Source organism: Bacillus rossius, chromosome 7, assembly GCF_032445375.1.
Source record: "Bacillus rossius redtenbacheri isolate Brsri chromosome 7, Brsri_v3, whole genome shotgun sequence".
Taxonomy (NCBI): Eukaryota; Metazoa; Arthropoda; class Insecta; order Phasmatodea; family Bacillidae; genus Bacillus; species Bacillus rossius.
In genome coordinates, this window is record NC_086335.1 from 4498131 (window position 1) to 4770398 (window position 272268).

Genomic DNA, 272268 nt, shown 5'->3' on the forward strand with positions numbered 1-272268 from the left:
CCGGGCTTAAACACCAATCAACATTGATAATCAGTTTATTATTAATTATAAATTATTAAGACTATTAATCGAAATAAAAACTACCCTATCTCTCAAGTTGGAAACAATTGCACATAAATGCCAATTTTCATCGAAATCGGTTGACTTGGTAAAGAGTTCACTGGACCTTTTTAGAAATCAGATGTAGTTAGTAATTGTCTTCTTAATTTGAATAATTTATATCACTTTCAAATCCCGACCGACTTTGTTCTACCAGTGTATAGTTATTTACCTGTATATATCTAAAAATTGGTGGTCTGTATTTAATGAGTGATGAGGACTACACTAACAATGAAATAGTCGTTGCCATGGAGACGAATGAAGCATCAACAATGCTACAGCCGTTGCCGTGGTGATTTTCTGCCAACTCATACATACATCACATTAGAAAACTCTAAAATTATCAGATTAAAACCATTAATCGAAATAAAAACTATCCTATCTCTCAAGTTAGAAAAAATTACACATAAATGCCAATTTTCATCGAAATCGGTTAAGTGGTTTAGGAGTCCATTGAGGACAAACATTGTGACACGAGATATATATATATATATATACACACACACTAGCAAACCCGGCGAACTCCGTTTCGCCACCAGATAGCTTCGTTTTATGTAACATTTCGTTTGGTGATTAAAAGATGAAGAAATTTTTTTTTTTTGTTTTATATTTGAAAGGGAAAAATTTTATTTCATTTCACAACAGTAATGAATTCATTTTGATAACAAAAATGAAGTGTTATGTAGTTGAACTTCTCTAAGTAAATGAAAGTGAATCCAAAGTAAATACTGAATCGAAGCGTTATACGTGTCCGCAAATTATCCGTTTCATTGAAGTGCTCTTTGGTAAACCACATTTTTTGTTTTTTGGTCTGACGTTAACACAAACAAAGCGGATGGTTTCCCAACTCGTGAACACACAACGTATAACTGCCCATGTGAAAAACAATGATTTTCTAAATTTATTCCGCAAACACTAAGCGATTGGCCTTGCGACTTGTTAATTGTCATTGCGAACGCAAGGCGAACTGGAAATTGCAATCGTTTGAAGTCAAACGGAAGATCAGTCGGAATCATTGGTATTCGAGGAATACATACATTTTCACCTGCGTACTTTCCGTTAATAATGGTTGCCTCAATCAAATTCGGCATAAGTCTTTTTACCGAAAGTCGAGTACCGTTGCAAAGTCGCGGTGGATTCAAATTACGCAATATCATAATAACTGTACCAACTTTGAGTAGCAAGTTATGTGGTGGAAATCCTGGTAACTCCAGAGAGTTCAAAAACTCCGTTGGATAATTTACTATATCATCGGGATTTGTTATGGAATCAACGGATTTGTATGTCACCAAATCGCCAGAAATTTTTGATTGAATGGTGAAATTCAGTGTGTGTACATCATTATTCTTTGCGGCAAGAATTGCTCGTTGACTTAACCAAGCATCATTCTGATAATTCTCACTAATGTTTGGGAAAACATTTTCAATAAGAGCTAATTGAGAGTCTACAAATCGGCAAAAGTCGTTGGTAAGAGTAATTAATCCAGATGTCGCATCAACTGGGACTTTTCCATTTCCAACATCTAACAATTGTTTGGAAAATTGTGCAGCACTTTGATCATTTTGAAGTTGAACTCTCATATTAGTGGTTAGCGATAATGTTTTTACGTTATTCCATAAAGGTGATGCCTTCAGGCAAGCATTCAATTCATCTGCAGGCGTTCCACGGGGAATTACTGCCAACGTCTGCCTGAAATCGCCTGCCAACAATATCATCAAGCCGCCAAAGATGTTGTTATTTCGCCGAAGATCCTTCAGTGTGAAGTTAAGTGCTTCAAGTGATTTCTTATGTGCCATTGTGCACTCATCCCAAACAATGAGCTTGCATTGCATCAACAATTTTCCCATTGCACTGGATCGGGAAATATTGCATGTTGGAGTATCAATTGTGTTTAAATTGAGTGGCAACTTAAGCGCAGAATGTGCAGTACGACCGCCATCTAGAAGAGTCGCCGCAATTCCAGATGATGCTAACGCCAAAGCTATGTCACATCTTGATCGAATAGTGGCCAAAATCAATGAAATGACAAATGTTTTCCCTGTTCCTCCAGGCGCGTCCAGGAAGAATAGACCACCAGTATTATTGTCCACCGCTTGCATTAATGTTTCGTATACTAGTTTTTGCTGTTCATTCAGCAACGGCACATTATTTCGAACGAATTCCTGCAATGTATCAACATTGTATTGCAGCTCTCGATTTAATTCTTGGTTGAATGCATCGTGCATCGATCGATTTGGCGCAATCATTCCTACTTCAATCAGTAGCTTGTTTGCAATAGTCAAGCATTGATCCTCAATCAGAATCAATCCTTCATTGTAGATTTAATCGGTTATTTGGATGTCAGGATTATTCGTTTGAATGCGCAAGCGATGCAAGATATCTTCACATATGTCGTCTTTGTATTTGTTCCATAACTGAATTGGTTGTGAAGGAAAACATGTGGTGATGATAATTGCGAACAGAGTTCGTATTTGGTACGCATTTGATGAAACAACTGAATCCGCAAGTGTTAAATCCCAATGAGAATCGTTCTCCAGCAAACCCAATAGTTGACATGCTTCTCGATATGTTTGGCATTGGTGGCCATTCACAGGTTTCAAATGCGCAAATGATTTTGGTCCACATACATTTACCAACAGCAGTCGCAAATAAAAACATTCATCATTTCTAGGATGAACAGTATACATTCGACCTAGTGCATCAGTGGAAAATACCTGTGGCCAATCTGGAACTGGGGTTCCTTGTTTGCGATGTTGGAATTTATTTGTAGATTGATTCCAAGTATAATACTTGGGCATTTCAAGGTACATCAGCGTCGCTGCGAATGGATCTGCTTCACACATTGCAAAGAAGCTAGTCACATGAAATTAACTGAGCAGAGAACAATGAGTAGTTGATTTGATGGTTTCCAATTGAAATGTTAGGAAACGAATAACTTATTTTTTTTCTTTTTTTTTTCACAATTTCACAGTAAACATAATACAGGTTTGTCACATGAAATTAACTGAGCAGAGAACAATGAGTAGTTGATTTGATGGTTTCGAATTGAAATGTTAGGAAACGAATAACTTTTTTTTTTCTTTTTTTTCACAATTCCACAGTATACACAATACCGGTTTGTCACATGAAATTAACTGAGCAGAGAACAATGAGTAGTTGATTTGATGGTTTCCAATTGAAATGTTAGGAAACGAATAACTTATTTTTTCTTTTCTTTTTTTTTTTCACAATTTCACAGTGAACACAATACCGGTTTGTCACATGAAATTAACTGAGCAGAGAACAATGAGTAGCTGTCAAACAATGTATCACGCACCGGTGCCATCTACTTAAAATGTTGGTTTGTCCTGAATTTTTCCTGAATTTTCTTTGCTATAAACCTCACGGAGCCCGAGACCTTTCCAACGACTGCAAAACCGTGGAAATCGGTTCGTGCGTTCTGGAGTTATAGCGTCAGGAAGGAAAACCCGACTTATTTTTATATAGTAGATATTGTGGTTAAAATTTATTACAGTCCATGACAGTAGCCAAATTGTCGTAGAAAGCATCTACATTATTTTAATTAAAGCTAGTCGCCCTAGAAAGACTTGTAGCCTGTGTTGCATGTACTGACAGTTCAGGATTTCTTGTCATAAACATGCGAAACCATTCTTCGCCAGCCATTTCGTTGTCATCTCAAGTCCGAGGTCATGATAAATCGTACTTGAAGGTTAGTTGGTATGCCAATTTCATAACATATTTTAAGTTAGGCCAACATATATGTCTGCACATCTAATTAAATATTTAGATAGCTCATGCTCTTGTTCCTGGTTAAACACTCGATTGTGAGTCTTATATTCAATTTCTTGATTTTCATCGCTACCAGTCGCATCTCGTTTATGTACATACCTCAACAGGGAACAGTGGTTCAGTCCATTCTTTTCTGCCGCTATTCTTAACGAATACCCGGCTTTTACATCTGCATAGGCTTGTTTGTATGCTGGTAGGTCAGCCTGGCCTCTCTTAGTATTCCTTTGGCGTACCCTTGGCATCTAAGAAACAAGAAAACTAAATAAATAAACTGTTTCAACCGTACCCACAAAAAATGTTTCAACTGTCCCCACCCCCCTTTCTAGGTATAAAACGGTTCACAGTACTAATGATAATAAATTATAATAAAAACTAATCATACATATATATTCTACAAACTTCAATTAAAACGATAAAAAAACTCTCAATACTCTAACTTTAATAAAACCATAATAATTGCAAAAATGTGCGAACAAACAATACTTAATTTTCCGTCACAAAACACAATGGGGCCTCCTATACACAAGCACAGTGCGCGAAGAGTGACGCACGACTAAAATTCGTGTTTCGACTTGTCTTCCGCTTCGTTCTCCCCTTGTACTCCTCACTGCATCACGCACGGTGTCGAAATATCCGCTTTGTTTCAACCGTCCAACGTTTCAACCGTACCCAGTCTACCCTAAGGACCTCGTACATTTGGGCGAGAAAATTAATAAAAATGAAAACTTTCTTGCTCACAAAAATGCCAATATTGAACTTACATTGTTAGGTAGAATAAACATCAGTACACAGCTAGACAGTGCTTACAGAGAGTCTGCTTTCAGGTGCAACACTTTGATAAGCTTAAGGCCAGCCACAAATTTGAAAAATCAAGAACATCAAACATAATGTTTTATTATTTATGTGAGGCTTGATCAGTGATCTACCATTTTGAATTACAATTTAAAATCTCTTAAAAAACAGCTAGTCTGCTCAATCAGCTTCGTTGTGTTAATTCGGGCTACAAATACAGACCTGAGTTTGTGTAATAAACGAAATATATCATTCACGACTCCAAGATAAGCAGTAGCTGCTATGGTGCCGCACCAACACAGATAATCTGACACCAAAACAGGCTTTAAGAACGCAGTAAGGTAGGACGTCTTTTTTTCTTTATGAGTGCCTATGTGTTCGCATGTGTGTATGTATGAGTGTGCGAACACCCATCATTTAACATCACCGGCCGCTACTGGGAGGAACCCACTGCATAACTTAATTCTTTCGTTCTGAGTATCTTATTCTCGAGTTTTATGCTTCCTACCTTTGCATTTTATGGGCCGCGTTCGCATACCAATCTTCAGATAGGAGGAACCATCCGTGAAATTTTCCAACTTAGCTCATACTGGACTGTCTACAAATTTTTGCAAAAATGTTTGAATTAACCATGGAAATCTGCAGTAGGCAATGTTTTTTCACATGGGAAATGAACTTGCGAGGGCCCTCCACCCATGCTTAGCTAAAGATACTGTTTATCTCTTCTGAAACAGTGTCTCTGCCTAGACGTTGAACAAAACTGAACTCAACTACTCACAAGAGTTGTCAACCTGCCAAGTCTGTGCTTTGTAGTTCCCCGCACAGACTATCTACCAGCTGCGAATGTTATATTTTCATTTTTGTGTAATGTTTAATTTTCCATACTCTTTAATTCATTGAGTTTTTTTTTTCCTTATTTTACATCATGGAAATAACTTATCAGAAAGGCTGCATCCTCATATCTTACTTCACGACCTTCCCGCAGCATAACCAATGGACGCTCATCTTCACCATATTACCCCTGATATAGCCATAAATGCAATGCTTCCATATCACAAATACATAGAGATATGCTCAATACCCAACACAATCCGGGCTGAGTACGTACTGTGGTAGTACGATGTAAAGTTGATGCCGTCCCCTCTACCTCCTTTGATTTTAACGTGATTTTTGTTTGGGTTCGAGATCTCAGGGAGGGCTCGGCCTTGTGGCTAGAGGTAGGGGTTAACGCAGTAGGGCCCCCCGAGCTGTTATGGCCACTCGGGACACCTGAAGAAGAACACAAAGTTACTGGTGGATACTTGACGAATTTATTACGGCACAGCCCTATACATAGTGCTGCCCGTTCTGGCCGTAACGGTTGTTCCGAATCGAATAGTCACACGCGCAGCCCACTTCCTCAGTGGCGGCTCACGATTTTACTGCGCGTGAAGGACGTACTCTTGAACACAATGCGGCGGTTACAAAATAAACTCTAACATGACAAATTATACCTTGACGAATAAAACACTTTACTATTACACAAAACGTATTACTCTGGGCTAATTACATGTAGGCCCGTATCTCCGGCGACTCTACATGACTCTTAGACGTGTCCCAGAGACTGACTCGTTAATAAGTTTGGTGGCACGTGTCGCCTACTGGCTGCCCCGTGCGGGCTGAAACTAATTAGCCGGTAAGCTAAGTTGTTGCGTGAAGCGCCGACGTAACGTCTCGTAGACTCCCCACAGTACTTACGTAATATGCTGAACACTCATCTTGGAGAACAGATTTATTTAAGTGAAATACCTCATGGTAAATTGAGGCCGACCACGGAACTGTGCGTAAAAGATTAAGAAAAGATTATGACTATTGAAACTACATGTCGGTGAAAGCAAGAGTTGATGGTTCCGCATTGCGCGAAGGCTGCCGGCCTATCCGAGCTCCTGAAGAACACTGACTCTCTCGCCGCGCGCGACCCCCCTTCCCCCCGCCAGCCCTCCTGCGGAAACGTGTGAATTTCGAGGGAAACTGAACCGGCCAGGTTCGGGACAAGGCGCACAGTGAAACATGATTTTTAAAGGACTGAAATATTAAGTGATGAAAATAATGTCTAATAAAAACCTGTGGAAAAATATACATAATTGCATTTGTTGTAGTTCGGCGGAGGGATATGCCACACCCGGCCGGATCCTTCCGCCGATGTAGCACTCGTTGCCTGGCGTTCGCCTCGTTGCACGATCTACACTTTGTTGCGCGCACGAGCGCGTTTGCTGCACACGCCTTCGTGAGACGTTGATGAGGCATAGCGGTCTATGCGACATAGAGGAGCATTGGCGGTCGGCGTCAAAGTGTTCTCTCATTTTGTAATAAATTAAAATCTATTCGGAGTTACTTTATTTTACTAGCAACAAACCATTGGTGTCTTCAGTCACATGGCCTGAACCGCCTTGAGAACTCACAGAGTACCACTATAAGTCTGATTCAACCCCAAGACAGCCAGTATGGCAGCACATTTCTTTGATAGTATGTCTTGCTCTGTTTATAAATACATGAAAAACCACAGTAACTTATTATATCTGTCAAAATTCACAAAATAAACATAAACCAATAAACTCAATAGCACAACGACACTTAAGTGTGTGATGTCGGTGTTGCCAGCAGTTGTGTTCCGCCAGCACAGTATGTGGTAGACTGTATTGAGATCCAGGCTTTGATATTTCTCAGGGCTGTGAGATGTCATATTATGTAAACAACATTTATACTTTTAAATCAGAATTAAATAATTTCGGAAGGTTTTTTTTATCTTTTATTCAATATACCTTGATTACTGATGAGTGTTTCAGTTGAATTTTACTATTGAAAATGCAAGCTGATCAAAAGTAGTTTCAAATAGTTTTGTACTGTTTTGTAGGAAGCTAACCATTATCATGGAATATATTCAATGCTATTATACAGTTCCTTCTTTATGTTGACTTTTCCCAATGTTGCCAGATGTAACCGAATTCGGGTTCACATACCCAAATTACTATGTTTCTACCCTAGTCTCATGCACCCCCTAGTAGGTATCCTCTTTATGAGGTGGTGGTGTGCATGTCACAACTGTAATAAATAAATAAATAAAATAAATACCCGAGAAGATCCGCTAGGGTATGCAAATGTACCCGAATTTAAAATTAAAAAAAAAGGGGCAAAATTTAACTGTAAAAAAATATTGAACAATTTTCACTTGAAATGGATAATAAATTAGGGTGAAAAACAGTCTTTACCCTGAGCATACATCACTGAAATTAAACATTCCTACTTTTTGGAAACATTCTTTTCTAAAATGTATTCATAAGGATCTCTGGACAACCACAGGATCAAGTTACAGCTAGTATGAAGTACACCCAACATATTTATATTACAGGTATACACAGTGGCGGATCCAGGATTTTGGTTTGGGAGGGGCGTGACCCAGCTGAGGCTAGGATTTATCAAGGCAAACACTAAAACAATAGTGGACCCAGATGCTTTTGGAGGGGGCTTGAGCCCCTTAGCCCCCCCTCTGGATCCGCTACTGGGTATACATGTAATATTTACAATAATTTTGCAGCAACCTCAACCTCAACCTTTAACCAGAAAATACCAATTTTCACATGTGGCCGGAATATACTTCTATATTCCTTGGCTGGAATAGTTGTATCCAATGATTAAATTATTTTCTCCTCACCAATCGACAACCTACCAACGACAGATTTGTTTATGCACGGGGCTTAGCAGTAGCACCAATATTGCATTCAAACTATAAAATCCCATATTCTCCACGTTATTATAAGGTTTAACCGAACAGAGTAAAAAATATTAATTTTTTAAAGAGACAGCAGTATTTAGTTTTTATACTTATTATTTGGGATATGTACCTGAATTACCCTGAACCGAGAACTTGTCGTACCCGAAAATACCCGAATGTAAAGGTGAGTGTAACCGAATCGTGTGTGCTAAGGCTGGCCACACTGACTGCGCCTCACTGTCATGCCATAGAAATGGTCATCATGGCAGGCATGGCAGAGCACGAAAGAAAAGTAGTTATAGAGTTTTGTCATTTACTAGAAAAATCAAAGCAACTTTTTAATGGCCTTCGGTAATTACTTAAATTATGCTTAAATATGTTATGTTTTTTGGTGCGGGCTGATTGCGTTACAACTTTCAGTGTTGTCAACATAGTTGTTTATATGCTTATATTTAGATTCTATTTTACTCTCTTGAGCTTATGAAATTGTGGATGTAGTATTGTTTTTCAGCATAGATGAAAGTAATTTAATCTGACTACTTAAATAAGTAAATATTGTCATATGTAATTATAATTATACCTTTGTGATAGTGATATTGGGGTTACGTTTTGAGGACTGTACAATTACTTCAAAATAATGCTTGTATTAGCAATTTATATTTTTTGTATACAAGACGTATATTAAGGATTTTAAAATACATCCTATTAGCCTGACAGCAATGTGAAAATAGTTTTGTGTAAAGGCACTGCTACTATGTGTTGCTACTTAGCTGCTGCCGGTGCTACAATGAATAGTAATTAATACTTCAGAAGCCGATTCGAAATTTTTTCTCTCCCTAAAGTTGATATTTCCAAGAAAATGTTCCTTATTGCCCTTAAAAAAACATTTAGTATTATTAACATTACTTACCTAACCTAACCAAAGGTTCACACCATTTTTTTTGGCATTTCAAATGTGTATCCAAACTTACCATACCAAATGTCTTTACTATTTTGCAGTATTGATATAAACCTAAAGTAACAAACCTTACTATATTATTTTACAATATTTTAAAAGTGTGTGGGTAAACCTAATATAGGTATATGTATACATTTTTTCCCTTCCAGTAATGTTGTACAGTCTTTCTTTAAGAGGAATGGTTGTTTAGGTTAGCTACATTAAAAATAAAGTAAAATTTCCTTATTGCATATCTAGTTTATATAAACATTTGAAGTTGAAATTTAAATATCAAATTTATTTTTGTTATAGTACAGTTTTTCATCACAAACACTTTAAACTGCTTTACTTTAATTTGTTTATGTTAAAATACAATTAAATATATGGCATTGTACAACTCCACCCAGGAACAATATTCCTCAAAGTTTTATACATATTTTCAAAATAAAAGGGGGTTGTCTGTAAAGTCGGTTTACAGACGATAACTTGATGTGATAACGTCATAAGAAAACATTGATGAAAAATTGCATACTTTTTAATTTTCAAATATGATTTACAGTTTTTGAAAATTTAATTTAAATAATTTGTTTAAATATAATCACAAACAATTAGTAATAGAAATAAACTGAATTAAAATCAATGTCAATAAATTGTTAATTTAAATGATGATATTAGGCAAATAAATCAAATTTTTTAAATTGCTGCTTTTAAAAAGCCAGCTTTAACCTGTTAATATTATAGAAGAGTTTCTCACACGGCGGTTGGACGGTTCTTGCACGCTCGGCTCAGGCGGAACGTGCCAATGATTAATGCTTTTCCGTGCGTGCAGCCGGCGTTCATCGATTTATAAGACTTTATCACGTCAAAAATATATTTTGGTAATTATACAGCTTTGCATTATAAAACATGCAATTCCTTTATTTATTTTAATAATTTATTTAAAATACAACTGGATATGCAGTAAGGAACAACTAAGTACTAAAAATATGTTACTACAAAATAGGTAGGATGATTGGTTAGGTTAGTTTGGCTACATTTTAAATTAGTTATTTCTAGCCAACTGTTAAGTTTTCATATAATTTTTAATATATCTAACCTAACTGTTTACACAATTTCACATTATTTTTAATGTTCCTCAACTAACCAATGATCCATACTATTTTAAAGTTTTTTTAAATTTAGCTTACCTAATCAAATTGATCATCACTACATAGTATAAAACAAAGTCGCTTCCCGCTTTGTGTCCCTATGTATGCTTACATCTTTAAAACTACGCAACTGATTTTGATGTTTTTTTTTTTTAATAGAGTGATTTAAGAGGAATGTTTATATGTATAATACATGCATAATATAGTAGAGAAACACTGATAAATTTAGAGGTTTCTAATGTGATGTAAATAAACACATTTTTTTGTGCTTACATTGCTAACGCTGGCTGAACCCTACGAGATAGATCAAAATAATGTACTACAGTATTGTACACCTTAAAAAGGTCTACAAAAAAGTCCGCGATGGTATATGTCTTATCTCGTAGGGATAACCCACAATAACCATTTTTTACCCACAATAACCATTTTTTATCCTTTACTTTTTACGAGTAATAATGGCATATTTACGAAGTGATTTTAAGCAATACAGCATTAATCCTTCTCCAATTAAGTACCTACCTTAAATTCATTGTGCATTTAATATGGATCAGCATGTAATTTAAATGAATATTTTCGAAGATATTAGTGATTTAAAATGCAGGGACATAGCGGTTACAGCGGCACGTGCCTATAAATAGCATTTTTATCTACGTTGTATATAAAGACATTCTGTAGTATATTTAGTATCAGCATTGCACCTGTGCGAATCCGGGGCGGGTAGCTAGTTCTCAATATATCACAGTATTAGTAATAAATAAAAATAATATAACCTTGTGTTATAGAAGTAAACTACTGGTAAACTATTTAAATATCACAAAAATCTTGAAGAATAATTCAAAAACTTGTAAAATAAAAAAAATTATATTTTTGTTATTTATTTTTGAAAAAGAGTTACTCATTAAGATTGAACTGTGGCTAACCCTAGCCTAAACAACCATCCAAACTATTTTACAGTATTTAAATGTAGCTAACCCAACCAACCATCCACTATTTTAAAGTGTTTTTAATGTATCTAATCAAACCTAACTGCCTGCGTTATATTACAGTATTTTTAAAGTAGCTAACATAACTACTTGAAATACTGTGATGCCATTTTACAGAACTGTCACGGGTGATGAGGTACTAAAAAGTAATTTTATTACAAATTCATACTTAATAATTTTTTAAGAATCTTCCTTGCTTGTACCAAAATACTTGAAATATATCAAATTATGTGCTCTTTGCTGGCCCGCTACTGATTGCTAGCAAGGTAAAAGTTTGCCATCTCAAGGGCCTATATCGGCTACACTTAGCACGGCAAAGGTCCATCCTTTTGTATTAGGGCCGTTAGGGTAAACACAAATAAGTAAGCCCATGGTATTTTGTGGTTTGGTGTCTTGATTTTTGAGAGTAATCCTTTTCTACTTCATTTAATTTCAGAGATCTGCCTCAGTATGGACACAAGCAGTGGCAAGCGTATTTCGGGAGAACATTTGATATCTACACAAAACTATGGAAATTTCAGCAACAACATAGGTACGTTTATAAAGTTTGTTTCACATTAATATGGTTGCATGTGGAAAGGATTCAAATCCCTTAGGTAAATATAAATTTGTATTAATTTTAAAATATATTTGTGTTTTTACAGAACTATCTTAAGTAAATTAAACGGCCTGTAACTTTAATTGAAAATGTTTCAGAAAGCTTGTGCTTTGAGCATAAGTGCAATGCTTAATGATACATGTCTTTATAAATAGAGGTAAATGTTGAAAAACTATTCATTTTGCTGGATGTTCTTGCAAAATAATGTTTTTCCAAATTTGTGAATTTCAAGAAACTTCAATGAAGGGAAGAGGATTGTGTTCAGGAAAATTTTGTAGGAAAATAATTAAAAATTAAAAAAAAAATGTTATTTATGAAAGTTATTTAATGTGCTTTAATATTTAAATGACAGCAGTTAAAATAATTATCAAAGAATGTCTGCTAGTTTTTAATGCATTAAACCACGCACTTTACTGTATGTTTAAGCCCTTTACAACTACTGAATTTTCCAGAACCTATTTGGAATAAAATAGCCAGAAATATCGGGATATGTGAAATGAGCTGTGAATTATTTTACATCCAAGAAACATGGAAAGATATGTGTGAAATTTTAAAGCCACTTAAAATATCCCTTTGTCCAGCGAGATGGAAAAAGCTTAGTTGAAGAGCTACATATTGTCTCTACAAACTGCTCAATTCTAATACTTTTGACTGCATGGATGTGATGATGTGATCGTCACCTGCTGTGGGATTTCTTCTCTCTTGCGCTGCTTTCCTTCTACAGTTTTTTCAAGCACGTTTAATGACTACAGTCATAACTGTCTGTCATAGTGTGGCTTGCTGTCAAGGAAGAGTGTGCCCGGATAGGACCCACCCTGCGTTGTTGGAAGGCCACGTGGCATGTCAACATGGGCACGCTGTTGTCAGGAAATTTAGGCAGATGGACCAGAAATGATGTACACGGACACTGTTTCCGTTATCAGCGTGTTTAATGGTTCAGTTGGCACAGACTATAAGCACTTTATTAAGTAGCTTTGGCGTTGGTTGCGAATCTGCCTTAAAACTATGCTAGAACTAAATACTGAATGAAAAGCGCAGTATCGAGAAGTGAGGAACTACGTGACTGCTCTGGACAGGCTTTCAAGTGTCTAGCCGAGGGGTTTTGCATGGAAAATGGCACATTCACTCTTGCCGTGAGAAATATATTACTGATAAAACATATTGTATTAAAATTGTAGCTGTTTTAAAAGAGAAAACATACTTATAAAACCCTGGGAAAAAAAACAGAAACACTAAATATTCTTGGAAATACACATGAATCACATTCAGGATGGTGGCCTCATAATTGTCTTGGAAGATTTTTAGGCCCAAGGATTGGCATCGAAAGGTCTCCTTTTTGAAGAACATTATGCCTGTGAGCTTACAGTCTGTCAGTCCTGAAAAGGCAACCTGGAAATGGAATCATAATGGCTGTCGTAGACAAAGTGTCGTTAAGAAAATTTATTTGTTGTAGACTGCTGGCAGAGCTAAAAATAAGTCAGCGTCATAGGGTACCATTCAGGGATTTATGCAGCAACAAATATGGTGACCTCACTTGCTTCTCTATGTTGTTAGAGCATTCATTAGAGGAGGTAGTAGTCTTGGCTGATGCCAAGATGGCTCGCTGGCTCTTCTCTGACTTGAGTTTGGGGGGTGGTATCGAGTCAATTGAGGTTTCGCAAATGGTGGTGACACGGTCCGTACAAAATAAACTGCATTGAGGTAGGGAATAGCCACCAGTCGTGCGGCCGTCTTCACTGCCTTCATCAGAAGAGTAATCTGAGACCTCCATTCTAGGAACATAGAAGGATAGTCTGAAAGGCAAAGCTATGCAGGCTACCTGGCTTGATACGTGTCAGGTGTGATGGCTCTGGAGCTAGGGTCTGTAGCAGAATTAGGAGTGTCAATGCTGACTACCTCGACGTTGTAATGTGCCTGGCACAGGTCTTCTCTGTGTATCTTTGCTACTCAGCTGCTCCTAGGGTTACCAACTATTTCACCCTGACCATAAGGGACACTGAACCCCACCTAATTTGAGCGGGGGGTGCAAATTGGTGCTATTTTAGCAGTTTTTGTATCTGAAAATAAATTATGCACCTAGTTGAAATATTAAAATTTTTTGTATTGGCGTAATAATTGTTTGAGTGATGAATTTAATACATAAAGATGTGATAATAAAGATAACTTTATCCGTTTTCAACACAACACAATATCAACATAAAAATAACAGACTAAGCGCAGACGAGTGATGCCACCTGTCGGCGTCAACATGAACTATTTGGTGGCCAGTGAACTGCGGAGTAAACGGAGCCTCGCAATGTTGCAATACAGATAACAGGTGGTGCGGCGCAGGCGGGAAAATACTTTTTCAATTGTATGCAGGTTGTGAATTAAACTTTAAACAAGATACGAGAAATATCATGTCCCGTCCTGCCTACGTACGGGATAATTCTTTTAGTCACAGAATACGGGAAATCCCGTACAACACGGGACGGTTGGCAACCCTAGCTGCTCCGTACTCGTATTAGTAGTCAGTGGAACCCCAAGCAGCAGACCACCGTCCATGATTCTCCCCAATCTGGGACTAGGCTTGAACAGAATGTTTTGTTCTTTGTCAAGAGAAGGTGGTGTGGCATGTAAACTGTCATATACTACGATAGAGATGTGTGTTTTGTCTATGGAAAGAACAGAGGAAGTTTGTTTGGTTCCAGAGACTTGTAAGTTGATGAAGAAAGTGTAATAGATGATTACTTATTGCAATGTTTGATCACAATGAAATACAATATTTTGGTGATGAGAAAGGGATTCCAAATGTCACAAAATTGACAGCAAAAAGGTTTGCATTGTGCTGAGCTATTCAAGATTATAGCAATATGATATTTGGAAAAATTCTGGAATTGAGCATAACTGAGCCAGAGACATGGCCTCATTATAAAACAAGTTTTTCATATTTTTTTGAAGGCAAATAAGATTTCAGATGCTAAACAATCGCAAGTGATGTTTTTAACACGTGTATTCATCAAATTGGCTTTGGCTGGTGACATGTTTGGTCACCCCTAAAGATTTGTATTAATGTTATTACTATCTAAAACTCATCACAGGATTGGATACACATTTTGACCAGAAGAAAAATGGATTAACAGCATGCTCTGAGTTACAAATCATAAACAACAAACAACAGAAACCATTTCAGAATTTGTTGCAGATTTGAAAAAGCTATGAAAGGGCTTTAATTTCCAAAATTTTAATAAACAGTTTTTAATTGGTTTGGTTTGTGGAGTGAGATATCAGCATTTACAGCATCAGTTGTTAGAAAAATCTGATTTGAATTTAGATAAAGCTATTATGCTTTTACTAGCATATGAGGTGGCAAACAGGAGTGTTGAAACAATTGTGGCTCCTTAGCAGAGAGAGGTGAATCAAGTTAGCAGAGCAAAAGTGGATTCTACTGGTGTGTGGCGTGATAATATGAGTCTTATTAAAGACTTTAAGAGTAAATCTGCAACACGAATGGAGCTTAGGTGTTACCTGTGTGATTTGGTTCGTCACAGGGCACTTTCATGCCGTCATAGAAACAGTATTTATAGGTGCAATGAAGTAGGGCATATTAAAACATTGTGCCGAAGTGGAAGGAATGCTGAGGTAGGAGATTCTGAGGTGTCTTTGCCGCTATTAATTCATTAAACTCAAACAGAGGAGCTACCAGCGAGGAACATTACGAAAATTTGCATAACATTTTTAAAGGGACGTCTTTCAAAGTTACCCTTCAATGGAATGCTCAAGTTAATGAGTTTGAAGTGGACTCAGTAGCAGCTTTTACTGTTGCTAACCATCATCTTTTGAAGGATATCTGATATTGACAGACCCAGTGGTGACGAAGATGAACAGATAAAGGTTATAACATTTGAATATGTTTTTAAAATGAATAAGTAAGTGGTAATATCCAAATGAATATTAGATTTCAACTTTAAAATACATTGTTTTATACTGGAAAACTACCTACACAAAGTGCTCTTAATCTAACAGACAGACTAATGTTTATGCGAGAATTTTTTTTTTTCCAAATTTTGACACCTAAAATAGCGGTGTGACAATTATTCGATGAAACACAATGTTTTCAGGATGGAAATGAACCATTTAATATGTTTCCAGAAGTACGGGTGGAGCCACCAGAAAATTGTGCTTTACGATCAAGTTGTGCGAAAGGAACACCACGTGAAGCTAATGCTTATAACTATTCTAAGGACCAGCAGATGCCAGTAGATTAATGTTTGGAATTCTCCAATTGATATGTTAAATTTTTAGCCGTCAGTTCAGCAGTGTTCAGATAAATACAGTGCCAAGGTCAATCAAAACGGTGATCATCATGGGTCTCAGGAACTGTGACGTTCCCAACTAAATAAAACCATTATTAACAGCAAGTATAAGGACTTCGTTCGGGAGTTTTAAACATTCTTACCTGATTGAATTGTGGTGGGGAGGATTATTGTATACTATGATAGAGCTGTTTATTTTGTCTATGGAAAGAACAGAGGAAGTTTGTTTGGTTTCAGAGAACTGTAAGTTGATGAACAAAGTGCAATGGATGATTAATCATTGCAATGTTTTAGCATAATGAAATACAACATAAACTAAGTGTCGTGGCTCCAGCATAGCTAGGGGCAAGGGCAAGGAATAGAATGATTCTTGGGGAGGGGGAGTCCCTCTTTTGCTAGGGCAAGCGGGCCCCCACAGCGAGAGTCTTCTAACTTTCCCCTGGCCCCTTGGAATATACGTCCATGGCTGGGAGTCTGCGATTTGCTAGATGGCACTGTTGCTGGTGTTGAGTGCCTGTTGGAGTATCTGTAGGTTTATATCAACATTATAGGGTCCTGATTCCGGTACCTGGAGCTTGCCAGAGGGCGTTAAGTTCCGGCTCTGCAGGAGGTGGGCAAGTGATAGCACTGGTGCGGAGTTGCAGGCAGAAAAGAATCTTAGGCAGTTGCACATTCCACTTATTATCCACTCTAAGTAGGAGCTGGATCCTTATCTTCTGGTTCTAGTGCCCAAGGGTGTAAATACCTCGGGAGTGGTATGGTGGATTTCTTGTCATTGCTGGCATTCTTGGCGCAACCTTTTGTCTCAGAACTGTTGAGCATTGTCAGCGAGGACGGACGTAGGATGGCCAAACCTGGAAATTACCACAACTTTGAGTAGACTTGCAATCATGGTGGCTCTTGCAATTGTTACATGAAATGCCTCCACCCACTATGTAAAAAGATATGTAACAACCAACAGGAAGCGCCGGCTTCGAGATGTTAAGGTTAGGGGCCCAACACCTCCAAGGGGTCAGTATGAAATGGCATCTGGCAGCCTGCGTTTCTGTTTTCGAACATCACCGTGACGTCAGGACTTCAGACAGTGGCAGCGTTAACAGTCATATAGACTTTTCTGTACATATCTACCCACTCCAGGACAATGGAACAGCAATGTTTTTTGACCTCTGGGTGACCAGCCAAATGAGGATTGTGGAAAAAGTTAATTACGTTGTCAGGCACAGATAAGGGGACATAAATACGACATGCGTCATCACCTGGGGGTGAAATCTGATGACAGCTGACAAGGATATGGTACTGTGGCAGCAATTGCTCTTTATGGACGGCTAGTCTTGACTGAGAGTCATTTTCAGTCAGTTGGGCAGCAGGATTGCTGCAAAAAGGGCATCCACTGTGGTATTGGAGTCACTGGGGCAGCCGGGATACCACACAAGTTGGCCAGTGGCAGAGTGCCTGGTTTAACACTGAACTCGTGCAAAGGGGGAAGCAATTTGTCCGAGGCCTTATCATCATGGTAGTCTATGGTGTCGCTACCTGCCAGCTGGTTATCTCACTCAGGGGCATGCCCTACCTCAAGTGTTTGTACTGGAAGAAGTGTCCGCTCCGTTGATGAGAGGAAGTGTTGAGCTACTTAATGCTCGGGTACTACCCTGCAGTTAGTAGAGGTATATATCATCGGCTGTATCACGAGCAACTGGGTGACCGAGGGGTCCCATGGACCGTGTCAGTACTGCCTGTAACCCCAGTGGGGGCAAACACCATCTGTGACCAGGCATATACGGTGTGATGGCAGCTGTTCGGTGACGCTCAACCTCTCGACGTAGCTGTTCAGTTGTCTGAACCATACGGCGAATGGAAATTTCCCGGTTTTCGGAACCCATGCCCAATATTTGGTTCTCTGCATTTGGACATGTAAAAGATCCATCCTATCTCCAACTTGGGTATGCCCTAACGGGATTAGATACCGAGGGAGTTTGATGTGTGCAGGCCAGTAGACTTGTAGAATCGGTTGTCATCAACCTGATAACAGGACTGCACCCAAGCCTTCCTGACTGGCGTCAGTGAGGATCTAGATGTGGAGGTGAGGATGAAGCCTCGCTAGTGCTTGGTTAGTTCGAATGATTGATGCACTGCCTCAGTCCAGCAGTATCAGTGTCGGGTCTTTTTTTTTTTGGGGGGGGGGGGGGGACAAGAGGTCTGGCATTGGAGCATTTACAGATGCCAAATGAGGTATGAAATAGCATAGCCAATACTCCAATCACAGGAATTTTTTTAGCATCTTTCGAGTCTTGTTCTCTGTTACTTCCCATGGGGCAAGGATAGGGTGGTGACCTTGTGCAGCAACGACATGGCAGAGAAACTTTGCTGATGTGGCACTTGTGAGGTGCACATTTGAGACCATGCATCATTCATGTATGCAGTCGTAAATTGGCTATCATAACCACATAAAACACCCACTATCATTGCCCGTAATGTAGCTGGTGCGTCCATCAGGCCAAATGGCATTGCACGGAACTGGAAGCGTTGGCCATCCCATACAGTGAATCCCATTTTTGGGCGATGTTCAGGTTGCTCGGGTATTTCCAAGAGATCGCTAGGGCAGCATAAATGGTAATGAAAAGGGACAGGGGTGTGATGGTTACATAATTCACTGTCTGAAAATTTTCGCCATGTGCCATCCTTCTTTATGGGCATTATGGGCTTTCACTCAGCACGATGACATCGCCCTGCAGCTTTGTGTGATGTGCTCACATATTGCAGTTTGTTCCTGGAAACCATAAGAGCGAGGTTTTATGACGGGAATGGTGTGTGGTTGTGCTCAGCGATCGTTGTCTGCCACGGGAGGTCAGCAGATGCAAGCATCATGCTGAAGGTGTTTGAACCTAATTGGGTCTACTGAGCGAGGAGGCTCTGGCTGGGCGACAGGTTCCGACATGCATCCTGCCGCTGCACTTTCCAGTAGTGACATCTTCTTGGAACAGCCCATCATCACGGAGGTCTCGGACGACAAGTGTAGTGGTAGAACTGACCATTCCTCTGCTGCTGCGGTCCCACGTGTCTGCATGTGAGGGGCCGACCTCGGAACACTGCGTCTCTTTCTGGAATGAGGTGGGCAGCATTGTGGGAGTGATTGGTTGCATTGTCGACCTCGCCACCACAGGTCGGTCGTTCAGTGGAACAGGCACTCTGGCCCCAGCAGGCCCAAATGTGGGGGCAGACAGACCTTACCGCTGCACGGGAGGGGTTGCATGGGGCAGGGCAGATGGTCTAGTCCCTTCCAGGGTGGGACAGTCTGTCCACAAACAGGCAACATTCGGAACATTCTGTCAACTCCGTGCAGTTAAGTGCAAAGTAAGTCCAGCCACTCTGTGGTACAAGAATGAACTAAATTGAGACGGAAGAATTTAGTCCCAATTAAAGAAATCTAAGGTAAAATTCTCACATCACTAGAATATAATTTTCTTCAACCTCATGGAATAATAGGAATTTGAGGAATTTAATCCTTCAAGTCTGGTTTTTCAAATAAGCTGGTAGGGATTAAAAATCAACACAATGGAACTGTCCAAGGCTTCTTTCTCAGAAGAGAAATGTCACAATCTGGAAACCTTACATGGAATAGACTATATCTGCCAATATCTCCCTTCTCAGGACACATAGCCTTCCTTCCAGATAAAAATGTTTAACTTAAAGCATTAAAACAATTTTACAATTAACTATGAATAATTCAGAATAGGTATTTTCAATTTTGTAATGAACAAGTTAAATTATAAATTAAGGTTAAAATAACTAAATAAGCTATCAAATTACCATCATTTTTCTTTCACAATCTTGTAGATCATTTTTTTAGGTTCAATTAAAAAAAACATTTGCTTGGTATCTTCTATGCCAGCTACAATAATACCAACTCAATAAAACCAAGCAATTATACTTAAAAATTTGTTTCTTAATCGAACATTAAATTTTAATATGTGTCAAGAGTTACGCAGGATTTATGAAACATTTTTTTCTGAAATCTACATACTTTGATTCATATGTGGAAAAAATTTCGTAATGATATGTAAGTTAGACATAGAGCTACAAATGTTTTTCTATAACACAGTTTTGAAAAGTGGTGTCTTGAAAATGTCGCTTACATACAATTTTCCAAAACTTTGGAAATTTTTATCTCGGAAACTATGTATCCTACAGCGAAAAAAATTTAGCTTGTTCAGTAACTTGATGGGTGGTCCAGTTAAAAAAAGTTTCAAGAAAATCTGAGTTGGTGGGTGGCATTCCACACTAGAGTTGGGTGATTTGATATGGAATGAACCATGTGTTATACTTGATGCTATGTAATTTCTGGCAATACTCCGATGTTACATAAGGGTTTTGGACTTTTTTTTCAGGCAAGTATTAGACACAAAATATGGTCTGAAGAGGTGGCAAATTGGTGAAATAGCTTCTAAAATTGGACAACTATACTATCATTATTAGTAAGTACGTCAACTTTCAGTTACAAAACAGTATTTATAGAACAGTGTCAATTATTGTGGATTAATAATTATGTCAATAGTACATTTATATATTATTAATGTCCGAGAACAAGACCCAGGATGGGGAGCTGAAACTTATTATCAGCTTGCATTTCTTATATCCTCTGTTTTGACCCCAGATGCCATCTTGTATCTGCTTTTTTAAATCCACAATTGTATTCCAGATAATTATAGGTGTCACCAGTTTGGTTTTTCTATCTTGAATTTTATTGTATATATTAAAAATCTTTATTCTAAAGTATTAAAAAAATTATGAAAAATACTGCCAAAAACGTATATAAAAATAGGTTGTTGGAAAGCAGCTACTTTGGGACTTGAGATGTTCTGTGTTGGTTTTTTGCTGTATGCTTCTCCTCTATGACGTCCACCAGCAGACCAACCCCCTCCACCTACACAGAGACGTCTGTGGCGACACTGTAGTTGCTGTTTGACCTGGCATACGGTGAATATTACTTGTTAGTGCATTCCTGCTACAACTGACAGTAACTTCAATAGATACACATGCTGTTGTAATATCACGACAGCTTTATTTGTTTCTCTTGTCTGCTAACTGCAATAGTGTCAACTATCATCCTGTCACCTATATTGGAATCTATCTTGTCAGCCCTCTTGGAATTCTTAAAATACTAACACAAAATATAAAAAAATATATACCTATATGTTTTTTCATTCCTTAGCCACTAATTAGGACATGCGTGAACATCAGCAGAAAATTGAAAAAAAAAAAAAAAACATTTCAAAAATTTAAACAAACTTATTTAATTTCTGTAAATGACTATTTAATTGATTGCAATCCTTGGTTTGATCCTTTATTAGTACAAAATAATAATTTAGTTTTTCAAATTGTTGCTAATATTTATTTAATTACAATTCGGCTCACAGACAAAAATCTATCTGTGCCATAAAAGTAACTGGGTTCAATGCTAGGAGCAATCACAAATGGAGAATGGTTTGTGCGTCCCTCCTCTACCACACAGCCGAGCATACTGACAGCTCTCACTGCAAGGAAGGACACTGTTCAAGGCTTCCAGCCTAATATTACCGAGCCAACGTCCTGCCTGCACATGTCTCACCTGGGTGTTTGTCACCGGTGTAATGCTGAGGATGACCATTCAGGCCACTGTAGTTCTCAGCCAGAGACTAGTGAAGTTAATATATGGACTTACGGTGCTCCATGTAGCAAGAAAAAGCTGAATGCTTTATTTTTATATGTATGCGTGACTTATCTTTCTGTTTATTTTATTTGTGTATTTTTAAAAATAAATGAGTGAAACTGAAGCAACGTGTTTTATTTCGTAAGTTTGAATGTAACTTGCATTTTATAAACTCAATATTCAAATCCGAATTATTTTGTTTGGTTAAAGGTCTGTCTGTGATCAGTTACATCAGAATGATGTGAATGCCTGCACGTAATGTCAGGGAACGTCTGAAAACAAAAGAAGCTGAGGAAATAGATGCTTTGTTGTTTTGGCTGAGTGTAGATCTTGTTGGTCAGTTAAATCATTTAATGGCTGATTTTTCAGAACTCGATGACTTCTGCACCGTCAGCTGCAGTGACGTTGATGATCGAGGAGGTGTCAATTAGTGTTTCACCAACTGTGGTGCGTGGGTGTATGACACGATTGTAATAATAACAACTCTGAAGTTGTTACAAATCAGAAAGGCATTGTAAAGGTACAAACTTTGAAGTGTTAAGTTGTTGGCTTCTCAATGTCCAAATGGTGTCACATGACTTTTGGATACAGGTTTAAAAATTACCTGTTTTTGCCTTTGTTCTGAAAAGATATGCAAGAAATGCAGGAGACAAGATGCATATATAGTTAAAGGTTTTAAATCAGACACGTTTAGAATGACAGCATGCCGGATGGTTGCTTTATAAAATTCAGTAAATAAAAAAGGTTTTAAAAACATAACTATTCCAACACTTATCCCGTCAGTGAAGTTTAACATGTTAAAAGGATTAATTTACATACGTTTTTGTTTACAATCACTGTTTTATCATAGATGTAGATTGTTCAAATAGGATTGGAGGCAAAAACAAAATGTAAGTTGGCCGGAAAACTAGTGCTACACATCAGTGCTGACTAACACTGGGTATTCAATATATCAAATGCACATAACATTCACTCCCTTGTCAAAAAAAAAATGTTGACTCCTTTTGTTCTTATCATTATATTGTGTTTTAAAATGTATGTACTTAGTCCTACAATATTGTAGTTTGCCAACTATTCCGCTATGGTAAAAAAGAGTTTTTTTCTAATACTGATAAACAATTTATTTTATTTGTAGTTAGTAATCCCAAAATTACACATTTCCAAATGGTAAAGAATTGGACATAGGCATTCCCACTCTTAAGCGTCATCGTCATAAATCGTGAGACAGTTTTACAGAAATGTGGCAGTGTGTCTTTAAAGACAAATAAAATGGAAGCTGGAAGCATGATGAAGTTGAAAAATGGTTGGTTTGGTTAAGCTAATTTGAGCATTGAGTGTACCCATCAGTTGTTTTAACATTAAATTAGTTAAAATAGATTGATGATTCAGTTGGTGAAAAGGTTAAATCACTGGCAAGTGTCAAATTGATATTTCCTGCTTATAATGTTTTTTTCTTATGCCCCCTTGAAAAATGTTATAACAGGGTTCTACTGTAACAAAGAAAAATTGAAGCAAAGCATAATGGTATTTAAAAAATGTAATAAGTTCTTTTATAGAAAGAAGAAATACAGATGAGCGTTACTTTTTAAAAAAAGTCTCTGATAGCACATTTTGTCCATGATTCATATCTCAGGAGCAACAAATCATTACAGAAATGTAACATGTACCTAACATGCCAGAAGACATGAAACACTGTACTGGATATACACTGAGCGAGCTATTAATGCTGTAATGTCGCCTGGTGACCAGGATCCTCTTGGAATCTGTAGGCAAGCGGCTGGATTTGTGCCGGAGTACAGAATATGCAGACCTTTCACTGTTTTGTCTATTTATTTATGGTTTGCAAAACTTTTTTTTATTTATATATTCTGGTGTCTGTGGGCATTGTGAATTAATATTTTTCATGAAGTAACTTATCTTTTTATAGGGTATGTTTCATAATACAAAATGATCTTATAGCTGGAGGTGTATATTATTTTATTGGCCTTGCAGGGCAGTCGAGAATGCCTCTGTGATATGCATAAAGGTGGGAGTATACTTCTACATGCACAGAGTATTGGCGTGTAGTATGCGTGAAGCATACGGCATACCTACTATGGAGCCATGATATATGTATGTCACATGCTAGTGAGTGATAGTGTCCTTCCTTGTAGTGAAAGTGATCAGTGCACTCTATGATGTGGAAGTGGATGGATGCACATTTTACTGCACTTAGAGATGAGCCCGGGACACTGAATTTTATGGCATAGGCAGATTTTTAATTATAGGCAGGCTGAATTCAAAATTTCAGTGTTTAAAATTTTCTGGATTTCAGAATGGCTGGAAATCTCACAAAAAAATTTTTTAAACGTGTCAAATATTTTGGAATCCAAGATGGTTGACTCAGGATGGCAGATCTAAGATGGTGGATCTGCTATGGTAATTTGTGTGAAGGACGTCCAGGGTGGTGGCTGTGACATTTTGAATTCAAGATGGTGGCTTTATCCAAGTTTCCCTCTTGAATCCTTTGTTTTGTTCATACATATATATATATACCATTGATATTTATAGTTTTTTCTTTCTTGGACTCTTAATGTTAAGTTTTTTCTGTTATCTACTGAATTAAAAAAAAAAAATTATTGAAATTTAGAACCTTTTGAACACTCAAACATGTGATTCCCAATGACAACTTGTTGAGAAGCCGTGAGCATAAATATTCACTGGACTGTTAAATATAGCATGCACAAGATTTCTGAGAAAATATTGTATATAAAGCTGTATTATTTGTTTGGTAATAACGTACAAATTAAAGTCAGTCCCAGCATTCAATGAATGGCATTTCACTTTTTGAAGCTAAGTGGAATAAAACACAACAGCTTGTATGTAATGTTTTCTCCACTGTCCCTTCATAAGAGTAGATAGTGCAATTGGAGTCTTGCAATGGGGCCATGGTTCCGAAAACTGTGGCAATTGGCTCGTACATTCAGCTCTAGATTATACAGCCCTTTACAGTTCTCAGGATAATGGTCTAAGTCCAATGAATTTTATCACTCATGGTTTAAATTTTTTACTTGTTTGCAGTGATGAGAAAATTGAGCGTAGTAAAACAAGTTGTTGGTTCTTCTGTATAATTTGTGAAAAGTTTCTTCAATTTCAAAGCATGAATTAACTTGTATTCAATATCAAAGAGATATTTGGTGGCAGCATGACCATTGTCAGAAGATTTGTACAAAATTGGACCAATCATGATTTTTAATAGAATTGTAGAAGCAGTGAAAACTACTGTTTCGGTAATTTTAAAACACAAAATATGACTTATTTTGCATGGGAAACTGTCAGTTACGATATTAGAGTTAGCAGCAGAATGATATGAGTCTTCTTTGACAAGCAAATCATTCACATATGTTACTGTACATTGAGAAAAATTGGAGGAAAAAGTTCTAGGAGATTTTTGGATGGTTGAGTTTTATGAGTAATTAAGAAGTAAAACAGAGCTGCTTAATCAGTGATGGCAACAGATGAAATCCGTGGGTGCTGGTGCATTCTACTTTGGCCGGTGATGTAGACAGACTGTGCGACAGATAGTGCTCTCGGAGTAACACGGCATCACGCTGAACTAGAAAGCCATTACGTTTATTAGAATTTGTGCCATGAGCAGTTAACTATGAACACACACACACACACTTACATAAATAAAGCACCTTCTCTCACTCCCTCGTTACTGATCAACACGGAAGTAATTTAGCCAACTTCAGGTCCGCTTGAGGTTGTTTGGCTCCATCTTTGTTTAGTTTTGATATTTATGTCATTTGTTTTGAAAAGGGCTCTTCAAGCCAGTTTGCTGAAAACACACACCCTTGGGGATAAGACACATAACACTTGAAGTAATTAATCAGGCCAGGGGACGGATCTCTTCCGGAGTCGTGGCGCACTGTTTGAACACACACACACCGACGCACTGCAGCGGTCGGGAAGGCTCATGGGCGGAGCTCTGGTCCACGTCAACACAGTTCAAAGAATATATTTAATACTTATCAAGTAAATGATCATGTTACAGTTAGGGAATTAGTGATCATAATATTAACATGTATGTGGAGCGTTGAGCCAATAGAAGCCAAGGTGTGACATTACACGTCCTCTACATTTGTGGTGACGGAGTCCGAGAGGAGAGTAGGAAAGCTTTTAGGTTGTAATGGAAAAAGAAGCAGAAATCTTCAGAGGGATATAAATCATTAAATTTTAAAACATAAGCATTATTGTAATAAGCCTGTTCAGGATTCTTTTCATAAGTGGTTGTTTGAAATACAGTCTGTGCTACTGACAATGAAAACCACTGTTCATGTGTAATGTGTTAGTTTTAGTTTATGTTGTGTTAGTTTTTTATTATGGAAAATGGTTGTGTGGACTATCAATACAAGACTTGTGTTCTAAATCCTGTCCATAGAAAATATTGCATAGCAAAACTTATGGAATGAGTGAAAGGCCATTTGAAGATTAACTGAACTCAAGAAGAAAGTCAGTAAAGACCTAAAGATGATAAGTTTTCTTTTTACAAGAAAATTAAATGCTTGTTGAAATTGCCTTTTAAAAACATTGTAAATCCTATTAAAAGAGCAAGAGTCAAAGTAAAGGAAAAAAATAAAATTAATTTAACTCTTCAGGGGGAAATTTTTTATTTAAATAATTCTTCTAACAAAGAAAAAACACACTGAAACTAATTTTTCACCTAAGAAAATTAAGAAAAGCAAAATATATAAACTGCTACTTAAAAAACACAGTGTGTGCTTGGATCGTCTTACTGCACAGGTTAGTAGAGCTAATGACCACACAACACAGACACAAGAGACACACAGCACACTCCAAGATTTACAGGGATATTTTTACATTTTTTACTGTGATAATTTTCACAAGTTATTTAATTACTTTACTTGCAAGCTCATATAAATTTCAATTAAAACTTTTTTTCGAGAAGTTTTTTCCATTAATATGGTTTAGAAAAAGGAAATAGTATCAAAGGTGTGATTTAACACAAATTAATTTCTTAAAATTTATAATTTTGTTAAGTTTTTTATAGAATAGAAAAGGGCAGAAAACTAGCTTTAATTTGACTTATAACAAGCTTGCTAGCTTTAAAATTTAAGGAAATTGTAGCATCAGTTAACTGATGCATCTTTTTAAAGGAAAAAAAATTGCTCAACAATTAGAAACATCAGAAATTCATCCTTCTAGAGGTGTTCTTTGAAAACATGAGTAGGTTTGTACGGAAATGTTTTTTCACATTTGAGACAGTAAAGCATAATAAAATTACAAAATAAGCTGATTTGGCGTGAACTGATGCATTGTTTTTCATTTATAACCTGTCTTTGATGTCAGAACAAGCCTAAACATGGCTCACACCATACATTTGAGCAAGCGCGGGCCAATTTACTGTCATACCCGCGGCACGAGAATGGAGCGAGGCGGGAGTTAAGGTTGGGGTGTGATGTGGCGTAGCATGCGACGGGAAGGCAAGGCTTGCCCAGTGGCTGCGGAGAGTTGGGAACCATGTGTGTGTGTGTGTGTGTGTGTGTGTGTGTGTGTGTGCATCCTGCACCTGACCGCTGGTGGAACATACACTCGGCAGCAAAACAAAACAAAAAAGATACATTGTTTTCCCCCATAATTCTATTAAATATGATTTTTTTTTTTAAATTTTGGATAAGAATAATTTTTTTATAGGCTATTTAAACATAGTCTACTGTAAACCAATACGTTTTATTAATAATACTGTAAAAATAAATTATAAAAGATAAAAATAAGTAATTAACAACTTTTTTTTTAAACTTATAAATTGTTCATTCTCATCAGGTGTTCTGAAAAGGGTGGCCTCCTTATTATGAGTATTACCTCATGTTGCCCGACAAAGGAACCTAATCTTGTCAGGCATAGAAGAAATTACCTTTTGAAGTACTCCTCCGACACAGCATTCCATTCTTCACTAAGAGCAATTTGAAGCTGATTTAAGTGACCAGAAGGAGCATGATGCCTAACATGTTGTGCCGGAAATTAGGCATTTCGTCACATTTTTTAATTTTTCTATAATTTTAAAAATTTTTTGGAAATCTTATTTTTTTATTTATCTGGTTGATAAGGGGGTGATTTACTCTTTGTTAGGCCAGTGTACGCCATGTGTTTAAACTTTGTGTCAGTGGACTCAGGGGGCCAATCTGATTTTTGGCTGTCTAATGTGGACGTGGGCAGCCCGGTTGATTTTCTCTCACCTGCAGTCACGTCCCGAGTTTGTAATTTTATTTCTCTTCATGACCAAAATTGCATAGAGCAGCTTCTGGGCTGCAAGCTGCTACTTCTGAGAGGCCTGCTGAGAATAGCAAGTCTCATCACGAATGGGGCTCCAGTGGCCCGGTGTTCCCAGCAGAGTGGCGTTTTCTGTCCCCCCCCCCCCCCCCTCCCCGTTAGTTCTGAGAAATCAAGCTAGGAGCAGTGACCTGACGAGAACTTAGCCAAGACGATGGCCTAATTCAAGGACATTCTCCCTGGACTTACAGAGACGTCCCCGACATCTAGCGGAGAAAAAGTAACCGCGGGCCTGGTCGCCAGCGTGCAGAGCTCACCCTCATGACACCTGGTGGCAAGTCAGCTCACCGCCTTAGTTAGTTCCTCTTTACGCCGCTAGAGAGCAACGCCGCGGCGCCCTTAAGCTCTATGCTTCCTTCTTGCGGCCTGTTGAAGTCGATTCTTTGTAGAACCTGTTACCACCGGTGGAGAGCGCGCATTTCGTGTTGTTGTCACGCCCGCCTCGGGCACCTCCGCATGTTTTCGGCCCTGAGCCGAACCTCCCCCTCCTTCTCCCTAGGGGCCTTAGCGCCCGATTTAATTAGGAGCCTTGTCCGCCATCGCCGGGACTTAGTTCTCCGACCTCGGCTACTGACATTTTCTCTGCGTCTTCTGTGCTAAGAGGCTTTTTGCGGCAACGGCGAATTTGTGTGCACTAGAATGTAGTCAGCTTGCTTTAGGGATGTGATCCCAGTGGTACAATAGCCAGTCAGATGTAGTATTTAGAAGAAGTCATGTTTAGTTAAATTTTATTATTTTTTTTTTACCTTCCTAAAAATTTTAGTTTCTTCCGCGCATCCGCGAATTCTCGGTTCGCGCCATCCTGATGTCGGCGCGAGACACCTCGCGAGCCCTGATTTCACACCCTGTTTGGTGAGTAATCCAGCCTTTTTTTTTCTTCCCCAAATTCCCATTTGTTGGCCTTTTGCGCCGACTGTGTATGACTGTCTGGACGCAGGTCTAATTCGTTTTGAATTTGACATGTGTTTCAGACAGGGTCAAAGTTTCCGTGGAGAGAAATTGCTCCCTGCATGATCTTCGGGACCTGCAGCTGATTTCCCCCTTTAGAAGAGTTTTCCTCTCGGTCCGACGTCATCCTGGGAAGACCCGGGTGGTATGAGCTATATATATTTTCCACTTCCTTAGAAGGAACTAAATTAATTAACAAGATACCAGCGAGCAGTGCTTTAAGAACGTAATCCTCAGAACATGTAAAATCAAGGAAACTCATATATATGTAATCGTTGGGAGAATCAAATTTAGGTGCTATACTTGAAATTTTGTTAATGTAATCATTTGTTTGTTAAGGTGTAATGTGTATTGTTTTAAATAATCTAGGGGCGCCCCCTTATCTTTGTTAATTACTAAGATTTTTATTATCATGTCGAAATAATGCTAAAACAAAACCTCTTAAAAATAAACCAGGAAAACCTATAGACCAAATTATTTATATAGTGTATTTATTTATCATCTACCTTCTTCTACATAACGATCCACGAACTCCCAAGTTACTAGTGTGCAGGGAGTGTAAATTTTATCTTGTTCACCGCCTCGTGTCCCCTCTGGTAATTAATTTTAATTTTCTTAATATTTTTCCCAGCTGTTTCCAAGGTGATTTTAATAAATTTAAAATAATATAATTTTTGAGCACGAGGGGCGTTACAATGTCTCCCTAAATCATCCCTCATATGCTGTATCGGATTCATGTCGGAGATCGTACAGGCCAGTCCAGAACTGTATTTCCCACGTGCTCCAAGTATTCGGTGACAGTTCTTGCGGCATGCGGGAGTGCATTATCCTGCATCGAAATGAACTGTTCACCGATCATTGAAGCAAATGGGATCACCGCCTCTAGGAGCACTTCCTCAATGAACCTGTGAGCTGTCAGAGCCCCATTAGCAATGACAATCAGTTCAGTAAGTCCTCCCTCCTCCCCTTGGAAATGCACACATGAGTCTCACTTCGGTCTGCACCGATCAGACGGCCGAGACAGTGGGAGTGATTCACTCACTCTTCACTCTGAGAGTCACAGTGTCATGCATCCTCCTCCTTCTCCTAGTTATTTAATGCTTCAGTACTCTTCGTGTGCTGGTGGAGTACATTCAAAAGGTAATTTCTTCTATGCTTGACAGGATTAGGGTCCTTCACCGTGCAACAGGGGTGTAATACTGGTAATAAGAAGGCCATCCCTTGTCAGAAAACCTGACAGAAATGAAGAAATACCAGTTTTAGTAATGTGGTAATTTCTTATTTTCGTCTTTATCATTTATTTGTACAGCGTTATTAATAAAAATTATTTGTTTACAGTAGACTTTGTTTAAATAACCTATAGAGAAACTAATACTTATTAAAAATTAAAAAAGAAAATTGTCTACTTTAATTATAAGAGAAATGAAGTTTTTTTTTTTGTGGTGGTGGTGGTGGTGTTTGTTGACGCGAGTTGACTGAACAACAGTCATCCTCGTGCGGCCCACCTGCCGAGCTGCCTGCCTGCTGGTCTCGTTCTCGGCACTCGGCAGCTTCTAGGAGGGAAATAACAGCACTGATTCCTAGGCTTTCTGAACTTTTGTTTCTTTCTTGTGGTTAAAACAAAAAGACTTTCCTATGACACTCACAGGAAGAGATAAACGTAGCTCATAGCAAAGGGTAATGTGTAAAGGTTTGGGAAGGGGGGGGGGGGGGTTGTAACAGCGGCAGTACTCTTGCAAGAACTGCGGTGGACAGACGGAGTCAGCTGGAGGAACGTGTGTGGGTGAACTGCCATGTTTCATGTTACAGCCACTCCCTACTGCGGTGACACAGACTACTAGGTACTGCAGCACTCTCTCAGTACATTTTTTTTACAATTCAATACCATTTCAACTATTTTTTTTTCACGGTTCCAAAAAAATGTAGCCATTATGTTGAGAGGGTAGGTACTTCCAGGGGTTGTAGAGTGGAGAGTGGACCATGTGTTTGTGTGTACGAACATTGGTGAGATATGTGTACAGAGAGTTGGTGTCGGGTGTTTGCAGCTTGCGCACAAGTGAAACCAACTATTTGAACGAAGCGTACTCGTTCTACGCAGCCATCAGAGGTCGAGCCTACTATTCTCGAGCGGCCAAGGAAGACAGGTAGGTGTTTCAAACAAGCTGATGTGATAGCAGTGAGTTAGTGGTGTTACCAGCCGTTGCCAGCATCAGCAGGTGTCAGACAACTTCTATACATATTTCATCATGAACTATACATTGTATGTTGTGTGTGTGTGTATATATACAGGGTGTATCAAAATTCATGTTACAACGCTTGAGGGTAGAAAGCTCTTATTATTTGCAACCATTTTTGCCAGTAAACATGTTGCCGGAAACCCGTAGTTAAGCCCCTGTAGCCCCAGAAAGAGTCAGCATAGGCAACCGGTTAGGCTTTGTGCGAGACAGACGATGCTGTGGTGAATTACGTGTTTACGACGCCGGGCAGCGCTCGAGAGGACTGTACTATGTCTAATGCTGACCCCCGCCCCTTTTTACTTCCGTTGGTGGCGCCCTCACCTCTTTTCTTCCGTTCGTGCCGTGCCATAGCACTGCGCAGCGTGACATCGCAGTGTCGCAGTGTGTTTTGATATCACTGGTGGTCTGTCGTTGACTGTTCTGTCGTACAAGCAAACTCGTGGTGTCATTTCTTTCACTGTGGTTCTGAAAAGGGCGACGTTTTAGTGGAGCTCAATGGAGTACACATTTAGTGAGTACACGGACATGTTGCTTGTTTACGGGGAAGCTAGACAAAATGGACGAGCCGCCCGTCGTCTGTACGAAAAACGATATCCGGGTCGTAGGATTCCAGCTCACACCATGTTTGCAAGACTTACTCAGCGAATGCGTGATACTGGTACATGTGCCGTCACAAGACCAAATGCTGGTGCTCCACGCAGGGTTCGTACTCCCAGTTTTGAAGAAGATGTACTTCAGAGATTTGAGGAGAGTCCGGATACAAGCACAAGAGCAGAAGGTTCCGATATGGACGCTGACAAAATGGCTGTTTGGTGAGTTCTTCATGAGCAACTCTTGTACCCGTACCACCTTCAAAAGTGCAACACATGGGTCCGGCAGACTATCCTCTTCGCATGGCCTTTTCTCGTTGGTACATTCGAAAAGTATTGAACCCTGAGTTAGCGGTTTTATTCAGCGATGAAGCCAAGTTCACTCAAGACGCTATTCTCAATTCGCACAACAGTCATGTTTGGAATGATGTCAATCCGCATGCAACATGTGTTACAGCTCGCCAGAAACGTTTTTCAGTTAATGTGTGGGCCGGTATTGTTGACCGCATACTCATCGGGCCATTTTTTCTTCCGCCACGACTTACCAGTGCCGGATACCTCCACTTCCTTCAGAACGAACTACCAGGTCTTCTTGAAGAGGTTCCATTGCATGTCCGACGTGTGATGTGGTACCAACATGATAGGGCACCACCTCATTTTTCCCTGCAAGTGCGAGAGTATTTAAACCAAACATTTCCAAACCGATGGATTGGACGAGCGGGCCCTGTCGCATGGCCACCAAGGTCACCGGACCTAACCCCGTTAGATTTATTTCTGTGGGGTTACGTAAAAGGGCTTATCTACGCTACGCCAGTAGAAACGGTAGAAGAGCTTACACAGTGAATCATTGAAGCGTTCAAAATCATAAGGTCGACTCCACACATGCTCCAGCGTATCCGTGAAAACATGATTCGCCGTTGCCACCTCTGTGTCGCTCAAGGTGGGCGTGTTTTTGAGCCGTTGCTTTAGGCTGTCACGTTGTTAAAACGTATGTAACAATTTCAATGTTGTGAAACAAAGCCGAAGCTGTGATTGATTTCAGAGTGAAATTAAAATCTGTGCCATGATTAAAAAGGTTATTTCTCTACTCGAACGCCCGCACATCCACAACATAACACTCTACAACGGGTTGCCTACGCTGACTTTCTGGGGCTACAGGGGCTTAACTACGCGTTTCCGGCAACATGTTTATTGGCAAAAATGGTTGCAAATAAGAGCAGCTTTCTACCCTCAAGCGTTGTAACATGAATTTTGATACACCCTGTATATGTGTGTGTGTATAAATGTGTGTATGTGTGTGTGTATGTGTGTGTATAGGATGATTCATGAGGAGTTACGGCCACTCAAAGGGCTTATTCCTTATATTGTTTGAAGTAAAAATGTTACTATTCCAAATAGTGGCAGAATAATTCAAAACATTAGCAAAATGAGTAGGGGAGAGTAGGGATACTAGATCCCCTTTTTAGTTTTTTGATTCTAGTTCAAGCCTTAAAAGAAATATCTGATTATCTAAGACTGCATTTCATTCTAACAATCTTGGCACAAGGATTAACGCCCCTTCGGATTTTAAATATCTTTTATCTTCTATTATAGAATCTTTTTTCAGATTTTTTGTATCAGGGATCAAGTGTCCCCTCGTTAGGGAGACTTGTTCCCTCTTACTGGGAGAGTTGATCCCAAAAGTATCATGTCTCCCTTCTGAACTTTTTAAATTTTTTTTGCTATTTATTTATGTTTCTTTGAGTTATTTTATGGAAGAAATGATGTCAATGAGTTTCAAAACATATTTTTAATGTATTAAATCACTGTAAAATAATAATCACTTAGAAATATTTAACCAATAAGAAATTGGGAAACTTTGTAATAAAAATACAGTCCACATCTTGTGTAGGGCACTTGCAGATCAATTTTAATAATGTCTATTGGGACAAGTCCATTGCTTTAAAGTTACCTGTTGGAAATAAAGGAAGGTACACTCTTTCTTCCTTAAAATGTTCCACAAATATCTCAGTGACTGATAGGTCATCTTCATTAAAGTTATTTAAGAAAGTTACCTACTATGAAACGACAAATCAACCAATATAAACATTGGGAAATTTTATTTTGAAATTGTAGTGTCCACGTCTGATGGAAGGCAGTGGTAGGACTTTTTTCACTCTTTTTCTTGGCACAAGCCCCTCGTCTCTAATTGTTGGAAAGCAGAAGGGTGCCTTTTTCTTCCTAAGATAGTTCACCAAAATCTCAGATGATGATGGGTCAACTTCGGTTACATTTCCCACAAAATATGTTTTTCCTTTCTTGCCATCAAACTCAACAAATACAAAGTCATCTATTTTGGGATCGCACACTGCAAAGAAGTCTTCCTCTTCCACTTCAGAATCTTCACTTGTTGACAGTAGACTAATGTCATCCAAGCTGTCACCAATGGCCTCCCAACTCCATCATCTTCTGAACTGTCACCTTTTGGCTGCTCTTCTTTTTTCTTCTTTTTAGATTTACTCATTTCCAAATCCCTCCTAGTTTTGTTATGTCTTTCTTAATTTTGGATGCCTTTTTTGCATGCTCTGCTTCCAGCTCGACTTTCTCAGGTGTATCAGTTAAAATGCGACATCGACCCCGCTTGCGGCCTTTTGTTGGATGTTCAACTCTAGGAGGGGCCTTGGGAGTGGTCGAACTTCCAGTGGAGAGACAGCTGTTAATGCAGAACTGATGGTTGGTGATTGTTGATGCTGAAAAGATGGCCCAGGCTGATAACTAGTTGACAGCGCTGGAGGCAATTCTGAAAGCATGGCAGGCCTATGCATGGTTTCTTCCAGAGGGTTTGGCCTATCTGTCACCAAACTAGTGCAAAACTCATCTTCTCTAAAAACATCAGAGTTAAAAGGTGAAATTCCAGATACTCTGAAGCCACTTAGGATGTTCGCCGGTGAAAAAGCCCTGGGATAAGCTTGTCCAATAAGACCTGCAATGTCATTTATTGTTATGTTTTTTCCTGGATGATTGGTCATCCAGTCAGCGGCAGCTTGGTTGTAGTAGGTTTTCAGTGGTCCGAAAACACTTCGATCAAGTGGTTGTAGTTTGTGTTAAGAGGATCAGACCATTGGCTCTGGCAAAGTCTACAACTTCAATATTTACATGGCTATCATGGTTATCTAGGATAAGTAAGTGATTGTTGTCCAGGCTGCAATTGGAATGCTTTTGAAAGTGTTCCAGATACTTCAAAAAGTTTTCCTTTGTCATCCACCCAGATGTGTGGGTTGCTCCTGCAGAGCCTGGTGGTGCGCCTTGAAGCATACGGTCTTGCCAGTTTACTCATGGTAAAATAAGAAAGGGAGGAATATGATTACCACATGCATTAACAGCAGAACCAACTGTTACGAGCTGCCCCTTCTCTCCCGATGTCACTTTTGCTACCTGTTTAGCACCTTTCTCTCCAATAATTTTTGAAGGCTTGTGAACATTCGTCACACCCGTTTCATTAAAATTCCAAATTTTTTTCAGGTGTAAACTCATACTTTTCAATTGTTTCTCACAATTTTTCAAAAAAGGTGCTGACTATGTTTGTTGAATGCTGTGCTACGCGCTAGGCTGGTCGGTTCAGGACTTCGAAGGGACAGGCTGCTGTTCCTCTCCATGAAACTTCTTGCCCAATCCTGGCCAGCCCTTTTGTTTACTTCCCAAGAGAAAGGAATCTTCTTGGTGTTCGCCTTAGCAAACTCATAGGCAAGCCTTCGCAACTTCGTCAGTGGTAGCCCATAGTTCAGACGAGATGCTTGTAAAAGATAGTCGGCAAGTTGCTCTTCTTCTTCATTTGTGAAAACTTGTGCCTTTTTGAACCCAGGCAAGCATTGTTCTCCCCTTCTAATTCGCCTCTTGAGTGTCATCACATTGATGTTGAATTTCTTCGCAGTGCCTTTCAAGGATGCCCCATCTTTCACAGCCGCAACAGCAGCGGTGACAGTGTTTGTCAGGCAGAGCTCGCTATTTTGCACCAGGTTTTCGTCTATACTTGTTCGGCATCTGAAATAGTACAAAATGACTTGCCTATCATATGTGGTACATATGATACACCTAAATATAAAATTTGTATGTAATTGGAAATATTTTTCACATGGCAGCTCTTTTTAACCTGTTTGTTAAACATGTTCTCATCAATACTGCTGTGATTGTTAAACTTTACTAAGGAATGTATCATACTTTTTTTTTTAGGATAATGCACAAGTAATTTCAGCATTATTGTATTGTTAGGAAACTCTATAGGGAGACTTAATTTAATAAGGGCAAGTTGATCCTGGGATCATGTCTCCCTCGAAAATGTGGGATCAACTCTCCCTATGGTACACTGACTTTTTAAAATGAATGTATAATTAAACATAACCTCAAAAAGACACTTATTTATCTTTTAAATGTTTGTTTAAGACAACCTTAAACCACTATGAATTGAAAAACCAATGTAAATGTTTTAGAGAGTTAACAAGAAAGAAAATAATACTTACAATAAAAAATGTTTCATATGACGAAAAACCAAATATTGTCACAGCTCAATGGAATCTGGTTTGTTTACCTGCTGATTCTATTACACTATCAATGCCGCCAACTAAACACACACAAAACATTATGAGCAGGAAATTCAAGAGGGGGATCAAGTCTTCCCTGGGATCAAGTATCCCTACTCTCCCCTAATACTATAATAACCAATTCAGAGATATGCAATGATGTGTTTTCAGACTGTATTGTTCACAATTATTTCTGTCTATTTCCACACACTTGGCCACAATCTTAAGTACTGCAAGTGTTTTGCTTTGTAGTTGCACACAGCTGTCTTTGATTACTGAAGTGGCATGCATTATGTGAGCAAGTAGTTTCCCACATGTTTGTGCAGTCCTTTGGTAGACAAAGTCTTTTCATCCATCTACATATGCAATAAACTCTTAATTGGAAGTCATTGCCAATAGTCGAACCATCTATATTGGTCTGTATGGCATGAGTAGAACGATGACTTGAATAAATACAGGTAGATCTGAACCAGTAATACAAAACTCATAAAACTCAAAACTCAATAAATATTAATGACAATTTTCAAAATACATATACAACAATCCCCCACTTAACATGTCTTCAGATTGTGCGAATTCATTTAGTGTGGATTAAATTTTATTGCCCCAGTCTTGAATAGCACGTCTGTAAATTTCAGTCAGCACGAAGTCACCACAGACAAAGGAAACTCGGGCATGATGCCATGAAGTCTGCTTCAACTCGCCAAGCACTTTACTGCAGTTGTTATTACAAAAATTTTCTTTCACTTTGCTCACTTTTGACTACTATTGTTTACTTCCTCACCCTCTGCCTGTAATGTGAACTACGTACACATGTTATGAGGTTCTTTCCTTCCTCCGGTGTTCATGCAACGAAGTAACACTGTTTAAAACTATGGGCATGCAGTGAATGCATGTGATCTAACAAGCAAATAAACGGGAGGAATTCAACGGATGGAAAACCGTAAATTGTAATTGAAAAAACTGTTTATTGATGCAACAATTACTTTTCTCCCATTTTTTTCCCCTGTTATTCCTAAAATATGTGCCAGACATAAAGCTAGTCGCATCTTTCACAGCAGTAGGCATGCACTGTGGAACAACGTCCTATGCTTTTAGCAGATATGTATAAACATTAATCCCTTCCAGTTTTCAGAAGGCTTATTGGAGAATGACTTAGCAAAAATTATGAACCAGTGACCATAGTCATAAATGTCAGAAGAGGTGTAACACCCATGAACTTTCAGACAGTGAAAAGCTTAACGTTTTTGTGCTTTGCTATAAACCTGTAATTATGTTTGATTTTATTAAAATTGTTTATTTAACTTATGTTTTCATTTCAAAAGAACCATGCAAATGCTGCCAAATTATTTTGGAAGAAATTTTTTTTCTTTATAATTTTACTACAAATATAAAATATTTTTTTTATTTCAATGTAAAATTTTGTTTAACTAACTTTTGTTAAGTCTGAACTTTGAAAACCTTTAAATAAGACTGGAATTGGCATCTGCAAGGTGAGTGTTACATCCATGCATGGAAATTCCAATCTGTAATTACTTTCCAACTGGGAAAAATCATTTTTAGTAGTTTTTAAATATGAGAAATCCATATATCTAAACGGTGGGAAAAACGTACTGGAAATATTTATTTATATTTTCATGTAGACCAGTCACACATAAGTAGAGCCAAAACAATATACATAATTATATTGATGAGAGTTAAAAAAAAACTGCAACTAAAACATTAAATATTCTCCTGTAATGTTCCTTAGTTCATGAGAAAATTATTGACATGAAAAAATAAAAGTACAGCTAAATATACATGTTTAATGCAATGTCTAGAGCAAACTATTATGGTTATACATTTTGGCATATTTCTTAGTTACATTTTTATTTTTTTAAAGAATCACACATTAATATGTAACAATATAAAAACAAGAAATAGTGTTATTTGAACTAATAAACCTTCATAAATTTTTAAGCGGTGATAAAATATATTGCATTAATGGTTGGTTTAAGATATTTCTAGTACCAACATATTTTTTAAAAATATAAAAATTTATTTTTATTATTTTTTTCAATATTATTAACATGAATCAAAATATCAATGCGTAATGTCAAAAGCCCAAAATAATTATACTTATAAATTTCTTTGAGATGTTTCTCTGTAGGCCTTGAGTTATGTTAGTTTGATGTCTGATATCTACTGCTATTATTGACTTAACTTTGTTAGAAACCATCACACTTAGAAACATTTTTTTTACTTATTTTATTACATCATAAGTTTTTAAATAAAGCCTAAACTAAATATTTTTGTACAATTTATTAGACGGAATGAGGTAATTACTGTGAATTTCATGTTTGTCCTTGCATTTCGGTTTACGCTGTGTATTGACTGGCATGTCAGCATTTGGTGGTGTACTGACTTTAATTTCACTGTTATTTAGTTTTATCGCCATTCATCATATAATCCTGCCTCTACACATAAGGTTTTTTTATTTTGTTGATACAAAGTTGGGTACAATATAGTATTAAAATAGATGTTTTTGTACTAAAATCTGTGTGGTCTTTTTATTTTTTATTTATTTTGTTTCAAAATTATTTAAATATAACTTGACTTCCTCAGCTGTCACATGACCAGAAGATATAGTGTAGCTGTTCCTAAATTGACAAATTTAGTAATGCAATGATCTGGAATATGAATCTAGCTGGGGATTGAGGTAAGGATCAACATCAATATTTATTGGAATCAATGAATATCTATATTTTGACATAATTTCAGTATGTTAGAAATTCAAAAGTAAATTTTACTAGGGGAAGAGCATTAAAAATCTCCTTTTGCTGTCAATTTGCATAAAATCTCCTATCACCTTCTAACTTCTATCGTTATATGTACACACAATGTCATTTCCCATAATTTTACTATTGACTTGATTATTTTTTCGTAGGCATAGGTGTTGATTTCTTTAATATAAACACAGACAACTCATAATCACACGAGCACTTTTTATTTAGTTTTATGTTAATGTTACATTAACCTGGTATTACATTAACCCGGTGTTATATCCTACATACATTACAAAGTACCAAGCAAGCATTAGCTTTTTTTTTTGTTTTCAGGCTTACCAACCAGAATACATAGAATGTCTCCAGACATACTTTAAATTTATCTTCTCAACACTCTCCTCATAAATTTAAAACATAAGCATTCATTTCAAACTGTCTTCAGACATCAAAAACAATATTCTTTACAAGATTACAATAAGTATTTGAGTTGACAGCTTTTGTGAACATGTCGGCCAGCTGACATTCAGTTGGACAATACTGCAGGTTAAAGTTGTTTTCATTCACCTTTTCACACAAGAACTTAAACTTGATATCAATATGTTTTGACCTCTTAAATACACTGTGATTTTTTATCATGTTGATTGTACTTTGATTGTCAATGTTCAGGTTCACCAAAATGTCTTCACCTGTTAGCTCGTTGTACACAGAATTCAAGAAAATCAGTTCTTTGACACATTCACTTGCAGCAATAAATTCACTTTCTGCAGTGCTTAGCGATACTACAGGTTGACGTTTAGTAGACCAAGCAATTGGACTACCACCATACATGATGACATATCCAGATGTACTTCTACGAGATGCTTCATCGCCTGCATAGTCAGCGTCACTATAGGCATTCAACACTGTGGTGTTTTCACTGGTGGAGTACTTGAGTCCTAAGTTTTGTGTCCCTTGGAGATACCTTAAGATTCTCTTAACTTTCTGAACATCATCTGCAGAAGGGTTTTCAGTTTTCCTTGAAGCTACATTCACCGCATATGTAATATCCAGTCTGGTTCTGTTGGACAGATATACGTAGTAAGCTACCAATTGCTTGTCTGTAAGGAAAACTCACAACTTTTTCTACATTGGATAATCGTTCTATCTCAATTACTTGACTTGTTGGGGTTTTTACAGGTTTGGAACAATCCATGTTGAACATTTTCAGCAACTGGGAAGTATAGGACTTCTGATGAAGGACAACTGAATCTGAAGTGTTTTTGATTTCAATTCCTACAAAACATTCAGGATTGTTGGTTATTCTTACTTCAAATTCTGTTTGAAGCTTGGACAGCAGGTCATCAATTTTGTTTCTCTTTGTAGACATTACAAGTCCATCATCAACCCAAAGTGCCATGAACAGATCACCTTCACTGTTTCTGAATACAGATTTGTCTGTTGTAAGTTGCAAAAGTCCCTGATTTGTGATAAAATCCACAAATCTTTTGTTCCAAGCTCTTGGAGCTTGTTTTAGTCCATACAGGGACTTCTTCAGTTTTATCACTGAACCAGTTTCATTCTCAAAACCTTCTGGCAAAGACATGTAAAGTTCTTGTTCCAAATTACCATACAGAAAAGCTGTTTTCACATCAAAGAGCTTGAAAGACATTTGTTTGGAATTTCCATAAGCCACAAGAAATCTCAAAGTATTTACAGACACAACTGAGCTAAAAGTTTCTTCAAAGTCATATCCCGGTTTTTGTTCGCATCCACGCACTACTAGTCTGGCTTTGTATACGTTATTGTCCTTTATACGAAATACCCATCGACTACTAAGCAGTCTTTGACTCCCTTTAACTTTGTCCCTTTCGACAAACTCAAAGACCTCATTTTTCAGTAGGGAAGATTTTTCTTCCTGAATCGCGTTCAGCCAAAGTTCTCTATCTGCACCTGTGATGGCTTCCTGGTAAGACAGTAGAACATATTCTTGCAAATGTGTAGGCAATTTTCTCTCTCTTCTTTGTTTCACACATGAATTTTTGTCTTCAGTAGATACGTCAGATTCTTTAGTAGCAGCTTGACAATCTTCTTCATGAGTTTTATTGGATTGAAAACCCAAAAATGGTTCTTCGCCATCACTGTCATCTTCAATTTTGGCATGTTCTACTGGTTCACGGTGTATAAGCAATTTTTTGTTACCTTCATTTTTTTCACAAGATTTACTTCTCACCATTATTCTATTTGAAGACTCCCTGTCAGAACTCAGTTCAGTACCTTCCACAAAGGTTACATCTCTTGACAATTCAATTCTGTTTTCATTTGGATTCCATAGTCTGTATCCATTTGACGAATATCCAATCATCACAAGTTTTTTGCATCTACCATCCAGTTTTTTTAATTTCTTCACATTCTTGGCATAAGCACTGCAACCAAACAATTTTAGATTAGAGAGATCAGGTTTTTTTCCATACCATAACTCTGCAGGGGTAAGGTCTACCGTGACGGATGGACTTCTGTTTAACAAATATGTGGACGTGCGCAACGCCTCTCCCCACATGTTTTTGTCGAGACCAGAGTCAAAAAGAAGTGCTCTTGTCTTCTCCATCAAAGTCCTGTTAAGTCTTTCTGCGCGGCCATTTAGCTGAGGAGAAGCTGGTGGAGCATAATCTATCTTAATTCCCCTTTCTAGACACCAATTTCGGAATTCATTAGAGCTGTATTCACCTCTCATATCACACCGAAGCTTGTGTATCTTCATATTCCATTTTGATTCTGCTTCAGCCACAAAACATTGTGTGGCATGGTAGACATCAGATTTATTCTTAATCAGAGTTACCACAGCAAAATGTGTATAGTCATCTAGGAATGTCACAAAGTAATTGTAGCCGTCCCAGGTAGAATCAAGAGGTCCACAAACATCTGTATGAACAATTTCCAGAGGTCTTGTTGCCCTATCTCTCTCTCCTCCAAAGGTTTTTCTGGTCTGTTTTGATGATAAACAAGTTTCACAGACAGTATCAGAACTAAAATTCAGATTTTCCAGTCCAAAGGACAAGTCAGTCAGTTTCTTCAAGTTTTCAAAGTTTAAATGTCCCAGTTTTCTGTGCCACAACATTGCATCAGTCACTTGTTTGTGTTCAGTCAGAAATGTATTTTCACAATGTGTCAGCTTTATGGTATAAAGTCCATTTGCTTCTTTAACACCTACAATTTTGACACCACTTTTATTAATCTCTACCCTGTCTTCAGCAAAGTTAACACTGCCTCCACTTTCTGTAATTTTGTTTACAGACATCAAATTTTTCGTCAAGCCTGGAACATACAACACGTCCTTAAGTATACATTCTTTATACTCTATGTCACCCTTAAGTTTTGCACTGAGATTTTCGTCAACTTTGGATGTTGTGATTTCAGAGTCAACATTTTCAGTATTCAACATGAACTGACTGGTTGTGGCCATATGTGAGGTACAGCCAGAGTCAAGAACCCATGTTCCCTTATGGTTTTTCCTGGTGGATTCTGTTAAAAATGCAACTTTAAAATTTTCACGTGTACCAGCCCTGTTTCCTTTGTTTCTGAAGTAGCAGTTTTCTTCACTATGGTTGTCCTTTTTACATATTTTACATGGTTTTGATTTAAAGGTACAGTTTCTGGATATGTGGCCTCTATTGTTACATCTATAACATATAACGTCCCTGTTCACAGTTCTGAATGCAACATTGTCACACTCACCACTTGACTGGGTGCGTTCCTCTTCTGCCAATAACCTTGCAATAAGGTTTGTCAAGGTTTGGTCACACTTAGGAGTTGAATCCCAGGCAGTCATGAAAAACTTGTAACTGCTCGGCAATGATGACAAAATCTTTCCTATCATCGTTTCATCATCAATACAATGCCCTATACTTTTCAATTTGACAGATAAATTTTGAATTTCCGAGAGGTCTGATGCAACACAGTTAATTTTGAAATTGAAAAATGCTTGAAGTAGTGAGTTCTTGTTGTGGTTACTGTCTCGTTCGTAAATAGAACACAATTTTTTAAACATTTCCTTTGTTGTGGTGCACGACATAACAAACTGAATGTTACCTTTGTCAATAGTAGTAACAATGTATCTTTGTGCCTTGGCGTCCTTCTTTTCCCAATCCTTGTCACGTTTTTCGGTATCATCTTCTTCGCTAATGACATTGTACACGTCTGCTGCTTTCATTAACACAGTTATTTGAAATTTCCAAATACTGAAATTTGCATGACCAACGAGTTTTTCAACTTGCAAGAAGTCGTCCGACGATGTAGCCATTTTGCAATAAACGTTTTTCCGTTTTGTCACATAATTGAAAACAATCCCAACAATTTTAACAGTATCACACCTGGGCCCATAACCTGTTGATTTCTTTAATATAAACACAGACAACTCATAATCACACGAGCACTTTTTATTTAGTTTTATGTTAATGTTACATTAACCTGGTATTACATTAACCCGGTGTTATATCCTACATACATTACAAAGTACCAAGCAAGCATTAGCTTTTTTTTTTGTTTTCAGGCTTACCAACCAGAATACATAGAATGTCTCCAGACATACTTTAAATTTATCTTCTCAACAATAGGTACCTCTTCTAAATAAAATAGTTAAATAACATGTTGATAAACCTTATTGTAAACACCAAGCACTGCTTTACCTGAAGTGAAATGTGTGTGCAGTTAATGGAAGTTTGGAGGCTTTTCATTGAAAATTAACAAGTTTTATTATTTGCGTGTGAATTTATTTTAGTAAGCAGATTTCTTTATAATAGAATTATATTACGTAGTGGAATAGTATTTATGACCTATTGCCATAAACAAACACAAGTGTGCCAACCTTTCAATTATATGCATGTGTATTTCCATTGTTGTAGCTTTAAGTTAGACACATTTTTTTTTAACCTGCAAAAAATCATTAAAAGAAATTCAACTTCTAAAAGTATGGCCAATGCAAATATAATTTTGTAGTTTGAATTGAATTGGAATATGAATACCAAAGTTTACTGGAAAACAAATATTAAATTCAAATAGTAAATAAAATAAAAATTTATTTACATCACAAGTATGCAAGAAAAGGAAACTAAATTTGTTTAATCGTGGCTTCTGGGAAATAAGGCAAGTAATAAGTGAAGAGAGAGATTGTTTAGGCAAGGTTTGGCTTCATTCATGTGTGTAACATAAAATAAAGTGAAATAGGAACTGCAAAATACCATGAAATATAATTATTTTCACCAAAAACATTAAATTTACTATAAAAGCTTTATTCATTAAACTATCTTATAACCTGCAGCTTGATTCTTGCAGTTTCAGGGTGTTGCTGATATTGTACCATTGTAAGAAAAGTGTCTGATTAATTGAAAAGGTTTTTACTAGGTACGGGCTGGTCAAATCCTCTCGAATCTCTGGTATTCTAAAGATTCGGGATTTGAAAAATATTCTAAGAAAAATATTGGGGTGAAAACAGTAAATTAACAAATTCAACACTGGCATACGCTAGGCTTATTTATGTATATATTTGTTCTTATTCTAACACCGTTTTCCAAAATATTATTCTTTTAATATGTATGTATTAATTTAATTAAATACATATTGTGTTCTTATCTGGAAAACTTAGTTCATGAAACAAATATAAATATTGTTGCCATCAAGTTCGTAACTGGATAGCCCAATTAAAGATTTTACTACACAGTTTTATTGATTGCCAATATTTTCATCACTGACAAATAATCTTCTAAAAATGCCTAATAATCAGTTACATATAAAGAATTGTCTGTTCCCCAGTCACTCGTTTTCACACACCGCACACCTCGCTGGGCCGCGCCTCTGGCACAACTCTCGCCGCAGCACCCCTCGTGGACCTCCGTCGCCGCACTTCGCCGCCGTCGCCGCACTTCCCTTTGCCAAGGATCCACTCGACGCTTCGCTCGGAACTTTAGTCGGGACTCACCGCACCCGCGGCACTATCGCCCGGAAACTCCGCCGCGGGACGGCTCCCGCCTGAACTCTCTCTCTCGAGGCCGGCGTCCCGGGCACATATATAGGCCCAGACACCTTCCAGAACTCCCGAGTGTGGCAGGGGCCAGTCGCGTCATTCCGCGCCGACCCAACGGCAGAAATCTCTCGAAACACGTGTCGGCGGCTCGCGGAACTCCCAGCTGTCCGGTGTCAGTTACGTGTCAAAGGCAGGGCGCCGCACGAGGAGTGGAGGGAAGGAGGGGGGAAAGCGACAATCCTTGTTATCTTCCAGGCGCGCGGTGCATATCATGTTGCGGCAGCTGCCAGCCAGCTCTGCACCTGCACATGTCCCGGCCTTGCTCTCGTTCGTAACAATATATAGGTTGCCATATTTATGGACCCAAAAATATGGTGAAGCGCGAAATTTGAGGAAAACACCAAAATTCTGCGGTTTTTAAAGTTTTTTCCGAAAGTTCTTAATATTTGATTTAGAAAAACAAAGTTTGGCACGGATCACTTCTGTTTCTGCAAGTTGATCGACATCATTTCTGAAACATCACGGGGAAGGTGATAGATCTTTATCACAGGAAACAATTTTCCGTATCAAAGTATTTATATATATTTCAAACATAGTATTTTTTTCTACAGAGCCCATTGATTTTATTTATAAACACCACAAACGCGATAAAGTCTTTCTTTGTGCTGTGTTCGTACATCTTGTATCTTCATATATTTTGTTATTTAGTAGGGGGAAAAAAAGAAATGCTGTCTTTGTTTATAGAAAAAGCTGCAACACATTTTATATACATGGTTTTACGTGTATTTCTTTCATGTCTTAATGTAACAAAAAAAATTTGGAGAAAAATGTGGTTTCTCTGTAAACGTCCGAACGAAATTTCATTTTTGACTTTTGAAACCTAGATTTGAAAATGCAGGGTGGATTTGAGGCACTCTTTGAGATTCAGATTCGAGATTCGGATTCAAAAAATTGGGATTCAAACCATCACTAGTTTTTACTAAAGGAATAAACACATTAAGATGTCAGGTGTGTATAAGGTTTCATTCATAACTATAAATTTTAAGATTGAAATTTCTGAATTGGGAATGCATAAACCATTTAATTGTTATTAGGCTATTGATTAAGTATGCCCAGTTTATAACTCCTGTTTTAGTGTATTCGAAGATATATATTTACATAAATGATAAAAACTTACCTCCTTTCATTTCACAAGGTAGCTAATTTAAAAATTGGTGATACACAAACCTATTTATTTATAATTATGATTATAACTTAGTTTTTACTTCCTTTTTATTTATATTGGCTATAGCTATGCGAAGTATAATTAAATTATTTACCCATTAGAGGTATACATTGTTGTAAGATTTTAAAATGATTCTATCTTTATTTAAAATGTATAATACAGGTATCAAATTTATTATCTTGCCTATTGGTTGATTAGTAGTTATGTTTATTAATAATTAAAATAAATTCCCAAATGTTTCACCCCTTTCCTCTTTTCCCACAACAGTGCGTACATACAATTCAGAATACATAATATTTAAAAAAAAAAAAAAAAAATGGCTATATCCACTAACTAAATAAAACCAAACTCATCCTGTTTTTATTTCAGCAGATGTGAAGATCAAAATATTTGTAATAAACTTATATTCATAGTGAATTTAAATTGATTTTGTCAATTTTAGTGTATTCGGATTTAATAGATTTTATAATTTTTTCTCTTTATAAAAAACTAACTCGTGTTACAAATTAAGAGATAATATTTCGGAAAACCATGACTGATGGGTGGGGTTTAAGATACGTTAGTAATCATTGCCAATATGTAGCTTAAATTATGATTTATTTGATTAGTAGATGATTTTTTTTATGATCAAACAATCATTGCAATCTTTTTACTCCTTGGGAGGTTAGAATTGAATTAAATCATATTAATATCCATTTTAAATAGTTTTTTCATAATTTCATCCAATTTACCTTGAAAGATTTTAATACTGGTATAGATAGTGACAAAATGAGCTCATATGTACGTTTTAATATTTTAAACACAGTTTTTCACTTACTTTGGTGTGGTGAAGTTTAGCTCGGTGAAAGTGCAACCGGTTTATTATGGGTACAAAAAAATATAAAGGTACCTAAACTATTAAAAAAAGTAAAAAAAGATATATATATATATGTTATGTATTTTACAAGATTTATTTACAAAAAAATGTTTCAAAGACTTTTGACAACAGATCAACAATAAATTTTGAGTAGTTTTAAAATATTTAGTGTATATTAACAATTTTTTTATGAATATCATTTTCTGTACCATATTGGTTGCTACCAAAAATATAAAAATATTGCAAAAGAAAAATTACGTATATTCATAATTACCATTAATAAACAAAATTAAAAATTGCAACTCCTGTGTGATTACGTTCAAAACAGGAATTACATCTTTAAATATCAGATGCAGTAGAATTTAAATTTTTTTTATTGAAATTTAGATCATGCCAAAACGTGAACTTTCCTAGTTATTAGCGGAACATGCCCGCAGCTGACGGCTATGGGAATCGTCGTGGCTGTCACATGGGTCACATGGGGTGCCACGTTCCCCAAAGTTATCTTTGGCAGGGGACTGGAGCAACTTAGTATAAAATATATAAGAAGAAAAGTACAAAATCTTTGGAAAAATAAAAAAGAATGAAAATATTCCCAGGAAAATATAGGTTAATTATAACTGATTAAATTTCTGTAAAAGATTAACAATGCATGATACAAAGTATAAATTAAAAATAAAGATTTTTTTTTTTCAGTTTACATTGTGAGACGTGAAATTAAATTAAGTTTGACCTAAAGATGGTTAATATAGGATCTGTAACATGTGTCATACACTGGTTGAACTGAGTGCAGAAAACAGTATCAAAAACAATGCACTGTACCATTATTTGGAACAAAATTGCTAAACAAACTTATTAAATCCTAGATTTTCATTAAATAAATTTTTTTTGTTGTAATCTTAAAAAGTAACTCAAAACTAATTCACAACAATTTATTTAATAAATAATCAAAATATTCCATTGACATTAAAAGAAATATGGTGACCAGTTTGTCATAACGAAAAATACACAAAAAAAACTTATAAGACAAAGTTAAGTATGTGATATCCAACAATACAGTGTGTTGGTAATTTTCCTGTGAGAATGTTTTCAGAAAAACACACTAGTTCTATTAACACTTGAATGCATGCCTCATTGTCTTGGACAACCTAAATGTTTTTTTCCTAAATATGTCGGTGGCCTGTTGGCTGCATAGTAAACACCAAATTATTTTTGCTCCATGCTTCAATTAAAGTTTCAAAGTTCTGCCAAATGATGATGTTTGTTCACCTGGTTGTAAGAATATGCATGGCAGACTGTTGCTTAAGTTACAACCTAGGGACCAGTTTGATTGCCATCCTCATGGGACTGAAACTAACACACCTCACCCATAGTGCTAGCAGAGTACTGACGGCTGGGCAGGGGGGCAGGGGGGCAGGGGGGAGTGAAGTGCGCCGATGGGCCCGAGACAGCGTAAACCAAGTGGAGTAGTAATGATGCGTGTTTCAGGTCGGACCTGATGGTCAAGAAGCTGAGGTATTACGCCAGGTTTATAGTCGTGTGCCTGCTGCTCAAGAAGATGAAGCTGGTCCGGGACTTGGTAATGGTAAGAGAGCTCCACGAGTCACAATTTTTATTATCTTCTAGGTTTTAATTGGCATTAAGAGAGAGCATAACTTTAGTCTGTTATTTTTTTAATCAGTTACATACATTTTTACTACGGTAAAACCTCACTAACTCGATACATTGTGGACCCAGAGGATGTTGAGTTATCCAGAACATTGGAATTAATGGGATTTAGTAAATTAAAAGATGATAGATTTGAGTTACGAGTATATGTAATTGAATTTTTTACATATATGTAGTTGTATGTGCAATTCTCACAGCAATCTCAAACATTAAACAATTAAAATTAAAAGTTCCAAAAAAAAACTGTTTAATTGAAGCTTGTTTTTCGTTCTCAACTTGGCGCCCGGCTGCTTCAGCACGAAGTCGCCGGAGGAATAAGACATCCATTGCAGACTATCCTTGTTGTTGCAAATAACGCAATGTATTTCAACCCTCACTGTGACTCATCTCTTCTTGTTGATTCCTCTCCATGTCATCTTCGGAGTCGCCTTCTTCTTCCACTGTCCCTCGGCCTTTTACAGCAGCAACAATCTCATCTTCTCCTAGTGGTTCACTGGTTCAACCAAGTGGCTCGAGGCAGGAGGTTGTATGCCCGGACTTCTGCTAGCGGGGTGACAGCTTCGAAAAAAATATGCTCGGAGAAAACGCGGAGATAAGCCGTCTTGATCATGGCTGACTTTTAAAGGCTCGGCAAAAATCAGATCTCGTGCTGGGAACAGATTGGGGAGGCTAGTCTGACAAAGATTAAAAGTTTAAAAAGTTAAGTTTCAGCTGCTAAATGACTGGTAAAATTAATGTTTCAAAATTGAAATTCAAAATTGTGCCAAAAAAATGCTAATTGGCAACACAACGTACCCTAGTGCATGTGACTCTTCCCAGGTATGGTTCCTGGCCTAGTGGCCTGAGGCAGGAGGTTATGAGTCCTGACTTGAACTAGCGGGGTGTTACATACCTTAGTACATGTAACTCTTCCCAGGGATGGTTCCTGGCCTAGTGGCCCGAGGCAGGAGGTTGTGAGTCCTGACTTCAACTAGCGGGGTGTTACATACCCTAGTACATGTGACTCTTCCCAGGTATGGTTCCTGGCCTATTGGCCTGAGGCAGGAGGTTGTGAGTCCTGACTTCAACTAGCGGGGTGTTACGTACCCTAGTACATGTGACTCTTCCCAGGTATGGTTCCTGGCCTAGTGGCCTGAGGCAGGAGGTTGTGAGTCCTGACTTCAACTAGCGGGGTGTTACATACCTTAGTACATGTGACTCTTCCCAGGGATGGTTCCTGGCCTAGTGGCCTGAGGCAGGAGGTTATGAGTCCTGACTTCAACTACTAGCGGGGTGTTACGTACCCTAGTACATGTGACTCTTCCCAGGGATGGTTCCTGGCCTAGTGGCCTGAGGCAGGAGGTTGTGAGTCCTGACTTCAACTAGCGGGGTGTTACGTACCCTAGTACATGTGACTCTTCCCAGGGATGGTTCCTGGCCTAGTGGCCCGAGGCAGGAGGTTGTGAGTCCTGACTTCAACTAGCGGGGTGTTACGTACCCTAGTACATGTGACTCTTCCCAGGTATGGTTCCTGGCCTAGTGGCCTGAGGCAGGAGGTTGTGAGTCCTGACTTCAACTAGCGGGGTGTTACGTACCCTAGTACATGTGACTCTTCCCAGGGATGGTTCCTGGCCTAGTGGCCTGAGGCAGGAGGTTATGAGTCCTGACTTCAACTAGCGGGGTGTTACATACCCTAGTACATGTGACTCTTCCCAGGGATGGTTCCTGGCCTAGTGGCCTGAGGCAGGAGGTTATGAGTCCTGACTTCAACTACTAGCGGGGTGTTACGTACCCTAGTACATGTGACTCTTCCCAGGGATGGTTCCTGGCCTAGTGGCCTGAGGCAGGAGGTTGTGAGTCCTGACTTCAACTAGCGGGGTGTTACGTACCCTAGTACATGTGACTCTTCCCAGGGATGGTTCCTGGCCTAGTGGCCCGAGGCAGGAGGTTGTGAGTCCTGACTTCAACTAGCGGGGTGTTACGTACCCTAGTACATGTGACTCTTCCCAGGTATGGTTCCTGGCCTAGTGGCCTGAGGCAGGAGGTTATGAGTCCTGACTTCAACTACTAGCGGGGTGTTACGTACCCTAGTACATGTGACTCTTCCCAGGGATGGTTCCTGGCATAGTGGCCTGAGGCAGGAGGTTGTGAGTCCTGACTTCAACTAGCGGGGTGTTACGTACCCTAGTACATGTGACTCTTCCCAGGTATGGTTCCTGGCCTAGTGGCCCGAGGCAGGAGGTTATGAGTCCTGACTTCAACTAGCGGGGTGTTACATACCTTAGTACATGTGACTCTTCCCAGGTATGGTTCCTGGCCTAGTGGCCTGAGGCAGGAGGTTGTGAGTCCTGACTTCAACTAGCGGGGTGTTACGTACCCTAGTACATGTGACTCTTCCCAGGGATGGTTCCTGGCCTAGTGGCCCGTGGCAGGAGGTTGTGAGTCCTGACTTCAACTAGCGGGGTGTTACGTACCCTAGTACATGTGACTCTTCCCAGGGATGGTTCCTGGCCTAGTGGCCTGAGGCAGGAGGTTGTGAGTCCTGACTTCAACTAGCGGGGTGTTACGTACCCTAGTACATGTGACTCTTCCAAGGGATGGTTCCTGGCCTAGTGGCCTGAGGCAGGCAGTTGTGAGTCCTGACTTCAACTAGCGGGGTGTTACGTACCCTAGTACATGTGACTCTTCCCAGGGATGGTTCCTGGCCTAGTGGCCTGAGGCAGGAGGTTGTGAGTCCTGACTTCAACTAGCGGGGTGTTACGTACCCTAGTACATGTGACTCTTCCCAGGGATGGTTCCTGGCCTAGTGGCCCGAGGCAGGAGGTTGTGAGCCCTGACTTCAACTAGCGGGGTGTTACGTACCCTAGTACATGTGACTCTTCCCAGGGATGGTTCCTGGCCTAGTGGCCCGAGGCAGGAGGTTGTGAGTCCTGACTTCAACTAGCGGGGTGTTACGTACCCTAGTACATGTGACTCTTCCCAGGGATGGTTCCTGGCCTAGTGGCCTGAGGCAGGAGGTTGTGAGTCCTGACTTCAACTAGCTGGGTGTTACGTACCCTAGTACATGTGACTCTTCCCAGGGATGGTTCCTGGCCTAGTGGCCTGAGGCAGGAGGTTGTGAGTCCTGACTTCAACTAGCGGGGTGTTACGTACCCTAGTACATGTGACTCTTCCCAGGTATGGTTCCTGGCCTAGTGGCCCGAGGCAGGAGGTTGTGAGCCCTGACTTCAACTAGCGGGGTGTTACATACCCTAGTACATGTGACTCTTCCCAGGGATGGTTCCTGGCCTAGTGGCCCGAGGCAGGAGGTTGTGAGTCCTGACTTCAACTAGCGGGGTGTTACATACCCTAGTACATGTGACTCTTCCCAGGGATGGTTCCTGGCCTAGTGGCCCGAGGCAGGAGGTTGTGAGCCCTGACTTCAACTAGCGGGGTATTACGTACCCTAGTACATGTGACTCTTCCCAGGTATGGTTCCTGGCCTAGTGGCCCGAGGCAGGAGGTTGTGAGTCCTGACTTCAACTAGCGGGGTGTTACATACCCTAGTACATGTGACTCTTCCCAGGGATGGTTCCTGGCCTAGTGGCCCGAGGCAGGAGGTTGTGAGCCCTGACTTCAACTAGCGGGGTGTTACGTACCCTAGTACATGTGACTCTTCCCAGGGATGGTTCCTGGCCTAGTGGCCCGAGGCAGGAGGTTGTGAGTCCTGACTTCAACTAGCGGGGTGTTACGTACCCTAGTACATGTGACTCTTCCCAGGTATGGTTCCTGGCCTAGTGGCCTGAGGCAGGAGGTTATGAGTCCTGACTTCAACTAGCGGGGTGTTACATACCCTAGTACATGTGACTCTTCCCAGGGATGGTTCCTGGCCTAGTGGCCCGAGGCAGGAGGTTGTGAGTCCTGACTTCAACTAGCGGGGTGTTACGTACCCTAGTACATGTGACTCTTCCCAGGTATGGTTCCTGGCCTAGTGGCCTGAGGCAGGAGGTTATGAGTCCTGACTTCAACTACTAGCGGGGTGTTACGTACCCTAGTACATGTGACTCTTCCCAGGGATGGTTCCTGGCCTAGTGGCCCGAGGCAGGAGGTTGTGAGCCCTGACTTCAACTAGCGGGGTGTTACGTACCCTAGTACATGTGACTCTTCCCAGGGATGGTTTCTGGCCTAGTGGCCCGAGGCAGGAGGTTGTGAGTCCTGACTTCAACTAGCGGGGTGTTACGTACCCTAGTACATGTGACTCTTCCCAGGGATGGTTCCTGGCCTAGTGGCCTGAGGCAGGAGGTTATGAGTCCTGACTTCAACTACTAGCGGGGTGTTACGTACCCTAGTACATGTGACTCTTCCCAGGGATGGTTCCTGGCCTAGTGGCCCGAGGCAGGAGGTTGTGAGCCCTGACTTCAACTAGCGGGGTGTTACGTACCCTAGTACATGTGACTCTTCCCAGGGATGGTTCCTGGCCTAGTGGCCAGAGGCAGGAGGTTGTGAGTCCTGATTTCAACTAGCGGGGTGTTACGTACCCTAGTACATGTGACTCTTCCCAGGGATGGTTCCTGGCCTAGTGGCCCGAGGCAGGAGGTTGTGAGTCCTGACTTCAACTAGCGGGGTGTTACGTACCCTAGTACATGTGACTCTTCCCAGGTATGGTTCCTGGCCTAGTGGCCTGAGGCAGGAGGTTGTGAGCCCTGACTTCAACTAGCGGGGTGTTACGTACCCTAGTACATGTGACTCTTCCCAGGGATGGTTCCTGGCCTAGTGGCCTGAGGCAGGAGGTTGTGGCCGTAAGCCACTGAGGACTATTCTACTTATGGAAAAAAAAGATTGCTTTTATTACTGTGTTCATCACGCATACAGTTAGTTCTCTTGCGTGGTGCTGTTCCTACACAAGGCCTCTTTGATCATGGTGCCGAGGTTTCGTTTGGCACACTGTTGTACACGTGCTTGAGATTAATTTAGCGATGCTCTTGATGGATGGGTGGTCGTTACAGGGCCTTTGTGGGAGCTAACTTTTGTATGTCTTGATTGCGAATACAAAGAAACACTAAACATAGGATCGCAATGGCTGTCGAGATATTGCTCAAGTGTATATAAACCCTCATCACTTTTACACAATGTTAATGCTGGGCTCTTGTCTTGGTGCGGGAGATTATAACATTACATAGAATGACTGATATAAATAACTCTATGGGCAGAATGTCTGGTGCTTGAAGGTATGATGATTAATACCATTGCTGCCATGATGCCTGGGTGAAGGGGCCGTGTAGCTTATATGTTCAGACAGTCGTACACCTTCCTATTACCATCGTGTAGCCTTTACTCTGTGCTTGTGATGCTCTGACGTTGAGAGACCATTTCACCTTCCTATTGCTATGGTGTAGCTCTCTGTCTTTCTTTGTTGTTGTAATGCATATTATGTTCAGAAACCAAGACACCTTCCTTCTGCCATCATAAATTTCTCTTTCTTTCTTCGTGGTTGTGATGCAGTGTACTTTCAGAACCCAGACACCTTCCTGTTGCAATCATGTGGGTGTGATGCAGTCTACTTTCAAGAGTCGGTCTCTTTACGTTGGCCATCATTTAACTCTCTTTCTTTGTGGTTTTGATATACTGTATGTGTAGAGACCCAGACATGTTTCTTCTGCCATCATTTAGCTCTTTTTTTTTCTTTGTGGTTGTGAAGCACTGTACTTTGAGAACCATAGATTTCCTGTTGCAATTATGTAATTTTGTCACTTAGTGGTTGTGAAGCAATTTACATTCAGAGTCCCAGACTCTTTCCTTCTACAATTGTGTAGTACTCTCTCTTTTTATTGTTTTTGTGATGCACTGTATGTTAAGACAGTCAGACACTTTCCTTTTGCATTTGTGTAGTTATCTCTCTCACTTTTTGGTTGTGATGCACTGACAACTTCCATTTACCATTGTGTGGCTGGGTCTCTTGTTTGTGGTTACGATACACTGTACATTTAGAAAGTTAGATACTTACCTTGTATTTGTGGTTGTGGTGCACTGTCAGTTTGGATAGACGGACACCCTCCTATTGCTATTGTGTAGCTGTATGTATTTCTTTGTGGTTGTGATGCTTTGTGCGTTTAGACATTCGATCATGCTCTTGGCCATTGCGTAGTTTATCTCTTACTTTGTGGTTGTGATGCACTGTAATTTCTGACAGTCGAACACATTCTTATTGTAATCATGTACCTCTCTTTATTTTTTTGTCATGATACTTTTACGTTAATACAGATGGACTCCATCCTACTGCAATTGTGTAGATTTCTCTTTTGCTTTGTGGTTGTGATGCACTGTACATTCAGAAAGTCAGACACTTTTCTTCTTTCATCTCTCATCTTCTTTGTTATTGTAATGCCTCGTTGGTATAGGCAGTGGGACATCTTCCTATTGCCATCTTCCATTGTTGTTGTTCAGATAATACGACACTCCTGCTGCCATTGTTCAGCTCTGTGTTTCTTTGTGATTCTGAAGCACTGTACATTTACCTGCTTTCTGCCATCGTGTAGCGCTCTCTTTTGCGTTGTAGTTGTGATGCACTGTAGATTCAGACAGGTGGACACCTTCCTTCTGCCATTGTGTAGCCCTCGCTCTTTTCTTGTGGTGGTTTTAATTCATAGCAAAAATTTTCAACTGCCATATGACCGTAAAACAAGCAAATGCAGACTACCCAACAAAATTACCGCCACTTTGAATTAATAAGTGATAACCGCAGTTGCGTGCAGGGATTGCAGGTGAAGCGGTGGATGTGCCTGCTCGCAGGAGCTGGACAACCAGATCTCGGACTACACGAGCACGTACGAGCCGGACGACCAGCTGGAGTGGTCGCTGGTGCTGGAGGAGATCAAGTCCTTCATCAAGGCGGACGAGGTGGTCAGCGTGCTGCACGCCGACTCCAACACCATCGTGCTCTCCCACAGGTAGCCGTTCCCGGTCCACTCCCGTCATCCGGATAGTCCGCAAGAGAGCCGAAAATGGCAAACATTGATTTCAACTAAAAAATCTAAAACTTTCTGTACAGTAAAAGTTACAGTTAACAGTAAATATTTTTAAAGGATGCTAAAATTTTAGTATTTTACTGAATTATTAACATACAATACATTTCAGTAATGTAAACAGAATAGTGCTCAACCATACGACTAGAAGCAAAGTGCAACAGAGACAAAAATAGCAACGCATGCCAGCCTACTGCGTGAGTTCTGAGAAGGCCTGTGGCGTTTTACTGTACACTACTCGCAATACACTCGTCAGTAGAGTTCAAATTTGCTCACTTGTAATAAAATACAGATTTACACATGTGCTGTATTTTTTCGTAGCTTGTGCGGATAATATGGTGTTTACTGTACTATTTTTTTTTTATTTATTAATTTTTTTATTTTATTTATTTGAATTTGTTAGATGCGCACCAACAGTCCAGGGACTTTAGTGGTGGGCACGACGTATACAAAATATACACAAATACATAAAGAAACAAGAAACAAAGGACAAGACATCCATACAAACAGCGACACAAGGACAAATACAAATATAATACTTAAAATAATAATTAGTACAAAGTAGTAAGGTAGTAAGCAGCAAGACATAAAATTTAATAGAGTACAATAATGTAAACGTGAAAGAGAAAAAATTCTAACTATAATTAGTATGACGATATAAATTACATTAAATACTTTAAAACATAGCTCTGTTCACAGTTAATTTGACTTGGTGTTGTGTCTTTTATAGTTTGTAACGAGTCTATAAATAAGATCATTCTTGTTATAAATAGTACATAAACTAGAAAAGAAGCAAAAATATTGAATTGGGGGATTCTCAATCCGTTTTTATCAAGAATATAGCTATATTTAATTTTATAGTTATAAATATTATGAACAAAAAGATAGTCCAAATAGGCTCTATGGTCTGCTAGAGGAATAAGATTGGGATGCGGAAAACCTCTTTGAATTATTAGTTGAAACAATTTGTTTTGTAAATTTTCTAGTTTGTCAATATCAGTTGACCCAATGGCATTCCAGATAGTTGAACAGTATTCTAATTTAGATCGAATTAATGCCAAGTAAAGAGAAAGAATTGAATCAGAATTGGTAGCATAATGAGTGATATATTTTATAATAGCAAATGTTCTTTTTGAAATGGAGTTTAAGTAGTCGATTTGTTTATGAAAAAATAATTTTGAATCTAGAAAGACACCAAGGTCTTTTATAATGAAAGTTTTTGAGATTGGGTTATTATTCAGAACGTAATTATAAACTATAGGGTTATATTTCCTAGTAAAGGATATTACCTTAGTTTTATTATCGTTAAGATTGACCAAGTTTAGAAGACACCAGTTATTGATTTCGTTAATGTCCCTTTGTAGAAGAGCGCAATCATTGACTGTAGATATTATTTTAGAGATTTTCAGATCGTCAGCAAAGAGTACACCAGTTGAGTAATTAAGGACCATGGTAATGTCATTTATAAATATATTGAAGAGGAGAGGTGAGAGAGTGGCACCTTGTGGTACTCCAGAACTAGCATGGTGTAAAGAGGATTTATGGTTATTGACAGATACAAAAAAATATCTATTATTGAGATAGCTAGAAAACCAGTTCAAGTATTTAGTACAAAAACCAAAGTCTGATAGTTTTTTTAAAAGTAGTGAATGGTTTACTGTATTGAATGCTTTGGCTAGATCAAAATAACAGGCATCTGCCTGACCTCTGTTAGTAACTACATTATGGATTGTGTTAAGAAAAGTAATTAGGTTAGTAGTGGTGAACATTCCAGATCTGAAACCATGCTGACTGGCTGATAATTTATTTTCAAGTTAAAAATTTAAAACTTTGTGTATAATTTTTTCAAATATTTTTGCGAAGCCATTAAGTAAAGATATTGGTCTATAGTTTGACACAATAAATTTAGAGCCATGTTTGTGTATCGGAATGACCTTTGCTATTTTCCATTTGTCAGGGAAAACTTGAGAATGCAAACTGGTGTTAAAGATATGATAAAGAAGAGGAACTAATAAGTACGAACAGCCTTTTAAGATAAAATTAGGGATGCCATCTGGGCCGGTGGATTTGGAAGATTTGAGAGCCTTGATGCCCCATAGAATAAGGGATTCAGAAATGTAGGACATAGGAACAGAATCCGAGGACATGTTTGAAGACGTCACATTATTGGTTGAAGTCTTGTAGACACTGTAAAAATATTGTGCAAAAACATTAGATAAAACAGTTGGATCATCACAAATATCATCATTGATTTTTAAAGAATATTGTTCATAGTAACCATCTTTCATTAATTTATCATACTTCCAGAATTTCTTTGGATTGTTCTTGATGTTGTTATTAGTAGAGCGGATCCAATTAATTTTATCACGTTTTATATAAGATTTTGACATTTTGCGAAAATGTGAAAACTGTAAATAATTATAAGGATTGTTAGATCGTTTATAAAGTTTGTGAAAATGTTTTTTTTTTATTTTAATGCTTGAATTAAGTCATTAGAAAACCATAACGGATATTTGGGTAATTTTTTAGAAATTAGTGGTATACATGTGTTCATATTGTCAGTTATACAATTTGTTAAAACATCCACCTGATGATTAACATTGGTTGATTCATAAAAATGAGACCAGTCATAATTTTTTATGGAGTTATAAAGACCTAAAAAATTACCGTCCTTGTAATTTCTGTAGGGAGGGTTAACACTTCTTGAGCTAGAATAAATTTCAATGTTTAGAGCTGGATGATACAGATCTTCTTTGGTAAGTATTTCAGATGCTTGCGTTATTGTACACTGAGATAGATTTGTTAAGCATAAATCGAGAAGATTTTTGCAAGGTTGGGTGTGATTATATTGGGTCAGACCCAATGTAGACACAAAATTGAGAAGGTAATTGGCTTTGGATTTGACATGTGAATGAGTAATGTTTGAAGAGTGCCGAGTGAGCCAATCAATACGTGGAACATTAAAATCACCAAGAATTAAAATATCTTCTTGAGTGGTAGATGGTTTTTCTTCCAAGTGTTCAAGGTACTCGAGATATTTATTCGGCGAGATGTCCGGGGCTAGGTAGATAGTTCCGATGATAAAAGTTGTTGCAGGAGATGTTTTTACCTTGATCCAGATAGCTTCAATACCGGGAAAGTCATAAATGTTAACAGGTAGCACTGTTAAAAATTTGGTTTTGTTAAAGGCTGAAAGTACACCACCCCCTCCATTTTTCAGTGTAAGTTGAGGATTTCTATCATTTCTAAAAACTATATACTGGTCCATGAAATAGTGATAATTTATGTTGTTATCGTTGAGCCAGGTTTCTGTTAAACAAATAATGCCGTAATGAGGATTTAAAAGGTTTTCCAGAAATTCGTTAGACTTAGTTCTTAATCCTCTCATGTTTTGATATGCAATATCATAATTTCTAAGGAACTGCTTCACTGTGGGAAATAGGATGCTCCTCCAGCATCAAATTATATGTGGAAGTTGACGCCATTGGATTAGGAGGCATGATGGTCACTGCTGTATTGTCTTGATTGGTAACATTAGTGTAGACTTTATCCGGATGTAGTTTACTGTAAAACGGGCTAATTAAACAGCCAATTGGCCAAAACACAATGTTATTGATTCTACTGAAGTCATTTTCAAGTACTGATATGTGAAACGAAGCATAAGTATTATACTTCGGAGTTTAGTAACTTTGACCTGAGATAAATTGAGTTCATTTGTGATATAATCCATAATTTCTTGTTCTTTAACTGAGGCTTCAAAACAGGTAGCAAACAGGGATTTAGTCTTTTGTAGGTAGGTTTGGAGACAGTTTTAAGAGTGGATGTATTACGTATTCCTACTTGGGGTGGAGATTTATTAGTTCTTGATCATGGGTACCAACTGGGTTTTCATTATGTCTTGACTTATGCGGTTTTTGTACCAACATGAAACCTTCAGAGTTGACTCGCTGGTTGTTATTGTTAGAGTTCCTGATCGTGCGTGTTTCTTGCTGACCAGAAAGTAGGTCACTGCCGTGGAGCTGTTGCTGGGTATACTCACTGCACCATTAACATTGATCACCTTATTATTGGGCGCTCTTTTGGTCACTTGGCTGTAAGATAAATCTGAGTTTTGCTTTATATATAAGCTTTTTTTGATCTCTTTTAACTCTTGTTTGATTAAAGAAGATTCTTCTCTTGAGTCCATTAACAAGTTTTTAAGCACCGCATTTTCACTCTTAAGCTCATCAAACATAACACAGAGAGATTTTACCATATTAATTAGTTCATCCATGTTGGTGTCTTGAAGTTTCAGAGTAAATGAAGGTGAATTTGAATTTTTATCCAGGCTTTCGACCGAATTAGTTGACGATTTTTTCGTAGGCGACCTGAACATGGCTAAATTAGTATTATTAATACAGTTCACAAATACACCATCTTGTAAGGGTAAGGGAAACCCCTTAAAGTCTTGCTGATCTAGTAGAGACAAATCAATATTGTTAGTTATCACACTTTGAACATCAATAATTACAACAACCGATTGCGCGCACAAGACACGTCTGCCCGGCTTGAACTCCCGGCCGACACTGCAAATTGACCATGCAAATTGAGAAATGTATGATAACATCAAACCACTGACCTACTATGGGAGGAAAGCATTTTCAGGTGCATTTCTTAAATAAGTAGGTAACTGCTCCCTGATGATGGCGACTGGAATGTCGACCGAAACGTTGGTGAATAATTCGCCAAGGATGCGCCTACAACCCAGAAGCCAAGCTACTTCAGACAATGGCCGTGAAAGCCTGCGAACATTATTTCTTAAATATATTTGTTTGTAAAATAAGTAAGGACAAATATTTAAACCATTTGCCTATTAAAAAGAAATAATTGACTTAAGATTGGTTGTATATATTAGGGTGCATTTATTTAGTAGTTGGTCATGTTCTATGAAAAATATTAACAAAATATTGAGTTTGGGGTCATTCAAGATTGAAGAACTGCACAGGAATTTGGCCTTATACCAGTGTCTCGTGGAGCGGAGTTTTTACAGCTTGCACTCCCCATAGTGAAAAGTAACACCTGCTCTTCAATGTAATTGAATCAGCTTTGATAGCTTCAGAAACCCTGTAAAACATTTAAACAATAAACACATTCATCCTCTCATTCATTAAACAATCGCTCGCGAATCCGACTAAGCCGATGAGCACATTCTTCCTATGTTTCGCTGGCCAGTCGCCTGCCAATCAAGCTAAGTAGATGAGCACGGTGTTTAACATCTGCATTTCTTGAATTATCACATATCATAGTAAAGCTATGGTTTTGGTCTTCGTTACTTACGTTTGTTAATTTATTTAACATATAAACTCTCATACTGAACTATCTATTTTCTCGCTCCTATGGACTTTAATTCCTATATCTTTTAATATTTCTGTTTTTATATTATTTCTAGGCGTTTACCATTTTTTTTTTATCTTCAGTTTCAACTAGCTATCATTTCCTTATTTGAGAAGCGTCTATACAAGGTTTATCCATCACTTAAAATTGAAAGAAAAAAAAAAAGACTTAAAAATACTAAAAAGTAACAGCAAAAAAAAATATTTTATATTATATACACCAATTTAATACTTAATTATATTTCCTATTTATTTTAATCAGGAACTTATTGTTTACTGAGTAATTACTGTCTTATAATTTTGAAATTGGTGCCTAGTAAAAAATAATTAAATACAAGTGTTAGAAGCGAAACTTCTGGGCAGTTCAGTTTATATCTCATTGGCCATGTAACTATCCTCTATCCTTCTCGCATCACAAACATTTCATAACACTGTTTCACGAAAACATTGCATTAAAATTCGGTATTGAAATTTTACTCTCACCACTCCCAAAGAAGTTTCAAATTCAAACATTATAAACCTTACGTGGATAGTATTTTTTATATATATAATCCATTATTTATAGCAAACACAAACAAAAAACGTAAATAAAGACGTTAAGCAAAGACCACAGAGTTAAATACCGAACACTGTCTGGAAACCATGGCAACCAGACAGCACGCGCTCCTAGCGACAGTTGTTTCCCAACCAGCATTAGAGCTGATTTTAAACAGTCGTTAGAGTTTAGTGACTATCAATAACAATTGCAGTGTACTTTTGACTTGAAACTTATTCGGGCGCAATTAGATTAAAATATTAATGACAATATTTAATGCAACATTTTTGTGAACCGTTTCTAACGTGAACAGGACAGAGAATAGGTATTTTGCCAAAGAGATATGAAGATAACACTTGAATACATAATTAGCTGAGGTTTTAAATGCCAAAGAAGTTTCATTTCTGTCACGTGAACAGAGTAACACGCACTCTGTTTTTATTTTATTCTAGACACCAACATCCAAATTATAAAACAATTAATAATAATCAAGTTTTTTATTGCAATAAACAAAAAAAAAACAATTAAGGGTTAAATTTGTGTATAAAATATTTTTTTTTTTTTTTTGCTTTTTAGTGAACTTGTTACTTTTATATATTTTAAAGTTTTTTTTAAGTTGTTTATTATCAATTTTAATTCTTCTAACTTGAGCACAATGCATGCACACATGTCTGTACCGTTTTGCTGCAGCAGCGAGAGAACAATGCCAGTTTATAATTTTTTATGTCAGTGCAGGTTTAAAAGTTCATCGCTAACGAATGTGACTGGGGGGTTTTGAGGCTTGCATTTTATTTTATTCTTTATGCAATCTGCAATACGTACAGTGGAACATGGGCGAATACCTGCAGTATGCCCAGAGGTCCATGGGATAATGTTAATCTTCCGATTTCACAGCGCAAGGGGCCTCTTGAGAGAGGGGATTTTAGATTCCGGGTGGTGGGGGTGGGTGGGCGGTCTTTTCACAGCCCCGTGTTCCTTGAACCACAGCAAAAGAATTGGGGTGGGGGGGGGGAGGGCATAGGGAAACTCGTGGTGTGGTGCAGACTCGGCGCAACATGCTGTAGCGGACAGGAAAGGGATACGAGCCCCGCCGAGAGCTAATAGTGCCCGTGCTTTGGGCGAGCTGAGCTGACGGGAGCTGTAGGCACCGAGACGAGAATGTGCTAGGCGTGTACGTGCGTACAGACGGGAGAAACCAGGAGGCATTGCCAAGGCAGCACGAGAGAAAAGCGCCAAGGGAAAATGCTGGCAGCTTGCCTGCACGGTTCGCAGCCAAACCTCAGACGAGGAAAGAAAAATTAAATGCCCCCTTAAATGTAAAGAAACAAAAAATAAAAATGGTTGTGTGTGTCTGACATTATCAGTAAATGGTACATATGAAACAATAGGAAAAAATTTTGTAAAAGGTAACGTATATTACATACAAATATATAAAATGTCATATCTGACAGAAATAAGAACTTTGTGCACATTTCGCATGGACTTCTGGTTTTGATTGAATGCTAATTGTAAGGCCTCTGTGTTATAAATAGTGAATCAGACCACACACATTTTCTGTGGCTGCAAAATATGCTGCTAAAACACATTTTCTTATGTTTGTTTTATGGTTAACTTATATTTATTGTCTATGATTGCCATCTCAGGGTGCTACCCAGCATGTTCACATCCAAGTTTTTTTTTTGTTAGGATGGATAGTTTCTGTTTAAGGAACAATTTCCGTGCCAGATGAATAGTTTTATTTGAATTTAAAACTAAAGGCAACCCTGCAATGGTAGTCCTAACTTCAAAATATTTTTTTTTATGTTGTAACAAATTTTTCATTTATTTTTATGTTTGTTTTTGAATGAAATTTTTTATTATTCTATTATTCTTAATTTTGAAGCTTTGCAGTAGCCTACAAGATGGACATTAAACCTATTTTGAAAATAAAATATTAAATACCGTAGGCTAATTGTAATTTTATACAGAATACAGAAAGTATTGTAAATAAAAATTATTTTCTATACTGCCCAGCAGTATGCTTATTTTAGAAGTAAATCATCGCAACTGTAACTATCATAAAATTTCTAGACATTCATTCTGTTCTCTGATGATGATGATGATGATAATAATAATGATAATGATAATGTTATCAAGCGCGGCTCCAGAAGGGCTGTGGGGGCGATAGCCCCTCCCGGGACCAATTTTATTGATTAGTGTATATTTATGTTCACTTAAATATTTAATTTCTTATGTTAAACTTTTATCTCATCAAAAGTTGCATGGAGCTACTAAGGTTCTGTATTTGAAACCTGTAATTTGTAAATAATATTCCAGGGCCAATATCTGACCACTTTCATTTTTTGCAACTACGACCTTTCTTTGTGCGATAGCCCCTCCCGAAAAGTCATCCTGAAGCTGCCATTGAATGTTATTATTTTTATTTTATTTTTGTCTAACTGCATCACAATGTGGTGCTAGAGTGCTAGCTAGCATGGTGTGTTGTTCCAGACTGAGTCCCTTGACCACGCCTCCGGTGGAGAAGTCCCCGGTCATGAACCTCACCCTGCAGGAGATACTCATCGTGGGCAACAGCAGCGACCAGGTGAGTCCCGGCATTTCAAATACACTAGCTATTACAAACAGTGCAGGGAAAAAAAAGTTATTTGTGGTTCTAGTACCAAGAACCGGAAGCAGTATGAAATGTGGTAATCGTTTAGTATTTAATTATATGATCAGTAAGCCAGTTTGAATATCAGTTTTTATGGTTTGAATCAAATGCGAATATCAAATTATTCACGAATAAAAATATTGAATTTGAATATTAAGAATGAAAATAAGTCTCTCATCAAAAAAATTTTTTTCGCATCATGTAACAACTTTGAAAAATTAGACAAATATTACTAAAGTGAAAGTTTGGTTAGTTTAGTCAGCTGTGATAATTATATGGAAAATGTTTGTTGAATTATTTCAATTATAAAATAACTGTTTCTTAATTATGTAGATAACATAACCTAAATTAACAGCTGACGTCACGTTATGTACCATGTCGATGACGACTTACATGAATTTACTCCCTATCCAAACCTTACTACAGTCAAACCTCTCTGAAACGACCCCTCATGGTTCCCAGGAATAGGTCGTAATAGAAGGGGGGGTCGTAATAGATGTTTTCCGAAATTTTCTGTTCATTTCAAACCCCCCCCCCCCCCCCCAACCCTTGCCAAACCGCTACTCGCTAAGAAACCAGCCGTACAATGGCAGGATGCTGTCACTCACAATGCTAGACGGCTTTGCTTTAAACCCACTTCAACCTTCATGACAAGTCCGTCGCCCTACAGGCCATCTCTAAAGAAAATATGTCAAAAGACAGTTTATTTTTACTGGTTAGTTTACATGTATGTTTTCTGCTTGCGTAGTTAAATACACTAGAACCCCGATGTCACGAACCCCGGATTTAACGAAGCAGTGAATTTACGAATACATTCTCGGGAACCGTCAAAAAATTGGACATTTTGACCAAAATGTGAAAATCAAAAAAAAAAATTTTAAAAAAATTAAAGATCATTAAAATCTGTTAATTTTAACACACAGCGTATTTTTGTGTCGGCTTTAATACTTCCAATAATGTTCATGTAAGAATAACAAAAAAATAATGGGACATTTCCTTTAAAAATATGGCAGCAGTAGGTTCTGCAACGCGAGTGGGCGAACACGAAGCTCGCCCGGCTGGCTGGCGGCAGCGGCTTCATGACGCACCCCTCGTTAACATTCTTCAAGGCTAGCTCATCCCTCCCAGACACACAAACCATCTAGTGTCCTCCCTTATAACACCCCAACTTCGCTCTCCTTTGAAAAACCTTCAGTGAGAAAATGCTCTTTTCACCCTCCCTTCTCCCGTAAAATTTGGCTATTATGAATGGGATACTAAAGTGGTGAGGGAGAGGTAAGATCGTTGTAAATATTTTCGGACCCCTCCCTCCCCCCAAATACGCCCAAAAGAAAGTATGTCAAAATATATCACTTTTCACACCAAGTTCGAGTTCAGTCATCTCTGGCAAGGAATTTACAAGCTTTCAAACTTAAATATAAATGTATTTTAATAGCAATGGTCCTATGAAAAGAAATATACCGAATAAAATCAAGCTGCTGTCACCAAACAAAGCATAAAATGGCCCAATGCGTGATCGCTTCGTTATTGCTCGCGCGAGAGGCGAGACGTGGAATGTTAGAAGAAAGTTAAATGCATGGGAGACAGACGGCAGCCAGTGTGTTTTCTGCGTGGGCAATAAGTGGCGTAGCCTTTATTTTTATGCTGGGTGAAGCGACCTTTTTCTATCAACCCACGGGAAAAGATAATTGCGTGAGCTGTCAAAATAAACATTGCTGCGGCAGTTAAAACAAGTCGAGGAAGAAAATGAAGCAGATAACGTGATTGTTAACAAGTACAAGCAGTAGCCGAGGTCGGCCGCAGCGCACGGTACGGGGAGAGGGTGAGCAAGGGCGAGCGAGCGGCCGACTACTATGTTCACACGCTGCGGCCGGAGGGTTTTTCCTGCATTGTGTTAATAGTAATTAATATTTAATGGTATTTTATTTATTAAGTCATAATACACAAAATCGAAAGAAAAAAAACCTGCATAAGTCATTAACAATAGTTCACAAATTCAAGCCAGAAAATACCAAATCGGACTTCAAAAACGAAGCAAACATTGTCAACCGATAGTAATCAGCTAGCTTTGCCTTAACTTTGTACCACACTAGACACTCGCAAAAAGCTAAACGTTAACACATTGCCACAAAAACCTTTATCTGCACCCTGCCGGCAAAGGGACGTGGAATGGGGGTTGTCAAGCGCTGACAGCGGTCGACAGGAAGTGGTATCTATTTTTAGATATGCGCTGGCTACGGCAGTACAGCACTCGGCAAGAGAAACGCAGTAACACGCTACTCACCACAAGAAACTTATTTTCTGTACGATTTTCTTAGGATTTTCGGCAATTTTTTCACGGTTCCTCGAATTTGGGTTGTAATAGAGAGGTGGTCGCAATAAATGGAGTCGCAACAAAAAGGTTTTACTGTACTTCTTTTATACCCATCTCAATGGAGTGTCCGTATGTGGTGTTGAAGTCCATGTTTGTTGGCATTCCCCCCCCCCCCCCCCCCCCCCGCATTCTGGTGTTTGTGACGAAAAGCATACAAATAATAATTTGTTTTGAAATTTGAAATGACAAATATGCAGTGTTTTGAATTGTTTACATTATTATTTATTCCATTACTTTTTTGTGAGACAGTAACGAAAAAAATTTTAATACTTGTTGCATGTTTTAAATGTTGTGTATTGTTCATATTTTTGATTATGAAGTCTTATTAAACCTCAAAAAAGGGTAAGTATTTATATCGCACAAATGACTTTATCTCACCAGTGGTAGTTGATATATGACAAACTCATGAGGTATACGATGTCAAGTGTTTGTAAGAAAAAGAATATTCGTTATTTTTTATTTTGAAATGTTAGTATTCAAAGTCGAATCGAATACGAACAGTTTATTATTTGTATTCGTATCCGAAAATTCAAATATTCTCACAGGTCTAACGATCATGGATTACTAAGTTCTGGATCCAGGCCATCATTATGCATTGGTACAAAAGTACAAAATATATTTGGATACATATAATATATGGAATTCAATAATTAATTTCTACAATCATACCTTGATTTAAAAAAAAATTAGTATGGCAACTGAAATAAATATCTTGAATTATAATTCAGGAATAATTAGCGATGTTACAAATACTTGGATGGCAATAATACATCCTTACAAAGTCTCATTAGAACGTGGCACTTACTCCATGTGACTGACATGAACCTACGTGATTGCAAAGAGCTATTTCCAAAACTTTTTAAGATGTAGGTAACACACCATGGGTTTTTTCTTTCTTTTTCTCTTCATTACTATTAGTTAAGGGCTATTTCTATAAATTTAACACTATACCTAGTTTGCATTTGTAGTTTTGACACAAATATTCTTTCACAGATTTTTCCTAAGTGTTAACTCTTTGGTGTAAAAAGGTGTGCAAGTGACAGCAAATACATTAACTTGCCCACGTTTTTACATCTGTTATATATACATATAGAAACTATCTATGGAAAATATATGTAACAGAACAAGTGCAAACTAAGTTCAGTGTTGAATGTACAGAACTAGTCCTTAACTAGTACAGTGAAACCTCTATTTAACAAATCTCAAGGGACCAAAATTTGTTGTGTTTGTTGTATAGGGGTTTGTTAAATGGAGGTTTCGCACAATATATTTCTAGTCATCATAAAGCTTCACATAAATGGCTAGAACTGTCTTTCTGACTGTTTAATACGATATGAGGAATTAAACATGAAAAAGCACATATAATACACTTGTTTATTGGCCAACCATTTGATGCTTGGAAAATATCAATTCCCATCCCCAGTGCTTCCTGGCATGCCTTTTCTTGAAAAATCGGCCCCGAGACGTTGATGTTAGATGCCCTAGCCGCCATTAACCAGTCAAAAAGTATCTTGTCTAAATCATCATTTTTACATACTTTCACACGTTTTCGATCTGTTCCCGGTTGGATAATATGGTCAAAACTGTAGACGCCGGGATGTCGAAACGTTTAGCTATATCACTTTTTTGTCACCTTCATCAACTGCATTTAAAATTTCTAATTTTATTTTAACGTCAATCTGTTGCCGCTTTTTAGGATATATCTATAAACAATCTTGTGTGATACCTTGCGAACAATTGCGAAGCCTTATTTTCTTTATTTAATTATTTAATAATTATTTAAAACATTAACACATCTCTGTTTTGATTATTTGTGGATTTTCGGCAATTAATATTTATTACTAACAGTTCATAACCCTAATTTAACCTATTTTCTTCAAAACATTTTTCTGAAAACTTTTATTAATATTTAACCTGAAAATAATGTATTCCACCAGTTATTTTTATTTTAATTCAATTTTGTGTGCCAAAAACATGAAAAAGTGCTTCGATTTATTGTTTTGTAAGATGTTTTCACGCAATTTTACCGCGATTTAGACAGATAGTACACTGGCGTCACTCCAGGCGCGCTGCGATCGCGCAGACGAACTATAGAGTCTGCCCAGTGACCATACACCAAGAACGATTCTGGTGAAAAACATTTTTTATTTTTTCTAAATTCAGGACTCAATTTTAAATAATGGAAACCACCGAAATGAACTTAGACGAATACCCTGCACTTCCCAACCTGGCCGCCTCGCCAGAAAAACGCACTTACGCCCGTCAAAAGCCGAAAAACTGTACCAATAACACAGAAACGAGCATTGTTCCTGCTACATCCTCACCAGCGGTCCCTGACCATACAGAACCAATTTCTCTCCCAGTGACGCCCACAGAGGCTCCTAGGAAGACCCAATCAACATGTGTCAAAGTTTCGGAACTCCGACGACTGGATGGGTTGATCCCTACATCCAGTCTCCCCCTTGCACAGACAACGACGACATTCACGACCACGACAGCCAGCATCGCGCCAATCAGCAGCAGTGTGCACAATTTCCCGTACAGCCAACAACACCACCAACTGCAACAACAAACCGACCTTCGACTTCAACAACTTCAACAAGAACCACAACAACAACTGCAACAACAACAACTCCAACAACAAATACTGGAACAGCAGCAACAGCAACATGAAATACAACAACTCATGCTCCAGCAACACCAACAACAACAACAACACCACCAACAACCTCAACAACAGATCCCTGCCCTACTGGACCTCCCTCTGGGGCCACCACCACCAGCTCACCAGGCACCACCACCAGCTAAAGAGACACCGCAGCCGCCGCATGACGTTGTCATGGCAGACGGCTTCGTGAGGCCCAAGAAGGCCATCAAACGCGCCAGGAAGGAATCGCTGGGTTCCTCTTCATCTGTCGCCTCCACCATCGCCACCAGCAACAGATTCGCCGACAACCTTCAACTGGACGCTGACGACGCTGACGACACCCCCACTCCATCGACGAAAGCACGACAAACACCACAACACCAACAACAACGGAGACAGACAGTCAAAAAGGACCATCAACAGGCCTCCACCTCATCCGCCCCCGCCCCATCCCAAAACCGCCCACCCCCACAGCCCAGAATGCCACCCATCTCCTGCATTGTACCAGCCCACGCACAACCATTCCTGACTGCCGCCAGACTCCAAAAACAATTGACTGGTAACCTCACCATCACAAGCATCAAGGACAAGACTTCTTTCTACACGACAAACGAACACGACCACACAACGCTCTTCAACTCACTAAAACAACGAGGCTACCAGCCATTCACAGGACGACGAGATGACGAAAAGTGCGACAGGGTAGTCATCAAAAGACTACCACTTGCGACGACTGCCGACGAACTCAAAGAACAACTACTCCATGATGGCTACCCTGTCTCCACCGTGACCCCCCTGAGGATGGGGCCTGACGCGGACACCAAGCCCTTCTTGGTGTCCACCAACAAATTGGGGGAGGCACCCCAACTCCTCCAAATGAGAAACCTTGGCGGCTGGGTGGTCAGGGTAGAGAAGTACCGTGGATCCGGGAGGGTTCCGCAGTGCTACCGCTGCCAGACCCCCGGCCACCCCTCCAGCCTGTGCGAGCGCACTGTCCGGTGCTTCAAGTGCGCCGGGGAGCACTGGTCCCGGGAGTGCACTGCCGGCCCCGACAAGAAGAGATGCTGCCTCTGCAAGGGGGCCCACATCGCCACCTCACCTGAATGCCCCACTCTCATCGCCTACGCAAAACGCCACCCACTCCGCACCAAGGCTGACACCCCCACCACCACCGCTGCACCCCCCCCTCCACCCAACATCACCTCAGCCCGGTCCTTCCCCCCCCTCAAGGGAAATGCCTGGACACAACCGCATACGACCACCACACCACACCTCACTCCACCAGCCAACACCTCCCCGGCCCCCACAAACAACCCCCCTGCCCCTGCTTCCACAGATGCTTCCTCACTCGCCGAAATCTTCCACACCATCATCTCCTGGGTAAAGAGCTATCTACCCATCATCCGCCGCACCATGACTGCCCTCTCCCAAGCCCCCACCAAAACCGAAAAATTCGAAGTCCTCCTCCAAGCTCTCCTCTCGTTCTTTGAATGAATCCTCCCCCACCCCTCAGAATCCTCATCTGGAATACCTTCTCCCTCCTTCCTAAACTAACCGACCTCCTCCAACTCCTCCAAACACACTCCCCCGATGTCGTGTTCCTTTCAGAAACCTGGCTCTCCCCCACCGACCAACTCCTGATCCCCGGCTACACCGCCCACCGCTCTGACCGGGATGGTCGGGGAGGGGGGGTGGCACTGCTGCTCCACTCCCGAATCTCCCACCACCGCCGCCACATCCAAACTTCCCCCGCGGCTGAGGCGGTCGCTGTGCGGCTCCACGGAGGCCCTTACGCCCTCACCATTGTATCCCTTTACCTCCCCCCACAGCACCCCTTCCCCACAGCTGACATTGTGGCCCTCGGCAGGCTCGACGCGCACGTCGTGCTTGCGGGGGACCTCAATGCCACACACCCCTTCTGGGGTTGCACGACTGCCAACAGGAGGGGCAGTTCACTCCGCCAGCTTCTCCGCACCTCCCATCTCACCCTTCATGCCCCCCCCACCCCTACATTCTACCCAGCCCAGCAGAACAGGCACCCCAGCATCATCGACCTCGCCCTATCCTCGGCCCTCCCCCTCATCACAGACCTCCGCACCATCACCACCGGCACCTCAGACCACATCCCTGTCATTGGCTCACTACACTACTTACCACACACCAACCCCCACCTCCCCCGCTTCGACTTCCAGAAAGCGGATTGGTTCTCCTTCCAGAACACCCTTTCCCAATCCCTCGACCTCACCACCCCCTTCAACTCACCAGCCGATATTGACGCCAACACCCTCACCCTCACCCGTGCAATATCGGACGCTGCCCACTCACATGTCCCTATGACACCACCACGCTCCCTCATCATCCCCTTCCCAAAGACCATCAGAGACGCTCTGTCCCTCCGGAACCGCTTCCGCGCTCGCTGGCAGGACACCAGATCCCCGTTCGACAGGAGAGTGTACCTCCTGCTGCGGGGCTGGTGTCGCCGGCTGACGGCGGAGTGGAGAGCCCGGCAGGAAACACAGCGTCTCGCCTCCCTCTCCACAACCACCGGCTCCCTCTGGTCATACCTCAGAAGGCTCAAAGCCACCCCATCGACCATCCCGCCCATCACCACTCCCGCAGGGGTGGCGGAAACCGCCAAGGAGAGATCCGAGGCGGTGGCCGCCTACCTGCAAACCACCTTCGCTTCAGCCACCAACAACTCACTCTCCTCTGACTCCTCTGACGATGAATCATCCCCCCTCTCCCACCATGTCACTCTCCCCCCCCTTCCAGACACTCCTCCCTTCCCCCTGGTCACCCCCAGGGAACTGAAGGCGACGATATCCCACTTCCGTCTCTCTGCGGCCCCTGGCGCAGACTCAATCCCCACCCCACTTCTGCGCCAACTACCCCGGCACGCCATCGTCTTCCTCACCAAGCTCATCAATGCCATGTTCATACACTGCCACTTCCCCACTTCATGGAAGACAGCCATCGTCTGCCCCATCCCCAAACCTGGAAAGCCACCGACCCTCCCATCATCCTACAGACCAATCTCCCTCCTCCCCATCCTGTCCAAGGTTGCGGAAAGGACCATCCTAAAGCGCCTCCTCCTCGTCATTTCGACCCACAATCTCCTACCCTCTCATCAGTTCGGCTTCAGACCACACCACTCTACTTCTCACGCCATTGCCCGGGTGGAGCTGCTGGTGGTGCAGGGCTTCTCCCGGCGGCAACACACGGGCATGGTTCTCCTAGATCTCGCCCGAGCCTTCGACTCCGTCCCTCACGCTCAACTTCTCCACCGCCTCTCTGCCACAGCGATCCCCCCGCACCTCATCCGCCTTCTCTGCTCCTTCCTGGAGGATCGCTCCTTCCGGGTGAGAGTAGAGAACATCCTTTCAGACTCCCGATCCATCCAGGCTGGCGTCCCTCAGGGTGCCATCCTGAGTCCCATCCTCTTCACCCTACACATCTCCGACCTCACTCCTCCTCCCGGCACCTACCTCGTTCAGTACGCTGACGACACCTGCCTCATCGCCTCCTCCGTCTCCGAGGGGCTGCTCAGGGATCGCCTCAGCCGAGGACTCACCTCCCTCAACACCCAATTCCTTGCGCACGGCATCGGACTGAACCACACCAAAACACAGGCTATCCTTTTCTCCCGTTATCACCCACACAAGGACCACCCCCCCAGAATCAACCAACACACCATCCCTTGGTCGCCCACCATCAGATACCTGGGAGTCACACTGGATGCATCCTTCACCTTCATACCACACCTCGACAACATCCGCACCAAAGCCAGGGCAGTCATGGGACAGCTCGCCCCAGTCCTCCGGCCTACCTCTGGCACCTCCCTCCAAAATAGGATCACCGTTTACCGCACACACGTCATGTCACACCTCACGTACGCCTGCCCCAACTGGACTCACTCATCGCTCTTCAACCTCCGACCCATCACCAGAACATATTTCCTCGGCACCAGACTCATCCTGGGACTTCCCCGCTCCACCTCACGACAACAACTCCTGCAGCACGGAAATTGTACTACACCATAGTTAAAAATATTTGCGTGTGCGCATCTTTAACCATAGAAACGCAAAATATACTAGTTGTTCGTCTTGCCACAGCGATGGTACGAGAGGTTTCCGCCACTAGCGCTAAATGTACCCGCCATTTTGAACAAAGTGTGGCATGTATACACGACGTGCGTTATCCATGATGCTTTGTTTATTTATGTCTTCCGCAATGGTGCATATTATTTTAAGGTTATACGCACGTATTTTTAAGCAGTGAATGCAAAAAAAATTAGTGGATGTCTTGTAGGAGATATTTATTTTTGCGTGTTTTCCAAAAGCGGCAGTTCGTTGTAAAGGGAATTTCACTATTTCAGAACAAATAAAATTCGGTATTTAGAGGTTAAAACAGCATTGATCTTATGGCGGTTCGGCGGGACCAAAATTTTATTTCGTTGTATGGGGTTTTTCGTTAAATAGAATATTCGTTAATGGAGGCTTTACTGTAGTAATGATTAGAAAATTTTAAAAAAATCCTCAACCCGCCTCGTCAGGGGTGTATGTGTGTTAGTGAGGCGGGGTGCTTCCAGCGCGGTATAGCCTCTAAGCGCAAGGCTCTGAACTGGCGCGCATTCGTCTCGTCGTCACAGGATAACTGTGAAATTTGAGCGGTGACCGTAACATTATATGGCGGAGAAATGAAGATAAAGGTGTTATGCAAGCCCCTTAAGTGCTTTCAAGAATCTGTACTGATTGTTTTATGCCTAAAAATTACTCTGAAAACACGCGTTTTAGGCATTTTAACGCTTCTAAAAATACAGTTTAAAAACTTAATCCGAAATTAAAAGTACTTTTCGGTCCTCAGCGAACTCTTAAATGCTATTCGTAAATAGGCCCCACTCAGATATCTTGAGTAGTTTTGAAATCGCGTTGTTTTTCCTGAAGCTCTGCACACTGTATGTGTGCCCAGGTAGGCGGGCCCCTTAATATACCTAACAATCTAAGCCGCTAAGAATGAAATATTTGAAATGGAAGAAAACATTTAGCTGGGCAAATATTCAGAAAACAGAGCATTTCCATAACATAAGCAAGTTACAAAAATTTCTTTGAACTGAAGCGTTGAATATAAACATGTCATTCTATACCAGGGGTGTTCAAGGCAACAAAATAATGGGAAATCAACAGATCTCTGTACGAAGAGAAATAAATTTTTGAAAGATGGGATGCCTAAACCTTATTTAGAAAAAAATAATTACAGAGTTAAGGGAAACTTACACTGGACTGCCCATCCCAGTAAACACCAAAGACTGACACATTCTACTTCAACTCTGCAAGGACTCACTCACTGCACAGGCAAGTTATCAACACTACAACCGGAAGCTTGAATGTGGCGAATGGCATACAAGCAACCCCAGCAAACCTATTACTAAAAAAAAAAAACTCTTTTAATGCCAAACAGGGCTATCCAAAAGGGAAGTTACAACAGTTAAAGGCACTGACAGCAAGCAAGAAAGAACAAGAGAGTCAACGCACACCAAAATAAATACTCATAACTTTTAAGAGAACCTAAGCTGGCAGTTATCACGTATTGGTAGCCATCCTCCATGGCAAATCGTCCACGGTGACAGCCAAATCGGGCAGAGAACCCAGAGCACTCATCCGTGCTGGTGTTGGCTGATATTGAAGAGCAGAGATCATAACAGCGACAGTGCTGATTGTGATTGGTGTTGCGTGATAGTGCTCACCCTATTGTAAACAAATGGTAATGGCCATTCATTAACACTTTAGTTTTTTTTAAGGTTGTAAAGTAGCAAAGTAACATACGATTTAATATAGTAAATGGTTTATTTATCCCAAGGTCATTAAAATGAGTCAGAAATAAACACATGATTGAGTGACAAACATCCAGACAGTCAAACCTACACCTTATTGTAGGAAGTTTTATTCAGCATTCCCAATATCTTACTTACCACTTGATTAGCTTCAGAAACAAGAGTGATTATACTTTTTTGAAGTTAATTTAACTTCAGTATTACAATTATTCAAAATATTTTTTTTTATGTGTAATGGAACTGAATATTGAAAGCATCTTTTGAGTAGAGATATTATCTGTATAGTCATACTACCTGTATAAATCTTAAATCATGCTTTTTTAACATGTAATCACATTTCAATTGAAATTGCCATCAAAATTGGTTTGGTAGTGAATACCACATTTACCTGCATATGGGTCACACATTTTATGCCGATTTTATGCAAGTTTTTCACTAGGATAAAACATTATTTAACATTCCAATTTGTGGTTAAATATTTTCTATACTTGTAGAGTTTTAGTGAATACGTCACGAGTAAGTATAAATATTTAGATGAAACTGTCTGAGCAGTGCGTGTGAGGCATCATGAACTGCACCGACATGCTGCGTCTGCCGCCTGGCGTGCGGTCTGCCCTGCTGGCGTTCGCAAGAGGGGAAAATGTACAAATAAACCAGCCAGAGAGAGCAAGTTTGCTAGTGTGGCCTCGTAGCAGTGTTGATGGTTTTCCCTCCCTCTCTCATTGTTGTAATGTCTGTGAACTGGCATCATATACAATCTTCATATTTTATACATGAGTTTTCCAATGCTTTTAACTGCAACCAGGGGCACAACAACTAAATTTCCAAAAGGGGGGAAATATACCTTTTTATAAAGAATCATCGATCCCCCCTATTGAAGCAGTCCGGGGGTCCTCCCCCGGGAAAATTTGTATTTCAAGGTGGAAAATGGTGCTATTTAAGCAGTTTTACTATCTAAAAATTGGTTACACAGCACTTTCTTTTCCCCGTTTGCCCCCACTTCAAAGTTTCCGAGTGGGGGCAAAATACCCTTGCCCCCCCCCCCTCCCTCCTGTTGCGCCCCTGACTGCAACATTCCATGGTAATATACATGTGGGTGCTAGTTTTTATATAAGGAACTGACAAGAAATAGTAGCATGCTGCCTTATCTCTCTGGGGGGGAAAGGGATAGTTAAAAAAAAATTTTTAACTATATAAAAATACAATGGACTGGAGGAAACACAGTTATAAAAATATTAGGAGAGACAAACTCATGTGTGGTGTGTGTAAATCCAGTGAATGTGACGGGTTGAGCATGGAACGGGGTGATTGCAGGTGAAGTTCAGCGAGCTGACGATGGACATGTTCCGGATGCTGCAGACGCTGGAGCGAGAGCCACAGGAGGACTTCAACCACATCTACGACGCCTCCCCGGCCCCTGGCCGCATACCGCTGGTGGGTGGTTGTGTGGGCGTGACTGCAGCGTGCAGGGCTGTCTGACTGGTGCGCGGTGTGGTGACGAGTGTCGGTGTGTGTTCAGGACAAGGGCTACATGCTGCCCGGCTCCAAGCCCTCCTACCCGCTGGTGTCCGGCTGCCAGGAGAACGGGGACCGCCTGCTGAAACGAGAGAACCCCCACAAGTACCTGCTCTACAAGCCCACTCTGAGCCAGGTGCTCGTTTTCCTCGCTTCAGGTGGGTGTGTCTCATACGCTTGTTGCCGGGTTTATCTGTTCTGTGAGTGTTATTTGCTTAGATATTTTAGTATATCTGAATCACGAGTCTTGTTACAAAAATAAGCAGTGATGCAAGGTTTAATTAATAAGCAGCAAATTAACTTAAAATTACCCAAATATGTATCATTCTTGTCAGAACTTATCTTGTTGTGCATGACTGCACAATGCGAAGATAGCGATATGCGACAGAAAAGTACTGCATTATTTATTTATTTATTTATTTATTAGATTTGTGACATGCACACCAACAGCCGAAGCTTTGTAGGTGTGCACAGAACAAGTAATAAAAACACGACACATACAAGCAAATAAATACATCATAAACAGGATAATAAAAGACGACACATACAAGCGAATAAATACAACATACACAGGATAATAAAAGACGACACAAGAATAAACAGGATTATAAAATTACTCAATATATTAGGGTAATCATAAAAAATTAAAATTTAAAGTTTTTAATAAATTTTTCATATTTATTGAAATTTGAGATAAGTCTATAAATTAAATCATTATTATTGTGTAAGGAACATAATAGAGATCGAAGGCGGCTTTTGAACTGCGGGACTCGAATACCAGAGTTATCAAGTAAGTATAAGCAATTAATTTTTGAACTATAGCACTTAAACACAAACAGGGCATCCAGATGGATGCGACGATTTGAAAGAGATTCTAATTTGGGTAATTGATGGTGTCTAGAACTAATTATTTTGAGAAATTTATTTTGTATGGATTCTATTTTGTCACTATCAGTGGTGTTAATACTGTTCCAGATAACTGAGCAATATTTGAGTTTACTTATAACTAAGGACAAATAAAGAGTAATAACATACTGTTTTTATCTGCACAATAACAAAACGTAAACAGTTATATATAAAATGTTTCTTGCTGTTACATATGCATCAAACATATGGCAACCATCAATGTTTGCAGGTTTTTCTTAATCAATATGTTTGAGAGAAATTTGCTGATTCATTTTTAACATTTTAATTAAAAGCTCACTCTTAATAAACCCTTTTATAGATTTCACAAATAAATAGTAAACAAAACCTTAAAAATACAAACAGTGCACCAGTTTAAAATATTGTTAGGAAAAAATTGCAATTCAGCAATGCCACACCTGTAACATTATAGAAATATGTAATGTCTAAAATGGAAAGTTTGTCGCATTCACAATTTTAGACACACTCACTTCATAGATGTGTTGAACGTGATTGGTTAGAACTTAGAAATCTTTGAGTCGCCATTATCATACTATTGTGATTACAGCATTAATTGCTCAAATGCATCCTAACTGTCATCACAATACAAATGTAGTAATTAAAGAACCATTACACAATACAGCTATCTTTATTTTCTGAACAAAGTTCTTTAACATAACAAATTTCACTGTATATTATTGAATGTGATGAGAAAAAAAATCCTTTCCATAACTTCAATTAAAACAATAAATATGTTGTAAAACTGTTCATCAGCACTATCGAAAACATGTGCATTTAAACACACAAGTAAAAGAAGCTGTCTCTAAAAACAGTAGCGAAATAAATGTGAGTGGATGATTGAAAACATGCTGTTTTTTACATTTTAAATTTGAAGAGAGACAATTATTTGAGAGGTTTGTATTTGTTTCAACACACATTCATAACCAAAAAAAAAATAGAAATAAATTTTTGACCAGGGACTACAACAGAAAAACATGAACACTTTTGCCACTGACTTGAAAATTAAAATAAGTTAACGCAGTGGTTGTACTGTTGTATAAATCAAGTCACTATCAATTTACTACTTTGCACACAGTAGCTGCTATCCATGTTTTGGCGCATAATGTTATTCACTCTCATAATCATTTCACAGTTATCTGTGGGCGTTAAAATTTTGGAAACAATATTTCTGGCATAAAAATTTATGTTATTTTTGGTCCCGCTGTTAGATTCCGAGCTCTTTCTGCCAAAGATCACAGGGGTCGTGAATTTTTCATTTAAGAAAAATTAGTGTGAGATAAGAGGAAACAAAAAAATAACTAAGTGAAGGCAACATTAGACAGAAAAATGTTTTTGGGCCAAAATGTGGGAAATTTATGGAAGTTACTGGAAGCATGCTTGAATATAAGCGTGAACTTAGAAATAATGATGTGCTGTTTCTTACGAAAAACTTTAGGTGAAGGTCCGGGAAATAACAAAACAAAACAATATTCCAGAGAGTTAGTTCAGTGCATTGTGTTTTTCATGCAATACAGTAAGTTGAATGTATGTAGGAGAACTGCATTGTGTCAAGGGCTTCGTGCAGATTACACTGTCAAAATTTGGAGATTCCACAGGTTCGTAATCTGAAAGTGAGAAGATTCAGCAATAGACTTCCGATAGTCCAGAATCCAACAGTCCGGAAAGCCTGATGGTCCGGCACCACATACGAATGTATGGACTTAAACCAAAACTTAAACTAAAAACCTTTAATTTTATAGCTAAGGTCGAAAAAATCTTTTGCCGTATGCACATAAGTGATACTTGGAAGTGCGGTTTGTTCTCCGTATCGCTTGGATTATTCGAGTTTCTTCAGCAGAGCTCAGCATTCATTTAGGTTTATTACCTATGTCAGCATATAAGTGGTGTCGACAGTGCTTAATGGATAGAGGAAGATCACTAATGTGTAAGGAAAACAAAATCATGTAATTCTTTACAAACTACACATAGAAAAATTTCTTTACTAACTTACCGTATATACTCGTGTATAGCGCGCCCTTTGTTCCCCTCAAGTAAAGGAAAAAAATAAGGATGCGCGCTATACACGGAAAAAAAAAAGTGAGTAGATGCGGCGGGGAGTGGAAGTCGTTAACTGCCGGTTGACGGGTGACGTTTCTGGCCAGCCCCCCACACATACGCACAAGCAACAAGGCCTCTCTTTCACACACACACACACACACACGTGCGCGCGCAAGCTCGCAGGTCTCTTGTTTATTTTTAGACCTCCCCCTCTACAGCTAGTAAAATAAAAGAGAGAGAGAGAGAGAGAGAGAGAGAGAGAGAGAGAGAGAGAGAATGTTGACACCAGTCCCCCTCCCACTTCCTTCGCTTCGTCGTCGCAGCTGCTACCGGTGAGTCATCTACTCCGCGTCACATTCCTGCCTGCCTCTCTTCCTCCCGCCCACGTACCAGTTGTGACGATACAGCGCTTCATTATCTTGCGTCTACACAGCAGAGTTTAAGTATTTTCCTGACGCATCACCACACATCAATTTAAATTATCATTTGTTTCATACGTAATTACTTAACAGGTACCACAAAATGTTAGTACAATTTATTTACGGGAAAAAAAAATTTTTTTCTTTGGAATTTGTTGCAAAAATCGTGGTGCGCGCTATACACGAGGGCGCGCTATACACGAGTAAATACGCTAATTAGCAGATGTTGACAGCCAAATGAAACTGTAAACTTCAGTTGCATAGTAATAAACTTTTGTTGCCTTGGAAACACCCTTAACTGAACTGATTTGAGAACTTTCAGATAAGTGCACTTACTAGTGGATATTGAACTCGAACTAGAACCAGAAATGCCGTGGGTTTGGAGGCTGTTCGTGGTAGCTCAGTGCATGCAGATGGTGTGGTTCACGGGCACAACGATGTTGGGGGTTGACCCCGGTGGCTGGACTGTGCAGGGTTCAAGGAGCTGCCGCCCGCGGGAGCCTTGCTGCTCTACATCTCCGCCGACGGCTGCTTCTTCCCCGTCAAGCACCCTGACGACCGTGAGTGCCCTCTCGACCGCCGCGCTGGTGCCGTCGTAGTGCCACCGCCTGCATTTGTGTTCTCCTCCCTCCCTTCTCTCCTACAACGAGGAGTGGAAGCACGTTGAATGAAAGTGGAACCGTAAAAAATGGCAAAATCTTAAATAAAATGAAATGGAAGTTTCTTTCACAAATTTCCAAATACGCTCCTTCGTAACTTGAAAAATTAGTAACTGTGATATCATCAAAGTTATAAAAATATACAATCTTCAAAGTCACCACTTCAAAATTTCAACCTTAAATGGTTTTGTAACGAATTAAATGTTCACTGGACATTTTATTTGGCTTATATTTTTTAGTAACAACATTTGGAATTATTTTCATAGGTACTTTTTAAACAATGCTTAGATATAAACAATATCATAAATTTACAACGTGATAGTTACCATATTTACCAGCACACAGTCGCCCCTTCGTATGAGTCACACCCTTAATTTTGGGCAAAACAATCTTAACTTTTTCACTGTAAAGGTCGCCCTAAAATATGACTGTCTCCAGTAGAATAAAAGTGAAGTCTTTATGGTTAGTGTCTCAGCTTATTGCCGAGTAAATAAACGGCACTGATGTCCTTCGTCTTTTCCCTCTTTATCATTTATGGCCCTTTTTCCCCCCTCACCCTTCCCCGTAGCACTATCTACTAAGAATTTAAAGGAAAATAATGCTATTTTTTGTACTTAAGTTTTCCTTCCCGTCTTCCCCAAGTGAGAAAAAATCACAAGCTTTCCTGGTCAAATTTTGGTCAGTTTCTTCAATAAAAACAAGCACGTCCTTTACAGCAGTTTTGACATGCAGTAGAAAGTGTAGAAAATCTCACGCGGAAACATTGTTTGCACACAGTTGCGTCGCAAAAACCTGTTGAGGTAGATGTGATAATTGTGTATGGTGGCAGTTCACAACGATGAGGGAGGGAGGGAGTACCCTAAACATTGCTGTGTGGCCACACTCACTCACACTCACTGTCTGCCACAGCCCAGCGGCAGGCAGCCACGTCACTTACCAGCCCCGGCCAAGTAGCCACAGCTTAACAGCGCATTTCATGAGGCTTTACACTCACTGCTCAGATATTTTAATTAAACAATTTATATTTACTCGTGACACATTCATTAAAAACCAACACAGGCTAGTTAGTTATGCATATAGGCAACCACAACTGTGCAATGTTAATTTTTTTTACCCAAAAGGGAAATTTTTGCATATGGGTTGCATTACACCTATCTCACTTAGCACGTCTTCATATTGCACGAATTTATTTAGCGCGATGTTAATTTTACTGCCCCAGTTTTGAATAGCACGTCTGTAAATTTCAGTTAGCGCGAAATCCCCGCAGGCAAAAAAAAAGTCGAGCACGACCACGAAGTCTGTTTCAACTTCTTTAAACAGATGTGCCATGGCATACAATTAGCCAAACAAGGGGGGAAGAGATGTGCGCGCAGGTCTGTCTATACTATCAGCTGTTGTACAAACATCAGCTATGACAAGTTAAATTGCGGCTACCGAGTGTAAAGGACCAAATGTTTTTTACGTCCGCGCGTATGCCGCTGTGCCGTACTGTTGTCTCCCAGCCACAGACCGGGCCGTGAACTCAGTCTAGCTAGTGGCATGGAATTCACTCAAACAAAAGCAACGTCTGCCCATTCAGCTGCCGGTAACTGTACGTGCTTGATCCCTCATAATGCATCGTGTTCAAGTATTTGAGACAAAACTAGAAGTATTACAGCGCACAGATTGTCACGAAGTCCGCGCTTATGTTGGTCACACTTTAGTTTTAAACAATTCAACTTTGCGCACAATTTTCTTTTAAAGACGTTTTTAAACGTTATAACCTTTATCTGTTAGTCTGTGGCGCCACGGTGTACCGCTTATAAAAATGTAGCCAGCACTAGTTGGCATCATTCATGTTTGGTTATGCTGCTTCCTGTATAGAGCGCGCACACTTCGTCGAATATCGATATTGATATCTCGCCGATTGCATGCAATGTGCGGTCTCTGTCTTGTGCCGAGTTTACTACATTTCATAGCCCGCACTATTTCGTGTTGTGTACTACGACAATAGTTATGCGTTCAGGCTCACATTTGGGTCACAGATTTAGTTTTTCTGTTTAAAGTTGAAGAAAGGTTTTTCTTGCATGACTCATTAATTTCAATTGTTTTGATGCACCGATTATACTTTGCCGATTACGATTACCAATTACTGATTATTACACTAATACAGTAAACTCCCGGTATACCGCGCCCCGATAGATCGCGGAATCGGGTATATCGCGGGTCAAACCATGTCCCCCAGTCAGAAATGAATAATAATAATAACAATAACAATAACACAGTAGAACCTCGTTAATTCGTGATGGTCGGGACCGAGATAATCACGGATTACAGAATTTCACGGACTAGCGATTAAAAGCCCGGAAGGTCTTGTCAAGCTTCTCAGACACCGGCGTGCAGCTGGGTTAAGGCCAAGGTCATGTGACGTAACATTTACCGAGGCTTACTGCGCCTTGGCAGCAGATGGATAAAAAATAGTAAACTCTCCATTATTCGTGTTAATTGGGACCCGCCGATGCCCCGATGATTAAAATCCTGTAAAAAAAAAAATGAATAAACCCGGATAATCCGTTCACGGTAAGGGCCATCTTCGAATTAGTCTCGGCTTAAAAAAATACGGCACTGCCTAGCCATTAGTTCACGGTCATTTACAACAGCCGAAGAGAGAAAGATAAGATCGTGCTGAACTTGCACACATAAATTTTGGGTCCCCCCCCCCCCCCCCCCTTCTTACTCATCCCACTTCGTCCAGCGGAATGCCAGCCAGACACGTCACTCGCCAGGCAGCGTCACTCGCCAGGCGCCTGCCGTGCGTTGGCGGGTGGAAACAAACAAAGGGAGAAGGGAAGCAGAAGTCAGGACATCCCCCTCAAGTTTAAAGAGTGACAAATGTGATAGCTGAAAGGGGGGCGACACAAAGGGTCGGTACAAACAGCTTTGCAGAGTTTGGCGGCCCATGCGAAGGCTTGCAGTGTTTGCCGGCCGCCGGCCCGCGTGACGTTAATTTTAAGCGCTGACAATTTTTACTTCTCTTTTTTTTCTGCACTTTTAAATCGTCCCGGATTATCCGATTCCCGAATTAGCGCGTCACGGATTAACGAGGTTCTACTGTAATAATAATGGAATAAATGGTTGACAGCCGATTAGGATAATTTTGCGTTGTAACTCACAAACTAAGCATCGGGCAGAAAATAGCCTAGGCGTAGAAAATGTCCGCAGTGAAATTCTAAACAAGATATCTCCGTACATTATTCCTCTATCTTGTAGTGTTTTCAAATTATGGTCCAATCCAGCCCAGTGTTATTTTCTGAAACACTAGTTCTTAACATTTTTTTTAACCCACAAATAAAACATCGGACAGGGGACCCGATAAAGCCCACCGTCCAGCGACATTATCCAGCATGACTCGGCTGGGGATTGATTTTGGATATGTTTGGTTGACGGCAAGTGCTGGGAGGGGAGAGGCGAGCCGAGAATATGCGACCAAGACACCCGGGTAGAGGGTAGACGGGAGGAGTGGAATATAAGCGCCAGTGATGAGAGGGGCGATTAAGCCGAAAGGAGGGAAGTCTGGTGACCTTGAGTAGTTCACTCATTTCCGTCTGCACACTTCTCGTGTTCACGTGTGTTGACAAGCGGAGACATATAAATGTTTTGTTACAACTTGAACCTACAGATGTAATATTATTCGTTGTATTATACACGTTCATCTTTTTACTTTGGTATAATGTTTTAACATTAAATAGTAAAGTAAATCAGCTAGCGTATTTTTAATCTTTGCCGAGGAATTCCCAGTGGTCCAATACTTACGTGAACCATACTGTACCACTTTTGCCGTGAGGTAGTAAACAAGCCCCGGAAATGTTTATGTGTAGCGGCCTCCCGACCTTTAACCAGAGGCTGGGGAATATAACACTTGCCGATCCGAGCCACACACACTCAGCAACTCGACACAGCGTTTGATGGAATAAGTAAAGACAATGTTTAACATACTTTTTAATACGGCGCCACTGATTGCGCTAAAATTATTTTGGCGCAATTTTTGTATCACACATGTGACCATTTATAATTTACTGTAAGCATGGATAACAAAGTTTAATCACTTTACACGATAGACGATTCTTTATTTTATATTGTACGAATGCTAGAATCGTTTTTCACATATCTGCTGCATACTTCTGCAAAAGACACGCTATCTGTAAGTACGTAAATCTAGAATTTTTATTTTGTCAATCAAACTCGGTACTTTGCGATTCATATTCGGTTTGAAGTATTACTATGGCATTTCTATTTAGAAGACTTTGACCACAGAATTGTGTGTAACCGCACACACTGCACTTACTTTGTTACGGACACTCAGACGAAGCAGATACTGTGGCTGACACCACGAGACTGGCAGCAGCTTGTGTGCCGCACATGTGTATGGCGGCGTGTGGCGCGCTCGTAGGCCGTGCGACAAACTGTGCGCGGCATGCGGGAAAAAAAAATTCAACATTTAATATTTATCTTTAAAATTTATTATTTTTATTTTTTCACCCGCGTTTAGTGAAAACTGCGGATGCAAAGTCCGCACAAAGGCGGGCCGTCTATACTGTGCGTGCTTGCCGACCTATTAGAACACAGGCGGTGTTTTATGCCTTTTGACCTTGGTCACATCGAAACATCGCGGTTATGAAACAATGCGGGTAAAAGTTATGTCCCCCAACAACCGCGTTAAATAGGGAGTGTACTGTAATTGAAATTAGCGATTACCATTACCGATTATCAGTTTTTGCGTAAAGTTGACATAAAAAACAAAGTCTTTTACTAAATATTCCTACTTGAACGCCGTTCTGTTTTTACTCGTCGTTTAACATCCTCAAACATAGATGGTATAACTACAGTACTCAAATGTTTCCTGGAAGGAAGTTCATACTTTGGTACTGCTTTCTCCATTAGTAGCTTAAACCCTTTGTTGTTGACAATATCGAGTGGCTGCATGTCAACACAGATCATTTCTGCAACAGCTCGAGTCATTTCTTGTGCTCTTGGATCAGTGGGCAAGTACTTTATTTTTTTTGATACCATGGCTGGTAGTGTTGTTTGTGACAGTGCACGTTTTTCAGGTGGTCTAGGAGTGACATCAGGATCATCTACTTCACTTTCCCAACTTTTATTTATTTTTGCTGAAATCACTTCACTGGAATGAAATTTTTTTGCATGGTTCCACGTGTTTGTAGTTGTGTATGACTTCTGGTTCCCGCAACTGCCTCGTGAGATGAGTGTTCCACATATTAAGCATTTTGCTTTAGATTCACATATTAAATCCACCGAGAAAAATTTCCATATGTCACTTTTCGATCTTGAAGATGTCATTATGTTGATCAACAATCAAAATAGAAAGCTAAACTACAATGTGTTTACGTTAATGGCCATTTTCTACGAAAAAAACTGCAGTATTCAATATTCATGAATTAAGCTGGGTTTACGATTAATTTCCTTAAGAATTATAACTTAACATCGAGCACACGATTAAGTCAAAACTACATTTTCCAGTTTATGATTGACATAGAAGTCGTTAATTCTAACCAATCACAGCACAAAACACATGGTCGGCCATTGTTCGAAACGAAGAAGCAGGTTTGAAATAGGTTATTGACAAATGGGATATCTATTTTTCGAAATGGATGATGATTACAAATGACAAATATACAAATTCTAACCCAAAATACTGCCTCGCTCGGTCCAATAATAAGACATAAACTTCTGGTTGAAAGGTTCCGGTTTGTTGTGATTGGTCGCTTCCCTTAAGTCTTAAAGAAAAATATAAAATATAACCATTTCTGTTGAGTCTTAAGTCATCATATGGTTCGCACACGACCCGTCAAAATTCACACACGACAATCATAAACCATTCCACTAGTTTACATAGAGTCATATGGTAAGTACACGACTAAGTCTTAAGTCTTAATTCTTAATTTTCAGTCGTAAACCCACCTTTAGGTACTATTGCAGTGTTGCCAACTTCAATTCTGATCATCACTTGTGCAAACATTATGGTTGCAATTTGGTATTTTATTTTAGTAACTCCCGTTAATGACTTAAAAGAACTAAATTTAAAAAAATGCCAAATAATCACCATTTCAGTTTATTAATTACTAATTAGCATCACGTGAGCCTACTTTTCTCAATCCTTTGAGAAAGGGAATTATGTAGCGGCAGTGGAATGTGAACCGATGGCGCTATTGTGTATTTGTGCGTGTTGTCCGTTCCAACCTCACATCATACATAACAATAACAAACATGGCCGACTACGGTACGCAGTGAAAATTAGTTAGGCGCATCGTTTCTACGATACCATGTCCAATTTTTTTTTTCAGACTCACATTTACTAATATAAATAACATATGACATATTGTGAATTGTGACAGCTTTAGAAATGCATTTATTTTCTTAACTAAATATTTTGTGCGAAGAAATCACGTGGCCATGGTTAATATTGTGACAATAATACCATTCACGACGTTAACTTTACAGGATAAATTGTACAGTAAGTAATTGAATTGAAATGGGTAAATACTGTAAATAGTAAACGGGGCAGTTATGTATGTACGAGCACAATTCACGAAACAAGCAAATATTATTAGGCAAGTGTATCTATGTACACTCCGAGACGTTGACATTCCCTACCTTCCATGGTCATATTCGTTAAGAGATTTCAGCCGTTTGTAGTTTCAATTCAAGAACTTATTAAGGTTTAAACTTTAAATGTATTTTCTTTTCTTTCAAGTCGTATGGGTTTCAGCAACAAATTTTACAATAATCGGCAATCGGTTATAACCTAACCTGGTAATCGCCGATTACGATTAATCGGCATTGGGTCAATAATCGCAGTTGCCGATTAACCGGCTGCATAATCGGTGCATCACTATTCAATTGTTTGGTGTGCTTTTTTATATTCTACTTTTTAAATAAACATACTTTCCATGAATGGGTTATGTTTTTATTAGGGATGGGTCGGTTCTGTAATCTTTTGGTTCTGGTTCCATTTCGGTTCTTGGAATTAGGTTCGGTTCTTCTCCGGTTCCGGTTCCTGTCTCATTGGTTGTGAGGATAATTAATCTTTAAGAAAAGAAAAAAAATTTACTGTCTCATCGGTAGTATTTTATACAATGTTCGCATATAGCAAACTTCTCATCTGCATCAAGAACAAAATGTTCCCACACAGACGACATTACTGTAACGAAACAAACTCCTCATGCACAAAGCAGAAAATATTACTTCCTTTATTAATTTATGTGCCAATAACACAAATAATTTATCACCTAAACCACGACAGTAGCCAAAACAAAACGTCAAAGTTCTGGCTGTGTACCAACCTCCCGGTATTATTGGTCGCATGTGTTGAAAAATTACGGTAAAATAAGTATCATGTTAAAGTAACATTTAAAAGGGTGTAATTGTTTACTTCAATTTTCACTTACATTTAAAACCATATGGTTTAATTCTGGAATGGTAAAATAACGTTTACCATTTATAAGTTAAAACTTATGATAAGTTGAGTAATCCATGGCAAGTTGGTCACTATGTTCACAAAAACATGGCAGCGCAGCCGCGGCATATTATCGTAAATAAATTAAAATAACAATATGACCAAGACGGAAATTTCTGAAAATTTTCCAATTGTCTGTATTGTGCTACATTTACATACAGAATAAAGTTATCCCGGCACTAAATATACCGTATATACTCGTGTATAGCGCGCCCTTTTTTCCCCTCAAGTAAAGGAAAAAAATAAGGATGCGCGCTATACACGGGGAAAAAAAAAAGTGAGTAGATGTGGCGGGGGAGTGGAAGTCGTTAACTGCCGGTGACGGGTGACGTTTCTGGCCAGCCCCCCACACATACGCACAAGCAACAAGGCCTCTCTTTCACACACACACGCATGCACACAACCTGGTCTCTCTCTCACACACACACACACACACACACACACACACACGTGCGCGCGCAAGCTCGCAGGTCTCTTGTTTATTTTTAGACCTCCCCCTCTACAGAAAGCCAGCGCAGCTAGTAAAATAAAAAAGAGAGAGAGAGAGAGAATGTTGACACCAGTCCCCCCCCTTCCACTTCCTTCGCTTTGTCGCAGCTGCTACCGGTGAGTCATCTAGTCCTCCGTGTCACATTCCTGCCTGCCTCCCTCCCTTCCTCCCGCCCACTTCCAGTTGTGACGATACAGCGCTTCATTATCTTCCGTCTACACAGCAGAGTTTAAGTATTTTCCTGACGCATCACCACACATCAATTTAAATTATAATTTGTTTCATACGTAATTACTTAACAGGTACCACAAAATGTTAGTACAATTTATTTACGGGAAAAACAAATTTTTTTTCTTTGGAATTTGTTGCAAAAATCGTGGTGCGCGCTATACACGAGGGCGCGCTATACACGAGTAAATACGATAATATGGAACATAGTTATGGCTGTGATTGCATCAATTTTCTTAAGCGCATTGAGTCACGCCTGATGTATGTACGTATGGTAATGTCTGTTTTATAAATGCGGAATGTTTTATTTACCTATTTATTATTTATACAATCATACGTAATGGAAAACATCATTAAATAAATCATTGTAACGTGTCTTAACAATAATTATGCCAAACGGTTGTGCTTTAAATTTGAAGTGTAGTGAAAATACTGAAAATGAACCTTAACCCCGTAACTTTAAAAAACCGGTCTTTTCAGTACCCGAAAACGGTTCCGGTCGGGGGGCCTAGAACCGAGGAACCGAAGAACCGACCCGACCCATCCCAAGTTTTTATAAATAACTTTACCTAACAACAATTTTTTTTTCACATAAAAATTGCACCCTACTTTTAAACTTCATCTTATTTTAAATTGTGCTATGACTATGCGACAAGTCACGGTAATTAAAATGTAATTATCCGGACAGTAATATTGGTTTCACTGTCAGTAAAAAAATGTTTGGAAAGGTACGCGACGTGAGTTGAAGGTCACGCCCGGGCGGGCAAGTCAGCCAGCCGACCCGTTACGCGGTGTCGTATTTGTCATACAAAGTGGATGGGAGGCACACAAAGATTAATGGTGTGACATATTTATCGCTGAGTGTTATTCTACGCATTTATATTACGTAAAGTATATTTCCCTACACAATTTTGAAACACATATAATAAATTAGCCTAGCTATTTATGGAAACTAATGCTTTAAGCGATTTTGAATAACACAAGTATTTTTAGGAACGAATTTTTCGTGGTAAGTGAGGGATAGGTGTATTTAATATCAAAGTTTGTTTTAAATGTATGAGAAAATAATTTCAGTACATTTTTTTATTCAAAATCTTATCATTTATTTATTTGTGTGGAAAATAGTTATTTCATTTGAAATCATACCTGTGTCCTTAATATTCTCAGTTATTATCTCTTGTTGTGTTAAAAAAATGTTAGTACATAATATATCACTATCGATAAGGGGGTGCCTCCCATTTCATGTCATGATTTTAAATTTATATCAATTACTAATCAACTTTTGGACTTTTCAACTGTTTAACTTTCAAGAAATGAAAAATATACATATAGGATACTTTTTGCATAATTAGCTGCCAAAGTTACATTTTTAACGTTTTTGGGTTGTACAAATAAGGAGAATTTAATTTATTGCAGAACTAAAACTTTTTAGGTTTAACTGCAATGATACTGGCTACTTCATGATATGGTTTCCATTTCTATCACAAAAACCCATTTCATGTTTCTTGGCTGTAAAAATCGTAACAAATTTGAGAATTTTGAAATGCCAGGTAAAATTAATATATATTTTCTGAATATATTATTATATTTTTTTTAAATTGTGGCCAAGCTTGAGCTGGGGATCTTTAAGGTTTCACAATGTTAAAATTAAATGAACAGAAACAAGGTGTGATTGCGTCTAAATATAATTACATCAAATTTATTAAAGGAAAATTTATAACAGGTATTAAAAAAATATAAATATACAATATCAATTACGTACCTAAACAGATCTCGGGTATATTCAGAAAGAAAAAATATGGGTCGACCCGAAATTAAATTATAAAAAGGTTTTATTTAAAGAAATACATAAACCAATAAAAAAAATATACAAATATATTTAAACCATCCCAGTATATATACTTAAAGTCCAGAAATGATGTTTATCTGATGAACTTCGTCTGACTGCGTAGTTTAAGAAAGTTCAGAAAAGGTTAAAACATACAGTAGCACCGGAGGTCGGGGCTGCGTTTCCTGGCGATAAATCGGGAACATGATGCCAGGGCGCCTGTGTGTTGTTGAGGAAGGGTGGTGAAAATGCCAATTCGGCGTCCGGCTCTCGGACCCTGTCTGGAACAGTCCAAATCAAAACTGATCAGAACTTGTACACAGACAGTAAAAACTGGGCAGAGAATGCCCGCAAAAGTTAAGGGGAGGTTGGGGAAAGTTGCAGATCGTCATTCACCAGACAGGGAAGTCGGCTTCTATTTTCCGATGCGTCGCCAGCCAGGAACTGGATCCCGCAAATACGTGGCTGAGCGCGGACGTTTCCACCATTTCAAAACAAATAATTAAAAGAAAACTAACTATTACACTTTGTACTATGCAGACGGACTAAACTACTTAAACCAGATTACAGGGATAGCATCCCTTATTTAATGGACTACATCGTCGGTTGCGGCCGAATGGAAGTCTTGCAATGCGTTGATCCGCAGATAATCACAAACGATCCGTCTGCAGTCGCGACGCGAAGTGTCTCGCGAAGAATTGCGTCTCGTAATTAAAAGTAAAAATTTAACCAAAAGTGGAGGGGGTGACTGGGACGTCCGGACCGAAAGGTTCCGAAGTTCCCCGAGTGGGCATCATAAAAAACTCTGACTTTGATGTCTGGAAGTTGGTAGCACTGGCCGACTTTAGCGCTACCTGTTGGGGTATGTCTGAACTAAAAAGGAATCGACTCGCCCAAGCCGTCCTGCTAAACCCAGGGGCTAAAGCGGCAGTCAGGTGCTGCACTCTGGCGGCCTACAGGGAAGTTAGCTGGGAGGTTAGCAGAGTTGTCACCAGATGTTGCGCTGGTCAGCTCCACGGTCTCGCCACAAGAGAAGAAGTTACTATGTCCGCCGCTAGATGTTGTGTGTGGTCCATCTTTGCACACACATTTTTTATTCCAGTCGTCCTTGGATTCGCTCGCTGCCTGGCGAGGTGTACGACCGGTCAATGATCTTAGACAAATTCTTAAAACCGAGAGGGAAGGGGGGTGGACAAAAAGCGCAACGACGCTGGGAACGAGCATCCATGACGTGACTTTCGAGGAGTGAACCTAAGACGTATTTGTGACCGTAAAGGCTACGGTCAGCTCGTCTCTGAGAAATGGTAACAACTCGTCCAGAGCTGTTGTATGCAGTTTTAGTCATGAAGGTAAGTAATGTTACAGACCCGGGACGTGCCTGGAAACGAGAGAAATGTCAAACGGGCTGCCAACGAAGTCTTAGATTTGCAAAAGCTCAGATTGATCCTTGATAAAAGGTGCCTCTGTCTACTGGCAAAAAGTTTAACTAAGGAGAACCAGCCTAACAAAGAGTAAATCACCCAAAGTAACCAAATTATAAAGAAAAATAAAATTTCCAAAAATAATTTAAAATTTAATAACAATAAAAAAAAGTGCAGAAATACCAAATTTCCGGCGTAATGTCTATTTATGGAAACTAATGCTTTAAACTAATTTGTTCCTAAAAATACTTGTGTTATTCAAAATCGCTTAAAGCATTAGTTTCCATAAATAGCTAGGCTAATTTATTATATGTGTTCCAAAATTGTGTAGGGAAATATACTTTACGTAATATAAATGCGTAGAATAACTCTCAGCGATAAATTTAAGCGTGTTACGTAATTCCATAAATAGACATTTTTTAAACGTTGAATAGACCCTTTGTTTGAGACCGTACAGTAAGTACAAAACTAATGAAGTACATACTTCTAGGAATATTAGTCACGGAGATACATCTGAAGATAGAGATGGCGCAAGGGGGTGTAGGGGTTGAGCATGGGAAATAAGGGTGGGCACTTTATTGACAGCGGTCCAACAACTGTCAATGTGTTTGTGAATGGCCGGTGCTGACAGGGCTAGACACGTGCGGGTGCGGAGAGGAGTGGCGGAGTGGCGGAGGTGACGGGTGTGCTTGCAGTGGGCTACGACCTGGGCGGAGTCCTCACCAGCAGCAAGAAGGAGGCGGAGCTCATCAACAAGAAGACGGTCCAGATGAAGGAGATGCACTGGTGAGCACTCTCTTGCGGTCGGATCGTCCAGTCATCACACTTGCATTCATGAAAAATTGAAAATCTTTTTTTGTATTTTCAAGCATTTTTTTTTTGTTTAAATTGCGCATTTTTCACATTTTAAAAAACCCAAGAATTCTTTTCCTAAACTGAAAATTGTTGATAAAAAAATAACTTTAATTAATTTATATGATAATTTGGGTCCAATGTTTTGCTATCTTCATTTTTCCAACTATCATTTTGAGTTATTTTTCTGTATAACCACACATCATCTTCACCAAAGGTATTATGCTTCAAGTCATGCTACAGATTATACACCATTGATTCTTCGGTCAATGTTAGAGTACATATTGTAACTGGCATATATCAAGGAAACCAACCTGAGCTATTATTGCAGTATACTACTTGATGGTTTTCATTATTCCTGAGATCATGACTGTCCATTAGAATGCAGGATGAATGCTTCAAGGGCCTGCCACATGAGCGTAGTCCCGTCAGTCTGATCTGTCGGAGCTGAGGTGCAGGCGTGTGTTGCTGGTGTATCTGATCAGCTGAGGTCTCAAACAGTATTCGCCAATCAGAAGCATAATGAGTACAAATAAGCTGTAAATAATGCAGAAATAATAATTTAACAACATACGTTTCAATATAAAATGTTTACAGTTATGTCTACTGCACAGTTTAGTTGTATTTTTTTTTCTGTTGAGTTCAATGATACATTGAATCCCAATTTTCTGAAATCAGAACGTTGAATTCGAATCCCAAAGAGTACTTCAAATACATATACCCCTTGAATCCAAATGTAGTTCTCAAGGGTCCAAAATAAATTAATGTACAAAGATGTATATTCTGTTCAACCAATAGTAATACAGTATTTTGAAGTGAACCAGACCTGAAATTTAAAGTATTAACCTTGGTTTTGAAGCATTTAACCTTTTAAATGTTTTATTCATGAACTAAGTTTCTTGAATCAATGAATTTTGTAACTTTATGTATGTATTATTACATGTTACAAGGTCCAGTATCTCGGAAAAGAAAATGATTGTCCTATTTAGCTTCAGAGGTTATCAGTCTTGCCTTTTTTAATTTACTTAATTTTCTCTAATATTTTTCTTCTTCAAATCTTTTTTGTTGAATATTAAATCCCTCAAATACTTAGGATTTGATTGGCCCAGCCCTAGTTGAGTTACTTTAAAATGTAAAAATAGTACCTGATATTGCAAATAAAAATCATGAAATGTGTGAAGGCATATAAACAGTTTTGGTCCAAATATATTGAACCTCTTGGGAACGAACGATGTTCCACGCTCAGAAGAGGAGGGTGGTTCAGGAACTCTGCACAAACCCTGGGTTGAAATAGCAGCAGAGACGGTACCTTGCAGGTTTAAGAATATTATGAATAAGAAAAAAAAATTAACAAGAACAAGAATCCGTTATTACTAGGGTTCGGTCGGTTACGGTTCTCGGTTCTCGGTTCCTACGGTTCTCAGCATTTTAACGGGCACCGAGAACCGCAGGTAAAATGTCGGTGCCGGTACCGGTACTACAGCAAAACCCTTTACGAAAATAGTCCTTCACTACAACTTAACTGCAGCATGCAATGGCTCAACTCACGTCCAATTCACCATACAAATTATTTTTTTGGACTGTTCATCTCTAACTATAAAATAAAATACACTTGAAAATATTTAATATTCTCATCATATCTGTAAATAAAGTACGTTTTTAAATCAAAACATAACAGTTGAAGGTGCCATAGATGTAGTTCATAGATGTGTGCAACTCAATAACATGCCGCAGCAGAAAGATGAGAACAGAAAGACGCCATGTTTGTTTCAATGGTTTTTAAAATAAGCAGCTAATTGAGTCGTTGACACGTAAGTATGAGTGTCTGGTGTATAAAGAACAATTAAAAGTGCAAAAGTATATTTGTTTAATAGAATTGATGATTGATTTCAAATATTTCCGTAATAATTTTCGGCATTCTGACATTTTATGCTATTTGTTCAGTGCTGTGGAGTGTAAGTTCACTGCATCTGCAGCCATCTAGCGGAATGGCTCGTAACTTTCTCTTTTAGGCAAACGGGATTGCTTTGAAAGTGGCACATCTGTTTTTAGTGGTAATAGCGTTGACGAAGATCCCGCGGACACGTGGTGATAGATGTTTATTTATTTATTAATTTTTGCAAAGTGGTGTATGGAAGTGGTGTATGGATGATAGATGTATTTTACTATTGACTGGACAAACGAAACAAAAAATGTGAACGACAGACAGCAAGTTCCCACATCGTGCAATATGGATTTCTCCGCCAGTGTGCCAACACAAACACACCTTGCGCAATTCTTAACTTTACAGTACAAAAAAGTGGCATACTACATCGCTGAACTTCGCAAGAAAGACTATGCACGTACAGTTTTGTCCAAGAGAAAACCCACCTCTTACAAACTGCGATCAAGCCAGAACTACCAATTAAATTGTATGCGAACGCAAACGGAAAACCTCTCTCTTTCAGTCGCTTCGCGCAAAACTACACATACCTCATGAACTTCATTCCGTGCGGATATGCTCACATTGGCTGGAAGAGCACAAACCCAGTAAGACATTTTCACAGACTGTCATGTATAGAAGAAGCAATCATAATTGAAGGGCATGGGGGAAAAAAATGGTAACCCACATATTGGACATTTTTGAGTTATATGCAGGAACACAATGGTACACTCATACTGTACAGCCAGATAATAGAGATTTAGCCTTATGAGTTATGACCACAGATGGCAGCACAATGCAGTATTGATTCTATGTTAAGCCACATTGTTGGGCAAAACATAATGGTAAGCCACAAAGTAAAATGGACGCCACAGCTGGTTGCAGTAGGAGTAGCACTAATGTTTCAAGGATGTTACAAGAAGTTTTTAATGAAGATAGTGATGGTGAAGTGTTTGACGATGACAAAAATGATCCAGATTACAGTTTACCTACAAAGGAACAGCGTATCTGCTTAAATGTTTCAAGTGGAAGTGAGGTTATTGTGGTTTTATGTTCATTGCTTTCCTTTGAGGGTTACCATTTTCTTCTTGCTAAAATAAATTGCACAATTAATCTGTAGTTTTAACATAGTTTAACATTTTTAAGAAAAGACTTATGACCAATTTTACATTTATTATATATTCAAAAATATTTCTAGGCTATAACATAATTTAAACATGTCCATAAAATTATTTTATGTCCAGATTTAGGGTTACCATTTTATTTCTTCTTAGAGTTATATGGTTACCATGTTAATCCTGCAACAAGGAGCATCACATTGCTTGAGATTACTGTATGTGTAGTCTGTGATTGTAAAGCTCTACATTAAAACCTGTTGTTTTACAGTGTGAAAATAGTACTCAGGCCAATCCTGAAACGGTGAAAAATGAAATAAAGAAGACGTCAAGAAAAATAAAGAAAACTATGAATAAACAACAGAAGAATAAATTGTCTAGGAATAGTGGACTACAATATGAATTAAAGAATGGCGTGATTACACATGAAAAAATTGTCGATGACCCGTGCAAGTGCCGTAAAATGTGTTTTGAAAAGCTTGGAGAGGAACACATTGTTGCCATACATAAATCATTTTGGGAAATGGGATTCTTTAGTCTTCAAAATTCTTATTTGTTTTGTTCAATGCATGTAGAACATGTTAAAAGAAGGTACACGGGTAACAAAAGCAGTAGGCGTAATAATACGATTACCTACAGTGTTAAGAAGAATGGTCTGAACATTGACATCTGTAAGATTGCATTTTCAAATGCACATGGACTCCAGAACAACAGAGGCCGATTAGAAAATTTGCAGGCAAAAATGTGAGCAGGGGCTTCTACTGCTGCACAAGACGCACGTGGAAAGCACAAGAACAGGCCTCATGCCTATTCACAGGAAGATGTTCAACTCGTGAAAAATCACATTGAATGTATCCCTAAATACAGAAGTCACAATAGCCGAAAGGACAATGGGGATAAATTCTATGTGTCTATGGAGTACTCTATTCAGAGCTGCTATGATCATTTCAGGAATGAATGCTGCACGGAAATTAAGATTAAACCAGTCTCTTTTGACAAGTACCACCGTATTTTTATTGAAGAGTACAATATTTCATTTAAATTACCGAAATCGGATACATGCCCAACATGCGACTCATATGAAGTAGAATGTAATGCTGCTAAAATAAACAAGGATACAGACAAGCTGAAGAGCATACGGATAGCAAAAGAACTGCATCTAAGGAAAGCACAAGCAGGCCAACAAAATATTAAATTGCTGACTGCAAAGGCTTCATCAGACAAGAACATTCATGTACTCACCTTTGATCTACAGCAAGCATTGCCAACACCTAAACTTTCATCAGGACCCATGTTTTACAAAAGAAAGCTGTGGACCTATAACTTTAGTATTCATCCTTGTGATTCGTCTCCTGGCCATTTCTTTGTTTGGGATGAAACTGTAGCTTCTAGGGGGTCTGATGAAATGTGCAGCTGTTTGAACATGTATCTAGAGGAACACAATATTCGGGGCGATACATTAATTGCTATATCGGACAACTGCTCTGGCCAGAACAAAAACTGGAACATGATAACCTTTTGGATGTATGTAATTGCTCAAGGCCGTTTTCGTACCGTTGAACATCACTTTCCTCTCTCAGGACACTCAATGTTGCCAAGTGATCGTGATTTCAGTGTCGTGGAAAAGTATGTACGTCGACATGTGCAGTATGTGTACACGCCACAAGACTGGGTAGAGATCTTAAAAAAGTGTGGTCGAAAGAAACCATTTTGTGTTCATGAAATGCATTCAGATGATTTCCTGCAGTTTGGTGACATCAAAAAATTGTTTTGTCAGAGGAATGTGACAGAGGAAGGATACAAAGTGCTTCTCCGAGAAGTTGTGCGCTTCACCCTAACAGCAGAGGAACCTGGAATCTTGAAAATATCACGGACATTTACTGGCGAAGACTGGGATAGGGTCAACTTGAACAAGAGGGGTTGCCCTCCTCCCTTACACAGCATTACCATAGTAAAGAAGTACTCAAGGCCTCTTCCAATAGACCCGCTGTCTGCGCTTAGGTGGATACCCCCAGTGCACCACGATTTCTACAATGCTGTGCAGTCAAAGAATATGCACACAGTCAAGGATGACTATTTGGACGTATCTGAAGATGAAATGTGACTGGTGTAAATATAATTTTTTTCTTTGCAGCATAATTGCATTTTAAGGCGCCCGCCTACCTGGGAGCACATCCCGAAATTTCACTCGCTGGCTGAGCGACCTTGCCGGGCGACAGTGGTCGGTACTGGAACTAGGCGGCTGCAGCAGTGTTCGCACAGCGGGAGTGCTATCCATTTCCCCCCTCCAAAGGAGAGTCACCACCGTAGTAGGGTGTTTCCAAACCACCAGTACTTCTGCTCTCACGGCAGAAAGAAAGACAGATGATACCGCGTGCATGCTCCTCTCTCCACCCTCTCCCCCTTCAGCTCCCACACCACCGCTCCTTGGTTGCAGACGGAGCTCTTATTTCAAGGCTATCCATTTCATTTACGTCTCGCGAGGACCTTTCTGATTGTTGATGTATAATCGTATGAGCTACATGTAGTCAAGATGCTAGATTATGAAGCGTACGGATGTCACAGTTTCTCCAAACATAATAAATATTATTTAATAAAATATACATTTCTCCTTTCCAAAGAATAATGATATGTGTAGTAAATTGGTGAAAACATGCAATAGGAAGGACAAATTCTGTGTAAGTGGAAGCAAGTTAAATAAATTGTGGTTTCCTTCGTAGATGAGTTACTCATATTAGAATAATCATTTTATTTTTGTTTATTATCATCAATAGTAGGTTATGTTCACGTCGAGCGATATATTTCGTACAAAATATCTAGTAGTTAGTTATAATAATGAACTCTTTCATAGTAAAATATTATTCATTGCGTCGATTTGCGTAATATACAATAGAAAAAAATACAAATTAACATTATTCAGAACCTAATAGTTGTAAGTACAGTTATTTTACATATCCATGAATGTTTTGAAAAATTATATTGTAATCATTTAATACATTTCATTTATTTTTAACACAGTGTAATCTTGTGAGTAATTGAAAACATTTATAAGTGTATTCATGTGTCATTTATCCTATATAAGACAAATACCGTTGCTTTGTTAATACAAACAAAAGGTACTATGTGTACTAAATTCAACGAAAGCCCTTCAATATTGTAATTTTATTACAAGTTACCATAATAACAATTTAGGCGACAATATAAACAACATAGATAAAGGTAAAACTATAACTTTTAACACAAAAGTTTTAAATTAAATATGGATTAATAAAATATAAAAAAAAATTGTTTGACAAAAAAAGGGCCCAAAGTATCTAACTACAGCAACAGCACATGCGCGGCTCTAGATTTTATAATTCAATCTAGATATTAGCTTAAATTTTCCTAGTTGTATCAACTAGTTTTTAAATTTAAGTAAATATTAGTTTAATCTATATATATTTTTTATGAATTGTAATATAGGTGTCTCGGCTTTTTACTATTACCTAGTTGAACAAGTTTGCTAAGATTGACAATAGGCCTACGCTCTAACAAAAATTATTTATGATTGCCTTTCAAGTGTAAAAGACAGTCGAATCAATATAAAATTAACTACGAGAACTAGTTATAACAAACAAAAAAATTTAAGTGGACAAAATATCATCACACACACACACACACACACACACACACACACACACACACACAAACACACACACACACACACACACACAAAATGATCGCACTCAAATTATTAAACATCAGTTTCAGTTCAGGACTGGTGTAAATTAAGTTACTGACAATATCTTATTTTCCGACGTGTATCATCGAGTATTTTATTAAAGAATCGTTTTAATTTAAAATTCATGGATAAACAATTTTGATCACGTATTATCTTTGTATTGCGAGCGAAAATGTAGCATATTCCTGAGACTCGCACTGCATCAAACGAAGTCCGCTTACCCGCGTGAAATGGGCTATCCCAAACTCGCAGCTAATAGTGAATCGTTTTCAATGATTACGGCGGCGTTCATAAATTTGCCATTTTTTTTTTAAATTTTATATATTTACATTGAAAGTTCGAATGGAAATAAAATGTTGTGTAGATTTTTTTTAAAAAATTCATCAGCTATACAATGTTAATTTTCTAAGAATCATACCTATTTGAGACTGCCTAGAACATATTTGTATTTTTATGCTGTCATTTATGAGAAGTTTACTTAAAAGTAACCTTAGTTCAAACAAAATATAAAATGCTTTTGTATAAGTTAAGACATTAGTATTTATAAAAAATTAAATTTTTTATAACAAATACATGAAATAACAATATGTATAAAACATGTCCACAACAAATATGCACACAGGGTGAAAGAGCGAACACACCAAGTTCATTACTCAGTTGTAACAAATGTAACGGAATTAAACAATAAGTACAGAAATGTAATATATGCAAATGTTTAGTTAGAAATAAATCATATGTGACTATGTCTTGAAAATAAAATTCCATACTTCAACAAAATACAATTTGTCAAGAAACTTTTGTTTCAAAACTGTGTACATTATTTTTTTATGTCATGCACAGGTAATCCTTTCGGCTATTGCGGATCCACAAGTTCAGGGAGCATAAATTCTATGTAAAAGTCGTTTAACTTTTTTACCATTTTTCCTTCCCAAAATGATTTACCGTACTTCGCTCAATTTTTTGGACAAGCATGCCCAAGGGAGTCCACACTACGAAATAACACGTCTGTCTTTGAGCAATATGCATTTTTCCCTGTACTTGATACATATACCTGTCGTCTTCTTTCAGGCGTAGTTCCCCATTTTCAAGACGACAGAATTTTATTTTATTTTGTTGTATACCCTCTTCTGGAGTAAGGCGTGATTCTGAAAAAGGGCACTTCACCTCGACAACTGAATCTTCGCCAATTAGACCATCCGGGGTAGCTGCTAACCAAGGCATCTCTTGGTCAACAAACAATCCTGATGCTGTAATCGTTTTGCCGAGAGTTTTTTCTAGCTGTTCTAGGGCTATAGGTTCTTTGGCCAATCCGTATTTTGTAGCGAACGATCCTTGAAATCTGCTTTAAATTAAAGATATAAGAGTTTTTGATCTTGGTGTTGATGATTTCAATTTACAAATACGGCCGAAAGAAGATGCTGTTAATCGTTTATAACGTTCTGCCAACCAAAGCTGAGAGTTAATTTGAGCTGTCGTGTTAGCCTGAAGAGAATTTCTTTCGCATTCATCAAGGCTAAGTTTTACCAAAAAGTTTTGCTTTTGTCTTTGGAATTCTTCTTTAGTCATTTCAGGTTCTGCATTCACATTGCCATAGTGACAATCTGGCCCAGTCATTACTAATCGCCTACGTTTAATTTTTTTCGGTTTTTCTTGGAGCCGCTTTCTCCTTTTTTCTGCAGATCTTTGTTTGTTCTGTATGTTGCTTAACACCATATTATCAAAGCTACAGTCAAAAATTTTACTGTGTCTACTTATTCTTGCTACTTCTGAAAACAGGCGATTTTTATAAAAAATACGACGCCCCTGAATGATTGCTCGTACTAGTGTGGTAGATGTTTCAGGAACTAATACAGTTGCATTTTTTCCACTTATTTCTGTAGAGGCGGGATACTCTGACGGGCCATTGCTATTGACTTCACTTGCTGGTGATAACGGTAGAACACTAACATCTGATTCATCCCAATAATGGTCAGGTATGGCAGTGTGATTTACTTGACTTGTAGTGGACAGGTCACTGTGCATGTTACTGCTCTTTGTAGGGGTTGTCACTTCAAATGACACATCAGGCCAATGAGAGCAACCTGGTTGAGTGTTTTCCAAAGAAAATGTTGTCAGTGTGGTTAGTTGGATGGGTGATCTGAAACAAAATGTTTGATAACATATTACAGCAGTTGTACAGCAGTGTCAAATCTACATTGTTATTTGAGTACGAAGCACAGAAAGATCTCCTTTAATGGACTTCACGACGCAATGGGCTATTTAGAGAATTAATGTAAAATAAATTAAATTCAAATTAAGTAAGCTTGGAAAGATGAAGTTTAATTAAAGTGTAAGGTGCGTATAATGAAAGGTTAATGTTGTCTGCGTGACCTGCGTGATAGGCAGACATATCATTCCTTATCATACAAAAGATTTTATAATCATTTTAAATTAAATGACGGCATTATAAGAATTAATTAAAAAGGTGAGAAGAAACCGCAGCATCTGAGTACATTCCAAATTATAGCTGTAGTTTAATCACTACCAATCTTACAATTCCAGTTCGTATACGACATAAGTATTTAAAACTCAAGTAAGCGTTCGTGTGTGGACCTAAAATATTATATATCTACTTAATTGTGTTGAAATATGTTATATCATATTTAAAAAAATCATCAATTTTGTTTTCTAAGTAAATGTTTCATTTGTTTTCCTTCAAATTGTTTTAATAAATTCATAGACTTTTTAAAATCTTCATCTGTTCTGCCCCTTACTTTGACTCGTGAAAACCCCCCTGCTAATTTTTACCCTCACACATCGTAACAAATTCAACGTCAAGATCTCTCATCTCCAAGAAATACAAATCTGTTTACTTACCCATCACGCGTCTTCGCATAACTGTTGCCACAGGAGTCACCCTGCAGATCGTCAGTGCAAGGGATACACGGATTTTCCAAAACTGCTGTTTTTGCTCCATCACAGTTCTTAATTTTCTTGAGATCTTCTGGCTTTATTAATTTTTTTCTGCGCCAAATAAAAGTTTAGGTAAGTTTACCACAAAAATTTAAATGAATATTCAAATTGTAAGTTTTCCTGTACTTTCGGACAGATTTATTATAATATGTAGTATAGGTAACGTGACCATACGTCCTACTTAGGGCGGGACAGTCACGCTTTCAGGCTGTCTGTCCTGCTGTCCCCAGCGAGGGCAAAAATTCCCCGCTTTCGCAAACAAAATGATAATTCAACATACCTAATGAACAAAATATGAACAATTGACAAAACACAGTTAAGTGTCGCAGTACTGAAAGCCATTTTGATTACCAAGACTAACATCAACAAATCATATAATGAACTTCATTCCTACTTGAAACTAGACCCGATATTTTGAAACAGATTTTTTCCGCCTATAAAAACAAAACTACCTAGACGTATGTCATGTCATAAAGGTTTATTTGATTTATCAGCTCAGCTGGCTTAGTTACTCAGCTAACATGGAAAGCTGGAATCACAGTGCCCCGACGGCCCCGACACGACAGGCCCGAAAAGTTCAATAGTCAATGAAATACAAGCTCGCCGTGACGACACCCCGGCAAAATACGCACCCCGAGGGCCAGCAAGGAATAGATTATATTTCTAATTCTGTCGTGTCGTACTGCCCGACAGATAAGAAAACGCCAACGGAAAAGAACCAGTACAGAACTAAATTTCAAAAATATTTACCTACTTGGTGAATATTTTTGCTGGAAAGTGAAATTTCGTTTTACGTGTTGATGAATTTAAAAATTGGTAGCTTCCCTTCGTCTGTTTGCAGTTAAAGACGTTATTTTAGAATCGTGAAGATTGGATTTAAGAATGGACGAGTTCAGCGAAGAACTTCTAATTAGTAAAGTCCAAGCTTATGCTATTTTGTATGATATTGGTGTGAAGGACTACAGAAACCAGCCATAAAAAAAAAAAAACCTTGCTGGGCTGAGATAACATATAGTTTTTCGGGAGAAGAAGTTGACGGTAAGTTAACTAAATATTTATCAGTTCTGAATGCAGTTGCTTCGAGTTTTTGGCTTGGTTATTTAAAAAAAAATTGTACTTTTTAAATTATTTGTAAACCACATATTACCATTTGCCGAAGGCCAAATTGAAAATCGTCGGGTTATTTTTGTCGTTGTATTGTGACCCTACGCTTTTAAATCTGTCGTGCTGGAACGCTGAACGAAGGTTTGTCGGGCCTGTCGTGTCGGCCTCGTCGTGGTATTGTGACTCCAGCTTAATACAACATAAAGTTATGTTATAAACTCTATCTCTATCCTTCTTTACGAAATTCTGCAGACATTCTGCTCTGACGGAAAAAAAAATAAATGGCTACATCGATTACCAACAGTGGACGTCTCTAATCTAAGAAATAATTCTAAGATATTTTATTATCCAAGCATAAAAGCTATGTGGCAGAAATTAAATTCTGTCCACGCAGTACTGAGAACATGAGAAAATTTAGCCAAAGTTAGTCCGTTCGCAAAACATGTAAGTTTTTACCTTGAAGCATTAAAATAGTACATAATATATATTTAAAATATCAAAATTATTTTTAGATTGAAGGAAATGGAGTTTAAAATTCACGCCTTGTTTATGTTTATGTAATAAATATTTTAAATACCTATAATGTTCAATATCCAATTCATGCCGTTACCATTTATGAGCAAAGGTTTCCTGGTTATAACTTACTAACGATAATGAATTTACACGTACGAGTTAAAGAATGCGTTCCATTTATTTACTGATGCATAAAAACTTTTATCATCGACCTTCTAACTGGTAAATAGCATGTAATAGCTACGAAAAATTGCACTGTAAATTGGTTTCAGTTGTTGTTTGTATCGTGGTGAAGATTTACCGTCGCAACTACGCGATCATTTGGTTTCGTACCATTTTATCTCGTTTTTAGCTTTCACGCTCTTGTATCTACATTGTGAGTTGTATTGACCTAATACATATACAGTACAGGTTTAAAAAGGAAAATTTTTACTACTGGCATCTTCTCTTACACAGTTAACGAAACATATACATCCATCAAACGTGACGCATTTAACATCACTCGTAATTTTGTTTTATTTAACTTCCTACATTACGCCGGTTAAACTAGCGAGAGGATTATATTATTTACTAAACCTGAACTTACTGCTACTTGCACGCCTCTATTCGAACTCAGAGCCTATTGCTCCCGCGCCATAACCGACTACGCTATCAGAGACCGTCTGTGAACACAAAAATGAAGTTATAATATAAACATTAAAAATAAATTAGTAAACACAATAGAAATAATGTAAAATTATACCTTGTGCCGACGAAATATCTAACTTTTCCTTTTTTCCAGATTCGTTTCTTCCGAGTGGCGTGTAATCTCAACCTTGATTTCTTTCCCTTTCTTCGTTCGTCGTCGACAGCTTTCATTTTAAAACAAATATAACATATATATTCAAAGGAAACAGCTGAACATAATGATGTAAAATAAAAACAATCCGGCCACGTCCAGCGACTCCACCCCGCAACTGCGCTTGCTTACTGCACGCCCTGTGTCGAGAGTGGAGGGGGCATCAGGCGCGCCAACCTGACTCATCTTTCACCTCCCCCCGCGGAAACGAGCCGATTGCTGTTCTACGGCTGAGAGCGCGCCACGTGATGGACTGCCAACAAGTGCAAAACATGCCGCAGTAACACAAGTGCCTCTCAGAATTCAATGCGGTGACCCTATAATTTTATTGGTGTATATTTTGTATCAAGGTCCATTGCATGTCTCTATATTAGTGCCACATAGATCCCGTGAATAGTTTGTAAGATACTGCAGCCTGAAAACCCCGTTTTTGGCCATGTTGAGGGATTCTAAAATATGTTTTTTATATGAATAATTAATTTCTAATAAAAATTAAGCCTATACCTGAAGTGTGTGTTCTTTTCGTACGGAAACCAATTTCGAAAATTTTCCATAGCTTTCTGTAAAAATGTGTATTTCAAACACTCTGCAATGTTGTACACTTGCTAGGTAGGCGGGCGCCTTAAGTAGTATGACATGCTTAATGTACTGATTCAATGCATGAGAGACGCGACATAACCATTGTTCATTATAGTTCACAAAATAACGGAAACTTTAAATTTCAATTTTTTAATAAATTTCAAGCCATATTTTTTTTAAATATAATAATATTGTACGGCTATTAATTTCCTGGATGTAAGTATCTTCAGTGAAGTTTAAACAGTACGTATGTATAGTAACACTCAAGAATTTTTTAACTTACATAATATGAAAATGAAAACAATGGTAACCCACATATTCATTGTACAATAACTCAAGAAAATAGTAAAAAACTAATTTGATTTATATTATTATGTATAAGATTTTATGTCATTTTCAGTACAAAACATAAAATTACCTAACTTTGCAAATTAAATGCATGAAGCACACCGCTCTCATGCATAATGACTCATGCGAGTCACGATGTCAAAGCACATGCTATCCCGACTAGAGTCTTACACAGAAGAAGTTAGAAACTTGCGTTCGCCCCTGAGCATGAACTATAACACCACTGTGTGCGTGCGCTGAAGGGGAATCGAGCCCCCGCCTAGGAGGTTGTAACAAACTGGAGGGGGAAAGGGGCGGGACCACCTCTCGGTCAGGCCTAGCTCTTTGCTAGACGGATGTCTTCTGCCCTTGTAACCGGTACAAATCTACAACAATGTTCCAAGTTATTAATTTTTAAATAATTACCCCACTAATTAACTTTTACTTTGGAGATAGTTTTACTCTAGCTTTGTGTTGTTAATTATAATAATTATTCTTTATAATGTTCAGAGTTCAAATAAATTGTTGCTGTATTAAAAATGTAGTATTTTCAAGTTTCAAGAAGAAGATATATGTATCTGTGTGTGTTGTGTGTTTGTTGTGTGTGTGTTACGTGTGTTTTGCGTGTGGGTGGTTTTGTTGTGTGGGGTTGGTATATGTGTGGGGTTTCTGTGTATGTGGGGTTGGTGTGTGTATGTATTTGTTGTGTGTTTGTTGTGTTTGTGTGTGTATATTGCGTGTTTGTTTTGTGTGTGTGTGTTGTGGGAAGTTTGCATGTGTGTGGGGGGTGGGGGTTTGCCTGTGTGTGTGTGGCTTGTGTGGGGGTGTGTAGTGTGTGTGTGTTTTGTTTGTGTGTTTTATGTGGTGTGTTTTTTGTAAGTAATTATTCTGTGTGAAAATGACCTAAAATATCAGAAAACTGCAAACAACGTAAATTGTTAAGTCTACTTCACAGTTAGGAATACTAATACTATATGGTGTAATTGGAAGTATTTATTACTAGTTAAGGGTTTCATCATCATTTGTATATCCTCTTCACCTTCATTTGTAGTGCAGGAAACTGTGCAACAAGCATCTGGATTGTGTGGGTTTTTTATTTCAGTCTGTACCCAGGAGACCTGCATCCGTTCACCAGGAAACCTCTGTTCATCATCGTGGACTCGGACAACAGCTTCGTGTTCCAGAACATCCCGCGCTACTTTGGCCAGCCCCTCGTCGTGCTCATGTCGCCCCAGGACGTGCCCGCGGTCTTCCAAGGTGCGCCCCCTTCCTTCCAGGCCACACTCTGGGACAAACACAATCTCTTTAAATAATGCATATCTTATGTGCCCTTTTTGCTGTGATTTGCTTATGTCATGCTCAGCATTTTTGCAAGATTAAATGTAAGTAATGTTGGCTACATGCAATCTTGCCTTGAGTGTTATCATCAGTTCACGGCACAAGAGTCACAGACATTGTTGGCAGAATATGATCTGAGCCACTGTGTTTTCTTGCTGTGAGCACCGACTGTAGTACTGTCACAGTATTTTTAACAATTTTTAAGACATTATTTGTCCAAATGTATGACAGCTTCGAAAATCTGAACTGCTGTTTACTTGTTGAAGTGAAAACTTCTATACAGTAAAACCTTTTTCTTGCGTCCCCATTTATTGCGACCACCTCTCTATTACAACCCAATTTCGAGGAACCGTGAAAAAATTGCAGAGAATCCGAAGAAAATCGGACAGAAAATAAGTTTCTGGTGGTGAGTAGCGCGTTACTGCGTTTCTCTTGCCGAGTGCTGCACTGCCATAGGCAGCGCACATCTAAAAATAGATACCACTTCCTGTCGACCGCTGTCAGCGCTTGACAACCCCCATTCCACGTCCCTTTACCGGCAGGGTGCAGATAAAGGTTTTTGTGGCAACGTGTTTACGTTTAGCTTTTTGCGAGTGTCTAGTGTGGTATGCAGGTAAGGCAAAGCTACCTGCTGGATTTCTCTTGATTTTGATTACTATGGGTTGACAATGTTTGCTTAGTTTTTGAAGTCCGATTTGGTATATTTTCTGGCTTGAATTTGTGAACTATTGTTGATGACTTATGCAGGTTTTTATTTATTTTTTTCAGATTATGTGTATTATGACTTAATAAATAATATACCATTACATATTAATTACTATTAATACAATGCAGGAAAAACCCTCCGGCCGCAGCGTGTGAACATGGTAGTCGGCCACTCAGCCTTCCTCACACTCTCCCCATACCGTGCGCTGCTTGTACTTGTTAACAATCACGTTATCTGCTTCATTTTAACTAGAGTAAAAATATATTAAAACAGTCAGCAAATTGATAAAAGCTTTGTGTGTCCGCAAAACAGGGCACAACACTGGCCCGCCAGTTGTTTTCATTCAAAACGTGGCTAAAGAACTTGCATGGATCAGGCTGAAAACATCCGGCAATACGTGTACTACACTGTAGGTTATAAGGAATCTTGTTATGAATTGAGATGTTATGTTTTTTGAGTAGATAATATCTACTCGAAAAACATAACATCTCAATTCACACAGTGACCGACTGGATGCACGCCCGCCTCGACTGGTTTTAACTGCCGCAGCAATGTTTATTTTGACAGCTCAAGCAATTATCTTTTCCCGTGGGTTGATAGAAAAAGGTTGCTTTACCCAGCATAAAAAAAAAAGTGACGCCACTTATTCCCCACGCAGGAAACACACTGGCTGCCGTCTGACTCCCCCGCATTTATCTTCTATCTTTCCACGTCTCGCCTCTTGCGCGAGCAATAACGAAGCGACCACGCATTAGGCCGTTTTATGCTGTGTTTGGTGACAGCAGCTTGATTTTATTCGGTATATTCCTTTTCATAGCACCCTTGCTATTAAAATACATTTATCTTTAAGTTTGAAAGCTTGTAAATTCCTTGCCAGAGATGACTGAACTCGAACTTGGTGTGAAAAGTGACATATTTTGACCCCTCCCTCACTGCTTTAGTACCCCATTCATAATAGCCCAATTTTACGGGAGAAGGGAGGGTGAAATGAACATTTTCTCACTGAAGGTTTTTCAAAGGAGAGCGAAGTTGGGGTTTTATAAGGGAGGACTTTAGATGGTTTGTGTGTCTGGGAGGGATGAGCTAGCCTTGAAGAATGTTACTGAGGGGAGGGAGGGGTGAGCTTATGCGTCATGAAGAGTGCGCGATACATGTGGTTACGAGCAGCAAAATCGACGTTTGCGGTGGAGCAGATTCTGTAAATACCATGACATAAATTGGATTTTGGTAAAATATAATTTACAGAGTAAGGATGGATCTTAAAATGGTATTACTCGAAATTTCGGTATGCGTCTTATTTTATTAACTAATTATTCCTAAAAACGGCGAAGTTTAGTAGACGAATGCTAGTATAATTTGATTGGAAATGGGAAACAAAATAATAATATTTTACAACACATATGTGTGCATGAGTTATAAACAGCAGGATGCATTTAGAAGCAATACCAGCTGAAAAATCTGTTCCGCCGTAACCTTTGTAATCGGTAGACGAAGAACGAATTTTACACATCGTAGTTCACGCGTCCACACACAGATGTCGGGCACTCCGCACGCAGAGGTTCATTGCAGTAACACATAACAGATGTCGCACATGTCGGAGGTCGTCACTACTTGTTTTGTTGTATCGCGCTACCACGAAGCCACATTTTTAAATTGAAATAGGTGGGAAACGCTGCAATTGGTGGCAATAAGATGCGTTTTGAAAAGAATAGTGACAAAGGAAACCTGCTTCTTTCTGCAAGGCGGAAAAATAAGTTAGGTTACTTATTTTTAAATTGATGATATTCGTTTGTTTTTGATTGCAAAATCTTTAAAACGATTGTATAACACTTTCCATGTATCTGAATATTTCAAATAACAGCAGCGCAGAGACTGTAGCATCCGAGACCGGCCGCAGCGTGGGAAGATAGCGCGGGAAAGGGCGGGCGGCGCGGCGCCGGGCTGGCGGGGCGGGCGAGTGCGCATTCCACGTTCACACTAGAGGTGTAAAAGTAACCAAAAAAAACGTACCCGTATGTATTCGTTACTATAACAATCAGTACTCGTTACTATCGTATCGTTACTCGTTACTTCTGATACCGCATAACATGCAACGAATCAAGTCGTATTGCGTACGCGTACAGTGTGATGTCGCGTAAATAATAATAAATAGAATATATACAATTAACAATATTTGATAATTAACAGTTTTGTTAGCCAAGAAACAATTAAATCTCATTAGAGCGGCTTTATTATATTATCGCTTTTAAGATAATAAAAAAAACGTGAAAATTCGCGATAGTAAAAAACAAAAAAAAATATTTCTAATTTGTAAAAAATACTTTTTTACGTTGTTTCTGTTCCAATCTCAAACTTTGTCTACACACACAATACCTTTAATAAACAGTAAAAAAACTTGGACGACGAATTTTCTAATTATACTTTACTTAATAAACAAACATCGTTCTTTGTAACGTAAATTCATGCGTGAAACATACGAAAAATGTGAGTAACGAAATGCAGCAGTGTGTAACGTTTCGTTACTCGTATATAGACGGCGCACCCGTTACTCAGTAACGAATACATACCGTTTGCTACAGCTCTAGTTCACATGTTACGGCCGGAGGTTTTTTCCCCCCCTCGTTGCAGTAATAGTCGTTAATATTTAATTAAATGTTGTTTATAACGACAAAATACACACAAGTAATACCAAATATATTTAGTTCGAAAAGTTAAAGAAATAAAATGGTGTGAAAAGGGCGGGGGGGGGGGGGGGGGGGGGCAAATGTGCCAGCCCCGATTTTACAAAGAGAGCGATTTTACGTATGCCATCCTTGGAACCGTGAGCCAAGGGCGCCCATACCCATGAGCAGGGTAGGGCTGTGGCCGCCTCCCCCAGCTTTCAGGAAGAGGAAAAAATGTATGGGTTTTTGAGGATTTTTGGCAAATTGTAATTTTTGACACTTTTTGTCAATTTTTGAAGGTCTGCCCCCTCCCCTTACAAACTATTTTATAGTCTGGCCCCCCTTACAAACTGCCATATGGGCGCCCTTGCCGTGAGGATACATAAAATCGTGGTTCTAGTATTATTAAAATGTGGAAACTAACAAGTTCTAGTGTTGTCACAAAAAACGAACTTGAACCCAAATTTGTTGACACGAACTTGAACCGAACTATTTTAAAGTTTGGTTAGAGTTCGAAATTTCGAACGTTCGTACAGCCTTATGCAATACTACTCTTCAAATGTCAAACGTGAATGGAAACTTATCAAATAAGCGTAGCATAGCAATTATATATCGCGTCTATTAAAAACATTAGTTTAAAGAATTTAAAACATTTATCCAGGACTCTTTTTGGTCATTACATATTTGGGATTGCTACATCTGGACTCACATTAATGTTAATTGTTGCTGACATCACATAACACAGTAAAAACAAATACTAAACGTCCAAAATATAGGTATACGCCACAACTGCATTGCCAGTTCTCTATCTAGCACTAGCGGCCGGCCGAGGTCGACGTGCGACCTGAAAGATAAGGTGTAGCACTGTAAGCAAATACCGCGTCTACCATAAAAGGCAAGTGAATGGGTGTTATGGGTTTGACAGAGGAGAAAAAGGAAAGGGAGGAGGGCATCGCGTTGAGGTTGTTCGGGCCAGCAGATTTTTTCCTCATAACTGTAGTTCCGGATAACTGGATGCCGGATACTTGGGGGAGGAGTACAGTTTAATAGAATATTATAATTACATCGTAAAATGTTATTGGTCCCGAAATGTTTGTATCAGTACGCAGTGTAACATAGTTACACTTATTTGTAAGTGAGGAGTATTTCAAACTTTTGGGCACGGTAAACGAATCTTACGAGATGCTATAGCTTCAATTATTTAATGTGTACCACTTTTGGTGGTGAAGCCTTTTTGTACCCTTGTTCTGTTTTGTGCGAGTACATTACAATAATCGTAATTTTCACCGCGACTGATACTGGAGAACATTGTAAAAAATCTCACGTGTCTAAAAATTTCATAAATACGCATGAACAGATGAATAGAAAACAAATTGCAATGACTACTAAAGTACTATTCCAGCTTCTTTAAAAATTAATCGTTAATTTGTGGTATCATATGTGGTTTTCTACTAAGATTATGCTTCATTTCAAAATAAATTTTGACATACTTTATATTGTAATACCCCAAGTGTCTTAAAGAATAATTAAATAATAAGGTTAAAAGATTTGGAAGCTTTGATTACTGGGGCCCTCAATTAATAGCTATAAAAGTCAACAACAGAGGCGACACTAGGAGTAAACAAAGAAAATTTAGGGACTCCCTACAAATACTTGGGAGTAAAAGGATCGTTATTATATATTAAATAAATAAAAACAACTGTTACGTCTATAGTCTTCCTTATTTTATTAATCATTGTTCTTTTTTATAGATTAAATTTTCCTTAGTAAAGTCTGTTTTTCATTGATAAGTGATCTTATTTACATAACTCACAATTACACTTATTATATGATATTCCTTAACGTTATATACGATAGGGCCGGCCCTGAATGTATAACAAAAATTAAAATATTTAAAAACATGAATGAAATCAACATTGGTAACTTTAAAGGTTGTACATATAGTCCTTCCAAAACATAATATAAATTTCTTCTCCTCGAACTGCTTTTTACTGTCCGCTGTCTTACTTGGGTTACACTATTTCTGAGTTCGTGAATAAAAAGATAGAATTATGCGGTTATCACCCGGGGCTGTAGGTAGACGGTGATCGAGATAGTAGGCCTAATGATGTTGGATTCTGCGCAGGAACCGACTCCAGAGGTTCTGGCCGAGGATTTTGGTTGCCCCAAACTTGGAACCCTGTCAAAACAGGGTGTTGGTCCTGGCGCTCAGGAGAGGGCGTCTCGTCTCCGCAAACTCGAACCACGATTCGCGGTAGCCACGGAAGTCATCATGATTAATTTAAAAAAAAAATATAAAAAAATACTAAATTTCTCTAGGTACTTTCAACTAAACTACTGACTGGTTAATAATTTTAGCTAGGGACTCCATCCCTCTAGTCTGAGAAGACTACATAATATACGATGTCGATGATTCGCCGAAGATCGCAGATACAAACGGTACCAGTCAGTCAGGAGGCACGCACCGAAGTATGTTCAGAGCGGGATATCACCAGAATATCATAAGCGCGGGGTCTCTAGAGAATGGGAGGGGGAGGTAGGCTCTGAGCCGAAAATGACCGAGTCCACCCGAAGGTGTCCGGCATACTTACTGGAGTGACTGCGCGACTGAGGCGCTATCTTTTGGTGGCGAGAAGAAGTACTAATAAATCGACTTGTGACCGACGAGAGTGTCAAGCTAGGGGGTAATGGAGTAACCAGTGGTGCCACCTAGCGGCCTGAGACATAAGGAGGGGAGAGAGGTTGTCGTTACCTCCGCGCGAGCGCTGGTGTCGGCGCTGCCGACGCCTCACAAGTGGCATTAGTTACCACAGCCGTCGCTAGGTGTCGCTAAGGTGCAGAATCGTAACTGCGGCTGTCAAGCCTGAGATGGCCTTGACTTCGGTTAACGTACCCGTGCGGTCGTCGCCCCTAGCCACACTTCTGAGAAGAAAGTGGTGGGAGAGCAGGAGGAGGGCTTCAAAAAATGCATGGTCTGTGGGACACAAGGCCCACGGGATCCTCCTGTCGTGTCTTGCTGCTAGTGAACCTTATACCGATTCGTGACAGAGTTAGCAGGGCTCAGCACTGCTTCACAAGCTGCTGTAGGCAAAAGGTAGTCACGCGAAGAAATAAAGTTACCGGCCCCGACGTGCCTGGAGGCGGGAGAAATATTAGCCAGAATGCTAGCCTAGCATGAGGCTGGGAAAGAAAATCAGCTCGCCTCTGAGAACAGAGGCTGAGGGCCTGGCCGTAAAGAAAATAAGATGAGAGAGAAACCAAAAAATATTTCCAAAAAATATTTAAGATTACAAAATTTTAAATAAAACGTGCCTAAATCCCTAATACACGGCACAATATAGTAAATTTAAAATACTTATTGGTGGAAAATAACTTGAAAGTTTATGTATTTTATCGCTCAAAGACTTGTTGGAACCTACAGATTCGAAGCAATTCGATACCCCGAAGATCTTAATGAAATTTAAGAACAACCGTTACTAATACTTATCTTTATAACACTATCTAACAATGTTTCAGAACATCAAATACAGCTCCGTAGGCGCCAATACTTTAGCTACTAGCGACTTTAAAAATCGCGCACCGTTCGTTCACTATTTGTATTCAAAATGAAGCTAATAGTCTATTATTATTCAAAGCATCTGTATAATTTCATTTAATTTATTTAAAAACCGACATTATAGGTTTGAATTTATCTACAACATTAATTTATTCCAAGTCAAATTCTCTAGTTACACAAGAAAGTAATCTTAGTAACATTTAGCATGTTTGAATGCAAGTGGAGCCAGGTGGAGTAACTTCCCAGTTATAGTAGAATAATGTAATAAAACGGCTACTTCGTTATGTATTTATGTACCTAGATGTGTACGATTTATGAAAACATTTTTTGGTTAGTTGAGCTTTGACAAGTGCCAGTTGTGTGCATAGTAACTCAAACAACAGATGTTTTCTTTTATGTTGTTTGAAATATTCATTGTAGCAATCATAATTGTATCAGTGTAGCCTACATATTGATAGTAATTAAGTATCTCACTGTTCTTGTAACTTTAACCCAAAATATATGTTATGTGCGGTATTCTTGGGTTCAATATAAAAATGTATAAGTAGGCCTATTATAAGTAAGCATGTTTTAAAACCCGCCATTTTGTAAGGTATGATCATGATTAATTTACATATAGAATAGTTACCTAAATTATAATGATATGTGAATATGTTCCTTACTATTTTTAACTGTATAAATTGAAACAAAAATTTGTTTTAACTACGATGCATGTACACAAGATAGGCTAACTTTCAAAAGAAGGTTTGAATAAATACCGTATTCACTCGCGTAATGTCCGCCCTCGCATAATGTCCGCACCCTTTATTTATATATCCTTAAAAGAAAAAATTAAAAATTCGCATAATGTCCGCACCAGTCGTCTACGGCGGGCAACACAACTTTGGCCACCCCTAAAGGACGCAGTACGAATGGAAAGTTGACGGCTCTGTAAACAAAGCCGTGACCTTGAGCTGTCCTTTCTCTCCTGTTCTGAAAGGGTGGGGAAATTCGTTGAACTGAACAAAGCACGGTAACGGTAAACACAGCTGACCAATGACCAACATGCACGCAAGTTCAAGGCATGAGTGCGTAAAGGCCCCGCCCACGTATAAGCCCCCCCTCCTTGTTTTGTAAACATTTTTGAGAAAAAAATGTAAAAACGCGTTTTTCTGGGTTTATCTGAGGGCAGGGCAGCTTGGCATGCATCAAACAACAAGCCATGTATTGTGAGCGGCGGGAGGTGATTTTGGAAGCGGCAGTGATACAGAGACTGGTATTATAGTTTGTCCGTTCTCAGTAGGACCGTCGTGAGGCATGCCAGACGTAAGCAGTTAGTCCTATCTCAAACGACATAAAGATAAAGAAAGCTGGTCTCGCCCTCGCTCGCTGCCGCTGTGTTGATGTGGAGTGTTGACGGTGATGAAGAGGGGAAGTGAAGGAGGAAGGGAAGTGGGTCAAGGATTCTAACACTCCTTTGTCTGGTTGGCTGGCTAGCTGGCAGGAGGGAGGTTAAGCCACGCCTCTGCCTCTCTCCCCTCCTGTCTCAGCGCTGCCTCTGCCTCTCTCCCCCCTGCGGAGTCGTTGCCTCTCTCTTCCTCCTGCCGCGTCGCTGCCTCCCCCGCCGTCCTCATTCGAACAAAGACGCACAACTTGAATAGAACACAAAATTTTTTATTTTTGTATTTTTCCTCGCATAATGTCCGCACCCCATTTTTTTGGCCAAAAATGTGGTCAAATTACTGCGGACATTACGCGAGCGATTACGGTACAAGGTTTCGCCAAAGTTATTTTCTGATGCAAGAAGTACATAGTAAATGTGTTTTTGTGTGCTTTACTGTAAGACCTATCCTACTGTAAATTCAATTCATATCGTTAACTTAATATATACTCCATAATCTTTTATCTTTTCTGCACACATTACTTATTATTTTGTGGATGCGAATTGTAAAACTTTGATTCTTGCAAGGGCCGAACACGGAATGTCAACTTTCTAATGTATTCTATATACATTTCTTAAGTTAGTAATGTATTCTATATACCGTATTTACTCGTGTATAGCGACGCGGAGGACTAGATGACTCACCGGTAGCAGCTGCGACGAGGAAGCGAAGGAAGTGGGAGGGGGAATGGCGACAACATTCTTTCTCTCTCTTTTATTTTACTAGCTGCGCTGGCTTTCTGTAGAGGGGGAGGTCTAAAAATAAACAAGAGACGTGCGAGCTTGCGCGCGCACGTGTGTGTGTGTGTGTGATGTGAGCGTGTGTGCGCGAGAGACCAGGTTGTGTGTGTGTGTGTGAAAGATTTTTTTTTTCTTTTTTTTTTTTTTCCTAGCCTAAGTTAATTCTAAGTGTGTAGGGGAGGGTCCAGGTTAGGGGAGGACCTAAGTGTGTCTCAGGCCGAAGCCTATACACTCTACCATGCGGGTTTTTAACCATGCAGGACAAGGGCGCGTGCATCGTGTGCTTATTGGGGTTTACTGGCCAGCCATGGCTGCGATTGGCGCCATGACTGACGCCCCATTGGTCGCCTAGCTTAAAGCTAGCTAATGTGACCCAGGTAAAACCTGCATAGACACAGGGAAAACCCTGGGCCGGTTCATGCGGGGATCAAATAACATGCATTATGCAAGCAGGTAACTACTGGACAAGAGGAAGAAGGGTCCAGGTAAGAAGAGTTGGAGGGGCTGAAAAATCAACCATGGTGGAGTTGGGTGCTTGGGCCTTGCGGCCCGCATTTAAGTTGGGAGCTCCTGGGTTATTATTAGCCAGGGGCGCATGCGCCCCCAGGGGCGGGCGACTTCACGTCAGCCCAGCCCAGCTGCCCAGGCAGCCATTCTGTGAAAGAGAGGCCTTGTTGCTTGTGCATATGTGTGGGGGCTGGCCAGAAACGTCACCGTCACCCGGCAGTTAACGACTTCCACTCCTCCTCCCCGCTTCACTTTTTTTTCCGTGTATAGCGCGTATCCTTATTTTTTTCCTTTACTTGAGGGGAAAAAAGGGCGCGCTATACACGAGTATATACGGTATTATATGTTTAAAATTTTTGATGTGACCACGTCTAATAAATCGATGAACGCCGGCTGAACGCACGAAAAAGTGTCCCGTTACGCACATTGTCCCGTTTCTCTGTGTCCCGTTACGCTCATTTTATATTGCTCTTTGCTAACCTGAACCTCCTAGCATTGCGACCGAGTCCGTGGCGTAGTTCTGTTTTCATGCATATCAATGTAACATTTTCATTGCTCTTTGCTAACCCGTTCCTCCTAGCATTGCTGCAGAGTCCGTGGCGCAAATCTATTATTTTTTACAGCATCTTGGTGTTGGGTAAATCATTTTCCTTCACATCATCCTTGAAACACTCCCATTCGTTTCCTACTTTTCCTATCATCGTCATATCCTTAACAGAATAACACAGATTGGAAGAAGTTAAATTGCAAACATGTATAAACGTTATAGTTAAAATAATCTCTTCGTTAAAGTAATAAAAATATTTGAATTAATGAGTGCAAATAAAAGTAAATTTATCAATTAAATTGTAGATTTCATTTCACTCCTTTGTATCCATACAAAATAGTTATAATTCAATAAAAATGATTCAATTTTATTCATAAAAGTATGCAATCATTTCATCAATGTTTTGTTATGACGTTATCACGTTAAACTATCGTCCGTAAACCGACTTTACAGACAACCAATTTTTTTCCTGTATTCTATTTATATATATATGTGTGTTTGTGTGTGTGTGTAAACTTTCTAATGCATTCTATATATGTACAATGTGTATCTAAAACATACTGACAAATTCTGGCAGAATATTCCTGGCGAAAATACAAGACGAAAACCTGTGTACCATACTTTTCTCGTAAATGCATTCGGAGTTTTGAACCCCCAAAAATAAAATTTTCCTATTCTTGAATAACTTGCACTGCGTCTGATGATTTTGTAGAACGCGAATTGTTCACCACGAGATACGTGGGTTGTAATGAACATCCTTCAATGAATATAACGGCATTTCTGTTTTAGCAAATTTTATCACCTGAAAAGCTAATAAAAAATAAAAAATAAACCAGGGCAGGCATTACAAAGCACGTTTGCAAGGTGTAAAGTTTCCTTCCTAAAAAATCATATGCCACAGTTTACTTACTGATGAAGTTAATTTCAAGATATAGAAAATTCCATTTTCGGAGGTTCGTAACTCGATTTATGAGTAAAGTGGTTATTAGGTTTTTGTCTTCTATTCTTTCCAGAAACAGCCTGCCGAAGTTTGTACGTATGTTTTAAATACCGTACACGTTGTGTATATATGTCAACTTTATATGTATTATATATATATATATATATTGCTCAATAACCAAGAGTTAACTTACTTTGGTTAAGTTGCTGAACCTATGACTAGTCTATGGAAATAAAACGCTACGTATCATGAACGAAAATAAATCTAAAGTAATACATAATTTTTCACTCAAATTAATTACATGTTTCAATATTAATTTTCGATGGGCTCTTTCGTGGGCATCTTTATTGGAAGGCTGCGGTGTGCTAGGGTTAATGGCTGTCGCTCATTAGCTGTTATAGTCTCTGTATCATATTTAGATATACCGTAGCTTCAACTACAGAATAGCCACTGAGCGACATGCAGCAAGCCTTCCACCATAGACGCTCTTAACGACACATATAATTTAGTCTACAATTTGCCTCAATATAGATACACTACTTAAAATATAACAAGACTCGCTGGAAAAGGATTGAAACTAGTCGCACCTGTGTTTCCGTACCATGTGCGTCTCTGCCTGAGGACGGGAGCAGATAGCAGTTCCCGAAACGTCGCTTGTTTCTGTTTAGGTAAAACTATTGTATTTGTTTGTTTTTTCGTTTTGTCATGTTTTTTGTCTCGCTTCAACTGTTGTGCTGAATTATTTTGGGTTTCAATATTTTTGTGTTGTCATCATTTGTGGGGATTTTTTCGTTCTCTTAGTACATTTTTCTTTGTTTTTTCTTTGTTTGCTGACCATATTCCTGTTTCGGAATATTTTGTGGTGTTCATATCCTTGTTGACAACAGCAATTGTTTTGCTTAATTTTGTGTGTTTTTTGTATCTTTTTTGAGTATTTTTATTTTTATTTTTATTTATTTATTTTATTTATTAGTTTTTCTTCAACAGAAAAAGTTCTTAGCAATGGCGTATGTCCAAAAACTTACATCAAGTCTTACCACGACCATGTTCTACGTTACTACGTTATATGAGAAGAGACATAAGTTTTCTTTCTGTAGCAAGAAGTTGGCTGAATTTCAACATAACACAATAATTATACAGTGAACTGTCATTCAATTTCGAAAAACCGATATAACTTCCATTGAGATGAAGTCCATGTTGTCCGAATTTTGATGTTCACTTTTTTAGAAAGTTTCTGGCAGTCCAATAGTTTTATGGTAAAATAATATCTTTGCAATCCTGTTTACAGAGACCTTTCTCACAAGCTAAACATCAAAATTCGGACAATGAAATAGATTATAGTAGTTCTGTTTAAATTATGATTACCAGTTGTGATTGCAATAATAATAATTTATGTGTAATATACTGTAATGCCAGTAACATTCACTTTTAAGTTCACTTAATTGGTTACGGAGCAAATATTATGTTGATCGATAAAAAAAGGTAATCTTAATTATACACAACATACATTTATAAAAGTTAAATTAAAGTTAAAATTAAAGTATGGACATTTGGATTTAGAGAAAATATAGAAACTAGTATCTAGGTCCATTGCGGGGAAAAAAAAAAGACAAATTCTTGTTTGACTTTTCAATCAAAAACGTAGACTACACGGACTTCATGTTTTTTTTTAAACTTCGAAACAAAATTTGGAGAAACAATTAGCAAATGTTCATGTAGAAAATAGTACACTAGCAAACTGATTAGAATAATATTTCCTGGAGTAGTTCAGCTTCAGTTGCCTGTGCCAGTGCCTAGTAATTTGGGTCAGCCAGACAACGCTGACCAGACAGAGCGGAAAACTGTTCCAGCCTATCAGGACGCGCCATTGGCATTAACGCAACCTCGCGCGATAAGAGCAGAAAAAGTTGAGGTCAAGCAGATATTTTGTAATGCGGAAAGTGCCGAGATCGGCGATTTTTCAGAGTTTAATATGCTGTTATCTTCTCAAACTATTAACAAATTATGTTGTGTTTTATTCTCTACAAATCAACGGTACATTTGTTACAAAACACGAGTCAGAAACGTCAAGTGTATTAAAAAAGGTATAAATAAGAAGCTTCGTTCTGAAGTTGTCAGGCAGATGACAATACTAAACTATTAGGTATGTAGTGTAACCTTGTATTTAAAGTTCTATTTTTTTTTGTTTCGCTTGCAGTAAAATGTAAAATAAACATGAGTGATAAATTTACTTAGTAATATTTTATGTACCAGAACTGTTGTACTGTTTTTATTTAAACGAAGTGGTGTTGTATCACACAGTAACATCCACGGGCGCCAAAACAGTTAAGCATAAAAACGGCGTTCCTTTAAACGAAAAAAAAAAATTTCTATCCGCTCTGTCTTGTTATGTATGAAACGGGCGTGATGAGTCCAGTGTCGTCTTGTGCTTCTCAGCACATCACAAAGCCGTTGCGTTGGCTGCTAGAGCTGACTCATCCCACCCCTATCAGCAGTCCTTCATTCGTCTTTGTCTCTCACTTCCCCCCCCCCCCTACCCTCTCCCGGGTGACATTCCGTTTTCCTACTAGTTCGCGGGGTCTCCACTTGGATACGCTCTGTACGCCCGTGGCCGAACGCTGCGCTATCCTACGAGGAAAAAATGAACCACTTCAACTGACCGCGCGCGAGAAAATATTATCTCCCACGCACTCTGAAACCACTGCCGCCAGCCAGCCGGGCGAGCTTAGTGTGCGCCCACTCGCGTTGCAGAACCTACCGCTGCCATATTTTTAAAGGAAATGTCCCATTATTTTTTTGTTATTCTTACATGAACATCATTGGAAGTATTAAAGCCGACACAAAAATACACTGTGGGTTAAAATTAACACATTTGAATTATCTTTCATTTCGTTTTTATTTATTTATTATTTTTTTCTTTCTGATTTTCACATTTTGGTCAAAATGTCCTATTTTTTGACGGTTCCCGAGAATGTATTCGTAAAATCACTGCTTCGTTAAATCCGTGGTTCGTGACATCGGGGTTCTAGTGTTTTTAACTACGGCAAGCAGAAAACGTACATGTAAACTAACCAGTAAAAATAAACTGTCTTTTGACATATTTTCTTTAGAGGTGGCCTGTAGGGCGACGGACTTGTCATGAAGGTTGAAGTGGGTTTAAAGCAAAGCCGTCTAGCATTGTGAGTGACAGCATCCTGCCATTGTACGGCTGGTTTCTTAGCGAGTAGCGGTTTGGCAAGGGTTGGGGGGGGGGGGGGGGGGGGTTTGAAATGAACAGAAAATTTCGGAAAACATCTATTACGACCCCCCCTTCTATTACGACCTATTCCTGGGAACCATGAGGGGTCGTTTCAGAGAGGTTTGACTGTAGTAAGGTTTGGATAGAAAGTAAATTCATGTAAGTCGTCATCGACATGGTACATAACGTGACGTCAGCTGTGAATGTGTGTGTGTGTATATATATAATATATACATACATACATACATACATACATACATACATACATACTCAGTGGTGCGCGCGCAGCCAATACATATAACACAGGTCGACAAGTAATGCACACTAGGGTCTCCACAGTTAGTACTTTCGTACTAGATCTAGTACTTTTATGACATTTTAGTGGTTTAGTACAGATTTAGTACATTTTTCTTTAATATAATAATATTATTGTAACTCCAATATGTTTTATTATTAAGCGTAATTATTTTTAAAAAAACTATGGAATGTATGTGTGTGTGGTGTGATATTTAAGTTCGAGCATTGCAAAGTCATAATAACTTCCTAAATTGTTAAAAACCATAACAAATTATAATTTAGTACTTTTTTTTTCTAATCTAGTACTTTTTTCTTGCCTAAGTTGGTACAAAATATTTTTTCCTTGTGGACACCCTGCACACGACATATACCAATACGTATCTTATTAATACGCGTCTTCAGTCACTGTACATCAGTGCTGTGCATATGTGAATTGAATGTGTGTATGCAGTAAAAAGTGGGTATAAAATATATTCATATTCCCATATAGATATATAGTTTGAATAACGAAGAAAATGGAGTCTTTGTAGCAATATACCCTAAAATTAAGAACATCATTATTTCATTATTTATTTTTTTAATTACCTACAATTTCTATGCAATGCGTATTTTATAGTAGTTTAGGAGTTATTTTACTAACGTGATAAAACATATTTGTTTTGTGATAATATTTTTTCGTAGAAATTGCGAAAAAGTATCTGATTTTTATCAAAAATTAATTTGGATATCCAAAAATAACAACTATTTGTTTATAGTTTTAAGTTTTCACTACGGTCGGCAGTCCTCGTGACTGCTTTGAAAAAAAAATTTTTATCTTTTGTCTTTTAGACATTCATTATTTTCTCTTTGTATATTTAAGGAAAGCCTAGGGTAAAGTTCACCTTGTGTTTATTTCTTACACTGTAGATGTTTATTTGCCCTTTTACTGGTTTGATTTTATATTTCATAAAACATTTTTAACTTTATTGTTAGAAACCTTTAAAAATAGTTGTACAGTGACGGGTGTGGCCAGGGTGGCAGAGTCGTGGTACGCGGCGGTGCTTGTTCGCAGACCAGCAGCACAACGGGAACCTCTTCACTCTGTTCCTGCACAGCCCACTGACTGCCTTCTGCTTCATCTGCAACATCCTGAGCGTGCCCATCCACCTGTGGGAGCGCTGCCAGTCCTACATCGACCGCTTCGTGACCGAGGCCAGCCGCCTCTTCACTCGCTGCCGCATAGGTGTCACCAGTCTTTACCATTGAGACTTCACCTTGAAACCTCCCATAAGGGGGTTATGCTGTCTGATAAAATACCCATATCTTCACCTCCAAATATGCCCTAAAACTTGACCTAGGGAGAATTCCCTGAAAAACACATGGCCCTCATTTCCACATCGAGTTTTACAAGTACGCTAGAGTCCCGTTATAGCGAGGTGTCACGGTTCCGGGTTTGATCCTCGCTATAACTGTGTCCTCGCTATAACCGAATTGGACAAATTTTGGCCCCCAAAAATTAAAATTAACCAAAAATAGCATACAAATTGTGTTTAAACCTGTATAATTGGAAATTAACAGGTTATATTAACAAAATCTTAATTTCTGTTAGCAGATGTGTGAATTCTCTTTAAAACGATACCCCATAAGTACGGATGCGATCACCGATTGCGTCAAAATAACCAGAATACCCTACCACGCCACGTAAGTATAGCATCTCAGCCCGCGGCCGACGCAGCATTGTCCTGCTATCTATCGTTGACGCGGGCTGTCTGCTGGCGGCCATGTTGGTTCGGGATGTTGCCAACAGGTGGTGCTAGTGTAGCGCGACGATTTAATTCCTTACAAAATAGCAGGAGTGCGGCTGCGGCAACGCACGTACGCCTCAAACGAAATAGTCGCTGGAAAACTATACTTTTTTCATTTAAAGAAACCTGTCAACTTTTTTAGAAAATAAATTTGGGATTAAACTCAAACCATCACCACCCCTTTCCCGGGCAGATACCCCAACAACTGACCGAAACAAAAGTTACAAGAAAACTGCCCTAGCGATTCGGAAATAAATACGGTAGTGCCTACTAGAGGTGTAAAAGTAACGAAAAAATGTGTAAAAGTAACGAAAAAATGTGTACCTGTATGTATTCGTTACTATAACAGTTAGTACTCGTTACTATCGTTACGTTACTCGTTACTTCAGATACCGCATAACATGCTATGTTATGTTGCAGCAACGAATCCAGTCGTATTGCGTACGCATACAGTATGATGTCGCGTAAATAATAATAAATAGAATATAAACAATTAACAATATTTGATGATTTATAGTATTTGTTAACCAAGAAAAAATTTAATCTCATTAGAGCGACTTTTTAATATTATCTCTTGTAAGATAACAACCAAAAAAACGTGAAAATACGCGATTATAAAAACAAAAACATACATATTTCTAATTTGTAAAAAATACTTTCGTACGTTGTTTCTGTTACAATCTCAAACTTTGTCTACACACGGCATAGATAACTAACGGAAGTTTGATAAAAGAAAGAAAGGACGGGATTCTATTTTTAAAGCCACGTACTTAGGTGGCGACTGGAAGGCTGAAGAATGTGACAGGCGTCAACGGCAAGATGTCTAGTAGCGAGCGAGAGGGGTGGAGATAAAGCAGACAAATAACAAAAGCGCGCTTCAAGCGATCACGCCTAAATTCCTCAAAAATACCTCGTTATAGCCGTGTTCTCGCTATTACCGTGCTCGCTATAACGAGATTCTACTGTATATTTGTTCATGGTATAGTTCAATAAAATTTTTTGTATTACTTAATGCACGGTGGAGTCATTAACTTTGGCAAGAACATTGGCACATGCAACAGCCATAAGAATGCTAATTTTCATGACTTTAGCTGCCCAATAAGTAGAGACAAGCTTTTACTTTTTAATATATGCCATAAAGGAGTGTTATTTTTAGCTGAAGGTGATGTTATTTTTTATTGGAAAGTGATGTTATTATTTCCCAGGTATTTTGAATATTTACAGCAATTTAAAATAAAACAACATTTACAATTTCCTTATAAAAATACCAGTAGAACCTGTAATTTGCACAGCACTACAGTAAAACCCTGTTATAATGTTCCTGCATATAATGTTTTCCTGCTTATAATGTCATATTTTTAAAGTCCCAATATTTCCCCCATAAGGACATTGTATTTATTTCCTGCATATAACGTTCATAAATAGTGTAATTTCCTGCTTATAATGTTTGCTTTCTAACATTCAATAAATGGGGGAAAAATGTTTTAAAACCAAATTATTTCAACACTTACGATAAAAAGTTTCCTTTATGTATGTTTAGTTTATGTTTACAATCACTGTCATACAATACATGAAGTTTGTTAAAATAGAAAATACAATTTTATGCAATATACTGAAGGTACACAATGTTCATAGTTACGTGTCAGTTGGCACCCTTAGTCAACTCTTCTCTTCCTTGCCATTCCAGTGGGTATTCAGATGCACGTGCATAGTCCTACGATATTTAAGTTGCCAACCATTGAGCGAGGGCATAACTAAAAGTGTTTTCTATTGCTTACAAATAATTTTTTTTTTTCATTCATACGTAGGAATCCCAAAATTAAACATTTTCAGGTGGCGAAGGAGTAGACATTCTCACTCTTAATGTTGTCATCATGAATCGTGAGACAATTTTACAAAAAATGTGGCAGTGTATCTTTAAAGACAAACAAAATTTAACCAGGGAACAAGACGAAGTTGAAAAATTGTTGGCTTGTTTCAGAAAATTCATGTATCAAGTATACTATCTTTGGTTTTAACATTAAAGTTGTTTACATAGCTTGGTGAGTGCATTGGTACAAAGCTCGAACATTGTTAAGTGCTAAATAGAGATTTCCTGCTTATAACGTTTTCCTGCTTATAATGTTTTTTTCTTGTGCTCCCTTGAAAATCATTATAACAGGGTTCTACTGTATTGCTTATTTGTACCACCAGTACAATTATCACACTGCTGAGAAAGACAATACGTACAGTGAAAACTCAATACAACTTACCTGGAAAAAAACACCTTTTTGGTACTTAATAATATAAGTACTTTATACTGAACTCTTATTAAAAGTAAAACATTTTGTTGGGACCTGAAAATAACTGAGAAATCCTTTATAGTGATGTACTTTGTAATGAGGTACATATTACTGTATTTACACAAACCATAATTCAATAAAAATGTTACAAATGTACGTTGTGCTCAATAATGCTAAATTTAATATTTTGGAGATTTTTAATTTGGTGGAAGGCGAATATAAGATATAACTGTGAGAAGTAACCAAGTACTGAAGCTTGTAGAGAGTTAGTTAAAAATTATTTATATTGTTACTGGTGGCTTGGTGTACAATTGCAACCATAGTCCGTAGTATTTCAAGAAACCAACACACAATTAAGATGCATGGGAGGAAACAATATATGGAGTCTTTGCTTTAGGGTCTATCTAACCTCCAAAAGTTTCAGAAACAAAAATACCTAACCTCTAAAGTAGGCAGGATCATAAAAGGCTGGTTAAATTTAAAAATAATAATAATAATACGGTACTTCTTAATGAATCATTTCTATTTCCTAGGGATTCCTTCAATGCATTTACTGATTTTAACCTTTCGTTCTGAGTTCTCACTTCTTATGAAAGCAGAGTCATGATCACTGTCTTAATAAACACCACTGGGTAGTACAACACTATAATAGTGCTGGTTACTTTTCATTATGTTTGCCAGATGCAATACTTATGTCCTTTATAGCAATTATTTAGAAATGTAAATAAATCTAAAAAAAAAAAGTAGTAAAACCAGGGGTTGGCTATGTCTTCAGGATAACATTGTAATTGTGTGAAATTTTTTTTTTCTTCAGCTAATTGTTATGCCATTTTGGTCAGATGCCCAAAGCATTGGTGGAAGTGTAGCGTTTTGCATTATGAAAACAGTTTAACTTACTTTTTTTAAGTGATTATTTTTAAAAATGGAGTTGGTATATACTGACCATCATCAGACGTTTCGGCGGAACAATAAGGCAATTGCAATGTTAAACTACTTCACAGCATGCCATATCCTGACAATTCCTAACTCCATGAACAAAACCAATGTACGTGAGTCATGAACAAAAATTCCGTAGAAACATAGGTACCGAAGAAGTACTTCTAACTCAAAAACTTTCGCTGGTTACAAGCAGAACTCTGCATATAGAACTGCGTACTGACCGAAATATTTGTTATGTAACCAGCATCTGGCTGCTGGGATTAGCATATGGAACCATACAATCTTTCGTAATGGTGCCGTTTGTTTTCGACAACAGATAATGTGGATGGATTAAACCCGAACAGTAGTCAAGAAAGTCATGTGTACAAACAATTTTCATTGTTTACTTGGAAATTTCGGGCACAGATGATTATGGAAAGCGATTTAATTTCACAGTATTTTATGGTTTTGAAACATGGGATATATAACAATAACAAAATGTTATAGAATCAAAATAGTGGAACATTTTAATTAGAATATGCATGCCAAGTTTGAAGACTTCAGTTATCTTATCAGTCAAGTGTAGAAAATAATTTTAAAAACACAAAGAAAAAAAATTACATTTGGCCTAGTTTATCTCTATTTGAGGTGTAATAAAGGGAAGCACTCCAAAATTTCCTGAGGTCTAAATTTTAGATCTTACCAAATTGAATACATTGGTGCACACAATATTTTAATAGGTCATACAGTATTTTCACAGAGGACCTCTAACGAAAGGTCTGCACTGTCTGAGGTGCATCACCATTTTAATTTGAATTTTATTTTATTTTATTTTATTATTTTTAGGTGAAACTTCTTTATTGAGGGGGCAACAATTTTTGAGCATTAAGAAAATTCCGATAGCACGAGGGGAATAGTTAGGTACGTAGTGGGGGAACCGGTAGAGGAGGAGAGAGTGTCAGCTTCAACACCACTTCAACTCATGCGCTAGCGGCCAAATGGGGAAATGTCAAGGGGGGGAGGGGATAGATATGTAGCGGAGCATTCTATGCGCTAGTTGTACTGGCTGGAAGAGGAGACGGCAGGGGACAGGTAGAAATGACGCAGCAGTGATGCTAATCAGTTATTCTCGTAATGCTGCTTGTGTTTGTCTAGTACAGGGATGCCACCAAGAATGGTTATATAATCCTGTATTAGACCATAAAAAATCCTGTAAAATCCTGTAAGAAGAAAATTTCTATAAACAGGTTTTTCATTTGCGCCAAATTTTCTTTGTATCTAAGACACAGGAGAAAACAAAGTATTATAAGCATATTTCTTCAAAAATCAGCTTTTCCTTCATTCCAGTTGCATAAACCTACTTAAAAATAATAATAATAATGAATGTAGATAAAAAAACTCATAAGTTTACATGTAAAGAGTTAAGTACCAGTATGTAGTTCTCACAAAAATCACTTTAAAAATATACACACAGACACAAATAAAATTTGCCCGCATGAGCTCTGCATCTACAATTTTGTTGACTGGTTTGCTGATGAAAGATGTGAGAGAAGTACTTTGTTCAGCAGCCCTCTGATTTCTCTGGTGTATCTGTGTGCTTTCGTGAAGCCTAAGATCTTTCAGACCATCCTTTTGAATGTTAAAAGTCCGACAGACGCAATGAACACACTGCAGTAAAGTCCGTTTTACCGGGTTTCAGCCACTTTTATAATATTTCCTACTCACGTTTATATCGTTTTTTATACAGTGTCGATCTGGAGATGCCTTGCATTTTCTTTCCATTTCTTTCAATTACTATCTCCACAAAGATGCAAGCCGAATTTTTTGTACGTAACAAATACTTTAAAATTAATAACAAACAGTAAACACTCCGTCAAACCATCATAGAAATCGTTATTGCATGGTATAACAACACAGACAGTAAAAACACCGTCACAGATATCACTTCACACAAATATTACTGGGCGTGTTCCGTTGCATGCACGAACGCACCATCGCGCAGAAAAGAGAAACAGAACACGGTTTCTAAAACAACTGCCATAGATCTTACAATGCACAGTATACTTTCATCCGTGAAATAAAAAAATGCTTCCAGGAATAAAAGGTAGAGCGTGAATTGTTATCATCTTAAAAAAACTGAAACGACGTAGCAAAGTGAAGTGTCTCATGATGACATGTTATCTATGAAGTGGAGCGGGAGCAGTAAGTAAATATTTATGTTTGTGTGTTCGTCAATTAAAATATCCATGATTCAAAGTGCTTATCCGTTAATCTGGTGTAACTCCAAAATATCCGTGAAAACGGATAAAATCCGTAAAAATGGCAACCCTGGTCTAGTACTCAGTTTCCATACCGCCTAAAATTTGCTACTACCATGTATCTTTTGTTTTATTTAAAGTATCTACAATTTATTAATTCATTTGGAAAAGAGTCATTGATTTGTGCAATTAGGTTTATAATTATCATTCATTTTTATGTGGATAGTTTGATCGAAAATGAAAATATTTTATCTTTCTCTGTCCTAAAAAGCAAGTTTCACGTCTTCATGCATGGACTCGACGTGCACAGTTTCTTTTTCTTTGCGGATCAAATTGTAAAAGATGTCAGCATTTTGAATTTTTTCAGTTGGTTACAGACAGAGATCCAAGAACCGACTAATTTTCAAGTTTTTAGCTCATCTGGAAGTGGGTAAGAATTTGAATAGATGAGTGAGTCGTACTTGGGGCTGTATATATTATTTGTGCTACAGTTGAGTTCTAAAGTTTTGTTTTACAACCCAAAAAATTATCTTCTTGTTTGAACAATACATTACAAAATATTTCAATGCTTTATTTTCCAACAAAGTCTAATTACTTGTTAATACTTCATTAGACATATAACCTGGGTATTTTAAACTTGGATATCTGCAAAAATGTTGTGAGGCAGGATTTCCTCAAAAACTTATCAGCCAGCTGCAACAAAATAAATTATTAGGGTCTTTACCCTTTGTTAGGGTACTTACGACCGTCCGCCCGGCCCGTTTCACAGACGTAGAGTGGCGTCACTCCTACCTAGGCCCCACCAGGCACACTGCACCGCCTGGTGATGGAACTCCTGCACCACCGGGCAATCAACCTCCCAAACAAATACACTTAGATTTAGTTAGGAATAAAAAGGAATGCCGCCCCACTGCCATACCAGTGATAAAAAAAACTTTGTCATGGGGCTTAACTTTCTTGACTTTTCTGGTGTGGTGTATAGTTACAATTTAAGACTAATATTATTAAAATTTTAATGAAAATACCTTTCATTTTCCTTATGAAATCAGTGTAAAATTAACTTTAAGCTTGTTAAATGTTATACGTATTTGCACTGCTTATTTTGCCGTATTTATGCTTGTTTCGATGACAGTAGGTGATTAGATATGCTTTTCTTGGGTATATGTTCTTTCTGAAAAACATATGCTATTAAAATAAAAATGTATTCTATTAAAATAAATTTATATTAAATTTTGAAAAAATTGTAAATTTCTTGCCAGAGATGACTGAACACAGGTTGTGATAAAAAATGCCTTTTTTTATGTACAAGGGTCAAGGGTGGGTCAAACTGTCCAAAATGTTTATTACGACCCCCCTCCCCCGATTACTGAGAAGAATGCAAGGCCAGGGCATGTGAGGGGAAGACGGCCCTCAATACAGCCTCTGGTGGCATGCAACCACTGCGTGACTACACTGTAGAGGTGAGAGCTCAGATCACCTCAGATTACTGCTGATCTTAGCTGCAGTGTGTGTACCAGTGATCACTGCGACGCCCATCTGTTTAGTGATATTCCACACGGAAGTAACAAACTATGGTACGTTCATGTGAAACTTAAAATATCTGCAGTGCTGCCAAGTAGTAAGGATTTTCCGTAATTATTTTTCATATGGACATCTGGTTTGCAGATATGTGAAGCATATTTATCACGGAAACAGAGACTCATCTTTATGTAAAAAATATTGTGGATATTAGCGTTTCATACAATAAATTTTTGGCATACAGTCAATTCGCTTTTGGCTCCATACATAGCACAGAAATTTTGGTAAAATCCATTTTAGTTGAATTCATATCAGCTTATATGCTGTACTAAAAAATAAGTTTGCCCCGATAGTAATTCAAGTATATAAGCATAAATATAAATCCCAATGCTTATTGTTAATTTTTTTTTAAATGCTGAGTTGTTTTTTACATGTGTAATTACTGTATAAGTAGAGCCAAGATTATATGGTTTTATGCGAAATCGCGAATTTTCACGCGAAATTCATCCCAAACCGCGAAAAATGTGAAATGTTATCTAACCACAAATAAACACCTCAATATTGATTTAAATCGTTAACTACCGACTATTGTTTGATTGACAAAAATTCCGTATCTGTTTGTAGAAGAAATGGTCGTCATCCAACTGCAGTGTGGTGGTTATTTAATGCGTTAATTATTCATCTTAAAAAATTACAAGATATCACAAAAATTGACGATTTCACGAACAAAAAAAAGATCGTTATCGGAGTTAGGTTAGGGTTTTTAAACGCATCTAGCCACTAGAGTTCACGCAATATTAACAACTGATGATCGTAAACTAAAATTAACAAGTTAACAAACACAACAACGTGAAAAATCTCAGCGCCTTGTTTGCTGTATCCTTTGAAAAATACACGTGAACAAAAACTGCATTCATTAAATAAATACGTATGAAAATAAAATAAAAGCGAATATTGATATTTAATGATCACTTGATATTTAATGATCACTTGATATTTAATGAAATTTCACTGTAACGCAATTTTGTGTGCTTGTTGAATAAGCAGTTTACCGTGCAGTCTTCATTTTCATTTCACACTTCACAGGCGAGAGAGCCAAAATCGTAACATAATCAAAGTTTTCCGATCGCTAATGAAAAAGCACCATATTGCAAGGATTTATTTATTTTACGGTCATTAAATATTTTAAATAACGCTTACCTACCCAACCCTTCCGGAAAATAAATAAAAACATTTATTTCACTGACCTGACATAACCTAACCTTTTACTTCGGGTATAAAGCTCTCTCGCCTGTAAAAAGTAGGCTTCCCGCGGTTTATTTTTTCGCTACAACTTCAGTAAATACTAGTTTTTGGTACCTCCGGGCTTTGTTTACAAATGACGTGCATAAATGAAAGCTAAATTTCTTAATCATGCCAAAAAATAAAGCTACTGCGGCATCACGTGCTGACGAGTTTAAGAATGAGGGATTATGTGCCAGTGACGGAAAAATGCTTTTCTGTAAATATTGTAATTGCCGTTTGGAGCATGAACGTAAGGACACGGTAAACAAGCACATAATTAGCGACAAACATGTAAAAGCTAAACAATCCCCATGCACTTTGAAATGACAGCTTTCTATCCCAGAAGCAGGAGTGGTGCAAATATGCGCAAAAAAACAAAAGGAAGATTTTGTTCTCGAAACTGTTGAAGCCTTTGTAGCTGCAGGTATTCCTCTTGAGAAACTTGACAACAGCAAGCTGACTGCATGGATGCAGAAGCATGTAAGTGGTGCTGGTGATCTTCCAACAGCGGATTGGATGAGGAAAAAGTACACTCCCCTACTTAGAGAGAAAAAAGAAGTGTAAATCAAGTGGCAGCTCTTGGGGCAAGATGTGGTCATACTCGCAGATGAAACCACTGACAAGAGTAATAATTGTGTTTTCAACATCTTGTTTAAAATTCTGAAACCAGGTGCTGAACAAGATGTTATCTTAGGGGCTTCTTGTGTCCTTGATGCAGCAAATGCTGTTTGTTGTTTTCGGGCAGTGATTGATGTATGCTCCAAATATGAAGTCAAGGAAGAAAACATAATTGCGTATGTTACAGATAGTGCCAGGTACATGACAAAATCTGCTGGCACCCTTGAAGGTGTATTTGGTGACCACATGTACCACATACAATGTTGGGCCCATAAAGTAAACATTGTTGGGCAGATCTGGCAAAACAACTTGGAAGAACTGAACCTCTTCGTTTGTAAGGTAAAGATGGCCTTTCTTAACACCAGAAAGAGGAGGCATGCATACCTTCAATTTCTTCTCCAGAAACATGGAGAAAACAAGGCTCTGGTCAAGTTATTCCCCATGCCAGTTGTTACACGTTGGAACACATGGTTTGAATCTGTATCATACCTCGCACTCCATCTGCACGACATTGTGGAATTCTTTGAGCAGCTTAGCGAAGATAACTCTGGTGTTAAATATATCAAGGGACTCCAGAAGGAAGAGTTACAATGTCTTGAGGCCACTCTTAGATTTGTGGCTCAAAACTGTAACACCTTTGTAGAGCTAATTAATTTTCTTGAAGGAACAAAGTATCCTACTGCTCATCAGTTGTGCACAAAATTGAGTAAACTGCAAACTACTCTTGATGTCTTGGCTAAGGGAATATTTCCTGAAAATGTTGAAGACATTTTGGCTGAAATGAAAACTGTCAACTCTGCAGCCCTTAAAGAGCAGTTCAAGAACACAGCTAAACTCAGTCTTATAAAACTGATTGATCTGGTGAACACTGATCCATCTCGTCAACTATTTCTGGGAATCAGCGCTCTAATGAATCCTCAAAATGTAGGAAACATTCGTGTGGAGGAAAAAGAATTCCAGAAACATATTGGGAACCTACCTTTCCTTTGCAAGGTGCAGAAGACCTCTGTAGCGACAGGCTACATAACACTCCAAAACCTGGTTTCCCAAGAGCAGAAGAAACCGCATGTGAACTACATAGACATGGTGGACATACTATGTAAAATGAAAGCGGATTATCCTGAATTTGCAGCTGCTGCTTTAAAGTTAATATGGATACCTGCAACAAATGTGGACTCAGAAAGATCTTTTTCTAAGTATTCTGTAGTTGTAAGTGACAGAAGAAGATCTCTAAAACCAGAGAATGCTGAACCGCTGACAATGGTGGCTTTTTCCTGAGCTTAATTATATTGCATTTATAGAACAAAAGTTTAACTGTAGTTTATATTTTAATTAATTTAGACTCTCTCCTGAACTCAGGAACAGTACTTACCTGCATAAGAATACTGAATATTTTAGTTGTTAATTTTTTATGTACTCTCAACATAGTATTGTTTAATGTGCATATTTTAAGTCTCTAACCACGAATTATTGAAGCATTTGATCAAGGCAGCTCTGCTAGGTGTGTACATGTTATTACACGTGTTTTAATTTTTTATGACGATAAAGACGAAATCCACAATTCTTAATGACGAAAAGTCCTTTTTCATAACACCATAAAATCTTGGCTCTATGTATAAGTTTGTTAATTATTTGGTAGAGTCTAGTAGTTGTTTATACATTATCATGTTTTCTTTATATGTGCTGAATTGCATGCACAAATGTGATTACTTATTGTTGTGATTAGAAATTGGCAGCACTGTGTCTGCATATTACAAAGTGAAATCAGAGACAAATGTTGGGCATAACACTTAAATGACAATAATTTGAATCAACTTTCTTTTAACGGAACAAGTTTATTAAATAACTTTAAATAAAGGTTTATATTTATTACCTTTATTTTACTTGTGATTGTTGAAATTGGAGCATTTGTGTCAAAAATTATGTACCCCTTTTTTTTATTATTACTAATTTTTTTCATATCAAAGTTAGGTTGGTTTTATAAGTTGTTATAGTGTGTAAATATTTTTTTATTATTAAAAACTATATTATCTACATTACTCAATAAAGGAGCAAATGTGATATAAGGAATCTAAATATTAATAATTTTAGTAAGAATGATACTCAAATTAATACGTATTTTAATTTTGCATTTACATAAGTAGACACCTTTTCATTGTATTTCAACTTTTCAAGGTTTCTCAGATTTACTACCAAAAATTTTTATATATTTTAAGAGATCTGTGTAGGTAAGATAATGAAAATTTTATTACTCAATTGGATCACAAGATGTTATTATGTTATCACCTAAAGGAATGTTGAATGATGCTAAAACACAATGGACCTTGTTATTAATCTTTTACCTGGAAAACGCTTGTTATTGTATTTTGTGAACTGTGAATATACAGAAGTTTTAAACAAATTGAAACTAACATGGATGTATTGCCGGTAACGTTGTCGTCTGCGTGTAAGTCGCGTGCCGTGCTGGGGTTGAGGTTGTTGTTGGTGTGCTTGCAGACTCGGCGTACCTGCAGTTCTTCGGAGACGACTTCCTGAGGCTTCTGCTGCTGCGCTACGTCTTCTGTGACGTCGTGCTTCACCTGCACCGCGCCTTCAAGGTCGGTCGCATGCCTCTTTCCAGTGCTTCTTCATGCTGTTGTCGTCTCCTCACCCGCTCTCCCTCCCTCCCTCCCTCCCCCAGTCAGTCCCAGAGAGTACACAGCTACATCTGCACAATAGCCTTATTGAATGTGCCGGAAATTAGGTATTTCGGTACGTTTTTTTTTTTTTTTTTAATTTTTATTATAATTTTAAATTATTTTTGGAAATCTTGTTTTTCATATTTATTGGTTACACAAGGGTGATTTACACTTTGTTAGGCTGGTGTACACTACTTAGTTAAACTTTGCGGCAGTGGACCAAGGCACCTTTTCTCAGGGGCCAATCTGAGCTTTTGCAAGCCTAAAGACGTCGTTAGCAGTCCGCATGACATTTCTCCCGCTTGCAGTCACGCCCGTGGGCCTGTAACTTTAATTCCCTGCATGACTAAATTTGCACACAACAGCTCTGGACGAGTTGTTACCACTTCTCAAATACCAGCTTACAGCAGCTCTTCCCGTCATGCATACGTCTTAGGTTCACTCATAGAAAATCACATTAGGACGCTCTTTCCCAGCCTCGTTGCGCTTTTTGTCCACCCTCACACCCCAGTCCCCCCCTCTCCTTTTTGGTTCTCAGAATTTAGCTCAGGATCATTGCCCTGATGTGAACTCGCCAGGCAGTGGCCTACTTCAAGGACGATTTGCCACAGAAAAAAATATGTGCAGATATGGACCACCCATGACATCTAGTCGCAGAAACAGTTACTTCTGCACTTGTCGCCAGCGAGTGGAGCTAACGCCCGCGACACCTAGTGGCGACTTTGCTAACCTCCTCCTTTCCTTCCCCTTTAGGCAGCCAGAGAGCAGCACCGGCTGCGCCATAAGGCCCTATGCATATCTGCCAACTTGTACGATTTTCCCGTAATTTGTACGGAAAATAATTCATATTACGATTGTACGGAAATTCGGAACATCTTACGATCTTTGTCTGTTCAAAAATGTAGTATAATATTTTAGTGCCCATATAAATGTACCGTTTGAGCAGCATTTGTAGGGTTGTGCGAATGTTCGGTATACCGATACCGAAATCGAAATTTTGCTACTTTCATTTTCGATTTCGGTAAGAATTTCATCTGTCGAAGTTCGTTTTTAGCGAAATATTTCGAGCCAAACGAAAGTTCAATAGCTTACCGAAGTTCGTTTGTTCTAGTTGAAAAAGAAATCGTAATTTAATAAAAATGTACAGTATAATACCGGTACAATAACGTTTCTTATTATAAAGTATATTTCACTTAACGAATTTTTTTTAAGTCCCCGCCAAAAATCGTATCTTCGCCATGCAAAACGGTTTCAGTTTAAAGTATCATTTTCACTATAACGTATAAATTCTACTAGTAGCGTGGCATTACTACAACAAAATTTACTTAAACTGGTAAATAAATTTCCAGCTAAATTATTAATGTAGTAGAACAAAGATACACAAATACCAACGCAACGTATTTTCTAACCTCTAAATTCTCAAAACAAAGTTAACAAACAGTTGCGCGCACAACCATAGATTATACCGTACGTAGTATGCGACGTGAGCAACACAACACCATTCGATACATCGAAAGACGGAGGTTTGAGAGAAGTATTAATTATTTAGACAAAAGTGTTACGCTACGCTAAAAATACTGTTTGATGTCTGTGCCGGGATTGTTTATTGTTATTGTTGAGTTTATTTTCAGGTTACGTTATTTAAACACCGCATTGTATTTGTGCTACAATATGAACGATCCTGGAGATAAAAAGAAACGAAAGCAATTCACGCTTAAGGAAAAAGTGGATATACTCAGAGAACTAGACACGGGGAAAAAAGCAAGTCGCAGTTGCGAATACATATGGCATTGCGGCTCTCCTGTAGCTATTTTTTTATATATTTTTTTCTCTTTGTAAAGATATGTATGCATGTTTCAGTGCTAAGTACAAAAACTTGAGGTACCTGTAAGTACTTAGCACTGAGATTCTACTGTAATGTCTTTATATGATTTGCTTGTTATTACTAATAATGTAATAACATATGCAAATCATATAAAGACATTAATTAGAAAAAAGATTTTCATTAAGATTAATTTACGTGGTGATGAAAAAAACTCACGTTAATGAAAATACGGTAAAATCATAATTTGAACAAACATGGCAGATAAAGTAAACAAAATTCAACCGTGATTACAGTAGGCCTAGGTATCAAAACAAAATCATGCAATATTTGAAAAATTACCTGATTCATTTGCTTTCAAACAGTAGTGTAGGTACTATATTCGTAAAACATACATTCCAGAACTGTTAGTACACTATTTAGTATTTACCGTATACACATAAACAAAGAACGTACCTACTTTTATTCGCGCACAGCCAAACAAAAACATTGTCGTCTGCTTTATTTAAATTTTACATACTCTGACTGGCATATAAAATCCTCATAATATACAGCCAATTAGACAAAAAGGTCAACAAGTCACTGCATGTAATGACCACTTGGCAGCAACCATTTGTTATGTTTTGTTTTGACCATGTCCATTGCCTAGTTTACAGCTTCCTGAGCTAGCCATGTGTGACAGTGGTGCAAGATGGCGGCCGTTCCGCAGTATTCACGTATTTTTTCATCAGTACCATGCACGTGATAAATATATTATCATAGACTGCGACATTACGACTGTAAAGGAAATAGTCTGTGCGCTGAAAGATCTGGATTGATTCTTGAAATTTACGAGTGACATGGGGCTGTGTTGTGTGGTCTAGGGAGGATGTTGATTTTATTAAATAGTAATATTTATATATACATCAAAAGGTACCAAAATGATTTATGTAATAGAATTTATTACTGAAGACCAAATTTTGGGGCACTTTTTTTCTTTGTTAATTAAAAAATTTCGCTTAACTTTCGTTAAGAATATATTTATCTCATAGAAAAATTCATTTTCGTTTCACTTTCGCGAAACTTGATAAATTTTCTTTCACTTTCATTTCGTGTGGATAAAGTCACTTTCGCACATCCCTAAGCATTTGTTATTGTTTAACAACATGGCGTCCGCAATAATATGAGAATAATGGAGTCAGAGAAAAATCGTTCCGAAAAGAAAGTAATTTTTGTAAGTTTCGTTGGTATACAGTAGGCTGAATGGCAAATAATCTTGCTAATCTTTTGTGCGGAAGAATCATGAATGTAATTTTTGTGAGTTTTGTTGGTACACAGCAGGTTGGCTGGAGACGAGTGATAACGTACGAGTGCGGTAAATATTTTATAAGTTAGTGCTTGTACGAAATGTAATATAATATGATTTCATAATGGTTACGAGTAGTAAAAAAACATTATGGACAGGTGTTTCGGTCATCTTGCTTAGAATTATTTCCTTTCATTACTAAGTGTGAAAGAGGCTCTAATTTTGCGTTTTGTATTGTTGGTCGTTGCGACATTAATGTTTCCCATGGCGGCAAGCACAATATTTCCTTTCACGTCAAGAGCTTGAAACATGCAAATAACGCGAAGCTTCCAGAAGAAAACAAAAATTTCAGTAGTTTCTTTTCCGTGCACCGTAACAGTGACAGTGATGTGATTAGGGCGGAATGTTATTTTACAAGCTTTTTAGTGGAACATAACCTTCCATTCAGCGTCGCCGACCACGCCGGGTATTTGTTTCGAAAAATGTTCCCAGGGTCTGATACCGCAAAAATGTACAGCTGTGGGCGCACTAAAACTGCAGAAATAGTAAAAGAAATGGCTTCCAATACTACTACTTCAGTAGTAATGTGCTTGCAAAGTGGCCCATATACACTAGCTACTGATGGAAGCAATGCCACGAGTAATAAGTTGAGTAATAAGTTATATCCTCTCGTGGTAACTTATTACAACCCTGACTGCAGGTTAGTAACTATGTAGTTGTGTTTTGGCCATACAGTCTTTGGAAGGTGCTTCTACTGGTAAAAATATTGGGCAGTTATTGCTATCAGAACTTAAAAGTATGAATGTGCCAATTCATAATTGTAGGCTATAGGTTTTGGCTGTGATAATGCAGCAGTTATAGTTGGAATTAAAAATTGTGTTAGTTCTGTATTAAAAGAAAAGCAGCCAAATTTAGTAGTCTTCGGTTGTCTGTGCCACTTAATTAATTTGGCTTCAGAAAAGGCTTCTGCAAGTTTGCCAGTGAGGGTGGAAGAAATACTTGTAGACATTTATTACTTTTTGGAAAAAAGCTCCAAAAGAAAGGAAAGGCTACGTGACTTTCAAGGTCTCCATGATAATGAAGTTTTAATAAATTACAGTAACTTTTTATTTAACTTTCGTATTTTGGGTAGAGACGGGGTGTTATCAATGCAAAATAAACACGTGTTTTCCGGATCACTTATTTTAAACATCGCGCCTGATTTACGCTATAGATTTGTTAATTTGGAAATCTTACTGCTTGCACTCCTAACAAGTTGGCAGGTATGCCTATGCTTTCTACTCGCGTCCTGTAAAAGTCGATCCTATGTAGCTTTCTGTGCCCGCTGGTAGAGAGCGCAGTGGTCGTCCCTCGACGCAACAACTGAAGGTGTAGTTGCACTCACCTCGGTCACTTCCGGAAGTTTTCGGTCCAGAGCCGAACCTTCCCCCTCTTTTCCCTAGGGCCGAGCGCCCGTTTTAATTAGGAGCTTTGTCCGCCATCGCGACACTCTTTTGACTTCGGCTACTTACCGCGTCATCTCAGCGTCACCTCTGTTAAGAGGCTTTTTCGCGGCAACAACGAACTCTGCCTTCGAATTAGGAATGTAGTCATCGGTGTTAAGGAATGTGATCCCAGTTTCTAAATTTAGTAGTAGCCAGTCAGTTGTTGTATTTAGGCAACAAATAATGTTTTAGTTTACATTTTATTAATTTTTTTATCTTCCCAATTCATGGTTTCTTCTGCGTCATCTGCGCTATTCTCGGATGTCAGCGCGAGACATTTCCTGAGTCCAGGAGCTACACCCAGTTTGACAGGGTCCAACATTTGGGCGCCGAAATTGCACCCATCATGTTGTCCAGGACCTCGAGCTTCAAGTCTCTCTAAGAAGAGCTTTATCCCGGCCAGACGTCCAACTTTGAAGCCCCGGGTGATATTTAAAATATAACTTCTCCCTACAACCAACGAAAGAAATTATTTAAATGAATACCAGCGAGCAGTGCCATAGAGAACTTAACAAATAGGAATATGTGAAATTGTTACAGTAATGATTGGACGAAGCTAACATGCTATAATATGTCAGGAAGGACATTTTTAAATGGTTTTTCTGTGCTTGATTTGTTGTTAAAAACATAATATGACGTGTGTTAATCATATCGGGCCGGCCTTCCTTTTAATAACTTGTTAATATGTACCTTTCTTTGTGATATTAAAACAAATGGTAAACAGATTTAATTTAATGACTTTTAAATAAACCAGGAAACCTATAGACCAATCTACTTATGTAGTGTTTATTTATTTATTATTAACCTATATCTATTTTAACGATCCACTAGCTCCTCCCAAGTTGTTTGTGTGCAGGGAGTATCAAATTGTCTTGTTCACCACCTCGTTCCACCTCTAGTAATACTTGTCTTTTTCTTTATATTTTTGCTCAGCTGTTTCCTAGGTTTTTTTTATTAAATTAAAATAATATAATTTTGGGGCATGAGGGGCATTTATAAATTGTGTGAATTTTTTATTTTATATTGAAATTGTTTTACCCAGTTCTTGCTTTATTTACGAACACGAGTGTATTAAATAAAAATTGATCATCGCTATATGTAATTTCAATGCTATGGATTTTACTGGCAGTCTATTTACAATTTCTTGGGATTTTTTAATTAGAAAAATATAGTAAATAATTGACACTTTGTAGTACATTTATTTATCCAAGAGACTATATGCATCATTTATAACATTGATACAAAAATTAATATATTAAATATAGAGTGGTGCAACAAACTATATTGTAAATAATTTTGAGAGTCAACATTGTATCTAGTACCTGCTGTATGCCTTTTAAGCAATATATTTTGAAACATATTTGATTCCTAGCGCTTTGTGTAGGTATTTTTTCCATATAAAACAATGTCTTTTAAAGTCAAAATCTAATATTTACTAATACATTACCCTTACTTATTTAATTAACGGAAATACAAAGCTGTCTGATGAGTAAATTTTCTTTTGAAGACGTTTTTAAATGTTATAACTTTCATTGTTCGTTTGTGTTGCCGCGGTGTACCGTTAATAAAAATGTAGCCAGCGCCAGTTGGCATCATTCATGTTTGGTTATGTTGCTTCCCGTATAGAGCGCACACACGTAGTCGAATATCGATATCTCGCCGATTGCATGCAACACACACTCTCTGTTGAGTGCCGAGTTAACTACATTTAATGGCCCGCACTCTCATGGTAAGTGTGTTCTACGATGATAGTTATGCGTTAGTTCAGGCTCGCATTTGGGTCACATATTTTGTTTTTCTATTTACAGTTGAAGAAATCTTTTTGTTGCATGACTTATTAATTTCGATTGTTTGGAGTGCTCTTGTATAATCCACTTGTTAAATAAACGTACTTTCCATAAATGCGTTTATTTTTTATAAATAACTTTACCCAACAAAAAAAATTTGTGACATAAACGTTTCACCCCTACTTTTCAAACTTGATTTTAGTATAAAATGTGGGGCGATTATGCGATAAATCACTGTATGTTTAACACAATCAACATTTAATTTCAAACGACAGTGTATGCCCTTTCAAGAAATAGGGGAGCATGCTACATATATACAGTGAAACCACATTATTACAATATTGGTTAGTCTAAAGTTTCGTTATTACAAACCTGTTTAAATCCCCAGCATTATGAATAGTATGTCCAGTGTTAATTTGTTCATATATTATGAAATATCAGATAATATGTAATTTGAAGTTCCATTGTGGCCCAAAACTAATTTTGCATGTATTTAAGATTTGATAATACGAAGGGTTAAAGTGAAACCCCGCATTTGCGGTGTCTGTATTTATGATTCCCGCAATTAATGACTTTTTTTTAGGCCCCATGTACATGTAATTAAATGCAAAGTAATACTTTCCCTAAAATAACACTGTGAAAATTACTTTCTTCCTGCTATTCACATCTCATTTACTACGTGAAAATTTGGTTTTTATTCATGTAAAACTCATTTAAGACTTTCTCATGCAATACAATATTCCATCTAATATGATCAAATGTTTCAATCCTGCCATTTTCTTCATAAGATGTGTGATGTAGGATGAACGTTATTATTCCTGATGTTGAAGTTGCCCAAATACTGTTTCTCGTGTATGTGTCTATACGTATATATGCATATAAAGTTTAAATCCGTTATTCGTTAGGAAATTACAGTTTACTATTTAATAACAGGAATACAAAGCTGTCCAGATGAAAATTCTCTTTCAGACACACTTTTGATTATCTGTTCTGTCGCCGCATTGGAGCGCTGGTTAGCATCATGTTTTGTTAGGTTGGTTCCCTGTATAGAATACACGCACGTGGTTGACTATCAATATTGATAGCTCGCCGATTACTTTCAGTGCACTGACTCTGCCTCTTTCGGAGTGAACTAATTTAAAGGCCCACACTCTTTCGTGGTTAGTGTGTACTACAACAATAGTTATCGGTACGTTACTTTAGTTCTGTGTCGGCTTTAGATCACAGTTTTTGTTATCTTTTTGTTTTAAGTTGATATAAAATATTTTTGTTTTGTATTATTTATTTACTAATTATAGAGGGTTAACTAAAATTGAGTTTAAATGCAAAAGTAGAGTATTTGTTTGATATGTAAATTCTCATTAGAAAACCTTTTAAACACCTCAATTTTTTGTCAATGCTTATTTAACCATATAATACCAATAACATGATTTAATATCATCAATAAAAATTGAATTTTTTTGTGGTTTTTTATGTCATGTTTTTTGAGCATGGCTTGAGTATTGATGGTAATTAGTACACTATTACACATTGAATTTTTTTTTATGTAAAGTAAAAGTATAAGAGTTCAGAAAAGGATCCTGATTTCAGAATTATCGGTGCAGTCTGCATTTAAAATTTTTTGCTAGCTAGCTCAATATAAAAAGAAAATATTTAAAAAAAAAAATACTTCTTTGTACTTCGCAGTTTACTGGGACTGATAACACAGTTACTAATTTGCTGAAACAATTTGCCACGGGTTAAAAAAAGTCGTCTTCCAATTCACACTAACTTCAGGGCGTAAATGCAGTCTTGCAAAGGTTCTCACAAAATCCTTAACAGGAACTGGGGCAAGACTTACTTGCGTGTCTGAAAGGCAGGGCAGCAATGATCCATCCAGCAGGGCCGTGAAATCACCCCAACTGCAGATGTGCCCGGCAATGCCTTGCCTGGCACACAAGGGCGTATCTCAGAGCATGGCTTAACACCAGGTCACTTGTGACGAAGCACAAACTACTTTATTATTTTTCTACTTAAAATCTGCTTTCAATAAATTACGATACACAATAAGTATTTCATTTAATGAGTTTTTAATTACACAAAGTAGGTAAATATTATTAAGAGCGTTCATCAGAGCAGCAAGTTCTCAGCTCGCGCCTGGCATCTGCATTTGGGTATGTGAGTGTGTGTGACCGCGAAGAGAGCGAAAGGAGGAGACAAAAATGTGTCAGTTATCGCTCTCGTACGGTCTTCTCCACACCATTCACGAGGTGTTATCTTTCTTCCCCCCACCTTGCGGGCCCCTTGTCAAGATAAACCCTTCCCGAGACCACGGACGCACAATAACAGTTGCAAGCCACAGCCACAGTGCTACGCATACGTATATATGTACACTCCAGCGATTCACTCATCCTATTTAGTCTTGTTTCATATTAGTATATTATAATCACAAAAGAAAAAATGGTGTTATAATACATACCACACTTTAACTTGAATACATTTTGAAATAGTTGTAATGCGAAGCTAGGAACTATGATAGAAAATGTTCCAAATTAGTTAATAATTTCTATAAGTGCAAATATTAATTTTTGACGTAACAACGTCTAATAAATCTATGAACGCCGGCTGCACGCAAGGAAAAGGATGACTCATTATCCCGTTACGCTCATTGTACCTTTGCGCCGCATCTATCTCTCTTCCACTAGATTGGTCTATGAATCTACTGTTAAGTATATTAAATAGGTTAAGGCTGGCTTTTCAAAAGTAGCTTTTAAATTTAGTACTTTAACTAAACTATTTTTTACGTGACGTCTAATAAATCGATGAACTCCGGCTGCACGCACGAAAAAGTGTCCCGTTACGCACATTGTTCCGTTACGCTGTGTCCCGTTACGCTCATTGTTCCGTTACGCTGTGTCCCGTTACGCTGTGTTCCGTTACGCTGTCGACGAGTGCAGTAATAATAGCTTATGTTACAATTGACTAAAAAATTATAGTGATTCATATAATTGATGATAGATATTTGATTACAGTTTATTTATATGAAAACTTGTTCATAATTATATTTAAACTTTATAGCTAAACACCAGTTTTTAAAATTAATTACAAGTCATCTACAAGTTAACTGTTTCGTCGACTGTTTATAAAGTGAAGTGAAAAGTTAATGTGGTTTTCATTGCTAATAACAACAACAATTTCGGCAATAAAGGTTAATTATTCTTGCATTTTAAAAATCTGATTAGCTACTAGTATGATTTCAAGTGTTTATTCTTTTAATATTAAAATAAAAATGATTCAATTTTATTCATAAAGTATGCAATCATTTCATCAATGTTTTGTTATGACGTCACGTTAAATTATCGTACGTAAACCAAATTTACAGACAACCAATTTTTTTATTATCTTTAAATACTATGGACAAAATACGATAATCTAAACCCCCTCGTCTAAAGTCAGACCTTATTCTCCATCTGTATATTTCTATAATCTCTGGATGTGACACTGAATTTAACATGAAGTACATGTCGCCAAATTACAAGGTTCAGTTTCCTCTATGAGAAACAATGTGAAATCAAAGTCGGAGATATTAACATTCCAAATTAGTTTAAATTCATTTAATTTGCTTTATATGAGATTATATAAACCAACTCTAGACTAGCCTAATCAATTACAGAGAACTCCAAGTGAAATAAAACAAAATATAGCTTGCACAGGCTTGTCAGTTAGGGTAAAGCACTTTACGATAAACATTTCTACATTGATGATAGTTATAGAAAATTACTTCACAATAAATGGTGCAGCAAATTGAAAATTATAATATTGATGTTACGTTAATTAATCAGGAATAAATCTACAGAGCAACACGTCGTTTGGAGTACATACTAATATTTCAAAGCACTTCACATGCATATTTACACTGTCAATTAACAGTAACTTCATACCATTTTAATCCTTCTGTAGTTCCAAACATAAGTCAAAGGATATCGTGGAGTTATTCGTCCAACCATAACATATAGCCATGACACTCCATAAATGTCTTCATTGTCATGGCGTTTGTTGGTAGGTAGCAGTAGAAATAACCAGTAGATCCTTAGACATCAACTCTATATTCGGAGTTTGACTATCATAATGTATACCCAGGTTCTTCAAGGTATTATGAAATTTGAATTATGGGGCTCTTGATTTAGATATCCCTCGCCCTGAAGTTCGTGGTCCAGCATAATAGTCGAAGCAAGATATTTCGCAGGACAATTATAGGTCCGTAGTTTTCACTCTAAGATACACGCTGAAGTCGCCAACAGTTCTTTTTTCAATCTTCGTAGTAGCTTAGTTCACATTTTATACGATTAAGTACCTATATATGGATCATAATTTTAATCAATTATAATCACCGTACATAATACAGTATTACTGTATAAAATAACAATTCAAAAAAGAACCAAATTTTTTGCGTTTTCAATAAACAATTTTGTTTATCATATATAAATTAGTAATACCCAATTTCAGCCCAAGTACAAATAAAAAATACGTAGTGTTGATAGCAACACAGTTCGCATTTCGTAAACAAAATGGCATTTAGTATGGAACTAAATGTCTCTTGTAATATGCGTGGCACCCACGCACAATTTTTATACATTATGTAATTAGTGCGTTAGTAACGAGCGATAGTCATTCCTGTGGACTACCTCGACCTCGGTTTCTCAGTTACTTCCACAACGATCACCAACAGAAGGACAATGAAAAACAAAAATTACATAAACTACAGCAACACAGAGGTTGTTCTTGGTTTTCCTGTTGTATAGCACAGACATTTTATCCTATGAAAACAATTTTAATTTACATAATTGCATGATTAAGTACCAGTACATAAGTTACAGTGGTTTTATTTTTACCAATGTAGGCTAACAAGAACACACGGCAAGGAACACTGGTCAAGATACATTAACACAATCACATATACAACATATACACAATATAACAAACGACGTGAACATAAATGAGATACAGTAGTGCACATTTAGAGTTGATATAGTCCTACAAAATACAAAAAAAAAAAAACTAATAATGTGTTCCAGAATTTGAATGTAAAAGTTATTATTCACATATTTGTCCAGTTAAAATTTCAATATTTTCTGGAACTTAAAAGTTACATTATTGCAATTGAACTTATTTCTGGAATTTGTGGAATATTTTTGGATATTCGTTGAAAATGAAGCGTCAACTTGTAGCAACAATCATTTCAAAATAATTAATTCGTGCAGAAAAATGTTGTAATTGACATAAATAATTAAGTTCTTATTTTTTTTTTTTACACTGGTAGCAGCCACCAAAATCATTAACACTATCTATGAATTGGAATTTTCGAAGTGGTAACAAATACGATATAGCTGTTTAGTACTTGGTCACCAAGTCTTGGTGCTACATCTAAACACATTCGTATGTATTCATTGGATGATTGAAATTCTCTGTACACCCTAACAGCCTAAATTTAGACACTTAGTTATACCTTACAGTCTAACAACCAGTCATCGTGCGGCTTATTACTGCATTCAAAATTGCAATTAACTTTGCATAAACTTACTTACAACTTAATTATGCTTATTTTCTTATATAGTTATCCTTTAAAACACATTAAATTAGCAGAGTTAGGAAAATAGAACATTTACAAATTTACAACAAAAAAATTTTTCCTTTGGTTATTTACGAGGGTGGTAATACTTCCTCGTAATCTTAGCTTACGCAGCAACGCCGCGGCGCGCCGGGTCAGGAAGCAATATTTATTCGTCTCCTCTTTGACGCTTCTTCGCATTCCAAGATAGGAACCGCGAGTATCTCTTGTTCCATTCTCACACAGACAGGGCAGTCAGGCGCGCCGAGCAGTATGCTATAAACGAGTGCAGTGCCTTCGGTTTAGGAAGATCACTCGAGATTTGTCGCGGTGACAATGGGGGACAAAGCGACAAAGTTTCTGGCGAGGAACTACAATTTTTTCCTATTAAAACATAATGGAGATTTGTCTATATTTCTTGGCTACAACGCCGTTTGAAAATGGCTAAAAATGGCAATTACAGTATGCTTTTAAAGCAACTTTCAATTGATATTTTCAAAATGTTATGCATTTAAAATGTTCACCAACATTTAAATTCTTTTAATGCGTCAACAGAAATGCTAAACGTGTAAAAGTATAGTAGTAATCTTCCGAATCCTGGATGACTGTATTAGAAAGTTTAACTCCATCTGATGCACGCTCTTAAATGAATATATTAAAAATATGTAAAATGTTATTAAATACAATTTATTAACTGTTAAAGTGATAAATAATACAAATAATTCAAAATTCAAGGTAGTATTCACAGGTTTTTGTGGTTGACCTTGCATTACAGTACGTATGGCTGAGCCCTGCGCGCCCACCACCCTCTATCGCAAAAAAGGTCGAGTGCATGACAAAATGTCGCAAATTTTATGCTCTACAATATTTATAATAGATGTTAACATCATTGGAGCAATAGAAACCGAGATAATCGCAAAAAAATATATATAATTTTTTTTTTACCTTTGACCTTGAATAACTTATGAAGCCGACATGAGCTTTTATGAGACTTTTGAGACAACTTTAGGAGGGCCAAAATGAAGGTATATACAAAAATTCAGCTTATCTCTTATTCCGATGTTGATTGCTAATTTGACTGGACTACTTCTTCATTTTTTCTGGAACAGCAACTATTTTTTTTTCGCTTCTGTTCTTCAGCAACAACTACTTCGTTTCACATCTCTTCTTGACCCGTCTTAATTTCTTCCTGGTTCTTCTTCATGTCGTCAAGCTCAGTCTTCATTGCATTCTTTGTCTCTTGGCAGTTCTTCATTTCATTCTTCATCTCTTCTTTACTATTATCAATTATATTCTTCATCTCTTCTTGACTATTATCAAAATAATTTCTTCATCTCGGCCCAGAAAGCCATTATGTTTTTAAGTTCGTCAGCTGCCATCTTTCGTGTCCAGGTACACTACCAGCCTATTACTACTGTCTTATGAATACACGGTAATTTCCCCTATGAGCTACCCTAAACCTCTTACCAATTACTAACACTAACTTTACTACTACTATTACACTCAAAACTAGCTACAGTCCATATTAACTCAATTCTCGAATAACTAAATTATTAAAAAAAAAAAATATTTGGTTAAAAAAATTTAAACTAAATTTATTTAGAGCCATCTCACTTCTGACACCAATAATGTTACACACTTATGTTGGGAGAACTGGGTTCATAAGGGATGGCCTGATTAAGTTTTATTAATTCTTAATATTTACTTTACTAATAAGTAATTGTACTTGAAATTGTCTGATCACTAATCCTTGGCTCTTGAAAATGTTTATTTGCAAGTCACTCAATGTCTGTCAAGTTCCTCAGTTCGCACTCCTCACACACACAGTCTCACGCCACTCAATCGCACTCTCGCGGTCCCGTCGCTCCTCGTCGCGCCACTCTATAGGGGGTCTCTCCCCCTCTTCGCCGATGTCGCACTTCCCCTCACTCGCGGAACTCTGCGAACTCTCGGAAGCCGGCATCGCTGCTCATATACCCTGGCTGCCTTCTCGAACGGACGAGAGCGGCCGTGGCGAGTCGTGTCATCCCGGGCCGATCCGATGCCCTAAACATGGAGAATGGCCGCACTGCGGCATCCTCTGTAGGCCCGCAGATAATAAGTGCTAATAAGTGCCAGTGAGAGTCGGAGGTGGAGCGGAGAGGGGGCTGGTTGCAGAGCCGGCTGTTCCGGCCGCAGTGCCAGCCCGCGCTGCCCGACGCAGACCTGCTGGACCACCCCGGGCTGCAGCACCTGGTGCTGGACCTGGCCGCGCACCTCGACGTGCGGGCTCACTTCGTGGACTCCAACGAGATGGACTGATGGCCGTCGGCGGGCGGCCCGCGCTGCCGACCCGAGTCCCGGCTCCTGCCCGTCTGCAGCTAGCACGCCCCGCGCGCCGCCCTCCCGCGGCTGGCTGTGTCGTGAGTGCGTACAACCCAGGGGGCACGCCCTTTCCAAACCACACCACACTCCCGATCATCCGCAAAACAGCCGAAAGTGGGAAACAAAAAAAGGAAACATTAATTTCAACTTAAAAATCTAAACATTTATGTACAGTAAAAGTTACAATTAACAGTAAAAAAAAAATTTAATGATGCTAAAACTTTAGTATTTAACTGAATAATTAACATACAATACATTTTAGTAATGTAAACATAAAAGTGCTCAACCATACGACTAGAAACAAAGCGCGACAAAGACAAAAATAGCAACGCATGCCAGCCTACTGCGTGAGTTCCGAGAATTCCTGTGCATTTTACTGTGTACTACACGCAATACACTCATCAGTAGAGTTCAAATTTGCTCACTTGTAATAAAGTACAGATTTACATATGTGTTGTATTTTTTCGTAGCATGCGCGGATAATAGGGAGTTTACTGTGCTACGTTCTAGGGCTTCCTGCCGCCATCCTGAGCGTGCACTTAGTCGCAAGAAGTACTCAACTCAGGTTGTTTGGTGGCTGGGCTCGGACCACAGATGTTTAATTTCTCTTCATGCGTAATGTAAACGACTTTTGTGAGCCACCGATCGCAGGCAGCCGCTCCTGGCTACTGTTGAACGATGACTGATGAGATGACACTAGACACCTGCGAGTACTCGAAATTCGAGTTTCGAGTCAAGTTTTTTAGTAATACTCGAACTCGAGCTCGTGGCTTTTCAACAACTCGAAATTCGAGCGAGCTTTTCTTGTACTGTACCTTTAGAAAAAAGACTCTCATTATATCGGAATAAAAGTCTTACAACACTATTATACTTTACTTTATAATGTAACATGATCAACCGTATACATGAACACATAATTTTTACGTACCCGGGATTTACGAATTTCCGTGATTAATTTGTTTTACTTGTATCATTTTCCGCATAGCATTAATGTATCACTTTCCCGCTTTATGCGGAAGTATATTCCGCATTTTACTGTATAAAGCATTTAAATTGTCCAGGGTTTCATCATTTACGCCATTAAATGTGTGATATAAAGTCCCGTTTGAAATTTTTATGAAAGTTCCTGCCTCAGTAATGGCGCACGTAAATATAAATATGAAGAAAAAACAAATGAACAACAACTTACGAAGAAATGTGGATGATGTACCATAACTACAGTACAAACCCAATAGTTATCTTCAGATAATTACCATAAAAAGAACTAAAGATTCTTTGTAGATACCATAACTACTACAGAAGCATGCAACTATAGTTGCCGTAATAACCGAGATGTGTATTTACCGTGATGGTAATGTATTTATTTAGGACATATTAAAATTAAAGAACATTATTGAAAAAAAAAAAGATATTAAATCTTGATATGTACGGTTGGCACATGTTGCTAAGAAATAATGCGATCTGAAAGAATGCAGTACTACTACGAAAAGTGAAAAGGGTACTCGTGGATTTTTAGGTTATGGCAGTCTCTTTCGTTTTTCAGTAATATCGGCCGAAAATTAATAAGCGTATCGGAAGTCGGCATAAATGCAGATTCAACTAAATATTGGCAAAATCGGCTTCTTCAGTACAGATCTACATTTGATGACATGAGTAAACATATTTCAGACTACAGGATATCAGGCCTCAAAGTGCTTTATTCACTGGAAAAAAGTGAGAAAAGTGACCTTTGTGATAGAAAAAGTGAGAAAAATGTGATCTCCAGGAAAATAAGTGACTAAAAAGGTGACCTGAAATATAACTGAAATAAATGTTACAAAAAATTTTGATTGTAGTAAAATAAAATGTTAGGTTATATATGGATCTAATAAAATACTGACAGTTATTCTATTAACTATTTAAAAACACACAAGTTACAAATTATGCACCAGTAGCAAAAAATTAAAAGAAACAAATTATTCACATACCTACCTAAGATGGTGAAAGAGAAGTCAACTGTGTAAACTGTGACTTAAAAGTGGTTTCCATGAAAATTCTATCAAGATTAACATTTTTATATTGTCTTATAAAATGAACTAAGAATTATATTAAGTAAGAAGACACCATAGGCCTACTACAAAACTGTATCTAGTCCAATTTAAGAACATTTCAACATCAGCAAACTTATGTCAGAACACTCCATCAACCCAAAACATCTAATTTTTTGAGTATTTTGAAAAATAGTCAGAAATAATTTTAGATTTCCTTTTCTCCACTGAGTGTTGTACAGTATCAACCTCAAGCTTCTTCTCTGCAGCTTCTTTTCTGACTCTGTTAACACCTTCCAACATGGCCTGGGCCAATCCAATTTCCTGCATATCTTTCTTTTCTACAGCCCTCTTTAATCTCTTATTTGCCTCCTCAAAAAGTGCATCTGCAGTCTTTCTTTTTTGCTGCTCTTCACTTTGCAAACTCTTCAATTTGTTCTCAGCACCAGCTATTATCTTTCTCTCATTTTTCAGTTTTTGTATTCTCTCTGCTTCCACTAATTTCTTTTCATCTGTTTCCAACTTCTTCCGAGCTGCTTCTTCTTTTAAAGCCTTCTCATTTTGCAAGTGTGTAAGGTAGCTGCTATGAGCTACACGAGCCATTGCTAATAGCTCTCTTGTAATGGGAACCAAATCAGGCTTGCTGTGGTACATCTTCATTATTGCACTCTTGACAGTCATTGCTGCATTGAGTGTTCTTTCCGACATGGAAGCTTTATCTTGAGTTAAGATGTGGGAGGACAAAGAAAACCCTCGCTCTAAGTCAGCATTTCCGTGTGAAAGAGCCAAAACAGATTTTACAACTTTAGCAACGTTTGGGTATTTGTCATCACCAATACTGTTCTTCAAAACAAAAAACTGAGCCCAGTAGTCATCTATACTGCCACCACACACACTTTCCTTTTCACACTGGAGTAGTTTCCATTCATTTAACAGAATACTTTCATCAATTACAATGGGCAGACCCTTTGCTAGAGCAACAATGTCTCGACAACTGCGGTGTAAAACCCTTTCTTCTGGCTGGAGGCAACGGCAATTCTTCAGAAGTGGTTTCAACATTAGGGGTGACTTTCTGATAACATGAGTAACAGCTTCAACATAATGGTTTTTCGCTCCAGCCAAAAACTCCAGCTGAAACCTTTCATCCACCTGTAACATATATCCTTTATGATTTGTAAATGTATTTCGAACCAAGAGTTAAGTGCCCACTATATATACTTATATATCCTAACTGCAAAAGCAAATTCTAAAACAAATTTACCAGTTGTTAAAATTGTTCATAATTGTCTAGAATAGGGTCTCTTGTGAAATACTTAAAAAAATGTCAAATTAAAATTTGAAAATAGGGTGCACTCAATAGTAACAACCTTTATCATTAATAACCTAAAATGATTTTCAAATTATAATTTTTTTCACTCCTATCATCAATAACATTTCGAAGTAAGTTAATCACACCTCCTGCCTGCTAGTTTTGTTTTTTTAGGGATCTACTTTTTTAAAATATAGATTTTTTTTTGGGGGGGGGGGGGGGGAAGAGATTGATAATAGGGGGAAATTTTTTTCAATTAAAAAAAAATCTTTTACAGTATTATTAAAGGAGGTGAATACTATTTAATTAATAAATTTTCTAATTTTTTTAACATTTTTGAAAATGCCTCTATTCTAGACAATTGCAAAATGGTTTATTGCACTACTGCAATGATCTGTGCATAATTTAGTACATTGTTTACACGTTGGAACCAAAGTTAAAAATGGTAGGCTACCATAAGAAATATATTACAAAAAAAAAATGATTCCAGGTCTTAAAAAAAAATTCCCCTACTGTTCCTTACAGGGGGAAAAAAATTTCCAGGTCAAGTGGCCACCCTGAAAGTACAATTTGAAGATTTAAATCTTAAACAACTAAATCTAGAAATTACCTTTGAAATTTCTGTCAAAATCTCTTTCTCAACATGGATTTTCTGGGCAGGAAGTAGGTTCTCTGTTTTTAGTAAATCTTCACTTACACCAACAGTTTGTATGAGTTCTGGTTTGCAAACCTTTCCAAGCAAAGTCTTAGCAAGAGTGTCTAGTTCATCATGTATAACATGTATCATTGGTTCTTCCTTCTGGAATGCACCAGTGAAGTGTGTGAATACTCTGGCACTGCTGCACACAAAAAGAAGTTCAGCCTTTATAGTAGGCTTCTTTAGTAAACTCACTATTCTCTTGTAGTTGTTGCTCTTGCCTAGGGGACATAACTTAGGAAGTATTTTTTGAGAGCTTCCCATTGTTTGATCAATCGTGATGCAGCTCCTTCTAAGATAAGCCACCTTGACGGAACATGCTTGATGAAACTATGTTTTGGAACAGATAGGTCATCTTGTATTTGTAAGTAGTCCTCACATCTTGAAGGCCAACCATCAAAAAAATCATGGACAGCAATTACCAAATCAGCTACATCTTCTCCAAGTTTATCAAGTCCACTGAGAAATGCATTGTGAAGTGTGTGGATGCTGCATGTGCCAATATTAACAAGGGGTGCCTTGCGAATAGAAACCAACTCTTCACATATAATACGAGCAACTTTCTTGTTGACATTAGGGCCATCACTCCCTAACATTAATATCTTCTGACGAGGTAACCCAGCATTGTCTAGTGCAGAATTAATTTTCTCAACTAGTATTTCGCCTGTAGCTGATCCAATAAAAAAGGTTTCAAGATGGTGAGTGATAATCTGTAGCTTCGTGTTAGACCAGTACCTGATAGCAATTTGCAGTTCCTTTCTACCTGTGTGGTTTGTTGTTTTGTCGTAGCATACTGAATAGTATGCACCATCCATGTCTTTCAAAATAACATTGCGAAAATATGGGCTTAATGCATCTGTTAGTAGATACCTAAATGTAGTGCCGCTCAGGCTGAAGTCCTCAGGCACACCCTCACCAAACATACTTTTAAAAACGTCAGCTATTCCTCCACAAGATGATGCTGAATAATTTGAAATAATACATTTCATTACACATTTCAGTTCTGCACTTGTTGCACGATCTCGTACACTGTAAAGACATTTAACATGGTTTTCTGAGGACACTTCACTTGATGTGGAAGCTGAACATGAAGGTTGAACGACCGTGAATTTTAGCTGACTAGGAGCCAACTTATTCCGACATTCACTCTTTTGTCGCTCGGAAGTAGCATGCTGAGATAGTGCTTGATACCCTTTGGTTGATATTTTGATTGTGACACAGCAAACTGCACAAAAAACATCAGTATCGTTACGTTTTTTTGCCCACTCGTTAATGATATATCCATTATCATCGCGCCTCTCTAGCCACTCGCTACGAAAACGACACTTCCCCATCTTCACCACAACATCAAAAAATTACGATATTATTTCCCGGTTACTTGTTTATCTCAAATAATAGTATATCATGACACAAGTAATATCGCTAGCCAAGGCCCGTAAGGACAAAACTAAATTAAGACAGTAATCAGACTAACTACAGAGCACACTGGCGCGAACATAGGTTATCTCCCATCACGTGGGAAGCCTACTACTTACATAGTTTCAGTTCCCTGCAAGAATTTCCGAAGATTTCCGAAGTTTTGCGTTTTGGTATTAACGCCACTTCAGCCGCTAAATCAGAAGTTCAAGCATGTTGTGACTGACCTGACCTGACCTGACCCGACCCGACCCGACCCTTCCATTTTTTTAAATTTCAATTTTTGAGAGAAATCCGAAGTTGCATGAACGTGGTAGGGAACCGAAACTACGTGAGTTGTAGGCTACCGCCATCACGTCAGCCAATCGATACTGTAGGGCGAATCGATTAATGGATAGTTCGACTTCAGTTGTTGTTTACGCTTTTACGCATGTAAAAAACGATCTAGACACCATCCGTGTTATGGCAAACGGCAAATACCTTGATTACAGTCAAAACCACAAATTCAAGCATTTAATTAATGTCACTTTCATTAACGGAAATCCAAATTTTGGGCACCAATATCGAAAAAAAATTAAATTAAGTGACTGTTTAAAAAATAGTGACAAAAAAGTGATTGATGAAAAATAAGTGACTGTAAGTGAGTTAAGTGACCATTTTCGACCCCTGGGATATTGAAAAGACTAATTTCCATGTAGGTTTATTGTGTGTATGTTTTTTTTTTTGCAAGTGTAAATTGAATTAAGTAAAATGCTTCTATTTTTATTACTTTCAATTGATTAAACTTTAATGACAAGTTACAAATATTGACACTAATTTTGAGGTTAAACAATTTTACTTAAGCATTCCAGCCACACAGGTTGCCAGCGAGAGACGCTTCTCTTCTGCTGTAAACACCATCTCCAATCGTAGAGCTAATTTAACTCCTGAACGTGCAGAACAAATTATTTTTCTGCATGATAGATTGAAGAACAGAATTTAATACTCTATGACAATCTCTCTCAGAATTTTTGTGCCGAAAAGTGGAAATGTTGAAACAATGTAAATGTACTTTTCAAACAACATGATTTTTTGTGCTCAGTTTGTTGAAGCTCAGTAAGGACTCCAGAAAAATTGACAAGGATGAAATTATTCCAAAGATATGTTACATTTACACAAAAATATACTCTTGAACTGTGGTTATTTTAGTTGGATGATATCAGTTACTAATGAACCAATGGAAACAGGTTAGATTCAATGGCAAAAGTGTTTTTTTTTCCTAGCAGTGCAAATTATAAATGCACTCTGTAAATAGTTACCCAAAATTAATAAGCCCACTTCATTTTAATACTTTATTCAAACATTATACCTACTAAGTTTAAGGTAAAAATAATTTCCCAAAAGTGTAACTGTACCACAAAAGCTCAAGCTTCGAGAACTTTCAAGTAGGCTCGCTCGAGCTTGGCTCAAAGTAAAATTCTTAGGCTCGCAGACCTCTAATGTAGGTCTATCTATTTAGTAGGCTAACAATGATAATGGTTTCTTTTTTTATTTCCATATTTTTCTCAAAAGTTCTCACATTTTATTACTCCATCGCAGTAAATTTATGTGCAATAAACTTTAAAAAAAACTCGAACTCGACTCGATACTCGCGAGTATTTTAGCAAACTTGCTCGAGCTCGACTCGAAGTGAAAATCCTCTGCTCGCAGGTCCCTAGATGACACGACTGCCTACCGCCACGCAACATCACCAACCAGTCACAACACAGCTTCCTTGTACTTACATCTAGGCATTTCTGCAAAAAAAAATAAACATACAAAAAACAAAACCTATTCTGATTGGCTGGCGCAAAAACATGATTGTTTACCTAGCAAACTACATGACGTACATGAAGGAACAAATGGGAAGTATGAAAAGTGCTTTCTGGTAAATTAGACAACTAATACTGAAGTGAAAGGTTGGTTGGATGACGTTAGCTACAAAAGTTAAACATTAAAGGTTTGGTATGATTTCTAAATTTTTTTTAAAAAAAAATAAGCAACTAACTTTACCTAACCAACCTTAAACTTCAGATATGCAGCAAAACTTCATATATTTCACAAAAAAAAATGTGCATTTTTAAAATTCTATATTTGCAGAACAGATTAAATGAGTTCATATTTATGTAATTCACAAGTTTTTGTTATGACAACCAGGTAAGCTCTTATTTACTTCATCAATATTACAAACACATTTCTGCTAATTTCCTCAGAAATCCAGAACCATTATCTACATTGGTTAATTTACTTTCTGAGTCAAATCATCTATTTTGTCATAGATACATAAAGTAAGTATGCAGCCACTGTGACGCATGGTGGTAGATCGATTTTAAATAAAGCAAAAGCATACTTTAGAAATGTTCCAAAATTTGAAAGGAAAAATAACTTGACACAAATTTTATTAGAATGGGCAATGAACATAAATTTAATTACGTTGCAATTTATGAAGTTTTTTAAAACTTTCATGTATTTTATGTAGGCCTGTGTGAATTTTCAAATACGTTTTCTAATTTTTATTATTGGTATTTTATTTAACTTCAAGTATTAACACTTCGAAATAAGGAATACAAGTGGTTACGAGTAGTGGTGCACCGATATGTCTTTACCGATTACCGATTTGATTACCGACTATGAGAGCAATAATCGGCAGATACCGATTCAGTTACCGATTATAATGAAGAAATTTTTTTAAGTGTAATAATGCACACAAAAATGTTTATTCACATGTGAATTTAATAACAAGATTAGGTAAAATCGAGAATACAGTGATAATAACAGTACAAAAATATATAAAATACACTATTAAGTCATTGCAAAGTGTAAATTAAATTAACTTCTATTTATATTTGTTATTGTAAACAACTTGAACTACAGTCTAATAATTGTAATTTACAATGGGTAAGTTTTTGTTGCGGAAAACTAGCATTATTATTGACTATCACATAAGGTTGCGTCAAGAAATTACCGTTTAATAATGTAAACATGCTGCTTTATTTTGTTCACTTTAATTTATAGAAAAATGTTTCCACACTTCACATTTTTTCTCACTACTCGCCATCTCACTATATTTATATAAAAATGACTAAAAACCAATTCTAGCACATGTGATTTTATTTATGTTGACTGAATATATAAAATTATAAATACTTTTTCACTTTTCACGTCATACAAATAACAAACGGATAATGTTACCAAAGACGCCCATAACGAGTTTGTAAAACGCAGTGATAAAAACTAGAAGGTATCGGGACCGCGATTTTGAACCGCTACTACGACTCGAAAAGATTGATTGTCATAGAATCCACTGCAACTGCTTGTGGTATTTCGATTGCGTGCCATCTATTTTACGTCTCTGGCTATAGGTAATGTACAAGGCCACTAAACAAAAGACGAAACGTAAATAAACGTGTAGGAAAAATGTTTTTTTTATTGTTCGAGGCAATGAGATTTATTAAACTTAACGAAATATCTGTAATTATGATATGACGGAGTTAGATGAATTTTGTAATATATACAAATATTACTGTATTTCATGCTAAAATGTGTAACAAAATATTACACGGTAAAAACCTACTTAATTACGCCGGGACGTAAATAATCGGCAAAGTAATCGTTAAGATAATCTCCGATTACGATTAATCGGTAAGTACCCATAATCGCCGATTACGATTGATCGGTATCCGCATCGGTGCACCACTAGTTACGAGTATTGGACATAGCCTACCTGGGAGTTTGTCATATACGGATGTTCACTGTTGAAGTTGTAATTTTTGTAATGTAAAAACCCAGTTTATATATTTTATTGGGACAGCATTGTAACAATCATGAACAATGCTCTGCGGTTTAAACAAGTAGCAAAAATTCAAATTTGTTTTACTACTGTTGAGCATATAGTAGCTGAAATACCTTATGGCCCATTTAAAACACGGACATTTTAACATTTTTAACTTCAAAACTAACTATTATTTGTATTTATTTCATCTCGCATACCAGTAGTGGGGGAAAATAAATAAACATCAACAACCATAGACTACGACATAAATTACGGACACTTCTTTGCGGTGGTCATTAAAGAAAGTGAAGGCCATCGTTGCAATGGTGTATAAATTAATATTCACTATCAAACTACCACCATGTAACTTAGTAGCAGTTTACTTGAAGTATATGTCTATAACAAAACAGACATAGAGACTCAAAAACCAAATAAACAAACCTGAATACGATTCCAGATTTTTCTGAGCAAAAATACAGCTTACCTGGCTGCTGTCAAAAACGTAAACACGGGAACAAAAATGTTTTAGATATGTAAATAGGAGTTCTTTTAATAACTATTTAACAAATACAGTATTTTAAAAAAATTCACGGTTTTCGTGAAATGGAATGGACTTAAAAGTATGTATTTTGCGGTTTGCTAAAATTTTCTGGAATAATATGTAGAGTAGCTTGACCTGAGAAATAAAGTGAATAAAAATGGAAGTGAAAGGTATGTTAGTTTAGGTTAGCTAAATAGAAACTTTTTTTTCTAAGAATATAAATATTTTAACAAACATTTTACATAGATACACCCTCTTTTATCGCATAATCGTCGCACCCATATTTTAGGGCGTCAAAATTGGGATAAAAAAACTTCTCGCGTGAACGTTGCATGTTCTTTTTGGTCCCGCTATTAGATGCCAAGCGCTTTGTGTAGGTATCTTTTCCGTATAAAACGATGTATTTTAAAGTATAAATCTAATATTTATTTGGACATTACAACTTACTTATTTATTTAACAGAAATACGAAGTTGTCTGACGTGTAAATTTTCTTTTAAAGACTTTTAAAACGTTATAACCTTCATCTGTTCGTCTGCATCGCCGCGGTTTACCGCTTACAAAAATGTAGCCAGCGCTCGTTGAAATCTTTAATGTTTGGTTATGTTGCTTCCTGTATAGAGCGCGCACACGTAGTTGAATATCGTTATCTCGCCGATGCATGCAACGCGCACTCTCTATCATGTGCCGAGTTTACTACATTTGATAGCCTGCACTCTTTCCTGGTAAGTGTATACTATGACGGTAGTTACGCGTTAGTTCACGTCACAGATTGAAGTCGCTTGCGTTCGTGTCACAGATTTAGTTTTTCTATTTAAAGTTAAAGAAAGGTTTTTGTTTAATGAATTATTAATATAAATTGTTAGGCATGCTCTTTTATACTCCACCATTTTTAAATAAACGTACTTTCCATGAACGGGTTTTGTTTTTATGAATAAGTTTATCTAAAAAAAATTTTTTTTCCTTTTCCGCATAATCATGGCACCCCTACTTTTCAAACTTAATTTTAGAATAAAATGTGCGACGATTATGCGAGAAAACATAGTAATTTTTATATCTGTTTTAACCCAACAAACCTCACTTCAGTATCATTTGTTTATTTTTCCAGAAACTTTTTCAGTACATATTTATCTTTTTTTTGCTTTATGTATTTGTTAAGTGATTGAAAAATAATTTTTAGGGTGGATCATGTACATTCCACTATTTGTGTCCAAAAACACGAGAAATATTTGCCATTTTCACATGAAAGGCCAGCAGTATGCTATAGATTTGTGACAGCAAAAACCTTTGAAAAGAAAATACACCAATCCCTCACTTAGCACAACTAATTTTTCGTGTTATCCGAAATTGTGTATTCTGAAGCATTGGTCTTCATAAATAGCAAGACTAATTTACTTAATGTGTTCCAAAATGTGTAGGGAAATATGCTTTACGTAATATAAATGTGTATAATAACACTCAATGATAAATATGTCACACCATTTATCTTTATAAGCCCACCATCGAATACTTTGTATGACAAATACGACACTGTATAGCGGGAGATACGGGTAGTTATCGTCAGTCGACTGATTGACTTGCCCGCCCGGGCGTGACCTTCAACTCACGTCGTGTACCTTTCCACAAACTTTCCATATTATCCTTTACTGGCAGTGAAACCAATATTACTGTCCAGATATTTATATTTTAATTTTTCAAAAACCATAGTGCTTATTCGTGTATCACCGCGTGATTCACATCAATCCTGTCAGGCCCTTGATTTTTTTTTTTTTTTGCACCATTCATTTAACAACCTTTTCCATGTGAATCATCTGTTCATTTCTGTTACGGTATCAAATGTCAAATATATTCCCGCTAGTATAACCAACAGCATCATACTTTTATAAAAGTTTGTTAGACTCCTTATTTTGTACGATTGTGTGCACAGTTGACTTGCTTAAAACTAAAGTGCGACCAACATAAGTGTGGCCTCACCATAATATTTCATACATTTCTATATAAAGCCAAAATAATAATATTAAACCTATATGCTGATAACAATGTTTTGCTTATTCATCTTACTTATTATTACCATTGATGAACTATTTTCAAAATCTACCATAATATTATCTGTTCTTGTATGCTTCTTTGTGCATAATTTTTTTTACCCTTAATATTACCATAATCCATTTTATTACTTAACACCTTAAAAACCTTATGAAACTACTTGAGCATGACTCAGCTGAAAAATAATCAAACCTGGACTCATTTTGTAGATACAAATACTGAACTCTGCTCTATACCTGAAAATTTACAGACACGTTTTTTTATTAGCCCATGATAAATGCATTACAGTGAAGTTCAATATAGACTCTTGTTAATAAACAAGTGTGTCTTCTGTTTCAGTTATTATTATTTATCAGTTATTCAAGATGATATATTAAATAAAGAGTTTTTAAATACTTTCTTGTACATACCTATATAAACAAGAAATAGAGCACCTTCAATATATATTCTTTATATTTGAAATGAACATAATTTTTATTGGTTTCAACTAACTTCTTATTACAATGTGGTCAGTTACTGAAAAGCTACATTTTTATTTAGAAAGAATTATTTAAAGGTTTGTTGCTGTGGTGTCACATTGGTTTTTTTACCATGTATGGTGAAGTATGCAGTTTGTGTCAAACTAAACTAGTTCAAACGTAAAGTAAGTTTGTTAGAGCAGTAATAACACTGTATTTCGTCACACTCGGTCAATCCCTTTTAATTAAATTTCAGAATTGGGGTTGTAGGCCATGTGAGTACATACCAGTATCTTGTCATGCTACGAAGTCTGTAAATGATAAATATGTTATGATCGGAAGTTCTTTGAAACAGAAGTTTGGAAATGTTGTGCCCTCTGGTGAATGAGAGTTCTGTTGTAATGTGAATCATGAACCATCTTGCACCTTTGGTTCAGTGACTGCTGTCACACGATGCTTTGTAAAACTTTTCATAATTGAATGTGTAAATATATTGTCATTATTATTTCTATATTATTAATCACTGAGGATTCTGTTGTTGCAGCTTTGAAAGAAAAACACTTCTCAGTAAATTCTAAATGGGAGTAAAGGAATGCGGTATAGGCAGCGTTGTTGAGTGACATTCCATGCACAGTAGCGAAGAAGCAATTGTGATAAGCTTGTATTGTGTTACAAGGTAGGTAATGGCATGGGTGAAAAATTACCTGATATTTCAAGTGAATTGATCCTTTTTATAGCTTTAAATATGGTAATATAAAACAGTTGTTGTAGAAAAAAAACTTTAAAACCATTGCGTGCAGCAGTGAATGTTTGAAATGGTCGACCAGACGACTTGAGTGCTTGCTGCCGTACACGGGTGTGTGTATCGTGCGGTCGACCCGGGCCAGAGAGTACGAGTGGTTGCTTGTTCTCCCAGGTTTTCTTCGTCCTTTCCTGTTTAGACATTTTTGCTAGCTACTTGCCCGTGCAAGATTCCAGCAGAATGATGATGTAGAAATTCCAATTAAAACCACTGCCAATTAAAAGGAGGCTACAATTATGAAATTAGATTATGCAAAGTCTCCAAATTTCTGTTTGCAGTAAAGGTATGTGTGAGGGGCATAGTGGCTGCTGTGGTACTAGCTAAGCTGAACCTCTATACAAATCAAGGCATTACTTAAGTCCATGAGGAATGATTTGTGTAGTATGTATTTTCTGATAAAGTAATGATAGGATGGAGAAGTCAATCTTCAGAACTTGTTGCATAATTTTGCAGTGTTTTATTTGTGCTGTGAAGATTTTTTTCTGAAAAGTATGATATTATATCCTTAGTTCCTATTGTTTCATTTTGTATCTCAAATACTGTTTCTTCAATTTTGAGCATAAAAAAATTATAACTTTTGAATCAGTTGTTTACTTCTAAAGAGAAATAATATATATATTTTTTTATAAAGGAGTTTTCCTCCAAATGAGAACATTTTTTCTCATAGAGAGGTAAGATGCCTTGTGTTAGATACAGTTTTGTTTTGGACTTAGCTAACAGTTTGTTATGAGAAGTTTATATATATATATATATATATATATATATATATATATATATATATATATATATATATCAGGGTTTACTATATGTGAATGCTTTGTTAGAATAATTTTTATAATGCAGGATGTAGTTATATATTATATGAGATATTATTACAATAATTCCTCTAATTGGTATTTTTTATTTCTTTGAATGTTGCTGCTGTTCAGAAACTATATTTAGCAGGTTTTAAGTGTTTCTTTGAATATAATTAATATTCTACATTGCATTATTTGTGTTAATTGGTTTCTTTTTTGTGTAAAAATGTGATAATTTTTGTCTGTTATACTTGGACAATTCATCTATTACTAGTCAATTTTACTAGTCATTACTTATTAGGTTTGCAAATTTTTTGCTGGTAAATTTTGTGTTGTGTATTATTGATTAAATATTTTTGATAATTTTATGTTGTGACATTTGCCCCTCATAGAATGATGGTACTGCACCAAATTCTCATAGAGAAAAACTGAATGAAATGTAGTAATTTCATGTTTGTAATTTGGGGAGCAAAATAATTAATGTACTGCCTGTGTATTTATTTTCAGTGTCAGATTTTGACAATGTGAAGTGTGTTTTGTGGGTGTGTTGAATGATGCTGTCTTTGTTGAACTATTTATTACAGACATTAGTACGTTAGAGTCATGTTATATTTAATAGGATTACATTCACCATGCTACATGTACATAAATTATAACCACACTGTTTATCTCTCTGTATATACTTATACATTTCGAACAATTGACATAGCAAATTAACGAAACAGTATTTAATGTTCCAAGTTGGTGACGCTTGTGGGAAGTAAGTCTACATCTTTACATCCGTTCATATCAGAGCAAATCAGTGTGAAGTGCGGCAGGGAGGAGAGACTGAGTGTAGTTGATGTGTGATCTCCAAGCATGTCCAAGTGGAAGCTAAATTTTTGGAAATTTTTGGCTGGCAAGTTTTAGATCTCTTGTTTGAAAGCACGTTTCCATATCAGTATTTCCCGTTCTAAAATAAGTGTGTGCCTCTTAAATGATATTCTTGCAATTTCTTTATGGTTGACTTACGTTCCATTGTATATTTAGTACAACAACTCTATGCATTAACACATTTCCAATATTGTAAATGATAGTTTATGTTTTTAGTGAAATGTCATTTTAATTTTTTTTATGTTCAAGTTAATGTATTAGTGTCATTTGTATAAAGTAGCTTTCTGTTGAGTTAGCACTGCCTGTGAATACCTATAAATACTACGAACAGTGGAAGTAACTTTGTGTGTTCCTGCAACTTTCACGCATGCCTGTCTGCCTTGGCCAACGTGTACCCAGAATGTGCGGACACTAGGCCTCTGCAAATATCAGTTTTTTAGTTTGAATCAAATACAAATACAAATACCAAATTAGTTTCAAATACGAATATTGAATTCAAATAGTAAGAATGAGAATTGGAACAAAACTATAAAGTTTTATTCACGTCATGTAAAACATATGTAGGACAAAAATGGGAAATGAAATGTATTGTGTTCTGGAAAATGAGACAATTAATATTGAAGTAAAAGGTTAGTTAGACGAAGTTAGCTAGAATAATTAAAAACATAAAATGTTTGTTAAAACATCAAAATTTTTAAAAACCCTTGTATTTGTATGCAGATAATCTAACATAACCAACCTTTCGCTTCGGTGTTTATTTGCCTTATTTCACAGAACCAGCTACTCCAAATATTAATCCACAAAATTTTTGGAACCCAAAAAATACAGCAAAATTTGAAAAATTTTACAAAAAAAAATTGAAATTTTTAAAACTTCTTTGTTTGCAAAATAAATTTAAAAAGTTCATATTTACATAATTCATACGTTTTCATTGTTACGGCAATCAGGTAAGCTATATTCACTTATGCAGTATTACAAACACATTTTCTACTAATTTCCTCAGAAATACATTTTGTTAATTTACTTTCTGAGTTAGAACGTCTATTTCATCATAGACACATAAGGTAAGTATGCTGCCACTGTAGCATATGGTGGTAGATCAATTATTGTATCTGTCGATTTGTAGGGCGGTGCATCTATCGTGTTCATTTCTTTTGATGGCCTTCTTAAAGTAGTGTGTATATTGTGGGTTGTGGAAGTTGTGTGTTAATTATTTTACCCACTACAAGTACATGTGATAAAAGGAGTATAAATAACAGTTGGTTTTCATGTTTGTATTGCTACAAATAGTTCTTGTGTTTTGAATCGTACATGTGAATTTTTTCACTACTGTTTTACGAGACAGTAATTAAATAACTTTTAATACTTGCGTGTTAAAACTGCGGGTATTATGCTAGTTTTTGATAATGGTTCTTGTTAGAACTTCTGATTTGGGTATTTATTTTGTAAAAATGACTTAACTTTATTTCTGAACATTGGTAAACGACAAACTCACAAGCTATGCTGTGTCTTATATTCGTTACCAATTGTATAATTGTTATTTCAAAGTGTTAGTATTCAATGTCGAATTGAATACAAGTAATAAACTAACCATATTCTAATTGAAAAATTTGACAGTTCGCAATGGCCTAGCGTACGCACCTGGGGTCCAGACAATGGCACGTACATATCAAACTAATAATGTGCCAAGTTCTTGCAGCTGTCTCTAGGAGAATGGTGTTTGCCAAGTATGCATAACGTCTTCATTGTGTGAACAGCAAGTTAATTACTGAAACTGTACTGATTTGCCGGTCATTGCATTTTCATGAATTTGTCTCCATTGCGTTTCACGTTGCACGATTGTAGTTCCCCGCTGTCCAACTCACTTTTTGCCACGGAGTTTGGCGCTGACTTGTGATAATAATATTCCATATCCTTACACGCTTGCTTGCTGTGTATTCTGTAGCTGAGGCTCGTTACGGGAACGTGAGAGCAGAAACATCTCCTTCATTCCTTAGATTAAAAATAATGAGAAAACTTTCAGAAAAATTTGTCTCATTCAAGTTGGAAAGTTCAAGTTCTCAGCAGCAGTTTGTTGTCTGTTGTCAGTAGTTACCCCAAAGTTTCCTTGGATGACATGTGTAACCCTCGCTTTCTGACTTGAACCTTCATCTGCGTGTTTATTCTAATGTGTTGCTGCAAGGTTGTGCAACCTGCAGCTCTACTTTAAAGTTCTGTGTGTAACGGTGCATTTACCTGTCACCTGTGTTCTGTTGTTTTTTCCAATAATTATTTTGCATGGTCACAGAAAGTTTTAATTGGTTTTGTCTAGCAGATCCTTAACCAATTTATTTCCATTTTAACAAAGTATTTTGTTGCATTGATCATGGGTTGCAAAACATCAATTGTTATTCATGTTAAATTAGTAGATGATGGTGCATGTCTCTATTGTTACTTTGAAGTATACTATTGGACACTTGAAGCTCAAAGTAGAGAACGCTTTTGTTATTAAATGTACAACTCCAGTCTAAGATTGGAAAAGATATCTTCTAAAGAGGATTTCTGTTGATGCTGTGTATCTGGATAGAATCATTTGTAGTAAATGCAATAATTAATATAATCCATTTCACCATAATTCAGTAAAATTGACATATTTTTACATGCTTAATTCTGACCAGCCAAGATTTATAAATATGTGGCTGTTCAAAATTTTGTTAGTATTTTCTAACAATTAAAATTTAAACATACTAAAAAAGAAATATTAACCATTAAAAAATTCACATTATGAGGTATATAGAAAAATTTTATTTGTTTTTATGTTCTCACTTGATAGATTTTTATATCAACTGGTAGTTGAAGCTGGATTGAAAATTTCATACTTAATGCATAGATTCAATAGCACATATTGATGCCTTGACTAGTCGTTGCATGCATTACAAGTACTTGATGTGGTGTTGTTTGCAAAACCATTATTTTGAACAAAGTAGCTCGAAACGGAAAAGAACAAAGTAATACTGGCAGTTAGTAGTACATATAACACATATTACATTGTAATAATAGTAGTAACAGAATTAGTGATTCAGTTACCATTTGTGACAAGAATATTTTTAACAAGTAAATCTTCAGTTATGTTTTTTTCATATATAAATTGCTCAATATTAACCAGTTATATCCCAGATGGATTAAAAATAAAGAGTTCTTTAAATTATGTCATACCAGTACTAATAATTCAGCACTGGCAAATTTTTATTCTGATAAACAAGCTTCCTCAAATTTGCAGGCAACATTGTATGCTTTGACAAATAAATAAATATTAATGCAAGATTACTAGTATGCTAGGCCTCACTTCATTATCAGCACATGCAACTCGATAGTAGTCACATAAGTTTTGTGAATAAAAAGCCAATTGGTATTTTTATCAACTGTTACGACTACAGCGGTAGCAGTCCTTTGCTGTGGGTGGAGAGTGGAAGTTAAATAAGTAGAAAGAGAAGAAACCAGAAGCCAGGGCTGTGTATCAGAATATGTCACATCTATTTGCAGGCAATGCGAGTCCAAAATGCTGGGCTACACTTAATGCATACGTTCTTATGTTATTTCCAAGCCTCCGGACAGTGAAAGATTTAACTTCTTATTTTTGGCTTCACAGTATTCTTAAGTGTATAGACACTGGTTTCTTATTTAAAAGTAATTAGTACTCATAAATACAAAAATATTGCTGTTCAGTTACATTACTGGGTTATTGGTATTTATTACTGCTTATGATTAATCATGACCATTATTGGTTCATTACTAATATTTAAATCAGTTTAATGCTGCTGGGAATAATTGTAATTTATTTTAATAATACTAAGCAACCTTTTAAAATCTTCCATGCAGTTTTTTTTTATTGGTTGTTTTATGTTCTTTACTTTTTTTTTTATAAATGGCTGCTTTAATTCATAGTGGATTCTCGTGTGTGTTAGCACGTGTGTGTGTCCGTGCATGTGTGTGTGTCCGTGCATGTGTGTGTGTCCGTGCATGTGTGTGTGAGCTGTTCCTCACACCTTCTTGCTCCTGCTCAATTCATTTCAAAAAAATTTTAATTTCTAAATTTTTTCAATGTCCAAATTTTATTTTTTTATATTTGGTTAAAATTGGTATACAAACCAAAGCACTTGACTTAGACCCAAAATGACATACATCTGTAGTTACAAACAATGCATTGCATCAAAAAATGTTTTAGAAAAGCTTTTATTTATTACAAATCAGAATATCCCGGCTAAAAGAAGACCTCACTTGAATATTCACAAAACACTCTTAAAAAATAAATTCTGAAAATATTCGCCGAAAATATTTGTACATGATTTGAATTCAGATGATAAGTTTAAATTTAGGTAAACTGTCTTTACTAAAGAAATAGATTCAGGGAATTTATGTAAATTTATACAGAAAAACAAGACACTGTGTGCCATTACATGATGCTCACAATAGTTTCACATAGTTTCCACACCAACAACACAAATGAATTTTCCCTGCTCGAGAAAATGTTTATTAATTTTGATGGTGAAAAACGTTCTGTATACTAACATAAATTGTATGTATAAATCATATATATAAATCATTTTGATCTCTCATAAAAGTAACCTTAGCCATTTATGAATGAAATATTTAAACATTTCTTGCCATTATGTTTCAATATGGCATTCAAACACTTAACTGATAGACACAATATGCTTAATTTGCTCATCTAAAATAATAATTTTATTTAATTAAACTATTCTTAGTACTCTCAGTCGTGGTTTCAAATCAAAGATGTAATTTGAATACATACTAATATTTTGATTACTTTATTCCACATTTGTGAAACATTTAGTAACAAATAGTCTCATAACTCCAGAAAATATTTAATACTTTTCATTTTGAAACACAAATAACATTTTACATTATGATTGTTTTATTACACATTTATTTTAACATCTTACCTGTCGAGAGAAAATATATGTTATGTGACTGTTCTCTTCACAAACTCTGTTGAAATCTTAGGTGTAGAGTTAAAAATGCAAAATTATTTCAAATGACAGAAGTAATTAAATGAACTTTTGATTTAAATGATTTGACATAATGAAAATAGACTTAATTTTTATAGCTTTAAGTTCTTTTCTTTTTTTCCTAATACAAATTATGTCATAATTTTCCAAACCTATACTGTGCAAATACTACAGGGCATTTCATGCTAACATTTCTTGATCATATAATTATTATTTTTTTTTCTAAAGTATTTATGCAATATCTCTTAGCAATCTTAAGTGTTTTTATATGGCTGGAAATGGAATAACTTATTATATTAGTGAAGACCTGAGTGAAGACCTGTCATTTTTTTTATCTGAAGAACTTTGTATTCATGTTTGTATGTTGGTACTACCTTGATTTCATTTGACATGTTCAGTATATGTGAAAATGCTTCTTTGTTCATGTCCTACAATTGAACTACCTGTGTGTGAACAGTGATATTGTAGCTAGCTTGCATTATACACAATACACTCCAGTTATGAAAACAAGATATTAAATTAATATCGGATACTAAAATAAAATTTGCCAAAGAAAGCTTGTGTATTTTTATCAGTGTGTCCTTCCTATGCAGCAAACATTTAATATTTTTATTTTTTTTTTTTATTTATTCACTTATAGCTATTTTCTATGTATGTTTCTTTCTGAATTCTTTTTGTGAAGCCAATGTTGCTTCCATTTGAAGTCTTTTTTGATTTAAATTTCTAATCAACTTCCACAACGATTGACAGAGGACTTTTCCCTCAGATTTTTGAACAACTTCACAGGGTTTTGCTCCGTAGGGCTGAGTGCTTTAATATCCTCTGTTTCGCTAGGTGTTACATGCTGAGAGCAATATTTTTCTCAAACACCATGAGATTTATTGCTTAGTTTTGATTATACTCTGAGTGATGCGTGGGTGGGCACTGTATATTCTCTTGTTGAGTTTCGTAATGTTTTCTTGTTACATTTTTGTAACACCTTATTTATTGTGTAATTTGTAACTTCATATTTAATGCATGTATATACTCTGAGTAACATAATGTTATTGGGCATTTGACTTGCAGTAGTTATTGCTCGTTCTTGTTTGTTCGGTTGAGCTATAGTTGCATTGGTGACACGCTATCACGCATTGTGTTATGTTATACTCAAACTCATGCCTACTTCCTACCAGCTCTTAAGAAATGTTTGTACCCTTGTAATGTTAATGTTTTGATTGTGTGGTGCATTGGGCACTAGAGATTTTTGTATAGAGAAGCAATTTTGTTGATAAACTACGTTCAATTCTAGTCATTTGTACTTCTTAGGCATAAAATGTTTTATATTCAGTTTTAATAATAAAACTGTTATCTACTTGGGTTTTGTAAAAATGTTGTCATTCTGATTTTTGTTCGATTAATTCAGATTAGTATTCTTCATCTGCTACCACATAATAGAATGTGTTTCCTCCACTGTGTTTGCCACTAATGAATGGTTTTTTCACTCTTTATTACACAGTATTGTAACTTATTGGGTTCCTTTGGCAACCCAGTACGTTGCAACACAACAACTATTTTATATGATGAGTACTGCATAGTGTAATTTCCATATTTGTATTTATACAATGAAATAGTTTACAGCCAAATTTTGATTTTTTTTTATACCTAAAACATTTCTCAGACATAATTTTCTCTGTTTTAATAAATAAAGGTTTAAAACCAAACAACTTCTCTCATTTTAGTCAAATTAGGTATTGTTAGTTTTAATTTTTTTTTTATATAGCATCTGTTTCTGAATGTTGTTAGCATTAGTCTGTTCTATCTTTATAAAATTCAGTTGTTTGGCAGTTATGTTAAATACTTAAAAATTATTTTAATAAAATAATTTCAAAATTACAACTCTACAATTTTACGGACTATTATGTTAACGACCTAAAGGGTTTGCTTGAATATGAATAATTAGAAATTGACCAAGACTCAAATTTGCAAGCCAAGTCGACCAATTAGCTTCAGCTTGTCTCAGCTCAAAAGTCGAATTCATTGACTTGACTGGACAAGAGTCTACAGGAATATGTTTATAACTCCATACACATTATGTGTCCCTCCAATATTAAATCACGTAACACTATTATGCAAACAATTTTACTGTGAAACTTCAGAATTACAATACCTGGAAAACTTTTATTCCTCAATTTATTTCTCCAAATGCTATAAATTAATGCCATTTTGGTATGAAAGTCCTGCAGAAAGCTATAGAGTTATGAGACTTTAAATCATTTTTGACACTTGAGTAGAAAAAGTTACATGTGAAACATAAAATATTTTCTTCTCGAATGATAGTTGTCATGTCCAGCACAAATGTAGCAAAAGCAAAAGTGATACATATTGTACTGTGCCACTAATAATATAATTTTGGGCACAATTTATACCTCCAGATTTAGGACACTTTAAGGACGTTTGAATAGTGCTATTTAAGATGTGTGTTTGGGGCAGATGTACCAGGCAGCCACTCCAGTTACATTCACTTGCGTGGCCAGCCATAGCATTAGTCCCTGTGCCCAGTGCGCCTTGCTGTCCTACATGTAGCCTGCGTCCACGCTGCGTAGCGTTCCAGACTTCCTTCTCGCCGTGGTGGCAACTTCCCCTCCGCTCCCACCTCGTACCTTGTTTACCCCACGGCCCGCTCGGAGCAACTCATCAGTTCACTCCTTTCTCCTGGCCATCGCTTTGTCTAAACAATGTGTTTCTCGATACGACACTAATTAGAATTTTTTTTATGTTTAGTTTTTAATGTATCTGTATTACTACCTATACTGATTCATAAAATCTACTAACGTATATTACTTACATTTGTTTTATTATTCCTTTTTTGCTAACAAATTTCCTTTTGAACAATACTTTAATGTTTAATACATTAATAGTAACTAATATAATTAAATGATCTTTATGTGTACATATCTGAAACATCTCGCAATCTTTCTGTTACACCAATAGCTGGTGCCGTTTCTCAGTTACTTTCATTATTACAGCTGGAATACACTGTGATTGGCTCATAGATAACAATCACGGAGTCTAAAGGGGTAGTCACAATCTGCAATGTGATTGTAGACCAGTTTTAATCAGTTTAAGTGTACATAATGTTAATGTTTGAATAAATGCCATTCAGAAAATTCTTCCAACCAAAGTATAAGTACTGCACAAAGTAACATTATGAACACTTGAGGAGGTTCCTGGTAAAGAATACATATGCCACAGCATCCCTAATTGATCGCTTGCTGGAGAGACCAGGTTTGTGCTCGAGTTGTATTTATTTATACATTGTAATATGCACACAGCACTCAAGTGAGTTTGTATAGATGTGCATAGCAGACAGACAAAAAAAATACAAATAGCAATACAAGCCACAAAGGATAAAACTAACATAGGACTGACAATTCTATTAGTATACAGAAAAAGAAAAAGTATTAAAGTGATAATACATGATCATCTGCAATGAACATTGCTTGTAAGAAATTAAAAATTAAATGAAACTTAAAAACATTAAAATCCACATTTTAGGAAATTGTTTTTAATTTTTCCGAAACACTACCGAAATAGACACCAATTTTTGTTGGTACTGAGTAGTCATTGTTGTTTGTACTGATAACAGTATTTTTTCTTAAGTTAATGATTTATTTTCTCAGCTCAAGTCCCCCAACCAAAACCTGTATGGAGGTAGGTAGTGATTAGTAAAGTTGTAAGTACCGAGTTTATTAGGTGTGAATAATTTTGCACCATGCCATTTGCATATTATTAATTTCAGAACTTTCCTGACAGGGTTTCACAGTATTTTATAACAAAATACAAGTAATTATGAATGAGAATTGCCCAACTTGTTTGTGCTGCTGCTGTCGGTATCCCCACCCCGGGTGTCAGGAGGATAGGAGGGGGGTAGGGGAGAGGCAGCACGGTGAGTCCATTGCTGGCATCATGCCGCCTGGCCGAGTCTGGTCGCTCGCGAATACACGTGCCAGTGGCGTACGCCGAGGTTCAGGTTGTGCCACGCACTTCGCGGCGAGCAGCAAATAGACTTGGCTCTCAGAGGCGCGGCTCGGTGGATGGACGGCTGGACGGCAGGTGAGTCTTATTTCTGGTGCTGCGGCCTCCGCCAATCAGCGCCCGGGCGTTGCCCTCCGATGGCATGAGTGGGAGTGGGTAGCATCGCTGCACTTGCACCACCTACGTACCGTACATTCATGTTTCCCGTGGAAACGTCTCTGTTGGACCGTCAGGTATAATTTAACAATAAAGAAATGGAAACTCGCCTTTTTTATGAATGTATCCATGTTTGTTGAGGGTAATCTCAGAATGATACTTGACGTTGATCAAATGTAAATAAACAGTAACTTTGCTCTACATCGCACACACTCGCACCCTGGCCTCTGCACTGGTCTGGCGCCGAGTGTCTGTCCCCGCACAGCACACAGCACGCGCCGGCGCGTGAGTGGCTCGTGGTACCCTCCGCTGCTGAGTTAGGACTGGCAGGAGGGTGGCAGCTGGGCAGTCGCTGGGAGACAGGCGGGATGGCGGGCTGCGCGCGTCGCGCCGAGACCCAGGCAGGTAGGCGCGGTGCCCTACCTTGACTTTCGTACCTCGTACCAACATCACAGTGGCATTCATATGCAGCACTAAGTTATACATTTGTTTTTAATGTGATTTGTGAACAAACTATAATCGTATCTTCTCTATATGATTATTTTGACTCGTAAAACATTTTAGTGTTGAGAAAACAATTTTAAACAAAGGTTACACCGTCAGGTTGGTGTCATTTATTTTTTTTTTTCAAATCGCGCTCGTCTTTTGCACATGCTTGATTGATTTATTTAAAATAATAAATAGAATGCATAAGTATTTAATAATGTGTACAGACTCAAATGTAAAGGAATAGGGAGGCCATCTGGTATTTTTTTTTTTATGTTGAAATCCCAACATTTGTATTTTGTTTTGTGCGCCCATGTGTTTTATGAATGTAAAGGCCCGCTACACTAGTCCTAACCTGTGGGCGGTCCGTGTCCTTATCGCTTATCCCAGTGTGAATGACGTCACATTGTCACAAGGTAAACAGCTAAACAGCCCTGTCTACAATAACGATGTCCTTGTCGGAATCTACTGATTTCTAAAGCAGTCACCAGAGCGCAGTAAATACAGAGCACCAAAATAATTGTTTTTCGATTTATTTATTTATTTTTATGATTTTCATACTTTGCTGCGAATATTTACGCTGTTCAGTTTTGAATATTTAGTTAACTTGTAGAATTTGTGGAAGTTCAGTAACATTTATTCATTTATTTATTCTGTAAGGCAAAAGTAAACTCTAATAAATGTCCGTTATTTTCTGTTTACCTTTTGAAACGGGAACTGGATACATCAAATATCACGAGTGTTCATTCTTCTATGCTACCAAAGGACACAGATTGGGACAAAAAGTTCAAGTTATGCCAATGTATTCGGGCCATCGCTCACACGACGCATGACGTCAGAGTGTCGCGTGGGCCAATCAGCGATCAGCGTGCGTCGGACACAGTTTAGGACGGGCCTCAACAGGTGGTTCTATGAAGGCATTTATTGTATATTCCTATTTGCGTATTTGCGGTATTTATAGCTACAATTTAAATAAGGCCAACTTGTGTGTATTTCCTTAAATGGAGTAGATTTAATAGCCAAGGGTGGTTATGAATTGTGTAACAACTAGGTTAACATAACATTCTTTAATGCCATCAACGAACACAACCTTTAGTCTAATTAAATCTTATGAAAATCCTTAATTATTTTTCTGAACATAAAGACACGTAAATGCAAACTAGATATGTTATTAAAATATATATTTATTAAAATGTATAAATGAGTTGTCAATTACCAAACAGGGCTACTTGCAATTGGTGCACTTTTGAGAAAAATTAGAAAGACCTTCATGATTTCTCTTTGATGTTTTAACTTACTTAGTCTCTTAGTGCATAATTAGAAGGGGGAAAAAATAAGTTTCTTACCTTTATAGCTGGATATAAATGAGCTACATTCATTTTTATTTGCAAATAGTCAAGTTTGTAACAGTTTTAAGCAATTTGCTAGTTTTGGAAACGGCCGCTCTGTAACTAACAAGTTTTTATTATGTGAATGCAATTAGACACTTTTGAAACACGAAATAAAAACAAGTTACATACAGGAAATAAAAAAGTTACACAAAATAAAGTAGGTAACAAATATGATATTGAACAGTTTATGAAATTTTAATACTTTACACATAGGTATTTAAACCAATTTAATTTGTTCAATACATTTAATAGTACCTATTTTGTAAAAATATTAACTATGGTGATTTAAAAAAAAAGCTGAATATTCTCTAGAAAAAAATTTAGTTTTCATTAACTGTAATGTATTAATAGTACTATTTAAAATAGCTCCAATTTATCCTCTAGAATTTATCTCTTCATTTGGTTTAACATTTTCTTCACGCTCAATACAATTTTCTATTCATTTTGATATTTTTCTGAAATACTGTAATTATTTTCCAACCCAATCTTCACCATAATATTTGTTCAGCAGTTTCTGAATATCACTTATTTTATCTTTATTAGCTGGTATTTACAGAAGTAATTCTGTCGGCTGCATGTCTGAGACTGATCGCCGGGGATTGTTAACAGGAAGTGGCGTCCTTAGATTATTTTTAAAGAACATCTCACCACGCATGAATCCACTGTTGTTCTTGCTGATTGAGATTATAATAAGGTAATATGCCCATATATCGTCCCCCATTTGTTTTTTTGTTATAAAATCTAAAAAATTGGCTGAAAAATGTTATAAAAATTATGAACTGGTAGCTTGGTTACCTGCCTATTACATATGTACGCAAAAAGCGTTTTAAGTGAAAGTGTAATAAAAAATAAACAAAAATAGAAAAAAATAAAATTTCAATTTTTGAAAATGGGGTCCTAATTTCGTCCCCCAATTTTTAGATGGTAAAAACTTAAAATACATTTGGAAGTCATAATAAAAACACTTATAAATGTTTTTTTTTTTTACATATAAATGATACAATACATGCATTTATAAATTTTGTGCCATCAATATCTTGCAAACAAAACATTGGAATTGAAATACAAATGATCTAATTTACAATAATTTGCAAAATGTCGTAGCTTAACATTTAAAAATGAAGGAAAGTACAAAACATTGTTAAGTAATGTATTAAAGCAACACACGTTATTGTATATTTGTATAAAATAGAAAAGTAATATTTTAAGATTTTAACTGAATATTCAAAATACTAAAATCTGTAAAAAGAGAACTAAATCCATGAAAATTTGAGACAAGTGGTAAAAATGAATAAAATTTTGCAAGTTTTGACTTAAAGAAATAATTAAAGAATTTAATTTAACTGCCCAGGCAAAGATCCCAAATGAATTTTGCATATTCAGAATGGGATGTACAAAGTGCATGGCACCACTGAAAACATTTTGTACATTTTACCCACTTCTCTCCATTATGGTCAGCAGAAAAAGGTTTGCAACAAAAAGGACAATTAACATCGTTCTGTCTTCGTCATAAGTTGAAACAAGTGAAATACAATCACTATCACAACTAGAAGAGTCAGAGACAACTTGTTTCTTCTTTGATCGTTTAGCTGCTTCGCTGTTTTCTTAGTCTTCTCTTTGAGAGTGTATGTAGGCTAGATGCCTGTACTACTTCAACTGAAGATTTTTATGTAAGCTTACCCTGTTGAGATGATGGATCATATGAAAAAAGTACCAAAGCAAGTCTCTTTCACGATTTGTTTGGTTCCTTGTGTTGAGATGTCTTACTTGCATTTCGTTTCTTTTGCTGAGCTTCTTGTACGTTACCCTTATGTGGAGTTCCTGTCACCAGAATTGCTGTCCCACGTCGGTTGGATGTAGAAAGCTGGATTATTGGCACATCTCGCAAGTCTTTTGGACTGACCACTGGTTGTACCGGTGTTTCTTCTGCTCTCCTATTTTCAGTTACGACTTCTGGGTTTAGGGTTGGAAACTGATCCTCGGTAAATATTTCTGGATTGAACGGAAAGATTCCTGTTTTCTTGAATCCATTTACTGCGGTTTGAAAGCTTGCAGCACGTTGGTAACCCTCTGCAAACAGTTTCGCGACCTGCAGCTTTCGCACAACCCTGTTTGGGTTGTTGGCGAACCAATTTTCAATGGCTTTGGCGTAGTACGACTTAAAGGGAAACATGAATGCAACATCGAGTGGCTGCATCTTATCTGTCGAGTGAAGAGGGAGACACACGATTGAGACATAATTTTCACGAGCTTTGTGTGTGTGGGTCAAATGCCCGTCGAGAACAAGTACCACTGGTTTCTCCTTCGATGGCCTATCAATTGAAATGAAATGGTCATACCATTTAGAAAATAGGGCTGCAGTGATCCAGCCCGAATCACTACACCCACCAATCGTCCCTGCAGGAGCTCCATCAAGTAGTTCAATTTGCCAGTTTTTTTGGGGGAATATAAGCAGTGGTGGAACATACTGCCCTGCAGCAGACATGCATGTCACAGCAGTTATTGTCGCTCCTCGTTCGGCTGAAGAAGGCTTATGCACTTGCTTCTTACCTTTTGCTGTTACAATTATACTTGCCTTGTGCTGGACGATGGAAATACCTGTCTCGTTTACATTAAAAATTCTTGTTCCATCAAAATCTATTTTTCCAGCTCTTTTTTCAAAATGCAGAAGAAAGTGTCTATGTTTTCTTTTTTGAAACCTTGGATTCTTGCGATTGACAAATTCTGAGATCGCCTTATTGTAAGGCATGAGTTCCTTTTAAAGAAAAGTCTCTTCCATTTCAACCCTGCGCTCTTTGTCTCATTTGAAAAGGGATGTGGTAGATTATTCTTCAGTGCTAACTAATAAGCCATTCTCCTCAGATCACTGACCGTCAATCCGTAGTGCCTAGTTGTTTTCCATCTCCAAGCAGTATTGGACTAACAATTTTTCTATTACCTCTGGTAGTACTGGGTGTCTTCCAACTTTCTTTTGTAGGTACACATTACTCAGCAGACAGCTCTGATTTGACATAATCTTTCAGCGGCGCTCTTGGAACATTAAAAAACTTAGGTGCTGTTTTATAGCCCATAGTCTTCTCTTTTACAAATTTCACTGCAGCGATCATAGAGTCTTTATTCCATGTTTTCCGTTTCCCCATCTGAAATGTATGAAATAGGCCACAAATCGCAATTCAAGCTGTGTAAGGACATACAGTGAAGAGCAAATAAACAACCGTTAATATAAGAGATAATTTCTCCTTAATAATACAATGCTGCTATTAACAGATTACAGAAGACAAAATTATAATTATGTATCGAACACCCCAATCCTATGAGTTACACTTTTCGTTACATTAATCATCCTAAAAATATATTTACTACCTATCAAAATAAATAACGAATAAATTTAATTAAATTATACCAGCATCGTCTGCTGGAGGCAGCCACCTTGTTTAGTGGAGACCACCATCTTGATTTCCTCTGATGGATATCACTATTGTGTCTCGGTTCCTAAAGTAAGTCAGTGTATGTAAATATGTTTTTATATTTCCTTATAGTGTTGTTATGAACCTTATAGACTAAATAATCCACAAAATCCCAACTCAGTCCATACATAATCCACAAAAATTCACCAAATCCACAGTCATTTTGTTTATGATGGTGGTTGTGACCGCCATTTTTTCTTATAACATAATCTATAATACTATAATGTTTATATGCATAGTCTGAGATATGTGTTATATATGAAATTAACAATATCATCGTTGCGGAAGAAATAACTGGTTTTATTTTTTAGTAATAGTAATTTAAAAATATTCAAGTTGCAAATTTTATTTATTTACTCTATCATAGTTGTCACAGGAAAAGAAATTTTTCAGAGTCCTCACTCACAAGTAATAAACTCTTCTTAGCATGATCATAATTGCATACTCGTGTTTAAAGAGCTGCTGGAAGCACATATTTTAAGGTTTTCGTATAACAACATTTCACTCTTCTAAACCAGCTCGTGTTTGCGTACTCATATTTAAAACGCTGAATGGAAGCAGATATTGTAATACTAAAAAAATATATAAAGTTCAAGGTGATAACAGTTATGTAATAGGTCAAATGTTTTGAAGACATAGTCCAAGATGTCATCGTTTAAGATGATGTTGGTGATGTCGACATAGTCCAAGATGGCGGTTGAGATGTCAAAAGTCAAAATTTATGATGAAAAAAGCCCATATGGCTAAATCTAGCAGATTAAATAAATATGACGATTTCAAACAACGAAAAAGTGTAACATATACCGTCGGTGTGTGTGGGTGCTCTGTTATGTCATTGTAACGAAAATGCAACATAGGAGTGGTGCACTCGATTACAAGATAGTGGGTGTGAAGTATTCCAATATGGTAGAAAGTTCTAGAGTCCAAGATGGCGGAAGGGAATTACATAATATGTGGAATGATAGAGCATGAAAAAAAAATTTCATGATGGCAGAATTCCAGATGGTGAACATAAATGATGTAATCCAAGATTGCTACATAATAAGTGTAATGATAGACCATGTGAAAATTGAATCCAAGACAGTGAATAGTTTCGGAAAACAAAATGGTAGAAAATTCTGGAATTAATAATGGTGGCCGGAAATGTAAGCTAAGATGGCAGTGTAAATGATGAAATACTATGTGGTTGCTTAATAAGTGAAATAATAGAGTATGGTAAAATTGAATCTAAGATGAGGGTCAGAAATGTCGTAATACTAGATGGCGGCCGGAAAAGACGAAATTCAAGATGGCGGAGGTGATGTCATATATATGTAGGAAGGGTTATCTGGTGGAGTAATAGGGAATAACAAACCTCTTTGGGGAGATAGTGGAGAGTTAGAAAATTGTGTAATGGAAAAAAAAAATTATAGGGAAATTTTGTGGGAAAAGGGGATATTTTGAGTGAAAAAAAAAACTTAAAGTTTTGAGGTAATTTGAAGGAAATAGGAAAACATTTCGGTAAATTAGGGGTAAGAGGTGACGTCAGAGGTCAGAGGTCACGAATCCGGTTATCCGACTCCACAATCCACTCTGCTTTGACTGGCCAAACCTAACTACTTCCATTTTTTTTTTTTTTTAATTTTTTCCAAGCGTTTAAACAGTCTATCGGGAGGAATAAAGGAGTATACAGTGACTGGAAAGTATACATGAGTGTTTTTCACGTTGCGTGGCAGATCTTTAGGAAGGATCTTGGCCAGCATTCCAATCAATACGGAATTCTTATTTTGTCCTGCGGCATCGTCAGCATACAATGCAATTGCCTGAGTGTCTTCTAAAGGCGTGTTTTATAGACGGTTTTGCAAATCTGACACAATTTTATTGGATCCTCTTATAATCGTCGGATTCTGACTACGTGTAGATGAATGTGTTTTGTTTGGTCTGTGGATCCTTAGAAGAACTTTCACAAATCGTGGAATTATGTTGGCGAGAATAGTTACTTTGATTTTGTAACTTCAGTATTGGGAGTTTCTTCTGATAGTTAAAAGAAGCCCTTTTGACACCATGCGTAGTGTTTCTAAGACTTTATAGAAATGACTTTCTCTTAACTTAATGAACTCTTAACTCTATCATAAGTTCGATTTTACGATTTCCTGCAGAATGTGTCACTTTATCCTTTACTTGAAGACATGCAGATCATACGTCGGTTGCTGGATTTTTAAAACTTATATTATTCTCATCGTTGAAAATATTTCTAAAATACCTACTCATACTCTACTACAAGTTCTTGTGAATCACTAGCTTTTGTATGCAAACCAAAGTTTCTTGATTGACTAGTTGCTTGGTTAGTTACTGTCTCGGCAGTGGTGTGATTCAAGAGGTTCAAGAGCTTCCATAAATGTTTTCACCGAGTTGCGTTTGCCAGAATACTTATTTCTGTCCCGGTCCCTGTCAGTTCTTCAGGCTCTCGCTGGAGTAGACTGCACCTGCTGATCAGCTGAAACCTATGTTTAGAAATACCTAGGATGCCTAAAAACTTGTTTCTGTCAAACTTGAACTCTAACTCCGGGCACATTAATACTTATTTGTACATACTCTGTTGACAGGAGTATAACCATCAATGTATTTATGCCTTTCTCGGGCTGGTGTTTCATTTGAAATAGACTTCAATGTAAACGTTTCTTGAGTAGTTTTGTCACATGATGAATAAAAACTTGATGGAACTTTCTAATATCTTGCAGAGTTTAGGTATCACATTTAAAATTTTTTGACGTGACAACGTCTAATAAATCGATGAACGCCGGCTGCACACACGAAAAAGTGTCCCACTACGGATGTCCCACTACGGATGTTCCTGTTTGCTCATTGTACGCATGCGTGGCATCTCTCTTCCACTCGATTGGAACGACCATCGATTTGACTTTTCAATCATATTTTCGTCGTTTGAATTATTAATATTATGTAATTTAACGATCGTCCACCGATTTTCAGCACAATCGGTACGGTTATTTAAAAGTAATGTTGAATATTCAAATACGTTTTAAACCAACAATGGTGCTTTACAGTTACACATAATAATTCAAATTACAACCGGGATCTTTTGCACAATGTTTTAAAAAATATTGTAACACCTTATAAATAAGTTTGGTTTATTTGGGATGCGTATTTGTTATAAAATCGAGTTATTAAAACGAAATAATATTATTCCCCTACCGTGAACAAAATTTTTATAAAGGTAGGTATATATAACATCTGAAACTATCAATTAGTAAATACGGCCTCGTGGATGAGCGGTCAGCGGCGCTATTTTCTAATTGTAATAATTGTATAAGGTTGTTTGTTCGAATTCCGGCAGGTGCGAAATTCTTTTCTTGAACTTGTAAAAATAAATACGGCGCACGTAACATTTCAAAAGTAATAAATATATTTGAATAATGAATGCAAATAAAAGTAAATTTATTAATTAAATTGTACATTTCATTTCACTCCTTTGTATCCATACAAAATAGTGATAATTCAATAAAAAATTATTCAATTTTATTCATAAAAGTATGCAGAGGTAGATTTTATCATACAAAAGATAGAAAATTTTAAAAAAATTCTTCCTCAAAGAATATAATATTTTTAATGCCTAAATGGTTTGGTTGCAAAAACCTATTACGGCTCAGTCTCAAGCCGAATATGATATTTCCTTTTCATCTGGATCAATCATTTCATCAATGTTTTGTTATGACGTTGTCACAAACTATCGTCCGTAAACCGACTTTATAGACAACCATTTTTTTTTACCTTTATTATGGTTACACTTGTTCAATGTAGGCAGATGCTTCGAAACATAGTTTTTCCAGTATTTTTTTCTTCCACTGTGATGGATTTCTTTTCTTTTTTTATACTTAACTAGCTGCCGTACCTGGTGTTGCCCGTGCTGAATACAGGGTGATACATTGTCCGCGAGTTAAAGCAAAGTGGATATCGCTATATGGCAGTGTACTGTACAGAGAGAAATGACACACAATAGCTGTTTGTATGTTTATGACCCATGATTTTATGCTTATTTTCTGTTTAACCATGGCGATCGGTTGAACGGTTTATAAGTTTGTGCGCTGCAGCGCCATCTAGTGGTAAGTTATAGCAAAATGGATATCGCGAAGTATTCTCTGTGTTAAAATATCTATATATACCAATTTTCACGGAGATTGGTTTGAACGGTTTAGTTCATGCGCTGCAGCGCCATCTAGCGGCGAGTTACAAAAAAATGGATGGCATAAAAAACCTTCTCCATGTAAAACACACTTCGATGTGCCAGTTTTTTCCAAACGGTCCCGGAGTTTATCATGTATAATGTACACTTAAATCCGGTCTACTTGACTTAATTAAATCAATTTGATTACAAACTACAAAACTAACCAAATTTAATAAAAATAAAATTTGAAGTTAAATAAAATAACCAAATACTAACTAACTAATAAAAAAATTGGTCAATTTTTATAAAAAAAAGGGATTTAAATAATTAAAATTTAGAGCAATTAATAATACCTAAATTGAGACAATACATTATGACCTCCATAAATTAAATGAAATACAATTTTTAAATTAATTCTAATGAATTGGTAAAATTTATTCTTCTTCTGATTGTAATATTTCGAACTGGAGATTTGCAAATTCACAGGTTAAATAATAGTCATATAACGTAATAAATCAGAAATCGAGAATTGAAAAAGGAGGGGGGGGGATGTCATCGTCATCTACGTCTGAAAACTGAACTCCAAGTTAAATTGTTGTGTTCTCAGCAATGAATACCTATGAATAAGGAAAAAATATTAGATAAGATATATCTTTTCACTTATAATGTAGTGTACTTATATAATGCAGAGTACTTGGTTAGGTAAACTCTTCTTCATTTTTGACGTGACAACGTCTAATAAATCGATGAACGCCGGCTGCACGCAAGAAAAAGTGTCCCGTTACGCTCATTGTACGCTTGCGCCTCATCTCTCTTCCACTCGATTGGAACAACCATCGATTTGACTTTTCAATCATGTTTTCGTCGTTTGAATTATTAATATTATGTAATTTAACGATTGTCCACCGAGTTTCAGCACAATCGGTACGGTTATTTAAAAGTAATGTTGAATATTCAAATACGTTTTTGTACGAACAATGGTGTTTTACAGTTACACATAATAATTCAAATTACACCAGGGATCTTTTGCACAGTTTTCAAAAAATATTGTATCACATTATAAATAAGTTTGGTATATTTGGGATGAGTATTTGTTATAAAATCGTATTATAAAAACGAAATAATATTATTCCCCTACGGTGCTGTCATCTACGGTGACGGACGCGAACCGAACGAATCGCGCTATCTATCCGCTTCCGCGAAAACAAGGCACTCGTTAATACATATTTTCCTTTCTTTATCGTGAGGGGCGTTATTATTAATGAATTATAAATAAAAATTTCGTGCCCGGGGCCACAATTGAATATCATTTTGAGCACTGGAAGAAATAAAAACGTAAAATATTCTCGACGAATTTTAATCTCGGCCCCAGCGCACCACAAGCGTCAGGGTTGGAGATTAAAGCCGAAATTCTTTCTTAAACTTACTAATACTTTTTTTTATTATCTGCAAGGGCATTTTTATTAAATTCTACGTTTAATTTCACGACGAACAAACTTCGTCGTTAAATTTGTAGTTGTGAAAAAGCGTAGAACATTCTCGACGATCTTGAAGTTAAATAGCAAACATGTATAAAAGTTATAGTTAAAATAATCTGTTCGTTAAAGTAATAAACATATTTTAATTAATGAGTGCAAATAAAAGTAAATTTATCAATTAAATTGTAGATTTCATTTCACTCCTTCTTTGTATCTATACAAAATAGTGATAATTCAAAAAACATGATTCAATTTTATTCATATAAGTATGCAATAATTTCATCAATGTTTTATTATGACGTCACGTTAAACTATCGTCCGTAAACCGACTTTACAGACAACCAATTTTTTTTTACTATGCTTATTAAATTTCTACAACAAAAGAATATTTCTGTCAACATCAGCAATCTAAATGTAACCCGTACAGAATCCTACATATTAATTTTATTATTCATTATAGCCCGAACTCTAATTATTTAATTAGTATTTTTTTTTTTTTTTTACTTTCATTATAACGCCCCCGCAATCCCCTTCGTGGGGAGAATTTCGTACAATTCGTTCTCAGTTGAACTCAAGATGACAAAAATAATAATTTCGCCATATTTAAAATATGTAGGAGCTATAGATTTAAAGTTGATTTTTTTAACGCCCCCGCATGGCCCTTTGTGGGTGGAATTTCATAAAATTCTTTCTTGGTAAATTTTAACATGCCAAAAAGAATATTCTGGCCAAGTTTTATACCTATAAGAGCTAAAGTTTGAAAATGTGAATTTTTTAAATGTTAACGCCCCCGCAACCCCCCTTGCGGGTGGAATTTCGTAAAATCCGTTCTTAGCTGACCTCTACTCGGCAAAATGAATATCCCTGCAAAATTTAAAGTCTCTAGGCCTTGTGGTTCCAGAGATATCGTGATGAGTCAGTACATAGGTGGGAATCTCTTATATATATATATATATATATATATATATATATATATATATATATATATATATATATAGAGAGAGAGAGAGAGAGAGAGAGAGAGAGAGAGAGATAGAGAGAGAGAGAGAGAGAGAGAGAGAGAGAGAGAGAGAGAGAGAGAGAGAGAGAGAGAGAGAGAGAGAGAGAGAGATATTTCCGCTAACATTTTAAATTAAATTTGCAACTCTCAATTCTTCTTCAATATTCATATGTAAGCTCAATTTAAAACGAAATGTTCTTTAAAAACAACATTACCTAACTTAAAATATCGTCTATTTTAAAATATTTAAGATTTTATGAGAGCTTTGGAGGATGCAAAAGAACACTTTGGTACTTAAATTAGCTAATTCTGTAACTGTAATCATAAAAGCAGCCATTTTAAAAATCATTAACTAACTAGTTTTGGAACAGTTTGTCCATTTGTAACTAGATAGTTTTGCAACAGTTTTTGGGTGCAATTGGACCTGTTTGAAAATATTTTAATTTCTGAACATTGTTTTAGGTAGGAATTGTATTATTTTGACACTGTGAAACCTTTTCTAAGTGTTTATTTTATCCATACCAACATAATAAAATAAAAATCCAATAATTTTTAATTTTATCAATTAGACAGTTTTGTAAATGGACAACTGAAATGTATTGAAAAACATATATCCTGAACCCGATAAATTCTGAAAGAGACCTAGATCCTGAACTCATAAGGGAAAAATGAAATTTCTTTGGTTTTATGCTGTGTGGTTGGTAGTGTTAAATTTGTTAGTAACCGATATCAGAGAGAAAAAATGGGGCTTTGTTATTCTTTTACGTGCCCGGCACTGCTTCACTCGGTCATATAGTGTTTTATTGATACAATTCGATTGCTTTTGGGAAGCCCTTTCCAACCGTATACGATCTCTGTATTTGTATTTGGCTTTTTGACGCGTATAGGCCGACATATATATTATAAATAAATTTTTATTTTAACACTATATATATTCACTGTAACTATTTTACACTAATGTTTTATATATATGCAACCGATGAATTTTGACGAGAGCTGACGATTGAAACTGAAACGAACGTCGTAGCTTCATCGAATCACAAGTTATACTAAATAGAAATCTCGAAACGCAGCAAAATGACCTCAAAATGACAGCGCTTCCCCCTCCACCGCGCGCGATGCGTCACAGTCCTCACTTAGTGTAACGAATTCTTTGATCCTTTAGCTATCCATCCAGTGGTGTAATTAAATTTTGGATGGAGATGATAGATATGTAGCTGCAACACCAAACTGTATCATTTGTTTTTTGAATGGCATCCCACTATGGAAGCAATTTTAAAGACGTATTCACGTCAAAAAAGTAAATCATGTTTAGCGCGGGAGTGAAATCTCTGTGTACTTGTGTACTCCTTGGGTAAGCTCTCACCTCGTCGGGTCGTGAGATAAGAGGTGTCAGTGCGAGACTACACGCGATGGCGACTGCGGCGCAGTTGCCGAGACCAAGTGAGCACCCAGTCTTCTCGCTTCTCGCTTCTCGCTTCTCGCTTCTCGCTTCTCGCTTCTCGCTTCTCGCTTCTCGCTTCTCCCATCTCGCTTCTCGCTTCTCACAGTGCTGCCAGCCTTAGTACACACGGTTCGGGTACACTCACCTCTACATTCAGGCACTTTCGGGTAGAGCAGGGTGTAATTCAGGTGCATACACAAACAAAAGTATGAAATACAAGTATCTTATACGCAGTTCTGTTAAATCTTATAATAACGCGACATATCGGTTCTACTGCTAAGGCCCGTGCGAAGGATATTAAAATGTGTCGTTGCATGGTTGTCGACGGGTGAGGGTGAAATAATGCAAACATTGGATACTACTACTATTCCAGACAAATGTGAAAAATGGTATTTTCAGGTTAAATGTTGAGGTTGTTGTAAAATTATTGTAAATATTACTTGTATTCCTGTAATATAAATATGAAATGTGTACCTGATACCAGCTGCAACTCTATCTTGTGGTTCTACAGAGATCCTTATGAATAAAGTATGCCCGAGAATGTTTTCAGAAAAGTGTGGATGTTTAATATCATTGCGTTACGGTCAGGGCAAAAATTGTTTTACACCCTAATTGGTTTTCCATGTTCCATGTTCTAAAGTAGTATATAATAGTGGCTCCGGGGACAGGGTCCAGGGGGAAGTGCGAGGTGCAGAGCCACATCTCTGAAGGTGATGTCACGGCGACCATCTTGGTTGAATAGGACCTTGACCTTTGACCTTGACCTTTGAACTCGACCTTGACACCGACGGCCATATTGGATCCGCCATCTTGGATCCGCCATCTTTAAATCGAGCGCCCCACTCACTCTTGATGAAATTTTCGTCATGGGCGCCATATTGATTTTTTTCTGTTCCACTAAAGGCCGCCATCTTGGATTTCGTCGACTTTGTTTCTGTTGTTTGTTCCTAGATAGTGCCAGCGTCGCTCTTGATTTTTTTTTCTTTTCTACTGGAGGCTGCCATCTTGGATACCATCGACATCGTTTCTGCTGTTTGTTCATACAGAGCGCCAGCATCGCTCTGTCTCATCAAATAAGGTCGATGTTCCATTAACTACCATAGCTAGTATGGTCCTTATCGACATATTAAATTTAGTTTTTTATACAAAATACATTGGAAGCGCTGTGATTCGAACCATCGCAGCTCTGATCTCTATGTTGGAAAACATACGCCTTTAACCGCACGGCCATCGAGACATTTACCAGACTGAGAATTATATAAGGTAAGTATATATAAAAATAACATGCATATTCGGACTTGTAATTTTTTTTTAAATTTGAAGTAATAATAACACCACCTGTTCGAGACAGAACCACCATCGTGTATTAAGAGGTAACTGTTGCAATGATCGTTACAGTCACCATCTTGAAAATCCGTAATTTTTATGTTAGAAAATTGGGAAAATTTTTAAAACACATTAAAAAAATTAATTAACTGAAATTAAAAATAAAAAATCTTTAAAATACCGTTGCACTTATCGTTACGGTCACCATATTGGATTACATAAATGTTGCATTTTTCGATACGTCCCACCATCTACGATGCCATACTTACACTTTACGTTACGACCACCATATTGGATCCTATTAATGTTGCAATTATCGTTACGACAGCCATCTTGAAAATCCATAATTTTAATGCTACAGATTCGAGAAAAATTCCAAAATTCATCAGAAAATTTTCTTATTACAATACTGATTAAATATTTTGATTCCTGTCCTTGGTTATAAACCGCTAAGAGAAAAAAAATAAAAAAACATCAGATCCTTCCTCCACAGAAGCTACCTACAGACTGACCTACCAACACCAATAAGGTATATATCATCAACTAGTATGACATCATGTCCGCCATCTTGTCTTAGTGTGCTGGAGACCACCATCTTGTTTACATCTGCTAGAGTGTGCTGATGACATGTTAGTATAATTTTCTGGTCACCATACATTTAACCTCGACTGTTGGCATTGGACTTAGACCTTGACATTGAAATTTGACCTTGACCTTGAACTTTGAAATTACCTTGAAATTTGACCTTTAACTTTGACCTTTACCTTGAAATTCGACCTTGACCTTGAAATATGACCTTGATCTTTGACCTTGACGACCATCATGGATCTGACATTTTATGTTCAGTACATGCTACCAGGAGCTACCGCCTGCTAGTGGTCATTGCCACCATCTTGTTTTTGTCTGCTGGAGGACACCATCTTGTGTGTACTCGTCTTACCATCATGCTAGTTTTATTCTAACCCGCTACAGTGCAGTAATCATTTATTATTATCACTGAGGTGCCCCGCCATCTTGAAATTTGGACGCCATCTTGAAATCATGTAATTGTTTAGCAATAAATGCGGGAAAAATTTCAAAATTCACCGAAAAAAACAATTATTAATTTACAAATTGATTATATCAATTCCTGTTCTTGGTTCTATTATTGACCAGTTACAGGTGTAACTAAATATTAAATAAATTTTAGATTCTGTTTTCCATTACCTTTCGCGGAGTTTATTAATCACTCACTCTACGAAAAACAACTCAAGTCAATATACCTGACCAACTTATTAAATACAGTACCGCTAGGCCTTACATGAAACTATAATTTTTCAATAATCTGAATAACCTATAAAACGTTCATGTACAAAGCCACACATACAGGCCAAGTGTCTCCGAACCATGAGACCGAGTCATGACAATATCAGGCGTATAGGCTAGTCATTTCAGGACCGCATGACCTTCTACGTCTTTAGTTAATTACAGTCAACTAGACCATCGTGAAATTTTTATACATACTAAAGGACCAAGTGACCTTGAAAAATATTTTAGTAACACCAAGAGGTTTTGAACTAGTAAATATTCAGTCACTACAGATTTTACTACACGCAATCAACAAAAAGGAAGCACACTTTGTAAGCACCATCAACAAAAAGGCAGCACATTTGGAAGCACCATCAACAAAATGGCCGCACATTTGGAAGCACAAGTTACGAGAACTAAGTCTTGGTTAGAAATCAGAATACAAGAAATAATAACATTAAATTTTTACTTTCATTATTTAATTTATTTCTCAACATTATACAAATGCAAGTAAAACAAGCCAATATTATAGTTAGCCAGCTTTCTTCAATTCTTTGAGTATGAAGGATATTTTTTTGATGCACGAATAGTTTTCTGCACAAAGCGAGCCATGTAGAAGTCTTAGCCGGTCAACCAATATGTTTGGTTCTTTCCATGAGGTGTAATCAATCTCTTCTAGTGCCATCTTACTTGCTTGTTTATTTGAAATACTTTTAATATCACAATCGTCCCAGTGATCAGAATAAGCTTTATCTGATTTATTTATTATAACACGACGTTTCCATCGTTTCGGTCTCAGGACACCACCACATTCTTCGATCTTGTCAGATTTAGGTGCTTCATCACAGTTTATGCCTTTGTAATCAGCCTCAGAGTCACTGTAGCAATCACCGTAGAAGGCATCGTCTTCACCCAGATTACCGTAAGAATTCGATATCGATGATGTCGAAGTGTCTTCATCGTCTTCATGCTTCCTTTTTAGGAGTTCATCATTTTTACAAAGTAGGATAGTTCTACTTGAATTCGGCTGGAATGTATTCTCACTTTTCACATTAAGGATTCTTTTATTGTCTTCATTCTTCCATAAATAATCAACGTCCTCAATTTAAGTTCTTTGTCGAGATCGGAAGAGCCACGAACATAATCTCTCCCAAGACAAGGAAAATTATTGTCGTAATGCAGATCACTCTTTTTTAGTTTAGTAGATCCTTCGTTGTCCTCTAGCTTGTACGCAGGCTTGGCGTTACAAGTTCTGTCATGTCTTTTTAGGCTCTCTCTCCGCGTAAACGACTTGCTATATCGAACACAACTTATCATATTGCGTAGTGGATTTTTAACACAGTCATTCTTCTCGTGTTGTCTTCCATTCTTTCTCAAGATAAATTCTTTGCTGCAAAACTTACACCTGTGTCCTTTCGATACAACGTCAGACACCGAATCAGAATTCATATTAGTTACTGAGACTAATGCCAGATGCAAAACTGAGTGTTTTAAATTAGATCCCTTACTTAAATAGAATTTTTTTCATATTTCATCTGCATTTTTTGTAATTTATTATTTTAAATTTTTAAATTGTGGCTTGGACTAGAACTCTATCTTTGCTCAACAATGAGAAGTTCACAAGCTAGCAGAATCAGTTTTTGTATTTTTTGTAATTTTTTTATTTTAAATTTAAAAAATTTGTTTTTGTAAATTTTTTTATCAAAGAAAATGTGTGGTGGTTTTCTCCGTGTGCTCCCGATTATCCATGTCAATATTATGATGGTTTTCTCCGTGTGCTCCTGATTATTCTTGTCAATATTTTGATGGTTTTTTCCGTGTGCTTGCGATCATTCCTGTGGTTTCTCCAAGTGCTTCTGGTTATTACTGAGGAACCGATCTCTCCATGAAGGAGTTTTACTCTTAATGAGACATGTCATTTTATTTAAGGTTAGGTACATATAATTAGTGAATTTCTGCTACTAAATCAACACTTGCAATATGTTTATCAGATGGAACTAAAAAATAACATTACTCAGTCAAATAATATACCATGAGACATATGTGAAGCACTAACGTACAAGACGAACTTCCTTCTCCTTGGTGTCTAGCGAAGTCACCCTTCTTTTGTGGGCGTTAGTGAGCATCCCGCATCAAACATAAAATAACTAAATAAATTATGACTCAATACAACACTTGGCGAAATCTCATGATAATAATCGGGACTACTTGTAACAAGTTCTTTTGTATGAGGTAACTTAATTCTCGCAGATGAAATATGAAAAAAAAATTCTATTTAAGTAAGGGATCTAATTTAAAACACTCAGTTTTGTATCTTGCATTAGTCTCAGTAACTAATATGAATTCTGATTCGGTGTCTGACGTTGTATCGAAAGGACACAGGTGTAAGTTTTGCAGCAAAGAATTTATCTTGAGAAAGAATGGAAGACAACACGAGAAGAATGACTGTGTTAAAAATCCACTACGCAATATGATGTGTTCGATGTAGCAAATCGTTTACGCGGAGTGAGAGCTTAAAAAGACATGACAGAACTTGTAACGCCAAGCCTGCGTACAAGCTAGAGGACAACGAAGGATCTACTAAACTAAGGAAGAGTGATCTGCATTACGACAATAATTTTCCTTGTCCTGGGAGAGATTATGTTCGTGGCTCATCCGATCTCGACAAAGAAATTAAATTGAAGGACGTTGATGATTTATGGAAGAATGAAGACAATGGAAGAATCCTTAATGTGAAAAGTGAGAATACATTCCAACCGAATTCAAGAATGTCAAGCGGGGTGACTATGGCCACCGGGGTGACTATGGTCAAAGCAAAGATAAATCTTAAGATTGCTCCTATCCTACAAAAAATTGCACTACTAGCAATAAGTATATTTTTTACAGAATATATAAACATATTGAAATATAACAGGAGAATGTTAACTTAAACTTTGCCAAAAAATATATTTTTTTGGTCTAATTTTTTGTACTGGGAAATTTCCCCCTAAATAAATGTTGGATAAACTGTTTAACACAGCTGATCAGTGTCATGTGGTATAGCAATAAGAGTACTTCTGTAACCTGCACCAAGATTTCAGGATTGTAGGTAAGTTAACACGTAAGCATTTATTTTAAAATTGCTGTTTGCCATTAATAATTCTAATCAATAGTGTAAATATATAAATAATTTGGGATTACTATGGTAATTTGTTAATTTTCATTATAACCTATAAAACATGCGTATTTTTTTTAAATATTAATGTCTAAGATAGGTAACCTATTCAGAATTAACTAGCAATTAGGCCTAAAATGTATAAAAACAAGAATACAGATACTTATCACTGTGTTATTTTTATATTATCTGCAGGTGATCGTCATGGTGAGAACCTATCAACGATCCCCTGGGTCGCGATCCTACATGGATTACAGCCCAGAAGAAATGGATTCAGCAATTACTGCTGTTAAAAAGGGAATGAGCATAAGGACAGCTGCCGAAAGATACAAAGTAAAAAGGGAAGCGTTAAGGAAAAGATGCAAGAACATGGACATGAAGAGACCATGTGGACAGACAGTATTAACGGAAGCTGAAGAATATTTGTTGTGTTCTTACACCACCCAGCTTGCTGAATGGGGCTTCCCAATAACCTCATTTGAGTTACGTTTGCTCGTGCGATCATACTTAAAAAGGCAGGGTAAAACAATCACAAAGTTTTCTGATGGGTGTACTCCAGGAGTAGAGTGGGCTCGGTCGTTCATAAAACGCAACAGTGAAAAAATATGTTCCCGCATTGTCTCAAACATCAACCCCAAACGTTCTCAGTTAAATCCTGAAGATGTTAACAACTATTTTGACAATATGGCAGACATTTGTGATATTCCACCTGACAATCTAATTAATTTTGATGAAACAAATTTGTCGGATGATCCGGGTAGGTTAAAGTGCATTGCTAAACGCGGAATGAAGTATTTTGAGAGGGTCCTCGCATCAACCAAATCTTCAATAAGTGTCATGTTTGCTGCCTCGGCTTCTGGGAGACTCCTCCCACCATTTGTAGTGTACAAAGCCGAGCATGTTTATGATTTTTGGGTGACAGGTGGTCCATCAGGAACAAGATATTCATGTTCAAAAAGTGGATGGTTCGACACAGCAACATTTGAAGAATGGTTTTTCACCATACTTCTCCCTTACATCCGGAGAATTAATACCGGTTCTAACAACCAGAAGTATGTTGTCATTGGTGATAATTTATCATCACATTTCTCACCAAAAGTGCTAGAAGCTTGCAAAAATAACAACATAGCTTTCAAGTGCCTGCCACCTAATTCAACACATGTTTGCCAACCACTGGATGTGGCCTTCTTTGCTCCACTCAAAAGGTATTGGAGGGAAATACTTACTAATTTCAAGCAGAGGAACTCGGGGAAGACTATGTCAATCACCAAGGCACAGTCCCCAAATCTGTTAAATGCCCTAATGGACAAAATTGCTCCTACTGCTAATAAAGCACTACAGGCAGGATTCCGAAAGTGTGGGCTGTTTCCACTAAATCACAATGAAGTCCTTCGAAGTCTGCCAGGTGGGAAAGGTAATGACTCCACTCTGTGTTTATCTCCATCAAAAAACATGTCTGCAACAGTTTTGGAGTTTCTCGAGGATATGAGATATTCCAGACCACAAACAACTGCAGGTAGGAAGAAAAGGCTCCGTGTATAAGCAGGGAAAAGTGTTTCTGTTGCTGATGTACCACTCAAGGAACCAATTATTGATGGTGAACGCCCATCAATAAGTCAACCACCCAATAATAAAAGAAAAAGGAATGATAGCTTATCTTCTTCAGAGGATGGATGTGTTCAGTATGCAGAGAGTGATGTAGAAACACTGGAAGTGGTTAGACAAGATCATGTGCAGAAGGAAAATGAAAATGAAGATTATTTCTTGACGGGTGCTTCAGAAATTCAAATAGGAACTTGGGTATTAACTGAATTCGCAAGCAAGAGAATCTGTAAACATTTTGTCGGCAAAGTAACCGAATCTACAGACTTGGAACAGGAACTGATCGTGACTTTTCTTAAAAAATCTCGAATCTCGAGGTGGTTTCTTTATTTGGCCAAACAAGCCAGATGTTTCAGTCATTGACAAAGCACAGGTAATCAGAGTTCTTCCTGCACCAGTTGAAGAGAGAAGAGGCAGGTTAATGTTTCACGTAACGTTTGATAGCTTTAATGTTGGTTAAACTGTTCAACCGAACTTGTGTTTTTTTAGTGACGTTGTTGGAGAATTTACAAATTGGTTAGCAAAATGAACAATTATGGAACTGCATGTAACATAACTATGGGTACCATAGATATGATGCCCTATTTAGGACAATTTTATATATATAATTCTTGTGTATTGCTATGTATTCATTATTTTGTGTGACCATATTCACCCCTTAAAAAATTCACCATTAACAGAATTTTTTGCATTGGTTTTGTGTTGTGACCATAGTGACCCCAATCAGTGAGGTGACTATGGTCACAATGTATTATTTTTTTACTTAAATATATAGGTTCAAAAAAATTCATGCAAATGGTATTTTGAAAGCCAGAATCAAGTACTGTGTTGTACAAATTTTTAATGAAATAAATAATTAAATACAACAAATCTGGTATGAAAAACCCCGCTTGATGGTAGATCTTTCCTACTTTGTAAAAATGATGAACTCCTAAAAAGGAAGAATGAAGACGATGAAGACACTTCGACATCATCGATATCGAATTCTTACGGTAATCTGGGTGAAGACGATGCCTTCTACGGTGATTGCTACAGTGGCTCTGAGGCTGATGACAAAGGCATAGACTGTGATGAAGCACCTAGAGCTGACAAGATCGGAGAATGTGGCGATGTCCTGACACCGAAACGATGGAAACGTCGTGTTATAATAAATAAATCAGATAAAGCTTATTCTGATCACTGGGATGATTGTGATATTAAAGGTATTTATAATAAACAAGCAAGTAAGATGACGGTAGGAGAGATTGTTTACACCTCATGGAAAGATCCAAACATATTGGTTGACCGGCTAAGACTTAGGCTCGCTTAGTGCAGGAAACTATTCGTGCATCATAGAAATATCCTTCATACTCAAAGAACTGAAGAAAGCTGGCTACCTAAAAAATTGGCTTGTTTTACTTGCATTTGTATAATGTTGAGAAATAAATTAAATATTGAAAGTAAAAATTTAATATTTTTATTTCTTATATTCTGATTTCTAACTAAGACTTACCTCTCGTAACTTGTGCTTCCAAATGTGCAGCCTTTTTGTTGATGGTGCTTCCAAATGTGCTGGCTTTTTTTGATGGTGCTTCCAAACTGTGCTTCTTTTTTGTTGATGGTGCTTCCAATTGTGCTGCCTTTTTTGATTGTGCTTCCAAATGTGCTGCCTTTTTGTTGATGGTGCTTCCAAATGTGCTGCCTTTTTGTTGATGGTGCTTCCAAATGTGCTGCCTTTTATGATTGTGCTTGCAAATGTGCTGCCTTTTTGTTGATGGTGCTTCCAAATGTGCTGCCTTTTTTGATTGTGCTTCCAAATGTGCTGTATTTTTGTTGATGGTGCTTCCAAAATGTGATTCCTTTTTGCTGATGATGCTTCCAAATGTGCTGCCATTTTTGATTGTGCTTCCAAAATGTGCTTCCTTTTTGTTGATTGCATGTAGTAAAATCTGTAGTGACTGAATATTTACTAGTTCAAAACCTCTTGGTTTTACTAAAATATTTTTCAAGGTCACTTGGACCTTTAGTATGTATAAAAATTTCACGATGGTCTAATTGACTGTAATTAACTAAAGATGAAGAAGGTCATGCGGTCCTGAAATGACTAGCCTATACGCCTGATATTGTCATGACTCGGTCTCATGGTTCGGAGACACTTGGCCTGTATGTGTGGCTTTGTACATGAACGTTTTATAGGTTATTCAGATTATTGAAAAATTATAGTTTCATGTAAGGCCTAGCGGTACTGTATTTAATTCGTTGGTCAGGTATATTGACTTGAAATGCTATTCGTAGAGTGAGTGATTAATAAACTCTGCGAAAGGTAATGGAAAACAGAATCTAAAATTTATTTAATATTTAGTTACACCTGTCACTGGTCAAGAATCGAACCAAGAACAGGAATTGATATAATCAATTTGTAATTTAATAATTGTTTTTTTCGGTGAATTTTGGAATTTTCCCCGCATTTACAGCTAAGTAATTAAATGATTTCAAGATGGCGTCCAAATTTCAAGATGGCAGGGCACCTTAGTAATAATAATAAATGATTACTGCACCGTAGCGGGTTAGAATAAAACTAGCATGATGGTAAGACGAGTACACACAAGATGGTGTCCTCCAGCAGACAAAAACAAGATGGTGGCAATGACCACTAGCAGGCGGTAGCTCCTGGTAGCATGTACTGAACATAAAATGTCGGATCCATGATGTTCGTCAAGGTCAAAGTCAAAGGTCAAGGTCAAATTTTAAGGTCAAGGTCAAAGTTTAAGGTCAAAGTTCAATGCCAAAAGTCGAGGTTAAATGTATGGTGACCAGAAAATTATACTAACATGTCATCAGCACACTCTAGCAGATGTAAACAAGATGGTGGTCTCCAGCACACTAAGACAAGATGGCGGACATGATGTCATACTAGTTGATGATATATACCTTATTGGTGTTGGTAGGTCAGTCTGTAGGTAGCTTCTGTGGAGGAAGGATCTGATGTGTTTTTATTTTTTTCTCTTAGCAGTTTCGAACCACGGACAGGAATCGAAATATTTAATCAGTATTGTAATAAGAAAATTTTCTGATGAATTTTGGAATTTTTCTCGAATCTGTAGCATTAAAATTACGGATTTTCAAGATGGCTGTCGTAACGATAATTGCAACATTAATAGGATCCAATATGGTGGTCGTAACGTAAAGTGTAAGGATGGCATCGTAGATGGTGGGACGTATCGAAAAATGCAACATTTATGTAATCCAATATGGCGACCGTAACGATAAGTGAAACGGTATTTTAAAGATTTTTATTTTTTATTTCAGTTAATTAATTTTTTTGATGAGTTTTAAAAATTTTCCCAATTTTCTAACATAAAAATTACGGATTTTCAAGATGGTGACTGTAACGATAATTGCAACAGTTACCTCTTAATACACGATGGTGGTTCTGTCTCGAACAGGTGGTGTTATTATTACTTCAAATTTAAAAAAAAATTACAAGTCCGAATATGCATGTTATTTTTATATATACTTACCTTATATAATTCTCAGTCTGGTAAATGTCTCGATGGCCGTGCGGTTAAAGGCGTATGTTTTCCAACATAGAGATCAGAGCTGCGATGGTTCGAATCACAGCGCTTCCAATGTATTTTGTATAAAAAAACTAAATTTAATATGTCGATAAGGACCATACTAGCTATTGTATTTAATGGAACATCGACCTTATTAGATGAGACAGTGCGATGCTGGCGCTCTCTATGAACAAACAGCAGAAACAAAGTCGATGGTATCCAAGATGGCAACCTCCAGTAGAACAGAAAAAAAATCAAGAGCGACGCTGGCGCTATCTAGTAACAAACAACAGAAACAAAGTCGACGAAATCCAAGATGGTGGCCTCCAGTGGAACAGAAAAAAATCAATATGGCGCCCATGACGAAAATTTCATCAGTAGTGCGTGGGGCGCTCGATTTAAAGATGGCGGATTCAATATGGCCGCCGGGGTCTAGGTCGTGTTCAAAGGTCAAGGTCAAGGTCAAAGGTCAAGGTCATACTCAACCAAGATGGTCGCCGTGACATCACATTCAGAGATGTGGCTCTGCACCTCGCACTTCCCCCTGGACCCTGTCCCCGGAGCCACTATTATATACTACTTCCAACATTTTTTTACTGTTAATTTTTCTCCTTTTTTTTCTAAATTCGTGTACATTTGTGTACCCGAGCGCATATTCTCGGGTACCGGGTACATAGTAATTTGGGTACATGTACCCGAATTCGGGTGTCTGGCAGCATTGTATTCACAAACAACATTACCAACACATACCTATAATTATTGAGCTTTTTTCACTTTTCTCTGTGACGAAATTGAATTATACTACATTGTAATTATTAAGATAAAGGTGAATATGGTTAATCGCTTCATAAATTTTCTTTACTTGTTGGCAACTAATAACCTATGTTGAATAACAACTTTTGTCACAGTTATGCGTCTACGTTCCACCGATAGCATTACAGGCTGCCGCCATGAGGGTCCATGCACAGCCTTAAAGCATTTGCATTGTAGTGACTTGTACGCCTGGTTTTATTCTCCGGTACCACAACTTCATAAATCAATAATTTGGTATTTGAATAGCTGTTTGTTAAAAGGGCGGATGTCCAGAAACATACATTTTTCAGGAGAGACAAAAAACACTTTTGTAGCTAATAAACTCATCTGTGATTGTTTTTATTGGTATTAAAAATTTGTCTCGGTGTAGGGCATCATATTCCAAACATTTAAATATATTTATTAATTTTAGAATTATATGTATAGCCTCATTTTCACCTAGGACATGAGCCCTTTTAACAAATAACGTGGGAGTTCAGCCCTTTTAACAAATAATGATTTCAAAGAAATACAACTAATCTCGTTATTTAATAAAAGTTACGTTTAAGAATTGTATACAGGCGGTACTACACTCCTATTTCTCTTTAAGAAGTCAATAACATTTATACTTACAGCAAATTATTGACAATATTAGCGCATGTAGTACATCACACAAATTAAATCACAGTATCCTGATCAACATAAATTTAGTTTCGGAAAAAGTTTACTTATAACAAATATAATAGGTAGATGTTTATTATACAGGCAACTTGTCTCGAAAACGTGGACAACATTATATTGAATTCAAATTCATAGTCTTTATTCTTCAATAAGAGTGCCAGTACACATATTAATAGCCATGCACCCTGTTTCCGTCAATAAAATATACAAGATACAAATAAATGTAAAGGTATTCTGCCTACATATCTCAAGACAAAATGACATGTTAATACATAATACATAACATCAGCTTCTTCCCTAAAATGGCAATCTATGCAAACACATTGTCACTATAGATTACAAAATCAAAATCACTGGCATAACATAAAATATATCCTTCAAAAACATGATTTTTCCTGGGAAAATATGACAATATGAATTTATGATGTCTTCATACATGTGTATGTAGTTGACATCAATGTATGGCAGAATCTTCTTCAAGTCTTTGACCTTTTCTTCTTTAAGTGGTATCTTTTCTTCTGAATAAGCCTTTGACTTGGGGAGATGGATAATAGTATTGGAACTATGGCGAAGAATGAATGTGTATTCAACCAATCCATTAATGAAATGTCTTGCGGAAACAGTCCCAGGGTGCTGTTGATCATAGATGAAATGATGAAAACTGCTTATAGCAAAATAAACTTTCTTTTCGCGATCTTTACAACTTGCAGTTTCAACTGATACAGGATTTTTCTTGTAAAATGCTTGCCACCACTTCTTGAAGTTGTAAATGACAGGGCTTGTTGGACTAACTTCTATGACTGTAAATTTAAGTGTGTTACTGCTACTTATTATCAACTCAGTGAGTTGATGAATTTTGTAGATTCGATCATGCTTGCGAAGACACCTTTTGATAGTAGCAAAGTCCCTATCACAATCTAGGAAGCTATGACCTCTGACTGGGAAGAAATGCTCTATTTTCTGGAATTTCTTAGAGTCTGTTAGACTCAAAAGAAATTTGGAAAATGCATGATTTTTATTCTGGCCCGATCAATTGACTGAGTACAAGTGAATTTCATCGTACTGGTCTGGGATGCTACTCAAGTAATGAAGGATAAAAGAGCATACTTCATCAGGCCCTTTTCTTTCCTGGCCCTCGTGGTACAGAAAAATTACCGCCTTGTTTGTTTTTATGTTGTGGATACAAAAGACGTTTACAGTAAGCTGCCGTAAATAAAAAAGTTCCTGTACAGGAAGTTTTGGCATGGCCATGTTCTGCATATAATCACAAGCAACAGAGAGAACATTCTTGTTGTGACCATTTTTTTTATCCTCTTTTTCTTTCTTCAGGGCATTGTAAAATTTTCTGCTTCGTCGAGCATGAATAGCTAGCTCAGCAGCCGCAACACGTTTTGCAGCATCGTTCAAAAACGGGGACTTCAACTTCACTTTAAGCTCCTCACAGACACAGCAGCAGTCAACTTGTGGCTGGCCAAATCTCAAGTTGAAGTTGTCTTTAAAATAGTTAAAATAGAAACTATAGCTGATTTTAGTGCTTGGATACTTGGCTTTAAACAACTTGTACATGATCTTAACATTCAAATCAGCACTAAGATATTGAACTGGCTTTCCTGTATAATGGCTCTCGTTCACGGGAAATTACTCGATATTTTTTGCACCTTTATTTTGGTATCAGGGTGCAAAGTGAAACTAGTATGTTTGCCCCGTTTATCAACTGGACTTTTACCTTCAACTTTTAAAGCCAGTAAACGTCTGACACGCTTCTCAAAGCAAAAACAGAACGAAATGCAGCTGCACATACCTCTTTTCTCTCCGAGCCCACCATTACATGGTAAACAAATGAATGTTGTGTACCTTCTTTCCCTGAATCATTTCGCGGTCGTCTCCTCTTCACATCTACAACGTCTATCAGGCCTTGTAAATAAATATATTGTTCATCCTTTGAAGAATATTCATTATAGAAATGGCTGAAGACTGACAGCTGATTCTCTGCAGATATAATACCATTCAAACATTTCTTTTTGCACCTAAAACACATCGAAGGAAGAACTATGTAGGTTAAAAACTTTGAAACTTTGTTATAGATGACAGAAAATTGAGGTTATGTTATTTGCACCACGTATTTTTAATTCTAGAGCATTAATTTCATCATTGTATAGTAACTATTTTCTACCATTTAATAGCAACAATACATTGAATTAGAATTAACATTGATTAGTATTGTACTTACCGACAATCAATGCCAATGGATTTAGAAGGAATTTTACATCCAGCAAGGTTCTCATATTCTCGTCCCATCACCCGAGATCTTTTAATTACATTACGCTTATAATTGGCTGGATTTGCTCTCCGCTTTCCTTTATGTTGTTCAGGAATATCATCTGAATTATCACACATTTTACAAATTACCAAACAAAGAGTGCCAACGATGGTTAAACATAAGTCTCAGCCTGTATTTTGTTTTAACAGAACAGCCAACTGTTTAAATGCTAATATCATGCAGGGTTGTCAACTTCGAAAACAACGCAATAAATTTATTTTTTGTTAAAAGGGCATAAGTCCTGGACTTCAGCCCTTTTAACGTAAATCATAAAATTAAAAGTTTATTTCTGACCATTGTTGTAGGTGTTACAACTGTCTTTTTTACATAAACCGATGGGTCTATCGTCAAATAATGTTGTCAAACAATAATCTCATTTTCGAAAATAATGTGACTTCCGCCCTTTTAACAAACAGCTATTCATTTGGTTTAATTTCTTGTTCACCTTTCCAGGCTACTGGCAAAGCTGTCAAGATGGGTGGACCAGGGGTCGAACACAGATGTTTCCACACGTACTTTAATGTTTTAAAGTGTAGCCACATCGCTCGTGTGGCATATTTCACAAACAGCAGAACCCTGTTACAAGGTTACTCCTTCCAAAAATATTATTCTGCAGTAAAATAATTTTCTTCGTAAGAGAAAGGAATGAATTTAATAAAACAAACAATAAGCTTTCAAATGGTAAACTTATTTATTAATTTTGCATAGTGACATTCGTGAAACTGAGACACTAACTAATTTATATAAAAACAGCAATTTAATTCAAGAAAGAATTTGTAGAAAAATACCCTGATTTCAATGTGAATTCCATACAGATAGATATGCTCTAATATCTAAAACGAAATATATTTAAGCAGCACTTAATTTATTTTTGTGACATTATTACCCTAGCAAATAATATTAACAATAGGTACTTACCTAATAATGAATATATACTGTTAGAATTCTATATGTTTTTTTTTTAAATTTATTTAGTGTTAGGGTGACTGATCAGTACTGGACAGTTTTAGAATCGACACAAATGGACCCAGTCACCCTGACACTGCACTGCTCCCAAGCATCCCACAAAAATGGATCCAGTCATAATCCCTTCTCCTCAAACGTCATCTGAGCGGTTCGTCAGTTTGTAGTATGCAGTGTGCCACCGTCTAGTTTTGGTGTGCTGGTGGTGGCCATCTTGTTTCTGATGCTTGTAGGTAGGTGACGTTAGTGTCACCGATGAATTTTATTTTGTACAAAAATCTGGCATGAAGAGGCCGAGCTCATATCTGGGGGATGCAAGCCCTTCAAGGGTTGGAAAACAAACCCCTTCAATCACTCGGCTAGCCAACACCTTGTCCAGTATATATACTTATAAAGTATGTCTTTAAGCCAATAGTAGTAGTGATGTAGGCAGGGAGTGCTAAGTTCAAAATAGTTTCCCAGAGTGCGCCATCTTTAGTTCCAACCATTGAGAGAGAGCGCCATCTTTTATTCTAGGCATTGCTGCCAGAGGGCACCACATTTAAACTTCAAAATTTAGTTAACTGTGCCACTGTCGGCCATCTTTAATTTAATGCCAGTTTAAATCGAAATCAAGAAAGAGTCACAGTCCACGTCTGCAGCGAAACATAAGCGTTCTCCCGAAAACCACACTATTGCGTGGATTCTAGCACGGAAGTACAGCATAGCAGACGTATCAGGAAGAAAGTACGTGACACAGGACCCGAACTCGGACCATGGTGAACGAATACCTCGCTTCTTGTGCGTCTGGAACAAGCGATACGACTAATGGTGTGCATAAACACAGGAATAAATGAGTGCTTGGTTCGAAGGAAGTACATTTTTGGTCTGGTGATAATATCCAGTGTGGCAAAGACATTATTAAACTAATTCGTGGCCTGTGTGAATTGTTGTTTCGCAATAAAACCACGACGGTATTCGGAGAAGGATTTGCGAAAATAACATAAACTACTAAATGCCACAACGCAGTTTTCGCAAACAACGACCCAAGCTCACGAAGATTTGAGGACTATGATAATGAAAAATATCCAATAAATCCACCATTTTTTCCCCCTGAAATCTTGGGGGCTGGACGGGGTAACTGAAAAGTATCCAATCGGAATGGTTACCATTCCGTAAATTATACATCCTCATGTGCCCAGAGCAATCCGGAATGGTTACCATTCAGGATTTACAGGCAAATATTGTATAATTGCAAATCCTGAAAAGTATCCACTGTATGAATGGTTACCATTCCGGCTTTTACGGCAAATGTGCTGCTAGAAAAAATCCGGAAAAGTGTCCGCAGTGTGAATGGTTGCCATTCCGGATTGGATAGTTTTCCGTGTTCGTCTGCAAAATACGGAAATGTATCCGCTGTCGGAATGGTAACCATTCCAGTTTTGTGTGCGCAGATATAAAAGTAGCTCCTAAAATCCTGAATGGTTACCATTCCGGTTTTCCTTGCCAATGCACTTAATTTAAAAATACGGAAAAGTTCCCGCAGTGTGAATGGTTACCATTCCGGGTTTATTTGACAATGCATTTACTTTAAAAATCCTGAAAAATGCCCGCAGCCTGAATGGTTACCATTCCCGTTTTCACCGCTGTTGCACATCTCACAATAATCCTGAAAACTATCCATTCGGAAAAGTATCCGCTAAGGGCGTGCAGTTGACTCATTTACCCGTTGCTAGATGGCAGCAGTGTTATCTGTACACGAAAGATGGCGTGCACTAAACATTTGTATATGAATTTATGATCAATTATAATACATTTTCTTTTAGAAAGATTTACTACCCAGCCCTGTGTTGCGAATAACTGGCTAATGTCAACTGAAAAGAAATATTTAGTGTGAACAATATGTTTTGTAAAATATCTCTGAAAATGTATTTTGATTTACGGGTCTGGACTTTTCTTTATCCTAAAAACACGCAATTAAAAACATTGTACGTATTTTAAATTAATTTTTTTATATTTCAGAAAAAATATGCCTACTGCCAAATTATACTTGAGTGTTAATGAATACAAAAATATCTACACTAATGGAGTTCTTAAAATCAATTTTGTTTGGGCAAAGGCAGAAAGTAAATAAGTAATAATAGCTAGAGGTGGGTTGTGACAGCAATTTTCGGTATCTGTTCCAACCTGATACTGATACAGCATTGTACCATGGTACAAGTCTCTGATACTTCTGTATCAGACGGTCCCAGGAGGCAACAAAGCTCCGCGTACGCAGACCGTGCGACCGGAAGGAGAATCTGATACATTATTTATCACGCCTGGTAATTCTCTACCTCTGATACTCTCATGCCCGCCTGATACAACCAGTATCAATCAGTTCAACATTCACTGCAGTTCGTCCTGGCCGTGTATCACCATGTTGCGGGCTGTCATGCTTTGTAGTTAGTATCTTTATAGTGAAATAAGGAATGGATAAGTGCACGAAAAAGACTTCATTTGTGTGGAATTTTTTCACGGAAAATAATGAGTTTGCTAATTGTAATTTGTGTAAACAAAAACTGAGTTATAAATCATCGACTAATCTGAAGAAACATTTGAAAAAACATTGATATAGTATGCTCACTAATGTACCTATCTGTTTTTTTATTTTTAATTTTTGATAAAATCGTGAATTTTTAATGTATAAAAACACTAGTTAGGTACTAATTGTTTTCGAAAAAAGAAAGTCCATATGTTGATTACATCTGTTATTAGTGTCAACTGAGAATTTATTTGTATTTTCATAGCTGTTAGGTGCACAAATATAAATATTATATCTTGTATTAATGTACTTTTTAATATTAAAATTTCATTAGTTTTATTATTGAACGAGACGGTGCACGCACTGCGCACTGAGCGTACTTTGAAGTAGGACAATAAACAAAACGACTTGTAACCAGGGCTGCCACTCTGATATTCATGAAAAACCTAGATAACCTACAAAAAAAACCCAGACACATGGGTAAAAAACCCAGATGCGTCTAAAATGCTATCGTTGAAAATGTTTGCGTACTAATTCAAAAATATAAACATAACTGGTTTTAATATAAAACAATTAATTACCTTACAAGACTGAAAACGGTTAAATACAACCAATACAAGAAAATTACACTGCAGCAAAATGGCTGTATAAGTAATTCTTGGACCAGCACATATCATAAAAAAAACCTACAAATATATACATGACAAAACAAACACCATCACTGCATTCTTTAAACCAGTAATTGTTTTTATAAAACTGCATCATGTACGTTAGTCTTTATTCAGAGTCTGATTCTACAAGATTGGTTTGAAGGTTAATTGTTGCATTGGTTTTGTGTTCTGCAAGCCTCTTTGAAGAATGTGTCTAATTTAATATTCGACTTAGCTTCTTGAAAACTAGTTTTGTGTTTATATGTATTTTTGTGTGTGAAACACATAGACTTGTTTGCATTTATCAAACAGATATTGCAACAGATACAGTAGCTACTACCTTTATTATTGTTTTAGGTATAAAAATAATTAAAATTATAAAAAACCTAGAATTGTTGGAATTCATTATTTAAAAACCCAGAAACCCAAACACCATTGGAAAAATCCAGATCTTGGTGGAAAAACCCATGAGTGGCAGCCCTGCTTGTAACAATATCGCTTTGCGCCTCTCCTTCAAGGCTTCAACGCCTTCCCCTGCGCTTCCTCCCCTACATTCTTTCCCTTCTTTATCCCTTATTCGTCGTTCCTGCTCCCTCCCCTTTCACAAGCTCCGCCCAAGTGACCGTCATCTGCGATCGGGTACTGCGCTCATTGGCCGTGGTGTTGTTCCAGGTGAATTCTGAACTGATACTAAAGTCTCTGATACTTTTCAAGTGTCCTCGTTTGCCGTTCCTGATACAGGAGCGTATCAGTGACAAAGTATTAGGTTGATACTTTTCGACCCACCTCTAATAATAGCTGTATCCGAATAGTGGCCTAATGGATCCCTTAGCTAAGGGATCCATAGATAGTGCATCGTAATGGACGCGGCCATCTTTGAGTTGTACCCGAATTCTCACAAGGGATGTCGATGCATCCTCTCATGCGTCCACTAGTTCGAGATTTTAAGGGACGCGACTCTGACATCCACTGATACGTCCATACAGCCCTTAGCTTTGTTATTGTGAACATAACCCTTTAAAAACGAGAGTGTGATACGAGATAGATAATAAAAATTGATTTTGAACAAGATAATCACGTAAAATGTAACTATGGTACTTATAAATACTTATACTATAAATATATGTTACATAATTCACATAAACAGTAAATTAATTTTATTTGTAGGAACAAGTGCCCGATTCTAATTTTCTTCTATATTTTAATTCCCAACAATAATTTAAATCATCTGAAATTGTTTAGAAATTTGAATGTTCATTTACGTTTTACTTGCCCACCTTTAGATGTCATGAATATAAAAGGCCAATCCACATTAGTACAATGACAAACCAACAGGCAGTGCTAGCTGTATAACTATTCGGATATCGTACATACTTTAGAATGTACATTTAAATTGTGGGTGCATTTGTTTAGGGATGTAGGGACGTGAACTTAATGGACGCATCCCTAGTTATTCGGATACAGCCAATATTTCGGTCATCAATGTAATAACAGTACTAGCACACACAAATCTGAGCATGTAAACTATTGTTTACTTAACAATGAATTTTTTAAAATTTCATTTGAAGGCTAGGTAACAGAAATAATTCAATAACAACTTGCTCATCAACACAAATATATTTTTTACGTGACGTCTTATAAATCAATGAACACCGGCTGCACGTACGAAAAAGTATGACTCATTGTCCCGTTACGCTCATTGTACGCTTGCGCCGCATCTATTTCTCTTCCACTCGATTGGAACAACCATCGATTTGACTTTTTCGAGGCACATTAAACTTGAAACACTCCCATTTGTTTCCTACTATTCCTATCATCGTCCTATCCTTAACAGAATAACACAGATTGGAAGAAGTTAAATAGCAAATATGTATAAAAGTTATAGTTAAAATAATCTGTTTGTTAACATATTTGAATTAATGAGTGCACATAAAAGTAAATTTATCAATTAAATTGTAGATTTCATTTCAATCCTTCTTTGTATCCTTACAAAATAGTGATAATTCAATAAAAATGATTCAATTTTATTCATAAAAGTATGCAATCATTTCATTAATGTTTTGTTATGACGTCACGTTAAACTATCGTCCGTAAATCGACTTTACAGACAACCATTTTTTTCGTTAAAACCATTACTTCCTACATTGTAACACTTGGAACCGGTCTCAACCTGGGTCTGGAATGAGTTAATCGGCAGTATTGTCAACAAGGTTGTCTGTGCTGTGGAATCTGAGTTAAAGCTTGCCATTAACACTGAGAATCCTACTAGCCCACTAATACTATAAATGCAAATGTGAGTAGTTTGTTTTGTTATGCTTTTACGCCTTAACTACTCAACCAATAAACATGAATTTTTCTTACACGTTGTCAGCGGTGCAGTAAATGACATAGGATACCTGTAATCAAGAAATAAATTATAGTTTAAAAACAAAAAGAACTTTAACGGCAAATCTAACAAATATATCACTGGACATAGTTATTATTTTTTAGTTTATATTTTTACGTTGCGTAATGAAAAAAAGTCAATAGCACTACATATTTTAATGTGGTTTTGACGTTAGCACTGCTTCCAAATTAATTGTCATTAGATTTCTGTGTGTAAAATCTTGGAAAGTAGTTTTAATTACTAATACTTATTGCCCGATATTGGTATGTCAAACAAGTCTTCAGGATTAGTTAAAAAAATTATTATTATTTTAATTTTCGATACACCCGCGCCCAACTTTCACCTCCTCTGGTGTTTATTTTCGTAAATATGTTTTCGGAAAACTACAACAATATAATATTACTTTTTTATCCTTCTTTTCTATGTATTCCTTTGCAAACTTTCAAAATGTACCATCTTATTAGTATGACCTTTGAATATATATACTGTATAGAAGTCGCGAGTGGATAGGATTTACTCTACGTTTTTCAGAAGCTTATGATGAGCAGCTTGGGAACTTCACCGCTGCAGTGCGCTGCCGTAACGCCCTGTATCGTCTTAGTTGTTATTTACACGTTAGAGCGCAGTGCTGTCGCCCGCTGTCATTCCCCGCTCCCCTCATCTTCATTCACTGCAGCTCAACGTCGTTCAACGGGAGGGGGAAGGGGTGTTTGAAGAGTTCGAGACTTGTCCGCTAGGGACCACCGCAAGTCGATGCCCTAGAGATGGTGGCGATTGCGACGGTGAATTAACCAACTACCTCAAAACCGTATTACAAATTTTAACCTGGGCTGGCGACTTCTATACAGTATATATATTCAAAGGTATGACCAATTACTTATTTCATTAAAATTAAAAAAAATTAAATACTTCTACAAATGATCACAATGAAATTGGAAACTAAACTGATGTTTCACTTAACTTATGTTTGCTTTAATAGGTGAATGTGGGGATACAGGGGATGGTTACTTGTCATAATAAACATAATTAACAGTATAATATTGTAATTAGATCTTTGTCTAAATTTCATTTTCAAGAAGTAATGTGAATATAAACAATATAGATTAATATCAGTAGGTTTTTTTATCTTTGTTTTATCTTATAACACTAATTTCTTAATGTTTAATAAAATACTCTCAAACCTTTGGCGGATGTCTTCTAATTTCGTTATTACTGTTATGATTTTCCTGCGGGTCCGTAAAGGATAGCCCAATTAAAGATTTTATTACACTACACAGTTTTATTTATTGCCACTACTTATGTCACTTACAAAAATCTTCTAAAATGGCAAATAACTAATTACACTTAAAGAAAGGTCTATTCCCCAGTCACTCGTTCCGCACACCTCGCTGGGCCGCACCTCTGGCGCAACTCTCGCCGCAGCACCCCTAGTGGGTCTCCGCTGCGGGACTCCGTCGCCGCACTCCGTCGCCGCCGACGCACTTCCCCTTCGCCGAGGATCCGCTCGACGCCTCGCTCGGAACTCCACCGCGCCCGCGACACTATTTCCCGGAAACTCCGCCGCGGGAAAACTCCCGAATGAACACTCCGAACTCACTGACCCCGCCCTGACGTCCTCAGGCCTATATATAGGCCCCGGCGCAATTCCAGAACTCACGAGAGCGACCGGGGCCTGTCGCGTCACTACGAGCCGTCCCGACGGCAGAAATCTCTCGAAAACACGTGTCGGCGGCTCGCGGAACTCCCAGCTGTCCGGTGTCAGTTACGTGTCAAAGGCAGGGCGCCGCGCGGGGAGTGGAGGGAAGGAGGGCGGAAAGCGACAATCCTTGTTATCTTCCAGGCGCGCGCGGCACATATCATGTTGCGGCAGTCGCCAGCCAGCTCTGCACCTGCACGTGTCCCGGCCAATGTCACGTTCGTAACATTACTATATTTCAGCGTGTTTTCACAATCAATCCACTTGCTTCATTTTTTTTTTGTTTACCGGTAAGTTACTGAAAAGAGTTCAAAGTTTGTGGAACACAATGGAACATTTAAAATTCTTTCACGAAAGTTGAATATAATAATGCCACGAAAACGATAAAAATATGAACGCGTTTTGAAAACTGGCTTGACTTCCTCTAGTTCATAATATTTTAGGCGTATGGTAAATTAATATAGACAGTTCGTTGGTGTCGTTCCCTTAAAAACATTTGTAAATTTAAAATGACCTGAAATAAATCTGTAACTTGTGGTTAGATTAGACATGTTTCCTTTCGTCAATATGTCCACCCAGGGATTATGGCAACGTCGCTGTTAGTTACCTCTACCATCCTTACTATTTTACCAGTTTCTACAGTGCGATTAGTTGCCTAGACCCCACCTTGCGAATTGTCATTTCCGGCTGTTGGAAGGAGTTGCCAGCGACGTTCGACCATACGAATTTAAAAAACGCCTCAGTTATTTGTAGCAGTCAACCGAAGGCCAGTCGCACCTCTCAGCAACAACCTCAACCACCAACCAACTCTTCTTATTTAATGGCATTTCCACTTGCAAAATGCCGAAATATCATCGGTTTCTCACTTATTCCGATCAATGGAATTAAAGATTACATTTAATGTTCAGATTAAGCTGTTGCGCCTTGTTAGGGGCTTGTTGTTCTTTTATCCATACAAGTTCTTTGACGATACGAGTCCATTTTTTTTTAAATTTATGTGGGGTGAACAAATTCCCGTTTTCGCCGCTGGTGCACATCTCTTAATAATCCTGAAAAATCCTGTGATGGCGTGCAGTTGACTCATTTACCCGTCACTAGATGGCAACAGTGTTAACTGTACACGATAGATCGCTTGCACAAGTCAGTTGCATATGAATTTATAATCAAATGTAATTTATTTGATTTTAGAAATCCATAATCCATTGAAGTATCAAAACTGTTGCATGACTTTTTCTCTCCCTACCTCCACCACCCTCCCCAATGGGTCTTAAATAAACAAGAAGTCAGCATCTCACACAAACCTGTGATTTCACACGAACCTTGTTTGCATTTCGGAGATACCTGGATGGGGATGAGTCACGTAATTGTTGCACTAATTCACTGCCAGCCTCGTGTTTAAAGTGTTGGCGAATAAGGGGATTGGGAGGGGGGGAGTGAAAACAAGGTGGGGTGAACTTGCTGGCTAGCACAAAATGACAGTTTGGTGTTTGCAGACCAGCTATGACTCAATCTGCAATGTTATTATTTAGCATTAACACATCCTCGTATACCAACATCACAATAACATAAAACTTCAATAAATCACAATGTGAATTACTTAACACGTGAAATAACTGTGTATGTAATAGTATTAGGTATATCGATTTAAAATGATTAGCCTCTAGCTTAGAAAGGGCTAAGTTAATAATATAATGGTTTATTGTACATTTTTAATTATCTCTTAGGGTGACTTCTTTGTTATGGCTGCCGTTATCTATCTCGGTCTCTGCAAGGCCCGTTCTACAATTCCATGGATGCGGAACACGGATCACGTAAGCCGAAACGTAAAGTAGTCTGTGTTCATTCCACAGAGGGACGTATCCGGTCACGGAAACATATGGATTCGCGGAAGAAAGCTCGTCAACTCCCAACTATTGCGTGCCCGCGAATCCGTATATAGCCAATAGGAAGCAAGTATTTCGGCACCATTTTAGTTTAGAAGAAACGGTGGAGATAAACAACTGAACAAAATAAGTTTTCGGCACTTTATCTTTTTTTAAAAATATTAATAAGTTAAACAAAGAGTTATAGTATTTTATATACATATTAAAAACATAAGGTAATATGCATGGTTTTTGATATATTTTGTAATCGTAAAAGCATTAACATATTAATTAAATATTATTTATAATTATAAAACAATAAACAAATATCAGAAGCACGTTGAATATTTTATAAAACGTTGGATTTTGGTTGTTTTCAAAACAATAATTATCTTCGGTTTTACAAAGGTTGCCATTCATTACTTTTGTGTTGTAGAAAACAAATTTTTGTCCCAGCCGTCTAGTTTGCTCCGCTTACGTGTTCCGTGTCGGAGCTTTTACGTGTCTGTGTCATTGTAGAACACGCCTAAGAACGAGTCGGGCTACGCCACGTGTTTCGTATTTTAACATGTATGCTCATCTACGAGGCATTTACGGCCACATCAGTATCGTGACACCTTATGTAGTAATGAAGGGATGGCGGAATGGAAGAACCGAATCTATTCACTAGTTAACAGCAGCCTATAATACTTTTGCTAAAAAGAAAAGTCGGGAATGACCCAAAAGTTAATCGCTCTCCAGTTTTTTTTTTTTTTGCAATAAAGTGAACGAGTAGTATGTAAATGACGGACCTGCGCCAGGATTAGGATGTGGATTGTGATTGTCTGTCCGCCATCTTGGATTGTGACGTCACGGCGGCAATTTTTGACTCAAAATTCCTCAAAATTGACTCAAAATGACTCAAAATTTCCCGTTTCGAGGGAAAAATTCCCGTTTTCGAGGGAAAAATTCCCGTTTCGAGGGAAAATTAGAATTTAGAAAAACCACAAAAATCGTTTTGCCATAAAAACCACGAAATTCCTGATATAGGCTTAAGCATCCTTAACTACAGCCTCCGATAATCCTCTTTTAGGATTATGACATCACCGTTGCAATTTTCGTTACGCCCGCCATCTTGAAAATCTGCAATTTTTATGTTAGAAAATCGGAATTTTTTTTAAAAATCATTAAAAAAATTAATTAATCGAAATAATAAAAATCTTAAAAACCACTGTTGCAGTTATCGTTACGGTCGCCATCTTGGATTATATAAATTTTACATATTTCGTTACACCCGCCATCTTGTTTGAGTACCATGTCATTCTTACACTTTATGTTGCGTCCGTCATATTGGATCCTATTAATGTTGCAATTACCGATATGGTCGCCATCTTGAAATTTAGATTCCATCTTGAAAATCTTTATTTATTATCCGATTTAAATGAAAAAAATTTCAAAATTCATCAAAAAATTAACTTAATAGAATTCCGATTATATAGATTCTCGTCCTTCGTTCGAAACCGGTGAGGGCAAAAAATAAAAAATCATCAGATCCTTCCTCCACAGAAGCCACCTTCAGACTGACCTACCTCCACCAATAACCAGGTATTTACCATCAGCTGGTATGACGTCATGTCCGCCATCTTGTCTTCATCCGCTGGAGACCACCAACCTGTTTTCGTCCGCTAGAGTGTGCCGGTACCATGTTAGTATAATTTTCTGGGCACCATACTATTGTCCTCAACTGTTGACCTTGAACTTTGACCTTGACCTTGAACTTTGACATTGACCTTGAAATTTGACCTTGACCTTGAAATTTGTCCTTGACCTTGAAATTTGACCTTGTTATTGTCGTCCATCATGTATCCGACATTCTATGTTCAGTACATGCTACCAGGAGCTACTGCCTGCTAGTGGTCATTGCCACCATCTTGTTTTCGTCTGATGGAGGACACCATCTTGTGTGTACTCGTCTTACCATCATGATAGTTTTATTCTAACCCGATACAGTGCAGTAATCATTTATTACTGAGGTGCCCACCATCTTGAAATTTGGACGTCATCTTGAAATCATGTAATTATTTAGCTATAAATGCGGGAAAAATTCCAAAAGTCTCCGAAAAAATCAATTATTAATTTACAAATTGAATCGATGGATTCGTGTCCACGGTTCGATTCTTGACCAGTGACAGTTGTAACTAATTATTAAATAAATTTTAGATTCTGTTTTCCATTACCTTTCGCGGAGTTTATTGTCCATTCACTCCTAAATTCACCTAAAAAATCACTCATTCAAGTAATGATTGATTCGATACTTGGTTCGATCTATGGTCGAAGCTAAAAATAAATTTAATTTAAATACCAGATAAGTGTAAGGTTCGAGAAATAAAACACCGCAAGTTCTTTTACAAACATAATATTTATTACATTATTTCTATTCTACTACAGGATCAGTTGCGAAAGCCAGCAATCTTATAAACATTTAACCCTGCATAGGCGTGAAATGACTAATTCTTAGCTCCAATCGGTTTATACTAGACAGAGACCAACCAGAACCTTTACTAACATAGTTCTCCTCTTCTTGACAGAGTTTCTGGATACCGTTTTTAACAGTTTGCTTCACATCGTCAGAACTGTAAATTACTGCAGCCGATGTCTTGAATGCACATTTCTTCAATTTTCATCTAACGGATATGGCTTTCCATATATACAGTCCAGCCACAAGTTATATTTTAATGGTCCGTTTGTTGCTACGTCATCAGTAAGCTGATTGATTATGTCCTGTCTGATATCATCGAGAAAAGTACAAATGTCCTTCGACTCACCGAACGTATTTAAATAATAGTAGTCTTTCAACGTTCCACGAAATGCAGACTGCGCCAAGTAGAAGCCATTATCATTCACCTGTAGAGCACCGACCATAGTCTTAGGTTTAGTTCCATGTCCAGATACCATAGCAATCGGTTGCTGCGCATCTGTTTTTTTTCCTGTACGCTCACGAGCCTTCAACCTAAACCGAGGAGTTGAAATTTCTGCAGGTAGTTCTGCAGTAGGCGCACGGACTTCACCGTGGTGATGAAGACGAGCCTTTCAGACCTGATCCAGATGTCGATGTTACTACGATTTTACCATCTCCAGGCATACTCTTATGAACATCAATGCATCGTTGTTGCACCGAAACCTTTACTTTCTGCCGCACAGCAGGACCTTTGCATGCCTTCATGTGCGTTTTCATATTATCTTTTCTAGCAAACTGCTTATGACATTTCTCACAACCAATCATTTTACGATAAATGTTCTTAGCACATTCGCTCTTCTCGTGTCGTCGAGCATTGCTGTTGTTTGAGAAAATCTTGTCGCAGTAACAGCACCGATGTTCGTTAGTTGTCAAATCAGCATCCATTGAAGTCTCAATCGAGGTCGAATCGTCGTTCGTCGTGGTTTCCTGCACAGCCAGCTCTGTAGGCATTAAGCTCTCTTCTGCTGGTGGTACCACGACTGATGAAGTCTCCTCCAATGTTGTCGTTCTCGTTGCCAACGGGATCTGCACCTTCTTCGTCGTCGCTGACGTCAAGGTTCCCGTAGACGATGGTACAACGTCCATCATGTTCGTCGTTATAGTCGGTAAAGATGCCATCAAGTACGCAAGATCAAGTAATTACGCGACTTATGCTCCAGATGAATCAAATTAGGTGATCCTTACAACGTCGTCGTCAGTAACAAACTGAGCGACCAGATGTCTAGGAATCGCTTATATACATGCACCGGATGGAATAATACGCTAGTCAAATCAAGATCAATTTACTATAATACTAGAGTCAAATCATCATTAAAAATAGAAGCACCATCAAAAAGTCAGCACATTTTGGACGCGCCGTCAATAAAAAGGAAGCACATTCTACAAAACGAAAGCTCATTTAACGAAAAGGAGGTACATTCGCACTTACATTAAACTCGATAGGATGCGATCGTCAGTGTTAAGCTAGGATATAATGTCTCCATCAGTCTATGAATCCACCAGTTAATAGTTCTATAAGTAATTGGCATCATCAGTCTTTTGGCTCCAATATTCATTGTCTCCAATATTCGTTGGCTACAATTTTCGTAGGCTCCAATTTTCGTTGGCTCCAATATTCGTTGTCTCCAATATTCGTTGTCGCCAATATTCATTGGCTCCAATTTTCGTTTGCTCCAATATTCGTTGACTCCAATATTCGTTGGCTCCAATAATCATTGGCTCCAATATTTACGGGCTCCAATATCAATTGGCTCTAATTGCTCCAAAAGCTCCAACAGGCTCCAAAAGGCTCCATCAATCTTTTGGCTCCAACAGTCTTTTGGCTCGAATATTCACGGGCTCCAATATCAATTGGCTCCAAATGCTCAAAATGCTCCAACAGGCTCCAAAAGGCTCCATCAGTCTTTTGGCTCCAACAGTCTTTTGGCTCCAATATTCGTTGGCACCAATATTCATTGGCTCCATTATTCATTGACTCCAATGTTCATTGGCTCCAATATTCATTGGCTCCAATATTCATTAACTCCAATATTCATTGACTCCAATATTCATTGGCTCCAATATTCATTGGCTCCAATATTCATTGGCTCCAATAGTCATTGGCTCCAATAGACATTGGCTACAATAGACATTGACTCCAATAGTCATTGGCTTCAATATTCATTGGATCCAACAGTATTTTGGCTCCAAAAGTCATTGGCTTCTAAAGTGATAGGCTCCAACTGCTTTTTGTCTCGTCAGCGCCAAATATATTTGGCTAGAATGCTACGAGTCTAAGAGACTATGAGCCGCAAGTCTACAAGTCTAAAAGGATCTAGCTGGTTACGAGTTATACATGCCTGCGAGGCTACAGAGCTACGAAGCTTCTAGAACTCAAGTTTAAGTGACCGCGAGGATACAGGAGTACAAGTCTCCATGAGTACTTGTCTACGAAGCTACTCATCTACAAGGCTCCAATTGCCGCATCTGTCTTCGTCGGAATTTTCTCTTTTGATCCATCTGCTCCAACAGCATTATGTTATAAGAATTACAAGGCTACTTGATTACGTAGCATCAAGTCTACGACGCTCCAATGCATCATTACTACGAGACTACGAGCCATGAGCTTACGAGACTATGCGATTGCAAGTCTTAAAGGTTACGTGATCGCTAGGCTATAGGACTACGAAGCTTCCAGATCGTATGGTCACGAGACTGCATGACTAATTGGCCGCGTGGCTACGAAACGTCATGTCTCTAACTGACTACAATAGCAATATTCAGTGGTGAGAGTTAATTTATCTCATGCAAAGGTACTTGGTGCAAGTAGTTCCGCTTTTCAACATCAGATGACGTCACGTGTTGCTTGCAGGTAAAAATTATTTATTTCCTTTATGCGGAATGCGGGATGCTCACTATCGATCGCATAAGAAGGATGGCTTCGATAGTCTCCAAGGAGAAGGAAGTTCATCCTTCCTACTAGTGCTTCTCAGATTTCTCACGGTCCGCCATATTGGAATGCAACGTCACGGGGGACATCTTGGATGGGTGTGACCTTGACCTTTGACCGAAACCGCAGGATTGATCGCAAGCACACGGATTAACCATCAAAATATTGATAAGAATAATCAGGAGCACACGGAGAAAACCATCATAAAATTGGCAAGAATAACCAGGAGCACACGGAGAAAACCATCATAAAATTGGCAAGAATAATCATGAGCACACGGAGAAAACCATCATAAAATTAGCAACAATAATCAGGAGCACACGGAGAAAACCACTAATATATTGTCAAGAATAATCAGAAGCACACGGAGAAAAACTACACACGTTTTCTTTGATATCATAAAATTACAGGAAAAAAATACTTAATGAATAACAAATAAATTAATAAAAAATTTAAAATGGAAAAAAAATACCAAAAATACATAAACAGATTCTGCTAGCTTGTGAACTTCTCATTGTTGAGCAAAGATATAGTTCTAGTACAAGCCAGAATTTTATGTACGAAAATTGGAGACTACGAAAATTGTAGCCAACGAATATTGGAGACAATGAATATTGGAGCCAAAAGACTGATGATGCCAATTACTTATAGAACTATTAACTGGTGGATTCATAGACTGATGGAGACATTATATCCTAGCTTAACACTGACGATCGCATCCTATCGAGTTTAATGTAAGTGCGAATGTACCTCCTTTTCGTTAAATGAGCTTTCGTTTTGTAGAATGTGCTTCCTTTTTATTGACGGCGCGTCCAAAATGTGCTGACTTTTTGATGGTGCTTCTATTTTTAATGATGATTTGACTCTAGTATTATAGTAAATTGATCTTGATTTGACTAGCGTATTATTCCATCCGGTGCATGTATATAAGCGAGTCCTAGACATCTGGTCGCTCAGTTTGTTACTGACGACGACGTTGTAAGGATCACCTAATTTGATTCATCTGGAGCATAAGTCGCGTAATTACTTGATCTTGCGTACTTGATGGCATCTTTACCGACTATAACGACGAACATGATGGACGTTGTACCATCGTCTACGGGAACCTTGACGTCAGCGACGACGAAGAAGGTGCAGATCCCGTTGGCAACGAGAACGACAACATTGGAGGAGACTTCATCAGTCGTGGTACCACCAGCAGAAGAGAGCTTAATGCCTACAGAGCTGGCTGTGCAGGAAACCACGACGAACGACGATTCGACCTCGATTGAGACTTCAATGGATGCTGATTTGACAACTAACGAACATCGGTGCTGTTACTGCGACAAGATTTTCTCAAACAACAGCAATGCTCGACGACACGAGAAGAGCGAATGTGCTAAGAACCTTTATCGTAAAATGATTGGTTGTGAGAAATGTCATAAGCAGTTTGCTAGAAAAGATAATATGAAAACAAACATGAAGGCATGCAAAGGTCCTGCTGTGCGGCAGAAAGTAAAGGTTTCGGTGCAACAACGATGCATTGATGTTCATAAGAGTATGCCTGGAGATGGTAAAATCGTAGTAACATCGACATCTGGATCAGGTCTGAAAGGCTCGTCTTCATCACCACGGTATCCTTGCAGCTACTGTGATACGTCGTTCGCAATTTCCCATGATGCACGAAGACATGAGCGGAGCAAATGCATGAAGAATCCTACTCGCATGAAGTTTCGCTGTGATGAGTGTCATGAATGGTTTACTCGAATTGATAATTTGCGACGACATGCGAAAAAATGTAAAGGTGAAGTCCGTGCGCCTACTGCAGAACTACCTGCAGAAATTTCAACTCCTCGGTTTAGGTTGAAGGCTCGTGAGCGTACAGGCAAAAAAACAGATGCGCAGCAACCGATTGCTATGGTATCTGGACATGGAACTAAACCTAAGACTGTGGTCGGTGCTCTACAGGTGAATGATAATGGCTTCTACTTGGCGCAGTCTGCATTTCGTGGAACGTTGAAAGACTACTATTATTTAAATACGTTCGGTGAGTCGAAGGACATTTGTACTTTTCTCGATGATATCAGACAGGACATAATCAATCAGCTTACTGATGACGTAGCAACAAACGGACCATTAAAATATAACTTGTGGCTGGACTGTATATATGGAAAGCCATATCCGTTAGATGACAAATTAAAGAAATGTGCATTCAAGACATCGGCTGCAGTAATTTACAGTTCTGACGATGTGAAGCAAACTGTTAAAAACGGTATCCAGAAACTCTGTCAAGAAGAGGAGAACTATGTTAGTAAAGGTTCTGGTTGGTCTCTGTCTAGTATAAACCGATTGGAGCTAAGAATTAGTCATTTCACGCCTATGCAGGGTTAAATGTTTATAAGATTGCTGGCTTTCGCAACTGATCCTGTAGTAGAATAGAAATGATGTAATAAATATTATGTTTGTAAAAGAACTTGCGGTGTTTTATTTCTCGAACCTTACACTTATCTGGTATTTAAATTAAATTTATTTTTAGCTTCGACCATAGATCGAACCAAGTATCGAATCAATCATTACTTGAATGAGTGATTTTTTAGGTGAATTTAGGAGTGAATGGACAATAAACTCCGCGAAAGGTAATGGAAAACAGAATCTAAAATTTATTTAATAATTAGTTACAACTGTCACTGGTCAAGAATCGAACCGTGGACACGAATCCATCGATTCAATTTGTAAATTAATAATTGATTTTTTCGGAGACTTTTGGAATTTTTCCCGCATTTATAGCTAAATAATTACATGATTTCAAGATGACGTCCAAATTTCAAGATGGTGGGCACCTCAGTAATAAATGATTACTGCACTGTATCGGGTTAGAATAAAACTATCATGATGGTAAGACGAGTACACACAAGATGGTGTCCTCCATCAGATGAAAACAAGATGGTGGCAATGACCACTAGCAGGCAGTAGCTCCTGGTAGCATGTACTGAACATAGAATGTCGGATCCATGATGGACGACAATAACAAGGTCAAATTTCAAGGTCAAGGACAAATTTCAAGGTCAAGGTCAAATTTCAAGGTCAATGTCAAAGTTCAAGGTCAAGGTCAAAGTTCAAGGTCAACAGTGTAGGACAATAGTATGGTGCCCAGAAAATTATACTAACATGGTATCGGCACACTCTAGCGGACGAAAACAGGTTGGTGGTCTCCAGCGGATGAAGACAAGATGGCGGACATGACGTCATACCAGCTGATGGTAAATACCTGGTTATTGGTGGAGGTAGGTCAGTCTGAAGGTGGCTTCTGTGGAGGAAGGATCTGATGATTTTTTATTTTTTGCCCTCACCGGTTTCGAACCAAGGACGAGAATCTATATAATCGGAATTCTATTAAGTTAATTTTTTGATGAATTTTGAAATTTTTTTCATTTAAATCGGATAATAAATAAAGATTTTCAAGATGGCATCTAAATTTCAAGATGGCGACCATATCGGTAATTGCAACATTAATAGGATCCAATATGACGGACGCAACATAAAGTGTAAGAATGACATGGTACTCAAACAAGATGGCGGGTGTAACGAAATATGTAAAATTTATATAATCCAAGATGGCGACCGTAACGATAACTGCAACAGTGGTTTTTAAGATTTTTATTACATTCGATTAAATAATTTTTTTAATGATTTTTAAAAAAATTCCGATTTTCTAACATAAAAATTGCAGATTTTCAAGATGGCGGGCGTAACGAAAATTGCAACGGTGACGTCATAATCCTAAAAGAGGATTATCGGAGGCTGTAGTTAAGGATGCTTAAGCCTATATCAGGAATTTCGTGGTTTTTATGGCAAAACGATTTTTGTGGTTTTTCGAAATCCTAATTTTCCCTCGACACGGGAATTTTTCCCTCGAAAACGGGAATTTTTCCCTCGAAAACGGGAATTTTTCCCTCGAAACGGGAAAATTTGAGTCATTTTGAGTCAATTTTGAGGAATTTTGAGGAATTTTGAGTCAAAAATGGCCGCCGTGACGTCACAATACAATATGGCGGACAGACAATTTCAATCCACATCCTGAATCCTGGCGCAGGTCCGTCATTTACATACTACTTGAACGGTATGACCATTTGTGTTTCAAAGTTAAGTAATTCTAAGCGCCTAATTATAGTATCATTATTATAGACCCACTGTTAATGATAGTAATGTGTAAGAAATGCTGAATGTAAATTATTTAATTTGAGAAAAAACGGCACAATTGAGGTTAATGTGGTTATTTTTTGCGTGCGAGGTATTGGGACGAGGGAGCGATAAGGCGACACGGTTATACGCACCAAGTGTACCTTCGCCTCAACACTCAAGGCTCTGAACTTAGTGTTTATTCGATGTGTTGTTCTTGCCTAATATGTTACTTTCAGTAGCAACCAAATAATAAAATATTTATTTATTTGTCTTTGGAATGGCGATGTTAAGGCATAGTCTTCTCTTAATATGTATAAAAGTTCAATGAAAGACAATTAAGTAGTTTAATGTATATCTTATTGTTATATTTTGAAAAAGGGCTGTCTGAAAACACAGTTGTTGACTGTTTGAGGACTCCGAAACTTTATTTATAATATGCGTGATGTCTTGAAAGTAGGTCCACATACTCGTTCTCGTCTGAAGTACACAAGTTGTAGACAATAGGTATAATGGTCTCGTAAAGAAAACACGTATTTCGTACACATTTCTGTACACAAACGTACTTAAAAAGAAATTAAAAGGACTGAACATAAATAAGTAATAAAATAAGTAATTAAATACCCTGGGTGCTTGTTCAACTATAATACTGAGCTGGGAACACCATAGAAATGACATACGACAAATGTTAATTCAATAATAAATATGAAAGATTTATTTTATTGATTAAACAAATCAAAAGTAAAATCAGTCTCCAGTTAATAAATAGGAATAAATTAAGCTCAAATATTAACTAACTAATGTTGATCACAATCTAAAGAACATATTGTAGAAAGTTTAGATATTTCAGAAAACCAAAAAAAAATTAAATTAATTATTTAATTTATTTAAATATGTCAGGGTCTAATTGTTAATTATAAATGTTCCGGTTAGTTCAAGCATGAGATCCTAGCACTCAGGACCTCTGAACCTGTGTGAATAAGACTGTTTGTGTTGTAGAAAAAAAAATTATTAAAGTTAATGTTTACTCAGTGCACATCACTTATTTACCGTCGGATAGTCAAAGTTTACTGTCTCGGCGTTACGATTACTGCAAAAATACGTTGGCGTCCCTAGTGATTAACCACGACGGCCATACCTGGTTGATAGTAGAAAGTTGCCAGTTACATTACCGTCGTAACTCAAGGTAAAATGCGTCCCGCAACTTGCCTTCAATAGTTGTGGTAACTCACGTTTTTCCTTTTGGAAAAACGTATAATTCGTAGTAAAATCACTAAATAATAGTCCGCCAACTATTACATTCCCAGCGGGAATTATCTTGAAACACACATGGCGTCATTTAATCACTCTTTTTGACGTGACAACGTCTATTAAATCGATGAACGCCGGCTGCACGCACGAAAAAGTGTCCCGTAACGCACATTGTCCCACTACGGATGTGTCCTGTTATGCTCATTGTACGCATGCGTGGCATCTCTCTTCCACTCGATTGGAACAACCATCGATTTGACTTTTCAATCAAGTTTTCGTCGTTTGAATTATTAATATTATGTAATTTAACGATCGTCCACCGATTTTCAGCACAATTGGTACGGTTATTTAAAAGTAATGTTGAATATTCAAATACGTTATTAACGAACCATGGTGTTTTACAGTTACACATAATAGTTCAAATTATACCCGGGATCTTTTGCACAATGTTTTAAAATATATTGTAACACATTATAAATAAGTTTGGTGTATTTGAGATGCGTATTTGTTATAAAATCGTGTTATAAAAACGAAATAATATTATTCCCCTACCGTGCTTTCATCTATGGTGACGGACACGAACCGAATGAATCGCGATATCAATCCGCTATCGCGGGAACCAGGCACTCCTTAATACATATTTTCCTTGGTTTATCGCCATGGGCGTTATTATAAATGAATAATAAATAAAATTTCGTGCCCGGGACCACAATTGCATATCATTTTGAGCACTGGAACAAATAAAAACAAAAATTTCTCGACGGATTTTAATCTCTGGTTTTCATTGCTTATTACAACAACAATTTCGGCAATAAAGGTAAATTATTTTTGCATTTTAAAAATCTGATTGCTAGTAGAAATTCAAGTATTTATTCTTTTATTATTAAAAAAAAGTAGCATCTGTCGGCGAGTGCAGTAATAATAGGTTATGTTAGATATTTTATTACAGTTTATTTATATGAAAACTTGTTCATAATTATATTTAAACGAAAAGATAATATGTTTTTCATTGCTTATTTCAACAACAATTTCGGCAATAAAGGTTGATTATTCTTGCATTTTCAAAATCTGATTACTAGTATAATTTTAAGTATGTATTCTTTTATTATTAAAAAAAAGTAGCATCTATCGGCGAGTGTAGTAATAATAGGTTATGTTACAATTGACTAAAGAATTATGGTGATTCATATAATTTATGATAGACATTTGATTACAGTTTATTTATATGAAAACTTGTTCATAATTATATTTAAACTTTATAGCTGAATGCCAGTTTTTAAAATTAGTTACAAATTATCTAGACGTGAACTGTTTGGTCGACTGTTTATAAAGTGAAGTGAAAAGTTAATGTGGTTTTCATTGCTTATTACAACAACAATTTCGGCAATAAAGGTTAATTATTCTTGCATTTTAAATATCTGATTACTAGTATAATTTCAAGTATTTATTCTTTTAATATTAAAATAAAATTTATTAAATTTTATTCATAAATTTTATTAATAAAAGTATGCAATCATTTCATCAATGTTTTGTTATGACATTGTCACGTTAAACTATCGTCCGTAAACCGACTTTACAGACAACCAATTTTTTAGAAGTCGCCACACTGCAGAATTACAGCTTATATTTAATCATTTAATTCATACATAATTACTAGGTATTAGATATATCAAATTACATTTTCTCTTTAAAAACGCAATAAACAAGCTACTCGGCTAAAGGAAATGTGCATAATTGAACAAAAGCTAATGCTTATACTGAAGTCCAGCCATAAGTTTGATAATTTTGCCGCACAGAAACATTACATTTAAGATTTACGGAGCCAATTATTGCTCAACTAATCTTCAAGAATAATTGCTATCATACAAACTGCTATGCTAAAAAATCTCATTTACACACAGAGCAGCTTTGTTTACTACTGCAAATGGCTATTGCTTATTGACACTGTAGCATCTTGTGGTAAAAATATAACACTGAATATGATTTTTTAGCAATGGTAATTATTTATTTCGTAGGCAATTAAAAAAAATTAACAGATTAGCATTAAATTACGCAGTGCTGTTGAACATATTACAAGAACTGCGGGCCGCACATACATCATGTCTGCCAACATTACACAAGAAGTACGAAAATTTGAGCACGGGCCTTTCAGTCACGTGCAAATTTTGAATTCCCGCGGTAATGTGGTCTGGCATGTACGTCATATGCGATTGACCAATAACAACAAAATAGCGGGATGAAATGACCTGGTTATATAGACCTTGATTGATGACCGAAATATTATCACTAACTTTCTGCCTTTGCCCAAACAAAATTGATTTTAAGAACTCCATTAGTGTAGATATTTTTGTATTCATTAACACTCAAGTATAATTTGGCAGTAGGCATATTTTTTCTGAAATATAAAAAAATTAACTTAAAATACGTACAATGTTTTTAATTGCGTGTTTTTAGGATAAAGAAAAGTCCAGACCCGTAAATCAAAATACATTTTCAGAGATATTTTACAAAACATATTGTTCACACTAAATATTTCTTTTCAGTTGACATTAGCCAGTTATTCGCAACACAGGGCTGGGTAGTAAATCTTTCTAAAAGAAAATGTATTATAATTGATCATAAATTCATATACAAATGTTTAGTGCACGCCATCTTTCGTGTACAGATAACACTGCTGCCATCTAGCAACGGGTAAATGAGTCAACTGCACGCCCTTAGCGGATACTTTTCCGAATGGATAGTTTTCAGGATTATTGTGAGATGTGCAACAGCGGCGAAAACGGGAATGGTAACCATTCAGGCTGCGGGCATTTTTCAAGATTTTTAAAGTAAATGCATTGTCAAATAAACCCGGAATGGTAACCATTCACACTGCGGGAACTTTTCCGTATTTTTAAATTAAGTGCATTGGCAAGGAAAACCGGAATGGTAACCATTCAGGATTTTAGGAGCTACTTTTATATCTGCGCACACAAAACTGGAATGGTTACCATTCCGACAGCGGATACATTTCCGTATTTTGCAGACGAACACGGAAAACTATCCAATCCGGAATGGTAACCATTTACACTGCGGACACTTTTCCGGATTTTTTCTAGCAGCACATTTGCCGTAAAAGCCGGAATGGTAACCATTCATACAGTGGATACTTTTCAGGATTTGCAATTATACAATATTTGCCTGTAAATCCTGAATGGTAACCATTCCGGATTGCTCTGGGCACATGAGGATGTATAATTTACGGAATGGTAACCATTCCGATTGGATCCATTTCAGCCCCCCCGGCTGGACTACGAAAACTTTATTTCGATAAAAAAAAAATTGATTATATTCATTGGGACAAATCCAATAAATTAGTTTCAAGACTAAGAATTTTTATGACGTCGCAGAGTGTTAGGAACTATTCACACACAAATTAAATTGTGTCCATTATCGAAGAATTACATGTAGCGGGATAGGTACATTGAATAATAATCATGACAAAGTATGCCATAGCAGGCGAGTTGCATAAAACCGCAAGACGCAACTTACCACGACGAAAATTCCTAATGAAAGGATTGGACGACAATTGGCAGTCTGATTTCATTGAAATGCTCGAACATTCGCGTGCGCACAAGGGCCACAGGTGCCCTTGTCGCAGACACTGCCTTCAACTACGTTTGGACCCGGCCCTTGAAACTGTTACAGCTCTTGTGTAGTTAAAGAAAGCTTTATATTAATTTTGTTTTAAAAACCCTGGAAGCTGCTTTAAGTGGGTGAAACATCCTATGGTATACTCAGAGGTACACAAGGGAGAAACATTAAAAAAATGAACTTACTTCACACAATAGGAAGTAGAAAATGGATCGTATTTTAAGTAATAAATAAAAAATACGTTTGCTGCCTACAATTTTTATTTTTAATTATGGTATTCATTATTTTCTTTTGATAATATCAGAAATTGCAAAATTACACTGATCAGAATTGTTGGAGGGGGGGGGGGGCATCCTTTAAAAGTTATAAATTACAAACAGATTATAAATTGTTCAAAATTAAAGATCATGTTTTCACAAAAAATAACACAAATAAATTTAATTAAGAAGTTTAAATGTTTGTTAGCCCGAACAGTTCGCCGCAGTCAGCACGACAGGGGGGGGGGGGGGGGAGTGAATGAGGGTGAGGGGAGATGGACGGCTCAGACCTCGCCTTGACAGCTCGGTCTGTGGAAACCTCATTCCTAACTAGATAATGTAGGGATACTCAAATATACCCTAGGTTATCAGTTTTTTGGAAGTGCTCGAATGCAATTTTAAAACAAATTACAATAAATTATTAACTTCCATAATATTGTTATTATTATTACAATGAGGGTTTTACATTAAATTTTATGTAATACAATTTTTTTTGTTATTGCTGATCATTTATTTATTGCTTTAGCTAAGTTTCAGTAATTGTCAACTTAGCCTGAACAACAATCTAATTATTGGGGAAAATTAAATTACTTTTTATGTATTATTAAAATAGAACAAGTAGACTAATTTCAATGGATTCTTTATAAATAAGTTTCAACTCTATAGATGTTTCATTTAATGTCTCAAAGAATCAAATTTATACGATTTTTCGTTCTAGAATAATATTTGATGTTATTATTTACTGCAGGCTATGTTGCACGCCCAAATAAAAATTTTCCAACTCAAAAATTCTTAAATTTATTTGACACAATATTGTAACGTCACAAAGTAGTGTGTTACCTCTTAAAAAATTATTTCAGTGGGATTTTATATGAAGTTTATAGGTATTTGATTTGTTTCACGTTTGCATTGTAATGCCTACAGGCATAAGGACGGGGTGGGACGCCATAGCATGGCAAGGATTGTGAACGGGTATTTGTAACACAACAGCAAATTTTAACAATAATTAAATTTTAATTATACTTAACAAAAATAAATAACAATGTAATCATTTATGTAACAAATAAACCAAGTGCTTAACACACACATCAAAAGAGAACGAGCCATTATCAAGGCTACAAAAAAGGTGACATTTTACGCCGGCGCATCTTGGTACAAAACATGCGCGATAGACGCATTGAAACTGCCAAATTACAAGATTGTCAAAACGCAGGGAAAACCCACTGCCTTATGCGCATTACGTGCGTTACAAAAGTAAGTTACACTATCTAAAAAAGAATATTTACGTTACGTTTTACGTACGTCGACGACTCAGGGGAGAACAGTTACAAACAAGTGAAGTTAAATTAAATTAATTCAAGTTACATGAAAACCAAAAGTAATTTTCCAGGTGGCGATCGAAAAGGAATTTAGACAAAACACACAAAATTCAATAAACGTTTACATTATGGCAAGGGCCACCGCCTTACTCCAACTTACATTTTCTTTGCCCCGAGGTCGCGCACGTCGTACAAAGTTAAAGTCTAACTGACTGACTAAATGCTGGCTAACAATTACTTGAGCTCTCACAAGAGACTAAAATAGGTCTGACGAGCTAGTTGATACTAGAAGAACAAGACCGAATAAATTGAAAACGTCTGCTTTTATAACATTTGTGCCGCGCAGCGCGCATGCTCCGAACGGAGGAGGAGAAGGGAGGCGAGAAGCAATGCAGCACACACTAGGAGGGGGAAGGAAGAAGGGGACGACGTGCCATCGCCCGCGCAGACGCGCGGAGTTTGAAAGATGCGGCGATCCTAACGCTTCAGCATATTTATTTCCGTGGGTGATGAAAAACCGCAATGTCACTTTGAAGTATTATAGCTATATTGCACTCAGTCAATCCTACTAATATTATAAACGCGAAAGATTGTAAGTATGGATGTTTGTTACTCTTTCACGTAAAAACTACTGAATGGATTTTAATGAAACTTTACAATAATATAGCTTATACATCAGAATAACACATAGGCTACATATTAATATGAAATTCCATCCTTAAGGAGTGAAAAAGTGAAAATTTAATTTTATAACAGAAAAAATCATAGGTCATAGACATACAAATAGTGAGTAAGTGTCATTTCTCTATGTCTACCACACGATCATACACATAGTAAGGTCTTGCAAATTCATATTTTTCTCCTTGGTGAGACCAGCCCGCTTAGTGGAGCTCGCAGCGGCTAGCAAAATAAAGGTGCTAATAACAGTTTGGTTCTTAACTTCGTCAGTAGATAGAGTTGCCTTGAATTTTAAACGCACCTTCGTTCGATGCGTTTGTCATGTCTTTAATTTTCGTTTGTTTGTGCCGTATGCGTTCCTATACCATTTATCCGATTGCGATTAAATTTTGGTGAGTTGTTATGCGGATGCCCGTGAAGGTTTCTGAGACGGTATAACTATTTTGCAATAGTTGGAGCACGAATCATTTCAAAAAAATGTGTTTATTTCATATTATATAGCGGCACTACGTCTGTTTTTGTTGTCTAAGTGCGCACGCATGAGACAATTTATTTAAATATAAAAGGGAGACAGAGATAGAGTGATATATATACAGAGTGAGATTGAGAGAGACATAGAGATAAGTTGAGATAGAGCGAGGTTTAGAGAATGAAATGGGTTAGATGAAGAGATATATAGATGTATAGCGCTATATAGAATAGATATGTATATATGTATGTAGATATAAAGAGATAAATAGAGATAGAGAGATACATATATATAGATGTAAATAGAGATAAATATATATTTAGAGATATGGATGGATGATTTGTATATGTGTAACTACTTTAAACATATTACAAAACAAAACTGAATGAGGCATTGCAATGCATGCCGAGCATTAGCTAGATAATGGAATCTTTTCAATATTAGTAATCTCTTATTTTTCAGCTTTTTTAATAGTGCTTTTTAAAGTCTAGATTACATACATACCACCAATTTTTCGATATATACAGGTAAATAGCTATACACTGGCAGAACAACGTCTGTCAGGATCTGAAAGTGTTATAAATTATTTTGCACACTTGACATTCAAATTAAGAATACAATTACTAACTACATCTGATTTAGAAAAAGGTCCCCTTCACCCTGTTTTCAGCCCGGGCAACGCCGGGTACTGCAGCTAGTATGTTATATTACTAACTGAAAAACTGCATTGTTGTTTCCATCAAGTGGTTTCGCAACAGGACACACATAGAAATGTGGCATTACTACATGTAAAATAATGTTATTTCGAAATTCCACAGCTTAATAATGGAATATAGGTATATTTTGCAATATGTATTAAATTGAACTGTACACCAGATTTTAATTTACATGGTACCGCGTACAGCAACATAAGACTATTTATTAATTGTTTTATTATCATATATGTATTTCTTTATTAGTTATGATACTATGTTGTTGTTTAACCGTCTAATGTAATATGTCGAACCTTCAAACTACGAAACTGTCATGCTACAGCTTAGCATTCATAAACATTGAACTGACTATACTACCATCAAACCTAACCTGATTCCATATTTAACTCATTGTTGTAATTTCACTTCTGTTATTTATTGTAATTTTTGTCTCACCACAAGTATTTTATATTTAATTGTGTTTACATATTGTTTTGAGGTGATTGTTAATCACCCACATTATTTTGTCTGTTCTTGGCTGCATTGTTTACAGCCGCAGGCTATCTTGTAAAATAGCATACCGCCGTGGGCGGAAATGCGTCCGTGAATTATGTTATGTAGAAAAAAGTACGAATAGGCGTCTCTTCGTTAGGGCCTATCCCGACGCCGGCCTTATCTAAATTAGCATTTTTGGCATAATCTTAAAAGATCAAGTAAATTCAGTGACTTAATATTAATTGGTATGGTGATAGCTACGAACGTGAGTGTTTGCAGCAATATCAGGCGGTAAAAAGATAAGTTACCAACAAATTAAGTTGAGGCTTATGCTATAAGCCAAAGGTAGCCATCGTGATATTGGTAGCGTCCTTGGTACGAACTTTTATGCGATGTTAATGTTGAGACTGATGATTATTGCAAAGTTAATTACTCATATTAAGTACATTTTTAACATCTGATGGAACAGTATTATAAATTAATATTTTTATTTCAGTGTCCTTTACAGTTCATTCTACTCAGTGGTCTTAGAGCAGAACTCCTGCAAACCCTGAGCTACAGCCGAGGTGAAAACATTATATAATAAATAAATTCTAAGATATTTATTTATTGCACTTAGATTTTTTTTTAACACTGAGCTACGATAATTTTTGATAAGTTGAATAGTTTGAACACTGAACTGTTTATCATACATGAACTTTTAGAGTGATGATAAGTTTAAATTGACGAACTTTTGGTTGAATATAAATCTGTGCCTACGTATATCCTGAAAATTAAACAACATAAAAATAACCAGGAAAGCCACAATAATCCATATCAACCCAGAATTTTATTATTATCAATCTACACCATATTTACTTCCCCTTAATAACATTTTTAATTACAGATTATTCGCAGTTGAAGTGTTATGTTTTGTGTATGTATTTGTTTATAGTTAAGGGCATGTGTTATCGTTGTTGTCGTTTTGTATTTAATTAATATGTGTTATGTTCCAATCACAAGCCGCATACATCTGAATCATTAAAATTAATTATTATTCGTTAATTCATATATTCTTTTTCATGTATGTGTTCAATAATCATAATCAACATAATAGACCCGTTTGGATGGTATAGCAACAGCGCCCAATTCACCAAAGTTATATGTATTTAGCTATATTACTACCATTGGGAAACTAATACTATTGTAGCACACTTCTACTTATATACTTATAAGTACTATAGTAATTGTTATAATACATTACATTACAGATACATTACAAAAAAAAGTGGCCCACAACGTGGTGGCTCGAAGAGGAATTCCACTGTAGACACTGAAATATTATTAAGAAAATGTCTTCGGGAAAAGGGTACGAACTTCGTAACCGAGCTGCTAGCCAGTCTGCTGCCATGGAGGAAGTTAGGGAGCTGGAGGAGTCAGGAGCCCCTCCATTAGATAATTACTCTGCCCCTGCTGTTCAGGAGCAGGATGATCACAGATATGCTGCCACCTACAGTAACAGTATCAATGTACCAAGGGAACAGTTAGAATCTGCTGTTACTCTCATTCCTGCCAAGTCACCAAATGACTCAGATGAGGAACAATCTGAGGAGGAGGAGGAATTCCAGGGAGTCGGGACAGCTGAAACCAGCGTGCCAACAGCTGGGACAGCAGCAACCACAGTTCCTGCAGTGAACTCCATGACTACACAGCCCCCTAGAATAACAGATATGTCCCAGTTGCTGCAACAGCTGAGATTAATAATACAAATAGAAGGACAGCAAACAGCCAGCCAGCTGCACAGCATGCAGTCCAACTTAGCCAGTCAGCAGAAAGAAATGCAGTCCAACTTAGCAAGTCAGCAGCAGGAGGTGCAGTCCAACCTGAGCAACTTAGCAATTCAGCAGCAGGAGGTGCAGTCCAACCTGAACAACTTAGCCAGTCAGCAGCAAGAAATGCAGAGCAACTTAGCAAGTCAACAGCAGGACATGCAGGCTAACCTCACCAGCCAAATAAACAGCCAGAATGCAGAGATGCGTCAACACATTGACAGCAAGATGGATCTACTCAACTCCAGGTTGCAAGAGGGACTGACTGAATTGGAAGAGAGGATAGAGACCAAATTGCAGGACCAGTCTCAATCAATGACTGAACTGTCAGAGCAGGTCCAGACTCAGGCATCCAGAGTTGACAATTTGGAAACTCATACCACCACATTGGTGAGGGTAGTAGATAGGGCCAGACTGGAGCAGCAAGGACATGCCCAGGTATTGAGTGAGAGGTTAGAGGAGGTGGAGAACACAACAGCTCTACTAAAATCAAGATGGGATAGTGTGGAAGCAGAGTTCAGAGCTGTAGCAGAAAAGAATTCACAGAGTGGGGATGCAGCCATGCAGCTACAGGCCACCCAGCAGAGAGGTGGGCTGCCTAGCAATGTGACTTCTGTCACATCACTCACCCCTACCATGCCTGCACCTACTACAGCAACTACACCTGCCGTCAACCACTCTCCTCAACCACGTTCATGCTCACCTGCACACTTGGACCAGGTCACACTTATGCACCACCCCGCCAAACACTGGTCGGAGTCTATTCCCACATTCTCTGGCAAGTCACAAGAAAATCCTATTCGCTTCTTGAAGAAGTTTGAGGATTATGCCAGAACGTTTGCCTTGACAGACACCGAGAAATTAAAGTGTCTGAATTTTGCCCTCAAGAGCACGGCATTCTATTGGTGGGAGCTTCAAAGCACTCAGACTACTTCATTCGACCAATTCAAGGACCAATTCAAGAGCCAATACTGGAGCTTGAAAGTACAAGGCAATCTGCGTGCTCAGCTACATGCTGACCGTTTTGACAGCAAGAGAGGTGGTTCGCTGGAGGCGCACATAGTCACCATGTACGAACGCACCAGGTACTTGGACATCGTCATGTCAGACGAAGAGTTCATCGCCACCATGTTAACACAGTTGCCTGTCGCCTACCAAATACAAATGTCTGGCCATGCCTACAAAGATGTCACAGAGTTTCGTGATCACGTGTTGGCAGTAGACAAATTACAACGCCTTCAGAAGGGTCAAGCCAGCAAGGAGGAGTCTGAGAAGCCATCTCAGCCGGCCTACCAAAAGCAAGGACCAGTTAACACATACTGGCAAGGAAGAAACAAAGACGACAGACAAGCAAACGTACATCTCATAAACTGTGAGAAGAGTACCAGATACTCTGAGTCAGAGCCTAATAACAACAACAGTTTCAAATATGGATACAAGAAGGGTAGGAAATCATACCAGAACAAGCCCTATCCAAAGAAGAAGTGGTGGAACCAGCGGCCCAGGAGCAACAGTGAAGGTGAGGATGAGGATCAGCGGCAACCGAACAGGAAGGCGATGGAACGGCCTCCCAGGAAGTCAAGCTATAGGCATAGAGCTGCTGAATCAGATGGAGAAGCTGATTACCGCCCTGTAAACCAGAAGCGCAGCTACCCATCAACAGCTTACTACCAGCATGACTACCGAATGCCACACACCAGAGTCCCGACTGAACAGGAAGAAGGCTGCGGAAACAGAAGAAGTACCGGCCCACCTGCCAGTCATCAATATTCATTTCCCTATCCACCGCCATCTCATCATTCACCCAGCCAGCAGAGCGTGGGATATTTCCAGCGTAATACGCCTATCAACCCCATTGCTACTGAGTTCCGGACTGCTGTGGCTAATTCAGCCCATGGTCCATCGAGCAGCTGGACCGCACCAAGTGGAAACCACCCTGCTACATCATCAAGTAGCAACAACCAATGGGACAGCCCGTTAAACTAGAGTGGGTCCAGGTTAAATCGCCCCGAACCACGACCCATTATCCAGACGAGGGGGAACATGCACACACGCCAGTAACCATTGACACACGACATGGTTACATTAACTATCACAAATTTATTTGCACGGTATTAATGAGGGAGAATGAAAGAGAGTTTCTCTTTAGAGAGATACATGAGGATGATCTACCTCAGATCAAAACTGTCTGTCCTGAGATACCGCTAGAGGTAAACGGCATCAGTGTACCAGCACTAATTGATAGTGGTGCTGAGGTCACCTGTGTGAGTGAGGAGCTTGTGAGACAGCTCGAGCAAACAGGTGTAAGGGTACCTGTCATGCCTGTGCCAGCATTGAAAATACTGGGAGTAACTTCAAGAGCCAGCCCAGTTGTCAATCGACAAGTGTTGCTGCACATTGAAGGTCTGGGACAGCCAAAACAAGTTTCAGCTTTAGTGGTGAAAGGCCTCGCTAAACAACTGATTTTAGGGACAGATTTCCTAACACAATTTGGAATAATTATTAATTTTCAATTATGGACTATAACTGCCAGTGACAGCCAGCACTCCATCCCATTGTCAGATCAATGGAGTGTGAAAGAAAATTTGGTAGGACTGTTAGCTAACATGCCTATGCTTAAGCAGATTCACAGTTGCAATGTCAACTCTAGCCTAACAGCCTCATTGGAAGACATTTCTACTGCCATCCGTGGTGTAAACACAGTACCCCATGAGCAGATGAATGTGTTATATCACTTGCTAGCCAGTTATCAAGAGATTTTCTCTGATAAAACAGGTCTCAATAACATGTACAAAGCCAAGATCTGTATTAAAGAGGATGAACCGTTTCACCGTAAGTCCTATCCAATACCAGCAAAGTACCTACTGGAGGCTACTGAGTATCTTAAGCTTATGATAGAATGGAAGGTCATCAAGAGAGAGGCTAGCCCATATGCTAATCCAATAGTATGTGTTGGCAAGAAAGATGGTACAGTAAGGCTTTGCCTTGACGCCAGAGAATTGAATCGTATTACCATCAAGGATAGAGAGAGCCCAGTGCAAATCAGTGAGATACTAAGGTTGTATCAGGGTGTAAAATATCTCACCACCCTAGATTTGTCATCTGGATATTGGCAAATTCCCCTAGAACCCCAGTCTCAACAGTATACTGCATTCCTATTTAGGAATCAGCAATACATGTTCCAGGTCATGCCCTTTGGACTGTGTAATGCAGTAGCAGAATTCACCAGGTGCCTAGCAGCCACCTTAGGTCCTGAGTGCAGTGGTTTTGCACGAGCGTATGTTGATGACATACTGATTACGTCAACTACATTTGAGGAGCATGTCCAGCACATAAGAACGGTACTACAGAAGTTGAAATCTGCTGGGATGACTGTGAAACTAAAAAAGTCAGTGTTTTGTAGGGATGAACTGCCATTTCTGGGTCATATACTAACACCAGAAGGCATCAAAACAGCCCCTGACAAGCTTCAGGCAATTCAGGAGTTCTCTGCACCCAGAAATGTCAAACAACTCAGAGCATTTCTTGGGATAATTGGTTTCTACAGAAACTACTCAGACCGAGTAGCACAACTGGCATCACCTCTGTTTGAGTTATTGAAAAAGAACAAGATCTGGGAATGGACAAGCAAGCATACAGAAGCTTTTCAAAATTTGAAACAATTATTTTTGGCTGAACACGTGATTTATCATCCGGTACAAAACAAGGAATTTTTCCTGTATACCGATGCTTCAGACATTGCATTAGGGTGCAAGCTAGCCCAGTGTGATAATGCAGGACAAGAGAGAACTGTTGCTATGGCCAGCCGCACACTCAACAAGGCTGAGCGTAACTACACAGTTACAGAGAGGGAAGCCTTGGCAATAGTATGGTCACTGCAGAAATTCAGAGACTTGTTGATAGGTGAGAAAGTCAACCTACTGACAGACCATCAAGCTCTTACTTGTCTGAAAGCAGGAAAATTATTTGGCAGCCGTTTGACAAGATGGTGTCTATTACTGCAAGAATACGACATACATATTCAACACATTAAAGGCACAGCTAATGTCACAGCTGATTGCTTAAGTAGACTGGCAGAATTAAACTCAGACACCCATCCAGTTGCAAGCAGACCGAAGGAATTTCTTGTGGCAATCAATCAGCCTAGCCCATTTCAAAATAATTCTAATTTGAAATTAATATTACAAGATTTAAAGGAGAAGCAAAACACAGATGATTTCTGCTGCAAGATGAAGCAAGGATTAACTGATAAGCCTGCTGATCATCGAATACATCAACATTTCAGCATGTCAGCTGAAGGTGTTTTGTTTGCTCATCCTAAACAGAAACATATATTTTCTGAAAACTGGAAACCAATAGTGCCCAGTTGCATGATTTTTCCTATAGTGAAGGAAATACATGAAACCTTAGGTCACATGGGAGGTAAGAAAGTATTGGAAGCTGTCAGCAGACAGTTGTACTGGCCGAACATGCCACGTACAATTACCTCTTATACTAAATCCTGTGACCTGTGTCAGAAATCAAAGGCACCCACTGAGAACCTGCATGTAACTCTAGAGGCAATTCTACCCAGCCAACCTATGCAGCTAGTGTCAGTGGATTTGTTTGGTCCACTGCCACCATCTAAAGCAGGTGTACAGTATATTTTTGTGATAATGGATGTGTATACTAAGTATACCAGGTTGTTTCCAATTAAGAATGCAACTGCAAAAACAGTTTTGAGGTACCTGCAAAAATTTTGTAAGGAAGTGCAAACACCTAGGATGGTACTGTCAGACCATGGTACCCAGTTCCAGAGTGAACTGTGGCAGACAGGCCTAAGGAAAATGAATGTGATACCTACTATGTCATCTATAAGGCACCCTCAAAGTAACCCTGTTGAGAGGGTTATGAAGTCTTTGGGGAATACTCTACGTGTTATGTGCCATGGTGCACAACAGTCATGGCGTGATCGCATACCTGCGATAGAGTGCATATTAAACCATACAGTGCATAGTTCCACCGGTTTTACCCCTCATGAAGCCCTAAGTCTGGATCGGTCGGTGGCGATTAACCCACTCTATTTACCTGAAAGAGACATAGATACGGATGTGACGGAATGGCCAACCGGTCAAGAGGTTGAGCACCTCATCAGTAAGCGACTACAAGCAGAAGCTTTAGCCAGGAGAAAACGCAAGAGTTCATCTAGAGTGAAGCAGTTCCAAGTTGGAGACCGAGTGCTTCTAAGAACAGCTCCGGTGAGCAAGAAATGGGAACGAGTGACGAAGAAGTTGTTTCTGCTCTTCGAAGGCCCATATGTGGTAAGCAAGATCATACGTGGAAATTGCTACGAGCTGCAAGACCCTGTTACCAACCAAGTTGTGGGAAGGTATAATCTAACACATTTAAGGGCCTACAACCAGCCCAGTAATCTGTAAAGATGTGTTTGGTCCGAGCTCCTTAGAACTCATCATGTATACTACTGTGGAAGATAGCCTGAATGTACAGTTGTTGTATAGAATACATTGGATGGTCCTATGTAAATAGAGGACAGGACATCCTACAGTGCAAATGTGTGATGTTTCACATGTTATGCCAGCAATGGTAGTGCCAGCCATGAGATGTTATTTTTGCTGTTATTGTGTTTTGTAGTGTCTATTGATACACTACACTGGCAGCCTACGAGTGTAAGGCCAGTTTGTCCAGTGATGAGGCATGGTGAAATAGTCCACCCACACTAGGATTTTATTGTGTGTAACAGTGTATAGCCAGAGAGCTATGTATACAGCATTGCATGGCGCTAGCACCACAGAGTTGGTGTCAACATTACAACATGTGCACACGAGCATGACCAGGTCTCAGCTGTGGAATTAAAAACAACTGTGTATCCTGTATGAATACCCACTGACATGTGTGAGAATAGCTATCATGACCAAGTGTAACAGAATGTGTTAGAATTCGCTGACCAGCTGATTGTCCACATAAGCGAGCATGCACACAGCATATCAAATAAGCCACATATCACTCTTGCAACTACGAAGCCATGCAAACCCTCTAGGAACTAATTACCTTGTTTGCGTTATCCATATGATGAAATTATTGTAGCACTTACTGATTTTTAAGCTCACTTCAGAAGAATAAAATAAAATGAAAATTGCCAGGAATTTGACTGTGTAATATCATGTGTAAAAAAATTGCACAAATTTTGGTTATAATGTGTATTATGTTTGGCACTGTATCTTATATATTTATTTATAGTGAGCCATTTAAAAACACTTTGCTTTGAATGAATAAAAACACTTGAATTTAAATTTGAATATTAAGCAGGAGCTTAATTTATTTTAAATTTGCCACTGAAAGAAATACAACATGGTTGTATATACTTCACACACTAATTTTGTTGTTGTCACACGAAAGTTATCATTTCTTGAAGTTTCAAACGACCTACTTGTTGGGGTCTATTCTTCTGGCTGTGATGCAGAACATGGAACACTGGTGTCGCGAGCAAGAGGAAATGATTTTCTGTGCTACCCAGTTGTTGCCTGTGGCCAAAGTGTGTAACAAGTGTCAACAAAGTGTGATGAAATCAGTCAGACTAATATCCTGAAATTATAATTTCACATCAACAGTGAAATGGAAAAAAAAAAAAAAAACTTATTGAACACTTCAAGACATGTGTTATGTGAAAAACACAGTATGTACTGATGGTACAAAGACATATTAATACACTATTATTGTCTGCAAGTCTGCAGCATTTGAAGTTAAGTAATTATGTTATAAGATGAAATAACATGAAATGAATTTTATGAAATGAACTATTATTATTGTAATAATAAGTCATTTAATTGCATTGCAACTATTCATGTGGTCATAGTGACATGTAAATGATAATGATATATGATGTGTTAGAATATTCTTGTATATAATTTCTAAGCCCAAGAGCAAAATGTAAATAAGCCTTTACTTTAGTAAATTACAATTAGTAACTAAATAGTTTGAGAATTAATCTCAAGGCAACTTGTTATAATTGAGATAAAATAATATCAACTATTAATTATTAATGCAATATGAACTGTAATCACACTATTACTGAAATTAGTGGTAGTCAAATTAATTATGTTACCAGAAAATAACTGAAAATAATTGCTATGTCTATGAGCAAATATGTAAACAAAAGAAATATAATCTAATATTTATAGCATGAATCTACTGTATGTTAGTACAGATACAATAACAATGGTACAAGAATACCCTGTGGTTCATGGTAAATTAAATATTAATTGTTTTAAGTTATAAACAAAACACATTAAACCCTCCTAATTTATATATATATTTTTAATTGTTGGAATTAAGTACTTTTCCTAGTATTTTAAATGGTTATTTGTGGTTGAATGGTTATGATCGAGGTGACCCGAGGCTACGACTGGAAAGCACAGATAGGACATTGTTGTTTTGAAGAAGTGAAATTTGCGAGTTACGCCCGAGCTATAGTTAAGGACGCCCGTGTAAGTGCGCCTTGAAAATGTGTTTGAACTAACCGCATACGCAACGACTGTGTAAGGACCCAACTCCGACGTCCCACGCTAGTCGTGGAACGTCCCGATGTCGGACCAGGAACACCGCCGTCGCCGTCAGCAGGCACTGTCTCGCCGAGACGCCGCCTCCCACCAGCTGAGAGTGGTGTGGATTACGCCGGCCTGGTAGCCGTGCAGTCGACAGCTGGGATCTCGCGGCAGGTGGCCGTGAGACGGTTCGCCGCCCCGCCACCATGTCCCCTCCCGTGGCGCTGTCAAGGTCAACGACTCGTTCCAGGGTGCTGTGCAGTAGCGCCTGACGCCGTGTTGGACCTGTGTACACAACAATGCAGGGCTTGCAATTGTTCTTTACATTGCATATTTTCGCCGTCTTCACAATCGTAAGTACACTTACCTGTGTCTGTGCTGTGCCCGTGCCTCGTAAGCCCTTCCAGACTGCCTTCAACGACGGAGCAACGGAGAAAAACTCGGGAGTTTCGCGGAGCTGCTCGACGCAGGTCTTGACTGTACGACCGTTCAGCGAGAAGTGATCGCGCGATCCAGTGTCGTCGCGGATTGGGTGTCGCTTTGGCGCGAAATTTTCCCTCCCTCCACTCCTGTTCCTAGTTCAACCGCCGTGCGCTTTGTTTTTTTTTTTTTAGCTCGCACCTGCTGAGGGAAAAATAAAATATAAAAAAGACGTTTGCTCGCCAACCGCCAATTTATCGCGTGACCAGAATTGATTGAAAGAAATGATTAAGATGAACTTTTGAAAACCCCTAGACTTATTAGAAGGATCTTTCACAAAACTTCATCTGGGACAGCATTCTGTACGGGTACATGGTACCGCGTACAGCAACATAAGACTATTTATTAATTGTTTTATTATCATATATGTATTTCTTTATTAGTTATGATACTATGTTGTTGTTTAACCGTCTAATGTAATATGTCGAACCTTCAAACTACGAAACTGTCATGCTACAGCTTAGCATTCATAAACATTGAACTGACTATACTACCATCAAACCTAACCTGATTCCATATTTAACTCATTGTTGTAATTTCACTTCTGTTATTTATTGTAATTTTTGTCTCACCACAAGTATTTTATATTTAATTGTGTTTACATATTGTTTTGAGGTGATTGTTAATCACCCACATTATTTTGTCTGTTCTTGGCTGCATTGTTTACAGCCGCAGGCTATCTTGTAAAATAGCATACCGCCGTGGGCGGAAATGCGTCCGTGAATTATGTTATGTAGAAAAAAGTACGAATAGGCGTCGCTTCGTTAGGGCCTATCCCGACGCCGGCCTTATCTAAATTAGCATTTTTGGCATAATCTTAAAAGATCAAGTAAATTCAGTGACTTAATATTAATTGGTATGGTGATAGCTACGAACGTGAGTGTTTGCAGCAATATCAGGCGGTAAAAAGATAAGTTACCAACAAATTAAGTTGAGGCTTATGCTATAAGCCAAAGGTAGCCATCGTGATATTGGTAGCGTCCTTGGTACGAACTTTTATGCGATGTTAATGTTGAGACTGATGATTATTGCAAAGTTAATTACTCATATTAAGTACATTTTTAACATCTGATGGAACAGTATTATAAATTAATATTTTTATTTCAGTGTCCTTTACAGTTCATTCTACTCAGTGGTCTTAGAGCAGAACTCCTGCAAACCCTGAGCTACAGCCGAGGTGAAAACATTATATAATAAATAAATTCTAAGATATTTATTTATTGCACTTAGATTTTTTTTTAACACTGAGCTACGATAATTTTTGATAAGTTGAATAGTTTGAACACTGAACTGTTTATCATACATGAACTTTTAGAGTGATGATAAGTTTAAATTGACGAACTTTTGGTTGAATATAAATCTGTGCCTACGTATATCCTGAAAATTAAACAACATAAAAATAACCAGGAAAGCCACAATAATCCATATCAACCCAGAATTTTATTATTATCAATCTACACCATATTTACTTCCCCTTAATAACATTTTTAATTACAGATTATTCGCAGTTGAAGTGTTATGTTTTGTGTATGTATTTGTTTATAGTTAAGGGCATGTGTTATCGTTGTTGTCGTTTTGTATTTAATTAATATGTGTTATGTTCCAATCACAAGCCGCATACATCTGAATCATTAAAATTAATTATTATTCGTTAATTCATATATTCTTTTTCATGTATGTGTTCAATAATCATAATCAACATAATAGACCCGTTTGGATGGTATAGCAACAGCGCCCAATTCACCAAAGTTATATGTATTTAGCTATATTACTACCATTGGGAAACTAATACTATTGTAGCACACTTCATCTTATATACTTATAAGTACTATAGTAATTGTTATAATACATTACATTACAGATACATTACAATAAGTTGAGATAGAGCGAGGTTTAGAGAATGAAATGGGTTAGATGAAGAGATATATAGATGTATAACGCTATATAGAATAGATATGTATATATGTATGTAGATATAAAGAGATAAATAGAGATAGAGAGATACATATATATAGATGTAAATAGAGATAAATATATATTTAGAGATATGGATGGATGATTTGTATATGTGTAACTACTTTAAACATATTACAAAACAAAACTGAATGAGGCATTGCAATGCATGCCGAGCATTAGCTAGATAATGGAATCTTTTCAATATTAGTAATCTCTTATTTTTCAGCTTTTTTAATAGTGCTTTATAAAGTCTAGATTACATACATACCACTAATTTTTCGATATATACAGGTAAATAGCTATACACTGGCAGAACGTCTGTCAGGATCTGAAAGTGTTATAAATTATTTTGCACACTTGACATTCAAATTAAGAATACAATTACTAACTACATCTGATTTAGAAAAAGGTCCCCTTCACCCTGTTTTCAGCCCGGGCAACGCCGGGTACTGCAGCTAGTATGTTATATTACTAACTGAAAAACTGCATTGTTGTTTCCATCAAGTGGTTTCGCAACAGGACACACATAGAAATGTGGCATTACTACATGTAAAATAATGTTATTTCGAAATTCCACAGCTTAATAATGGAATATAGGTATATTTTGCAATATGTATTAAATTGAACTGTACACCACATTTTAATTCAAGGCCGTAGTTGGAACATTGTAAAATTATTAATATACTAATCATTTATGTGACAGTTTTAGGTTTAAGTTTATATATATATATATATATATATATATATATCAGTAAAACTTTTATAAAACTTCACTAACCATATTTTACGTTTATAAAAAAACGGTTTTATTTGTCACGAGTGTGTGTCATTCCCAAAGATGTGTGACTTGACTACACTGTAAAGGTGTGCGGGTCAATAAGTCTACTTGTCGCCGACGTGATTGTTGGTTTGCTCCCAGAGCAGCCTGCCCGCCGGCCCGCCTCGCCCAGACTGCCGCCACAGACTTACAAGTTCGAGGACGTGCGCAGAAAGCGCGCCCTAGGCGGCTACCCGTGGACTCACCTCAACAAGCCCGAGTTCGACCCAGACACATGGCAGCAGATGTGGTGAGTGCTGTCGTACTCAGCTAGGCTTCACACTCTTTGGCAGCAGTTTTGGTGAATTCAATCGTGCTTCTAGCCTTCACACACTTTGGCAACAGTTTTGGTTTATTTCACCGTGTTAAAGTTGCCTACACTGTCTTTGGCAGCAGATGAGGTAAGTGCAATCGTACTTAACCAGCATTAACTCTCATTGGCAGCAGTTGTGATGAGTACAATTCTGCTCTGCTAAGCCTCACTCTTATTGGTAGCAGTTGTGGTGTGTGCCATTGTGCTCTAATAGCCGTCACACTCATTAACAGTTGTAGTGGTGAGTAGATTTCTGCTTTGATAAGCTTCAATCTATTTAAATACAGTTGTGGCGAGTGCAATTCTGATGTGCTAAATTGCACTCACATAGGCAGCATTTCTGGTGAGTCCCGTCTTGCACAGCAAGCCAGCACAAGCTTTTGGAAGCAGTTATGTTGAGAAAATCGTGCTTTATTAACCTTTAATCTCTTTAGAATTTGTCAGCTTTTTTCGTGACTGCAATCGTGCTCTGCTAAGCTTCACATTCTTTGGCAACTGTTGTGGTGAGTTCCATCGTGCTCTGCTAAGCTTCACTATCATTGGCAGCAGTTTTAGTGACTGCATTTCTACAAATAAGCTTCACTGTCTTTAGTAGTAAATGTAGTGATTGCCATGCAGCTAGGTACTAGTTCACTCTTTCGAAGCAGTGATTATAACAGCAGTTCTGCTCTGCTAATCTTTACTATGTATGGCAGCTGTCATGGTGAGTGCTATCATTCTCTAATAGCCTACAATCTCCTTAGCTGTAGTTGTAGTGAATTCAATTTTGATCTGCTAAACATCACTAGTAGTATAGGAATGACGGTCCAGGAACAGGGTTCAGGGTGTGGTGCCGGTGCCGGGGTCCGCCATATTGGATTGTGACGTCACGGCGGCCATCTTGGATGGTTGTGACCTTGACCCGTGACCTTGACCTTGACCCCGGCGGCCATTTTTGATCAGCCATCTTGGATCCGCCATTTTGGATGACGTCATTGTGTACTAGAAAATTCCGGTGATATATTTTCCACCATTTTGAATGATGACGTCACCGTTTCAATTTCCGTTACGGCCGCCATCTTGAAAATCTTTATTTATTATCCGATTTCAACGAAAAAAATTTTAAAATTTATAAAAAAATTCAATTAATAAAAATTTAATAAAAAATATTTAAAAATCATACATTAACGACACAGAGCTCGGAGTCCTCGGTTCGAACCCTACAAATGCAAAAAAAAATTTAAAAAAGCGACATATCCCTCCCCCGGGGTGACTGCTGGCAGACTGACTCCCACCACTTTTTTTCAAAGCATATATATCATCACCTAGTATGACGTCATGACCACCATCTTGTCTTCGATGCTGGAAGCCATCATCATCATCATTGTATCGTCGGATAGAGTGCGCTGGCACTATGTTAGTTTAATTCGTATCCGCTACAGTGCAGTAATCATTTATTACGGAGGTGCCCCCTGCCATCTTGAAATTCGGCCGCCATTTTGAAATCATGTAATAATGTAGCTAGTAAAGCGGGCAAAAATCCAAAATTCATTAAATAAATCACTCATTATCTTACATATTTATTCGATCGATTCCTGTCCTCTATTTGATACCCGATCGATGCAATAATGTTTAATTTTATGTAAAAAATTATAATTTCAATAAACCATGTTCAACATTCGTAAAGAGACTTTAAATCATCTACTACCATCATCCTATCAGACATCAAGACCACCATCTTGAAATCATGTAATAATGTAGCTAGAAAAGCGGGAAAAAATCCAAAATGCATTAAATAAATTTGTAATCCATATAATAATTGATTGGATCGACTAAGGTCCTTGGTTCGATCCCTGGCCGATACAAAACAACTTTAATTTAAAAAAAAAAATACTAAAAAAGTGTTAGGTTTGAGAAAATAAAAACACCAAAAGTACTTTTAAAAAAATTTTATTACATAAATTCAATACACTACTACAAGTACAAAAAAAAAACACTTACAAATTACCAAAGCCTTTTGGATTCCTCGATTCAAACAGTCTTCTTATTGTACGGACTAAGCCTTTTACATGACTTTAAATGTCTATCCGATCCGGTCATCACCGCAGCCAGTGACGGACTGAAGTTCATATCACATATAGTCTCATTAGCCGGTACAACACATGAGTAAAATCAATAACCATGTTCATTATACGTCTCGGAGCATTTTTTATAATGACGAAGTAAGCTATCGAGACGTGAAATTAGTTTATTGCACTTATTGCACTGAAATTGTATTCTTTGAACATTATTAGAACAACCGCTTCTTTCATGTCTGCGAGCATTTGAGGTGATAGTAAATGATGCACCACAGTATTTGCACTAATGCGAAGTACGCTCTTCATTAATTGAAGTATTCAATGCTGATAAAACTTCAGCTCATGGTGGAACAGCACATATCGAAGTCTCCTCCAGTGTTGTCAGAGGCGTTGCCAACGGGATCTGCTCCAACATCGTTGGCGCCGACGTCATGGTTCCCGTAGTCGATGGTACATCCTCCATCGAGTACGACGTTAAAGTCGGTAAAGATGTCATCGAAGTCTCAAGAACAGACAATTACACGACTTATGCACCAGAAGAAACAAACTAGGTGATACGTACAACGTTGACGGCAGTAACAAACTGAGCGACCTGCTGTCTAGGACTCTTTTATATACATTAACCGGTTTGAATAATACGCTAGTCAAATCAAGAACAATTTACTAAAATACTAGAGTCAAAACAACATTAAAAAATAGAAGCACCATCAACAAAAAAAGGAAGCACATTTGGAAGCACCATCAAGAAAGGAAAAACAATAGGAAGCACCGTCAACGAAAAGGCAGCACATTTGGAAGCACCATCAAAAAAGGAAAAACAATAGGAAGCACCGTCAACGAAAAGGTAGCACATTTGGAAGCACCAACAACGAAAAGATAGCACTGCCATCGAAATGGCAGCACATTTGGAAGCACCGACTACGAAAAGATAGCACCACCATCGAAAAGGCAGCACATTTGGAAGTACCGACTACGAAAAGGCAGCACATTTGCCAGCACCGACAACGAAAAGGCAGCACATTTGGAAGCATTGACTACGAAAAAGCAGCACATTTAGCAGCACCGACAACGAAAAGGAAGCACATTTGGAAGCACCGACAACGAAAAGGCAGCACATTTGGAAGCACCGACAACGAAAAGGCAGCACATTTGGAAGCACCGACAACGAAATGGCAGCACATTTGGAAGCACCGACTACTAAAGTCAGCACATTTGGAAGCACCGACAACGAAAAGGCAGCACATTTGGCAGCACCGACAACGAAAAGGCAGCACATTTGGCAGCACCGACAACGAAAGGCAGCACATTTGGAAGCACCGACAACGAAAAGGCAGCACATTTGGAAGCACCGACAACGAAAAGGCAGCACATTTGGAAGCACCGACTACGAAAAGGCAGCACATTTGGAAGCACCGACAACGAAAAGGCAGCACATTTGGAAGCACCGACAACGAAAAGGCAGCACATTTGGAAGCACCGACAACGAAAAGGCAGCACATTTGGAAGCAACATCATCGAAAAGGCAGCACATTTGGAAGTTCCTTCAACAACAAAAAAAGGCAAAAAGGAAGCACAAGTTACGAGATCTAAGTCTTAGTTAGAAATCAGAATACAAGAAATAAAAACATTTAATTCTTATAATTTAAATTATTTATTTTATTGCTTTACATTATACAAATGCAAGTAAAACAAGCCATTATTGTATGTAGCCAGCATTCCTCAGTTCCTTGAGTATGAAGGATATTTCTTTGATGCACGAATAGTTTCCTGCACAAAGCGAACCACGTAGAAGTCTTAGCCGGTCAACCAATATGTTTGGATCTTTCCATGATGTGTAATCATTCTCTTCTACCACCATCTTACTTGCACCTTTATAATAAATATTATGATCTCTGGTGTCTTCCGTTTTACCACCAACCTCAGGGTAACTTTCATGTTTGAGAAGATGATCATCACAAGCTTGATCAGATTTATTTAATATATCACGTCGTTTCCACCGTTTCGGCCTCAGGACACCACCACATTCTTCGATCTTGGCAGCTTTAGGTGCTTCATCATAGTCTATGTCTTTGTCAACAGCCTCAGAGTCACTGTAACAATCACCGTAGAAGAAATCGTCTTCACCCAATTTACCGTAATAATTCGATGTTGATGATGTTGAAGTGTCTTCATCGTCTTCATGCTTCCTTTTTAGGAGTCCATCATTTTTACAAAGTAGGAAAGATCTACTTGAATTCGGCTGGAATATATTCTCACTTTTCACGTTAAGGATTCTTCCATTCTCTTCATTCTTGCGTAAATTATCAACTTCCTTCAATTTAAGTTCTTTGTCGAGATCGGAAGAGCCAAGAAAATTATTGTCGTAATGCAGATCACTTTTCCTTAGGCTAGTAGATTCATCGTTGTCCTCTAGCTTGTACGCAGGCTTGGCGCTACAAGTTCTGCCATGTCTTTTTAGGCTCTCTCTACGCGTGAACGACTTGCTACATCGAACACAACTTATCATATTGCGCAGTGGATTTTTAACACAGCCATTCTTCTCGTGTTGTCTTTTATTCTTTTTCAAGATAAACTTTTTACCGCAAAACTTACACCTATGTTCTTTCGATACAGCGTCAGATCCCAAATCGGAATTCATATTAGTTACTGAGACTAATGCCAGATACCAATTGAGTGTTTTAAATTAGATCCAATACTTAAATAGAAATTTTTTCACATTTCATCAGCGAGAATTAATATATCTCATCCAAAAGTACTTTATGCATGTAGTTCTGCTTTTCAACAAAAGATGTCGCCACATGTTGCTTGCAGGTAAATAATATTTAGTTCTTTTATGCGGGATGCGGGATGCTCACTAACGATCGCAAAAGAAGGATGGCTTCGCTAGACTCCAAGGAAAAGGATGTTCGTCTTGCATGTTGGTGCTCTACAGATGTCTCATGGCGTAATATTAATTTGACTGAGTAATGATATTTTTTTAATTCCGCCTGATAAAAATATTGCAAGTTTTGATTTAGTAGCAGAAATTATCGAATTAAATGTAACTCCAAATAAAATGTCATGTCTCATTAGACAAAAAAAAAATCCATGCAGAGAGCGGTTTCTCAGAATAGTCAGAAACACTTGAAGAAACCACAGGAATGATTGCAAGAACACGGGAAAAACCATCAAAATATTGACAAGAATAATCAGGAGCACACGGAGAAAACCATTATAATATTGGCAAGAATAATCATGAGCACACGGAGAAAACCATCATAATATTGACCAGATTAATCAGAAGTGCTCGGAGAAAACCACCACATGTTTTCTTTGATATTTTAAAATTACAGGAAAAAATATTTAAAAATAAAAATAAATTAATAAAAAATAAAAATAAAATAAAAAAATGCATAAACAGTTTCTGCTAGCTTGTAAATTTATCATTGTTGAGCAAAGCGTCGGCCCACTGCTAAAAAAATAAGCATCATGTACCACAGGATCAGGTGTACAGTATCATGCCAACAGGATCACAGGTTAACTTGGATACGCAATACGGAACTTTTACCATTTTCCCCCCGCACCATGAGATTGTGCCGGAAATTAGGCATTTCGTCACCTTTTTTTAATTTTTTTTCTATAATTTTAAAATTTTTGGGATTTCTAATTTTTTTAATTTATCTGGTTGTTAATGGGGGTGATTTACGTTTGGTTAGGCCGGTGTACGCCACGGATTTAAACTTTGTGCCAGTGGACCGAAGCCCCTTCCCAGGGGGCCAATCTGATATTTTGCTGTCTAATGTGGACATGGTCAGCCCGGTTGAAATTTCTCTCGCCTGCAGTCACGTCCCGAGTTTGTAATTTTAATTCCCTGCACGACCAAAACTGCATAGAGCAGCTTCTAGGCTGCAAGCTGCTACTTCTCAGAGAGCTGCTGAGAGAAGTAAGTCTGGTCGCGAATACGTATTAGGTTCTCTCCTCGAAAAGCACGTCATGGACGCTTGTTCTCAGCGTCGTTGCACTTTTGCTCCCCCCCTCCTCTTTCGGTTCTAAGAATTTGCCTAAGGCCAATGACAGGTCAGAAACCCCAGCAGACAGCGACCGTCTCCCAGGATGCCTTGCATAAAAAAAAATGTGTGTGCCAAGATGGACCACCCCGCGACACCTAGCGGCAAACTCGCTAACCACCCAGCCAACTTACCCTGTAGGCCGCCAGAGTGTAGCACTAGACTGCGCCCTTTAACCCTTGGTTTAAGCTGACGCCTTCGGCGAATCGATTCTTTTTTATTTCAGACAGCCCCCAACAGGTAGCGCTAAAGTCGACGCAATGCTACCAGCTTCGAGACTTCAATCAGAGTTTTTTTTATGGCCCTCACTCGGGGAACTTCGGGACCTTTCGGTCCGGACTCCCAGTCCTCTCCTCCACTTTTGATTCAAGTTTTACTTTTAATTACGAGACGCGTTTCTCCGCGGACACTTCGCGCCGCGACTGCAGACGGACCGTTTGATTATCGGCGAGTCGACGAGACTCTGCAAATCTTCCATCCGGCCGCAACCGACTATGTAGTCGCCTAAATGAGGGATGCTATCCCTATAATCTTTTTCAAGTAGTTTAGTCCGTCTGCGTAGTATAAAATGTAATAGTTATTTTGTTATCTTTTAATTTTTTTTGAAATTAGAAAACAACCGCGCCCAGCCGCGTATTCGCGGGATCCAGTTCCTGGCTGGTGACGCATCTGTGAATAGAAGTCAACTTCCCTGTCTGGTGAGTGACGATCCGGCCTTTTCCCCCACATTCCCGTTTGTTGGCCTTTTGCGCCGACGGTGTAGGACTGTCTGGAAACAAGTCTAATTCGTTTTGAATTTGATTTGGGTTTCAGACAGGGTCGAAGTGCTGGAGAGAGAAATTGCTCCCAGCTCGTGGTCCTGCACCTCCACTGCGGGTCACGTTAGAAGAGAGGTTTCCGCGACCCGACGTTATTTTTTGAAGACCCGGGTGGTAATGTGAAATCAACATCCCCCCCCCCCACTTTCTAGCTACGAACTACATTAATCGAATGAATAGCCTACCAGCGAACAGTGCTTTCCTCAAGAATATGTAGAATCAATAAAACTAATCATCGATGTAATTGTTGGGACATTCAAATTTGGTGCAATTTTTAAATTTTGGATTATGTAATAATTTTTTTGTTAAGGTGTAATATGTATTGTTTTAATTAATCCTGGGGCGCCCCCTTTAACTTTGTTATTTACTAAGATTTTTATTGTCAGGTTTGAATAATACGAACACAAAATTCCTTAATAATAAAACAGGGAACCTATAGACCAAGCTACTTGTGTAGTGTTAATTTATTTATGATATACCTTGTTCCCTTAAAAGATCCACCAGCTCCCCAGTTGCTTGTGTCAGGGAGTTCCAAATTATCTTGTTCTCCACCTCGTGCCACCTCTGGTCAATAACTTAATTGTCTCATTTTTCTTACCCAGCAGTTTCCACGGCTCTTTTTTTAATTAATTTAAAATAATTCAACTTTGAGGCACGAGGGGCTTTACAATTGGTAGCAGAGCGTGGTTTGGTCTATAGGCATACCCAAATCGAGTAGGCATACCTAAAAAAAATATATATATATATATAGAAAAAATTAATTAAATTTTGTGATAGCAAATTTGTAATAATAACATTGTGAACTGATCGCTGGTACACCCGGTAGTTATATTGCTTTTCTATTTTAAAGTTATGATTGAGTTTTAAAGGCCCGTGTGGATTTAGTCTGCGCGCGGCGCAAGAAGTCGCGGCGTGCGGTCCGCTAGCAGGCCGGCAGCGAGACGTGTCTTATCACTCGGCTCAGCTGGCGTCCCCCCCCCCCCCTATCTCCTCGCTTGAGCCAGCGACACGCCCGTAATCTGACGTGTGTCAAGTTGGCGACCACACATTGGAATTTCAAGGTCAAAATTTGACACGAATTAGTGCTCAATTTGTGCTAATTTGTGCCGTAGAAATCAGAATTTGTGCTGCATTACGTAAAAAGTTATAGCAAATATTAAGGTGGTCGCCAACTTGACGTCAAGTTGGCGACCACCCAAAGAAAATATCAATTTTTTGGAATGAATTTTATGTCACGAATTAGTGCTCAATTTGTGCTAATTTGTGCCGTAGAAATCAGAATTTGTGCTGCATTACGTAAAACGTTATAGCAAATATTAAGGTGGTCGCCAACATGACGTCAAGTTGGCGACCACCCAAAGAAAATATCAATTTTTTGGAATGAATTTTATGTCACGAATTAGTGCTCAATTTGTGCTAATTTGTGCCGCAGAAATCAGAATTTGTGCTGCATTACGTACAAAGTTATAGCATATATTAAGGTGGTCGCCAACTTGACGTCAAGTTGGCGACCACCCAAGGAAAATATTAATTTTTAAGAATAAATTTTATATCACGAATTAGTGCTCAATTTGTGCTGCAAGATGCCAAAATTTCGTGCTTATCGCAACGTAAACTAAAAAGTTATAGCACTTGATATGTTTGAAGCGAATTGACAGCTGGCGACCACACATTGGAATTTCAAGGTCAAAATTTGTCACGAATTAGTGCTCAATTTGTGCTAATTTGTGCCGTAGAAATCAGAGTTTGTGCTGCATTACGTAAAAAGTTATAGCATATAGTAAGTTGGTCGCCAACTTGACGTCAAGTTGGCGACCACTTAAGGAAAATATTAATATTTTGGAATGAATTTGATATCACGAATTAGTGCTCAATTTGTGCTGCCAGATCCCAAAATTTCGAGCTTATCGCAACGTAATTTAAAAAGTTATAGCCCTTGATATGTTTGAAGCGAATTGACAGCTGGCGACCACACATTGGAATTTCAAGGTCAAAATTTGTCACGAATTAGTGCTCAATTTGTGCTAATTTGTGCCGTAGAAATCAGAGTTTGTGCTGCATTACGTAAAAAGTTATAGCATATAGTAAGTTGGTCGCCAACTTGACGTCAAGTTGGCGACCACTTAAGGAAAATATTAATTTTTTGGAATGAATTTTATATCACGAATTAGTGCTCAATTTGTGCTGCCATTTCCCAAAATTTCGAGCTTATCACAACGTAATTTAAAAAGTTATAGCCGTTGATATGTTTGAAGCGAATTGACAGCTGGCGACCACACATTGGAATTTCAAGGTCAAAATTTGTCACTAATTAGTGCTCAATTTGTGCTAATTTGTGCCGTAGAAATCAGAGTTTGTGCTGCATTACGTAAAAAGTTATAGCATATAGTAAGTTGGTCGCCAACTTGACGTCAAGTTGGCGACCACCCAAGGAAAATATCAATTTTTAGGAATGAATTTTATATCACGAATTAGTGCTCAATTTGTGCTGCGAGATGCCAAAATTTCGTGCTTATCGCAACGTAAACTAAAAAGTTATAGCACTTGATATGTTTGAAGCGAATTGACAGCTGGCGACCACACATTGGAATTTCAAGGTCAAAATTTGTCACGAATTAGTGCTCAATTTGTGCTAATTTGTGCCGTAGAAATCAGAGTTTGTGCTGCATTACGTAAAAAGTTATAGCATATAGTAAGTTGGTCGCCAACTTGACGTCAAGTTGGCGACCACTTAAGGAAAATATTAATATTTTGGAATGAATTTGATATCACGAATTAGTGCTCAATTTGTGCTGCCAGATCCCAAAATTTCGAGCTTATCGCAACGTAATTTAAAAAGTTATAGCCCTTGATATGTTTGAAGCGAATTGACAGCTGGCGACCACACATTGGAATTTCAAGGTCAAAATTTGTCACGAATTAGTGCTCAATTTGTGCTAATTTGTGCCGTAGAAATCAGAGTTTGTGCTGCATTACGTAAAAAGTTATAGCATATAGTAAGTTGGTCGCCAACTTGACGTCAAGTTGGCGACCACCCAAGGAAAATATCAATTTTTAGGAATGAATTTTATATCACGAATTAGTGCTCAATTTGTGCTGCGAGATGCCAAAATTTCGTGCTTATCGCAACGTAAACTAAAAAGTTATAGCACTTGATATGTTTGAAGCGAATTGACAGCTGGCGACCACACATTGGAATTTCAAGGTCAAAATTTGTCACGAATTAGTGCTCAATTTGTGCTAATTTGTGCCGTAGAAATCAGAGTTTGTGCTGCATTACGTAAAAAGTTATAGCATATAGTAAGTTGGTCGCCAACTTGACGTCAAGTTGGCGACCACTTAAGGAAAATATTAATATTTTGGAATGAATTTGATATCACGAATTAGTGCTCAATTTGTGCTGCCAGATGCCAAAATTTCGAGCTTATCGCAACGTAATTTAAAAAGTTATAGCCCTTGATATGTTTGAAGCGAATTGACAGCTGGCGACCACACATTGGAATTTCAAGGTCAAAATTTGTCACGAATTAGTGCTCCATTTGTGCTAATTTGTGCCGTAGAAATCAGAGTTTGTGCTGCATTACGTAAAAAGTTATAGCATATAGTAAGTTGGTCGCCAACATGACGTCAAGTTGGCGACCACTTAAGGAAAATATTAATATTTTGGAATGAATTTGATATCACGAATTAGTGCTCAATTTGTGCTGCCAGATGCCAAAATTTCGTGCTTATCGCAACGTAAACTAAAAAGTTATAGCACTTGATATGTTTGAAGCGAATTGACAGCTGGCGACCACACATTGGAATTTCAAGGTCAAAATTTGTCACGAATTAGTGCTCAATTTGTGCTAATTTGTGCCGTAGAAATCAGAGTTTGTGCTGCATTACGTAAAAAGTTATAGCATATAGTAAGTTGGTCGCCAACTTGACGTCAAGTTGGCGACCACCCAAGGAAAATATCATTTTTTTGGAATGAATTTTATATCACGAATTAGTGCTCAATTTGTGCTGCGAGATGCCAAAATTTCGTGCTTATCGCAACGTAAACTAAAAAGTTATAGCACTTGATATGTTTGAAGCGAATTGACAGCTGGCGACCACACATTGGAATTTCAAGGTCAAAATTTGTCACGAATTAGTGCTCCATTTGTGCTAATTTGTGCCGTAGGAATCAGAGTTTGTGCTGCATTACGTAAAAAGTTATAGCATATAGTAAGTTGGTCGCCAACTTGACGTCAAGTTGGCGACCACTTAAGGAAAATATTAATATTTTGGAATGAATTTGATATCACGAATTAGTGCTCAATTTGTGCTGCCATTTCCCAAAATTTCGAGCTTATCACAACGTAATTTAAAAAGTTATAGCCGTTGATATGTTTGAAGCGAATTGACAGCTGGCGACCACACATTGGAATTTCAAGGTCAAAATTTGTCACTAATTAGTGCTCAATTTGTGCTAATTTGTGCCGTAGAAATCAGAGTTTGTGCTGCATTACGTAAAAAGTTATAGCATATAGTAAGTTGGTCGCCAACTTGACGTCAAGTTGGCGACCACCCAAGGAAAATATCAATTTTTTGGAATGAATTTTATATCACGAATTAGTGCTCAATTTGTGCTGCGAGATGCCAAAATTTCGTGCTTATCGCAACGTAAACTAAAAAGTTATAGCACTTGATATGTTTGAAGCGAATTGACAGCTGGCGACCACACATTGGAATTTCAAGGTCAAAATTTGTCACGAATTAGTGCTCAATTTGTGCTAATTTGTGCCGTAGAAATCAGAGTTTGTGCTGCATTACGTAAAAAGTTATAGCATATAGTAAGTTGGTCGCCAACTTGACGTCAAGTTGGCGACCACTTAAGGAAAATATTAATATTTTGGAATGAATTTGATATCACGAATTAGTGCTCAATTTGTGCTGCCAGATGCCAAAATTTCGAGCTTATCGCAACGTAATTTAAAAAGTTATAGCCCTTGATATGTTTGAAGCGAATTGACAGCTGGCGACACACATTGGAATTTCAAGGTCAAAATTTGTCACGAATTAGTGCTCCATTTGTGCTAATTTGTGCCGTAGAAAAAAGAGTTTGTGCTGCATTACGTAAAAAGTTATAGCATATAGTAAGTTGGTCGCCAACTTGACGTCAAGTTGGCGACCACCCAAAGAAAATATCAATTTTTTGGAATGAATTTTATATCACGAATTAGTGCTCAATTTGTGCTGCGAGATGCCAAAATTTCGTGCTTATCGCAACGTAAACTAAAAAGTTATAGCACTTGATATGTTTGAAGCGAATTGACAGCTGGCGACCACACATTGGAATTTCAAGGTCAAAATTTGTCACGAATTAGTGCTCAATTTGTGCTAATTTGTGCCGTAGAAATCAGAGTTTGTGCTGCATTACGTAAAAAGTTATAGCATATAGTAAGTTGGTCGCCAACTTGACGTCAAGTTGGCGACCACTTAAGGAAAATATTAATATTTTGGAATGAATTTGATATCACGAACTAGTGCTCAATTTGTGCTGCCAGATCCCAAAATTTCGAGCTTATCGCAACGTAATTTAAAAAGTTATAGCCCTTGATATGTTTGAAGCGAATTGACAGCTGGCGACCACACATTGGAATTTCAAGGTCAAAATTTGTCACGAATTAGTGCTCAATTTGTGCTAATTTGTGCCGTAGAAATCAGAGTTTGTGCTGCATTACGTAAAACGTTATAGCATATAGTAAGTTGGTCGCCAACTTGACGTCAAGTTGGGCACCACTTAAGAAAAATATTAATTTTTTGGAATGAATTTTATATCACGAATTAGTGCTCAATTTGTGCTGCCAGATGCCAAAATTTCGAGCTTATCGCAACGTAATTTAAAAAGTTATAGCCCTTGATATGTTTGAAGCGAATTGACAGCTGGCGACACACATTGGAATTTCAAGGTCAAAATTTGTCACGAATTAGTGCTCCATTTGTGCTAATTTGTGCCGTAGAAAAAAGAGTTTGTGCTGCATTACGTAAAAAGTTATAGCATATAGTAAGTTGGTCGCCAACTTGACGTCAAGTTGGCGACCACCCAAAGAAAATATCAATTTTTTGGAATGAATTTTATATCACGAATTAGTGCTCAATTTGTGCTGCGAGATGCCAAAATTTCGTGCTTATCGCAACGTAAACTAAAAACTTATAGCACTTGATATGTTTGAAGCGAATTGACAGCTGGCGACCACACATTGGAATTTCAAGGTCAAAATTTGTCACGAATTAGTGCTCAATTTGTGCTAATTTGTGCCGTAGAAATCAGAGTTTGTGCTGCATTACGTAAAAAGTTATAGCATATAGTAAGTTGGTCGCCAACTTGACGTCAAGTTGGCGACCACTTAAGGAAAATATTAATATTTTGGAATGAATTTGATATCACGAATTAGTGCTCAATTTGTGCTGCCAGATCCCAAAATTTCGAGCTTATCGCAACGTAATTTAAAAAGTTATAGCCCTTGATATGTTTGAAGCGAATTGACAGCTGGCGACCACACATTGGAATTTCAAGGTCAAAATTTGTCACGAATTAGTGCTCAATTTGTGCTAATTTGTGCCGTAGAAATCAGAGTTTGTGCTGCATTACGTAAAACGTTATAGCATATAGTAAGTTGGTCGCCAACTTGACGTCAAGTTGGGCACCACTTAAGGAAAATATTAATTTTTTGGAATGAATTTTATATCACGAATTAGTGCTCAATTTGTGCTGCCATTTCCCAAAATTTCGAGCTTATCACAACGTAATTTAAAAAGTTATAGCCGTTGATATGTTTGAAGCGAATTGACAGCTGGCGACCACACATTGGAATTTCAAGGTCAAAATTTGTCACTAATTAGTGCTCAATTTGTGCTAATTTGTGCCGTAGAAATCAGAGTTTGTGCTGCATTACGTAAAAAGTTATAGCATATAGTAAGTTGGTCGCCAACTTGACGTCAAGTTGGCGACCACCCAAGGAAAATATCAATTTTTTGGAATGAATTTTATATCACGAATTAGTGCTCAATTTGTGCTGCGAGATGCCAAAATTTCGTGCTTATCGCAACGTAAACTAAAAAGTTATAGCACTTGATATGTTTGAAGCGAATTGACAGCTGGCGACCACACATTGGAATTTCAAGGTCAAAATTTGTCACGAATTAGTGCTCAATTTGTGCTAATTTGTGCCGTAGAAATCAGAGTTTGTGCTGCATTACGTAAAAAGTTGTAGCATATAGTAAGTTGGTCGCCAACTTGACGTCAAGTTGGCGACCACTTAAGGAAAATATTAATATTTTGGAATGAATTTGATATCACGAATTAGTGCTCAATTTGTGCTGCCAGATCCCAAAATTTCGAGCTTATCGCAACGTAATTTAAAAAGTTATAGCCCTTGATATGTTTGAAGCGAATTGACAGCTGGCGACCACACATTGGAATTTCAAGGTCAAAATTTGTCACGAATTAGTGCTCAATTTGTGCTAATTTGTGCCGTAGAAATCAGAGTTTGTGCTGCATTACGTAAAAAGTTATAGCATATAGTAAGTTGGTCGCCAACTTGACGTCAAGTTGGCGACCACTTAAGGAAAATATTAATATTTTGGAATGAATTTGATATCACGAATTAGTGCTCAATTTGTGCTGCCAGATGATAAAATTTCGAGCTTATCGCAACGTAATTTAAAAAGTTATAGCCCTTGATATGTTTGAAGCGAATTGACAGCTGGCGACCACACATTGGAATTTCAAGGTCAAAATTTGTCACGAATTAGTTCTCCATTTGTGCTAATTTGTGCCGTAGAAAAAAGAGTTTGTGCTGCATTACGTAAAAAGTTATAGCATATAGTAAGTTGGTCGCCAACTTGATGTCAAGTTGGCGACAACCCAAGGAAAATATCAATTTTTTGGAATGAATTTTATATCACGAATTAGTGCTCAATTTGTGCTGCGAGATGCCAAAATTTCGTGCTTATCGCAACGTAAACTAAAAAGTTATAGCACTTGATATGTTTGAAGCGAATTGACAGCTGGCGACCACACATTGGAATTTCAAGGTCAAAATTTGTCACGAATTAGTGCTCAATTTGTGCTAATTTGTGCCGTAGAAATCAGAGTTTGTGCTGCATTACGTAAAAAGTTATAGCATATAGTAAGTTGGTCGCCAACTTGACGTCAAGTTGGCGACCACCCAAGGAAAATATCATTTTTTTGGAATGAATTTTATATCACGAATTAGTGCTCAATTTGTGCTGCGAGATGCCAAAATTTCGTGCTTATCGCAACGTAAACTAAAAAGTTATAGCACTTGATATGTTTGAAGCGAATTGACAGCTGGCGACCACACATTGGAATTTCAAGGTCAAAATTTGTCACGAATTAGTGCTCCATTTGTGTTAATTTGTGCCGTAGGAATCAGAGTTTGTGCTGCATTACGTAAAAAGTTATAGCATATAGTAAGTTGGTCGCCAACTTGACGTCAAGTTGGCGACCACTTAAGGAAAATATTAATTTTTTGGAATGAATTTTATATCACGAATTAGTGCTCAATTTGTGCTGCCATTTCCCAAAATTTCGAGCTTATCACAACGTAATTTAAAAAGTTATAGCCGTTGATATGTTTGAAGCGAATTGACAGCTGGCGACCACACATTGGAATTTCAAGGTCAAAATTTGTCACTAATTAGTGCTCAATTTGTGCTAATTTGTGCCGTAGAAATCAGAGTTTGTGCTGCATTACGTAAAAAGTTATAGCATATAGTAAGTTGGTCGCCAACTTGACGTCAAGTTGGCGACCACCCAAGGAAAATATCAATTTTTTGGAATGAATTTTATATCACGAATTAGTGCTCAATTTGTGCTGCGAGATGCCAAAATTTCGTGCTTATCGCAACGTAAACTAAAAAGTTATAGCACTTGATATGTTTGAAGCGAATTGACAGCTGGCGACCACACATTGGAATTTCAAGGTCAAAATTTGTCACGAATTAGTGCTCAATTTGTGCTAATTTGTGCCGTAGAAATCAGAGTTTGTGCTGCATTACGTAAAAAGTTATAGCATATAGTAAGTTGGTCGCCAACTTGACGTCAAGTTGGCGACCACTTAAGGAAAATATTAATATTTTGGAATGAATTTGATATCACGAATTAGTGCTCAATTTGTGCTGCCAGATCCCAAAATTTCGAGCTTATCGCAACGTAATTTAAAAAGTTATAGCCCTTGATATGTTTGAAGCGAATTGACAGCTGGCGACCACACATTGGAATTTCAAGGTCAAAATTTGTCACGAATTAGTGCTCAATTTGTGCTAATTTGTGCCGTAGAAATCAGAGTTTGTGCTGCATTACGTAAAACGTTATAGCATATAGTAAGTTGGTCGCCAACTTGACGTCAAGTTGGGCACCACTTAAGGAAAATATTAATTTTTTGGAATGAATTTTATATCACGAATTAGTGCTCAATTTGTGCTGCCATTTCCCAAAATTTCGAGCTTATCACAACGTAATTTAAAAAGTTATAGCCGTTGATATGTTTGAAGCGAATTGACAGCTGGCGACCACACATTGGAATTTCAAGGTCAAAATTTGTCACTAATTAGTGCTCAATTTGTGCTAATTTGTGCCGTAGAAATCAGAGTTTGTGCTGCATTACGTAAAAAGTTATAGCATATAGTAAGTTGGTCGCCAACTTGACGTCAAGTTGGCGACCACCCAAGGAAAATATCAATTTTTTGGAATGAATTTTATATCACGAATTAGTGCTCAATTTGTGCTGCGAGATGCCAAAATTTCGTGCTTATCGCAACGTAAACTAAAAAGTTATAGCACTTGATATGTTTGAAGCGAATTGACAGCTGGCGACCACACATTGGAATTTCAAGGTCAAAATTTGTCACGAATTAGTGCTCAATTTGTGCTAATTTGTGCCGTAGAAATCAGAGTTTGTGCTGCATTACGTAAAAAGTTGTAGCATATAGTAAGTTGGTCGCCAACTTGACGTCAAGTTGGCGACCACTTAAGGAAAATATTAATATTTTGGAATGAATTTGATATCACGAATTAGTGCTCAATTTGTGCTGCCAGATCCCAAAATTTCGAGCTTATCGCAACGTAATTTAAAAAGTTATAGCCCTTGATATGTTTGAAGCGAATTGACAGCTGGCGACCACACATTGGAATTTCAAGGTCAAAATTTGTCACGAATTAGTGCTCAATTTGTGCTAATTTGTGCCGTAGAAATCAGAGTTTGTGCTGCATTACGTAAAAAGTTATAGCATATAGTAAGTTGGTCGCCAACTTGACGTCAAGTTGGCGACCACTTAAGGAAAATATTAATATTTTGGAATGAATTTGATATCACGAATTAGTGCTCAATTTGTGCTGCCAGATGATAAAATTTCGAGCTTATCGCAACGTAATTTAAAAAGTTATAGCCCTTGATATGTTTGAAGCGAATTGACAGCTGGCGACCACACATTGGAATTTCAAGGTCAAAATTTGTCACGAATTAGTTCTCCATTTGTGCTAATTTGTGCCGTAGAAAAAAGAGTTTGTGCTGCATTACGTAAAAAGTTATAGCATATAGTAAGTTGGTCGCCAACTTGATGTCAAGTTGGCGACAACCCAAGGAAAATATCAATTTTTTGGAATGAATTTTATATCACGAATTAGTGCTCAATTTGTGCTGCGAGATGCCAAAATTTCGTGCTTATCGCAACGTAAACTAAAAAGTTATAGCACTTGATATGTTTGAAGCGAATTGACAGCTGGCGACCACACATTGGAATTTCAAGGTCAAAATTTGTCACGAATTAGTGCTCAATTTGTGCTAATTTGTGCCGTAGAAATCAGAGTTTGTGCTGCATTACGTAAAAAGTTATAGCATATAGTAAGTTGGTCGCCAACTTGACGTCAAGTTGGCGACCACCCAAGGAAAATATCATTTTTTTGGAATGAATTTTATATCACGAATTAGTGCTCAATTTGTGCTGCGAGATGCCAAAATTTCGTGCTTATCGCAACGTAAACTAAAAAGTTATAGCACTTGATATGTTTGAAGCGAATTGACAGCTGGCGACCACACATTGGAATTTCAAGGTCAAAATTTGTCACGAATTAGTGCTCCATTTGTGTTAATTTGTGCCGTAGGAATCAGAGTTTGTGCTGCATTACGTAAAAAGTTATAGCATATAGTAAGTTGGTCGCCAACTTGACGTCAAGTTGGCGACCACTTAAGGAAAATATTAATTTTTTGGAATGAATTTTATATCACGAATTAGTGCTCAATTTGTGCTGCCATTTCCCAAAATTTCGAGCTTATCACAACGTAATTTAAAAAGTTATAGCCGTTGATATGTTTGAAGCGAATTGACAGCTGGCGACCACACATTGGAATTTCAAGGTCAAAATTTGTCACTAATTAGTGCTCAATTTGTGCTAATTTGTGCCGTAGAAATCAGAGTTTGTGCTGCATTACGTAAAAAGTTATAGCATATAGTAAGTTGGTCGCCAACTTGACGTCAAGTTGGCGACCACCCAAGGAAAATATCAATTTTTTGGAATGAATTTTATATCACGAATTAGTGCTCAATTTGTGCTGCGAGATGCCAAAATTTCGTGCTTATCGCAACGTAAACTAAAAAGTTATAGCACTTGATATGTTTGAAGCGAATTGACAGCTGGCGACCACACATTGGAATTTCAAGGTCAAAATTTGTCACGAATTAGTGCTCAATTTGTGCTAATTTGTGCCGTAGAAATCAGAGTTTGTGCTGCATTACGTAAAAAGTTATAGCATATAGTAAGTTGGTCGCCAACTTGACGTCAAGTTGGCGACCACCCAAGGAAAATATCAATTTTTTGGAATGAATTTTATATCACGAATTAGTGCTCAATTTGTGCTGCGAGATGCCAAAATTTCGTGCTTATCGCAACGTAAACTAAAAAGTTATAGCACTTGATATGTTTGAAGCGAATTGACAGCTGGCGACCACACATTGGAATTTCAAGGTCAAAATTTGTCACGAATTAGTGCTCCATTTGTGCTAATTTGTGCCGTAGGAATCAGAGTTTGTGCTGCATTACGTAAAAAGTTATAGCATATAGTAAGTTGGTCGCCAACTTGACGTCAAGTTGGCGACCACTTAAGGAAAATATTAATTTTTTGGAATGAATTTTATATCACGAATTAGTGCTCAATTTGTGCTGCCATTTCCCAAAATTTCGAGCTTATCACAACGTAATTTAAAAAGTTATAGCCGTTGATATGTTTGAAGCGAATTGACAGCTGGCGACCACACATTGGAATTTCAAGGTCAAAATTTGTCACGAATTAGTGCTCCATTTGTGCTAATTTGTGCCGTAGAAATCAGAGTTTGTGCTGCATTACGTAAAAAGTTATAGCATATAGTAAGTTGGTCGCCAACTTGACGTCAAGTTGGCGACCACCCAAGGAAAATATCAATTTTTTTAAATGAATTTTATATCACGAATTAGTGCTGAATTTGTGCTGCGAGATGCCAAAATTATGAGCTTATATCACCGTAAACTAAAAAGTTATAGCCCTTAATTCGTTTTGCACATGTGTCTAGTTGGCGACCACACATTGGAATTAAATGTTCAAAATTTGTCAAAAAATAGTGCTTAATTGTGTTAATTTGTGCTGTAATTAACAGAATTTGTGCAACACTACATAAAAAGTTATAGCATATAGTATGTAACTATCCAACTTAACTTCAATTTGGCGGCACTCTTAAAAATATCAATATTCTGAAATCAATTTTATATCTCGAATTAGTGCTCAATCGTTGCTGATAATAGCAAAAATTTCATAATTTCAGCTGCATTATTTAAAACGTTATAGTGTATAGTACGTTCGTCAATTTGGGACCACCCGTTAAAAATATCAATTATTTTGTAAAAATTCAATGTAACGAGATAGTGCTCAATTAATGCTAATCACAGCCAAAATTAAACTTAACGTAAACTTTATATACAGCAAGATTATTATAAGTTTAATTATAATTATTGTGCAAAAACAATAAGCGTATATTTGATAAAGGCCATATTCCCATTATTTTCCCACGAGTAAAACAGCTGGGTATTATGTTTTCTATGTCGGTACGAGAAGAAGAAACAACTCTGTGCTGATAGGGGTATTTGAGCTTTAGCATTGAATATATGTAACGTATAGAAGTCGCGAGCCCAGGTTAATTTTTCTGCCCGGTTTCTCAGAAGAATTGTTGTAGTTCCAAGCTCCACCGCTGCGATCGCTTCAATCGCTGGGTATCGACAGCGCACGCCCCTAGCGGTCTTAGGGCGTACTAGGTTAACCAGCCATTCACCCTCCCATATACGGGAAGCTGGTATCAGCACAGTTCGGCGACCTTGACGATAAGTATTCCTTACCACTGTCTTTTAGTTATGGGCAGAACGGATCTTTTGACCGAATCGGTTCTTTTGGATCAGTTCCGTGAAATGATTCGTCCAGAACGATTCGTTCATCTCAGTCAATTCGTTCTTTTCTGTGTATGGGATCTGGCTCTTTTATCAGGTGTCGTAACTCGTTCATCCTTTAGAGTATTACGTACGTGTTTTTGTATTTGAATTTGAACATTGCTTTCCGTAGCCAGTGAATCACAGTTGCGTATATGAAACAGGATTATTTATATTTTATTACTTTTTAAGTTACAAATATTAATATATAGGCTATTTACACTCTAGTGACAGTAAAGTGTTTACATGTAGACCAACACATTTAGGGAAAAAAGATAAAAATTCAATACTACTACTGCGATTCAGTATGAAGAGAAACAAATGAAGTACATTAATTAACCCAAAAATGGTAAGTGTGATCATTTGTAGTTACTTTCCCTGTTATTTTTTAATTCATACGGTTTTTTTTAGTTTTTTATTTCCAAACTTGTGTATGTGAATATGAAAAAGCAATTTTAAACCACTACTTAACAGTTGACATTTTCAGGTATAGATACTTTTCATGTTACCCTGTTTTATTTTATCAGTTATCGTTTGCTCTTGTGAACATGCGCACGTTGTGATTACTAATTCTTCAGACTCTTGACGTCATGAATCATTTCACGAACGAATCAGACCGGGCGCGTGGCCGGTTCTCTAATCTCGTTCTCTCGTTCTCTCGTTCTCTCCGCGTTTTCTTTCTTCCGAATCTTTCAAGGTACCGGCTCTCAAAGAGCCGCACAGACTGGTATTTGAGCTAAAAAGCTGGCCAAAAATATTTTTTTGGGTTTTTGTGCCCAGGTGTTAATTATTCAATTAAAAACGATTTATATCAATAAAGTTATAGTTATATACATACATATAGCCCAGTTGTTTACTCAAGCGCAAACCATATAAATTATACTGGCTACAGTCTTGATTGGGTGTATAACAAAAATATATAATGAAATAATTTTTAAGTGCAAAACTAATATATATTAAATAGACACGGGTTAACAAAAGTTACAATACAACTTTATGTATATCAATAAACTCACGATAGTTATAGTTATATAGATACTCTTGGCTGATTACTCAAGCAAAACCCATATAAATTAAACTGCTTTCATGTTTGATTGGGTGTATACCAAAAAAATTAATGAAATAATTTTAAAGTACATAAATTAATAGATATTAAACAGACGCAGGTTATCAAAAGTAATAATACAACTTACAACATTTCATCATCATTATCACTATCATCAAAAGAACCGGCTGATGGTTGTAAAAAAACGAAGGCTTCCTTTTATATTGTCTGCCTTTTTCTTTTTAAGTTAGATCTAATCCCACTCAAAAATAGGTCCGAAGTTAACAAGAGCCTATTTAAAACGTCCTCATTACAATCTATTCTGGAAAATTTTCTGGAGAAGCTTTCTCTGTACTGGCGAAAATGTTTGTTCCTCGCAGCCTCTTCCGACAACTGACCAATTGGTAACAAAGCATGCGATATAATACTCGGAGCATGAGTTAATATCTTGTGGACTGTCATAGGTTGCCAGGCATAAAATTATACATAATGCTTTGCAGTATCCATTGTGTATGTACCAAATTTTTCGACATTTGTGTCGTAACCCGAAGATATCACCTCCGATATTATTTTAAATCGGAGAATCACTTCGAGATCTATCCCTGTAATGGCAGCTGCTACATTAACGTCACCGAAAAATCTACGGGATGTATTGCCGTCATTTGTATTGCCATAACCAACTTGAAGTACGTCAACCAGCAATCCCATTTTTTCCTTAAATTGTTTTTGGATTTATTCTTTGGCGACTTTTATTTTTTCTTTGTCATTTTTAGTTGTGACGTGACCTTTGTGTACTTTTGCTTTTATCTTACACGATAAATGTAAAAGGAATTCAAAGAATCGAATCTTAGCGTGCAAAATGGATAATCCGAATTTGAAAGTCTCCGGATCTTCCGTGCTTCTTATTGATAAATCATTAAAAGTTTTTGACGTGCTACCACATATATAGCAGTGTGAGTGGCTGCGTTGCACACTTTTCCGTCCACCATTGTGAGAAGTAACAAGAGTTTTATTTTTATTTTTTTGCTGATATTTGTTGCTATCAAATTTTTTGATTGATTTTCTATGTATTCAATCTCTTCGTTTGTGATGTCCTTGTTCTCTTTAATAAATCTAATTCTAATAGGCCTGCAGAATCTAGGTGACGATGGACACGGATTCTGCCAGATGACCTTTTTACCAGACATTAATCTTAAAGGCACAAGGGAACTGTCTTCATTATGTTTAATTTTTTGTTTGTATTGGCTTTGCTGAGATCCATCACATCCCCACTTAAAGACTAGCACAAAATCTTTAGTTACTTCATGACTTTAGGCATCTAATAATTGTTGTGTGATCCACCAAATCTTGCAATTTTACTTCAGCACACGTTTCACCGACAATCTTTTTTCGGGTAGCAATGTTGTTTTGCTTTTTGAACATATTTATAACAGGGGTACACATCTTTGTTAGCATGATGTGTAACTTCGTACTGACTCGTTGATAAGTTAGCTTCCACAAATATTGCCAAAGCCTCTTCCGGCGAGTGTTTTTTGGTAGTAGTACATTGACTACCAGCAGCGACTGCTTTGCGAAACTTTGTTGCTCTGGTTGGAGACTTTGTTATGTGTTTAAGTACTTTAACAACATCTTTATTGCCTGCCGCACGATTACTCATTTGCGCTGCGTAAGTCAATTCATCTACAGGAACATTATTTCTAAGTTCTATTGTTTTTCGGCGCTTTGATCGATCACTTGATTCCCCGAATTATTTATTCGGTCGCCCTTTTAATAAAGGATCTGCGGCAGTAGGTAAATAAACTTCTTCATTTAACCAGTCTCGATCCTTTTCCAAGAAACGACTTTCTGTACTGTTACATGCAGTCCATTTTCGCCTGTAAACAATCTTAAAACTGTTAATGATGTTTGTCAATTCCGATAATTTCTCAGAAGGGCACTTTATAATTTCAGCTATTTTTTTTCTAATTATTTGAGCTTTGCATCAAAGAGCCTTTCTGCACTTCCTCTTATAAGCTCGTGTAGTTGTTTTCGAGTCATAGACATCACTGAAGCCTGAGAACCTGAAAATAATCAAAAAATAAAAATAAATGAATAACCGCAATCTTATCTATTAATGGTCATTATTATTTTTTGTGAAAATTGGGGAAAACTTTGACTTCTCAATCTGAAAATAGACATTCTGAAGTATCATAAAGTATAACTTTGAAGTAGTATAAATGAGTACAACATGTTTAAAAACATTCACTTATGTAAAAATCACGAAACAAATTTACGTAATTTTTGTGAGGTTTGTAGAATGGCATGAACATTAAAAATAACAGTTTTAAATAAATAAAAAATGGTCAGTAAAAAGGTAAATACCTTACTCAAACACATCCATAGTAAATTATTTCACCAAAACCACTCATAACACGAAAACAACACAAAACAGTTTCGTTAGCATACTGTAATGCCGCGAACAAAGACAACCATGCCACGCGCGTGCTGGGTTCCAACTGCTTGTACAGAAGTCTGGTTAGTCCTACTGAGTTGGGGACACTGCCACATGATGTCATATTTATCTGCCTGTTTTGGGACCCAAGGCCAAAGCTAATCATTCAAGTTGACATTTTTGACTTTTGACCAGCTTTTCAGCTCAAATACCAGTCTGTGAGCCGGTTCTTTACATCGCGAACGAATCGCAAGATTTCGTTCTCTCAAAGATTCGTTCTTTTCGAACGAATCGTTCACGAACGACCCATCACTACTGGGATCACTGTATGGAGGGATTGTGTACCCTAGTAACATGAAAATTAGCTGCTAAGAACTTTGTATCAGGCCTACAGTCAGTGTTGAGTTTAAAATATTATTTAATTAAAAAGTTAAATACATACTTATTTTAACTTTATTTCGCATTGATAATTTTATAGTGCCAAACATTTTGACGGGTAAGAAATGTGCGTACACGGGCTGTCAGAATACGAGGATCAGTTCACGAGGCACATTAATGTTCCGTTTTCCAGTTAAGAATAAGGACAGGGAAGTTGTTAATTATAACTTGCCAATTTTGTTTTACATTATGTATCAGTTAGATACTGTGTAAAGAAAAAGTTGACGCGAGTATGCGAGGAAGGTCCTAATTATTTAATATGAATTAGTATAGATTTCTTTCTTTTATATTTAAAATATCCACGTTTTAATTACTTAAAAAAACTAATTAGATTACAACAAACACATATTTTTAATTTCATCATTTTGACTAAAACCGAGTGAACGCTAGTTAATTTTCGATGTAAATTTCAATAAGCGCAAAGTTTTAGCCAAGTATTACACACGTCGTCTGTTTCACATAAAATGCATTTGTTTGGCAAGCGTTTCAAATAAAATTTTAAGATTGATTGCAAAATGTACTTAATAAATAACTAAACAATAATTATTTGTGAGTAGATAGACTGCAGCTGCATTAGTATTTTTTTGTTTATTACTTTACAATATTAAGATTATAGTAGCTTAATGATCGCTGTTAAAAAAGGTCAGGTGAAAAATTTTGCGTTTATTTACCACAGAACGTACTTTGTAAGTGGATTAGTGTAAGAAAAACATAAATTCGAACTTTAGTTTTATACAAAAATAAAAACAAAAACGTGGTAAAAATTGGTCGACACAACCACCATAGTACTTTTTTTAAGTAGCTAAAACTGTTTAAAATGCTTAATTCTACTGTTGTTACCTAAGTTATGAACAATTTAAATTCCAAAATATTTTATTATGTATACAGAAAAAAAATTAGCATGGAAGACACTAGCCCAGTCAAAGTAAATCATGTGCTCAAATTCAATCCGATGTTTATGATTTTGTGTTACAGTTGTTCAGTGGTCTGCACGGAATGTCACATCAACAGTCATGATAAATAGGAAATGATAATGTAATTGACATATTTTGGGCAAATAGATGAATCAGTACCACTTGTCGGCTATGACTGTGTAGTAAGAATCCACCATTAAGAACAAAGTCAGCGTTCTCCAAGTCCAAATTCTCCCTTGTCACATGAAACATGTACGGGGTTGCTTTCTTGGTTTTGCGTATCCCAGCTTCGTCAAAGAGAGCTAAATGAAATGGAGCCAACTCATACTGCATATACATGATCAAGTCATCCTATTTTTCTTAACTTATCGTTATCCTCTGGAAAACTAACAAATTATAAATAAATGAGCTATTACAATTGAAAGTAATAGTGTAGCTAATATTCGCCAGAGTGAGAGCTTGATCTTTTCGTGACAATACTTGATTAGAATTTTTCCAACATTACTCTGTATTGATTGCTTGCCAATTACTATAGCATTGAAAAAGGTAACTGTGGCATCCCCTACTAGTCCAGTTGCTATAGACATGATTTGTTGTGATCCAGGAAATGGTGGGTGATTATTTAGCTAAGCAGAGATCTTATATTGATCTGTGGCATCCCTACTTCTTCGAGATTGTCAGAAATCAAGTTGTTCAAAGATATAAAATGAATACCGCATAACTCTTCAATGATGAGCAGATGCAGTTGCAGTCATACCCAAGGTCCACTCGCTCAAGAAATTATCAGTGAATCCTCGTCCTCGTGTGAGGCTCCCAACAATTTTCATGTTACAAATTTAAGTCGGTTCTTTGGTCTGTCTGACCAAACACTATCAGTTCTTTTCTTTGAGAAGTGACCCTGATATGCAACAATTTTGAATTCTGGGGTCATCATGGACTCTAGCTTAAACATGTCTTATAAAGTCAAGTGACAGCATTTGGCATACGAGAGGCACGGTTCAGAAATAAATAGGTCAGTGGCTATAGGAAAAATGTTTGAGATAAAATTTAAAAAAAAAAAAAAAAATTAAGTGAGACCATTTCAAACAATTTTGGAGATATGAAAAAAGTGAAATAATCTTTTATAGGATTTTTAATGCTCTTTCATTTTTTATTAATAAAGTTTTCTTTTAAGGTTAATCATTTACGAGATATTTCTTTAAAAATAAAAAGAAATGCCTTTTTTCTATAATTCTTTCTAGTTTCTGACTCTACCTCACTTCCTATTCATCAGGACTTTTTGTTTTAATTCCCCTGGACACTACTAAATACGTGTAAAGTGTAACAAAAATATCAGATTTAATTCGACTACGAGCGAAATTTTAGCAAATTTTGACTGGGCTATTCCTTTATTATAACTATTGCTAGTTTGAAACTTTTAGTTCAAATTGTTTTAAGATATTGCATCGTACCCAAGAAATTTAAATATTAACATGGACGACTCGCCGCCGATCCATCACATTGCCATCCGGGGCAGTTAGTGTGTGCGAGACCAGAAACCGAAGTTTCTATAACTCGCTTAGTGCATTGTAAATCAGGTGCACCCCACACTTTTGTAGAATCACTTGGATCAACGGGCGGGGCGCGTGTCTTGTTGGATAAGTTTGGCCACGGGCCTGTGTGTGCGCTGGTATGTTGTGTAATGCTAGAAAAGTTACGTGTACCTAATTCGGCGGGGGAGAGAAGCTCCCCATCAGCTAGATCGGCTAGCTGGCGTGATGTAGTGTCGTGTTGGTGTGCAATAAGGCTTGTCTGTGTGCTGTAATTTCAAGTGACCTAGTTAAATTCGGGTGTGGCGTGTAGTGTAAAGCTGGGAACACAGAAACATGCTAGGGTAGTTAGCCCATTATTGCATGTAACAAGGTAGTTCAGGCCGTCACTCGCACAGGCATATCATCGTGTGGTCGTGTTGGTGATACGGTAAAAGAAAATACATAGATTAGTAAACAACTGGCCGCCTTAAGGACCGAACTATTGCGTTCCAATATAGTTCGGTCAAAGTTAGGCTAAACCAGTATTGCTGTAGCTAGCCCCCAGGCTGTTGTCTTCTATAACTGAAAAATAGAAAATGAAATTAATAAATGAATGTCGTCCTATTCTATTATTATTCGAGCAGAGAGATGCCCTCGTCCAGTATTTTTTGTTATTTATTTATGGACAACTCGAAGCTCTCCGGGGCTTAAATACCTTATCACCCGGTTCACCGCGCAAGCGCATTGATCAGGAGGGGGGAAGAAAGGAGAAGGGCGGCGAGAACCAAGGGAGGAGAAGGTAAGAGGGGGGGAGGGGGGTAGGACGGCGGTGGTCGTGATGTGACGTCATACGCGAAGTAAACTTCAACATTTTGTTAGTTTTTGTGTAACGTATATTTTACGTGATGCCTAAAATACGTGAACAAGTATGAACTATAAATTTTCGCGCCAAAAAAAAATTGGTTGTCTGTAAAGTCGGTTTACGGACGATAGTTTAACGTGACAACGTTATAACAAAACATTGATGAAATGATTGATCCAGAAGAAAAGGAAATATATTCGGCCTGAGACTGAGCCGTAATAGGTTTTTGCAACCAAACCATTTAGGCATTAAAAATATTATATTCTTTGAGGAAGAATTTTTTTTAATTTTTCTATGTTTTGTATGATAAAATCTACCTATGCATACCTTTTATGAATAAAATTGAATCATTTTTATTCTATTATCACTATTTTGTATGGATACAAAGGAGTGAAATGAAATCTACAATTTAATTAATAAATTAACTTTTTTGCATTAATTAATTGAAATATATTTATTACTTTTGAAATGTTGCGTGCGCCGTATTTATTTTACAAGTACAAAAAAAATTCGCAGCTGCCGGGATTCGAACCGACAATATTTGGATTGTAAATTAGCCATTCTAACCTCACGGCCACGAAGCCATGTTAAGATATCGATTACCGATAGTATAAATTTAAATCATTCCACGCACGATATTTGTTTGAATTTCTTTTAACTAGCATATTCTCTGTTGGACTCGAAATATTTACACGCTCGTGGGCTCATAACTATAATACGGTGTGTGATTTAGTTGATCAAATAATAACTCATGACAAATAATTACCAATGTCAAACTAAAGCGTGAAAAGTATTACACCAGCAATAAATATTTAGTTACACAGCTAAAACAATACTCATACAAAATTGTTTAAATATACTGATTTACACTAGTAATTAAAATAATACGTACTTGTAACAACGTCATTTCCTTGCGAATATACTCCCGAGGCGCGGTGTACAACAATAACCTTGGTTTGCCGCCACGTGCCGGCCGAGTTCTCTGTACCGTCCGCCACATACCAGAGAGATG

General features: G+C 37.5%; 2 protein-coding genes across 5 annotated transcripts; both read left to right on the plus strand.

Moving 5' to 3' along the window:
- Positions 1 to 8653: 8653 nt before the first annotated feature.
- Positions 8654 to 163884, plus strand: LOC134533648 (protein SCAI). Of its 4 annotated transcripts, XR_010075353.1 has the most exons (16): positions 8677 to 8782; positions 11936 to 12031; positions 20778 to 20864; positions 31405 to 31503; positions 49072 to 49168; positions 55999 to 56156; positions 64629 to 64722; positions 76954 to 77073; positions 77159 to 77312; positions 81008 to 81094; positions 93369 to 93459; positions 107698 to 107852; positions 123600 to 123770; positions 135707 to 135807; positions 150011 to 150259; positions 163045 to 163884. XR_010075353.1 is itself a non-coding variant. In XM_063371181.1 (15 exons), the coding sequence occupies exons 1-15, from the start codon at positions 8685 to 8687 to the stop codon at positions 150152 to 150154; spliced, it is 1752 nt and encodes a 583-aa protein (XP_063227251.1). In that variant the 5' UTR covers positions 8654 to 8684; the 3' UTR covers positions 150155 to 163884. The 4 variants fall into 4 exon arrangements, 3 of the variants coding, with proteins under 3 accessions (XP_063227251.1, XP_063227250.1, XP_063227252.1); XM_063371181.1 differs by having other exon boundaries at positions 8654 to 8782; positions 150011 to 163884; XM_063371180.1 differs by having other exon boundaries at positions 8674 to 8782; positions 49054 to 49168; positions 150011 to 163884.
- A 68219-nt stretch (positions 163885 to 232103) lies between these two features.
- Positions 232104 to 234478, plus strand: LOC134534395 (putative uncharacterized protein DDB_G0268364). The gene is made up of 3 exons (XM_063372859.1): positions 232104 to 232849; positions 233555 to 233821; positions 234415 to 234478. Exons 1-3 carry the CDS (start codon positions 232104 to 232106, stop codon positions 234476 to 234478), a joined length of 1077 nt encoding a protein of 358 aa, XP_063228929.1.
- The last annotated feature ends 37790 nt before the right edge of the window (positions 234479 to 272268 follow it).

Coding starts and splice junctions, on each gene's coding strand:
- LOC134533648 (XM_063371180.1), top strand. CDS start 8,685: ATGGTCATCATGGCAGGCATGGCAGAGCACGAAAGAAAAGTAGTTATA. Junction 64,723..76,953: donor TGGGCAACAGCAGCGACCAG/GTGAGTCCCGGC, acceptor GGGTGATTGCAG/GTGAAGTTCAGCGAGCTGAC. Junction 81,095..93,368: donor CGTCAAGCACCCTGACGACC/GTGAGTGCCCTC, acceptor GTGTGCTTGCAG/TGGGCTACGACCTGGGCGGA.
- LOC134534395 (XM_063372859.1), top strand. CDS start 232,104: ATGGAGGAAGTTAGGGAGCTGGAGGAGTCAGGAGCCCCTCCATTAGAT. Junction 232,850..233,554: donor TCTCAATCAATGACTGAACT/GTCAGAGCAGGT, acceptor CCGTTTTGACAG/CAAGAGAGGTGGTTCGCTGG. Junction 233,822..234,414: donor TCTCAGCCGGCCTACCAAAA/GCAAGGACCAGT, acceptor TGGCTAATTCAG/CCCATGGTCCATCGAGCAGC.